The sequence below is a fragment of the Chlamydotis macqueenii genome, chromosome 11 (genome assembly GCF_036417535.1).
Source record: "Chlamydotis macqueenii isolate bChlMac1 chromosome 11, bChlMac1.mat, whole genome shotgun sequence".
NCBI lineage: Eukaryota > Metazoa > Chordata > Aves > Otidiformes > Otididae > Chlamydotis > Chlamydotis macqueenii.
In genome coordinates this window covers 21,578,337-21,851,375 of record NC_141566.1, presented here as the reverse complement: position 1 = coordinate 21,851,375, position 273,039 = coordinate 21,578,337, and the positions used below count along the sequence as shown (strand labels likewise).

Here is a 273,039-nt window from a genome sequence, read left to right as displayed (position 1 = left end):
GGGCTGGTAACAGAGCGCTGGTGGGAAGGCGAGGCTGGACAGGACCTGTAGCATCTCAAATTATATTAGATTACCGGGGTTTCTCTGCATGCGTGGGCCAGCGGCTGCTGAATCCTGCTGTGACCCTGCCCAGATCTGGTTCTGCACCTCTGGTTTTCCCGTTACCTCCCAGAGAGCCTGTCTCGGGGAGCCTGGCAGGGCAGGATTTCACTCCCGAGGCTTTAGCGACGTGCTGGTGTTTCCCTGCTGTGGGCGCGCAGGCGATGTGGTGATAGACGGAGGCCGATCACCACTGTAAGGTGCCACGGCATCGTGCCTGGCGCAGCCCGCGCCGAGCAGCTGGGGAGAAAATCTGCAGTGCCCGGGTTCAGCACCCCGCAGGGGTCCTGGTTTCTTGCTCTCGTTTAGCCAGAAACAGCAAAAGTGCTCTCCATCTCTGCTGAGCATCCCTCCCTGTGGAGCGTCTTCTGGAGACCCAGGCGTGCTGGGACCCGGAGCTTTGGGAGAGGAATGTCCCAGGGACGCGCCGGGTCTGGGGATGGCTCTTAGGGGAACCGAAGCAGCCTTTTACCCTCACAAAAGCAGCTCGAGTTGAGTTTTTCTGGGCTGGGCTTATCCAAAATGCTGCTCGATCTGGTGCACTCTGGCTCTGAGCCAGGGTGGCTCCTTGCACGGAGCCCCACGTGCGGAGGGAGGTCCCTTGAGAGCCGCAGCAGAAGTGGTTTCACCAAAGTTTGGTGGGTTTTTGTATGAAGAATTCGCACGAAAGGAACGTGTGGGTTCAGGTGTGCAGTTACTGCAGGCACAGCCTCTGGCGTGGCCCAGCTCCTGTGCTTTGTGTCAGGTGCCACCGAGATGCTTGAAAACAGAGATCAAAGACCAAAAAACAAAGGAACCAAAAACTGACTGATGAAAGGAGTCTGCTCTGGAATACAACAAAAAAAGTCGAGGTGTCAGAAAGGTTCCAGCAGTGCCTGGGATGCGTGGAAGCGCTGCGAGCCGGCAGGGAAGGGGGATGCTGAGCCGGTGTTTGGACAGTCCCATGTGTGGTTTGGGGTCCAGACGTCTCAGGATGCCCGGGGGCGTGCGGTGGGCTGGCGGCCGGACCCACGTGGTTGCTGTGGGGTGAAGCAGCCTGGGGTGGGAGCAGCGGCTGTGGGGCGCTCCCCTCCAGCGCTTGAGCTGGGCTGCGGTGTGGTGGTGTGAACTGGGGGTGGATTTACTGCTGATTTCGGTGGTGGTTGGCTGCCCGCTTTGGGCTGGTTGGCTGTCTCTCAGTCCTCGCCTGTTAATGTCTGTCGGCGGTGCTTAAGGGAAAAGAAAAGAGGAGTTTATAAAGGCAGCAGGTCTCCGCGCAGCAACAGGCAAGGCAGCAAATGGTGCAGGGAAGAGCGCGAGGGAGGGCGAGAGATCTGTCTCCATCAAACTGTCACCAAGTAGCTACAAGTGACGCAGGCGCCAGCGCCTGTTCCTGTGCCCCTGTGCTCCCGTCTGTGCCTGCGGCCGCTGGCACTGGATGCCTGCGAGCCTGCGTTCCTCTCCGTGTGTGCCCGTCCCCGGGAGCGCGGTGTGCGTGGGGGCTTCACCAGTGGCGTGGAGCGAGCTCCTCAGAGAAGCGGGCCGAGCTCCAGCAGCAGAGGCGCGCTGCGATACTTCAGCAGCTAACGATGCCTTTTGGAAAGCGTCCGGCGTGCCGTGGTTCTGCGTGGTGTGAGCAGCCTCCGGGAGTCTGAGCTCAGCAGCCTGTGCGATGGTATCGGCAAAAATGTGTGACCTGGTAAAATGAGACACCTCCCTCCGGCCCACCTTGCCGTACACATCCATCGCCACCGGCTGCCTGGGCTGGCCCAGATCAGGGACGGCTTGCGATGCTGCTGTTCGTAACAGGCAGCGATACGCGCTGTCCCCACGGACAAAGGGATCTGCTGGTGTCACACCAGCTGCAGGCCCTGCGAGCATCCTTGCGCTGCCAGGAGAGAGGAGGCAGCACCTTCCCCGTAGCCAGACACCAGGAGGTGACAATGATGCAGGACACGCTGGACCTGCCCACGCAGAGTGCTTCACATGGTTCCTGTCCAGGACAAGCATCTTTTGCATCAAGAAAGGAGCTTTTTGTGCACGGCAGGGACCACGCACAGCCTGGCCTCTCCCCGTGGCAGAGACCCCGGGCACTGCCACAGGGCTCAGCACCTGGGAGCCCCAAGGACCGCACGCAGCAGCCCCAGTCCCTCCAGAGCCCAGGAGGCAGCGGGGTCTCATCAAAACGTCCCGCAACCCCAGGCCTGGCTCCACAGCTGCCACACAGGGCTTTTCCTCTGCTGCGCAGCTCCAGAGCTGCCCGCCAGGACGGGAAGCAGCGGGCCGGCAGGCAGCGGAGGCGGGAGCGCAGGACGTACCTGCCTGCCAGGGGCTATTCCCGCTGTCACCGGGATGCCATTAGGATGCGGCTCATGCCTGGCTCCACGCAGAGGATGCTCGACTCCGCTGTCGTTTGAAGGGCAATGACTCAGGGACAGCGAATTTGTGAATGAGACACGGAGGCTGCTTGGGCGAGAAGTGGCCATCTGTCCACGCTGCCCGCAGCCCCAGCTCCGGTGGGCAGAGCTACTGCCTGGGGAGGCTCGACCGGCCCGGCCTTGCTCCTCTTCCTCACTTGGCTTTTGCTCTTGGCTTCTCCCCAGAGCCTGTTTCCCAGCTGTGATCCCCGGGATGTCAGAGGGAGGAGTGGAGCTGGGTGCACGCAGCCAGCGTGGGCTCCCCCAAACTCTGCTGATGTGGCCGTTGTGTTAAAAAAGCCAGCATGAAATGGCATCACCTGGCAAGTTTTTGGCTATCCAGAGCCCTGCCTGCGTGAGCATCCTGATTCTCCTGGTCCCGGCTGGAGAAGGAAATGCTGCCTGCCCTGCTTATCCCCTCAGAAGTGAAGGATACACGGATTTGACATCTCAGCTGACATCTCACCTCTGCACGGCCGCTTCTGCAGTGCTTCTGGCGGATGGAGGCTGCAGAGGGCAGGAGGGCTGGTGGTCCCTGGCACGGGAGGGCAAGAGGAGCACTGCGGCAAGGAGAGCTGGAGGATGACCCCAGAACCACGAAGTAAGCTGTGGAAGGAGGTAAGCCTTCATGCTTGAGGACACAAAGCAAGTACTGCCGGCCCAAGGTTAGGAATCTCTGTGTCCAGGGGGTGCATCTGCCTGCCTGTTGAGGAGGGATGCTTGTGCAGGCAGGGCGTGTACAGCACCAAAGTCCTGTGATTTCTGCTGCCTGCTCCTTAGTTTCTAGGTGAATTCCAGGTGCGTGGTTGGGATCTGTTCACCTGTAAGTTACTTGGATCTTTATCATGGCCCCATGAGGCCATTTCTCTTAGCGGGCTGCAGAGCTCCCCTGCCCCATGCCCTAAGCCCAGCCATGCGTGTGAGCAAACCTGCTCTCTGGAGCACCTGGAGTTGGGCTTGTGGAAAACATATTGAGGAGGTGCTTGTGAAAATCTAGGCGTTAGACTCCGTGGTGTTTACAGACTTTGCCTGGTGTTCCCCTGTTACCTCTGCAGCCCAGCTGGCGAGGCAGCGTCTGCAGAAGTTTCTGTGTACGTGTGCGAGAGCAGCGTTTATTTGCCGTGATGTGTTACTTGTTTGTCACTGGTCATGGCTCTGCTGTTAGAATGGGATTGTCAGGGAACAGCCGGAGCTGCTGGGATGGAGGGCTGGCTTGGAGCACGGTCGTGGGGCAGCAGCGAGCCCAGGGCGTGGGGCAGCTCCCTGGACATTTCTCACTCGCGGAAATGCAGGGGAAGCACCTCCACTCTGCGGAGATAATTAACCTCCGTACCGTGCTTTGGAAGTTCAGGTCTCTGTGTCGGTGTTACCAAGGACGCCGACTCCTTTGCTCACCCCCCTATCTCGCAGCACCCTGCCTGCCACTCCCTGCCTCCCCTCCTGCACCCGTTTGCACAGCATCCCTCAAGGCTCGCCGCAGGCTGAGGAGGAGCAGTGCCGGCCAGGAGCCATCTGCCTGCTGCTCACCATGGAGACCGAGAGTCATCCTGGGTTTTTCCCCCCCTCCCCGGGTGCGTTACGGCCCCACCTGGAAAGGAGGGGGAGATTTCTGCAAGCGGTGCTCAGCCAGGGATAAAAAAAGAGGTTCCAGCTCTCAGGTCTGAGACGAGCCACGTCCCATCCCGTTGTCTCCATCAGCAGAAGCTGCCAGGAGCAGTGATAAGCGTCTAGGAAATGCTCTTTTGCTCATTTGCCCTCAGTTTAAGGGACATCGGCGCACAAGTTGAGTGTAACAGGCCCTTGCAGCCGCCCACACGAGCCCAGCGTTAACGTGGGAGGCTCTGCGCCTCCCTCTGACCCTAAAAGGTCTCTGGGAGCTGGGCTGCTGAGGTGGGATGCTCCTGTCTCCCGCTGTTTGCTGCGTGAGGGAGCTGGGATGGGCCAGATTTATGTCACTGCGGGGTGAGCAGCAGGAACTTCTTCCTTGCCCCCATCAGCTGGTGGGTAATTTATGGCTCGTGGCACTGAAGTGTCTAGCCTTTTTTTTTTTTATATCCTATCTCATGTAACAGGATGTTCTCATTATCTGTATGAATGTTTAATCTACTTTTGAATCCTGCTAAGCTGCTGGCTGCAGCGCTGTCTAATGGGAGTGAATTCCTCAAGTGATGCTAATAGATTGCAGGGACCCGACTTCCCCTCTGTCCCGACTCCATCGCGTTCATCTTCAGCTTCATAGCGGTCTTTAATTACTTTTTAGCTCGTTGGGCTGATAGCAGACTGGGCTGCTAACTAACCCACTGGTTAGCCTCACCACGGAGAGGTGAGTGATGGGCACGCGTCTTTCCGGAGCCGTGCTGGCTAATGCAACTACTGCAAAGAAATCGCCGCTCCTGAGCCTGCCTGGCTGAGCCCTCCCGCCTTCCGAGGCACTCTGAAACCCCCAGGAGTTGTTGGGAGGATGCTGGCGAATGCTTCTCTGGATTCCCTCTCCCTGTGGCCGAGCTCCTGCTGCACGACGGGTTCCTGTGGGAGAGCAGCACTCGGGAGAGGATGCTTCCCCCAGCCCATCCACATTGTCTCCTTGGGTCTTCCCCCAGCCCCAGGACACCCTTCCTCCTTGGGCTCCGGCCGTGCGGTCTCGCAGGGGAGACAGAGGAGGACAAAGCCCTCCAGATGCCGAGGAGAAGCTGCTCGCCCCCCGGCCACCGGCGGTTTGTCCCCGTCTCCTGGTGTCCATCCCCTTCCCACGCATACCTTCACGCTCCCGTCCTGGCCTCGCCTTCCCGGCGAGCTGCCCGTCTCCTCTCTAAACCCCAGCCAAAACCCTTCTTGAAAGGAGAGCACAAAGCCGTGGGTCAGGATTTACTGTTGCCCCTCTCGCTCGGTGGGCTCAGCGTGGGAGCGCTGGCCCTTTCCGCCGTTCCTGTGCTCTCGGGATTGTGTGCCTCGGCCGTTTCTCAGGACAGAGAGTGTCTGTTGCTGGTGTTGTGCAGCCTGTAGCACAATGGGGCGCAGTCCTTCCTTCCAGGACACTTCCAGAAGGAGCAGGCTCCATGTGCGTTTTGTTTGGATTCAATACATTTGTTTTACAGCAGCGCCTGCAGGCAGCCCACCAAGACCGGGGCCGCACTGTACCAGACAGCGTCCGAGCGTGGGCAGGCACTGCCAGAAGAAATCACAGGGCGAGCAGCGGGGACAGACCCAGGGCGCAGGGGGGCTGAACGCGCCGCCGCCATCGCATACGCCGGAGCGATGGGGGCTGCGGGCAGCAGCGAGCAGAGCGCCTTCACCCGGCGTCATCCTCCCTTGGAGGAAGGATGCATCTGTCCCAAGGTGGAGCTCGATAATGAAACAAAAATGTTATTTTGTGGGAATTGTAGTGGTTTTGAGCAGCAATGCGGTATCAAAAGCTTGCTGCAGTGGGCCGGGGTCCGCAGGAGCGGTTGTGCAGAGCTGGGTGGCTGGATCGCAGGGAATGCTTGCTGTGTAACAGATGCAGCCGCACAGCCGTGCTGGGATGCCAAGGGTCGTGTCTCCTCAGCGCAGTCCCGGCCGCAGCGCTGCCGAGGGCTGTCCGGTGTCCGGAGCGAGATCGCGAGCGCCGCTCTTCCAGGGGATGCTCCCCGTTTCGGTACAAACAGCGATTACGGGCTCTTCCTCCTGGGTTTGTTCCAAAGCGAGAGCTGCGTCTGCGGGGATGAGGGGATGAGGCCGGGCTTCTCCCTGGCCTCTGCCCCAGCACAGACGCGTGGCAGCCCTCAGTTGCGGTGAGCAGATCAGTGAAGAAACGAGCCTGTAAATGTGCCCGTCCCCGGGCTGGGAGCCGGCAGCGCTAACTGGTGCCCGGGGCTGCCCTTGCCCACACGCCAGCAAACCCCAGGTGTGTGAGCTTTTGCAGAGGCAGGTCGAGATGCTTGCTGTCCTCACCGTTGCTCCAGGAGTTCCCAGGTCAGGTGCCGAGGCTGAGATGCTTGCTCTCCTCTCCGTTGCTCCAGGAGTTCCCAGGTCAGGTGCCGAGGCTGAGATGCTTGCTCTCCTCTCCGTTGCTCCAGGAGTTCCCAGGTCAGGTGCCGAGGCTGAGATGCTTGCTCTCCTCTCCGTTGCTCCAGGAGTTCCCAGGTCAGGTGCCGAGGCTGAGATGCTTGTTCTCTCCGTTGCTCCAGGAGTTCCCAGGTCAGGTGCCGAGCTACGCGGTGTAGGGAACTTCAGCGCGGTAGGGTTGGTACCTGGGCTTTGAGGTGCGCAGAGCTGTAACAGCTGGAAAGCTGTTTGCTCTTAGCGCTGAAAGACGAGCGCTCAGGGAGCTGTGTGTGTCTCAGATTTGTTTTGAGTAGCTTGGCGGGGGTGTTATTTTGGGAGGCTTTTTTTTTTCTTCCTATAAAAGAAGGGGCATTCAGATAGCCTCTCTAATCCAAGAACTGGGAATTAAAACTTAAAATGCTAAAAGCTGTGAGCAGCTTCATGGAGTCACTAAGGTGTTGTGAACGGGTAGCTTTGACTTACGTGGCTTCGGGGTAATTTAGGAGTGACCTCAGCAATGAGCTCAAGGGATAGGTCTGGTCCCGGGCTGCGGGAGCACAGGATGGGTTCCCCTGCCCAGGACTCTCCCTGAGGATGAGCCTGGTCGGTGCCGGACCCAGCACAGCCTCCCCTGTGCCCGTTCTCGTGGTCGCAGCGTGGGGTGATGAGCCAGGATGCAAACTGGCGTCATGCACAGGATGGCTGGGGGAAAACTAATGGGAGAACAAACCCCGGAGATGGGTGGGCTGCAGGGTACCGGAGTGCCCGACATGTGCCAGCCAGCCCCAGTGGGCAGCAGGCAGGATGCTGGTCCGGCCGCACCGTGCGGTGTTTCCAGCAGCGCTTGAGGAACACCGGCTCTGGCGAGCGGTTGGGGTTCCCAGCACCCCACAGCCTGCGTGCGGCCGGCCCCGTTCCCGCCGAGCGCCCATCCCCATCCCATGCCGTTCCCACTGGCGGCCTCCGTTGCGGTGTCCGGAGCCACAGGCGCTGCCTCCCCTCCGTGCCCGACGGTGCCAGGGTACAATGGGCAGCGGTGCCCCGGCCCTCGCCTCCCCTGGTTGTGAAACGGAGGATTGGCGGCTCCAGCGCTGTCATCACCAGGCATAAGTCAACGTTATATAAAAAAAAAAAAAAATTAAAAACAATACAAAAAAAATAATCACACACAGTTGCTGGGGTTGGGGTTGAGTTGGTTGCCCCCCACCTCAAACCAGGGCATGTGAATGTGGGAAAGTGGGGACAACGCAGCTCCAAAACTATCAAAGGAGTTACCAAAACCCAGCTGTTACAGATATGATGTTAGAACAGCCTATAGCAAAGCTAATTTGAAAAAAAAAAAAAACAAAGCTCTTTAAAAAGCTTGGCATTGTTAATGTCAGGATTGCAGGCGGCAGTAATTGAATACAATGGTAATTGGACAGTGCAGTTGTGTTTGTGACTCCTCCTGCCCGGCTGTGGACATTAGCATTCCCTTAATCCTCTGCCATCCAAGGGGGCTCTTCTCTCCCCCCGTGCGTGTCCTGCTTCCCGCGCTGCATCCTGATGTGCCAGAGCTTGGAGAGGTGCCCGAGCGGCTCATTAGCAGTACTCATTTCCCTGTGTCCAAGATTAATGAGGCGCAGCCACTCCAGATGCTCATCTCAGGCCACGATGGAAATGTGAGTCCCAGAACGGCTCCGGGAGGGAAGGGGGTCTGGCAGGGGTTTCTCCTCGCAGCCCACCGGGAAGCAGGTAGCTGGGTGCGCGCCGCGTCCCAGTGAGCAAGGTGTGAGCGAGCTCCCTGGGGGTGCAGGTGAATGGCGGGGTTTGGGGAGAGTTTTGGGGCAGGTTCCCGGCTGCTGATGGGGTTTGGTCCGAGGGAGCGGCTCGTGCATCGCCGCAGCTCCACGCAGGCTTCCCCCTCTGCCCTCGTTATCCTCTTCCCGCTCTGCTCTGCAAATCTGCCAGGGGTGCTGCCCCAGCCCCTACCTCTAATTACTGGGAAGGGGTCGTCACAGCTGGGCTGGGCCCCCCGCGCCACGAGCAGAATTTTCCTGGGGGAAACCTCCTGAGCCTTGATTCCTGCTCTGCTGGGAAAACAGCAGCTCGTTGGGTTAATGGCTGTGGGCATCCAGCCCGTCCCAAACACTGCGTCCTCCACAGAGGTGTTGCCTCCCACGGAGTATGCTGTTTTGTGTGGGAATACTAAGGACGCAGAAGGACCCTGGGAAAGCTCTTTGCTGGAGGATGCTATCCTGGCGCTGACAGGAGGCAGCGGGAGGAGCGCAGGCAGCGAGGAACTCAGGAGTTCCGGCGAAAAGGCCGTCGCTCGTGCCGCTTTCAGATACCGGGCGAAGTGCGAGCAGGCAGGCAGCTTAACGAGATGGGTATTGGGAATCCAGGGAGCTTCCTTTCTCTTTAATGTCTGCTGTGATGGGGCATTTTGGCACACCTGCAAAATTCAGAGGCAGATAGATAGCCTGTCTTCCTCCTCACTTACGAATTGTGTCTTTGAAGTTGGCCCCTTTCCTAGGCAGCAAAACTCTGTGCTTTCTCAGAGTCCTCTAGCTGGTCCTCTGAGCTAAAAATGCGGGAGGAGGGCACTGAACGAGGGCCTTTTGGAGTTCAGGTCACTTATATTTACTTGTCCAGGCTGGAGACCAGCCAAAAGCAAAAACAGCATGGAAGGAATGCTGATTGCAACCGAACTCACTTCCTGAACAAAAACATAAAGGGCAAGAATGGAAAACAGCGAGCTTTCCCCATTGATTTCAGCAGAGGATAAATTTCTTCCTGTCCTAAATTCTCACACATCTTTTACAACAGCAAGAGAAAGCAGGTTGCATGGGCTAAGCTCAGAAATACGTAAAGCTGTGGAGAAACCAAAGTCGTAAGGCTGCTGCTTGAGCAGCCTGGGACGTTTGCTCCGCGCCTGTGACGCTGATCTTTGCAGACACGTGAGGGGAGGGTGCTGGTGTCTCCTGGAGGTCTGCCGGCATCTCAGCCCGGTCCCCGTGGAGTGGGGCAGCTGCCGGCCCTGCAGCACCAGCAGGTCTTCACTCTCTTCTATTTTTTGGACAGACCTGGGTGGTTTCCGTCATGGTAATGCCTGCTGTGACACCCGGAGGACCCCACAGCCCAGCAAGACGAGGGCTGGGTGGGACTGGGACAGCCGCACGGCTGCGGTGCTTCCCTCTGAGCAGGTGGGTGCCTGGGAAAGGAAAAGCAAAAGGGAAGACACCTGGGAAATGCTGGGGCCTGCTCGCAGTTTCTGAGTGAGCGCAGCTGCCCTGCCCTCTGCGATGGCTGAGGTATCGCTGCTCTGCAGCCTCTCACTCGGTGTTTTCATTAAATTCACAGCAGTGTCCTCATCTGAGACCCCAGCTCTGCCAAACTTTCCCGGTGCGAGTCAGCAGAAAGGTTTTAGGGGGAGAACGTTGCAGATCCGTGCTCGTGCGAGCTGTGTTCCCGCAGCAGAGCGGGACGAGCCCAAGCTCCGTCCTGCCGAGCTCTCGGGAATCTCCTGTGCCAGCTGCCGAACCGCGGGTGGGTGCGGCCCAAAGCGGGCGCTGGGTCAGTGCCGGTGACGGCCAGGGTCAGCCCGGGGACCCGGCGCAGCATCCCTCCTCGGCGGGCTGCACGCGTCCCCGTGTGGGGGTCATGGGTGCGGCTGGGGCCCGGGAAGCAGCGCGGGGGAGAGTCAGGGATGATTGAAGGGCTGGGAGGGAGACGTGAGAGAGTAAATCAGTCGAGCTTGCCTAAGTTATGACTAAATGGGGAGCGTGATACATCTGCAAATATTAGAAATGTGTAAACAGAGAGGAGGGAGAGGGATGGTGTATGGAATGATTGAAGGGAATGAACTTTTAGATGGAAAAATGTAGGTCAAGTATGAAGGAAAACTTGTAGGCAGCGAGATAAGTGCTGTCAGCGTAAAACAGCCTCCTCGGGAAACACGAGGACATCCCACTGATGGAGATGTCTGACGCTAAGCCAGATGAGGGCCTGGAAGACGGGCTGAGCCGGAGGGGCGGACTCGGCGTGTCCCGTCTGGTCCTTCCACGCGCACCCTCTGGGCCGGCAGACGGGGCCGGGCACAGCAGCGGAACCCCTCTGGGCCCGTGCAGGCCGCGCTGGGCTGCGGGGGAGTCCCCTGGGAGGGCCGGTGACCTCGTCCTTCCGCAGCAACGCAGACATCACTTCTCTCTCGTGAGGGTCCGCGTGCGGCACTTCTGCGTCCCCTTGGCGCCGCCGAGCCGTTGGGTGCCCGGGGCGATGCCTCGGCTGTGGTGCCGTTGCAGGTTGGATCCCTTTCCCGTTCGTGACTCCTTTGTGGACGGCTGCTGGCGTCTGCCGTTGCGTGTGCTGTCCCTCAGCGTTGGCAGCAGAGTTTTTGTGAGCAAGTCCAACGCTGCGAGCTGTATACGCGCGTTCCGTCTCTTTGCTGTTTATCATTCGTTACCGTGGAGCACCGAGGAGCGCGTGCAAGAGAGACTGAAGTGGCAGGACGCTGTCGGTGCTGTGTGGCTGCCAGGCTTGGTGCACAGAAAAAGCCCGAACAATTAATCACAAAGAAGTGAGTGGCAAGTTCTCTTGTTCTGGCACGTATCTTAATTCTTGTTTAAATTTGCAAGCTGTTTGTGGTGTAGTTAATGCCTCCAGTTTTTAATCCTGAAAACCTTATGACTTGGAGGAGAATTCATCCCGCCCAACTTCATCCATTTCAAATTCAGGTGGCTAGTGGACACTGGCTGTCAGAAATCCTCCCCAGTCAGCAGGGACAGAGAGCAGCACCTCCAGCGCCCTGGCTGCCGGGTGCTCGGGGTACCCTGGTGCTTTGGGGGATGTCTTCTCCTCAGGACGCCTTCTCTCTTGCCTACATGCGTAGGTAGTCGTGCGTAGATAACGGCACGGTGTGGAGGCAGGGACTGGCCGAGTCCTTGGACCGAAGTAAGGATGCGTCCTGTCCGGCTAGGTCCTGGACAGCCAGTCGATGGGTGAAGCCCGTTTTATACCCTCGGATTCCCCGTCCCAGCTGTCGTAAGGTGTCAGCAACCGCTGAGGTGTCTACTCCTTTACGTCCTGTTGAGGTTTGCTGGGGAGCAATGGTAGGTGCTGCTTTCCCAAAGGAGAAGAGCTCGTTGCTGCTGTGGAGCCTCACATGCCGCCTTGCCGAGGGGTCCTTCTGCGTCCTCCTTGCTGCCCCGGCACCCACGTGCTCCCCACGCCTCGGCCGGTGGGGAGGACACGCGTTGCAGCTGGGGTGGTGGCTTCTCTGGCCGTGCTCACCCTGCCCATCTCCTCTCCTCCTCCTGCTCCTCCTCCGCCTCCTCAGCCGCAGGGGGGAATCAGCTCTGGCAGATGCAGATCCAGACCTCAAAGCTCTCCCTCCTCAAAGCTCTCCCTCCCGCTTGCGTCCTCACAGCCTGATGGCGGAGTCAGTCCCTGCTCTGGAGCCGTTCCATTCTGAGTCATTAACTCAGGGGCCAGGGAGAAAAAGCAGGGCCGCAGCTGAAATTCCCACGTCCCAGCTGAAAGCCCTGACCACAGGGCTGTCGACTGAAACGCTCACTCCATGCATTGTGTCCTGGTCCCGATTAAACTTTCTGGGATGAAAGTTTCACCAAAACGAATATGTTTCCATGAAAATTCTGGTTTTCATGATTTGGCATTTTCCAGGAAAAAAAAACCCAATGAAAAAGCCTAAAATAGCTTGCCAAGAATTTCCCAACTAGCTTTAACCCTGAGACGCTACCATGGGCCAAACAAACGCTGATAAGGATCTATGGAAACATGGGGAAACAAAGCCGCGATGTTTCTAAAGCCTCCAGAAAATAAAAATGCAGCTGGAAGGAGGAGCGCGGGGTTTTCTCCAGGCTCGCCGAGGAGGGAGATGCGTTCCCTTTGAATCACGGGGAGTCCTTTCTAGCCGGTTTCCAAGTGGGATGTGGTGGTTAACATGGCCTTGCCTGCGTCGCTGGTGCCTAGATGTATTCATAGATGAGCTGGAAGTGGCACGGAGGGCGCTGCTCTCCCCAGCGCTGTCGTGGGTTTCTCGCAGCCTGGGGAGCGACTGCTGACCATGAGAAACAAGAGCTCTCCCTCCCCTTTACAGCGAGCGAAGACAAACGATTTCCACCCGCGCCTGATGCTCGGGAGATAAAGGGGGACGCGGGAGATACGGTCTTAACCGAAGCCATCTGCGCTGTGCCCGGCCAGCTGCGATGGGCACGAACGCACGGAGGGTGGAAGGGATGAGCTGGATTTTGCCGAGGAAGTCATCTCCGTCGGCCGCAGATGGAAAATGCTTTCTGTCCCCGGCTCGCAAGCGGCTGTGGCAGCGGGCCCGGGGCGGGGGGAGCGGGGACCGGACAGGCAGGGCTTGTGGCACAGCCTCACGTCTGCAGTCACAGGTGAAGCCCCCAGGTCACTTTTGCTTCTGGAAACGTCGCCAAGCACGGCTCTACTCGGCGGAAAGGCAAGCGGGGCGCACGGGGGCGTCTGTGCCGCTGTGGGGTGTCAGAATGTGCCTGGAGAATGACAGCGTTCCCCTCGAGGTCTGCCCGTTTGAGCCGAAAGAGGCGGCACAGCGAAAGTGCCGGATCCCTACGAGCTGGGCACCTCCCCCAGAACCAGGTAGACGGGTGGGGAAGGGGAGGAAGGAGTTTTTCGCTGGCAGAAGGACGAGCCTGGGGCTGCAGCATCCCAGCGGTGCCCGCCTGCTTCTGGCCGGCACCTTTTCCAGCAGGCAGAGACCTTTGGAAATTTCCCATAAGGATCAGCCCGTGGTCTGGTTTGCTGTCCCCTCTTCAGGGCTGATGGGACCCAAAGTGCTTTAGAGGAGGTGTAAAGCCCTGCTCTGCCCCAGGAGAGCGGCGGGGTCTTTCGGGGGGGAGGAAGATGCTCTGGGACGGGCAATAAGCGGACTGAGCTCTCTGGCCACCGGTCTTGGCAGAGTCACCGTGGCGTGTCGCAGTGCCTGTCTGTAAGGGACATTAGTCCACGTGGTTAATTCGCTTTATTTTTGTGGTGGATTGAGTTTGTCAGATGAGTTCCATGGTCCCAGCACTTCAGCTGGTTTTAATTGATCGGTGAGTTCAGCAGGCGACCCTGATGCACCGACACACGTTTCTCGCGTGAGCCAAGACACCTCCCCACCCCTCTCGCCCTGCGTCTCTGCAGCGCTTCGGCTACCCCGATGTTTGGGGAGGTGACGTGTCCCTCTCGGTGGCTTCCCCTAGGCTGTCTACAAGGCCTGGCTGTGCTCCGAGTATTTCAACGTGACCCAACAACAGTGCCGACACCGGATCCCATGCAAGCAATACTGCCTGGAGGTGCAGACCAGGTGCCCGTTTGTGTTACCGGACAATGACGAGCTGATCTATGGAGGTTTGCCTGGCTTCATCTGTACGGGTAAGGAGGTCTGGGCAGCGAGCACCCCGGGGGGACGGGGCGGGGGTGGGTGCTGGTGAGCCCCGTTGCGCTTTGTGAGCCACTTGACAGATTTTGAAGGCTTTTTGGGGCGGAGGGGGAGGAGGGCAGCATGGAAACACGTGAAGCAGGGCCTGACTGCTGAAATCGGCCGTCTGAGGGTGAGGTGCGAGTGGTTAATGGAGATGGGGCCACAGCCTGACAGCTTGGCGCGGGCGTTGGAGGCCCTGCCTCTAACCGAAAGCTAAAGCAAGCACGTGAGGGGCTGAAGGTGGCAGGATTAAAGCAAGGCTGGGACATTTAACCGCTACGAGCAGCGTTTGGGGTGTCCTGAGCACGGCCCAGGGCTGCAGTCTCTGCCTGCTCACTGGTCCACGCAGGCTTGCAGCCCCACTGGGGCCTCTCTGGGTGTCCCGGTTCTCAGGCTCTGCCCGTCCCGCAGCGCGCGGGTGGGAGGCACCAGTGCCCAGTCCCTCTGTGGCTCCATGCGCAGTCTCCCACTGACCCCCTCCTCTTCCTCTGCTTCCTTCCCGCAGGGCTGCTGGAGAGCCAGCTGCCTGACGAGGAGGCCAAGTGCTGCGAGGTGCAATGGGACTCCTGCGACCACCCCCCAGACAGCAAAGACGACACATCCCCCAAATCCACCGCGCCAGAGTCCCTCCATTTCCACCGCCACGACCCTCACCTCCATCACCAGCGGCAGAACCACTACCACCTCTACCACCACCACCACCACCACCAGAACTACCAGCCCCGCTCCCCGTCCTTGCTGCCGGTCTCCGCAGGGTCTCGCCTTGGCAGCAGCAGGATCAGACTGTGCGTGCTGGTCCTGATGCTTCTCCACACCATGGTGTCCTTCTCGAGCGTGCACGGCGGCAGCGGGGCGGCTGGCGGAGGGCTCAGCCTGGAGGCCCTGCCCGCCGTGGAGGAGAGCGTGGCACGGGACGAGTGACGCGGAGGGGAAAGCCGACCTCCAAGAAGAACGCCAGATCTTTTTCCACTAAGGGGGGCAGATGCTATTCCTCCAATGGGAGGCACGGGATTGGGGGTGACGCGCGCACACGCGCCCCCGCACATACCCCCAAGAGCTGCTCGCCGCGGGGCATCCCCGTGATGAAGAGTCTCTAATGCGCACAGGGCTGCGGGACTCGGCTTTGAGAAGGGTTCGGTCAGCAGCAGCCGGGCAGCGCGGCGTGCCCGACCTCGCGTGAAGGTACGGCAGCGGGGCGGGGGAAGCAGAGGGGAGGGGGTCCCTTTGGAAGAGGTGTCCCTGTGGGACCGCCGCGCGTCGCCCGGCCGCCTGCCGCGAGTGCCTTGGGCGCCCGCACCTTACCCGCCAGCGACACGCCAAGGGTTTGCCAGCCTCACCCCCGTTTCTTTTCCTCCTCGATCCGTAAATCCCAGAGGGCCAGGCAGGCAGGGAGGGGCACAGCGTTGCCCCCCCACTCCCGTCCCAGGGGAGAAACCCTCCCAACTCAAGGCAGAGCCATCCGTGTGGGGTGCAGCATGGCGTTCCCCTCGCTGGTGGGGTCTGGGGGACAGGAGTGGGACGGTATGCGACACTGTGGTATTGCTCGGGGTTCGTCTCATTACGTCCCCGACCTGCTCCAGCCTTGCCTCTCCTGCTCCTCCCCTCTGGAGAGGGAGGCACGGAGCAGGAGGGACGGCCTCGGTGTTCCCCGGTCTCCCCCTTTGCCAAGCATCCTGATGATTTGGTTTAACCTTTTTAGCTTTCTCTCCTGACTGGAGCGGCCGGTCTCCCAGAGGAGTTAGGGAGATGTGACTCCAGCAGTGCACAGGCTGAGCAAGGGAGCGAGGTCGCGCGTGGTAACCGTTGGAGAGGGGCGTCGGAAGGCATCCTTCCATGCTTCCCGGCTACAAATCATCGACTGGATGGCAGAAGGACTGGGCAAAAGGGCTGGAGAAATCTGGCTTGTAGGGAGAGTCTCCCACACAAAGAAGAGGCGCTAATAAAGCCCAGCTGGGGAAGAGAGTTTTTGTGAATACTTTCTGTCCGTGGGTGCCTCCCAGATCCGAATATTTCTAGGAGCCCAGCTGGGACAGCTGGACTCGGCCGGGCAAGGTGCTGGCTGGTGCAGCCTCGTTTGGCTCACTTGGTTTTTTATTTTTTAACCTGAACTCAGCGTTATCCAGAGACTCAGCCCCAAACAGACATCAGCTCCCACTTTCCTAGGAAACTCCCAAATTCTCCATCCTCCCACGTGGACCTGTTCCCAGGGTGAGCGCTGTGAGGTGGTGCAGGGGGCACGGCACTGCGCCTCCAGGCCAGGCACAGAGACAAAAGAAGTTCATTCTGGGGGTGAGCGAGGGGAAGGAGGGTGCGTTTTAGCCCGAGTCAGCTGCAAACCATCCTGGACGTGACAGGGATGTGAGCCTGCTGGTTGCCTACCGAGGCCGTGTGCTGATCCCTCTGCTCCCAGGCGGACGGGGAGCGTAGGGCAGAGCCCAGGGTGGATGCAGCCTGGGCTGGGAGGCAGGGGTGGAGCAGGAGGAACGTCCTGCCGCATCGCAAAGCCATCCCAGGTCCCCGCAAGGGTCCGAGAACTCACAGAGCTGAGGACCGTAAGGGTTTTGTGGTTTCTTCTGAGGTGGAGCCAACCCAAGCAGAGCCCCACGGGCAAAGCTACTTCCTACCCGGCTGGAAGAAGGAAGTACTGGGCACCTGGTGGCAAGGACAGGTTTCCTGACATTTCCAGCCCATTTCCAGACCAAAGAGGCTCTGAGAAGCAGCTGAATGTTTGCTTTCTGCTTTGACTTGCATCTCAGAGCTTTGGGGCGATGTTTACACGTTATCGGTTACCTGTTACCAAAGTCCCGCAGGTACAAAGCCTGTCCCTCCGCTGTCGGGCTAGGAGAGGGGGTGCTCATGGAAGGTGCAGCGTTTCCTGAGCAGATTTCCTTGCGGTTGCGACCCAGAAAAGGTAGGGACGTTCTTGTTTGACTGTTCCTCACAGCATCTTTATGTTTTCGGTCTAGTTTGTGCCAGCCTGAGAACGCGGACGTGCGGCAGTTTGGCAGACAGGGATGCAGCTCCTCCGTTTGCTGTGCTGCCGAGCAGCGAGTTGTGTCGCTGCGCTGGCAAGCGGCGAAAGCGCGCGGCCAGGGCGAGGGAGGGAGCGCGGCCCTGCGCCCGCCTCAAGACAGCCGGATGCAGTGCGCTCTGACGGAAATTAGATTGGTCGTGTACTGCCAAGAGTTAAGCTGATTCCAGGCGCCTGCCTCTCTCGGAGATAGGCTGCATCCAATCTTCGCAGGACTCATCTGGAGAGAGAAGAATAGCCCAGTGTGGTGTGTCAGCAAGTGGCCCTGAGTCACTGGCCCTGTCCATTGTCTGCTGGAGTGACACCGAGCAGCTCCCGAGCCCGCGCGCTCGCGGGCGGCGTGGTGGTACGGGCTCCTCCGCACCGCCTGCGTGCGCGGACCCCGTGTGAACAGCACCGCTCCGGAGGGGCGCGCGCCCTTCTGCCTGCCCCGAGGCGCTGCGATGGCCCGGCGCGTCGGTGCCGGTCCAGGCTCGGGCGGTTTCTGGTGGCACTGCCTGCGGAGGTTTTGTGGTGGGCGATTTCCACGGAGCTGCGGGAGTGAGGTCAGATAGCCCCAGTTATCTGCAGGGACTGGGATTTGCTGGGATAACCCGGGAGCTGTGACAAACATCGTCACCTTCCATAACATCAACTGCTCAGCTTCGTCCCGGGAGGCAGAGCCCGCGCCACGTCCCGATGGGTCTGAAAGCCGAGCCATTTCAAAAACGGGGAGTTCGGCGCGGTGCCTGGCGGGGTGCAGCTGCCCCATCGGCCGGGCAGCGGGGCGGCTCTGTGGGGCAGCCGTGCTGCAGCCGGAGGAGATCCGCACGCTTTCCGGGCTGTGGCTTCCCAGGAGGCGTTCACGCAAGGATAACGTGCCGGGTCGGCGGGGAGGCTGCCGGCTTGGCGGGCAGGGGGAGCGCGCGGGGTGCGGAGCCGGGATTTTACCTAGTGTGACTGGGAGGAAAGTGCTGAGTCTTCACAGACCGAGGCTTTTGGAAGGAGTTCTTTTATTTAGCGAGTCTGGGCTGCTGTCAATAAGCCCTGTGGTTTTAGGGCACCATATGCTGTATTCAACACTCTGCCAATCTGGTTAAACGAATCCAGAGCAGGCTGTGCGCAGAGCAGGACGGAGCAGCTGGAAGCGGCGCACGCCGCAGAACACCATTACAAGGCCCTCGGATAGAAATCCTCTCTTTGCTCTGACATTGCAACCTTAATGATCCTCCGGCCATGTTAGCTTTCTCTCTGCTCTGCGAGAGAGGAGGCCAGACAGGAGACGTTCGCACTGGCTCCGTTAGTTTATTTTTATTAAAACGTGGAGCGAGCGTGCCTGGGATAAGCAGAGAGGGGGTTCCTTTGCCCTGCGCGCGCAGGAACCCTGCAGCCCGAGCCCCTCGCGTGCCCGGCGCAGCCCTGGGACCAGGAGCCCGTTGCAGAGCCGCGCTTCTGCAGCCACCTGGGACTTTGGAAAACACCTGGATTTATCCTGCTGGGAATTTAAAACCAAGGTGCTTCCCCTTTTCATTCAATCATCTTCATTCTTCTCCCCAAAGAAGGTGCCACGCATCAGGATTAATGTGCAAAGCCCAGCCTTTCCTTCAGCGTAGAAACGTCTCCGCTCCGAGCAGAAGTGCCCGTTGGGAAGCGGTTATTCCTCCCTGGCAGGAGGCTTTCCCTGCCCCGCAGCGCTCGCGGAGCTGAGGGCGATGCTGGCGCGGCGGGGTCCGGACGCGGGGCGGAGCAGGCGGGGCTGCGGGAGGAAAGGTACCCGGGTCCGGCCCGGCTGGAGCGTTAGTCCTGGATTTTGCACTTTAATGTAGCTGCCAGTTGTACAAATTAATTAAAAATAACTGAAGAAAAATCCCAAAGAAAGGCCCCGCTTCCCCTGGTGAAGATTAATCATTAGTTGAGCCTTTTTCTTATGAAAATACAGATCCATGGTAGCCCCAGGCAAAAGATTCCCAGGGAGAGCCCTCACCATTCGTGCTCTGAGTTAGGGAAATCGCTTTGAAAGCATCTGACAACTAAAGCAGAACATGTTGAGTAACTTGGCAACACTCAGAAAACATCTTGAAATGGTTTTTGTTCAACACATTTTGCTTTGCTTCAATAGGAGATGTCAGGGCAGTTCATTCACTGCCGCTCAGGACTGCTGGCGATGCTGGGAGACGATTCTGCCCGCGCTCAAAAAAAAAAAAAAAAGGAAAAAAAGAAAATCCCTGATACCTGCTGCTCGCGGGGCAGGACCCTCCTCGGCAGCGCGATGGAGCTCCCCGCTGCCGAGCCCCGGCGTGGTCTCCCCGTTGGCGCGGGAGGTGGGTGATTTGCCGCGGGGAGCGGGGCCGTTTGCGCGGCCGGTGGGACGGGGACCCCCTGTCCGTCAGGGAGGGGCACGGCCTTGTGCTCAGCCTGCAGGTTGAAGGCTCTGCCCTCCAAAAGTCACGCAGGGATAAATTCTACCGGGACACCTCGCTGCCACCCCGAAAGGAATGCCTGTGGAAGGGGACAGAGACAAAATCAGGACAAACACCCTCAGATTCTGCAAAATTCCCCGTTAAAATCTGCGAGGTGCCAGCCAATTTTGTTTATGGACTTCCTGAGCTGCCCTGTGGCTTCCCACCCATCGGGGTATAAATCTCTCTTCAATTATACTTGAAAGTTTAGGAAGGGCAGTGCCTGATATTTCGGCAGGACGTTAATTACGATCTGCTTTGGCCCGTCAAACGCAGTCGGTTCTTGGGCAGCGCAGCGGGGTGACGGAGGTCCCCGCGTTCCGAAACTCCGCAGTCACCCCTCTCGCCCCCAAGGAGCCTGTTGAGGGCTCCGGCATCGCAGCAGCTCTCGAGGGGCCGCGCAGGTCCAAGCCTCGTTTAGTTTTGTTCCAGGAGTGAAGCTTTTCAGCAGCTCTCGGGTGTTCTCAGTCCGTGCAGGTCTTTGGGCGACTGCTCCCAGTCCTGCGCATCGCTGCGGGACAGGGAAAGCTGCTCTGCTTGTCCCCCGAGTGCCAGCCCAGAGTCAGCGCCTGACTCCCGAAAATCCCGGTGTTTTACGCCCTTCCCGCAGCCCCAGCCGACAGGCAGCGGTCCGCCTCAGGTGGCTGAGCCAGCTCCAGCCGCGCTCCCCACGGCTGAGCGGAGAAGAGCGTCCTCCCGAAAATGGGGCTCGCTCCACCCGTGGGCTGGTCCTGGGGGGTCCCGCGCGCTGAGACCCTGCGAGGGAATCGCCGGCATCAGCCGCTCCGGGGCTGTTTCCAAAGGGACCGTCGGTTCTGCCCTTCTGGGATGGAGGGGAGCAGAGGAGATGCTGTGGCCATACGCGAAGGAGAAATCATTTTTAAATACAGAGCGCCAAAAAAAAAAAAAAAAAACCAAATTCCTTTTTAAAAGTTGTAGGGCTTCTGTCCAAGCTCCCAGCCCCTGCTCGCCTGGGCGCCCGCGGGCAGGAGAGGGGCTGCTTTACCAAACACCGCTCCTCCCGCTCCCTCTCCTGCTGCCCATCCAGTGCTTTTGTTGAAGCAAGGTCAGGCGCGATTCCCGGTCTCGTTAGCGTTTTCTGACGATCCTCTCTCAGCCCAGGAAGTCGACGGCTTCGCCGGGTGTAAACTGAAACTCCAAAAAAAAAAAAAAAACCCACTTTAGGTTTGGCTTGTGAAATTTGGGGTTGGTTTTGCCATTTTAAAACGTATTTGGGAACTGTACGTGCTGGAGTTGCAAAACAAAAGGCATTTCAGGCCAGACAGTTATTTTTTTTTATTTTGAAACTTGTCAAAACAAGCCATATTGATAATTATGACCAATTTTTTTCAAATTGAGAAATGTATCAAGAACAGCCCTTTCCCACAAAACCTTTCATTTTCAAAAAAACCAAAATTAAAAAAAATCAATCACACTTTTTCTGCTCGCACAGTTGGAACTGGTGGCAGTGGATTCGGAGAGAATAGCAATTTGTAAGGAATTCCAACCAGCTCTACTTAAAATAGCATCCAGCCGGTTTCTTGGGGGCAGCAGGCTGGGCGGCTCCGCTGGGAAGGCAAACTGGCCGGCTGCCGTGCTTCCCGGGATGGGCTCGGGGCAGGATGATGCACCTGGGGCACGTTCCCTTGGGAATTCGCTGCTGCGGTGCCGCTGCCCGGGAGGAAGCACCTCCTCTTCTCCACGTCCTTGGCTGGTGGTGGGTGCCGCCGGCCGTCCTTCTAACCAGGCTCCGTTTTTTTTCCCAAACCCGACAAAACCAGCTTCTTCCCGCCTGCAGTACGTTCAGACATCGCGGTTCGGGGATGCCTTCCGACCCAGGGACGCTCCCGCGCGTTGACGGGGATTGAAACTGGGAGGAAACCCAACGCGCGGGTCTGGCGGGGATGCCGCGGGGCTGGAAAGGCAAAGGCCGCGGTTCCGGGAGAGCCAGTTTGAGGGAGAGCGCCGCAGAGAGCCCAGAGCAGGCGTCCGGCAGCCGAGGCGAGGTCTCCGTGCCCCGCTGCGGGGGCCGGGCGGGGGGTCCCGGCGGCAGGGAGCGGAGGAGCCCGCCGGGATGGCTTTGCCGGTGTGGGACCAGGCTGCTGGTGACCGAACCCTTCTCAAGTGCCCGTGAAATGTCGGTGGTTACAGAGCTCAGAGCTACAAAAAAAAAAATAATAAAAAAGGTCCTTTTACCGTACACGGTGGCGAGGTGAAAACAAAAACCATACTGCTGAAGTCAAAATATTCTTTCTATTCCCCTGCCCGGTTTCTCTTTCTTTCCAGCTTTCTCCCCCTGCCTCCCGGCCCCCCCTCTGTGCCCACCCCCCTTCTGTTTCTCTTTCTCCCCCCTGTCATAAGAAAGTGACTGTGTCCTCGAGGGGACGGATTTCTTATGCCATTTTATACACTGTGCTTCATGTTTAGAACTTTTTTGCACTAGTTCCTATTACATTTATTTTCCAAAATGGTTTGACAGAAAACAAACGAAAAAAACCCAACAAAAACACAAACCCATGCTATAATTCCGTTGTATTAAAATATTATCCTACTACTCTCTGTGTTAATAGTCTCTGTACCTGTAATGCTTTCAGTTCTGTTGTACTTTGGGGCAGAGGTTTTCTCCGCTCCTTGTTTAACCCAGTAAAGAAATAAAATGTTAAGAATTGATGATAACTTCCTCCTCCCTTTCTCTGCGGTTTCCTTGGGGCTGGGGGGGGTCCCGGCGAGCGGAGAGGCGGCGGGACGGGCGCCGGCCCTGCTCCCCACCGCAACCTGCCCCGCGAACGCCGTCTGTCTGACCTATGGCGGCTTTTTTCCTGCGAAACCCCATCTCAGATGGAGGACGGAGGAGGCAGAATGGCGGGACAATAACCCTGCCTGACTGAATTCGATTTCGTAACCTTTCTTTATATTCTTTTGTTTCTTGCCTTCACATTTCTTGCCACGGGGCTCACCTCAGAACAATAGCGGCAAAGACTGTCACCAAGAGATTCATCAGAGAATAATGACTAAACCAGGGTATCCAAATTTTGCCCAGCTGAAGTCCACACCCACACATAATCTGGAATTAATTCATCTGGACAACAGATCTCGGCATGCAACAGAGCTAGGACACTCCGCTCCAAATTGAAAGCTGGATGCCAGGCTGCGAAAGGCCGTGTCATAAAACTCTGAAGTTACGCTTCGGCCGTTCCTGCCCCGAGCTGAAAACTCTGCCGCTGGAAAGGAGACGAGGAAAAGAGAGCAAAAAGAGGGACGAAGTTGGACGGAGATTATTTCTGGTTTTTGTGCAGAAGGCAAACGCGGCGGGGAGGGCGCTGGGGGCATCGGCTCCGCCGCGACACCAGGGCGGGGAAGCAGCGGTGGGTGCAGGCGGGGAGCACGGCCGGGCAGCGGGGTGTCTGCTGCGAGGGGCTGCGTGGCGGGACGTGTCGCGGCTACAACCGACGGCAGCGTTTGGCCTCTCACGGCTCTCGTTCCCCTCTGCCCAAACCAAACGGTCTACATGAGACAGGTTTCCTCTGTGGCTCGGAAAGAAAAAAAAAAAAAAAAATCATGTATTTTCTGGAGTTCCGCAAGCGGGAGGCTGTGCTGGAAGTGTTGGACCCAGGCACGCAGCGAGGATTGCCGGTGCCCGGCCGGGCTGAGCGTGGGGCTCCCGCTGCCACGCGTCCCCTTGCCGCTCCCGTCACCTCCATTAACGGGCCAGAGGGGTTGGTGCTGGATTTTCACTTCCGCAGCGTGCTGGTTGTCCCTCGGGCCACGAAACCCAGAGGCGGGAGGTTCGGGATACCGGGACAGGCAGCCGGGAGGGTGACGGCGCTATTCCCCCTTTGGGCAACTAGAGATCAACATAATCCAGCCCATTTTTAACAGAAATCCTGCTGCTCGCTCGTTCCTTGAGGCACGTTAAGCCATCTCCAACCTCTGACGAGGTCTCCGGCAGCAGTAACCGTGAATTCCCACCACCTTTCTCCAGTAACCCTCAGCTTTGGCGGGGACCTGAGGGGACAGCGGAGACGCCGTGCAGGAGCGCTGCCCTTGCAAACCCGGGACAGCGGGGTCCTTTGTTCTAAAATCCTTTTGTCCTGCTCTGCTCCAGCCTGTTGTTTCGATTTCGGCGAATACCACGCTCCGGTGCTGCCCAAGTGTAAAAATAAGGCAAAGCCAGGACACATTCCAGGATGGAGCGTGAAGACGAGCTTCTGATGCATGACAGCCAGCGAACAGAAACAGAGGGGCCTCGTGTTTGCACGGAGGGGAACACGCTGGGCCCCACAGAGAAGCAGAAAAGCACGGAACAGCACTCAGGTGTCTCAGGTTAGCACCTGCCTTGCTGCAGGCAGTTAAATCCACCCCGGCCACTTCCCAACCTCCGCAGCCCCGCTTGCCTTCAATGCGCTTTCAACAGCGGTTGCTCTGGGGAACTGCCCCAACTGAAGCAGCTCTGGGCCTCAGCTGGGCTCTGGAAACGCGTACAGGAGCCTTGCAAAGGCCTCAGGACCCCAAAAGCAGCAGATTTCTCAGAAAATGTGCTTGGGATCGCTTGTTCCTCTGGCAGGATGGTCCCAGCAAGCCAGGTGCCATCATTCATTCCTAGCAACCTCCTGCTGCAGTGATGAGAAAGCACCAGCCGGCGTCTCTGCTGCGCTCGGCACCGGGTAGGCGATGGCGGTGATGGTGATGACAATGATGAGCTCGGAAGCCTCCCAAAATGGGCCAGCTGCTGGAGGTTAAAAGGCTGAGTGCCTGGCCTGGCACAGCCAAAGGGTGGGAGATGGAGCCTGGGCCGCTTGCTGGAGATAACGCCGTGGTGCGGCTGGGCTGGTGCGGGGCGTGCAGGCACCTCGTGGTTTTAACAGACCCCCAGCGTCTCTCCCCTCGGTCGCCGCCTTTCTGGGAAGAGCGGTACCACGAGCGTGCCTCGTTTCCCTGTCTCCAGGATGCCCTGGAAGAGGCATCTGTTGGGTAGTGGCCACCGTATAAAAAGACCTGAAGGTTTCTGGGGCCGGAGAAGGGGGCGAGGAGGCACGCGACCGCCCAGCCTGGGGGCAGGGATGCTGTTCCTGCGCTCGCAAAGAGCGTTGGGCAAAGTGCGGGGAAGGGTCTCGGGGGCCTGAACTGATGCAGCAGCGGCAAATCCACCCAGGAACACGCCGCTTCCCAGGGATTTCGTTAGCCGAGGTTCGGGGCTGGTGCGGGTTAAGTGGGTGTGAATTTTCATGCCTATAGGCTTGTGGACATCAAAGCTGGAAGGCAGCATGGAGTGAGAGGAGAAACTTCTCAGCTGGAAATTTGCCTTGTGACGCCATCGAAACTGAAACGGGCAGCGTAAAAACATTTCTGCTGGAGAGAGCATGGAAAATGCTGCACCTCTGAGCACACAGTACCAAACGCTGCCCGAACCGAACTCCAGGCTTGGAAATGCTCTGAGGTGCCAGGTGGGACTGAAATCACGGGTGGGGTGCGGCTTTCTAACGTCATCCCTCCCAGATGTGAACCCAGAGTTCCCTCTGTTTCAATGGATGACACCAAGGTTCTGCGTTCCGGTTTGTCAAAAAAGAACAGTGTCTCATTTTCCAGCACAATCTAGAAAACCTGCTGACTGTAATTGTATTTCTGACCAATTTCAGAGCTCCTGAAGCTTCTCCATCCTCTCTGGTCAGGCCTGATGAAAATCAGACAACGTGTGACCACGGACCTGCTCGAGGGCCTCCCTCTTTGCCCCGACATCTGAACATGGGAGACTACGAATCCCGAAGAGAGAGCCGGTGTGTTTTGTCCTCCCGACTCGTCACAGTGAGAACGCCGATCCAGGCTGGTTTCCACCTACCAGGACGCTCAAGGATGTTTCTAGGTGTTCCGCGAACACGTGAGTCGGAGCGCCCGGATGTCGGTGAGGAGTTCTTTGTTTATCTCTATGTGATCACACAGGTATTTTTGGTGGGCTGATGGATTTTGTGACTGGAAAGTTAGTGCGATGCCACCTCAGAAAACTGCTGAAAATCCTGCAGTTAAGTGTTGAAGAAATCATTAATGATTGTAATTTTCCTCAACTTTTGCCTGGAGGAGTCCTTTGTTCTCTTCTTTGTCTAAAATCTGTGTTAAGTAAGAGCTCAAAAATTATTTTTCACTGGCAATGCCCTTGCCACAGCAGAGCAGGGGTTGCCTGGATGGGCTGTAGGTGGGTCTGTTCGGTTTTATACGTGAGATGCTACGAGCCAGACGGGTTTCACTCTGACTCCTTTCTCTCCCGCTCTGTTCCCTGGTCTCCCGTGCCCGCTTCAGATCGTGGCCTGGGCATTGCGTGGTGGTCCGTGGCACCGTGGTAGATCTGCTTTGGTAACTGAGGAAGAGCAGGGTCACACAGACGCGTTTTCTCCACTGAAAACATCACTGTCTTTATTAATTCAGCTTTAATTGGGTTAAGTGAAGCCCCTTGATGGGGAAGGGCTAGGAAGGGGGTGGCTTTTCTGCCTTCCCGTGAAAGCAGTGAAGTGCCCTTCCCTTCTCTCACCTCTATTCACAGAGATGTGTATCTCGAGGAGAGGGTCAGGCATAGAGGGAGGTGTTGGTGCCACATGAGACTTGGATGATTGTGTCCTCTCATGAGCTTGCCCTGAGCCAGGACTCTACTCAAAAACTGTCAATTAAACTACATCAGGGGAAAGTGTAGGTCCCAGTGTTTCGGGGGGGGGGGGGGGGGAATTCAAAAGCCTGACAGTGGAGCACTGGAGGTGAGACGACCTCCGTCATAATGTTCCTGCAGTCTACAGAAGGGCAGAGCCCCAACTGCCAAGCAGATCTGGTGGTGGAAAGCAGGAACGTGCTGGTCCCATCCTGGGGACTTTCTCTTCAAATAGTTGCGGCGGCAACGAGGTGAGGCCAGGCTGGGTGTTGGAGGCTGCGTTTGGGAAGGACTGGACACAATCCTCCTCCTAACGACCCAGTAGATCTGGAAGGTGGGATGTGCCTAGGAATGAGTTATTTCTGGTCCAACTGGATTACCCAGAAAGAAGTCCACTGTTGGTTTTCATCCCCTGTCAAGCCCCCTGCTCTTTTTGGGCCCCAAGGAACTGGGCTGCAAGAGGGAGGCACATCACCTGACACCCTGCTTGCCTCTTCCCTACCAGTCTCTGTCATGTTTTTGGGATGACATGAGGCCTGTGTATGTGATAATTACAATTACAGGCTCTGTCTCTCTCAGGTTTCCTCGTTACCCTTCCCCTTCCATCTGCCACCTTTTCCAAGGCTGCTCTAGCCGGTTCTCACACTCTTCTTCCTCAAGTCTGTCTTTTTTTTTTTCAGCTCCTTCCCACCGCCCTCTTCTCTGTCGCTCAGCCTCTTTGCCTGTGATTCCATCTTCGCCCCAAAACTAATTGGGACTGACCCACACCTTCTCTACGCGGCTCACTGCTACCCCATCATCCATGCCTTACAAAACCAGCTTCGTACTCTGTCTTCCCCCAAAACGCTTCTCCCACCGCTGGGTGCTAAGCCCAGCCTCCAGCAAAGCCACAGGTAAGCCTGCGATCAGCTCGCAGGGAAGCCTCGCCGTCAGAAGATCCCTCGACGTGTTTGTATTCACAAGCTTGTCAGCATTTGGCTTGCTTTTTTTTTTTTTTCTTTTTTTTTTCTCTCTTGGGGAACGCTGCTACTGTTTCTGACACCGCGTCAGATCCTCGGAGCCTCGCTGTGAACGCGGCTAGCATCCGTGTGAAGAGCCGCCAGATGCCGCGGAGACCCGCTCCGGGTGAGCCCGCGCTCGGAGCTGTCGCCGCGCTGGCATTGGGGACGGTGGGGCTGGGAAGCCGAGGGGAGAACCTCTTTTATATAAACTGTAAGTTTTTCATAAAAGCCTTTCTAATTTGTACCAAAGAGACTCTAGCACACCCTTGGGACTGGTAAAAATAATAATAGCTTCAGTGGTGGAGGACTGTGAATTTGAAACAGAAGGTTCTGAGATGTAGAAGTATTACAAAAACGTCACCATGGTGTATCAGTAAATGTAATTTAGATATACAGAGGAGATAGCGGAGATTCAACAAAGAGCTGTCAAGTCTTGCTTCCTCAGATCTCCGTGAAATAAAGCAGATGTCTTCATCCAAGTGATCCAGAGAAACTGGCCCTCGCATCCAAAAGTAGGTTATTTGACATCGCAAATGAATGACTCCTTTCAGAAATTACACGCTTTGCTATTTTTCAATCACTCTCCCACTCTCAGATGAAACACACATGTTGGCGTTGGCCGGTTCAGCCTAGAAACGCAGCGTCCCCCCGCGCCAGCGACCCAGAGCCCGCGGAGCCGCGGCCGCCGGACCTGTAACAGAGATGGAGGCAGACGGCGCTCGCTAGAGCCGTACCTGCTCGCCGCCTGAAATGCGCCTTTGTAATAAGCAATTTAACTTGTCCTCTTCCATCCCATGGCAAACGGCCGCTGCCCCCCTCCAAATGCCCCGACCTGCGCTCAGGCAGGCGCTCTGTCGAGCCGTGATCCGGCGCGGGCTCCGCAGAGGAAATTGCTGGTTTAAGGCGGTGTTCCTGGAGGATATTACGTCTGGGCCTTGTGATCTTTTTCCTCCCTTAAATCCGCGACTGCTGGGACGCGTCTAAGAACAAACGCCCGGCTTCTCCTTCCCCTGGTTATTGCTGTCACGTACCATTAGCCGTCTCGAGGCGGCAAATCCCCAAAATCCCAGCTCACCTGGGAACTAAGCCCCTGCGTGGGGGTCCCGGCGCCGGAGCACGGCCTTGGCTGTGCGGTTTCCAATAACCTGAGAAGCGAGCAGGAAAAGACCGTGCCATGTGTCCCCCTTATGGCCGCTCCTGCTCCGAGACACGTTCCTCAGACTTACCTTTGCCAAAGCCAGGGCTTCAGTTCTTCCCCCTGGGCTCGTCATGGAGATGATCAAAGATGGAGATGCTCTTGTGCTTCACGTGGCTGTCCTGTGCGCATCGCAAGGATGCGCTGGCCATTGCCATGGGTTTTGGTAGCAATCTCGCTTTTTTTTTCTTTTTTTCTTTCCCTGCTTTGCCTGTGCAGCTGTGACCAGAAAGACATGGCGTGTTCGTGTTACTGTACCAGAACTAAAGGTGCCGTAGGAAGGCCGGCAGTGCCGAGCCCCCCCAGGACCCTGAGCTCTTTAACGACAATAATTAGCAGCATTAGTCTATGTAGGTACCGGGCAGGTGAGGCACACGGAGGAAGGGCAGGATGAGCGCTGCGGGGATGGTTTTGGAGGGCAGACGGGCTCGTGTGACGATCGCACGGGGTGATGAAGGACAGACACAGCACCGCAGCCCCCAGCGCTTCCCTCCTAGGAAGGGATGGCGCTTCGCACGCTGACTGCGTGCAAGCCCATGGCCACCGTCCCCCCCAGTCCTGCTCTAGAAGGGATCAGCGAGGGGGACACGGGACACTGGTCCATCCCTCGGGGCACCCCAGCGCCGCTGCCTGCCTGGAGCAAACCTCTGAAAGAGCCGCGCCACAGCTGTGTCCCGCTGGACATCTGGGAATAGCCTGAGGAACTGCGGTGGTGCAAGAAGCAGGCACAGAAAGCGCACCGGGTTAGTCTGGCGGGTACCAAACCTTCTGGCCGTCGAGCTGTAGGACGGGGCTGGGCGCACCGGGACGACGCTGTGCCGTACAGCCGGGCTGGGCAGAGCCTCGCGCGGACCCGGTGGTGTCAGCGGAGAGAGGTGAGCACAGGGGGGTGCTGAGCTCGCGTGCTCCTCAGAAATTATATATTTTATTATATTGTTTAGAATTAATGCTGACACAGCACTGCGTTTTGTGCAGGGACTGAGCCCTGCAGAGCAGGTTGTAACCCCAGCGTCATGACCGCATTGGGAAAATCCAATGGGAAATGTCCTGGAGACCTCCCTGCCCTGGGTTTGGGACGTGTATGCGTATTTCAGCCTCTTTACAGCAAGAGACGCAGAAGCCAGAGACTTAAATTCTGTGGATAACAATTTAATCAGAATTGCTCCTCCGAAGAGGTAACTTGTGCTGTGCGTTAACAAATAGCAAATGACCGAAACCATTTGCAGACGGAGCGGGGCCACAGTTCGAGCGCCGGTTTGAGCGCAGCGAACTCCAAGACCCATCCGCTTCCGCTTTGCGGGCGGTGGCTGCGCCCGGTTGAGGTGGGCAGGGGCGTGCGGCGGGGGTCTCCCACCCCCACGGAGGGCTCTGCGGGACGGCTTCTTTCCTCCCGAGGAGAGGGCGGCACCAAATCCAGAGCCACGATCCGTGGTGGACAGGTCAGGGAAACGACCGCGCCAGAAGTGCTGGAGCCCGGGGAAAATTCCTGCCATCCTTTGGCTGCGGGGAGAGGAGAGGAGCAGCCTCCTCTCGCTCCTCCAGTCAAGCGAAGTGTTTGAGGGTGCAGCTCCCTCCTCCTCCTCCCCCCCCCCGTTTTCACTCTGGCTGTTGATTGAGCATCACCAACGCACGCAACGGGCAAAGCGTGTTCTGGGCTGTCCGAAAGCCTGGCTTTCATCTAAGATATACGTTCCCTGGGGCGAGGACCATATCATCTTTCACTGGCAGGGGCCGGTCCTGAAACCGGCTCTCCGGGACAATAACTTGGCAGGATCCTGCGCTGCCCCCTCGCCCCGGCGACCTGGGCCGCGGGGAGCCGAGGGGTCGGGGGCGAGGCGGCGAGCACCGGGGAGGTTGTATAACGCGGTGTGGAATATCATTGTCCCAGCCAGGATGAGTAAGAGCGCAGCTGATGCCGGTCACCGGCTGCACTTCCATGTGGCTGAGGGAGGGGGAGGCTGAGAGACGGCTGCACGGTTGAAAATAAAGACAATAAGTCTATAAAAGTTTAAGAACTGAATAGATTCCTGCCATTTGTTTTTCATTATCACCAAATAACATATAAATAAACATACAACAGAACCAAGAGCAACATCCTAGTCACCCTCTCTCGAAGAGGCTGCGTTTAGGCTCAGCTCGGCCTCCTTCGGCCAGCCCTCCTCCTCCTCCTCCTCACGTCCTCTGCGGTGGAACGGCAAAGCTGGCTGAGCAACTGGGCCTCCGCCGTCCTTACACCAGAGAGCAAAGCACAGCCTGGTCTGTACGGCCGAGCCGGGCGGCAGCACGCTGCTGTTCTTAGCAGCCAGCAGTACGGGGGAAGCTGTGAAAATAAGCGCAGTGAGAGGCAACAGACCCTTTTTTTTTTTTTTCTCTCTGGAAAAAGGACACAGGCATGTGTAACTTTTTGTTGTTGTTATTGCTTGTTGATAATCATCAGCGCCTCTCAAAGAAAAATACGCCTGTCGATACACAGTGGTAGGCTTTGCTTTTCCTTTTGTCGTGTTTAACGACGTAAAACGGACCCTCGAGTGACGCTGTGCACGGTGCGCTTTGTAACCACCGCCTAGTGCTTCTGAGAGGAAAAAAACAATTGAGGCTTAAAATACAGTGGCTGCTTAGCTGACACGGGGATGCCGAGCGTTTTCTGATCATCCTCTGTCTCGCACGTTGCGTCGAAGCCTGCTCCAGCGACTGCGGGTCGCGCAGCGGGGAGCGGGATGGTCCTGCTGCGGGAGAGCTGGAGGAAAGCGGTGAGCAGCTCGGCAGGTGACAATTTAAATGGCAGTTAAGAGGGGTCACGGAGTAAGGTGGGAGAGACAGCGAAATCATCAGAGAGAGTGATGACCTGAAAGGGGAAAATCTCAGAAGTGCCAGAGCCGGGAAAGAAGGCGTCGCACGGACGCAACCGCTTAGCGCATCGCTCGTATCGTTCAGTTCGGACGCGACCGCCCGCCTTCACCGCCCGGGTCTTGAAAAGAGAACCTTAAGCAAACCAGATTCTGTACGAAACATCTCGGCTCTCGCTGAGGAAAAAGAGCTGTGACGGCAGTGATGGATGGAGGCTTTCCAAACGGCAGGCTCCTGTGTCCTGAGGGCTCATAAACGTATCCGAGGACAGGCTGGCGGTGTGCTATGACTTCAGGTTTCAGGAGGTTTTACTGCATTAATGTTCCCGCTAACATCACTGAGAGAGTGAAAGAGATGGCTTTCCTGCAATTTAGGAGCTTTCCTCAAAGGAAAGTAATGGATTCCAAAGCTTTTAGGTCACAGATGCTAAAATCTACTCTATTGCTGCTGCAAACACTACAGCTGTTGCCAAAATGTAAATGGGAAATGGGCTGAATCCTGCTTTACAGCATCCTTCTAAGAGATTCTCTGCCCTGCTGAATTTGCATGGCAACCGGCACTTGGAGCTGCCACAAAGTGCCCTGTGTTATGCTGAGCGGGTTTTACCCATCCCAAAAGAAAGGGAGATCTTCTCAAGTGTCAGGGCTGCCACAGCAGGTTCTCCTCCCGCCCCTGGTTCAGTCCTGCTGGGATGGGAGGGCTCCGTCACTGCCAGGCTGGAAAAAAACCAGCAAGTTTAGGAACCAAAAAGTCCCCTGGCATTAGAGATGTTGCCTCCGTGCGTTCTCCTCCTCCTCGGCCTCTGCCCACCCTCCAGAGGACTCTGCTGTGCTACGTGGGCTGGAGGGAACAGTGCCTTTATTTTTGGAATGTTTCCTTTTTTTTTTTTCCTAGATTTCTCTCCATTGTTCACGGGAGGAAAAAAGCAGAGGCAGCTGGACCCAATAAACTCTAGCAGATATAACAAGGCAAAGGTGGCGGGACCTCTTCCCTGTGCAAGAGGTAATGCTGCTTTCTGATTAAAAAGAACTGTTCTTCATTTTCCTGCTGGGGACCCTGCCTTTGATCAGCCCATCCAAAGCATTACCAAGCTCTGTCGTTTCTCCGGCTTTTCCGTCCCCCAGCTCCTGCCTCTCCTGCACCAGGACTCCTGGCAGTGATGAGGCTGGGCTGCAGAAGACAACTGAAACCTTTGAGGTTCTTCATCCACGTAACAAAGTTTATCAGGGACGGCACAGGGAAAAAGGGACGAAGCTTGGAAAAGCAAGGGCACCGGTTGCGTTCAGCGGGGAAAGAGGGGCCGCGGTTCAGAAAGGAAACGTCGGAGGAGGGCTCCCCACCGCACGCTCTCCCCAAAGCCCGAAGCTGGCAGCAACACTCAGAGCAAGAGAAATCAAAATAAAATAGCGGAGAAGCAGTGCAACGCCTCCGTCCACGGGGCTTGACCGGTGCCACCCGGTCAGTGCAAGACACGGGGCCTCTCTCGGGTCTGGGACGACACGTAAATTAACTACATGTTAATTCTCTCATCAGACGGGATTTCTTTTTAAGAGGTGCAGCGCTGCACAACGAGCTGCTCTAGGAGGCAGAAGTACCTCAAGTTGAGGATTTGGCAAACGTCCCGGATGAGATCTGCACAGAAACGGTGAGCTCCCTGCTTGGGAGAGTTAACAGCAACAACCGACCGACCCAGCTACGCAGCTTGGCCTTGCGGCGTTTGCCGTGCAGCCCTGCCCTTCAGGCCCTAAGCACCAGGTCTTTCAGGGACTTCTGGGCTTCGCTGACCTCTGGGATTCATCAGACACCGCTCCTGAAAATGGAACTGGGCTATTGCAAGTCTGTTTATGTCAACGAAACGTTGTTTTCCAACAATTTGGATCCCAATATTGAAAAAGAGTAACAACCCTGAGCATCCAAATTATTATAAAATTGTCCTAAAATAATGACAGAATTTCGTACAGAGGGTTCATCTGCTTTTATTTGCTTTTTGCTCTCGAATTGTTAGGGTTGGCAGCAGTTAATGCTTCCAGTTTTGTTCTTCACAAATATTAGGGAAACATTTCTTAAATGGAAACAGCCTCTCATATAATTTCATGACTATTACACTGAACTTAAAGAAAAAAAAAAAACCCTATTGCAGAAAAATAAGGCTAGGAAGGACTACAAAGAGGTCATCTAGTTCATCCTCCTCCCTAAAGGCAGGATAAGCAGCAGCTCTGGAATTCTTTATAGCTGGGATCTGTGAAATATGGAGTGACGAAGACCCCACAAATTCCCAGGCATTCTGTTCCAGGACTTGGAAGGCTTTCTCCTGAAGAGGACGGCCTCGTGTAAAACCCACCCCACCCAGGGGACGAGGGAGCAGGGAACACGGGCCTGCGAGGGACCACCCGGCTCTCCAAGCCCGGCCCCGACAGCCGTAGGCGTCGCGCAGAATCTTATTAACCTCTCTCTATTCCGTTATCAGACCGGCCTGACGAGGTCAGCCCCCACAAATCCCCCTTGCTGTCCTCCTCGCCACCTCACCCTCCGGCCGCCAACAAACACCTTGCTTATTTGCAGTGTTTGGGGGACATTTCGCCAGGCTGTGTGGCTTCTGTAACAATTCCCCAACGTTTTATTTACCCTCACCCCATCTTTTAAGCTCTCCCTGGCCCCACGAATTCCCAGAGACAGCCGCTGACGGTGTGGCTAGAACAGCTCCCTCATTAGGGACAGGTATTTGCAAAAATCCTCGTGTTTCTCTCTACTTCACCTTCCCTCGTCTTACTTGTCGCCGGTGTTAGCAGCTGCCTGACTGAAACATGATTTTTTTTTTTTTTTAAATATAATTTCTCACTAAAAGAGTCCGAGCAGAACCACCTGGTTTTTCTCTCCCTGTTTACTGACGCGCCCGTTGATGGTTCCTTATCTCCCACGCCGGCCGCTGCCTGTCCTCGCGCTCCCTCGCTCCTGCCAGCTCCGTCCCCTCACGCGCGCGCTGTTCTTTTACACTCCGTACCAGGGCCGGCTCCGATTCACGCTTTCTGCGCGCGTCCCCTACTGCGTTTCGCGATGACCAAGCTGATCTCGCGCTATTCTTCCTCCCTCGCTCTGCGTGGGACGGCCCGCAGATGTGCCGCCGGTCCAACGCCAAGAAGGAACCGGCAGCCCCAGGATGTCTTCCCTCGCCCCTTGCTCTCCGAGCACACAGCCGACCCAAGCTCACGGTTCATTCGAGCCTGCTCTCTCGAAGTGCACGGCCTTCCCTCGCAAAACCCACGCTTCTTCACAGTTAACTTTTGCCCAAGCTGCTTTCTGCCTTTGGTTTGTTTCCAGCAGTTGCCATCAGCCTTGGAAAAGCCGGAGAAGGCGTCAATACTTGCCCCAAAAACCTGCTGGGCACCCAATGCTCGGCCGCGCTGGCCTTCCATGGAAGGAATTAAAGCCTGCTGGCTGAGCCCTGGGTGCCTTGGCCGGCCACCCTCACAAATCCCGCTCCCATTCCCCTCCGCGACCCGGAGGGGGTCCTGCTCCGCCCCCGCGACCAGGCCGGCTCCGCGTTTCCCCCCTCGCTGCCCAGGCCGCCGAGCTGCACCCTGCTCCGGGCCGGCCGCTCTCAGCCTCCGGCTGCGACTCTGCTTCATTCGCCCGAACACCGAAAGCCGGGCCTGCCCCGCGGCCTGCTCGCCGCCCCCCCCGCCCCTGCCCGCACCAGGCCCGGCCCTGCCCGCGCTGGGGCGGGGCTCGCCGCGGCTCGGCCCCCGCCTCAGCCCCGCCCGCTGGCGGGGCGCTGGGGCGGCCCCGGCCGCGCAGCCCCGCGGCGGCACGGCGCGGCCCGGCCGAGCATGGAGCAGTAGCGGCCCGGCGCCTCGCCGCTCCGTACCGCCGGCCATGGGCGCGGAGCGCAGGGGGGAGGCGGCGGTGCCCCGCGGCGGCTGCGCCTGCGGCGGCGGCGGCGGCGGCAGCTGGCGGCTCTTCCTCGGCTTCTTCGCGCTGTCGCTGGCGCTGCACGTCCTGACGCTGGGCTGTTACCTGGAGCTGCGCTCCGAGCTCCGCCGCGACCGCGGCCCGCAGCCCGCCGACCCCCCGCGCCGGGACGGGACGGCGGCGGCGGCGGCGGGGCCGGGGCTGGGGCCGGGTTCCCCCGCCGGCGGCCGCCCGCAGCGGTCCGCCGAGGGCGCGGAGCGGCGACAGCAGGTGGGTGCCCGGGTGCCGGGGTTGGGGGGGACGGGGGGGGGAATTTGGAGAGGACCGGGGTTTGCCTTGCCTTGGCTGGGGGGTGCGGTGCCCCCGGGGCCGCCCGCGCTCCACCTGCCGCGACGGCCCCGCACAGCCCCGCTCCTCCGCCCGCCCCGTCCCGTCCCGCGGTGGGCGTCCCGCTCGCCCCTCTCCTCCCGGGCTGCTCCGGGTTATTTGAATTCCCCCCTCCCCTCTCCATCCCCCCTTCCAGGATGCATCAGCCTGGGCGGCGATGGCTCAGCATCCCCCTCCCCCGCAGTTCCTGACCCCGAGCCGTGCGGGACAGGTTGGGTTCCACCTCCCGGTTTTCCCTCGCTGGTGCGGGAGCCCCCGGGAGCCGTGGTTCCCGCAGGGATTCGCCTGTCCCGAGAGCTTCTGGGAGAGCGGGAGCCGAGCTGGGGCCTCTCCGCTCCCAAACTTAGCTCATTTTTTCCAGGCACGAACCCTCGCTGCGAGCAGGAGAAGCTGGAGGGAGGAAGGAAAGAGTTTCCTCCCCTTCGAGCCTCGCGCTCCCCAAAGGTGCCGGGTCCCTTTGCCGGGGGGTCCTGGAGATGCAGACCCCTCCGGCAGCGTCCCGGCAGCCTCGCCGGTTATCGAGGCGTGGAGGGGGGAGCGGGACGAAAATAGCTGCGATAAAGCTGCGAGTTTGGAAACTCTTCCTCCGACTTGGCAGCCGGCAGGCGTTCGGCTGCGCCGGCCTCGGCTGCTCCCGGGAAAGCCGGGCTCCTGCCTTCCAGCGAGTGTTTGGATTCTGCAGCTTCCCATTGTAAAATCGAAGGGAGCATTGAACCGGAGACAAACCGTGCGATCTGGACATCGCTTGGTTTTGGGTTTTTTTCCTCCCCTTTGGCGCTTGAGCGGTGTCAACGTAAAGCGAGTCGGAGCTGCTCGGTGTCGTGTTTGAATTCTTGGGTTGTCTCGTAATAGCACGGGGCTGGGGTTCCTTCCGCGTTATCGTGCTGCATCTGTTTAGTCTTTAGAGCTCTTCTTCCCAGCGAACGTACAATGAAATACCGGGGTAGGGAGTCGAGGCATTCATAAATTACAGCGTTAGGTAATACGGCTCTGGATGCGTACGAAGATCCGAGCGTGGCTCGCTCCAGCTGATGTACTCCAGATAAGGTAATGCTAATTATTTATTTCTGTGCTTTACATCTGGCCTGTTGGGCATAAGATGAAAAATTCTTTTGGACGTATTGAAGCAGCCGGCTGGCAGAGAGAGTTTCCTTGTAGTGAGGGCGCGCGAAGTGCCGAGCTGAAGGGGCAGCGCGCGGCTTGCAGCCTCCCCGCTGCCAGCAATAGCGCTCCGTTTGGGACCCGGTGCTGTGGTGATGGCTAATTAACATCAACGTGTAATTAATGTCATTTGTAGCCGTGGCGCTCTCCTGTTTCCTTGCCTTGAGTCCACGTGCGGCCAAAACCAGGCGCCTTCTGTGTCCGAGGGTGCGGTGAAGGTAGCCCTTCTGTGATTACAGCAGTGCGATGAGATGTTTGCAAACAGCCTCGTTAAAAAAGGTGGTGTCAGCAATTTAAAAACCTGGGCGCCTGTGGGGTTCTGAGCTGCTCTCCCGCCCGTAGCAGCCGCGCTGCGCTGCTGGGGAATCCAAAGTGCGGTCCCGCGCACGTGTGCCAGGAGATGGATGCTGATGTAAAATCAGCAGAAATTACTAAATTAATTATTTCAAGAGTCTAAGCAATGGCAAGAAATATTCCCCTCCCTGACCCTTTTTTATTTTGCCTTTTTTTTTTTTTTTTTCTTTTTTTTTTTTCCCCCTCCCCTTCCTGACCTGCAACAGGAGGGAGAGGAGCGGGGCGGGGGGGGGATGGCCGGGGAGCGATGGTCAGTGCTGAGATTTTTGGCAGAAATCTTTCCTGGCCACCTGCCAGAAATGACCTCATGACAGGAGTGAGATTTGGCAGGTCGATAACGCCCCGCTCCCCTGTCTTACAGGGTATCCGAATGTGTAACTCATTTAAGATACAAGGGCAATTTTTCATGGCAGAGGTTGAGGCATTGTAGTTCACATCTTTGTCCCAGAAGCCTCCGGCTGTTGCGTCACCGCTTTGGCTTCGGGATGAAAAGTTCGCTTTAACTCATCGGCTCGGCGATCGCTGCCCCTCTGAGATGCGGCGGCGGCTTTGGGGAGCGGTGGGGCGCTCGGCCTTGGCCGAGGCTATAAAACCGGAATAACCCCCTCGGATGGATGCGCTGTGGAATGCAGAAGTGATCCTGTCGGTGCGTTCGTTAGCGCTTGGCAGGCACTTCGCTAATGGCGAAGAACGGGCCGCAGGGTGCTGCGTGCTGCTCGTTAAGGTATTTTGTGCCCAAGCTGTTTTGTTGTCAAAAGAGTCATCCTTGTGATACTGGAGCCTCCCAGAGCATCATTCCCGTGCTTTTTCGCCAAGCAAGTCCATGTCGCGCCGCGTTTCTGCAAAAACTCGTTTTTCGCGAACGCGGGGTGAAGCGCGTGCCCTCGCGACGTCCCGAGACGGGCTTCGAGGCTGCCCAAGCCCGCTGCTTGGAGCAGGGTCGAACACCCGCCGCGTCCGTCACGTCGGGCTGCGGGGAGGGGGCTGTCTGGCGGGGGTGGCTGCCCGGGCAGCTGAGCAGGAATTCGGTTGCCAGGACTTCACCTTCAGTGGTGCCGGAGGTGCCCGCTCGAGGACCCCTCGCCTTTTTAACGAGGGCCGTACCCACTTACACCAGCATTCCTGCCAATGTCGTTGCTTTCCTGCCAGTGTTTTTAATTCCGCCAAAGCGATGTGTGTAATTCTTCATTCCCTTGGTTTTCCTCCCTTTCCCACCTTGTATCCCGCCGTCTCCGGGAGCAGCCGTCAGGGCCCTCCTGCTCCAGCAGCCGTTGGGCGCTGCGCGGCCCCGTGATATCTGCTTCTGAGAGCCTGCTGGCTCATTTGGTAAGGAAATTGTAGAAATAAGGCTTGAGAGGCGAGGCAGTGAGTCGTGGGTAAGGAAATACAGCCAGAGTGCGTGACTTACGCACGCTGCTTTTTGTTATTTTTAGTGAAAAAGCTTTACTCGAGGGGGAGGTGGGAAGAGATGTAGGGAGTAATAGATATTTTTTCTCCGTTTCCGGTTGAGACGCCGTGGCAGAGTAATTCTTGGTGAATTGTGTGGGGGGTTTCACCTGGAGAAGGGTTTTGCTGCCTGTTGGCCTCCATACCTGGCTGTGGGAAGGGACCTCGGCTGTAGGGGACAGATGGACGTCGCGTCGTCTTTCGTGCTTTGTCTGTTGTCCCCCTCGTCGGTTCTCGAAAGAGTGGTACAGTGTTTCTCAAAATGACGTTTTTGTCAGCTTAGCGTAAGTAGCTCTGTGCTGAAGCGGAGGTTTGAAGGTTGGGCAGAACGTTTAGGCGAGACCAACCTAGTGTAAAAGCGGAGGTGCTTGGCCATGAGGACACCTTGGTGTCTTTTGCCTCCCTAGTGTGAAATTGCAATTATTTCGCCCTTTCTTCTCCGTTCCGGCTCCAGAGCGCAGGTGCCATTTGCAGGAGGTGCTGTGAAAGGTCTGACGGGCATCAGAGCTGCTCCAGGGACTTCTCCCGCCCCGCGTGTACCTCCAGCTCCTCCGTGCGCGTTCGTCCCCGGGGCTGGTTCCCGCATCCCAAGGTGGGAGGCTGCGCCGGCACGCGATGGATCTGGGAAGAGCTGAGACCCAGCGGCGCGCTGAAAGGTGTGAGCAGAGTGTCTTGTTGGAAACGCGTCTCCAGCGTCAGCCTCCTCTGACGGGAGCCTCTGCGGGGCACAGACCCGGGCAGGGCTCCTGCTTCGGGGTTTCATAACTTTGGCTCTCAAGTGATGGAGACCCCAGGTCTCCATCAGTCAGCGAGGGTAAAAAAAAAAAAAAAAAAAAACCAAAAAGCCACAAAACCTGCAGCTCTGGGGTCTCCAAGCACAAGTTGGCTGCAGGTGCATCTCGCTGGGGAAGCCCTCGGAGCACTGGGGATGCTGCCTGAAATGGTGAACAGGACAAAAAGGGAAAATGTCCCGTCTGGGAGAAAAGAAGCAGTTGGAGAATATGAAATAGATTTGCAACTGCTGTTTCGAAGCTTGCGCCGATGTTGGGTGGGTCATCTGCCTGGGGAGAGCGCGGGCGGCCTCGCTGCCTGGCCGGTCGGTGCTTCCCTGTCCGCTCGGGAGCTGCTGCGGGAAGCTGGGGGGATGGAGATGGCTGGTTTTGGAAAATGCCTGCGGGAGTGCAAAAGGAAAGAGTAGTTTTTCCAGCCAAGAGCAGAGAAGGGAGAAATAAGAAATTAATTTGGTGGTGCGCGGGAAGGAGAGGAGGACGGGCTTCGGCTCCCAGAGGAGCGCAGGGATGCCGATGTCTTGTCGGAAACGCTGTCCTGGCCTCCGCCCCGTCCTTCCCCTTCCGGAGCGGAGCTCACCTGTGCGTGTTCTGTGTTTCTTAGTTTCTGCTCGTCCCACGAAGGGTAAGTACTGCGGCTTTGGGCAGGGGCTTTTTGTCGGCGCTCGTTGAATGCCGTGATGGGAAGGCTGTTGTTGCCAAAGCGAGCGTTTGACCGACGCGTGACCAAAGTCGAGGGTGTTTCCGCGATTTTTAGCTGAGTTAACTGGCAAACACTCAAACTGGTGTTTAAGAACACTCCGTAGCATTCCATGGTTATCTTGCGCTGAACCTCGTGGTACGTAGTGCTGTACCAAAACGCTGTTATTCTAACCTTTTAGCGTTATTTTCCTCACCACACAATGCTATAAATCTTCCCAGCTCTTCCATGCACGTGTGGTATCTTGTAACGCTAATTAAACCGCACTCCTTTTGCCCGCCTGCGAATCCAATGATTTTTCTTGACTGGAAGCCAGACCCCGAGAGCTTCGGAGCACGCGAAGCCCTTGTTCCGGCCTTATTATACGTTAACGACTTGATATTTTAATATCTTCCAGCGCTTTTGAGAGGGTGTTTTTGGAGGTGCCTGGCTGTGGAAGGTAACCCGTAGGCGGGAGGCTGCGGGGTTTTGCCGGCGTAAAGCCGCGAGCGGGCTCTGAAGACGTGCGATCTGTCAGAATTCATTCTGCACGAGTCCCGAATTACAGCGAGATTTGGATGCAATTTTAGCGTGGTTAACGGCCTTCATGGGAGGGGAAAATAAAACTCGTGCCGAGGCGCTTGCGTGTCGCAGCTGTAGGCGCGCTCTCGTTAAACTCTTGGGGAAGCGCGCTGGTTTTGTGCGCTGGCGGCGCGGGTGCCAGTCGGGCCCGAACGCTCCGAGAACAGAAATAATCACTCCCAGATGGGTGGGGATGAAAATGAGCTCTGTCCATAGGCACAAATGAAGTTCTGTCGTAAGTGCAAAGCACTAAATACGCGAGACCGCACTGATGAAGTGCCAGCGCTGTGACGCCTTCCGAACGGCCGGTGCCAGCATCCTCTGCCCCTCGGCCGCAGCTCGTCCTTCTCCGCTCGGGCCGCGCTTCCTCAGAACCGGCTCTCGCAGCGGGAGAAACCGAGCGGCGACGCGGGACGATGTGTTGAACGGCGTGGCGTTGCGTGCGTCCCGCCGCGGACACCCTGCGTGCAGCCGTGTCGGGGAGCCGCCGCGGTGGGGTTGTGGGCTCCGCCGTGACCAAGGTCAAACCACCTCCGTGGTGGCCTTGGGACCAGCGCCGATGCTCCTGGCCCTGCCCTGGGCTCTCTGGGGGTTTTCCTGGTTTCCCCATGGGAACGAGCTGGGTGCTGCTGCTCGCCACACTTCTTCATCACCTTTGTGTTGTCTTGTCCCTTCTCCGTTTTCCACTTCTTATTTTAAATGACGTTAATGTTGGCGTTCCTTCCCAGAAAGCGTTTCCTCCACCCTCTGCTCCCTTGCAGCCCCATGTTTTTGGTTTTTTTTTATTTTTTTATTCCGTGTTCTCCATCTCCATTACGGTCAGCATTTCTCTATAGGTTTGCACGTGTAAGGTTTTTTCTCTGTAAAAAAAAAAACCACCACCAAAAAAGCCCGAACACTCGGCACATGCAACAGGAGAAAAGACGAGCTCGCGGTGAGGAGGGGGCTGCTTGGGGGGGACGGAGCACGGCCTCGCGCCCGGCTGCGCAGCGATACCTGCTGAGCTGCAGGGGCAAGGTGTCAATGCAGCCTGCCTTGTCCAGCAGGAAAACAAATAATAATTAAAAAAAAAATCTTTGAATTCTTCCTTTTATTTTCTCACCCGTGAAGCGGCAGCAGCTTTTCCCGGTTTCCCAGGGAAGCGCAGGGCTGCGGATGCCGCGTGGGGCGAGCGCTGATGGCCTGCGCGTGGTCCTTCCCATCCTCTCCGCGTGCCAGGCTCGGTGAAATTAATCCAGGAAATCATTTTGGAGAGACTATTTCCTTCAGCCTTGCCAATAAGTTGCTGAGCTGCTGCTAACCTTAACCAGCACTTAAAAAGAAATATTTCCCGTGGGGTAGGAAAATAATAATTTTTATTGTAAATTATTAATTAATATACATTATAATAATAATTTTCCCATCCTATGGGATAGGGAAACAGGGTAAATAATTTCGGGCTGCTAGCTGGGGCTGTGGCCGACCTGCTGCGACACTGAGGGGACCCAACGGTTCAGACCCAGAAATGGGGTTTTTATATGGCAGGAAAATCGGATCGGAATCAGAGCTGCTGGCCGGCCGCTGGTGAGGTGCGCAGAGAAGGTGGTTGGGATTTAACCGCGGCTGTTAATATCTTGTTAGTGATAATGAAGTGAAGCCGTAGGCTGGCTGCCTTTGAGCTATGGAGGGCTTGTCGGCGCTTGCTGAGGCGGCGTTAACTCTTGCCGGGCGATGCCGGGATTGAATCCCGGCTCCCACGGCGGCGCAGCGGGGTCATGGCGCTGCTGGTCCCCTGCGCTGCCCGCCGACCCGTCCCCCTCCCTTCCCAGAGCCCTGGTTGTTCTGCAGGTCCTGGAACTCAATTTTGAGAGCCCAATCACAGGAGTAAACTGCACGTGGAGGGTTTGAGCTCAGGTCTAGGGATTGGTAATTTTTGCAGCGTTTCAGCAGTTTTCTGGGCTCTGGTAGCAGCAGGAGCAGGTAAATGACAGGAAAAGGGCTTCTCCTGCAGCATTTCTGCAGGAAAATGTTCCTGCTGTGGCGGTGGTGGCTTTGGGGCGCAGGATGCTGCCGCAGCGAAATGGGCTGGGGGTGCAGAGTCGCCCCGGTGGGGTTAAATCCTGCTGCTGCCATAACTGCTGGGAAAAAATTGATACCCAAGCTTTTCGCAAGTGCGGGACGGGCATCCCGGGATGTTCCTGGGCTAGGGTTGTTGGTGAACCACAGCCTGAGCTGAGCAGAGAGCGTCCCTGAGGGTCACTGTGCTGGGGCTGCTGAAGGAAAACCTGGATCACCTCAGCACCGTCCTGGGATTGCTTGGGGTTTGGGAGGCTTTGCTGGTTTTTTGGTTTGTTCTTGTTTTTGCTTATCTTCGTTTTACTGCCAGTGTGGGAAATCCCAGGAACGCTGCTAGCGGACAAGGCGTTCGGGCAGCAGAGCTGGTGGGAGGATGGATGCTTCCCTTCTAGGCCGCGTACGTTTCCGTGAAGGAGTTTCCTCTCGTTTTCCCTAGCAGAAGGTTCAATACGCCGCAGGGTGTTGCAGCAGGTCTCCGCTTCTGCCGATGCGGTGGAAAGATTCAGACTTGTTCTTCAGCTGTAGTGATGCTGCTGCCTCGGTCGAGGTAGGGAAAGGGAATGTGTGCAGGAAAAATCCTGGGAGTAAAGCCTTCAGCTGAGCCTGCGGAGGCTCAGCACTGATCTTACTCAGCTGCGCTTGGCCTCTGTGTCTAGCGGGACGTTGCGTCGATGAGACGTACCAAACCTTTTGCTTGTAGGGTGGATTTTCCTCAGGAGACGGAGGGAGCCTCTGCGCTCAGTGCTCACCTGGGTGCTCGTGTTTTTCGTCCCTGGGGACCCCGTATCAAATCGAGCGCCGCAAAGCTGTGGTCCCCGTCCCGCGCATCGCCGCTGCGGGGGCTGTTTCTCATTTTGGGCTCGACAGCGGTGACAGACGAGGTGGGGTGAGCCCTGCACCACCGTGCCGTGCCGCTCTGTGCCGGGCTCCATGGATGCACCCTGCCACCTTGGCATCGCTGCAAACGTCCCAGCCGGCGGTGAAGCCGCGTAGCGGGGAGCGGCAGCCGGTGCGCCGCTCTGCAGAGGGAAGCAGCACGCCCCTAATAAAAGCGGGATCCGACTTCAAACAAATGTGTCCTGCGCAGTTGTTGTTAGCACTCTGGTGTGCGGCTGCGAGGCTTGGACAATTTATAGGCGCCGCGTCGAGCGCCTTAGTCGGTTCCATATGTGCCGTCTCCGTGCGCTGGCTGGTACGAGTGGGTAGGACGAGCGCTCGGAAGTCGAGGTCTTCAAGTGTTAAATACAAAGCGTTGCTCCTGCAGGCTCAGCTCTGCCGATCCAGGCGTCTGGCGCACATTTCTAACAACAGGCTGGATTTGCCAAAGAAAATTATGCTCGATACAGCAAATAGCTGTCAACTCTTTCCTCCCTAGGCTGCCCGCATGCTCCGCTCTCGCTTTTCAGAACAACCAGGCTGTCTGGAAGGGATGCGGGAGTGACGGTGCCTAGCGATGCTTCCCCTCGCTCAGCAAAGCCCCGTCCCCTTCCCTCCATCCTCGCAGCACCCCGGCACCCACTGGGTCCCTCCGCAAACCCGTTGTGGGGTGAGGGTCACGCCAAGCTGAGAATAACTGGAGTTCTCCTCCTCTGGCACCCAAATATCAGACCAAAGTATTCAAGAGGGGACTTCGGCTGAAATATTAACTGGCTTGTTGATGTTTAATGAAGACTTCTGGGCTTCTGAGCGCAATTGCACATGGGTGGCTGCAACTGGGCTCGGAAGAAAGCCTCCAGAGCCCCCCCGGCCGGTGTCCTTCCACGTCATAGACCGTGAGCTTCTTTGCTCTTGGTCCCTCCTGACTCAAAACCATTTCATCTCCCCAAGTCTGACGATGCTGGAAAGGCAGATTTATAAATGGCAATTCTGGTAACGATCGTCGGTGGGGGTTGTTGGGGAAGTTAAACCTTCAGTTGGGTCCCTGAAGGTCCTGCGCGGCTTCGGGCCGCGTGTCTGGATCAGGTACTCAAGCAGTTAAACGTTCTGCTGCTGGGGTAGCAGAGCAGCGCCAGGTATCTTCCAGGGGATCCAAGTTTGCTCTCTGAAATCTGGCAAACAGCACAAATATTTATGTCGTGAGCAGAAATCACGCCCCGAGGCGGCGGCTGACGGGGAAGGTCTCCCTGACATGTTTACCTAGCAATTTTGTTTGCGTTAAGTACGCTTTCTGAAAAAGCCCCAGCCCCGGAACAATCGCTGCGCAGACCCGCAGCGTTTTGTGAGCTGATGCAGCTTCCAGATAACAAATGGGTTTTGTGCTCTTTGTTTGACTCCTTGGCATTTAGTGGTTAATTAGAGCGAGGCCAAGTGTGTTAGCTCAGAAAGCAGAGTTTTGAAAGCCCTGGAGCTGAAAGGTTTTGAGTTCTGCTTTTTACCGTCAGTCTGAGGCTGTTGAAGGCGGGCGAAGCAGGGGTTTAGAAACGACCGAGAGTAAACATTTGTTTTGGACAGCAAAACATTGAGTTTGGAAAGGGCGAGAGGCCGGAGGGGAACGGCTTGCGCAGCCCGCCCTGCGGGACGGGTGCTGAGGGCGCTGTGCGAGCGTCACCCAAAAACCCAGCTCTCCACCCGCATCGCCCTGTCCTGGGACTGGAATTGGCTTTAAGTGTTACTGGGAGGAGGTGGGCTGCCGTGCCGCGCGTTCGCCTGCCGCCCCGTCTGCCCTGGGCCTTTCGCTTGTTCGGAGGAGGAGGCAAAGCTGTGTTTGTAAGATGTAGGGGCACTCTGCCACGAAAAATCAATGGTAATTGTTCAGGTTGTAGAGCGGTACAGTTAGTTCTGACCCCGCTGTTCCTCTCTCTTTCGGTATTAATTTGCGTGATGCAGAAAGGCATTGACATGACGTTGGTCCAAGAGACGTCTCGGATGCTCAGTTAACGCTGGCACGTGTGATACTGAGCAATAAAACATCGAACGTTGTCTCCAAGCATGGCCTTAGAGGGTTGTTGTACAACGAAGGGCATAAGAAACACGACACTCAAACTGTGCTTCCTGGCAGAAGTGCTTTGCAGCGGGGAAATTTCGGTCTGGTTGGGGTTGCTTACATGCCTTTCCTTCCAGCTGAAGGGCAAGTGACGCTGCTAGCGTTGAACGTTAGTAGCTGACATCTTCACATGAAACATGCCTTGCGTCTCCAAAATGGAGTTGGAGTTACTGTTCTTGCAGAAATTCTTCTTCCCATGTCTTTATTTTCAGCCTTACCCCAAGATGGACCCCAACGAAACGTTCATGCCAGCAAAGAGCTTGGCTGTGAAGGAAAAACCCAGATCAACTGCGCTTCGGGGCGAGGTCTGAGAAAGAGCAAGAGAATGCTTTTAGGTTTTTTAAAGACCAACGCTCTGGATTTGAGTATCTTGGACTCTTGTGGGAAAATGTTATGGCGGTTACCGGCGCTTTAGAGAGCGAAGAGATTGTCCGTGTTGTAGGCGATGCCCTGTTGGTCCTGCGTCCCAGGCAGCTGCTGCTGTGCTGGCTCTTAGGTTGGTTGATGTGGCTGGGCTTGGTGTACGAAGGGCTGGCACACCTTAAGACGAGTGATTTGGGAAGAGCTGGTGTAGGAGGCTGTATTGATGTAGGTTGGCTGAAAGCTCGTGGAGATGTGTTTGGCAGCTTGAGCTGCAGGAAGGATGGACGGTCTTGCATGGTGCTCAGCTTTAGCTTTAGGTATAATGAATCGGAGATAGTGAGTTGGTGGTTGGTTTGAGTTGAGTCTGGGCTCTTCCTCTACAGAAGGTTTTTTCCGACACAGTCTGCCAGGGTAGTTGTCCACAGGGAAGAAAGAGGGGTCAGTCTGTTCAGAAAGTGCCAATGGCTTCATCCGCAGAAGGTAGCGGAGTTGGGCTCTGTTGGTAAGGAGGCTTCAGTGACACGTTGGACTTGATTGCATCTTCCAGTGTCTTGCTGGTGTCGTTACCTGCTTGAGGACCCACCAGCAGATCTGCAGGCAAGGTGTTAACCAACAGAAATATAAATGAAACAAAATATAATAAGGCAGAGGGGAGAACCGCAACCAAGTTTGGAGTGCTGGGTGAAGCAGTGCGTGGTCCAGGCTGGGGCTGGAGCCACGCGCTGGAGATGTGGGACCGGCCCAGGGGTGCAGTTGGTCTGATGGAGCTGGGACCAGCGAGTCTGGGGAGAGCTGCGAAGAGCATTGGCCTGTTGTGAAATAATTCAGCTTTTGGTGAACTCCTCCCTTCTGTTCACAGCTCTGGTGTCTCCTGGATGTCGAAGAATGAGCACTTTCTAGTTTTGTGCTGTCTTTTCTTGCTCTGTGCGTTCTTGTTACCCAACGGCTGAGTATTTCCTGTGATTACTGGGGGCTCTGGACTGTGGTGGTACCTGATGGCAAAGAATTCCCTAGATTCAACTTCTGAAATAAAGAAGATCTCACAATAATTAATCTCATGGTTAACGATTGCCCGGATAGGTGTTTGGTCGTGCGTGGGGGGCTGAGCGCGTTGGATTTTCCTGTCATGCCCCGCCTTTATTTCGCGCTGTGTCGGAACCGGTGACGGCCTGGCCTGGCCGCAGCGGTTTGGGAGCGCTCGTTGTCGTTCTGGTTGTGAGGGGGTACCGTGGGGGTCACCTGTCGCTGGTGAGGCGGCCGGCCGTCCGCTGTTGTTGATATTAACCCGTAAAGCTCCTCGCTGAGCTGGCTGCGTGGGAAAGCTCCGTGGCGTTACGTTCATGAAATATCCAGCACCAAGCTTTTCTTTGGGGACCTCAGGATCACAGCCCTGCGCCTTGGAGTAAAGGAGGCTCCAAATTCATTCACGGCTCCAAATCCATCACCCCCAGGCCGAGAGGGCTCCCGTACGCCCTCGCCTTTCCCGGGGCTCCCCGAGCCCGTGCCAGGCTCGTGCTACAAAGCGATGAAAAACGCTGGCCTCCAGGGACCGCAGTGAACATCTATAGGATTATTTAATTTTATTTTATTTCATTAGCTCTCTACAGTGGCTGAGGTTAGCCGAGGCGACGGGAGGAAGATGCTGAGGGCAGTAACGAGCGGCGAGCCCGGCGCTGCGGAGGTAGGACGTACAGTAGGAGAATAATGCCCTGCGAAGAGCGTGTGTTTGTGCCCACAGCCATTCAGCTCAATAATCCCGCTGTCTGTATCGACTTACAAATGAAAGCTTGCAGTAATTTGGAGCAGCATTTGAATTGTGAGGGGTGGCGATGATGCTGAGCTTGTCTTTTAATGCTGAGTTTAGAGTCTTTGAGGTTTGGATTAAAAAAAACTTCAATGAAACCACAAAAAAGACATTGGAAGCATAACTGAACAGGTGGAACAAATTTGTTAAATCTGTTATTGGGAAAACAGCAACTTGCTTTTAAGAAATAAATCAATCTGCAGCTCGGCGTTTCATAATGAGGAGTGGGATAGCAAAATCTAAAAATATCTACAAATGAGAGCTAGCGCTCTGAAGGAACAGATCCAAACTGGGATAGAATGTTGCCCATTGTGGTGACAATAAGGATTTTAAAGTTCATTGAGATCCTTGCTGTGATGCAGATGGGACTTGAAGAGCCAGCGCATTTCACTTGGCCGAGCCCAGTTTTTATTTGCATAATAACTTATTATATGTATTGCCAGTAGCGCGCGGAGCCCCGGGTCGGGATTGGGAAACCGCGATGAGTTCATACTCCTCTGCCCGGCGAGACAATGTATTCGGCGAAGAATTGGGAGGGAGGCGTCTCTAGCAACTAATGCGAGTGATTATGGGCTTGGAAGGGCAGGAAGAATCCCGGCCTGAAACCCCGGCTTTGGGATGGGGTGACCCAGCCTGTCACCCCTGCTTTGGGGTGGGGTGACCTTTGTGTGTCCGCGCTCTTCTCGCCAAGTGCCGTCCCAAGGGGTCTTTGTCCCGTCAGCCGTGTTTGTCCCCGTCCCCCAGCACCTTATTTTAATAAAGGAGCTTATCCAGGGGGAAAATGTGTGCATCCAGGGGGAAAATGTGTGCATCCAGGGGGAAAATGTGTGCATTGGCACCTGGGTCGTCAGGAGACAGACACCGCGGCTGCACTCTGCGTTCTACTGCTTTTCTTAATTTCACCTCTGCTGTTTGGGCAGCAAAACCAACTCTCCTTCCATCCTGCTATCCCACAGCCTCATCCCGTTCCGCAGCGTCTTCTTAGCGTTATCCCAGAGTTTTCCTTCCTCAGCTGAGCCCGAGAGCCCTGTCGCAGCCGGCATTGCCGTCGGCTTTCGTGCTCTGTCGTATCTGTCTTTGCTCTTTGATATTCTGCTGAGGGCTTCTCCGCGCAGGGGGGGTTCTTCTCGCGAGCGCCGTTTCAGAGTAGCTGCTCCGAAATAACTGAATCCACATGGACAGCTGTTGCTCAGAGGGGAGTAGGTAAGTGCATCCATAAAGCTTCGGTTTTCAGCCAGAGGGAGCGCGGCCGGTGCAGCTGGTGCCGCCGTATTCCTTCCGCGGCAGGTCGAGGTGCCCTCGGGGTGCTGGCCCGCGTTGGCTGTGCTCAACGTTGGTGTTTGGCCAGGAGCACTGGCCCAGGGTGCCCAGAGAGGCGGTGGATGCCCCATCCCTGGAAACATTCCAGGCCAGGTTGGCCGGGGCTCTGAGCAACCTGATCTGGTTGGAGATGGCCCTGCTCCTGGCAGGGGGGTTGGACTGGATGGGCTTTGAAGGCCCTTTCCCACCCAAACCCTTCTGGGATGCTCTGAAACGAGCCGGGGCTGCCATTTTCCTTTGGAATTGGTCCCCAGGGCTGTCACCGAGTCTGGGAGCGCAGGGAATTGCTTTTGCACGGCTGGGATTCCCTAAGCGTATTGCAACACAGCTTTCTGCTCCAAACCTCACTGCAAACTTAAAGGAATTTTTTTTTTTTTTATTTTTTTCTCAATTGCTGGGCTTTGGAAAGCCAACTGGTAACCATCATCAACCTGATTATTAATGTGCTGGGCTCTGGAAGGCTCCTCGGCTTTCAGAAACCCCGCCTGTTGCTTTCCCGGGGAGAGGGGCTGCGGCGGCGACTGCGCCGCCTCCTCCCGCTGCCGCTGGACGCCCCGCTCGCCTTCTGCTGCCCCGCTTTGCGAGCGCTCTCTGCATGATGCTGGGGCCGTGAGACAGCGTCGCAATGGCGATGGGCTGCGCCCGGCAGCCCAGGGCAGGGGCTGGGGGGGACGGGGCGCCGGGGGACCCGCTGGCCGGGGGCCACCGTGGGCTTTGGGCCGCCGGGAGCGGGCACCCATGGGTGCTGATGGGGGTGCGGAGTCTTTCAGGAGTTACCAAGCAGTCGCTCTGGCCACGCCGTCAGCAATTTTTAATTTTTTTTTTTTTTTTTTTAGGTTTTTTTTTTTTTTTTCTTCAAGGCCAAGGGGTTCGTGGAGGCTTTGTGTTCCCGCTTTGAAGCTCGGGTCTGAAAGTGTTGTAATGAGATTTTATTATGTATTCTGGCAAGGTCTTGTTATTTTGTGTGTGGATTTATTGTATAATGAACTAAGTGATTTTGAAATGTTTTGTGCAACGGTTTTTTGGAAAGGACATTGTATTTTGTTTATGCGATGTGTGAGTTTTTATGAAACTTTATTTAGCTTTTAGCAAGAATAATCTTTATTCAACAAATAGTGCAAATAAATCTTTAATTGAACAAATATGTGCCAACTTTCAAACACAGTAACAAACAATGACATGAAACAAGGAAACTTTGGAACAATATACAACTTTAAACATAGTATAAAAAAAAAACCAACCCCAAACCAGCCCAGAAACCCTAACCGAGCAGAATTTGGGCTGTGGAGCGGGGCAGCAGCTGAGCGCACGTACGTTTGGGACCTGCCGAGCTGGAGGGAGCTCGGTGCCCATCGGCTTTCGGGGGGCGCCCGGCGGGTCGGGGGGTGGCGGGTGCCCCCCGCCCCGGGCGGGGTTCGGAGGGGGCCGCCGCCGCCGGCTCGCGCCGGGCTGCCGGACGTGACTGGGCTACGCCAGCGCTCGTAGCTGTGGGGCAATGTGGAAACGTGGTCTCCAGCAAAGCCGGCTGTCTCCGCGCCCGCTCCGGGAAACGTTTCGTATACGTCCCTGTCCTTTCTCAGCCCTGGCCCGGGACAGCCGATGCTCCCCGCTCGCGGGGGCACCTCCGGTGGGGTTGGAAACGGAGCCCTGCCCGGGGTGGGATGCCCTGTGCCCGGGGTGGGACAGCCGTAGCTGTGTCGTGGGTGATGACAAAAGGGTCTGGATGTGGTTGTTCTTTCCCGTAACTGTGACGCAAGGCGCCGTGCTTAGGTGGCAGCAGTCCCTCCTGGGCCCTTCTCCCCCTGCCTCAACGCGTCCCTGCTGCTGAGGTCTCCATCCCTCCTCTGTGAAGCCACCACAACCTGACTTTTGGGGCCGTTCACTCCTTCGTAAGTAAAAACGTTGGATGTCGAAATGCGGGTCGCTGCTGCCGGCATCCCGTTCTGCCCCGGCTAGCGATGGGGCCATCCCGGCCCTCGGGACGGGACTCTTCTGTCCACCGTGAAAGGGCTTTGAAGGAGCGTGGGATGCTGAAGGGAAGTAGTTCCTGACGCCTGGGCGTAGGCATGCTCACAGCGTTTCGTTTTCTAGGGTTTCCTTAAGCCACGTCCTCCCGCTCTGCTGAGTTTTACTGTGAAATCTCCTTTCAGTTGTTTAAATGTCTTGGTCAGGAGTAAATATTTGCAGTTTATTCTGTATTTCTGTAGAAAGAGATTACAGAATTAAATTTCTCCTCTCTAAAACATAGTAGTTTCCAAAAACCCCTTCTTTTGCAGCCTGCTGAGTGGCCTTTATTCCTCTTTTTGCCTCCGGGGCTGCCTCAGCGCCCGTTTCACTTCACTTTTCTGAGCGGCAGTCTGTAGGGAAGAAGGGCAGAGTCACCTTTCTGTTTGTTTCTCTGTTAGTCTGATTCTGCTGGCTTTCCTTCCGTCTTCCAGCACCTCAGCTGGGTTGTGCCTTTCTCCTCTCATGCCGATAATTATCCTGAAGTACGGCAGGAGTTTGTTAACGAAGATGCTCGTATCCCTGTGTGGCTGCTTGTAGGATCCCGGTACAGAACACAAAATCTCTTGTCTGTTTGTGGCAGGAGGAGACCAAACTCTGCTTCTCAGTGGCTTCCCTACACTTTCTAACCTCAGAAATACCAGGAATATGAAGCCTGATATTGCTTATTTCTGCGGGCAGGCTCGTGTAGCGCAGCCATTGTTATGGGGAGGAGCGTTTTCAGCCCTTCCTTGGCCTTTTCAGCCCCTGGAAATGTTAACAAAAGAGCTTTTCTTCTAATAGTGAGCAACGGAATTGGGTGTTAATGAAAACAAATTAATTCTGAATGGAAAATTCCTTCTCGTCTGTGTTGTGCCATTCTCTTTTTAGAGCGTAAACCTACCAGATCTCTCTCTAGTTGCCCATACTTTTCCAGGAAGAATAAATGAGGCTTGTGTTTCCAGAACTGTGAGCTGGAGGCATCCAGCACCCTTGCGTTGAACTGGCCCAACCTTCTCCAGCCCTTCTGCCTGACCCCAGAAGGGCACAACGCCGCCCTTTTCCACATGGCTTTTTCTTTGGGTTTGGCCTCAGTTGCTTTGTCTCGCCAAGCCTCAGCTCCTTCCCCTTTCTTCCGTGTTGTGGTGATTTTATGAACCTAGAGAATCTGGTCAAGGCTCTTCCCTTTTGGCTCCAAACACAGGCGTTGCTTTTGGTTTCGAGCTGTGTTTCCAACGTGGGTGGACTTCGTCTTCGCAAGAGCTCTGCAGAGCAGGAGGAGGCCAGTTGGGTTGGGGACTGTGTCCCCCCCAGTTCATAAACGACGCGACGGTGAAAGAGATGTGGGCGCAGAGGAGCCTCGCTGGCCGAAGGCCGCAGCAGAGGGTTGCGGCCGAGCCACGGTTTTGAATCCAGATCTCCTGGCGTGCTGAGACACCGTGCCACCGCCTCCAGCCGGACCTGTGTGACTCTCCTACCGCTCTCGTTAGCCGTTCTTGCATCTGAAACCGAGACAAAAGGCCAACTGCAGGGAGCAACACCTGCGTGTTTTATTTTGAAATCCGTATTAACTTGTGAGATCAATGGGTTGATGTCATTTGCACCATGCAGCAGGAATCGAGGAAAGCCATTGATGTGCCAGATGTGGGGTTGTAAAACCCGCCGCCTCCGTGGCTGCGTGAGAGCGGAGCGGTTGGCGGGTGTTTGCCCAGGGTTTCTTCTCTTGGGCGAGGAAAGTAGGTAGGGAGCTGGTAACTGGAAAGGAACGCGCTCTAAACGTCATTTTCCTTAGGTAGGACGTGGCTGGAATACATAGAACGGCCAGTGGTGGTGGTAAGGATGGAATTTATTGATTCCCAATATATATTTTTTTTACTGCTTACCCTCTCCACTAAATGGGAAGTTATAACTCCCCTTAGGACCAAACCATAAGCGTCAAAGCGGTTTGTCCATGCTGAGCTGGTGCTCCGAACGCCGTACAGCCACCCCGGCAGAAAGCGAGCCGGGGATCTTGCTGCGCGGCCTGTCAGGAGCCATCCGTAAGGAGAAGAGCCGCATCCTCCTCTTCTGGACGAGCCACCCGAAAGGTGGGAAGGAGCATCAGCAGCATCTCATGCTGGTGCTTGGTGAGCCCCAGCTGGTTTGGAGGTGGGTGCAAGTTAGGGTTGATGAGGTCCAGAGAATGGGGCCAGTGTCCTGGCAGGGCTGACGGCTGGCTTTCCCTCGGATAGCCGGCATCCCGCGCAAGGCTTGGCTGGCAGCAGCGCGGCCGTATTTCATATCAGCAAATCAGAGCAGCCATCACCTGCTCCTTGTTGGAAGTGGTAAGTCTTTTCTGGCTTCGTGTCAGCGGTATATCAGGCGTGGAAGCGTGCTGGCAGGCAACCTTCGTCTTTCTCAGGCTTTTTTGGATCATGAGGGGAGGATCAACCACATGTCCTCAAAATCCTGCCTATCCTTTAGCTGTCCTGGAGCACAGCAAGGAAGGGTTTGCTGCTCAGCTCCGTGTCCAGGCTCCTGAATCTCTCCTGGGTCTCCTAAAGACAGAACCATTTCGGGTTTCTGCTCCTGCCCCGTGCCTGGGTGCCTCAGCCGGGGAGCACGCAGCTGGCACTGGGCGCGTGGTGGGGTTTTGGCAAAGCCCTTCCCTCCGACGGTCGCCGGCCAGGCCAGGAGCTGGAGTTCAGAGCTGTCACCCACAGCCTTGCGCCTCTCCATCCCTCCTGGGTCAGTATTTCTCCCTTGGGCTGCAGGCTGAGGGCAGGTTGAGGTGAGACCGTGTTGCGTGGAAGACCAGAAAGGCACCGAGCTTGTCCTGCAGGTACTGGAAGGAGTGAATGTGTTTGACCTTCTGCTGTTTTTCCCTGAGAAAGACCTAAGAAAGGGGATCAGGGCTGCGTGACTTGCAGAACGTCAGTTATTTGCATAAAAAAATCACTTATTTGCACCAAGCTTGATGTCACGGATAAGAAGAAATGGTGAGCAGCGCTTCGTGGTACCTGTCGAAAATAGCGTGGAGGAAGTCCTAACTCCAGATGTTGAGGTTTCCAGTTTCCATGTCTTTGGTTTCAGAGCATCTGCGTGCTCCAGGATCTTCCTTTGGAAAGAATGCAGCCTTCTGCCTTGGCGCTTGCAGCTTGCGGTTGCTGCAAAGATCCCCATCCTGGGTTAGGATGAAGAGTCTGATCTTAACCTGTGAGTCAGAGCACGCACTTGAGCAGCATCTTAATGAGCTTATGGTTCAAAGCGATTTATTATCTGTTGTAACAGGCCTTTTATTGCACTGGAAGACTAATTTGCATTGCTTGTTGTAATTAGTGCTGTAAAATGTTTAAACAAAAGTACAGATAGAAATTAAATTTACAGACATTGAATTCAATAGCATTAAAATAAACCTTTGATTTGTTTTCCTCCTTTGGCAAGAAAGTGATTAGCTCAAATTAAATTTATGGAAAGCTCTCGACGTGGAACGAGGGGTTTAATGGAAAAAAGGCCTCCCGAAGTGCCAGAGCAGCCTGAGGAAGAGCGCCGCTCTCACTCGGAGAAGGCTCGGAGAGAAACTTAACTGTTTCGGTGTGAGAGGTGCGTGCCGCCGTACCCGAGCGGCACATCGTCTGGGGTCACGTCGCGTGGAACTATTTCGCTCCAGTGCCCAGGTTAACCATGACATCGGGTTAAATGGAAGAGGAGTGGGGGTTATTTGGGGGTTGGGGGTTTTGTGTGCTGCTTCTCCCTCTCCACCACTGCCTGTCCTCTCGGCAGGGCGGCAGGCATCTTCCTCCGGCCCTGCCCTGTGATGGCCAAGTCCCCTCCTGCTGCAGAGCACTTTTTCCCCTGGTAAAGTCTGGTTTGCACTGGAAGATGCTTCGATGTGTTTGTCCTCAAATGAAGTCATCAAACCCAGGCTATTTCTGCTCCGATTTACGCAGCAAGCTTTGACAAAAGAAAAATTATATCACCAGAAAATGGTCTCTTGTAAGGTTTGGATTCTCTTCTATGGTTTTGAAATTTTTTTTTGCTTTACGGCTGTGATTTGCATCGTTAGAACTAATTCTAGTTCCAGGTCTTCGCCTGCTCCTGGACAGTTTGGTAGCCTTAAAATAGCGTTGCCTCCGGGATCAGGGCGAAAACCGCCGGCGAGGACCTGTCTGTGCCGAGGACATGAAAAACCAAGAGCAGCTGAACCAGGGGCGAGGAGAAGACCTCAGAAGTGTGGTGGGTCCCTTCTGATGAGCTGGTGGCCTCCGAGGCTGGGCAAGGGGCAGGTGCGGTCTCAGCCGCGCTGGTGATGGTTTGATTCATTTAACGCTGTTAATTGCTGCTTTTTTTAACGGCCAGTTCCGGTGAGGAACCGCAGTCCCCGGCTGGGACACCGGAGCCGGCTTCTCCGCTGCAACGCCTTCTATCACAGCCTCTACTTGCAGAGCCAGTACGGCGATTTTGGGGGCGAGAAAGGATTACCTGTTGCCTTTAAACAATTTTAGGTAACCCCCGCCCAGCGGCGTCGCTAGAGGCTTATCGCCCGTTTTTCCGCAGAGACGAGGGAGCGATGCAGCTTCAAGAATCGTCTCAAACAGTCGTAAGGCAAATACAGCAGATGGCTTTGAAACGCGTTTCGCCAGCTTGAAGTCAGATGTGGCAGAAGAGGCTTTGCAATATAATCTGGAGAGAGAACAGCACAAACGCAGTGCCTACATAAGCAAAGAGCCTGGAAAAAAAAATAAAATAAAAAAGAAGAAAGGTTACTGAATGTTCTGGCAGGGTTTGAAAGAGATTCCGTATCAGCTGACAATCTTCCCAGATTAACGCAGATAGCGCAGCGATGCTTGAGCTTTTAAAGATTTATTTTGCAAATAGCGAGAAGCAGCCGTCGGGTGGAGGAGCAACGCGAGCTTGATCTAAAAATAAGAATATTTAAAAAGAGAGAGAGCAAAGCGACACGGAAAAGCTACCTGTGTCTGCCGTGCTGCTGCCGTCGCGTAGGAGATTTGGGTGAAATACCAAAGTTCCTGTCCCGCGGAGGGCGGCCCCCGCCCGGGCGCCCAGCTGCCGTCCCCGCCCGGGCCGGGGCGCAGGGGGGCCGCGGCGCGCTGCCGCACCGGGTTTCGTGACCGCTTTTTAACGGGAGGGGCCGCGGTTTGAATCGCTCGGTTAGTTGTTACGAAAGGGAAAGTTGTGAAATTAGTGACGGCACAGGGTTTAATGCTGAGAGTCTTAAATTATCTTTTGGTTTAGGGTTTTTTGGTTTTAAAACTTAAAATTAGAGGGGTTTGGTAACGTGACAGGCAGGTGGCATGCATCAGAGGCACACAGCTTTAGTTAGAAATTTGGTTTTTCTGTGGTGTTTTTTTTTGTTTTTTTTTTTTTTAAAGAGACAATTCTCTCTCTATTTACCCTCGGGTGCTCCGGCTTTCTCTGGGGGCCCCGTCATTTAGGAATGACACGTCAAGAACAGCGGTGGTGGAGTCTGGGGGGACTGGGGTGGGTTTTTTTTTTTGGCTCAGGCAAAAAAAAAGCCTGAAAAGCCTGGGAAAGCGCAGCGCGGGCTTCGGGTGGGATCAGGCGCCGTCCGCGCTCAGCCCGCGGGCCGGGAGCTGCCCCTGGCCACCGAGCCCTTCGCCGCCGCGCTCCCGCGGGATGTCGGCCTTGTGCTCTGGCTCCCGGTGCTCGCCACGGGGATTTCGCTGGTACGCTTTTTGTCAGAGGTTTCCCGATCTGCGTACGGCAAGAGGAGGTGATTACCCCGACCGTGTCGAAGGAAAGACTCCAGTGCCACGTAATATATACCAGTATGTAATGATTTATATTATACATATTGCTTGCCGGTCAATAACTGACCCTCAGACATGCGGTCTGAGGCGGGCGTCGAGAAGGGACGCTGCAGCGCGGATGAACCTCGAAGGGAGCGCGGCTGGGGCCCTGTGAGGTGTGCTGGAAGCGGACTGGGAGATGCTGAACTAGAACCGAGGTGGAAGAGAGCAGCTGCCACCGCTGCCTGCCCTGCCTTAATTTGTTTCTTGTGATCGCTTGCCTTTTCACTTGAAGTCGAGCACTTAGGAGAAGGTGTTGGTGCAAACCCGCGTGTCTGCTAGCTCAGCGGGCAGCGCACGAGCGGCGGCGCCTTGAACCGTTGCTGACCCTTACCGGGCATTCTGCTTGATGCACGTGGAAGGGAATGATCTTGATAAATAAATCCCCAGTACAGGCACCGCTCCTGGCCAGAGCGATGATAGCAGCTAATCCCCAGAAACATGTGCAGCCCAACCTTTTGCTGCTTTCCATTTTGCATAATTCTGCAGAACGGGATGTGTCAACGCCCGGGCGGCTGACAAAGAGCCGCTTCGGGGGTGTGGGAGGGAGGATAAAGCAGGGCCGGAGGGGTAGGTGTTGGGACACGCCGCTGGATATCGTGTCTGCACAGAAACTGCTGTTTTGTAAATCCGTCCTCTCCTTCATTGATGGAAAGCTGACAGATCCCAGAGGAAAGCGAGTTCAGGAGCTGCAGGCTGGTTTGCACGTTCAGTCGAGGCGTAACCGGCTTCGTAGCGGAGCTGGCTGACTCTGGGGTTTGCCTTTGTGCTCCTGGGGTGCTGTACGTATTTCATCCCTTTCAGACGCTCTTTCTCCTTTTCTCCTCAACTCTAACAGTTCAAAGAGAGCTTGGGTTTCTCCTCCTTTTGAATGCTGGCCTTGGTGCATAAAGTTGTCTGACTTTACTCTCTGTGCCAAGCGATACGTGTGACCGTCCTCTAACGAGGCGGGGACTGATCATTAGTTTTTCCATAACTAAGACCACACGTAGACTTGAGGGTCTCTTCCCAGGATCGCTGTACTGGGGAGGAGCTCCCCGGCACGGATCCTGTGGACTACTGCGACCAAAACACCGTCGTCTAAATATTGGTGTCATTCCAAAACAGTCCGATTTATTGGCAGTTTCTATTCTTTGCTACTTTCCGTTTATCGGGTTTTCTTTTTTGAATTGAGGACAATAAGGTCGAGCACAGGAGGTGGGTTCCTCGCGCTGGCCGCGTTCGTTCTGCTTCCCATCTCAACCTCGCGCTTCTCCGGTCTGCGAGTGAAACCCCAAACGGTTCTGTGCACAAAGAGCTGGAGAGGGCCGGAGCTGAGCCTGGGTGTGATCCAGACCAAGCGTCTCCATCTCCTTTTGGCTCTCGGGCGTCAGATCTCTGCGGTCATAAAAACACCAAAAGCGTTTCCCACCTTGGGGACCCTAAGCTCTCCCTGCGCCTCCGGATGCCCAGCATCCTTGTCTCCGTGTGGGATCCTCAGTTGTTTGGTTTTTTTTCTACTGGCCTGGATTTTGTCCGGGGGCTTTTTCAGGGTGAGCAGGTAACGCTCATAAATTGAAATCTGGCTGCGTAGCGTGGTTCCTGGCCGCAGCGCAGGCGTTCCCTGCGGGCGTGGGGACGCAGCCCATGTGGTGTTTTGCAGCGCAGATGATTGTTTAAAAGATCCATCTGCTTTATCTGCCTTTGTGTTTACAATGGCCCTTTGTAGTTCCCGGCAGCATCTTGTCTCCTCTGCTTTTTGTTTATTTAAGGTTTTGGTAAAATATCCCTTCCCTCTGGGGGCGCGTGGGAGCCTTTCCCAGTTTGGCCCAGTTTGGCCGATCCAGCGGGTCGAGGGAATGAGACATCAGGACACCCAGCTCACGACGAGCGCTCCAGGCAGCCGTGGCTCCCGCTGGTCCTGATGCCGTCGCTCCTCGGGAGCGGGGTTTTGGCCCGGCCCTGCCCTCGACCTGTCGTGGGCTTTGCCGGCAGCGGGGCGGGCTGCGTCGGTGCCCGGTTCTGAGCAGATGCGGTGCGTGCTGTGGGGAGAATAACAGCTTCAGTGCTCTGGATTTGTAGCAGGACCTGGCCAGTGCTGTAATTGTTGTTTGGATATTGAATCAGTGAGATGTCCCGGTTTGTTTGTCCGGCCAGGGTGATTTACAAAGCCGGTTTCGGCTTTAAAAAGAAAATAAATACAACAAACAAAACCCGAAGCAATCTGTCTGAAAAACCCAGTGAGGATATATTTGATACTTTTTCCTGGCAAATGCTGAGCAGTTTCCATCCGTCTCCGATTTCACGCCGTTGGAAGGTTTGTGGGTCCTCCTTGAGCGCATGTTGCCGCCTGCCCCCGTCCGCGCTCGCGTGCTGGCAGCGCTGCGGGGCTGCGCAGACCTTGGGGTTTGCTCAGGTTTTGTGTCCCCGTCCCGGCCAAAACAGGACCTGGGGTGATATTGGGAGAAATTGCAAAATTCTGTCTGTAAACACCATTTATTTTTTTTCTTACACTGAGCCCCAAGCCATGTAGCTGTTCGCCTCACCCAGAAACGTAGGAAAATACTCCCTGGCTGCAGGAGGGAGTTGTTTTCCTGATTTTCCTCGACTGCAGCGAGCGTGCGGGGTGCCGGACAAGACCCCCGCTACGCGTGCCACACCAAGGTGGGTGTTGGAGATCCGTGGGACGCAGCGGGGAATTCCCCATCCTCCGCTGCCGAGCTGGTTGCCCGTTTCCCAGTGCCAGAAGCCGGGCGCGGAGCTGCTGGCCCGCTCCGGCGGTCCAGGAGTTCTGCTGGCATCCGTGCGCCCGCTGTGGTTTGCAGGGAGCGACGGAGCCGCACCTCCGCAGATGCGATACGGCATGTACGCCGGAGACGGATGGAAACTGCTGAGCTTCAGGTGAGTGGGAGTGAGCTGGGGGTAAGCGGTGTTTCTGACAGGCTTGGGAGCCAGCTTGCAAGTCTTACAAGCCAGTTTAGTCCTTGTTTTAGGAACTGGGCATGGACAGACATTTTTAAAATGGATTTTTATTAATTTTATGAAAAATAATGTATTTTTTTCCTGATTTTTTAAAAAAACTGTCAGAAAGTCACTTAATCTCTCAGTGCCTTGGTCCGCAGTGTCCATACGATGGCGAAAGCAGCTGCTGCAGCGGCAGCAGCAGCATCCTCCAGCTTAAAATAACACTGAAACACTTCTGACTCGTCTTGACAAACCAGCAGGACACAGAAAAGCGTTTTGTCTCCGCGTGAGAGTTAGGAACCTGTAAGCCAGCCACGGGCCGCTCTCGCCCGAGCGCTCACAGAGCCCGCCCGGCGGCAGCTGTGCGGCAGCTGGCCTGGCGCGCTGGCTGGAAACATCTGGAGGGCGCGACGGCGTACGGGCCCTCGCGGCGCGGGACGCTGCGCCGCCGGCTCCTGCGCGCAGCACCTCGCTGCCGCGGCTCTCGCCTCTTTGGAAGGCACGCTCTCCGGTTCCTCACATCAAAGCCTGGGGCAGAAAGGCTTGGCTTGCGCAAAGCTCGCACCTCTCCTTTCCTGTGCCTCTTGCCCGCAACCGGGGACGAGCGGCATGGTTAAGGCTCTTTTGCCGAAAAGCAAGCGCGATTCCTTTGCTGAGCTCCAAAATTCACTTGCTAGTGCCGTGCCCGCCGTGCCTCCTACTCGACGGGCGGCTGCTCTGACGACGGGGCGGCTTGGGGCAGGTTTGTTTCGGTTACCAGCACTCCTTTCCCTTCCTCGTCAAGAGCAAACAGAGGGTGTTTTTCTGATGATGAAGCTGTCTGGTCCTGACACCAGCAAGCGGAGCTGGGTGTTTTTGGCAGCCCCCAGCTCAGCCTGGGATACGGCTGGGGATGCGCGCGTTGCCGGTGCTCAGGACCAGCCGTGTGAGATAGCGTCTTACGGAAAATTCACATTCCTGAATCCCTCCCAGCTCTTTTCCCGTAGTTTCCATTTCCACAGCACGTCCTGGCGTTTCTCGTTCAGGCAGACCCAGCAATCCGCCCCCGGTCAGTCTCTGCGGCGTGTTACCGCGTGGCGCGGGCTGCTGCGCGGCCTCGCAGAGCCCTCGGAGTTCCCTGCTCCCGCGGCTGCCCGAATAACGGGGAGCGAGTTGGGAAGGGCGAGGGGATGGCGCGGCCGGCAGGCGAGGCCAGGCTGCCGTAGGCTTTGCCTCACGAAGGAACTGTACGTGAAGTGCCACTGGTGGTTTTTCCCTCCTCGTGCCAGTGGTTTCGGCGGTGCCGGGGCCATGGGAGCGTGCTCTGGGTGTCTCCGCTTCCAGAGGAGATGACTGCTGCCGGCTGGGCTAACGCAGCCGGGGAAAACCAGGCCAGGAGGGGACCAAAAAGCAGCGTAATTTCAATTTTTGGCAAGAAATGTGTTTATCTGGAGGCAACTTGCTTCCCAGGTGCCATGCACTGAGTGCTCCCTGTTTCCAGAGCTGGGGCTCCAGGGGACATCCCCTCCTTCCCCTGTTCCCGTGCCCTGTTTGCTTCCGACGAGTGCCGGTTTGCACCGCTGTCCTTGCGGGATCCGGCGTTTTGCAATCCCCTCACGGACGGCGCGTCGCTGGCACGCCGCGGCGCCGCGCCCCGCCTCTGCCTTGCGGTGACTTGTTCGCATCGCCGTGCCCTGAAACAAAACGAGCGCTTTCCGAGCTTTTAATCCTGTTTGCGTGAGATCATCGTCTCCTTTGACACTAATTGCAGTGGATCTGATTAATTAGGCAACAAAGCATAATTTATTTGAACAGATTAAGTTTATAGAAGTAACCTGGCAGCCGCTGTCTCCCGTCAGGATATCGTGTGTTCCTGTGGGTGAGGGGATCGGCACGGAAAGCTTTCACCGTTCGTTAAGGGCTTGAGCATCTCTGAAACGCACATGCAATCATTTGGTGAGCGTTATTTCCCGGTTGCCGTAGTGAACTTGTAATACTGGACGCGTTATTTCACGGATGTTCCATTTACAGTGGACTTGTTTTTCTTTCAATACTATTTGATTTGGATTACTTGATTCCCTCCTCCTGTTCCCTTCCCTTCCGTTTTCCTTCTTCCAATAAAATGTCATAAAAATTAATGATAGCTGAAGGCCGATTTTAACATCCAGATTTAGAAAACAGGATCTCAAACCCTTCTGCTGAAAGGAAGAATGCACTCTAGCAGGAAACCTTTGTTTTGTTATGGAGCAAGGAAAAATGTTTTTAAAACTTTTATCTATCTGAACAAAAAGATTTCAAAATTATGAAGATTTTTTTTTTTTTTTTAAGATTTCCCAAAAAAGGGTAGGAGTGGATGTCTGACAGCAAGGACAGAATTAAGTTTGCAGAGAAAGCATGAGTTCATCCGTTACAGGAGAACATCTGTCAGACGCTGGAACTTTCTACTGCAGGGATCATCTCAGCGAGTGAATCCAACCCGTTCTTGCCGCAACTCAAGCGGTGGGTTTGTGCAGAACTTCAAAAGATAAGAGGACAAGGACCAGAGAACTGAAAAATGTCATAGATTCAGGTACCGCAGCCATGTTCTCAATGGAAAGCTCCGGAGCAGGATCTGGTTGCGTCTCTTCTGCTGGTTGGTCGCTTCTTGTAAGTAGAGGTGGCTTTGTCACCTTGGGTGGGTGCCTGTGGAGGTGGGATTCAGAAGAGAGATGACTGTTCATTCTAGAAGCTGTTCTTCTCAGCTGCCTGAGGTGCTGGGACTTCACTGCTCCTGTGTCATAAGAAACGTCTGAAAGTGGTACAAGTTGAAGGTGGAAGAGAAGCACGCTGCAGCACGGCATCTCCTGGGAACGGTCTCCCCAGCTCGTTACGGTTCATGTTATATTGGTTGTGGAAGCCGGATGAGATCAGTGTTTCTGTCGTGGCTCACAGAACGTGCCAGGTACTCTGAAAAACATTCTCAAACACAGCGAAGGGAAACTTCCTCTGAAGGAGGAGACCCAGGGGTGGCTGAGGGCAAGCTTTTGCAAGCTGGAGAGATCCAAGTTCTTTATTTCACAGGGTGACGGAGGTGCTCCAAGCAGAGCCGCAAAGCCCTGAAGCTCTTTGCTGGAGCAGCACCTGGATTCAGGAGGTTTTTAAGAGGTATTACGGCTTCAAGGGGGATTGTGCTATTGACCTCATGCTGTCCTGGCTCTACTGGAGAAGATCCAGGTGGTGAGAACGCATGAGCAGAGGCGCAGATGGAGAAACAGGCGAAAGGAGAAAATATGGCCAACACAGAGTCACTTGGGCTGACGGTGTTTCCCCCTGAAGCACACGTGCACGGTGCTTTTTAGAAGTGCACGGGTGCTTTGATAGCATAAATGCTAAAATAAGAAAAGAATTGCTGCTGGTATGCGGGAGAGGGAACCGTGACCTCCATCTGGAGGGGGACGTAACCCAGCTGGCTGAAAATGGGACTGAAAAAGACTACGAAGGCTAATTAAAATGTGAAAAACTGAGAATTCGTGCTAATAGACAGCAGATCCCTGTCTGGCGCTGGTTCACAGCTAAATTTGATTTCCTTGGGAGACGAAAGGAACTGATTTAAGTTCCTTACCTTGCACGGACATCGATACTTTCAGCATTTTAACCGGCATGTTCCCAGGGAAGCGCTTGGTTCCTGCGGGTCTGCTGTGCCTGGGCGGGGAAGCCTGCAGCAGGAATCTCTTCCTCTGGATGCCATTAAAAAATTTACTGCAGGTGTCTTCATACAGAGTGTTAGACTCGGCTTTGACCTTGTTCTACCTCACATCTGGGTTGTGTTTTTGGCTTTCCCTTTCGGTGCCAACAGGTGTAATAAATTGGAAACCTCAGCCCTTGCTCTGTGCCGTGCGTAGCGAACGCGCTGCCAAGGTCGTGTCTGCAGCGCCCGCGGCGTCACGCCTCCGTCCAGCGTCCTCACGGGAGGCACCAGCTCGCCCCCAGACCAAGGTCGCCCCACGGAAGGGTGTCTTGAGAGGAGCTTTTGGGCAGACAACCTTGTAAACCAAGCCATGGTCTTCTAGGCTTGAGGTGATGCTGGTTTGGTGTCAATTTTAGCTCTTTAGATGCTCCTACAAGGCCAGTTAAAGCTGTGAAGTACGTGTAACCCAGGGATTTGGGCTGCGTACCTGGTTCCATTTTATGCCAGAAACAAGTTTTATATGGAGAGTTGCGGCAGGAGCTGTGTTCCTCGGGGGTGTACGGGTTGTTCTGCCTGTGCTGGAGGAATGCCAGAGCCCTTCCTTCTCCGAAGTTACGCTCTTCCCTTCTCCCATGAAGAGCAGATCCATCTGTCTGCTGCTTCTGCCACGTTCTTACTTGTCAGGGTTTAAGTGCATTTGCTGCAGGTTCCCTGAGCTGATAGAAGGTGAAAAGCAGGTGGTACGCTCAGTTGGATTGGGTTTTCCTTTCACTTTTGCATCCTATTCTTTTTTTTTAAAGTGCAGAAAACACCACTGTTTGCGGAGTTGTTCGTTGATGTCTCTTCTCTCATGGCTGACTTCAGTTTTGGACGTGCCAGGGTGAAGTTCTTGGGTAGTCATCCACGTGTGCGGTGAAGACCTGCACCCGTGGCCAGCACTGCGTGCTTCCAGGTGGAAGCAGGGGATGTTGTAGGTGGATGTTGGCACCTCTCGTTCCCTTGACCCACAGCCCAGGTGTGCCTGCTGTGGGAAATAATGAAAATAATACCGTGAGGAGTTCTTCTCCAATGTGGCTCAATATTGGTGGTGGCCAGAACTGCTTTAATCTTGACCCGAGCCTCAAGTTTGGCGACGTCTATGGAGCTCGTGCGTTAATGGCTGTGGGTGAAACTCTCCCTCCAGGGTAAAGCCTGGAAACACGGCGGAGCAGCTGTAGCCTCGGTGGGTCGGTTTGACCTAGCCACTTTACTACTGAAGTTCAAATGAGATTTTAAAGCATTTAATGCGCATTCTGCTTTCCCTTCGCTGGGGCAGGCCGTCTGTTTGGCAGGGAAGGCTTAGTGGCCGCGGCCGCAGGAGTTTGGCGTGCGTGGAAAGATCGGTGCTGTCGTGTATCGAGGACCGCTACGTAAAGCTCTGTAACACGTGAGAAGGAGGAGTGGCGAGGAAAGTTCCTGGGAAGGTGTCAGGTCTGAAGGAAAGTCTGAGTTGTGTTATAGCCTCCAACGGCAATTAATTCACTGTGTTCGTCGGCTTGTAACGAGGCTTGAGCTCATAACTGGCAATTGGATTTAATGTTCTGTGCTGAAAAATACAGTGGCTTTCCTGGGTAATGAAGTTAAAATACCAATAAAAACTTAGGAAAATATGCTCCCTCCTCGTTTATTGTTCTCTAATGATTTTCTGTTACCACAGTGCCTAGAAGACCCGGGAGCGTGACTCGCTGGCCTTCTCAAAACTGGGATTGCGCAGTCCTCTTTGGGAAGGTTTTTCAACCCAGGGACAGAAGCGCCCGGCAGATCGAATGCATCTCAAATTCATTTCTTAAAAGTAGCGGTGGCGTGTTAAGGGCCGTAGATTTACCGGGGCGGGCACTCCTGCCCGCTGGCAGCAGCTGGTGCGGTGCCGCTGCTCCGTGGCATGACCTGCTCCACCTCTGCCCACGAAACCAGCGTCATTTCTGCTTTCTGCTGGCCAAACACTTGCTGGGCTCCCTGGTCGTTGCTCGTTCTGAAGTTCCTCACGAGTGTTGGGGTGGAGGTGGCGATGCTGTTGCAGCCCAGCCCCTCCATCAACCCAAACGTCCCACCTGGCTTTGGACAAGCTCCTCGGCGTCGCTGGGGCTTTTTTTCCAAGGTTATAGAATTGCAGAGGATGGCGTGTAACCTGCTCCAGGCTCCTGGAAAGGATGCACGCAGCCAAGCTGGGCTGGGAACACCAGCCTGGGGGGAGGAAAATGGGATGCGAGAACTACAGCTTGTGGAAAGCGTAATCTCTCCTCTCCATCGCTACCTCTGAGCACGTCCTGACCGGCGGCATCTATCACGGTACAGGAGCTCTGCGCTCAGGGCTGAGGCTTGTCCCGCAGACAAGACAGCCCGTATAAATTCTTGCCATGTTGAAGTGGGAATTGTTTACTCTTTTGCTTCTTGCACTTTTATGAGGAAAAAGCAAAGATGACAAAAAAAAAAGGCTTAAAATATGTTGAATGGGTTTTTTTTTTTCAATAAAGCAAAGCTCCAAGCTTCTTTCTAGTCTATTTGAAAAAAAAAAATAATCCACTTAATTTTTTTTCTTTTTTTTTTTTTTTTGCACCACGTGTTACCAGAGGCGAATTTCTGATGGAGGACAATGGGGCTGATATTCAAGTAGCTGCTACTCTGAACCGCAACCTCCGACGGCTGAACTTCAGAAAAACAACAGTGCTGCTTGCAGAGAGCGCCGCTGAAGAGCCTGCTCGTGTTACTGGCCTCCTCACAGTAACCAGCTCCAGCGCTGCCAGTGAGGGGGGAATTGGACTTTAACAATACCCTTAAACAATAACGCCAGGGGATGATGATTTCATGCCTTTTTTTCTCTGGCGCTTTAAGATATTGTGCGGTAGGAGAGCGTGGCGTGTATGGATGAGGTCTGAAGCTGGCGTTTCTCGGGATTAATCGGAAGCCAGCTTTGTAACACGGCGTGCGAAGAAGCCTTCGGGGGTTTTGTTGGTGATAAATAAACCCTGACAGACTTTGCGAGAATACATTTTCCACTGAAAGGGGCTTGTGCACCTGAACACTTGCGTGCCTTTCCCAGTTCTGCTGTTGTTTAGGAAGATGATGGTGGTTCTTCCCACCAGCTTGGCTTTGCCTCAGGAAAAAATGTGCCGTTTGTACATAACTGCGTAGGCTGGGTTGTGTTTTTCCGCTTCTCTGCCTTTCAAGCTGTTTGACCAGTGGAAATAGGTCCCCTTGGTGTGCGGAGGGTCCTCACTCCTCTAGAGTGTTTCTGAGGGGTGTTCGTTATTTGAGGCATTTGCAGAGGGACGCGATTAACTGTGCAAACCTGAACAGTTACTTCGGCGTCCCAGCACTGGTTTTCTTATTGCACGTGGTTTGTGTATCCAGCCGTAACTCCGTGATACATCTGAGCTTGAAGAGAGCTTCCTATTTTATGGTACCTTAAAAAAAAAAAAAAAAATATATATATATATATGCACGTCTCTTTATTCCTGCTTCTGCGGAGTGTGGAACGTCTGTCCATACAAACCAGATTTATTCTGGTGGTTCCCGCTGTGCTCCCCTGCCATCCCAAAGCAGCTCTGTTCCTCCTTTCCAGAGCGGGTTCTGCGTGCGGCTGCAGAGAAAATCAGCGCTTTTGTCTGCGTGCCTTTGTTTTTCCTTATTTTGCTGAGCGAAACCAAGGTAGAGCGGATTCGTTGTGGTGAGGCGTGCCTTTACCATTGTTTCGCAGGTTATTTTGAGGTGCGGTTTCCCCGGGGATTTTGCCTCTCTCGGCTTTCTGACCTTTTCGCATCCTATAGTGATTTTCTTGAATAGAAGCATGGAGTCATAATGGGTTTACACCGTGTTTCTAAAATTAAGGTGATCCGAGGGCTGTGGGTTGGGGGAAGAGGAAAACGGTGATTGTTCCAAACTTTTCTGTTGCTGTTGCGTAAGTGCAGAGAAAATCCAACTTATTTTTTTTGGGAGCAGGTGTGTGCTCCCTGGGCTGCTCTACAAGCGCGGAGGCTGAGAGAACCAATTCTCCGTGACCTCGAGGATGAGGAGTTTCGGTGAGTGATGGACCAGGAGAGCGATTTCTTCTTGACCTCCGCATGGGATGGGTGCTGCAGCCCTGCCCTGGCTGCCTCGCGGTGCGGGAGGCTCGGCCAGCGCACATGTTAGCACCACGCCCCACCTAATCACCCCCCGGCTGGGGCCACCCACGCTCCTGGTCCCGCTCCACCAGCTCCAGCATCTCATCTCCGGGGCACGGTGAAGGTCCGGGTCTTGCACGTCCAAATCTCGAGCCGTGATGAGGGGGGCGAGCGTGGGGCACCGAACGTAGCGGGTGAGCCCCCCTACGAGCCCTGTGAGTCTGTTTGCTCCACGTTTTCCTAAAGGATGCAGCTGATACTTGTGCAAAATGCTTCTGGGTGTTTTTAAAATGCTGGGAAGTGTTCAGCCGCGGGAATGGCCACAGCGGGTTGGCCGAGACGCCTGCCCGGCCCGTGGCTCTGCTCCCTGCGCGGGGAGGGAGCCCGCGGAAGCCGTTTTTGCCGCTCAACACGTTTGCCAGACGTGCGAAGCGTGGCTTTCAGCGACCTCCGTGTCATAACGCTGCATTAGCATCCAGCCAGCAGCATTTTGCTGAAGGTTATTTCTCCTTTTGCATCTGTCTGTGTGCCTGCATTTTGCTAGATGGGTGGCAAACATCTGCTCATTCCACGCTGCAAGCCCTCTCCCTTGCTGCGGCCGCACCAAATAACGGGGAGTAGAGGAGTTTAATTTAAGGCACGAGAACATGCACCCGTCCGTCCAGACCAAAAGTTGTGGAGTCCAAGAGCTCCGAGTGGATATATTCATCATCTCTCAGGGGGCAGTGAATGGAAAAAGCATCGCTCGCTCTTCCGACCGGCGCAGCTGTGCCAGCTGCCGATCCCTGGCCGGACAGCGCGGCCCTTCCCGGGGTGACCCGGCGGCCGAGTGTCCCCCGACCTCCTGCAGCTGCGGCCCCGGGAACAACGGAGCCCTTGAGTCACGGGAGAGGAGCTTGGCCTTCGTCGGCGCAGGGAGCTGGCGGGCGAGCGGGGCTCAGCGATGGGCGGCGAGCGCCTGGCCGGCCTTCACCCTGCCACTGCGCTCCAGGAGCGACCCTGAGCAGCTCCTCCTCCCTCTTTGAACCCTGTGCGCTGCTCCCCGTAGGTTAAATGCCGTTTATGGCGTAATTAGAAGAGCTGTGGAAGCAATCCCTAGGACAGACAACTCCTGTTTTATTGCTCACACCACTCGTGCCCGTTGCCAGGCTGAAGGTCACGGGATATTTAGTGTTTTTCTGGCGGATCGGTGATGTGTGATGGAAGAATAAAACCTGAGTGAGAACAGAGTGGTGGAGCTGGGGCTGTTCAGCCCGGAGAAGAGGAGGCTCTGGGGAGACCTGAGAGCGGCCTTCCAGCGCCTAAAGGGGGCTGCAGGAAAGATGGAGAGGGACTTTTTACCAAGGTCTGTGGTGGCAGGACAAGGGGCAAGGGTTTTAAGCTGAAGGAGAGCAGGGTTAGGCTGGATATAAGGAGGAAACTCTTTAGGATGAGAGTGGTGAGAAGCTGGCCCAGGTTGCCCAGAGAGGTGGTGGATGCCCCGTCCCTGGAAGTGCTCAACCCCAGGTTGGACGGGGCTCTGAGCAACCTGGTCTTGGTGGAAGGTGTGGATGGTGAGTGGATGGACTGGATGGCCTTTAAATGTCCCTTCCAACCCAAATCATTCTGTGACCCTATGAAGGTTTGAGAACTTGTCTTTATTTAAAAAGGAAAAATAACTTTGTACGCCATCTTCGTGATGGCTTCTGGAAGTGTCCCCTGGCTTGGGAGGGACGTGGTGGAGCTGAGCTGCTGCTTGGGGGGTCAGGAGGAGCCCAGGGATGGGGACAGGGCAGGGGCAAGGGGCCGGTCCCAATTTCAGTGCTTTCCAGCATGGGTTTTGTGGAAGTGGCAACGGAGGGCTGGGACTGCGCTGACGGCATCCGTAGTGGGAGGAAGAGGAGGAGGAAGGCCCAGCTGGGTGATGCACTTTGGTAGCCGTAATTTGAATTTGTGGTTTGGTCTTTTTTTTGTTTGTTTTTAATCCAAGGTTTCACGCTGCTGTTCATGCTGACCAAGGTTTTGTAAACAGAAGGGTTGTTTTGTTCAACAGTCCGGGAGAACAAACAAACAGTGTGGATCCCTCGTGTTTCCCCTTCCCAGGGGAACGTAACGGTTCTGTTCAGACTGGGAAAAGCTTTCAGGTCTCTCGAGAGATTGTTGCACTAAAAACGACAAAACCCGTCCATCAGAATGAGAGCTCAGGGTGTTTCATCCTTCCCAAATCCGTGGGATTTTCCAGGTGAAACTGCTCTGGATTATTCCAAGCCCGCTCGTCGCTCTGTTTCTTTACAGCATGGGCGGGAGGGCGGCAGGCGAGGATCCAGCTCGTACCTGGCAGGAAAAGAGATCCCCGCGTTTGTCACCGGTCGCTGCGCCAGTGCCCAGATGTGGAGGAGGAGGAGGCAGCACGGGGTGAGCTTCGTGTTCTGCCGCAGCTTCGCGAACCCTGGGCGTTGTGTTCAAGCTGTTTGTGACGGCAGGGAGAGGAAACCTGTTTGTGCTGGCACGGTTGGGGTCGTGCCGTTACCGGATCTTCTCAAGACAGCGCTGGGAGCCGCTCGTGTGCCACCTGGCCGAAGGTGATGTGGGATTACAGCGGGAGGCTGCGCGTCGTAACGGGCCGGCTCCCCACCGCTTCGTTTTCAGGGCTTTGCTTTTGGCTGTTTTGTAAAGCTCAGATAAGAGATAACAGCATTCAAAGGCAGCGCTGGTGACTTCATTGAGGTTTTAACCGGAATTATAATGCTATTTGTTCCTCCAATTAGTTCTACAGTGTTTCAACTTGAGTTAAATACGTGGTTTTAAATAAACCCTTCACTTTTTGCTCATCCCTTGCCCTGCTGTGTGGGGTAGGGGAGGGTGCTGGTGGTACCCGCCGGAGCATCCCGCTCCTGCGCTCCTGGCCGGGTCAGCGTGGTGGGATGCGGGAGGTGAGGGAAGATGGGTGGAGGGGTCCTGCTCCCCTTTGCAAAGACCTGTAGTAAATGAGAGCCTTCGGTTCTCCGTCCGACGCTGTGGCTGCCCTTCCCTAGGAAGTGCTGGCTTCTCCTTGCTGCTTTGTAGGTGTGTTTGAAAGCAAAACCAGGCGTGCGGTGAGGCTGGGGGGAGCTGGTCCCAGGCCATCCCGCAGCCTTTCGGGGTCCGTTCGGACGCGGCATCACTGCAATGACGAAACATCAGGGACGGCAGTAAACGCAGAGCTGCGTTTATTCTTCTCTGCCATCTCAAAGATGCTTTCCGTGCTGCAGGTTTTGCTCTCACACGCTTGATACCCCTTGGTGCTGCTTTTTTGAAGCCTCTTTGTTCTTTTCGTAGGCTGCGTTTGGCTGGCGTGCGTATCTGTGGCTTAAATACCTGCCGTCGGGTTTCTGCAGCGTAAAGAAAACCCCAGCCTGGTCAGAGCCGCCCTGGGCGGGCACGGTCCCGCGCAGAACAAGGTGTTTGGCTGCTAACTCGTCTTTCGTGAAATTCCTTATTTTAGGAAGTGGAATATAACTGGGGGAAACACCGCCGGTGATGAGCTGCCGCGCCCTGGGGTGACTGGGAGCACTGGTGAGGTTTCTAAACCGAAATTCCAGTTTCTGGGTAGGGATGTTGATTTACTGACTGTCAAAGAGTTTTTAATGCAGCGACTATTTTTTCATGAGTAAGTGGTTGCTACATGAAATTTCTGCCTCTTGGCGAGAATGGTGTTATAAAGATGTGCTTGCCCTAGGTTTAAAGTGTTAATTTATGTGGTGTGCTGAATTGGGTTTAAAGGTCCCTGAAGACCTTTGAATCTCAGTAGCTAATGAGCCTTGCCGAAGAGAGCTTGAGAGAGGAAAATCTTACTGGCAGTGAGCAATACTGGTGAGAGAGCTCCAGGATTGAGCAAGCTTTGCAGAGAGTAATTAGAAATGATCGCGTCGGCATTTGGGGCGTTTGATTATTTCCAGCTATAGATCTCCCCCGCCGCCGCCTGCGTCCCTGTCCCTGCACACCCTGTGCCCCAGGAGGTGCTCAAAACCCTTCAGTTTCAGTTTTCCCAAATCCTAGACTGCATCCAAGGGGACACAGCTCCTTGTGATGAGCTGAGCATCCATCCCGCGTCTCCCCCTCAGCTCAGGAGCTATCCCGGATGGAAAGGATCCGACGTTCCGGCTCCGATCTCCCCGCTCGGCTGAGCCGTCCTTGCCAAAGATGCTTAAACTTGTCCTCCTTCTTCCAGCTGGCCTTGCTGAACTTCTTCCACCCTGAGGAAAAGCTGCATGTTGGAGAAGAAGGTAGACGCGTCCGTCGAAACAAAAGGAGTAAAGGCAGCGAGGGGCCAGACGGTGAGTCCCGCTTTGTTCTTGTCTTCGCGCAGACAAGCGGAAAACTGACGGGTTTTTTCAGCTCATGGTTATGATCGCGGTACAAAATTCTGTATGTGGGGAAAAAAAATTGGCATCTGTGGCTTTTAATAGTTTCTGTCTTGTTTTGATTGCCTTCCAGATGAGGAATTCCGGTAGTTCTGGTGTCTGCAACTGTAGGTCTAGTGATTTTGTGCAAGTTAATGCTGCTTAGTAATTTCATCCTTGGCTCTTCTTCTCTGATAGTGAGGCGCTGTGCTCATTTAAGGCTGCAGTTCGTACTTACGTGCCTGTATTTTTTGTTCTGTACACCTGTCTCTGCTGAAAACCATCAAGTAGCTATGTGTGGTCTAACAAACAGCTTGAACGTCTGCATCGAGCGGAATGGTGACTGGGCTCTAACGGGGTTTCGCAGTGCAGCGGAGGGGCCTCAGGTGGGTTCAGAGCCCATGGGAAGGGAAGTCAGGGTTGTACGGAGCTTGTACTAAAAGAGCAGAATGGTATCAAAAATCAAAATTATTTATCTCCAGTTTGCTAAATATAAATATGTGGATGTGTGATACAAACCCCGGGGGCATCAAGGCTTCCTCATTGGCCCAGGGCGGTAGCGGAGACCTCCCTGTTGCGACAGTGCCGTCTGTCCTCCTGGTCCGCAGCGCAGCAGCTGCCGCTTGCCTCTGCCATCGCCGTCCTCGGCAAGAGCATCATCCTCCACGCGTCCTGCTCCCCTGTGCTCAGATACCAGGGAGCCTCTCTTGTGTCTGGTACCAGACCTTCTGGTTGGTTTTAGTCTTGGTGTCTGACAGTGCACCTGCGTGGATGGTCCCACCACCCGCTCCGTGATGGGACAGGCTGTACCGTGATCCATTGTGCGTGCACCTTTTGCGAGTACTAAATATTACAACTAGCTACTGTCTGATAGGGGTTTTCCTTAAAGCGTTTTGGTCTTTAATCTGGGAAGTTCTGGGAGGCGGAGGCCGTTCCTGACGGCTGCGAAGGCGCCGAGCTGGCGCAGAGGATGCGGTGGCACAAGCAGGAGCCGGGCTGTGAGGGTCATTGAATCACAGGATCATTTGGGAAGGGACTTTTAAAGCCCACCCAGTCCAACCTCCCTGCAAGGAGCAGGGACATCTCCAACCACATCAGGTTGCTCAGAGCTCCGGCCAACCTGGCCTGGAACGTTTCCAGGGATGGGGCATCCACCGCCTCTCTGGGCAACCTGGGCTGCTGTGGGGAAGCTCGGTTTACTGGGGTACCAAAATCTTTAGGTAGAGCATAGCTAAGGGCAAGTACTGCGACCAAAACTGCTCTCAACTCTTGTTGAGAACCCCAGTAATAAATACCAAAATGATTAAAAATTACTTCACCTTCAGTCCCTTCCCCCAGCCTGAATCGTGCCTGGTTTCAGTATGAGGAATTCTACTTCCAGTGCTGTCTTTTTGTGGTTGTCTAGCTACACTGAGACGTGAGGACTGCCTCCTGTGTCGAGCTCCTGCTAGAGCTCCTGCGCTTTCCTACTGCAGAAGAGCCCGGGTCCGTTTTTATACGGAGGGGAGACTGGATGCCAGGGAAAGCAGGGACGGAAATAATGGAGTAGTGGTCTGTGTGTGGCGTGGAGCCTGCTAAGCTTGTCAAGCCCTGACCGCGTTACAAACCTCTCGGCTATCATTAGTTTTCCTCTCTGGCTCCGTGAGTTTCCCGTCTTCCCTGAAGCCTTCGCAGTTTCACAGTGGAAAAGCGTTTCCCCGTGGCTCTGTTCCAAGAAAGAGCCGTGTGAAACTCCCTGGATTCCTCCTCCCCAAACGCTGACAAGTATGATGCATTTGATACAGACTCCCTGAGTGATTCCAGCTAAATGCGGTCCATCGGCTTTGGAGCTGGTGCCGCTCTGGTGCTCGGATGCCTCGGGCGGGATCCGAGTCCTTTTGCGCCGACTCCTCGCAATCTGGCCCCGCGGCTTCGTGAGTCGCTCGTGTATGTAGCGAGTTTCCACCGTTTGCGAGCGGTGCTGGTGGAGTGCTGCGGGCAGATGTTGGGAGGAACGAGCCTCGCCCGTGAGCGCTGCCTTCCTGCTGCCAGATGTGCCGAGCATCGCCGCTCGGTGAGAAATAGGTGCTGAAAGTCGGGCGACTCACGAGGGCTTTTCTCATCAGCCTGGTGCCCAGGTGAAAACGTGCCGTGCTTCTTTCACTTGCGGTCCTTTCCCAGATTTCCTTTGTGCATCAGTGGTGAGTCACTCCAGAAACACAGCACCCTTCCACTGATTATATAGGTTTTTTTTGTAAATTAGGGGGTCTGACCCCATAGGGTGAGGGGATGGGGAAAATTGCCAGAGCGACAGGTCATTTTCTTAGTGACGCAGGCGGTTACTTGGCCATCTTGGTTTTATCAGGCAGAGCAGTATTTAACGAGGGGAGGCTGTCAGGGTAGAGATTGACCTTTTAACAGCCGTAAAATGAATTTCCTGGGTAACTGGGTAACTTAACCTAACCCTGGCTTTCCTGGGTAACTGGTGCTGTTTATTTTAGACCTGCATGAGGGAACCTTGCTTGTTAGAGATGGGCAATGGAATCTTACTTTTTAGAGGAGGGCAATGAATCTTTAAAAAAAAATAAATAAAATCATGTCACAGTATTGATAACACCGTTTTCTTCCTGGGTTTTGCAAAGGGAAAGTTGATCAAATCTTTGATCTCCAAAGAGCCTCCAGAAGATAAAAGTGGATGAACTATAAATTCCCAGAAGGAAGGAGATGTGCTTTCCACTTGAGGCCTCAGCAATATCTGTCTGGAATTAATTTGATGAACTTTCAAGTCCTTTCACACATGCAGTGAAAGACCAAAGCGATCCCAGTGTGGAAGCCGTGGTTGGAGGGGGGCCGCTCCGTCCCCTGCCCCTGCTGCTCGGGTCCTGCTCATCCTGGTGCCGACAGTGGCTTCTGTGATTTATAAATACCAAAGATAACACGGTTCCTTTCCTAAAAGGTTTTTTTTTTCTTTTAGGAAAATTAGCTTTCAAGTCTTTTGCTGTGAAAAAAGCGGTTTTAAGACAGGTCAGAGCTGGTCTCGCGGGGAGGTCGATGGCCGTGGCTGTGCCAGAGCCGCGGGGATGGGACATGGGAGGCCATGGGCAGCGGAGCTGCTTGCTGAAAAATCCCCCAAAAATAGTGTGCCATAGTGCAGAGCTATCGGTTGGATCCTGCTGCCTCAAACTATGACTCCGGTATTTCAAGGACTTCTCTGAGGACGCCAGCTTCAGTCCTTCTGCCCGCTTGTCATGTTTTACGATCGTGTTTGCTTAATTTTTGTTTGTGTCCTTCCACGCGCAGGGTCCTGGAACCAATTAAACCCGACAAGGCTGTGTCCCAGGCTGAGGGGCCTCCCGGGCCCCGCTCTCCGCGGGCTGGCCGTCCCGCCGGGCTCTGCCGGGCCACGGCCGGACAGGATTGACGGGAGGCTGAGGCTGGCCCAGTCCTGAGGAGCACAGATCATCTTCCAAGCCAGTTTCCTGTCCGTGCCACCAAAACCAACAATTGCACAGCTTTACAACTTGCTGCTATATTTTTTTTCTGCTTCCCAAGGACCAGAATTATCCCTTTTACAGCTCCGTTGTACGATGCTCGCTCTACTCCGTGTTACCGACTCCACCTGTCGCTTCGTTTGCTTTAGTTCACTAAAGCTTGACCTGCTCCAGCATCTCTTTTTTTTTTTTTTTTTTTTTATTTGCCTTTTTCCCCTCCTTCCTTTTTGTCTTGGTGTATTTATGCTGCTGTGGAACCGCTGTTGCCTCCAGATTAACAAATCATTCTGGGGCTGGTAATTAGCAACAGTTGTGCTAAAAGGAACCATCAAGAATGTTAAATTAGTCCACTTTTAAATAAACTGTGTATGAAATGTTAGATCTCTATTCCCAGAGCACCAGTAAAAACGCTGCTGGCTCTTCGCTAACAAAGCCAAAATATGGGAGTAGCATGGTTGTAACTACAGAGACAATTCCGTGCTCTTGAGGTTATAAATAATGACAGAGCACTTACAAAGCAGATGTCAATAGGACTCTTTAAAAAACATTGTTTTACAAAAAAAACCCAACAAACTAGTTTCTTTTTCTCCTACTTTCATCTCTGTTCCTAGTTAGATCCCTGCCGTGCTGCTTTCCTGGTTTGCTTGGTTTTTTGCTTTTTGGTTTGGGGTTTGGTTGTTTGTTTGTTGTTTTTTTTTTTTTTTTTTAATCCTTCCTAGATTTTTTCATATTGAGCTTGGTGAGAAACATGAGTGGTTGTTATCCGTCCTGTGCTTTGGAGCATGGCAGCTGGGGAGAGGCTGAGCAGATGGCTGTCCTTAAGCTGACAACAATTTGGTTCCTACTACTTTGGCAGTCCTTGCCGCCGAGGAAAGTCCTCGATGAGAACGCGGGGGTTTCGGCGCTGCGAATGGCTTATGTTGAAACGAAAATTAAATCCTGGGAGAGCAGAAGCTCGTCTCGATCCCCTCTCATCCGGAGTTCCCCTCTGTTACTGTCGGATCGCTGGGTTCAGGATGGGTTCGATGCTGGTTGAGCAGGTGGGTGACACCGGAGCCCCGCTCCCACTGGCAGCCCCGCTCCGCAGGTGCCGCGTCCCAGCCGTCCCCTCCTCCCGACCTGGCAGCGCTGACCATGCAATAGGGCTTTTTCTTTTTTTATATCCCGATCACAATAGCGACTTTTCCTGCCGGCTTCCTCCCCTTTGGAAAGGGCAGGTTCGTCCCTCTGCCTCCAGAACAATCGGAGTCTTTGTGTCGGCCCCGTGCAATTCCCCAAAGCCCAGGCATTCCCAGAAACGCAGATGGATGGAGGGCGATAGAGCCTTATTGTGCTCCGAAACCATGGTGATGAGCACGCAGTAAATACAGAACATTTCCTGGTTACTGGAGCGCAGGGGACGGTCCCGAAAGACCGGCTCACCACAAAGGGCCTGCGCTTACTGATTTCCCCGAGAATTTCTCTGTGATTTCCCCCAAAATGGGAGAAGAGGGGAACGAAGACAACATCTGGATCTTCGTGGACAATCTCTGTCCCTTTCCTGTGACATTACTGTCAGTACTGTGGTAAAATTAAGATTGCAGCTCGTTTACAGATCCGTATCCGTGTGTTATTCCTGTGCTTGTAACAAGGCAGGTGTCTGTGTGAGCTCTTGTACCCCGGGCACCGTTCAGCCGTGAAGACGCAGTGATAGGTAGGTGACTTATTTCAGAGCACGGTCTCGTACCTGTGCTTGTTTCTAACCATCGGCAGCCGTCTGTCATCCCGCAGCATGGTGTGGTAGGTACCCAGGCAAGACGTAGTTTGAGGGAAGCTCCACGGAGCCCGAGCGCGTTGGGAAAGCAGAGGTGTTAACACCTAAGCTTCAGCCAATGTGCTTAAAGATTTTGGAGTCGCTTTCTGCACCTAGAAAGAGCGTAATGCCGAAAGCCTGAGCGGCGAGGTTCGTTCCTGCAGTGTGCCTGGAGGGTGATGTTTTCAGGAGGATGTGCTGCGTCAGCCAGCCAGAAGGAACCAGGGTCTGGGAACAGGTGGGGTCCAGGATTCCTCGTGAACTCTGGTACCCAACTGGATGTTAAATATTGAAAGCGATTAACTCGCTGGGAGACGTACAGGCCGAATTGTGTGGCGGCCGCAATGAGGAATTGTTCCGGGTCACAGGGCTCACGGGCTAATGGTCGACATGTCCTGATCCACATGCAGCCTCCATTTGCCTCCTGTCTTCGTCACCAGCCCTTCCGGTTATGATCTGGATTGTTCCAAAATAAACCCTGCTTTGTTGTTTTTAGTATTTTCAGGCTGTGATTAGGTGCTGTTGATCTGTTCCATCCATAGAGCTGCTTTGGGGTGTGTGTGTGTGTGTCCTCCCCTGGGACCTCCTGTTTGGTCCAGACAAAGCGGTGGGGCTACCACTGGAAGATTTTTGGGATGCTGAGGATGTTCAGAAGGCGCAAGAAGGAATTCTCTGGTCAGAATCGCACCTCGCTCGTGTTGATTCCGCTCTTTGTCCTGGTGGATCCTCAGTGTGTAGCCTACCCCGTGCGCTTCAGCGGGCTTTGCTGAAACTTGAACTGGACTTGTAAGCTTTCTTCACAGCTGCGTGTTGAGCAGGGCCCAGCGTTATTAGAAGTGACTGGTGATTCCGTATGAATTCCACTTCTGAAAACCGGGGCCTTTCATAACGCCTCGGGTCAAAGACTGAAGTTCAGGAATCTCAGATAGTTTCTGCTGTTACAAAACACGGCCGGGGCTAATGAGAGGAGAACAGATGTTCCAGCCGGCCAGGAATGCGAGAGCATCTGAACTGTGTGTGCGTCTGAACTGCGGGTGCCACGCACCCGGCGTTGTAAACGCTGAACTCTACTAGTAGCTGGTGATGTCTTCCCCACAGCATGAGAGGCTCCATTGTCTGTCTTGCTGAAGTATTTGCAGCTGAGCTTTGATTTCTGCGAGCAAACTGGCTCTCTGGCCGCGTCCACGGAGTATTTTGCAGGCAGACGCAAGTTTGCTTAGCACATGCTCCGAGCCCGTCCGGTCTCTGATCAGCTGGAGCACAAAAGCTGAGGAGCTGGTGCTGGGCTGGGTCCCGCGCCCTTTTCCGAACGGCCGGGAGCGGCAGTCCCGGCTCAGGGTCCCGCTGCAGCGGCCAGGGTGTCTCTGCCTTCTGCCGAATAAGCTGATTTTTCTGTCCCTGGGGGCCAAACCCAGAGCTGCTGCGCTGGTGATGGGAATTGTGAAGTTGGCCTCAGTTGCGGCCTGTCTGGGCGCTCGTTAAAACCCTCTCGGTTGCAGCTACACGAGCCGTAAGAAAAGGACGCTTGCACAAAGCTGAGGAGCACCGCCGCCGGGAAGCTCTTTGGGGAAAAAGTTGTGAATGAGGCAGGGCGACCGCGTGTTTGCGTTGGGGCTTTATTGGCCGTGCTGTGTGGCAGCGTTGCTGGGTCCGTGGCTGAGCTCGTTAATACGAGCAGGATTGGGCGAGGTCCGTTAATCTGTTTGAAATGCTGTGAACGGATAAACCGAGGAGCTGGCTGAGCCCGGCAGTGCTTCGCTGTGCCGTGCCTGCTGCAGCGACTTGACCTTGCCTTCCCAAAGCGTGGTGAGGTCTCCTGGGTTTCCTTCAGACCTCTCCTCAGAGGCATACAAATATAAATACGCGCCTTTGCACGCAGATACGTCTTTGGATAGAGATCCCGTGCTATTCCGTGTCATTAAACCGTCAGTTTACGAACAGCTGCTCAACACCACAGAGGTTTTCCATCCAATTAGGCAGAATTATGAACGGGAGGGGGAAAAACAGGCAAAGTTCTGCAGGGATGAGCTCCTCGAAGAGATTTCCTCCCACCTGCCCTCGATTCGTGATGGAGAGCTGTGGTGCGCTGGAAACGTCCAGCCAAAATTGAAGCGAGCCTTCCGTAGGCTTGGTTAAACCCTTGCTGCAGCACCACTTGGGAATCATTTCTGCTGGAATTCCTGACATATGTTAGTTGTTTATCTTAGTGGGCTGCGACTTGAAATGTCAGAGTGTTTTGTGTTAAGCAACAACCGAATAAAACAAACAAAATAAAAACACAGCTGTAATACTACGCTTTAAATTGCTGAACTCAAATATGTGGTATTGATAAAGTAAGCAATAGGGTGCAGTGGTGTATAGAAAATGAGCCTTGAGAGTCCAGCCAGCGAGCCAAAAAAAGCCTGGAGATACTGCAATTCGAAATAGTGATGTTGTTTGTCAGCCCTGCTGTAAAGATCCAGCCTTTGGAATCCAACCTAAATGCCTGCAGGAACACAAAAGGCACATCATATTCTTCTTCCACAGCCAGTGAGAGTGCGGAGAACGAAATACGATGGCCACAGGTTCTGGTGTGAGCCCCGGGAACTTGGCTGGGACCGGTTGTGTGGGAGCGGAGGAAAGGAGGGTGGAGATTTATGTCTGACTGGGGTTTTCGTGCTTTTGAGAAGGCAGTGCAGTGTTACTGTGCCAGCAACAGTGGCTCTGCAGTTAATTGGGAGCAGGATTTTGTCTTTGTTCGTGAGCACATTTGTGCTGTGATGTGCTTGCACCTACTCAGTGGGGACCGGGTATTTTTTTTTTAAAGCCTTCATGGTATCAGTAGGCTGATTGAGGAAATAAATCAACTGGTTGTTCTTTATGTCATGTCGAGTGATGGAGATGCCTGTTGCAGCAGGGATGCCTCTGCTGCACTCGAGAAAGCAGCGAGTGGTGATTTTCAGCGGAGCTCTGGCTGTTGGAGGAGCAGGGCTGAGGTCATGGAGTAATGTAGGGCAGAGGGGACCCCAGGAGGTGACTGGACCCATCCCTCTCCCCCAGAGTGGGACCAACGCAATGACAGAGGTGACAGACTCCTAACAGACGGTTGCCGTTCCAGCCTGGTTCTTCTATGACCCACACCTGTGTTGTTCCTCGTGCCAAAAAGCCCGTAAGAGGAACGCAGGGCTGGTGGATCTTCACGTGCTCCAGCCCAGGTCCCTTCAAACGGCAGCTGGTGGTGACCTGTGAGTCACACCATCCTTTTCCAGGTGGAAAAATCTGGTAAGTGCATGAGAGCGATTGCATTCATCCTGCTCCTTGCCCCTCTGCAGCTGGGGCAGAGCGTGGTTGCTCAGCAAGGGACCTTTACCTGGCCCAGTAGAACAGGTCGTTGACTGATGGTCTCTTTGGTCTGTCTCTTTTGCACACCCTTCAGTTCTGATAGTCTTGAACTGCAGTAACTAAAGACTTTTTTTGCCTTTAATGTGATTAAAGATTGCTATAAAGCACATAGCAACCTGCTGTCGCTGTTGGCCAGTCTCTCTGTATTTTTGCATTTAACTGTCCTCCCACTCTTTATGCGCTTGACCAAGTTTATTCCCTGATGTGAAGAGTCCTGGCTTTTAATTGTCAAACCAGGCAAAAATCTCTCTGACTATTGGCAGGACAAAAAAAAAAAAACACAACACACTTTGGCAACAACAAAAAAAAACCTGTTACGTGATGAGATCTTACATAGCCTGAAGCTGTCTGGGGAAGAGAGATTGCGTCTCTCCGGCATCTAGTGTCGCTCCAGGGACTCGAGAGATGAGGCAGGGGTGAGCTGTGACTTCTCTCCGTTTGTTTTTAGACTGATAGGCTTGAGCTGGGGTCTGGTGTACGGGATCAGAGGAATAGGGAGGGAGCAGGCTACTGATCCGTGGAGCTCCTGGAGCAGCATCTGATCATCTGGATGACACATGGATGGAGGCTTGTCCTTCGCCAGATTGCTCAGAGAAGAGCAGTGAGGCAGCAGAAAGCCGTTCTCATACCTAACTCACCACAAGAGAAATTATTCTCAGCCTTTGGTGTTGATGCACAAGCCCTTCTTGGGCCCTGGCCAAGCAGTGGTGTCCCAGAAGTGTCGGGGGAGACCTCAGTGCAGGATGCTTCCCCTGGAGACACAGGGAGACATGTGGAAAGTCTGTAAAAGAGATTGAAGAATAGCCTCAAAAAGTGGATGTAGCCAAGGGAGTGCCTCCAAAGAGTCAAAAATGAGCTGCAAGCTCTTCTTGATCTCTCGGGCTGGAGGAGACTGGCTTGGAGCATTTGGCAGTTTAATTCAGGACAGGGGTGGGGTATCAGAAGAAGGGTCAGCTCTAAATTGGCTCCAGGACAGTCCTGGGGACTTAACAGCCTATAACTCCAGAATGTGACAGGGCTACCACTAAGCAAGGCCTGCTGAAATTTAGGGCTTGTGTTTCTTCTGTGCGCAGAGTTTAAGTGCGGTGAAGGTAGAGCAGCAGGCTGGGATGTCCTCCAGGCGTGACTCGTGGTGTTGCCGTGGAAGGAAGATGCCGTTAGGTGAAGGACAAGGAGGGAACACTGTTTTATGGGATGCCGTCATGGAACATCTCGACCAGAAAAAAAACAATTAAAGGGGACTGTGTTCACGCATGAATTTTGAAGACTTTAAAACAAAATTGAAACGAAAGCAGAGAGAGAAGGAACATTGGTGGCTGAGCAAGAACTGAACGGCCCTGGGCTCTGCCTTCCGTATTGATATATCCCCCACTTTGTACCATGAGCTCCCCGTTCTGTTACATAACGTGTTCACTATGTTCCGGTTGATTTAAATTAGTACTAGCCTTGTACCGGGGACACCGCATCCGAACTTGGATTCAGCCATCCTGCCTGTAATTGTGGGCAGCTTCTTCCCTCCACACTTTGCAGAAGGCCTCCCTTCCTCACCCCACTCCCCCAAAAAACACCCTGGCAAGGCACGTCAGAACTTCTGAGTAGCGCACGGTGTGTTTTACTTCTAGGATGTTTTCCTAGGTCTATAATTCATCGTAATCTCTGAATATTCTGGAGTAATAATACCAAAGCTGCTCTTCAAGATGTGTTGCCTTTTCCTCTGGAATGGGTGAAGAAGCATTTTCTCTTTCAGGGAGGGGAAAAAATTCATCTTGTTTCAGCATTTGTATCCCTGGCTGATATTTCAGTAGGGTCCAAGAAGCTTTCATCTGGATAGACCAAATTTCCTGAAAATGTTGAAAACATATTGGTTCCAAACCTCCCCCAAACCCACGTGTTCTAGATTAAGCATGTGTTTGGGAGCTAACATCCTTCTTTCCCCAACTCCACCATGGTCTGGCATTAATAACGCTGCACTTAAAAATATTTGAAAAGCCTTACATATCTCGTACCCCTGCGAATGAAGTAAATATCGTTACACCAGTTCTGTAAAGGAATCTGGGTTTCGGAGGTTTGATTAGAGCGGAGGGGTTTTTATTATTCATTGCGACAACTTGTATCAGAGAAGACAGTAGAGTCTGCATCACTTGGAATCTCAAGCAACGCTTGAGCTTTTCTTTCTCTCCCATCCCCCCACCGTTAGTATTGGTCAAATAGAACCATTGAGGTTGGAAAAGACCTTTAAGATCATCGAGTCCAACTGTAGAGATAGAGGGGCTGATGGGAGGCTTAATGGGTCGGACTTCTTTAATACTTGATCATCATCATGGTTCCTTCTGGTCTCGATGGCTGTGGAAGTTGACTGGTTAATTCCTGCTTTGCCCCTCTTTTTTAGGAAGCCCCAGGTGGCAGAGAACTTCCTTCCCGGAGAGGAGGTGGAAGCTTCCCTGCTGGAGGGCGCTTGGTGGTCAGAGCTTTCTGTGGGAGATGGAAACGCCCTGCGCAGTCGGGTTGAACGGTAACCCGACTGTTAGCGAGGCTCAAGTCCTGCGACGCTCATCTGCTGCGTCACAGAGTCTGGTTGTCAGCTTCTGTTTTTCCTCTTCCCTTTGTGCATTGTGTTTATTGACAACCCAGGGTCCTCGGAGAAAAAAAAAATCCCTGCGTGCAAAAGGAGAATAACTTCGTTTTGGCCAGGACCCGTACGTGTTTCAGTAACTCCATTAATAACGATATCCTGACTAATCCCAACTCACTTCAAGTCCTGTTGGCTGCCTATTCTCCAGAAGCTGCTGGTGGATTTGGGCAGTATTCAGAGCTTTGTCTGAGTTTTAGCAAGTGGGCTCTTTGTTAAACCAGATGGTTAGCAGTGTTTGGAAAAACATTTTGCCCAAATTTCCATAGCAGTTGAGAAGAGCAGTCATTAAATCTAGTATTCTTCTTCCAACTACAGCCAGAAGCTCATACTTCAAAGAAAAAGATGCAATTTAATTTTTATTTTAGCACACGAGATGATACAGTTTTGAGAATGTGTGTGTGAAGTCACATAGAGCTCCCTGCTCCTGTTTTCGTCTTCAGAATTAGATCTTCATCTTGAAAGGAGCTGTGGATTTAATGACTTCAGGTCACCTTATGGTTATTTGATGAATGAGTGAGAAGTGATGTGGTGTTTCTGGAGGACACTAACGTCTCATTAAACATCAAGATTTTGTCTCTGATGCTGTTTGTAACCTGGGATGAGGATAACTTCTCAGTACCTCCATCTTCTCCTCGCTCGTGGGCAGAGTGGTGATGGTAACGTGGAGACGGCTCAGATGTATTATCCGGTCTTACATCTCCCCCAAACCAGAGCCGTGCTTAGATAAGAAGACCGATGACATACCGTGATAACTTAGTGCTGGGAAAATAGAAAAAGGAGACCTTAGTAATCCCAGGGGTGGGCAGTGAGTGCTGAGAACCAGTTGGCACAGCCTACGGAGGACGTGGTGGTTGCTGCAGCGTACCTGTCCGAAACTGGGCGAACACCTTGAAGGCATCAGTAGATGTCTTTGTTCTGAGCTGAACATGGACACTGCTAGAGCATGGTAGTGGCACTGGTTGGCTTTGTTCTGCTCTTGGCAACTGAGAATTCGAGAGAGCTCAGCAGCCGTCCTAGGTGCTCGCCCTTTGTTTGATTTCTATGATGGTCAGCCTTCCCTGGGTTTTATATAAAATAAGCGTAATTGCAAAGATCTGTTCCCATCAGTAAAACCAGTTTGAACTGTTTCGCAGGAATTTAAACTATTTCTTGTTAATCCACACGCACAACTAATAAGAGAACGCAGGGTTTTTTTAACATGCTATTTATATCAGCATATGTCCTAAAGAAGTTTTTGATATTTTTGTTTTTATGGTAAATCACAGCAGTGTGTAGCGTGCAGAAAGAAAAATCGGGGCGGGAGGGGGGAAGCAAACTCTATTAATCTTTATAAGGGAAAACATGTCATATGTAATATCCTCGAGTTGCATCACCATCTGTTTTTTTCTGAAGCCCTTGGAAAGGATCCAGCAGATGTGAGGGCTGCGGGAGCTGGGGGCTGGAACCTGCTCCCTGAAGCACGGTTAGATGTCTTCTGCTGCTTGCTGGGCCCCAGCTGTGGTTCTACCCAACAAAAGCTTATCTGCTGCAAATATTTTCTTTAGCTTAGGTGAGAAGTTTGCCTCTGAAGCGGCTCGTTGCTAAAACCCGTGGCCGTAGTGCTTCTGCTGGAAGAAGTGGCTTGGCATCGCTTGGAGCCCTCCCCTTGCAGATGCCCCGCTGGATGGTTCTCCAGGCAGAAGGCTCCCAGGGTGGCTGTTTGGTTTTCATACAGAGCTGGATTTTCCTGCTTGTACCTTTCCCTCGAAGTTTGCCACTCTTTCTGGTGTTATGTTCCCTCTTCTTCTGTTTTCATTACCTTTTATTTTCCCAGCAGATGTGGAAAATGAGCTTTTGGAGAAGTCTAAGTCTCGAGCACTGTTCAAAGCCAGGGTCTTCGAAAGCTCAGGGCGCAGCGTTGCTGCTCCGACTGATCCGGTTTAGGATTGCATTTCTGCCTTTCCTGGCTGCGTGACAGCAAGTCAGCAGGTGCGGACGGTGTCCTCTGCAGCTCCATCTGAGGAGCTCCGCCATCCGGCAGAACGGTTTATTATTCCCCCTGTAGATATAATTCATCGGACTGTGCATTTTGTATGATTGAATCTTGTTCCATGCTGATTCTTGTAACCTTCAGAGCATCCAGCCTGTCCTCTCTGATGTCCTGGTCTTCTTCTCTATTAACCGCTCTTGTCAACTTTTCTTCCTCTGCAAGGCAAAGCTAAAACGAAGGGTTGAATAGAGCTGACAGCTCCTTCAAGGACAGATTAGAGCATAAGCATAAATTTAATTCCAGATGAAAGACAGGAAATGTAGAAGGGGATGGAGTTCCCTAGGCCTGGGGTCTGGTTCGACCTCAAATGCAAGCAGACAGCGTGCGGAAAGGAGGTGGGAGATAGGTGGGATTGGTGGGAAGAAGTACAAAAGTCGAGCGCAAGCATGTACGGAGAAAACCAGCTATGCCTGGGGAGCTGTCGCGTGTAATACCAGCAGTGCAGACCACGAGCTTGACCTCTAGCAGGTTCCTAACAGATACTTCAAGGAATTCACGGGACAGCGTTGATCACTGGAGAATTCCAGTCAAGGTAATTTCCTTCTACAAGAAGATGGCAGGTCTTGTGGACCCCAGAGCAGCAGCACGTATCCTGTAAGTTGGGGTTTTTGCAAGGCTTTTGATGCGCACATGCCCGTAGTCTGCGTCTTGGAGCGACAAAAAAGTATCTTCCCATAGACCTTCCTTGGCATCAAGGCACTAATGGCCTCCGTGAAACTACGCTAAATAAACGAAGGGAGCGGGAAAGGCGTTGAGGCCAGGAGCCTCTCCACAGGAGGAGCGGGACAGCGAGGTGGGATTGACGGAGCAGGAGAAGGCTCTAGGAAAGGCTTACGCTTGCCTAACTTGTTGGGATTTAACCTGCTCCGTCAGCTCACAGCAGGTCATGCATTCAACTTCTGCGTTAAATACTGGGGTGTGGCCTCAGAAAAGCATCTCAGAAAGCAGGTTTTTTTTTTTTTCCTGCTCCTCATCTACGTCTTGGGAAATGTAGGTCTGATATTTCGGTGGAGCCCTGCTTCTCAGACTCGGTAAGAGACTTTGTCACCATTTCAGACTAAACTGGGAGAGGTCCGACGAGTTTGCCATTTTGAGCAAAAATGAGGAGAATTCTGTGGGCCGGTGTTTCGGCTGAGCCTTGTGGCTCCCCGTTCCAATCAAACTACCCCCCCCCTCCTATTGGGAGAGGAACAGATGCAAACCCCCGCGCCCCAGAAGCTCCCAAGGCTGACAATACTGGGGTTTTTTTCATGTCAGGAGTATTTCTGTGTTTGTCGAAAGCTTCGCTTGCCGAGCCCGTAACATCTCTCTCTGCCGTGCCGGGAACAGATGCGTGTGTTGTAATATAGACTGCGAACATTGACGTCGCATGTGGTTCTCATTCCTCCCATTCATCTTTGAAGCTAATTGGTTCCATCCACGGCGAATGTGTTTGGCTCGCCGCAGCTATTTGTACTTTCACTCTGGTTATAGCGCTGATGGTGTGATCTCTATAACATGAAATAAACTCTCGTGACTGCGAGGGCTGAAGCGACGCGTACACGGCGCTCGCCTTTTGCTGGCTGCGGTCGCGTTGGTTTTTTTAAATGATGTGCCCCAGACAATTTTTTTCTCTTCATTGAAAATGTTGTTGACTAGCTGGTGCCTGAGATGAGGGCTGGTGGAGATTAAAAAAATAGGAAATTATAAAACTAATATATTAATTAATAATATATATATAATATAATACCGTAATTTCCCCATGACCAGCAGCATAACATATGCAAATTTAATATTCCTGTTGAAAGCAAGGTTACTGGGCATTTCTCCGGTTCTTCTCTCGCCTTTCCATCCAGCCGTGGGAGCGTGGCCCTTCCGCCCTAACTGGCGGTTTGGCTTTCTCTGCCCCTCCTGACTCAGAGCAACTTCGTTACCTTCTGTTCGTTATAAGCGTGTCCCAGTTAAAGGTGATTTCAGCCCCTGGCTTGTGCTTAAACCCGGATTTTAGAGGGGTTTCGCTGATGAACAGCGAGGGAATGTTGGAGGTTTTTGCAGTTCATTCCCGTCCATGATTAATTTTTGAGGAAGCAATGGAACATGTTTCACACTTCAGCTTCTGCTCAAAAAGTCATCTCGTTTCTCAGCTTCGCTATAAAAATTTTCACATCTTGCTGGGGAGGCTTGTATTCCCATTGTCTGAGTTAGCCAGCTCGTTCTCATTCTTTGCTTTTGGGTTTTTTTTTTTAGTATTTTATTATCATTTTTAAACAACTTGGCTCACAAGTATTTGAGTGACTGCTCTCAGCTGAGAGCTGAGTCGCGCTAACTTCCTTCTAACCTGTCCTCGCTGCGTCACAGAACGGTTTGGGTGGGAAGGGACCGTTAAAGCCCACCCAGCCCAACCCCCCTGCCAGGAGCAGGGACATCTCCAACCGGATCAGGTTGCTCAGAGCCCCATCCAACCTGGCCTGGAATGTTTCCAGGGACGGGGCATCCACCACCTCTCTGGGCACCACCTCCGCTGTCCTCATCGGGCAGTGAAGTCCGTCAGCTTCAAATGTTAAGCTTGGTGGTTTCCAGCTAACAGAGAAAATCCATGTAGGGCTGTGTAGACCACAAACGCGTCCGTTGTCCACTTGAAAAATAATTTGCTGTGTAGAGGTCGTATTTTGAAGTGGTTTCTGTTGAGTCTCAGGATTTCTGCTGTCTGAATGTTCGACGTGCCGTACTTTTGTCAGCGACTTCAGGGGGTACGTACGGCAAATCTCTGGGCAAAACTGAGCCGTGTTCAGCAGAGCTGGACCTCAGCTGGTCTCTGAGAGTAAAGCTCTGGCTCCAGGGTGAAGAGCATCTGTCACCTGAGCTTTGCCTTGGCCACGAACAGACAGTTCAACTCATCTTTGCATATGGGGGAGAGGTGCCCACCAAAACTCGCCCGCTGGTGTTACACCAGCCACGGGGTGCTGGTTTGAGAGAGGGAAAGCAGGTCTGGGTCCCAGTAAAATCGCTACACCTGCATAGCGATTGTTTGTAGAAAATGGAAAGCTCGACCTCTTTGGCTTACAGGATTTGTTGCCAGTTTTGCTCCGGCTCTGGAGAGGCACCCTCTGGGCCGGTGGGTGGTGGTGGCAGTGGGGATTTTCTAAGACGATCACTGAATTTCATGAGTTTTCTTTTTTTTTTTTTTCTTTGTAGGTCCAAGTTCAGTTAAAAACAAGAAAAAGGGTAAGTTTTGAGTTTTCATTTCGTTTCCCTTTCCGTGCCTGTGCTACCCAGCTGTGAATTTTCTTTGGCCAACGTGAAGGAGAAACCAAGGGCTGGGATTAACGTGGCGCGTGGTCCCACAACACAGACCATGAGCCCTTCCGCATTGCCGTCGCATGACTGCATGACCCAGCGGCGGCGGGCAACCATCGGCGCTCGTTAGAGCCTTCCTTAAAAGCTACAGGAAGTTAATTACATTGCATGGAAGTAATTCTGAAGATGCTATAATTGAATAGTTGAGTGGAGTCGAGCCACATACCAGCCACGGGGAGCCACTCGCTGTTTGCCACGCCGTCTCTGCCGGCACAGCTTTAGCTTTCGTTTCTCCTGCCGCGCGTCTTGCTGCAGGTTGGGGTCTCCTTCAGACCGTCCAAGTCAACGTGGATACGCTCTGCGTCTCACTTCGGGGTGTGTGTTAGCCTCGGAAGTGGTATTGTATGTGTCCCTTCTGAGTGTCGGTCAGCCCACGGGTACCTTCTCTGGCTTTCTTGTGTTCCTCAAGCTGCTTCCTTGAGGAATGGGGTAATGGGGTGTTTTTTAAGAAGCGTACCAAGGAGCGGTTGTGACTCGGGTTACTCGGGAGGCAGCCCTGCGTTTCTGTGGGGTGTCTGGTGCCGTTCCTCTCTGCGTGGGACGCCTGGGGAACGCTTACGGTCATACCCGAACCTGAGCAAAGGATTGGAGTTGCTTTGCAAACTTTGCCTCAAAAGCATGCTGCGTTCTTGGTTTCAGGGAAACTCAGTCAGATTACGCGTTTTTGCTCCTTGTCATCCTCAAAACATTCTGTGCGCGTTTTAAAAACTGCGCTGCGTGCGCGCAACAGGTGGTAGGCTGCGAGGCTGAGACAGGCCACGGTCAGAAACTTGCTTTATGTTTACCCTCAAAAGGAGCATAAAATTTAATGTCTGAGAAGTATGTCCTAACAAAACGCTGAAACCCTAAACGCGCGTTGAATCAGCTGAACTAATAACAAATGATGGCTGTGGTATTCCGAGCAAGGCTGGGGTAGCGGGAGGATCTCCTGGAGCTGGATTGTATACAGCTGGAGCACTGTTTAAAATAGTCGAATTTTATGGTATTGTCACATCTCATTTTTTTTAGAGTTAGACCATATTGTTTGGCGAATGGCAATTAAGGACAAGTCGCTGGTTCTGCCCTCTTTGCGTTTTGGAGCCTGCCGCCGCGCGCAGCTGCAGACGGGGGCTTGGCACGCTGCGGCCCGGGTGCTGGAGACCCTCCCCGGAAAGCTGCTCCCGCTGGGGCTGGGCTGCCCTCGGCCAGAGGAGGAACTGGGAGCTTTAGACTCACTGAATGTCTGTTTTGTGCCTTTTGTGCCTTGAACCTTAATAAGCAAGGTTCCATTAAGGCAGAAAAGTCGTTGAAATTACTTGAAGGAGCAGGATTGCACAGAAAATGAGTGTCCCTGTGCGGCGTCGGAATTACGTGCAATTGTTTTCCTGCTGAACTAGCAGCTCGTTTAGTAGCAGAGCAGAGTTCTGAGACAGATTAGTTAAACCAGCTGTGCTGGGTATCCCTCTCGGGAAGGAAAGCAAGGAGTGACAGCAGCGGGATTCCTGACTGCCGGCGTCGGATCCTTCCTTCGCATGGCCTGGAGCGGAGGGGATGTCAGCGAGGAGGATTTAGTACGTCTGCTTTAGGGGAAGAAGGGCAGGGGTTTGGTTCAAGGAGATAATTTCCAAAGCACATCATTAACCCGAGGAGGAGGAGGATTGCTGGGTTAGAGGAAGGCAGAAATACTGCTGCGGATGATTTGTCCCCGAAGCCTTCGCCCCGTTTTTATAGGATACCAGTACTGCTTTCCTCACCGGTGCTACTTTAACTTGGTGTTCCGCACGTTGAAGCTGCACCGCACAGTTGTCCCACGCCGATGTCCATGTGCTGGTGGCTAGTGGCCACCTAGAGATTTTCACTTCTGTGCTAATTAAAATAGACGGGGTTTTCCTTAAAGTTTTGTTCCAGGACAAAGGTGGATATTTAGTAGGGAAGCAAGTACAGAAACGCACTCAGAAACCATTCCAGTAACCGTTATTTCATAGCCTCACCGCTGCTGCCATCTAAAAAGTGTTTAATTCCGTGCCCTTGGGTGCATCCTGGTGAGGATGCCTCCTGCATCCCTCGCCCTGGGCGCCCGGCGGCTGGTGGAGAGGAGCTGGAGTTCAGCTCTGATCTGCCCTCTGGAGGCACCTCTCTCCCTCAGACCGGAGACCGAGCCCTGGGCATTGTACGCAGGTGGAAAAGATCGCGACTGTTTTCCGTCCAAAAGCGGAAAACCGCGAAGCTGCGGAGCGGTTCGTCTCGACTGTCAGTACCCCAGCTTTCACGGCCCTGCGTGGCGGCGTGCGGTGGGTCAATGGCAGCGTCCCAGCCTTGCTGGAGGGGTGCGCCCAGCTCTCCAGCGCGCTGCCTTTGAGGGCTGCGGGACCTCCCAGCCCCGTGCCCGGAGCGGGGTGGCCAGGCCCAGAGCTCTGGGGCAGAGACCGTCCGAGCCTCCATGGCTTGGGAGGCTGTGGAGAGTCCATGTGACTATTTAAATATAATTACACGTGCCAGAAGGAATCTGGAAGGTGGTGACCTGCTTCTGCCTGGTCCTGACCTGCTTCTGCCTGGTCCTGACCTGCTCCTTCAAGGTGCGGAGCTGTGGGACCTCCACCCCAGCCGGTTGGGTGCTGCTCCTCGTCCCTGCCCTCCAGCCAGCAACAAGCCATCCACAAACTTCACCTTTCCTCGTTCACAAAGCTTTCCTGTAGGTAAAAGGCCATCCCGTGTGCGGAGGAGCTAACGTCTGACCTTCTGTTTTTCAGGTAAAAAGGCTGGTCCTCCCGGGCCCAACGGTCCCCAAGGGCCACCAGGTCCTCCTGGCCCCCAGGGTCCCCCCGGCATTCCCGGCATCCCGGGGATTCCCGGCACAACCGTGATGGGACCGCCCGGCCCCCCTGGCCCGCCGGGCCCTCAGGGACCGCCTGGACTGCAGGGCCCCTCAGGTAACCGGCTTGTCCCCTTCTCTCCTCAGAGCCTTTGCGAGCCGGCGCTGTGCAGGAGACGCCCCGGCGGCACCGCTGCCGTGCAAATAAACAAAAAAAGCTCCAGGTTTCTGTGTTGAGAACAGTGCAGGGTCCGAAGGCGATGGTGCAGCATCCTTGTGTAGGACTCGGGCATTCCCGGGCTCGTCCTTGCGCCCGTGGCGGGACGGGAGGAGCAGCAGCTCCGTGGGCTGCGCAGCGGGAGCGACGGAGAAGGAGCAGCAAAGACCTGCGGAGCCTCCGTTGCTTTCAAGCATCCTGCTGAAGCCCGCTGGTGAACAATTTCTGTGTGCACAAACCGGCTGCAAGGTGGCTCCTCCCGGCAGTGCCTCGGTGTTGCTTCCATTCCTCTTAAGCTGACGCAAAGCCGAGCTTTGCACCGGGACCGGGAGGGCTGACACTTAGCACAGCCCCTAAGCCAGGGGGCAAGGAGCGGCACGAGCCGAGGCAGCTTGCCCCCGTGCCAGCCAGATGAAAATATGTTTTTCTTCTGCAGCTCTTGGTTTCATTTTCCTTTGTTTTCTGCACCATATTGTTTCTCCGCAGAGTCACATGCCAATTATTTTGTTAAAATCCTTGAACTTAGAAACTTTAAAATGCAGATTAGCGGAAGTTCACGGCAGCGTTGTTTAATACAATCTAGTATTAAAAAAAAACGTATCTTCAGGGAAATGGAGACTATTACCCTATAGCTGGCATCGCTCTCAAAGGAAAACTTGGTTGACTTCTCAGTTTAATCTCAGAAGCTGCCGGAGCAGGGGCCAGGAGCAGCACGAGGTCCTCAGCGCTGCCCGCCGGCGTCTCCCCTTTCGCAGAGATTTGGCGCTGGGAGCAAAGCAGTTCCAGCGCGTAGCCTGACTGCAACGAGTGCAACTGCAGGGCCAAACCTGGGATCTTTGCAGCCCAGGGGCTGCGGGGCCGCCGCCGATCAGGAGGAGGGTGGTGGGGTTTGCCCTTTAGTGGGTGCGGGTTGGATCACGTCGGGGAATTTTGATGGTGTTAGAAATGCGGGGATGAAATAGGGAAAAGTAGGATGAATGTTTTTTCTTGTTCATGTACTTTTTAAGCTTCACTCCATACTGCTGGTACTGTCCTCCTCCTGTTAAAAATGGCGTTTAATGGTTATTGTGGGGCAAGAGGAGTTTTGCTGATAGGAGTGTTTACTGCAGCTCTCGAGTTTCCTCTTCAACGATGTGCCATTGCATTTTGCAGGTGCCACAGACAAGGCCGGCTCCAGAGACACCCAGGTTGGTTGATCTCCTTTCAAGGGAAAAACCCAGCTCCGGCTGGATTTCTGTGAACATTACCGGCTGTGTTCTCTAACGCCGTGTTCAGCTTGGCTCCAAAAATACCCACGCCTTCCTGCGTGTGCTGACCGTAGCCGCACAGAGCGGCTGCCTGCGCTCACCCTTCTTACCGCTCAGGAGCGAGCCGTGAGAACCTGGCGTGGGCTTCTCACCTCTTCGCTACTGAGAGACACGCTGTTCTCAGCTGCTCTGATCTTTATTTCGTTCATGAAAAGCATTCATGGTCTCAGGGTGCTATGGTGCCTCTGTACTGGCCAGCAGTGCTGCGGAGGTGTGTCGAGTGACTGTGAAATGCCGCGGTGTTTTCCCAGTAATTTTAAATCCCTCTGGTCTCCTTTGCAGCCAGCTGTGGTCCACCTCCAAGGCCAGGGCTCGGCAATCCAAGTGAAGAATGGTAAGGATCTCCTGATATTGACAGTTACTGAAACAGCCTGTCCTGCACCCGTAGCCGCGTGTCTGGGTCCAAGTCCACACTCTAGCACGGGTCCCTGGTTATCCCTGCCCTCGGCCTCCCTGAGACAGGCTGCCCTGCCCAGACCCCACTAGAGGAGTCTTCTCTTGAGTCTCCATCCCCGTTTCCCCTGCGCTTCTGTTTATCTCCCAGATTATCCTGTACATCCCAGCAATCCTGTCCCGCTGAACCGCTGTTCTCATCGACCTGCAGGTCTGTTTTGCCTCCTCCAAGCTGCTGCTGTACCGTCAGTTCTCCTCAGCGCCTCCATGGCCAGCCGCCTTTCCCCCTCTCTTCTGTTCTCGGTCCTTGGTGTATCCCCTTCCTGTCTCAGCCCCGTTAGCCTGTGTTCTTCTCCGGTTTTCCCAGTAATCTGTGGCAGGGGAAGGCGCAGCTGTAGTGTGAGGACGCAGAGGTGCGCAGCCGCTAGCTCCTCCCGCGTTACGCTGCAGCACGCAGCCTCTGCGCTCCCCTGTGCACCTCTGCCCCTGCCATCTCCGCTGCCTCTGGGCTCGAGTCCTGCCGAGCTGTTTCACGTCCGCAGGCAGCTCCTCGCTTCTCCTCCTCCCTGTCCAATTCCTGCTCAAGTTCCTGCTCCTCTTGCCAACAGCTGGGCCTCATTCCTGAGCCGCTGCCTCCCTGCTCGCCCTGCCTGGCTCTGCCGGCGAGGAGCGGGGCCCTCTCGTCCCCTGCCTGAGCCCCCGTGTCCGTACCCCGTCCTGCACCCCGAGGTGCAGCAGACGTGAGCTGCGGGAGCTGAAATCTCTCATGGTTGTGGAAGTATGCTTACGGTGGGGCGGGGGAAACTCCCCAAAACACCAGAAAACCGGCCGCTCCCAAGAACAACGCGAGGGAAAAGATGCTGTTTTGCTCACATTCAAGAAGCAATTATCTCTTCATTAACGGGAAGCCGGTACGTTCACAGAGCGCACGCTGCTCTCTGAGAGTGGGAACTGCCCTGTGAGTTCCTTCCCCGCTGCTCGGGAAGGCTCGGCGCTGTGAGCCGGGAACGCTGTGAGCCGGGAACGCTGGCCAGCTGACAGCCGGCACAGCGCACAGCTTGGCCGGTTTGCAGCTGGGGGCAGCGAGCTGAGAGGCGGGTGAAGATGAGGAGGAAAAGGGTTGTGTCTGATGAAGCAAGGCACCTACAGAGAATGGCTCTGTCCTGGGCGCGTAGCGAAGGGCGTCCTCTGGACCTGCTCGTTGGTGCGTCCAGAGGACGGAGGTCTGCTCACGTCGGCAGTTATTCCCAGAGGGCTGGGTGGTGGACCTGTGAACCCCTGACCATGCTGAGGACCCCAGTTAGGGGTTAATGTGTTGGGATGTGATGCAATTTCATGCTTTGTTGTTATGTTGGCTTTCAAAAACCTTAGGAAATGTAATGACAAAGTACGTGTTAAAATGATGCTAGCTGCAGAGTCAAGAATGTTGAAGTCAAGGAATACCAGAATTAAAATCGATTGTGTCACCCTAAGTTGGCCTCCACGTGCTTACGTGCCCTGAGAGATGGTGTAGACCCGTAGTTGCACACGATTTTTTCCATCGTGCTGTCATCTGTTTTACCACAGGGACTAGTTTTCTTCTAGGGGTGATGCCAAGGCTTAAAGTGAGGATGAAGGCTGTGTCATGACAGTTCTGCTGAGAACATCTTCCAGACCAGCAGCATGAGGAGGGGGGCAGACAGATTGGCCACGTGTAGGCTCATTCCCATGAGGACAGGAATTACCGTTGGCATCCTAGCCTTGCTGAGGTCCTCAAGGACGTACCTGTTGATGTAGTCTTCAGCACACCGTCTGTTGAGGCTCCACTTTGTTTGGTGTGAAAACTGGGTGGGGAGGTGTGTGGGGGAATGAATGAGATGGAAAGTAGAGGGAGAGATCTAATGGTCTCACGGCTGCGGAATGTCAGCTGAGGATCTTTCTTGGAGAACTGGACCTGGTCCTGCCTCTGCTGCCGGGTTTTTTCCGCGATGCCAGGGAAGTCACCACTCACAAAGCCTTTACCAGGGCTGTGAACAGGTGCTCTTCAGGAGGTGCCTGGAGAAGTGCTGTTGTAGTCACAGCTGTGATACGTCAGTTGGGATCTGTGGCTGAACATGCGAAAACAGTGGGAAAAACCAGCCCTCGGCCTCTCAGGTGAGTTAGGAAAACTTAGCCAGTGCCGTACAGTGCAGGCATTGATCTGCACGTGCCGGAGCATCCTTGCTCTGGAGTGGCACTTGCTTTTGACGGGAACGTGATTTCAGGCCTGTAGAACACTCAGATACGATAATAAGCTCAGCTTAGCGTCAGGAGGAGGCAAGCTAGTCCGTATCCAGCGCTGGGCATGAGTGCAGGGTAGTACAAAAGGCTGAACGCCGATTTTCAGGGATGAGGAGAGCTACTCCTGACGAGGACAAGTGGAGATGTGAATCAGTTGTGCTGTGCCCCGAACGAAACAGGTGTCCCCCAGCAAGCGACGGTGCAATTGGAGCTGTAGAGAGGAGTCCAAACCAATTTAATTCTTTAATTCTGGGATTTTCTTACTGCATTACTTGACTTCTCAACTGTGCCAGCCGTTGTGTATGAAACCTTGCAATGTCACTGTATTTCTGTGCTCCTGCGCTTTTCATCCTGACGGGTACTGAGTGACTGCCGTTTTCTCATACTGAGATCTTTCAGGTGGAGTTCTCAATGACTGGTCTCGCATCACTATGAACCCCAAGGTGTTTAAGCTGCATGCCCGCAGTGGGGAGCTGGAGGTACTGGTGGACGGCACATACTTCATCTATAGTCAGGTAGAAGTGAGTACGGTCCTAGGCCTAACTCCTATTCTTGAGTTCCAATGGAAGCCTTGCATGAACCACGAGAGGGCTCCAGACAACTAGCGAATGCCAAGAACTTGTATGTACTTTTAACTGCTTCGTGCTCTAGGAGATGTGTGTCGGAGGAAGACCTTAGCGTTTCGAAGTGCAAGGTCGCACGTTTCGCCATGACACCAACTGCGAGCAATTAGTTACCAAAACACAGGCGCAGACGCCCGGCCAGATCCCACATCCTCCATATAGTCTGTGCGGTCATTCACCAGCCCACCTAAACCTCCTTGCAGAACAGGCATCCCAGCGGGACGCTAGGCTCTGTGCTTTAAAAGCCAAGACCAAAACCCTGACAGCTCGTGATCAGTGCGAAGCCATGTCGCTCTTTGTAAGCGTAGGGCTCTCTTGGCCAAACCCCAGCCCAGGTAACTCCCGTTTTGCCTCCGCCTTCTTTGTGTAGCTCCAGACCGACACGATGCACCAGCAACTGCATTGTGCGGTGGGATGGCACCCACCTTGCTTCTGGTGCGACCTCCTGCCCATGGTTGCTCAGTTGGCCGCCCCTCTGGGCCTCTGCCAAGCTAAAGTGAGCTATGAACGTCAGCTTAGCTTCTTCCATGGAACCGGTTACAGGTCTGGTCTGGATGGGGACAGGAAAAGTAACTACAGGGGCCAAAGTGTAATTGTTTCCTGAGCACTTAGTGCTAATTGCTGGCCACAACATTGTGCCTCTGAAGCCCTTGTCGTTTCTAGCCCATCAAGGAAAAAGATAACGCAGTCTTGAGTAGCTTCTGTGATCGCAGGGAGTAGACTAAGAACTGGGAGATGCATCCGAAATGGCTGGTTTTCTTCTGTCAGGAAGAAGCAGCTCCGTGGGCCTGACTTCTCCTTGGACGGGTCTTTCTCACGCATCTCGCAGTTCTTCAGAATCAGTGCATGGGAGACGGTTAAGTAACGAGCAACAGAGTCACGGGGACTTGGGCAATAGATCTAAGAGTTAAACCAGTACAGACACTGTCAGGGCATTTACTTCCGAGCTGTGGAGGTTGGGAGAGTGTCTTCCCTGTAGTGGCTTATGCCTCTGCAAGCACCTCAAGTCCAGGTACAAAGGCGGCAGCTCCCAGCACATCTTAGGGCATTTTTGATGTCAACACTAAAGGAGGCCCATGGGACCCAGAAAGCAGGACTGGCCAGGTAAGTGAAAGAGGACTTCAGTTCAACTATTTCTGTCTGTCTGTTGGATGAAAAGCTGTTGGTAGCAGTTAGGGTTGCCTACACGTTTTTGCGACTAGGCCTGTGCAAGTTTGTCATTTTTCCAGTAACAAGCAGGGTCTAACGTGAGGATTCGTAGCTCAGCCTTGGCTACGTGGATTCACGAACACTTGCATGCTCACGTTAGTGCGAAGTGGAGTGCAGAGCTTCCTCATGTTTGGTTGGCTTGGGTTCTTTCTGCCTTGAACAAGTCAACTTCCCACGAACACAGGCGTCCCGGGGCCAAGGAAGGGATCGTTAGCAGAGGGCACATATACACGCACACCGAGAGGAATGTGGGCTTGTTCCTGGCGCACAAATATGCTCCCTAATATCTCTCTCCTTCCTGCTTCACGTCAGGTATACTACATAAACTTCACCGATTTCGCCAGCTATGAGGTGGTGGTGGATGAGAAGCCCTTTCTGCAATGCACTCGGAGTATTGAGACCGGCAAGACCAACTTCAACACCTGCTACACAGCTGGGGTCTGCCTCCTCAAAGCCAGGCAGAAGATCGCTGTGAAGATGGTCCACGCTGACATCTCCATCAACATGAGCAAGCACACAACTTTCTTTGGGGCCATACGCCTAGGAGATGCGCCGGCGTCCTAAATGAACTTGGCACGCCCAAGGATGCTCACAGAACTGCACAGTGCTGCTGTTCATAAGCGTATCAGTATTTCAGGGGGTTCTGTAATCCGGCCATCAAGAAAACTGATCCAGAGCTATTTATTCCTATATGTGAATGCAGGAAGCACAATTGTCTTCTGTGACTGGCGTGGAGACTTGGATGAAGAAGCGTTGCGAGGAAGAAAGGCCGTTGTGTCTGCCTTGTCCCAGTATTCCCAGTATTACTGCACTGATACTCTGCTCTGTGATCTTCACACGAGGCTTGCTGAGAGTGGCGTGGGTCTCTGCTTTTACGTTGCACTAGCGAGAGCATCCCGGGCGGTCGCGGGAGAAGACGGACTGGTGTCCGGGTTGTCCTGCCCAGGCACTCCTGCTTCTGCAGGCTAACGAAAGCAAGAAAGGGGGGTTTCTGGTTTTCCGCCTTCCCAGTTCGAACTGGAACGGCCGCGGGGCGCGAAGGGAGGTGAATAAGACGGGGTCGGTGGTGTTTACGTTCATCCTCAGGAGCGCGAGCGAGGAAGGCGCGGTGCCTCTAGCCAGAGCCTGGGAGCAGGCTGCAAAAGCAGTGAGTGCGAGAGGGAGCGGAATCCGCGCCAGAGCAGGCTTAGCAGGCGGGAGGCCGCCCCCGCGCTCCCCCGCCGCCGCGTCCCAGAGAAAACGACCAGTCCGGTTCAGAGCCTCTGCTACTTTCAGCTCCTGCCATTGCCCCAGAGGCGTGCCTTGCCCTAACGGGGGCTGCCTTAACGTATGCTGCTGTTACAGCAATCCGTGTTTTGTCGGGGGTTTTTGTCTTTTTAATTAATATTTTGCAAACCAGACCACATTTCTACAGGCTGCACCGAGCCGCGTAGAGCAGACACAAGTACTTGTGAAAACACTCTGAAGAAGTTTGTCATGTTTAAGAATAAAATTATTCAAACAGGAATTTTTTTTTTCTGTTTTACTAGCAACTCTCCTCCTTTCAGATGTGCTTTTCGTCCTTCCTCCCCCCACCCCTTCCCTTTTGGCACCCTTCTACCTACAATACTCTTAATGAGTGGTGATGGAATCTCTAGCAAAAAAAAAAAAAACGGTGTTTAAAAAGCCTGGTCCAGCATGAAGTCACCACTTTTTCTTTTCTCTGAGCCCTGCCGAGTCTAGTCATAACTCGATTTCTGGTGACTAACAGGGAGCTGGGACGCTATTGTTTCTTTTGGCTTCTTGAGCAACCCTCTCCCGTGACCTCCCCTCCGCTGGGGAGACGCGGGGCTATAAGATGTGCTGGAGCTGAGGAAGAGCCGGAGCGCTAATTGCTCTTTCGTGTCGTGCCTCGGTTTGCGCTTGGTCCTGTTGGGTTTTTTTTAACTGGATTTCTTTTCAGAGCGTGCGTTGTTTGGGTTTTTTTTTCCGAGAGCGCAGTGAAGTTTCAGCCTGCGTAGCAAACGGGCCAAGTCCCGAGCCGAGGTGGCGGTGGTGAGCTCCATCTCCGAGCAGGGGTGGCTCGGGGCCGTCACCTGCGGGGACGCGGGAGCGGACGTGTCCCGGCGCCGCGGAGGGGTCCACCCTGGCTGCAGCGTTCCTGGCCCCGTCGCTTTTCCCCGTCCGCAGAGAGCGACCTCCCTTGCCAAGTATTGCAGTTATTGGGAGATAAATATTTCTCGGGGGCACCCAGCTTTGGCCACAGCCTCGCTATTCACAGGAGGCGTGCCGTTTGTAGAATAACTGCATGAAAAATGGCCTGCTCTTTCTTTTTCAATATGTTCTCCTCCTTTCTAGCCTTACCACGCTGGACTAGCGAGAGCCTGAGGGGCACTTCGCTGGCCTTTGTGGTTTATTTCCTCTAAAACGGATGAAGAAGGACGTGTCCCTCTGACAAGGATGGATGGGGACGGCTGTGTGCAGTGAGAACACACGAAGCAAATCGTTAACAATTTTTTTTTAGAATACAGCCCGAACAGCAAGACGTAGGGCGAGCGTCAATACCACGATGGCTTGGGAGAGCACGGGGGACGGAGTTTGCGTTCCCCGGCCCCCACGGGCAGGGTCTGCAGTTTGCCCCTGACTCTGGCTGTGCCCTGCTCCCGGTCCGAGCCCCGCTCATCGCTGTTGAGCCCCTCTCTGGCACGTGCTTGGGATGCGGGAGGAGAGCGGAAGGGAGCGGTTCCTCCGGCAGCGCGAGCCGCGGAAGGTGCCAACGGGCTTTTTCAGATGCTCACGTTTCACCGAAGCGCGAGCGCGCCGTAGCCGAGCTGGAGACGCGGAGTTGGAAGGCGGGGAATACCCGGCTGCAGGTGGCCTTGGTACCGAGAGCCATGTTCGGCTCGGGGTGAGCGGCCGATCGCCGGTCCCGTAGCAGCTGTGGAGAGTTTTTACACTTGAAACCCTTTGCTGTCTCTCGCACGAGTTCTCACTGGTGAAGCGTTACGCTGCGGGTTGCCCGGGCTGTTGTGTGAAGCTTCTGTACGAATCTTCTCCCGATGGTGTCCCACCATCCTTGGTGCCTCTTCCTCTTAACCGGAGCCGAAAAGGCCCGGAAGCAGCTCAGAGGAGTGCGGGGAGGATGCGTACGGGAGGTTTTAACAAACTGCAGCAGGAACAGGGCCTTGCTCCAGTCTTTCCCTCCAACGTCTTTGAGTTTCGATGCATCTCAGTTTGCAGCTGAGAAGGAAGAGCTTCGTGTACAGACAAGCCATCTGCGATGGTGGCCAGGAGAGCGGTCGCCGCTGGCTTCCCGTGCGCTTCCCCTCCGGCAGTACTCGCTGCTCCTGCTCCTTCCCGCGTGCCTTGGCTCTGCTGCCCAACCGTCGGCTGGACTCCAGCTGCAGAAGCGTAGCCAGCAGCTCACCGGTATGTAAGGCGTCGTCCGAAACCCTCCTCCCTGCCAGGCTCTCTAGGGAGAAGATTTCCAGGGAAGCCAGCTCCCTGCTGTGTCCAGGGCCCCTTCGGAGGGAAGGATCCCCTCCAGTGCAGGCTTTAGGTCACGGCTCCCTCCCAAACCTGCCCGAGCTTTGCTTCCCTCCAGCGCCTTTCCCACCCAGGTGAGCGGTTGTGGCCTCCCCGCCGTCCCCTGTCCCATCGGGGGCCTTGGCCGTCGTCCCTCCGCTGACCGAGCGACGTCGGGGAGTCCTTGCCGCTCGCTGCGGGCTGGCGGCACCTTGGGGAACGGGGAAGGGACAACCACGGCCGTGCCTCGCGGCTGCACCCGCTGAGGAGCCTGACCCCCACCCACCCCGTGTTCCTCACTCCGGGCTGGGGGGAGCCCCTCGGGGCCCCCGGGGAGGGCGTAACGGAGAGGAGTGGTGGGAAGGGACACGGCCGTTCCCTGTCAGAGCTGCTGCCGGTTTGTGCTTCCACCCCTCTATTCCAGACACCCTCTGTTTATAAAGCATGCATACTGTATATACGTTGGGATGTAAGTTGATGTACGTTGTCAATATTTTCTTTGCAAATAAAGCTTTTTCCTCATCTCCGTGTGCTGGGTGGGACTTCCTTCCCCAGCCGAACCAGGAGTTTCTCTGGGAAGTGTCTGGACTGCGCTCGTGCGATGGGACGCGGCTGAAAGGCAAAGCATCTCCATCCTTCGGGGAGCAAACCTCTTCCCGTTGGTGCCGGTCCCGTGCGGTTCGCTCTGCCTCCGGCACGGTCCGTGAAAAGCGGCCGGGAATTCGCAGGGCGCCTTGGCCGGCGCTTGGTCCACACCTGGCTGGCTCGGCCAGGCACCCCTGCCAAGGGAGTTCACAGCCTTGGGAGGCAAACGCCCAGGGATTCTCCACAGAAGTCCCTGAGGAAAATCGGGGACTTTCAGCTGATTTCACCGGCCATGCCCAGCAATTTGGGATGCGGGGAGGAGACGGCCGGGGTTCCTGGAGCAAGGCGGCGCTCCCGGCCGCCTCCTCCGTGGGTCATCACGCAGAGCCCAGGGGTCCTTCAGGTGGAAGGCAGCGGGCCACAGCGAGCCAAAAACCCCGAAAGCGTGTGTTTTGCAGAACACTCTGCGAAGCGTGCGGGGAGTGCATCCCCGGGGACGGGGGACGCAGAGGTGTCACCACCAAGACATCCCTGGAAGGACGGAGCCTGGAGCTGCCGCAGGGAACGTCCCGGCCCGTTTGCTGCCCTAGGCGAGGAGGTGACCCAGCAGCCGACCCCCGGGCCTGGCGGGGACATGGGGACGTGGCAGCGAGGAGCCCAGCGCTTGCAGCACAGTGAGCTCCTGGGGAGGAAGAGGAGGAGGAGGAGGAGGGGGGTGCCCGCTCCCAGATCCTGCTGGGAGCGGGTGGCAAAGCCCAGGGAGCCGTCGTTTCCCCAAGGAGGGGCAGGTGCTGTGGGAGAGTCCCCCCTGGCTGGGCTGCGGGGGGTGGGAAGGGGAATTTGCCTTCGTGGGACGAGCTCACCTGCGCCGGGCGTCCCGCAGTGATGCCCAGGAGCCTGGTCCCTGGTTTGGGACGGCCGGGAAGCCCTGGCCGGCTGCTCCCGGGGTCCTGGGCACCAGCCACCCAACGGGCCCTGGCCCAGGGCAGAGGAAGCTGGAGGAAGAGCAGGGCCAAGCAGGGGAACTCCCCCAAAACCCTGCGGCTTTCCCAGGAACCATCTCTGCCTCCCAGCGCCCTGTTTCAGCGGTCAGTCCGGCCGATCACCTGAGCGCCGGTGCAGCCCGGCCTCCTCCCCGTCCTGCCGTTTCTCTTTCCCTTCCTGGTGGCTTTCTGCACTGTTTTTCCCCCTCTGCAATCTTACGGCTGTCTGTTTTTCCCACTTCCGTAGCTACGAACACCCACATGCGTTATCTCCTTCCCCCATCCCATCCTGAAGCCTATTTATACAGAGACCCCGGCTCCTGCCCGGCCGGAGAGCGCCGGAGGGACGGGACGGGGCCCACCATGCTCTTGTTTGAACAGCGGCTGGCTGAAAGAGGATGCTTGCTGCTCTGGCTGCTCCCCTCCGTTCTCAACGCCCAGCCTAACGAGGAGGTGACGCCCGGACCCACGCCGTGCCACCAGGTAAGGCCGGGATGGCCCCGGCGGCGTCGCCGCATCCGAGCGGGGCTGCGAGCATCCCTCCGACCCCCGTCTCTCTCAACCTTGCCCAGCTTTCAGCTTTTTTCCCCTCTCCGAGCCAATTTTCCAGCTGCTCCCGTGTCCGTGCCGTGCCGGTGACGCCTTCCAGCAATCCCATGGGGATGTCGGCGCGCGATGCTTGCTAAGAGGCAGGATGGAGCCTGGACGGGGAGCAGCTGGTTTCTGTCCCCCCCCGCCGCCACGTTCGCGGCGGGGGGGGGACAGAAACCAGCTGCTCCCCGTCCAGGCTCCCGACTCTAAATTGGCAGAGGAAACCAGTTTGGAGGGAGAGGGAAGGTGGAGCCCACCAGGATGCTGTCCTCCTTCTGCCCGGACAGGACAGGGATGCTCTGGATCGGTCCCAGGGCTGTCCCAGTGCTCTCCAGAAGCCGGGTCAGCCCCACCAGCACCTTCCTTGCTGGGATGCATGGGAGGCATCCAGAGGCTGAGTCTTCTCCTTATGCCATCAGAAAAAAAAAAGTCAGCAGTGTCCCAAAAAGCTCACCTCAACCCTGGGGGCAGGCTTCTGGTCTCCGAGCAGTGGCTTTAGGTGGTCTGGCCCGTTCCCATGCCAGGTTTGGGAGGCGGGGAGCGGTGCTCATTTCCGTGTTGCTCCTCCCGGAGAGCAGCTGGTTTGGCTGGAGCTGTGGCTGACAGCTTCTCCTCTCTCTCCACAGAGCCCCACCAAGGTGTCTTGCAAAGGAACCGGCCTGCGCGAGTTCCCGGAGGAGCTCGGCCAAGGCGTGAAGTACCTCGAGCTCTCCAACAACTTCATCCGAAACCTGTCGGGCGGCTCCGTGCCGGCGTTTGGGCAGCTGGAGTACCTGGACGTCTGCTTCAACCGACTGGAAGCTGTGTCAGACACCACGCTGGCCCAGCTGCCCCAGCTGCGCTCCCTCCTGCTGGGATCGAACCGCCTGGACCGCAATTACCTGGCGAACGGGCGAGCCTTTCGCCTGCTCAGGAACATTGAGGTCCTGGACCTGTCGGCCAACAACCTGGAGAGCCACATGGCAGGCTGGTACGTGGGCAACCTCACCAGGCTGAGGACGCTCGATCTCTCCGGGAACAAGATGACCAGGCTGCCGGCGGGGATGTTCCAGAGCGCGCCGCGGCTGCGCGAGCTCAACCTCAGCGACAACTACATCACGGAAATCGAGGAGGGAGCTTTCGAGGCTCTGGAAGAGCTGGAGGTGGTGAACTTGGCATTGAATTCCCTCCACTGTATCTCTGGCTTCAGCCTCACGCAGCTGCGCGTGTTAAATCTCAGCCGCAACGCGCTGGAGCTCTTCGTGTCGGAGGAGGGAGCGCAGCCCCACCTGCTCCAGGTGCTCGACTTGAGCCATAACAGGCTCCTGCATTTCCCGGAGCTGCCCACAGCCCGGCACCTCACGCACTTGAACCTCTCCAACAACCTCATCGCGTCCCTGCTGCCGGGCTCAGGCCGGCCGGGGGAGTTCGCGCCGCTCTACGAGGAGACGACGAGGTTTAACAGGAGCTTGCATACGGCGCGTGGTCTGACGCGTGTCGCAGACTTGGATCTCAGCAACAACCGGCTGCAGCTCTTCCCACTCGCCTTCTTCCGGAGCCTGGGCTCCCTGCGCCGCCTCAGCCTGGCTATGAACTGCCTCCGGGACGTGGCTGGGCAGCCGCCGGAGCGTGCCGCCCTCTCCCTGCGCTGGCTGGACCTCCACAGCAACGCCATCCACGCGCTGCCACGCTGGTTCTTCGAGGCTCTGCCTCAGCTGGAAACCATCGACCTGGGCTCCAACGGCCTCCAGCCTTGCGCGGGCCAGGGGAGCGATCGGGGAGGGGGGTCCCACGGTCCAGCCCCGGGACGCACCTGCACCCCCTTCTATGCCGTGCCGCGCTTGAAGCACCTGAGCCTTTGCAAGAACAACATCACCAGGCTGCAGCCCTACGCCTTCAGCCGGACCCCGCTGCGCTCCCTCGACCTGTCGGGGAACCAGGACCTGTTCCTGCCGAAGGCGGCGCTGGCGGGGCTGGAGCTCTCCCTGCAGAAGCTCTCTCTGAGGGGCAACTGGATGGACGACAGCAAGGCCGAGCTCCCCTGCCTGCACGCGCTCAAGGTCCTGGACGTCTCGGGCAATAATCTGAGCCTTTTGCCCGTGGGGCTTTTCTGCTCCGCGCTGGAAAGCCTGGACGTTCGCGACAACAACCTGCCGACATTGGAAAGAGCGGCGCTGGCGAGCTGGTCCCGCAGCCTGAGGAACGTCTCCGTGGCCGGAAACCCCTTCAGCTGCTGCTCGCTGGCCTGGCTGGACGCGCTGCGGGCGGCCGGCGTGGGCGTGCGGGACCTGGACCAAGCCCTCTGCGCCTACCGGGACGGGAGCAGGACTGTCTCCACCAAGATAACCGGCAGTCCCCGCTGGCTCTGCCCGCGGCCCAGGGGCACCAGCTCCCCGGCTCTGCTCGTGGTTGTGATGAGCCTGTTTGGTCTCAGCGCCGGGGCGTGCTGCCTGCTGAGGAAAGGGCGGAAGGGGCCGGGGTCTGCGGGACTCCTCGGGAACAGGGTGGGGGTTGTCCCCCGCCGGCCCCAAAGAGAGGAGCCGGCCGAGGCAACGGCGGCAGACGGCGTCACCAAAGTGTAGCCCGGCCCTGGGGAGCAGGGACTGTAGCGGTCGGTCAGAACTCTTAATTATTATTAATGATATTATGAATATTGTTGTGTTTTAGCCCTCCTCCCCTCACTGGCGCGTTTCACAAACCCGGTAAAGGCAGCGTGCTTGGCACTGAGCTCTGGGCTGGGCCCAGGTGGCCGCGGGGCCACCTCTCCTCCTCGAGGAGGAAGGTGCCCCCCATCACTCCGTCCCCTGTGGGACACTAAACGCTCTGGAAGCCATCGTGGGGGGATTCTGCCCTCCCACCAAACATCCTCCCCAGCCAGGGCAAGAAACCAAGGCCTGAGATGCTGTGATTGATCTGCCCCCACAGCCCATCACGCTGGTGGGAAGGGAATTGTCTCCATTGGTGCCACCTGGGCGTCCCACAGCTCTCCCAGCAGCCCCCATCTGCCTTTAAATGGGGTTTAACAGCTCGGCTCAACGCCTGCTCCTGCTCCCGAAGGCCTGGGGAGCGGCGGCGGCAGGGGATGGCGCCCGTCGGCGGCTCTGGCAGCGGTGGGTCGCAGCACCGGGGTGGGAGAGGGTTCCAGCTGGATCCTACGCGCGTTTCCTGCCAAGCTGTCATCCGAAGGGTGCTGTGAAGATGGCAGGGCTTAAAATGATCCCGGGCACCGCTGCGGGGTGGAGATCTGCACTGTCCTCACCCACTGAGGCAGCGAGGAGAGGAAAAGCAGTCTTGTACCGTCCCTGGCCGATGCTGGGACGCGGGCTCTTTGGGGTGGGCGCAGGACGTTCCACCCTCGGCTCCTGGACTCCCAAGTTGGCTCCATCGCGGGGGTAACTGCTGGCAGAGCCGCGGTCCTGGGTGCGGCCGGCACCGCCAAGCATCCGGCCCAAGCAGCAGGTGTTTAATATGGGCGGGGGGCTGGGCAGGAGAAGGTGCTGAGCAGGATGGCGGGACGGCGGTTGTTGCGACGTGACGGGTGCGATGCGTGCCCGGCTTCCCGCAGCAGAGGGGTGCTGCACCCCCGGGGATGGCAGCTGGGCGCCCAGCCAGCACCCGACAGGCCGGGGCCGGCCCTGGGGAAGGAGGGAGGTAAGGCTGCGGTGAAACCCCTCGGGTTTCACGTCTCTCTGGCTCCACTCGAAAGTCCCCAGCTGGCCGGGCCACCTCCTTGCCCTCACACCTGCTGGGCTAGAGGCTGAGAGCGCGAGAGGGCTTGGAAGTCACTTAAAATCCCAATTACTTCACTTTTCTTCTTTTTTTTTTTTCTCCGCCTTTCAAGCTTATCGTGGTTTTACCGTGAAGCCAAGGGCGTTTCTGCTGTAACGCGCGCGCCTTCCCCACGCCGCCCGCGCTGCCGCCGGGGCCGCAGCTGCCCGGCCTTTGGCGGGCATCCAGCTCCCGCGGGACCCCGGCACCTCCGACGACCCCGGGTTTCCATCCCCGCCTCGGTTTCCCTTCGATGCGGCACTCTGCGCGTCCTCACGGCGAGCGACCGGCCGCCCCGGCGCCCGGGATGCAGTGGGGGAGCCCGGCACCGCGTGCCGCTGCCCTGCGGGGACCTTTGGGACGGGGCCTCGGTCACCTCTGTGCTTCTCCTCGGGTGGTCCCCTGCCCTCAGGTGGCACAAGGGACACTTTCCTGCGTGCCCGCCACGAGAGCAGGCAGGCAAGCTCAGCCCGTCCCGAAAGCCGTGAGGGCCTCCTTCCCCGTCCCGGGTGCTCGGTGACGTTACAGGGACGCTCTCGGGGACGCTGCCCTTGCCTCGGGTGGGTATTTCTGGTGCATTTCGCGTGGCCTCTCTTCCTCATTTAAACCCCCTGCCCGGCCGTACTTTCCAGGCGCGTTGCCGTCAGGCACCCTGCCCTTTGCGCCGCTGCTCCACTGGCTCCTGCCATCCTCCTCCTCCTCCTGCGCCGGTGGCACTTGGGGATGGCGGGCTGACGACACCCGAAGTTTTCTCCTGGACTGGTGTTAATGGGAGGGCTCTGGCCTGTTCTGCACTGCTCCTCAGCCTGAGCTTCCCCCATTTTAGGGGAAATTGTCTCCGTACCCCAGGGATCTCTTGGCGTCTCGGGCTCTTTCTTGATCCCACATGAGGGTGAAAGATCTGTAGCATATTGACGTTCAAACAAATAAAGCGATGATGCCAAAAAAGTTGCATTTTCATGTCAAGCTGTAGGACACTGGGAGTATAACTTTTGGTCCAAAAAAGAGCAGTGGTGGCTGAAATAGTGTGACTTCACAAATTTTCTAGACAACTAGTTGAGAAACCCAGCAAAACTCATTCTTTCCAGTGGAAAGCCTTCGCATTTCACAGGATCTGCGTTTTCAAAGAAAAATAGATTTTTATCCAGAATTTCCAAGCAGCTGTTCTGCTAACTCATGTGGAAATTACCTTGGCTGCAGATAACTTGAATTAGGGGAATTATTATTTTTTTTTTTTTTAACCTTTTTCCCTTTCTCTCCATGGATGTGAGAGCCGGAGCTCCGTCTGCTTCAGGCGCTGACGGATTTCCCGCTCGCCGCCCGGCAGAGCGGCGGGAGCGCTCCTGGTCCGTGGGTTACCCAAACCCCCCAGCTCCGGTACAAGGTAACGCGAGGCAACGTGCTCGAGGTTGCAACCCTCGTCGCGCAGAACGCTGTTCCCCTCCCTCCGCCCCGGGTTTCGGCAGGCGGAAGAGCTGGGGTAAGTCCACCTGAGTGCACAGGGAGCAGCACGGCCGCCGAAGGCAGCGTTTCTTTTCTTTTTCACTGAGGTTGGTCTCCTAAACCGCCATCCTCTCACCGTAGCCTGGCACAGGGTGGCCTTTACGCGCTCCGAGCTCCCGCGGCGGCTGCTCTGCGGCTTCGGGATGGGGCAGGAGGCTGGTGGCCACGGGCCGTCCCCATGTGTCACCTCCGGACATTGCCCCGCGTGTCCCCCCGTTCGTGCCGCCGCTGCTTTCCATTATCGCTCTCTGCCACAGCCTCTTCTGCGTGACTCAACAAAACTCCCCGGGCAGCTATTTCTATTTCCAGCCCCATTAGCCAGGCCGGGCATGTTATTCATGACACTTTCTTCCTCTCTGGTGGAGCTCCGGCCAGGCTGGGACCTGCCACCCGCCCTCCCGCACGCAGACCTTAGCCCCAAGGAGACCCTGGCAGGGCGCAGGCGGGGACTGCGGCTCCCAGCGTCTCCCCTGCCCCACAGCGTCCCGTGCTGCCTTCTGTGGCGTCGCCTGCCCGGGGTGGCCCCGGGGAAGAGCAGATGGCGGGGGGTGGCAGATGCCAACACATGTTCTGCAGCTGGATGCCCCCAGTCCGGCCGGTGCAGGGCCCTGGGGACGGGGCGTGCCGCAGAGCTGGGCGGCCTTGGCGTGCGCTGAGCACATGAAGTGTCACCAGGTGCTCCGTCTCCTGACAGCTCGAACCCCCAGGCAGGCGCAGACCCGCGGTCCCTGGTCCCAGCTTTGGGGTTTCCATAGGCGGATGCGTGGGAGCAGCCTCGCGGCGAGGGGGCGAAGCTGCGGGTGAAGCTGGAAGGCAGCGCCGTGCGTAAGCGGCTCCGGAGGAGATCAGCTGGCAGGAACAAGTCCTTGCAGGTCCCCGTCAGCAGTCACCACCAGCCTGCTTCTCAGTATCCATCCTGCGGTGAGGTCACCGGCTCCATCGCTACTCGGAAAGAGGAAGGAGGGCGGTTTCGCGGAAGGAAAGCAGCCCCCCGCAGCAGGACGGTCACCTGGCACCCAGGGCGGCTCTCACCGGCATCCCCAGCCTCCGAGGGGACGCGATGCTCCCCGGTACCTGCCCAGGACAGGACAGGGGTCCCGGCCACAAGCCCCGGGACGTGGCGGGAGCTGGCTGGGGAGCGCGACCTGCCTCCTCGTCGAGACGTCGGGGCCACATGACAGCACGCCATCACCGCCTGCGTCACCGCAACCCCGTGCTGTCGCAGCCTCCCGGGCAAAAGGATGCAGCTCCTCACGAGGTTGCTCGGTAGGTGAGCGTGGGGCGGGGGAGCGGTGAGGTTGCCCGGGGCTTTGAGGGGACACGGGGCACGTTGGCGGCAGGGGAACCCCTGGAAGATCCTCGTGCAAAGCTGCCTCTCCTTGGCCTGGAAGCCGAAGGCAGGCAGTTTGGGGGGGTGATGTTCCCCAGTGTCGCTCCGGGCTCCTGACCCGCTCCCCGCTGGCCTTTCCCTCCGCTCAGCACCCGCAGACGAGCCCCGGCCGCGCGGCTGCACCTTCTCCCCGCGGCGGCTCTCCGGCATGGGCAGGCTGGGCAGGGAAAGCCTTTCTCCCGGGCTGGGAATCCCCTCCCACCCTCCTCCTCCCCCGAGAGAGCCCGCCGTGGAAGGGGAAGGGGTATTTTTAGCACTTACCCCATGGTCCTTTCAAGGACTGAGCTAAGAAGAGGAATTACATCAAAGGAAGGATTGCTTTTGCTTTAAAAGGAAGCCTTTTTCTTTTTTTATTTTTTTTTCAGTGTTACTTGATGATTGCAAAACTTTTCTCCAAAGAGGGATTGGTAAAAATCACCTTTCCTAGGAGGCAGCAGGCTCGAGGCGTCATCAGGCGTCACTACGAGATGCCTCCACACACCAGACCGTCCTCGCCTGTGTCCCCTCTGCATTCCCGCTCTCCAGCAGCTTTTCCTGGCCGTTCCGTACGGCTTCTCCTGAACCCCCGGGAACCCAGCTGCTCTTGCCTCCCCGGCTGCCATCCAACCCCAGTACGTACTGGCGATGGCAACCCACCTGAGATCCTCCAGTTCCCAGAATAAGACGCCATCCACGCCTTGAGGAGCTTGCCCAAAGCAGTGTGGTGAACAGGGGGGAAAAAGCACCTTGCTGCAGCGCGAGCTGTGCCAGCACCAACACGGCAGGCAGGAGCGTGGCGAGAGCGGGTTCTCCAGGGACCCCAAGGGGAGGTGGTGGCCCTTCAGAGCAAAACCACCGGCCAGAAGGTGGCAATATCCCCTCTCCTTTCTGGGCCTGACCATGCCTTGTGCAGGGCATGGGTCCACTTCGGTTTGGAAGCTCTGACCCCACTCAGGCCCCTCTTTGGATTGAAGACCTCGGGCAGGGACAGGACAATGCTCCGTGTCCCACCCAGCGGGTCGGCGTCCCTCACGCCCATCTCCTGAACCAGTATATACTGGGGCCACCCAGCTGGCAAGCAGCTTCACCTAGATAGCAACAGCAGACCTACAGAGAGGTGGGCTTGCACTTTGCCCACCATTTGTGTCTCGCCCAGGAGAGATTAGGGGAGTGCTGACCTTCCTGGCCCTCCCGTCTGAAATCCTCCGCAGGGTCAAAATTGTGCTGATGGTCGCTTGTTCTTGGCAGCGTGGGGCTGCTCCAAGCAGCTGACAGCGTTTGAAATCACGCCGGAAGGATTAGCATCGCCAGCAGAGCCCGCGTTCCCACCGAGACCTCCTCAGGCCTCAGTGGAGATGTGGCACCAGGAGATTTTGGAGCAACAACCAGCGAAGCAGCTGCTCCAGGACACCTGCTGCAACGGAGTCCGGTGTGACTGTAACTAGGAGGGACTGGAAGCCACTGGAGCCCCTGCGTCCCTCTGGCTGGAGTCTGAAGACGGAGGTGTCTGGTTAGACGTGCCCAGCACACGGGATTGCAACCGCTGCCTTGCTTGGTAAGAACCGCTGCCCTCCCTCTGCCTGCCGAGCACATGATGCCCAAAAAAAAAAGCACCCAGGCACCTCCCAACACTGACAAAAGCAGCTTTTCCTGGTCAGAAAATTCCTAATCCCTCCCGAAGCCATTCAGATTTCCCCGCAGTGTCCCCCTTGGGGCCCAAGGCTGAAAGGGGAAGTTACAGAGAACATGATTTCATAACACCAAGGTCCTCAGGGGTGAGAGCGAAGGGAGCGCGCGGGCCAGCGCAAGGGAGAAGCGTGGACGTCGTATCCGATTGCGGATCGAGGTAAGAGGAGGACCTGCAAAAGCCATGACTGGGAAGGTGGGATGCTGAAGAAATACCAGGAACTTCCAGAGCGCAGCCTCAACGTGCCCTCGGCAGAGACGTCCAAGCTGCGTGCCCCGATGAGCAGCTCGGCGAATTCGCTTTCATCCTGTACCTTTCCTACTCCTGCTGAAAAATCCTCCCCCAGCTATGGAGCCCTTTGGTGTCCATTCACAGGCATCGCGGAGCGGGAGGTCAGGGGGATTGGAGCCAGCTGCTTCCAGGAACGTTGAACACAGCGACTCTTTTCTCTCTGTCCTTTAATTAAGCCCCTTGTAACTCTGCTTGGGATTTGGGAGCGACCCCAGTGCTCTCCTAGCAGGACCCTTCCTCATGGGCCGCTGCTCCGGCACAACGCGCCTTGGCCTTTTCCTCTCGAGGGAGCAGTCCGGGAAGGTCAGCAATCCAAGCGGCGTGTTCTCGTTTGAGCGCAGACGATAGCGAGTCAAAGGGAGGTCGTGGGGGGACGCAAACCGGCCACCCCATTGTGTCCTGTCAAGGGAAAGCACCTTCCAGTGGGAAGGGAAGTGGCACGGCCAGGGAGAAAGCGAAAGTCGACGAGCAGAGGTCTTCTGTGGCTGTTTCCAGAAGAAGGTGGTGTCAGGTGGACTTGTCTCCCAAATGTCATCCCCCACTGTGGGAAAACATCAGCCTGCCTGGTTCCTGACGGCCTTCACTTTTGGCTGCACTTTTGTTTTTCCACATACGGAAAGGAAAGATTCCCAAAAACCCACCTTGTGAGGAGCGCGTGCGAGCCGCGGAAGCGTCGCACCAAACCAGCCTGTCCAAGCGGGCGCTGTTTTCCCGGCTGGATCACTTCTGCTGGCTGGAATCCGGTCCCCGCAACGAGACAGGCACTTCTGCAGCTGGTACGCGTGCCCAGCCGCTGGACTCTGAGCTCATTTTCTTGGCAAACTGCTGTGGAAGCTGGCGACGCTGTTTTTCAGGAGCCTGGAATTAGCAGCACGCGCCACGAGTCCTGACCCGGAAAGCCCAGCGACAGAGTCAAAGCAAGGCCCTTTCGCTGCCCCTCCCGCCCCCGTGCGCTTTGGGGTGCTGATGGGGAGCAGAAAGCCCCCCGCCAGCTACGGGCTGGGGCCTGTAGCGCTGACGAGGTTCAATCAGCTCCAGTCATTTGGCTCTCCTGAGGGTTCCGAAGGAGGAGGCCTCGCGGCCTCGCTGCCGGGGCGCTTTGGGCGCAGCATCTCTCCGCCTCGCACGAAGGGGTACATGGCAGCCGAGGGTGCGGTGGGCTGACGTCCTGGACCCCGTGCCCCCCCAGCTCCCCGTCACGCTCTGGCCCGCAGCCTTGCTGCTTCCCAGGTGCTGTTTCGGGGATGGTGGGAGCTCACAACGGCGGCACCCCCCCTCCACCCCCTCCCCACGGCCCTAACCCGATGTGAATGGCACCGAAACCGCCTTTGTTCCCCTCCCCGGGGCGGGGGAGGACCGCCCTGCCCGGGGCTATAAAAGGGGGCGGCGGCCCCATCCCCTGTCCCAGTCCCATCCCCTGTCCCAGTCCCATCCCTGGCCCCTGTCCCAGCCCCATCCCGGCCATGGGTCGCCCCACCGCTGCCACAGCTCTGCTCTGCCAGCTGGGGCTCTCTGCAGCCATACAGTGGCTGTGAGTAGCAGCCCCAGGGGATGCACCCCTCCCTGCTACCCCCCTTTGGGGGTCCCCCTCTCCACCTGTGTCCCTAGAGGGGTGCACCTGGCCCCCCCCTCACTGACACCCATCCTCTCCCCACAGCGGGCTGACAGAGAGTGGCAGCGAGGTGGCCTGGAACGAAAGCCACCACTGCCGGCTGCTCGCCGGGCTGGTGCCCGACCAGTTCCAGATGTGCCGGAGGAACCTGGAGGTGATGCACAGCGTGGTCCGGGCTGCCCGCCAGACCAAGAGCGCCTGCCAGAAGACCTTTGCAGACACGAGGTGGAACTGCTCCTCCATCCAACGCGCCCCCAGCTTTGGCCCGGATCTGCTGAAAGGTAAAGGATGCTTCATCCGCCGCGTTCCTGCTCCTCTCCCTGCCTCGCGTAGCTTTCCGGGCAGCAGCGCCGCTGTGATGGGTGTCAGTTTTGGAGAAACTTGCTGCCGTTACACCAGCATTAATCCTATGCAACTCGGATCCACAGGAGATGACAGGTGGTAACAAAAACAGCTGCTAGAGGCTCAAAAAAAAAAAAAAAAAGGAGGGAAGAGGTGGGGACACAGGCTGTGTGGGGACAGCGTAATGGAACGTGTGGCGCAGGTTAAAATAGAGCGCAAGAAAAACGCTGGGCTTTAGTTTTATCCTAAGGAAAAAAAAAAATAAATCCTCATTTGCATCGTGAGATCTTTGAGAGGAGCGTTTGTTGGGGCAGGGAGGAAGGACATCTTCCCCTCTTCTTCCCAGGAACCCGGGAATCTGCCTTTGTCTACGCCCTGGCTGCGGCCGCCCTCACACACTCCATCGCCCAAGCCTGCGCCTCGGGAGAGCTCCCCCTCTGCTCCTGTGGCCCCGTCCCCGCCGAGGTCCCCGGGCCCGACTTCAGGTGGGGCGGCTGCGGGGACAACCTGCGCTACGGCCTCCAGCTTGGCGCCGCTTTCGCGGACAGCCCCCTAAAATCCAGCAAGCTGGGGACGCAGGCGCTCAAGGCCATGAACCTGCACAACAATGCGGCGGGTCGGCAGGTAGGTATGTGGGCCACCACGGCTTGCTGCGGGCCAGCACCCCGTCCCGCAGCCTGGGGGGCAGAGGCGCCTAATTTAGGGTGGCAGACTCCAGCCAGGCTGTTGGGATGCTGCCCTTAGAGTCAGGAGGCAACTAAATGGTTAAAATGGAGTTAGATGTGTTTGCAGAGACATCCCCCACTGCTACCCCTCCCCAAACATCCCTGCACCCTTTCCACAACTAAAGCAAGGTATTTGACACTTCACACCAGTACTTCCAGTGCTTCTTTCCGCCCCTCTCAGGGGAGCAGAGGTCCGTCCTGCCCAGAACTGCGGGGTTCTGTGCTTTTGGGCACTCCTGTTGAGGTGAGGACGTGGCCAGCCTGCACCCGTGGTGGCTAGGGAAGCCACCGGCCCCTGGAGTTCCCCAAGGGTTGGGTTCTTATCAGCGGGGGGGATGAAGCAGGGCTGAGTCCTTGATTGCCCCACTATATTCATCTAAAGGTGGCAGTAAGCCGCTGAGCTCTTTCATCTCTTGACATGTCCCATGGATGCTCCTGCAAATCAATCCATAGGGTGGGTCCCGGGAGAAAGCAAAAGCTAATTAATCTGTTTTCCTGTCCCCCACAGGTGCTGAGTGACTCCCTGGGCACCAAGTGTAAATGCCACGGGGTTTCAGGCTCCTGTTCGGTGAAGACCTGTTGGAAGGGACTGCCAAACCTGGGTGAAATCGCCTCTGACCTCAAGTCCAAGTACCTGGCAGCCATCAAGGTGACCCATCGGCTCGTAGGGCCCAGGAAGCAGCTGATACCCAAAGAAATGGACGTCAGGCCGGTGAGAGAGACAGATCTGGTGTATCTCATCAACTCCCCCAACTACTGCGCGCCGAGTCCCCAGCTGGGCTCTCTGGGGACCCAGGATAGGTAAGAAACTGCGGTAAACGTGCTCTAACTCAGCCTCCCACTTCATGAGTGCCCGTACCACGGGGTCTGACAGCATGCTCGGGGAAGCCGGCGTGGGTGGGGGGTCCCCCGTTAGACGTGGATGCTGCCGGGACTGTTGTGAAAGCTTTGCACCTCTAAGTCCCAAGGGCAGGAAGGCAGATGTTGTTCTTACAGAGCTATGCGGGTGAAAGCCCATCAGCCCCGCTCTCCAGGACAGGATCCATCCCGTGAGGGGACAGAAAGGGAAACACCGCCTCTCCCTGCAAGTTTTTGGGTGCTGCCTGCCGGTAACCTGAGCAGTCCAGCAATCCTTGGAGTTGGCAGTGCTTTCCAGATGTCTCCTTTCTGGAGCGACTGCGGGGCCGGGGGAGTTCTTAGAGGGATGGGGAAGCCTCACCGGAAGGCTGAGCCAGGGCTGCCTCGGGGCTGTCACTTGCGGTCCCTGTTAGATTGAGCAGTAGCAGAAGTTCCTGGTCCAAGCCACCCACCCTTCCCTCTCCACGGGAAGTTCCTAGCCCCAGCGTGACACAGCGTGCGTGTGCCCAACCTCGGCCACAGTTGCCCAAACACTGTCCCGGTAACACGAGCCCGCGTCACCCTCAGTTCGCAAGCAGAGTGGTGCGTCTTGCTGCCTCCTGCCACGGGCACGGAGGCTCCGGGAGGAGGCCGTGGCAGATAGCTGTGGTTGGCACCACCGCCATGGGTGGCGTTCACCGCTGTGACCTCCCTCAGCTCCTGCGTGCGCGTCCTCCTCTTGGCAGGCAGTGCAACAAGACGTCCGCGGGCAGCGACGGTTGCAACCTGATGTGCTGCGGCCGCGGCTACAACGCCTACACCGAGGAGGTGGAGGAGCGGTGCCACTGCAAGTATCACTGGTGCTGCTACGTGGTGTGCAAGAAGTGTCGGCGGAAGGTGGAGAGGTACGTCTGCAAATAATGCCAGCGGCGTCACGGCAGGCGGGAGGGCTCCCGCGCCGGCACCTTCCGGGGCACAGCTGGAGACCGAACGCCAACCGAGCTACGGCAAGGAGGAGGCTATGTGGGAAGGCTGGACTCTCGCGTTACCACGGAAGATCTCAAACTGAGAGATGCCGGGAAGCCTAAGACCAGAGGCCGACCCCTCGCTCCATCTCTCCAGAGCCAGACAAAGGGCTGCCCTCCCATGGCTGATGGGGAGCGGCCAGCCCTCTGTCTCCAGCTGGGGACAAACCATTTATCACTCTGCGTGCACAGGCCCTTTTCTCTAGGGGTGAATGGCGATCCCGGGCTGCCATCGTCTCTTTGCAGGAGGTTTCTGACAGTGGCCTGAAAGCCAGGAGTGATGGATGGGAAGGGGAGAGAGCTGTCCGTTGGGAGAAGGCTGCAGGGGAAGAAAGCTCCCTCGGGTGAGGGGGTCATGGGCAGCTCCTCTGGGGACAGGATTCTGCTGTAGGATCACCCAACACCGCCTCGGGGTGAATCCCGGCCCAGTGCCCTTTCCAGCACCTGAAACGAAGACCAGGCTTGGTCAGAACTCGTTACTGCTCCAGGAGACAGAACTCATTGGTCCTCCCCAGGGCCTGCATGGAGACTGCCACTGCTCTCTGACAACTGACGCCAGCACGCTGACCCAGGGCCAGGAGCGGTCCCGGAGGCCGCCGAAGCAGGGCGGCATGGCAAAACTGCGCCTGGCAGCACTGTGTCTTCTGCCCCCTGGGGTTGTGCTGGAGGTAGAAGGCCGCTCAACGCGTGGCATGCTCAGGGCTTGTCCTTCCCGATCCTTCCTTTAGATCACTTCAGCCCACTCCTCCCACCCCTTCGTACCCGCTGTCCTGGCACTCTGGCCTGGAGGCTGGACACGACTCCCGGGCCCTAGGGAAACAAGACCTTTAGTCTCTATACTTAACGTAAGCGGGATTCTGGTGCGCATTTTAAAAATAAAAGCATTATGTTACACCTCTCTGTGACACGATTCTAGGATAACCTCCTTCCTCCCTCTCTTCTCAGCTGGCCCCAGAGAAAGAGAAGCATTAACCCCGTGTCTGTACCCTTGCACGCAGCAGGGGCTCAGCTCGGTTTTAACTCTTTCTGCTGCTCCCTGGCCCAGGTTTGCCTTCAATCACAGATACCCCCTGGTCACCTACCATGCCCATACGGGGAACCTGTTGGAGGGCTCCCATTGTCCAGTTCCTCAGGTCTCTGACCAGCCCGTGAGGAATTCGCCTTCCTGGGAATCAGCGCTGGTGGCTGGAAAAGGAGGCGGTCTGGGATTATTTTCTGATTCTTGTGAATGTGGGCTGGGCTAGCCAAGCACACGTGTGGGAACAGCAAGGAGTCGGGAGCCAGGGATGGGGGCTCTGATGGCCCCCCATTTCCCCTAGCATGGAATCTGGCAAAGTGCTTGCATGGGATAAGAGATTCCTGGTCATGCAGCCTTCGGATGAGTCTAAACACACAGGTGCTGAGGAGCACCCACCGCACAAGGAGGACATGTAACCGTGACAGAAACCCTAGGGCCAATTCCCGCAGCTCACACCCCGACCTGGAGACTCCAGCGGCTTTGCATGAGCCTTGTTTTATTCGTGGTTTGCACTGAATGGGGTTGGCCGCGTTCAGCCCCGAGTCCAGCTGTAGGATTACTCATTTCCACATCCATTCAATCATTTTTAACGGCCTCTGCTGGGTCACGGAATCAATTCAAGAGCTTCTCTTGTAAACCCTCCCCTCCACTTAATGTGCTCCAGGTTTCTGGACGAACAGTGAGTCGAAGGGGGCTTGAGACAGGCCTGGGACCTGGAAGCTGCAATGCTCAGGGTTGAAGCATCGTTAACCAAGCGAGTAAACTATCATTATCAGCCGTTAACGTGCCCTTGACCTGATCTGGCTGCTGACACCTAGCCTTCCCAGAGCGAGAGCGGAGCCGCAGCTGCAAGGCTTCCGTCACAGCTGCCAAAGGCAAAAAAGCTATCTGGAGGTTTTGGTTTAAAATGCAATGAGGGGTTCATCACCCGCGTTCCTCAGAAAAGGGAGTCTTCAGCTCCGTGTTCAGAGGCAGCCTAAGAGGTGATGGAGGTACTTAATTAGGAGAATTGCTTAAATACCTTCCCTGTAGCCACCTCGCTGCGCATCCCAGATCAGAGGGAGCTGAAACCAGGAGGGGCTGTGAACTCCACCGAGCATTGCAAAACGAGCTGGTGAGAGAAAAAAAAAAAAAAAAACGAACAGGGGAAGGAGCTTGTGGAGTGAGAGATTCAGCCAGGAGGGTGGGAAATGTGATTTGCATTTGGTAACTACAAACACACATAGCCTGGGGTAGAGGAAAGGAGCCACAATAGCTAGGAATTCCCCGGGGGAGGCTTCGGGAGCCCCTCCTAGAGAGATCCCATTTGAATTTCTGCCTGGGAAAAGGCAGGGTCAAGTGCTGAATATGCAGAGTCCTCTCCTCCTCTTGCTCCTTGCACCCTGACCGCAAGCCCAACAGGGAAGAACTGGCAAAGGACTGGAGGGGTCGATCGGCAGCGAGGACCTCCGGCTCTGTTTGTGTCCTGCGGGAAATGGGAAAGCGCGGTAATTAGTCAAAGGGTGCAAAGGGTTAGGTTGGCCGGAAGGAGGATGGTGGGGAGGTGACAGTTAAGTGACAATGCTTTGAGCAGGAGGCGGTGTAATCTGGGCCCACACCTGGACTCACCAGGCTTGTGCTGGGCTGGGAGAGCAGACCGAGAGCCAGAGCAAGGCCGTCGGCCCCAGACGATGGATCCAGAGGGAATAAACCCTGTGCTTGGCCCCAGGGCTTGAGGGGATCCATCTGACTGGATGCATTTTCTCTCTCTAACCCTGCCTGGGCAGAAAAACCAGCAGGAAGGTGCTGGGGGAAACGCAGAGCCCCTTCACCCCACCTGGGCTAGCACAAGCACCCCCTGAGGTAAAAGATGGGAAAATCTGGACTTTGATATCACCCTCCGGCAGCTTCCAGCACCGGTCAGTGCAACCCTCTGCCAGAGAAACGGGTGCATGACGGTCTTTGTCTAACCCTCTACGCCTTCGCTTCCACCCCAAACATCTCCAGCTCTGGTACATAACCCTTCAGGACCTGAACAAACCTGGGCAAGGTCAGTAGCAGCGTCCCTGAAACCGAGAGCATCTCCGTAACAATTGTGGCTTCGCAGCCCTTCGGACGCTTCCTCACGCGTTCCTTTTGTCCCGCGTTCACAATCGCTCCTCTCCAGACTGTGGTAGGCTGCTGTCATTGCCCTCTGCTTCACGAGCCCTCGCCAGGCTCACTGCTAATGTGACGGCTCTACCTCGTTGACTTTCCTGTCATTAGCCATTTTTTCCCGATGTCTTGTGGCTTTTGGTTCATCTGTCTCTCTGGCAATGAGACTCCCTGGAGCGGAATTCTCCACAGCCATGGCAGAAGTCTCTCACTTTCTGGTGCTGTGAACTGACGTGGGAGAGATGGCTCTGAAAATGGCTTGCACATCGATGAAACCGTCCCTCTACGCGGAACATGCTGAGAACCCTGCAAAGGTTTGCTCCAAAAAGCTTCTGCTCAGTGACTGCTTGACTTTTAGTCTGGGTTTGAAAGGGCTAACGCTGGTATGAATGTGATCGCTCCCAGCTGTGCAGACAATGAAGTCTGGAGAAAGGAGAGTGATTTTCATGGACTCTTTTGACTTTGTTGCTAAAGCCTTGGTTCCCCCCCCCCCGCCTTTTATTTCTTTATTCAGTGAGGGATGCTGCATAACTTATTCCAGGAGGAAAATCTGAGCAAGGGCAACAAACTGTTGGTCATCAACTAAGCATTTTGGAGGAAGAATGACTCTGTGACCGAGAACATGTTGGGATATTTCTTCCCTACAGCCCAGATTGCAGCTCAAACTGGACTGTGGGGTGGGACCTCCATCTGCCTTTTGCCTGTGCTCTTAGCGAAGAAAGCTGAGCCCGAACAAGGAGAAGGCACGGGATGGGGCTGCTGTCCGGGGGGCTCGGTTGTTGACCAGCATCTGTACTGCTGTAAATATTTGGGGGATGTTGCTTTGACCTTTGGGATGGTTGGTGCCTACACTATCACACCGCAAGACACAAACATCCATAAACACTTGTATTTAAGGAAAAACCCTTGCATCTCTGTTCTCCTTTATTTCTGGTGTGTTCAGCAGTACCATGATGCCCTAAGGATGACAAATAATAACAGGGATTGTCCTTACGGGGATCTTCAGCTGAGCGACAGGGACAAATCAACAGAGGTGAGTAACAGCCATAAGACCAGAGGGGGAACCAGGCTGTGGACTGAGTGCCCATGGGCGCAGCTCAAAGGGCAGCTGTGGCTGTGCGAGGTTTGGAGGGGAAGCAGACCTCCACCCCTTCTCCGAGGCCGAGCAGGCTGGCATCCCGTCCAGCTCTGAGCCCCGTATTTCAGCAAGCTGCTCGATCAGAGCGGAAAAGTTAAGAGTTAACGCAGGGAGGCAGCTGCAGAGCGGTCCCCTCTCCAGAGCAGAAGCTGCCGTGGGCCCGTGAGCCGCCCTTGGGTGGGCCATTTCAGGAACGTCCTCCCACCAGCACGGAGCTGGGGCCACACCGATTTTGAGGACTTTCTCGGCTTGCGTATGCGTCAGCTGCGACCGCCGCCCGTGTGCTGCGTGGCGGAGCAAGCAATTTCCAGGCATGCTTCGCTCTGGCTGGAGCAGCGCTCGTGTGCCGTAGGGTGACACGCAGACGCTCTAACGCCTTCCAGGAAGGCTGGACGTAGGTGCCATGTGCGGGAGCTGCTGGGAAGCACCCGCCGGGCCTTCTGGATGTGCACGGCCAGGTGTTTTCCAGCTGTGCGTGAAATGCAACACGCTGTGGCGGTAGGTTTTACTGCCTAGAAAGCACCTGGGCATGTTTCATGTCTGGAAACGTAAGAACCCTCCAGACGCTGAAGCGGATACCTAGACATTGGCTTTACGCTGAAAACCCACCGCACCGAGAGCGGAACTGGGCAGTGGGAGAGGTGGCTTCCCAGCTTCCCAAAGCTCCCCCTTTTCACAGGCAGTGGGACTAATGGCAGCTGCTAACTCCAGCTTGAGGCTCACCGTGGTGTGAATGGGGGCTTGCTCTTCCAAAGAACCATTTATTTTTCTCTTGCGTTGACAACATTAGCCTTGCGTGGGCATCCCCCCCCCCACAACCCCCCGCCGCGGAGGGGGCGACCCCGGCCCAGCCTCGCCCCTACCAAGATGGCGGCGCCCTCCCGTCGGGGCGGCCCGCTCTGCCCTCACCAAGATGGCGGCGGGGGCGGGGCCTCTCGCGGCCGCCCCGGAAGCGGTTGTGCGGCGTCGCCTTCCCGGCGCAGCGATGGCGGAGGGGGCCGGCGGCGGCCAGCGGCTGGCTGAGCTGCTGGCGGCGGGCTGGCGGCTCTGGGAGGAGGTGGAGACGGGCGCCGAGCCGTCCTCGGGAGCCCCGGCCGTGCAGGAGAAGGTGCGGCAGGGGCTGGAGGCCTTGCAGCGGGCGGCCGCCATGGTGGCGCAGCTGGACCTGTTCAGGTGAGGGGAGGGACGGGCTGGGCCTGGGCCTGGGCCTGTGGGTGGACTTGGGCCTGGGGGGCCCAGCGAGGCCGTGCGAGGGTCCTCCGAGCCCTCCGCCGCCTCCACACGGGCCTCCGGGCCGCCGCGGAGCGGGCCGGGCCTGGCGGGCCGGGGCGGAGTGGAACGGAGAAGGAATACTCATCTCCTGTCGTCTCATCTCATTTTTCCCCTTGCAGTGAGAACGAGGAGCTGGAGGAGATCGCCTCGGCCGACCTGAAGTACCTGCTGCTGCCTGCCTTGCTGGGGGCCCTGACGCTGAAGCAGGTCAACCTGAGCAGGAGGCTGGAGCACCTGGAGAGCGCTCGGGCTCACTTCTGGCGCTTCCTCAGGCTCTGCGGGAGCTATGGGCTGGGCAGCTTCCAGCTGCCCCCCGCCAGCCCCCCGGGAGAGGAAGAGACCGAAAGCCCGTCCCCAGGGGCGCCCGCTGCTGCCCAGCCCAGCCTGGTGGCCATGGCGTCGAGTAGGCAAGCCAAAATCGAAAGGTAGGCTCCCGCTTTGCGGTCTTTGAAGAGAAGAGAAGTTGACAATCAAGTTGTTGCTTTTTGGGATAGTACTGAAAGGCCCAGGCTGGGTCAAGAGCTGTGTGAATTGCGTGAATATAAAACTATGATTTATTTTCTAGAGAGTAGCATAGCAAAGGTAAGCTTGGGATACAAGAATACACCGGGACCTCTCGGTTAAACTCAGCTAAGCCTTTTCAGCACAGGCTGCTCGTCAGCTGCTCCCGAGCGCGTTTTGTTGGCGCTGCAGGTAGGGCTTTGCTTACGCGTGAGCTCCCCCCTCGCTGAGGGCTTGTGTTTGCCTGTGCCGTGACTCCCGCTGGAAGACAAACGGGAGGTGCCTGCATTGTGAGTTCTGTCGCAGGCAGATTGGTACGTGATCGGGATGAGAGGCTGCGATTGCGTTTGCTTTCTGTAAAAACGCATAGACTGCGTGAACAAAGCTTTCCTAAGGAGGCCTGTGTCATCGCTTTGGCTCCAGGCCTGTCTCACCCGAGCTGCTTTAGCCCTGCTCCCTGGATGCGCACGCGGTCCGGTGTCCTGGGGGGCAGGCAGGCGTTGCAGCAGCCAGCTGGAGAGAACTTGGCCTGCTGCAGAGCGTAGAGACAGACGGGCACGGCGTGGTTTGCTTCGCTTCCCCGCGGGGCAGATCTGCGCAGTTAAGGTGGATTTCTCAGGGTTCTTGTGGACGGGTTCGTTTTTAGAGTGACTCCTGGCTGCTCCGTGTATTTTCAGCTCCTGTAAGTTTCTAATCCTTGGTTCTTACCGTTCACCCTTCAGGTGGCCCTGAAGCCTGGAAGTCTACTACGTAGGTAGTTTCCCCCCTTAACTGATTCCTGAAAAGGTCCAGGAAGTCCAGAAAGTGGCATTAAAAGGAACGTACCCACCCACACAGAAACACCCGAGATTGGAAAAGGGGTTTAATTTGCCTCATAAGCAGCATCTCGATATCTTTGTGTCGCATAGAAGCGACTCAAGCTAGCTATTGCGTTAGTTTTCAAAGTGAGGGAGCCAATGAGTTAAATTCCTTCTTCTCCAGGAGAGGAATGTTGCCAAACTTGCTTAATTTTACCTAGGAAGCTTAATTTTTCAAGGATTGCTCAACTTTTAGGAGAAGAAAAAAAAAAAATAGAGAGGCACGCCTCTATATTTAAATTGTCTTGTTGAAGCTGTTTTTAACAGCTCCTTAAATTACAACAGTAAACCATCAGAACCTCCCTTTTTGTGTACGATTTTCTTCTTAAATGCGTGACGTGTTAAAAGAGGATTGGGGCAGGTGGTAGCTGTCTACCTGCATTTGATTGAACTCAAACAGGGAGTTGTTTACTGTGGAAGACGCTGTGTCTGGGCTGTGTTAGAGAAGGGTTACCCGAACGAGCTCGTTTTGCTCTCTTTGAGCCAGATACAAGCAGAAGAAGGAACTGGAGAACAGGCTGGCCTCCATGAGAACCTTTGTGGAGAGTGGGCAAGCAGATGAGGATCAGACCCGGGAATTTTACGTACTACAAATCCGGAAGTGGATCACCACCAGCCTCGAGGAGATTGAGAGCATTGACCAGGAAACGGTCATTCTGAGGAGCAGAGGCGCAGCGAAACAGGTACGAGAGCGCCCTTGAGCTGCAGCTCCTGCGGGCTGTGGGTGATTAGATCTGACGGTAGGCACTGTTGTGGGCAGATGAAACGGAGGAATGCAGTAGCAGAGTTTCATTAGCTTTTCGGTGAATTCGCGATTGCAGTCGAGTTCAGTCACAGCACAAGCGGGTGGGGTTTGGTCGAACTCTGAACGGGCAGCGGTCTGAGTTTTGAATTAGTCACTGTCTGCTGCTGCCGCGTGTCCCAGACAGCCGTGGCTTGGGAAGTGCTAGAGCACGGAGTATCAGAGCTGAACCTATCTGCACGCACAGGCTTTTCTCCGCTTTGCTGGGCTCTGCCAGACCCTTAGCTCTAGAGAACCACCTACCTTTGTAAATTCTGAGGCGACCTTTGTGATTTCTTTCAAGTCTACGCTTCTCACCTGTGAAGTGTCCAGACATTATGGAAAAAAATGCCCATTCTGAGTGCTGAAAGCTCCTCACAGACCTGCAGTTCCTGTCTGGAACAGTGTTTGTGGGCTTTGTGTTACTCACCTGAAATGTCTGTCTAGAAGTAAGAAACCATAGCGTGCTGGCATAGACCGTGGTGCAGCTTTGGCACAGCTGGGTTGCGCAGTTCGCCGCTGGCGTTGCGCAGCCCTGCTCTCCTGTAGTGCCCTGGCGATATCCTCAGGGATGAGGAGCTCGCCTTGCTTCAGAGTGTGCTGCGCTTGATCCCTGGGAAAATAAGCTCGATTTCATGTTTGATCGGAGCTGATCTGCTTCAGCTCTGTCAGCGTCCCGCTCTGGCCAGCGCGGGTGTAGCAGAGGCACAAGGAGGAGGGATGTGTAGAAGCTCGCGGATGGAGTTCTCGATTTAAACTGGGTTAAGGCCTGAATTGTCCATCTTGGGACACTTCTCTCCTGCCAGACCTTTAGTACACTGTTGGGGGTGGGAAGCACAGAAAGGGGGATTCTCATCTGCGCAATTATCTCGTGACTGTTGTTTGCGTCTCCAGCCTTCGGCACCACCACACGGTACTTCCCGGCAAGCCAGGGCTCCGCTGAAACCTTTCCTCCTTACCCGGGATGCTGCTCAGGCTAAGTATGTTTGTTTCTGACTGTTTGGTCACGGTGTGAGGCAGTTCCCAGAGGCCTCCGTGGCAGGGACACGGAGTGTTCCCCTTTGGGCCGGAGAGGCGATCCAAGGTCTTTGGAGCAGAGCAGTCCTCGCCTCTCTGAACGAGCGGGGTGAACTCTTTTTAAATGCCATCATGGCTCAGTAACTGGCAAGTCTGCCGAGAAGGCCCAGGCTGTAGAAATACCTTTATTCTCAAGCCCTCCTGGATATTTTTGATACCAGTTTGAGTACGGAGTAGCTCCGTGCGTGGCTGGCTGTGATCCCGCTCGCCCGCAGCGATGCGAAGTGCTGCCGTTGGCTCTGTCTCCTCCTGCAGAGTGTTTGGCGCTGGGTATCCCGGGCTGCCTACCATGACCGTGGATGACTGGTACGAGCAGCGCAGGAGGCAGGGGGTCGTCTCCGGGCAGAGCGCGCCTCAGAGAGCACCAGGTACAGACTGGCAAAGCAAAGACTGGGACAGAGGATGGGGGGGGCTGGGGGACACGTCCGGGGTGTAGAACACCCACTGAAGAAGCGTTGAGGGCAGGCTGTGAGAATAACTGGATTGCTGCGCTGCTCTCTGGCCGTTCCAGCTTTCTGTCTGGACTGGCTCCTGGTGGGGCTTTGGTTTGACGCTCCACCGGGGATCTTCCGCTGTCCTCCTGCCCCTCACCCTTGTGCTTCGCCTTCAGCAGGTGTAACTGACGAAGAGTTGCAGAAGCAGCAGCAGGAGAAAAAAGAGGAGGAGGATGATGAGGAAGCTCTTCAAAAAGCTCGGAACTGGGATGACTGGAAAGATACGCACCCAAGGGGCTACGGCAACCGGCAGAATATGGGCTGATGCTCTCGCTGCAGAGGGAGCAGGACCTGGAAGTCCTGGAAGGATTGCCCGTATCCTGGAGGAATAAATCCACTGTACATACGCAGAGGTGCCCGTGGCTTCTTTGGGAGGCGCTGGCGTCGGAGGAGAGGGCGGGACGGTTTGCTTTGGTTTACGTTAGGTGTCAGACTGAGCGCGCTGGTCATGTACGGTGGAACCGCAGAGCTCCTGTCAGGCGGAGCTCTTCCCGAGGGGTCAGGCTGCCGCTGTTCTCCCTGCCAGAGGAGGTCCTCGAAAGCAACGTACCTGAAATTGGAAACAGCTCTTTGTGGTGGATGTGGGTGGATGTATTTATTTTTTTTCCCTCTGTATTTTAAGCAAAATAAAATCTCTTGTGCTGCCTAGTTCTTGCTGTGAAAATCCCTTGCTCTTTGTCCTGGGCTCTTCAGGAGCAAGTGTGGAGGGCTGGTTTCCAGCAGCCGAGGGAGCTGCGGATGGGAAATAGGCAGCGTCAGCCAGATTTTTCAGCTGAAGCTCTGGAGCACAGCAGCTTGCAGTGTGGCGTTCTCCTCGGCAGGGAGGTCTGTGTGCAGCCAGGTGTCCGGTGGCCTTTCCACAGGCTCGTCCCGCCGTTCCTCCCCGAGCGGGCAGGCCGAAGCATTTGGGATTTTTGTGTTGAGTACATCAGGTATTTCGAGGGCAAGATCTTGAAGGGCTGATACTGCACACAGTACGAACGGCTGAACAGAAATATTTGTGCTGGCTCCTGTGGCTGTGGTTGTTGTGAACCTGGTACAAACGTCAGGATAAAATCCCAACAGCGCGTTGCTGCCGCTTGCGTACGCGGCAGCGTTACCCGGAGCGGGTCGCAGGGCGTTTACTGTCCTTGATCTGGTGCAGTGCTTCGTGGCAGAGTGCTCCCTCACCTCTGGGACAGGGAGATTCTGACAGAATTTGGGTTTTTCCCTTCCTGTCAGCGTGGCGCAGCGGTGGGGCCAGCTGGGCTGCCGGAGAGCTTGGATGCGTTGTACGGCTCCCCGTAACTGACCTGCGTCCGCGGAGCTGTGGCCTGCGGTGAATGCCATTGCACCCTTCTTCCAGATACCGTACAATTTACAAGAGCAGACGTTTTTTTACTTTAACACCACAAACAATCCTGTTATGTATCCGTCTCCTACGTTTGATGCTAGCCAGCTCTGCCTAGAGCGCTTCTGGAGAGGCAGACCCTGAGCAGTCGCTCCAGTCAGTTAACTGCTGCGGATTTTCGCTGTTCTGTTGGACTGAAGCTCCATCTTAGTGCTGCTTTTGTGCTGCTCTTGTTTCCTCCTCTTATTTTTTCCCCCCCCAAATCCTCTCCAGGGGCTATTCCAGTCTTCATGGGCTGGCTGAGCCAGGTGCCCTCTTAGGGGTGGTGGAGGAGAGGATGGTGCTGGACGCCGGGGTGATGGTCGGGGCCCGTCTGGCAGGCTGTGCTCCCGTACCGCGGAGCAGGAGCTTTGGGATGACGTTTTCGGGCAGTTCTGAGGGGAGTCACACCAGCAGAGCATGACAGTGGTTTGTGAAATACCCAAAACGTGGACGGTACCATTCCCTGGGGGACGGTGGCCCTTGCTGAGCCTCCGCTGGCGCCGGCAGCGCTGCCTTTCCGAGGAGCGGTGCCTGCCCTTCGCGACGGCAGCTCCTGGCTGCCGGGCACGACTCCTTGTCCTCCCAAGGACCATCAGCTCTTCTCCTTGCTCTGCGAGCCGGGGCCGGAGCGGGTCGCTCCCCTCCGTGGCGGATGGTTTACCTTGGATCAGCTGGTTCGAGCGGCTGGATACACAATCAATCGCCCTCTGGAATTTCCAAACTCGCCTTCCAACCCGCTGAGCCGGGCTCTGGCGCGGGACTCCTAGCCACCATGAAAACAATTATCGCAGCCTGTTCCCAAAACCTGAGTGGTAAGATATTTCCCAAGTGTGCCTGAGTGCTGTCTGACGCTCTGGTGATGCGGGGAGGTGCTCGGGCGATGAGCGTTTGTTGTCCGTTTGGTTTAGACAGCTTAGGGGAAAGGGGGGAGTTGGGAGCAATTTGGGGTTCGCGGTAGTGAAGGAGGATGTACAGTTCCTCAACAGGAATGAAATTTCTGACAGCACGTTCCGTAACGTTACTCCTGCAAGACGCTCCGGAGCGCTGCAGATTCCCCTTTGCCTTTCCTTGCTGCCCTGGGCCGCGGAGTCTGAATTTCTGGGTTTGAAGAGGCTCCTGTCGCCGTGCCGGGGCCGGCAGCGGAGCTCTTGGGGTTTCTCTGCTTTCTGTCTGCGGTCTGGACGTTCATGGAGTGCTTGAGGGGGAGCTGGAAAAAGGAACTAAAAAAAGCAACTGTTTACCAGGCACAAATTTGCCAGGCAGGGCTCTGCATCTTCCCTGGAAAAAAAAAAAAAAACCCAGGGCTTTGGGAAGTAGAAAACAGCGGGGCTGCGTGGGTGGCAGGGCTTCGGAGGAAGCCTCGCCGGGGCGCGCGGGGACGGGCGGGGGGATTGCTCAGGGCATGGCACGCTGCTCGGGGCGGAGGGAGAGGGAAGGCAATTCTTTGACGCTGGTGATGGCTCCAGTGTTTAACTGGTTTCAATTGTCCCATTCGTGGTTTGGATTGAGCCGGGAAGAGTTGAACCTCCACCAGCCACCCGAACTGGGCTTTGGTGGTTCTCCTCCCGCTCGAGGGTCCCGTTGGGGACCTGAGGGTCCCTGGCCTGGGGAGCCATGGGGACAGGTCTGCTCCTGTCCCACCCTGAGCATCTCTGACTGGCCAGCATGCTGGTTTTGGGTTGTTTTCCGGAGAACAGGAGCGAGGGTAGCTCGCTGCAGTCGCAGCGGTGGCCGGGCCGGGTGGTCTCCACCACGACAGACCTTTGGCCGGGAGCGGTGCGCTGGCGGGACCGGCACCTCGGGCCCGTTTCGGGGAGGAGGGGTGGGGCCGCCCGTGGAGTTTGGATCCTGGCACCCAGCCGGGGTGGTTAATGGTTCACCAAGGTCGGCTGGAGGGATGGGGGCGGCGGGGGGAGTGGAAGCAGCCGTGGGCTGCTGGACCGTCCCTCTCTGGAGGCACGGCTCGGCGGGGACAGCCAGCCTCGGCCACCCTGGCTCGGCCCCCGGCCGATGTCCTTGGGACTTGCCGGGGGGCGGACGCTGCCCCACGCCCCTCTGCCGCGCCGGCTGAGAGAGCACTGAGTTCCCTGTGAGCCTGAGCAGGCCGAGCAGGGCACGGGAAGGGTCCTGGCCTTCGGGGAGCTCAGCGCGGTGCGGGATGTGCTGCTGCGCTCGGCTCCGCTGGTGCGCCCGTGCTCACGGGCGCATTTGGCTGGGGGTGTGCAGCCTGCCAGCTGGCCCCCGAGCAGCCCCAGGTTGCCCGTGACCACCTCCTGGCGTGGTCTGAAGCTCTCTGGGGATGAGCATCCCCCACCCCATCCCACCCTCCTCATCCCACTGCTTCAGCCTTCCCATCCTGCCTCCCGCCTCGCCCCCGTACCCCGACCCTGGCAGCCACGGGTGCCCCCAAATTCGCCTCCCCGCCACCTCACTGGGACGGCGTTGGCACGACCCGTGCTGTTTTGGGCTGGGTGCCCTGTCCCGCCCTGCAGGCAGCCGCGCCAGCATCCAGACCGCCCTGCGCACCCTGCTCACGGCACCCTGGCCCTCGCAGCGGGACGTCCGCTCCTGGCTCCAGCTGCTCTCTGTCCTGCAGTGGGTGCTCAGCTTCCTGCTGCTGGGTGAGTAGGGGGCTGCGGGGGTCCCAGCGGGGCTGGGGCGAGCCCGCTCACCCCACTCCCCGGCTTCTCTAGGAACCGTCAGCCTGCTGCTCCTCATCTACCTGGTGTTCACCAGCTTCTGGCCCATCTCTGCGCTCTACCTGGCCTGGTTCATCTTCGACTGGGACACGCCGGAGAAAGGTGGGGGCAGCAGGACGGGGAGCGCGGGGTCCCCCCTTTCTCCGGGTCCGTCCCAGCACGGCAAACGGGGAGCGCCACGTCCCGCCTGCTCCTTCCCTCCTCTCCCCCGTCCCCATCGCGGTGGGAAGAGGGATGCGGTGGGTCTTGCGGGAGCGTTTCCCACGGGTCCTGCCGCCCGCTGGCGTGGGCGTCATCTCCTGCGGTCCCTTCCCGGTTGGCAGGTGGCAGGAGGCTGCCGTGCCTGCGGCGATGGCCCGTCTGGAGGCACTTTCGGGATTATTTCCCCGTGAAGGTACGGCGCGGGGAGCCGGGGGGGGATGTTCAACGTGGGCGACGGTGGTGGTGGTACAACCCAAGGGGACGTGCCACCGTCGTGTCCCCACCGCCTCGTCCCATCCCCGCAGCTGGTGAAGACGCACGACCTGTCCCCCAGCCACAACTACATCATCGGCTCCCACCCCCACGGCATCCTCTGCGTCGGCGCCTTCTGCAACTTCATCACGGGCTCCACGGGCTTCGGGGAGATGTTCCCGGGCATCCGGCCCTTCCTCACCACCCTGGCCGGCAACTTCCGCCTGCCCGTCTTCAGGGAGTACCTGATGAGCGGGGGTGAGGGGCTGCGGGCTGCGGGACGAGCCTACCGCCGCCCCTCCTGCCCAGCTGGGCTGCTTTGAGCAGAGTTGGGTGCCCCAGGGGTGCCCCCCCCCCACCTGCCCCGCTCCTGAGGGGCAATTCCCACGGGCAGCGGGGCTCCAGGGTCCCGTCTGTGTGGGACCCACGACCGACGGCACGGGGAGCGGGCAGGGCGTGCGTGATGCTCTGCCCGTGCCCCGCCTGAACCGCACCCGCACCCTGCCCACACCCTGCCCTCAGGGCTGGGACCCTGCCCCTCCCTGGGAGCTCTCCTGCGGCAGGGGGCTCCTCTGCGCTGTCCCCGCGTGGTCCCCAAAGTCACGGTCCCTCCCGGGGTCCCTCGCGGGGTCCCGGACCCCCAGCGCTGCGCAGGCGGGCGGTCCCGCAGCACTGAGGGTCCGTTCTGTCACAGGCCTGTGCCCGGTGACGCGCCGCGCCATCGGGTACCTGCTGTCCAAGAACGGCACCGGCAACGCGGTGGCCATCGTCATCGGCGGAGCGGCCGAGTCGCTCTCCTGCCGGCCCGGCGTCACCACGCTCATCCTGAAGAACCGCAAGGGCTTCGTCCGCATGGCCCTGCAGCACGGGTGGGTCTCGGGCACCGCCTCCACGGCTGTCCGGGGGTCCTGACGCTCCGTCACCGCCCACCGTGTCCCCTCCACAGGGCCTACCTCGTCCCCTCCTTCTCCTTTGGGGAGAACGACCTCTTCCGCCAGGTGGTCTTTGAGGAGGGCAGCTGGATGAGGAGCATCCAGCAACGCTTCCAAAAGATGATGGGCTTCGCTCCCTGCGTCTTCTACGGCCGGGGTCTCACCTCTGTCCGGTCCCGGGGCTTCCTCCCCTACCCCAGACCCATCACCACCGTGGGTGAGCATCTCCCACCGGGGCAGAGGGAACCCCCAAAAGGTGGAGGGGCGGAGAAGGAGGACATCCCGTGATGGATGGCATTGGAAGGCAAAACTGGGCTTGTGTCCCTGATGAGCCAAGCGCGGCTCCACGCCCCCCAGCCTGACCTTCCTCCCCTCCCGGCAGTGGGGGAGCCGGTGGCGGTGCCCAAGATCCAGGACCCGAGCCGCGAGATGGTGGACATGTACCACGAGATGTACGTCCGCTCCCTGCTCAAGCTCTTCAACGAGAACAAGACCAAGTACGGGCTATCGGAGACGGACGAGCTGCACATCCTCTGAGCGCGGCCGGAGCCGGCGGCCAGATCCTGACTCGCAAGGGCAGCTGGCTCTTGCGGGTGGGGATTTCAGCCGGCCTGGCACAGGGGACACGCAGGGGACGGTCCCCGCGCTGGCCCTCTGCTCCTCCGGCCGAAAAACCTGAGCGGGAGGTGGGAGGAGAGGGGGAGATGGGGAAAGGGTCCCCCATGAAAGGGGTTCGGAGGGGCTGTGGGTGACACAGCTGTCCCCTGAGGATGTGGGGCTGATGGGGGGGAGCTGGCGTGAGGCTGGAGGCCAGCAATGGGCACCGTCCCCCCCAAGAAAATTGGGACACCAGGAGATGAGCGAGGGGGTGTCACGGGTGGAGAGAAGGCGATGGGCTCTCAGGGGTGGCATCCCCACAGCGAGGGGGACCGGGCTGGGGAGGCATCCCCTCCCGGGGCAGAGGGGGGGCACTCCAAGACCTGGGGACCCATGGAAGTGGCCTCAGCTGGGGCCACCTGGCCCTTGGCGAGGGGTGGGCGCCGCCTTGGCCCCGGATGAGCCTTTTCCGCTGCCTCTGTACCCAATACAGACTTCCAACCGCCCGCCACTGCCCGTGTGTGCTGGGGGGGGGGGCGGATCGGCCACCCAAAGCCATACCCCCACACAGGTGGATGTGCCACCCGCCCGCGTCCCCTCCCTGGCCGTCCCCTCTCCGGGCTGGGGTCGTGCTTGGCAGGGACCCTCACGCCACTCAGGTGCAACCAGGCAGCTCCAGGTCCACCTGGGCCAGGTTGGATATAATGGGAGGTGAGGGGCGGCAGCTGCTCTTACTGGGGCCACTGGGCTCGGGAGGAACACCGCTCTCTGCTTTCGGCTCGGCGGTGAGTGCGGGTACCGCCGTCTGGGGGGACGGGGGGCTGGGACGTGGCATCCTGGGGGCCCTCTCCCACCCCTCCTGGCGGGATGTGGCTGTGGTTGGCCAGTGCCACGGCTGGGAGGTGACACCACAGCGATGCTGTGGACATCCCATCCCTAGGCGTGTGCTGGGGGGCAGCCCCTCCCGGGGTCCCCGTGGTGGGGGTCAGCCCCATCCCGTCCCTGTCGGGGTTGGCGTGGGAGAGCCGTTGGCGTGATAGCCGTCTCCGCTCCGCTCGTCTCCGCGCAGGCACTCGGTCAAACGAGAGGGCCGGGTAAACATTTGGAGAACAAACACCCGTGAAAGCGGATTCCGGTCCCGCCGCCGCGGTGTCACCGCTCCGAGCCTGCCCCAGCGCCCCGGGTTGGCTTTTCTCTGCGCCCCGGCGCTTCGTTGGGTGAGGGTGGGCGTCCTGTCCCCCTTCCTTCTGCTGTGGGGAGAAACGGGTCTGGGCGCAGAGGAGGGGAAGGGGCTTTATTGGGGGTGATGGGCAGCACGCGCCCCGTGCCGTGTCCCCCCCGGGTCCCAAGGCCAGCAGTGTGACAGGGACATGTCCCAGAGCCCCCGTCAGGTATGCGGGGAGCCCAGCGTCGGCTCCGTCCCCAGGTTCGGGCCAGCACCCGCCCGCCGCTGTAACGCAGACTGGAGGGGCTGCGTGCGCCCGGGAGGGACAACCTCCCTTCTCCTTAGTGACCTATCAGCCCCTCGCGTCCCTGGAAGCACCCCAGGGTGGGACGTGCGCCGCAGGCCAGCCCACCTCCCCAAAAGGGCTTTCTCTACATCCTTCCTGTGGGCGCCCAGCGGCTGCCCTGCCCCAGCGGCACGGGCGCCCTCCTCCCACGGCGTGCCGGAGCGGGGCCGGTACGAGCCCCGTGGCCACCCATCCTCAGCCCTGTGGCCCCTGCCCCGGCAGGGGTGAGTCTGGGGACACAGGAGTGCCAGGGCACCCACGCGGAGCCCGGAGGGGCTGCGACTCGTGGAGACCAGGGACAAGGTTCCTACAACGCCCCGTTGGCCCCTCAGCACCCGCCTCCGCTCCGTGCTGTCTCTTTCCCTCGGGTGTCACTGGCAGCGTGGCTGCCACCCGTGACGTTGTCTGTGGAGGAGGAGACCAGGGCCAGGTCGCAGGTGGGCACGGGCCGGAGCCGCTGTACTGGCCCCCGGCGCAGCCGGCCCCGGTACTTGTCCCCAGCCATGAAGTACAAGATGGGGTCGAGGCAGCTGTTGATGCTGGCCAGGGGCCGCGTGATCTTGTAGGTGAAGTTGATGATGTTGAGGGTCTGGCAGTCGGCTTGGAAGTAGCGGGAGGTGTAGTAGATGGTCCGGGTGATGTGGAAGGGCACGAAGCAGATGGCAAAGACGGTGAGGACGATGATGATCATCTTGATGGAGCGCTTCTTGTAGGAGGGCATGCGGGGGCTGGGGCTGGAGAAGTTGGACTTGCCGAGTCTCTTGGCCATCAGGCAGTAGCACAGGGCGATGACCAGGAAGGGGACCCCGAAGAGGAGAGCCATGATGGAGGAGCTGTAGTGCACATAATGGTCAAACTCCTCGGGCTTGGTGGTGTCGTGGCACAGAGTGCTGTTGCCCTTGGAGCTGGTGGTGACAAAGATGAGGTTGGGGATGAGGCAGATGGTGACAACAAGCCAAGCGCCCACACAAATGATGCGGGCGTGCTTGGTCTTCACCCACTTCAGGGAGCGGATGGGGTGGCAGATGCCCATGTAGCGGTGGACGCTGATACACGTCAGGAAGAGGATGCTGCTGTAGAGGTTGGCGTAGAAGAGGAAGCGCACGATCTTGCAGAGCCCTTTCCCGAAGGGCCAGTTGTTGCGGTCGGCGTAATAGTAGACCAGGGTGGGGAGGGAGAGGACGTAGAGCATGTCGGAGACGGCCAGGTTGACCATGTAGGTGGTGGTGGCATTCCATGGCCTCATCCTGCAGATGAACATCCACAGGGCCCAGGAGTTGAGGGGCAGCCCCACCACAAAGACGATGCTGTAGGAGACTGGCAGCAGGATGAACTTGAACTCCTCGTTGAAGACGCACTTTGCCTCCGGCACGGCTGTGGTGTTTCCTCCTGGCCAGGGAGCCGCTGTCGGTGTCCACAGGGCAACTGGGAAGGTCCTCACTGAAGTGGCCATGTTCTCCGAGCCAGATCTGGGGGAGCAGTTCATAAAAGCACATTAATCGTCGGTCCTGACCATGGTCAGGCACAAAGCGTGGAAGGCAGCCAAAGGCGCCAGATTTCCCCCCCACCCCCAGGAGCTCCGGCCACTTTGATGGTTCTCTGGTTTGTCTCAGCTCGCGCCTTTGGGCCTCGCGGGGAGCCAAGGGGGGGCTTGGCAAACCCTCCCCTCCGCAGCCCCCGCAATGACACCCGTTAATCATCCCTTTGAGCCCCGCGCGGCCGCTCCAGCGCCGCGTGGAGCCGGGAAGCGTGCCGGAGACAGAGGACCGCGCCGGCCCCGCCGGCCAGCAGCCCCACGGCGCGCCGAACAATGAGACCTTTATGAGCAACAGCAGCCCCTGGCCGCGGCCAGCACGGCCTCTTGGAAGCCGGCTCAGCCTAATTGGCACCATCCTGACAATGCTGCTCGTCCCAGAGGGCTCCTTGACAGAAGAAAGGCGGGAGGAGAAGAAAGGCTTGTCTAGGGGAGTATTATGGCCTGGAGAAATCCTTGGGGGGCTGTTAGAGGAGCCTTTGGGAGAGAGCATCCCTGGATGGCGAGGGGCCTCCAGCTGCCGGGTATTCTCCGTAGGAGAGGGATGAGCTAAGCCCCGCGCAGAGGAGCGGCGCCGGAGCCAAGTCCCGGCCCGAGGCAGGGAGGACCGTTCCCCTCGCGCAGCATTCGGATCAAAGGTCGGGATCCGCAGCCTCCTTGGCAAATCGGGCCCCAGGGCTGAGGCGTGAGGGTTGCGTTCACCTCTCGGGATGTGTAAAGCTCAGAGCCCGCTCCTCCGGAGGGAAGGGGGAGCTTCTGCCACCATCCTGGTGCCCAGCAACGGGCTGGGAAGGCTGCCCGTGCCTTGGCCCCTCCACCCCCACCGCTGGCCCTGGCAAAGCGATTTCGGAGCAGCCGCTTCAGCCGGCAAGGACGGACGCTCGGATGAATAACCTGGGAGCGTCTGCCGTGCCGTTGGCAGAGACGAGGGTGTAGCCAAAACAGCATCTGACGGAGGGAGTGCTGGCACGTCTCCGGTTTCTGCCGGTCCGGAGCTCACCCGGGAGGTGATGGGTGCCGGGATGCAGAAGGACTCAGGGCTCAGGGAGACGACGCACGTTCTTGCGATGCTGGTGTTGGTGGTACCAGGTGGAAGGCAGCATCCACACAGGCTCCATCATCTCTTGGCTCCATCATGTCTTGGTTCTATCATCTCTCGGCTCCATCATCGTCCCTCTCCTGGGTGCCCCTTGCCGTCGCCCCGAGATGCGCAGCCTGACGCAGCGTGGACTCCGTAGGGTGTGTAGGGTGTGTCCACGGGGTCAGCCGAGCCGCGATCCATCTCCTCCGTGCCTGGAGAGACATCCCTGGGTTTACAGAGATGATCATAAATGAATCAGCAGGCAGATGGGCAGGGGGTGGCTGCGGGACCGGCCCCTCCGTGCCGCACGCACGTCCCCGCGCTCTGTTTGAGTTGTGGGCTGAGCCGCGGCTTTGGGCTCGCACCAAACACCCTGCAGCTTCCTTCCCACCGCGGCCGGCGCGGGCAGCTGCCTGGCTTTATTACAAGGATGAGTTCAGAGAGCAACAGGTAGGTCCTGCTCAAACATTAACAGCGGGAAGGATTTGCTTTGCTTTCCCAGAAGCAGGAGGGAAAACCAGCGTCCCAGCACCGGTGGTCCCGCTGGGTCCGTGCTGGTCCCAAGCTGCGACGCCACCAAGGACGCGAGGCGCTGGAGATTTGTTTTCCGCTTCCAACCTCCCAGTGCAAGCGATCGTGAAGCCTCCAGCCCGACTGGCCTGTGACCAAAGCCAGTGCCCGTGACACAGGACAACAAATAATTATGACATGAAGAAGCCAATGAATAAAAAAATAATAATCTGGTGTGAGAAACGCGTGAGGAAACGGAGCCTGAGCAGCTGCACGGTGCCCAGCTGCTTGGCGGAGAGCGCAGGTACGTGGCTCCTGCCGGCTGACGAAGCCCGAGCGTGGTCGGCGCTCAGCAGCGTGGTTTAACCGCTCCTTAGCAAGCTTCCCTCGGGGATAACCGCCGACAGACGAAAATGCAGCGGAAGATGGCATTTGGCAAGCTTCATCTCCACAGGTTTCCTGCTTCCTCATCTTAGTCACGACCAAAGCCAGCAGTTTAAATCACTGGCTCACATCGGTCTGCCCCAAGGACACGTCACCGCCGGGCCCGTCCCAGCTCCTCGCTGACCTCCCCAGCGACGCGCTCTCCGGCCGCGGCCCCTCTGGCGTGGGCGTTTCGAGGACCGCAGCCGTGCTGAGGCCCGAGGCGAGCATTCGGGCTGGCTGCTGGAGCTGGAGGTTGGCGGCACTGCCGGGAAGGGACGCGGAGCCGGGGTGGCGATGCCCGCTCCTGCCCTGCGCATTTTGCGGATGCGCGAGGGCCGTGATGCCGGGGAATCCCTTGTCCGTGGCAAGCGCATCCCTCTGGGACGGTGCCTGCGGGCTGGCCCCGACGCGTGCCCCGGGAAGCAGCGAGGGGTCCTGCAAAACCCCCGCAGAGCGGAAAGGGGCAGGGGCCGACGGCGGGGCCGCGCGTCATGGGGGCACGCGCTGCCCTTGGCCCTTTGCCGTTGGAACGGGAGCTCTGCCCTGGCTCGCGGCCCCGTGGCCGTGCCCAGCCTGAACCCGTCCCTCGGCCCCGCGGTGGGAGGCCGCGGCAGCAGCCAGCGCTGGGGATTTAGGGGGGTGTTGGAGAGGCACCCATGAAATGAATGAGCGGGGCAGTGCTGAGGGCAGAGTCTGCCCCGGACCCGGAGTCCTGCGGGATGGGGCGGTGGGAGAGGGACGGCGGCGCAGCGGGCGGGAGCTCCGCAGAGGGGACCCAAGAGCGGGTTTGGAGGGGGAGCGAGCAGCCCCCGAGGGATGCAGGGCTGGGCGAGCCTGGGACCGGCTGCTGCCGGAGCACGGGAAAAACAGGGCTTTTCTTCTCGCCTTAAGCTCTAGGAAATTGCAAAACAAGGGGAAATTATGCAAAGCGTCCTGCAGAAAGACCCTTGTCCCTAATCCCCACGTGGTTGGTGCAGCCAAAGCCCCGGCACAAGGGGACCGTGACCTCCTTTCTTTTCGGTCCTTCCCTTGGGCCGCGAGAGCAGCCAAAGCACGATCGGCCCGTGTGGGTGCTCCCCACGGCGTCCCCTGCTCCGAGGTGACCCCCTTTCTCAGCCAGGCGTTCCCTTCACCCTTGGGTGGGCTGTCCCTGTCCCCCCACCTCCCGCGGTGTCCGGCCAAGCGGCAGTGCCCCAAAGACAGCTTCGCCCCGTGAGGGGACAGCAATCTGAGGGGACTGAGAGGAAGATGAAGGAGAGGAGGTGGCCACATTGGGAAGGACGGGGGCCCTCAGCGATGCAGGAGGGCAGCGGGGCGCTAGGGAGGAGGATGCACGAAGGGATTTGGGGATGGTGGAGGGATGGGGAGAACCGGCTGACCCCCACCCCGCACCCATGCAGCCCTGGGGATCCCAGCTCCATCCCTCGTGGGGCCGAAGCTGCTCCCCGCGGGTCCCCCCGGCTCACCTGCGGTCCCGGGCTGGGGCGGCTCTCAGGAGCGGGGCAGCCCAGGGGAGCGGCTGCGCCCCGCGGGGCCGGGGGCCGTGCTGGCGGGGGCCATGCTGGCCGCCCTTCGCCGCGCCGTGCCCGCTCCCGCTCTCCCGCTGCTGGGAGCAAAGTGCCCAGGAGAGGCAGGGCGGGAGGCGGGCGGAGGCGGGGGCAGGAGCAGTCGGTGCCAGGTCCCTGCCCGTGTCCCTGCCTGCCCCAAGGCTCAGCTCCACCGCGCTCCTGTCCCATCCATCGCCCTCGTGGGTTTTGGGCCATCCGTACCCCTCGGACGCGAGACGGCTGGCCATCACCCGTGGAGCCACAGCCCTTTGGAGGACAAGGACCTTTGGCCATGGGGACCACGGCCCCTCAACCACAGGGGCCTCTCGTCTGTGGGGGCCGCAGCCCTCCATCCACAGCGACCAAGGACCCTCGCCCACCCCGGGGCAGCCCCACCGGGGCCACGCGGGTCCCGGCAGTGCCCCACTCCTGTGGGGCAATCCTGGGGACAAAGGTGGCCACTGCCACCTTGAGGCCAGCCTGGGCATAGTGTCCCCAAAAATGGGGACACCTCGGCATCGCAGTAACCTTGGCAGGTTGGGATGTCCCCGTGTTTTGTGGGGACCGTGTGCCCCCGCTGCCGGCAACGCTGTGCCTGGCCCAGGGGATTTAACTCCTTTGCGAGCAGGCGGGCAGGCGAGGGGTGGGCGCTGCGATGAACGGGGTGAACGGGCGCGCCCCGAGACGCGGGGGACAGCGGCCAAGAGCAGCCCGGCTCCCTGGGGAGCAGAGGGGCAAGAGGCGAGGTGTGCGGGGCTGGGCGGGCGCACCTGGCACGTTCGGAGGGGAACCGCGGCACCGCCGCACGGGACAGCAGGCAAGGGCAGCCTCGGGGCCGGGGTTTGGAGGGTCCCCAGTTAAACAGGGGGGACGTGGGGGGCAATGCTGGCGCTCTCCTCGCCCAGCTTGCCTGGCTCGGCTCGGCACACTCCCTCCTCATCCTCGCATGGAACCGGGAGTTGCAGACGCGCGCCCCAGCGTCCCTGAGACTTTATTCTGGACGGGGACAGCAAGGGGCATCGCGTAAGGGAACGGCGCCGCAGCCTCAGGAGCGGCTGCTGCAGGAGAAGTCGTCTGACCAGGGCCGAGTCTGAGGAGGAGGGAGGGGCCGCTGAGGCTGAAGGCACGATGGCGTGCGAGGCTGGGCTGGCCACCGACGCTGCTGTGCCCTGAGCCTCGAGGTGCAAAGCACCCGGTGGTCCCAGCTTCCCAGGCAGCCTCAGCATCTTCCAGGTCCCCCATGCCTCCTTGCTGGGGCACCTTCCGTCGCTTTGGGGAACAAGGACGAAGACGGACAGCGAGACCCAGAGAGCGTCCGTCCCGACGGCTGCAAGAGCTTCCTGAGACTTCCCAAATGAGGAACGCCGTCGCTTACTGGTGAGGTCAGGCGAGTCGGGAGCAGGCCCAGCCCTGGGCACCCTCCTCGGCAGCTCTGCCCGCCCCGGGCGCTCCGCGGAGGGCAGCGCACATGGGTGCAGGGGCCCGGGCTAGGTGCTGGGTCCGAGGTCGGGTGTCCGTGGCAGGGTCCCCGCCGTGCCATCGTCGAGCTGGGTGTGGGACGGGCTGAGCACCCCGGCCTCCAGCAGCTCCCGCTCCGTGACGGCTCTGCACACGGGGCGAGGGGGAGGAAGTGCTGAGGGAGCCACTCGCACCGCCCCGGGGCATCCACAGAGACGTGGGGATTTTATATCCTCCCGCCCTATGCATTCGCACCCCAAGGCTCACCTCTCCTCCCCCCCGGGGCGCGGGGCTGTGCCAGGGACTCCGGGGTCACGGGAACTGGCCCACGCGGTGCCCCCCTTCCCCAACTCCAGGGCCTGCCGGTACCTGAAGATCTCCGGGTGGTCCCAGCCGTGCTCCTGCAGCCCTCCCAGGTCCTGCCGCCAGCTGAGGTGGCCCAGGCACCCACCAACGCCGTGGGACCGCTCGCCCCTGTCGCAGGGCCGCTGCGGAAAGAGGAACAAGGATGCACACCAGCAGCGTCACACCAGGACCGCAGCGTCTCCACCTTCACACCCTCCTCCTGTGAGAACTGGGCACATCGCTGCTCCTCCACCCTCCACCGCATCCCACCGCCCGCGCCGCGGTGGCTCCACTGGGCACAGCACTGCCGTGGGGATGGGACCCTGCATCTGCTGGTGGCCCCATGGCCAAAAGCAGGTCCCCTCCCTTCCTTGAGGTCCCCAAGCCCCCGAGCTGAGCTCCAGAGCCCCACGGGGACCATGGTGGTACCTCTCCAGAGTGGCCATGCTGGCGAGCATCCGGCGTGCCCCTCGCCACCTCCCGGCAGGGCCGCGGGGGCGGCTCCAGGGCGCTGTGGGTCTGGCGCAGCAGGGTCTTCCGGCCGTCCCCTCCGCGCTCAGGGGACGCCCAGTCCAGCTGGCTCAGGTGGGTGGCCATGTGCAGCGCCGTCAGCGAGCAGTCGCCCAGCCCCAGCGCGTCCCTCGCCAGGACGGCCGATTTGGGTCTCTTCTGCCGGTCCGCGCCGGGGGGACTAAGCAGGTGCCTGGGGGACAAGTCCCCCGGCGCGCAAAGGGACTGGCCGCCCCACCGCTCTTCCTCTGAGGGCAACGGGACCCGCGCCCCGAGAGGGCTGCGGTGCCGCTGGCCCTTGGCCGGGCTCTCCGCCCGCTCGTCGTGGGCTCTGCCGGCACCGCCGGCCAGCGCCCACGCGGTGGGGACCCCCTCGAAGATGAAGTAGGCTGGGTTGGTGTAGCCGGCAGCCGGCTCCGGGAGGCTGCGGGGCCGGCTCCTGGAAAGCACAGCGGGGCAGGGCTCAGCATCGCCTCGCGGCCGGGGCTGGCGGCGGCGCTGAGCCCGGCTGCGGTACCTGAGGCGCTGCAGGGGTGGCTCGGGGCGCGTCGGGGCGTCTGCCGCCGGCTCGGCGTCCTCCTCCTCAAAGCTGATCCACTCTGCAAGGGCACCAAAGTCTGGCCCGTCCCCAGCGGGCACCGCACGGCGCACGCTCACGGCCGGGGTCCGGGAGGGGGGCATGGGCGCGGCGCTGAGCCCCCCAGCCCCGGGTGATGGGAGGGGGCCTGTGTGTGGCCATCTTTACCGTAGAGCCTCTCACGGGTGCTGCGCCTCTCCTTGGGGACCCGGACCTTCATCCAGCCACGCATGGAGCCCGTCTCCTCGCCGCGGTGGAAGAGGAAGGTCTCGAACTGCTGGGCCATGCTGCCGATCATTGACCTCATGGCAATGCAGCACTCGCCTGTGGGCACAGCGCACGCCCGCGTTAGCCCAGCGCAGGGGGCAGGCGAGCCCCCTGTAAGCGCTGTCACCCCAGAGCGAGGTGCGTGCTGGGTCCCTCCTGCCAAGCTCCAGCTGCGGACCCTCACACCCAGCCCCTCAGGCCAGCGGGCGCTGTGCTTGGTAACCCCCCACGCCACCACGGCAGCCCCCGCGGCACCGTCCCCGACGCACCGTAGGACTCGCAGCTCTCCACGCCCTTGATGCTGAGGAGCAAGTGCTGGTCCCCCAGGTACTCCAGGTCCGGTAGGATGGGGTTCAGCTGCATGTGGAGAGAGGGGGTGCTCGGGGGGGGGGGGCTGCCTGCCACAGGGTAGGGTGGCACAAGGGTGGGTCTGCCCTGCGGGGGGGGGGACGGTGACAGCCCCCAGCACCCCTTGGGGCTCAGGGTATGGAGCCAGCAGGAGGGATGGGGAAGAGCAGGGAGGAGGATGCTCGAGATCCAGGTACCCCGCTGCGTACCACAGGGAGATGCTTTGCGGACCAGCCCAACTTGAGGAAGCCGGGGACGTCGCAGCTCTGGGAGGTGTTCTCCCCGCTCCGCTGGGCCTCTGCCAGGGGAGAGCGAGGGGTACGGCTCCAGCCAGGGCTGGGTCACCCCCGCGACGCACCCCAGCCCCGCGGGGCCGCCTCACCCTCCAGGCAGTAGGAGTGAAACTCGATGTAGCACTTGCTGCGGCTGGCGGTCTTCACGATCACCTCGATGCTCTCCCACTCGATGCAGGCCAGGGGCTCGGGGTCGGAGCCAGGAGCTGCGGGTGGGCACCAACGGGTTGGCATGAGCCCGCTGAGCACCTGTGGTCGGGGCTCGTCCCAAACCAGGCGCGAGGGATGACGGACCCCACCCCCTTACCCTTCTTGGGCACGAACTGCGACGTCACTCCCACCTCGAAGGTGGCGAAGACGGGCGAGTGGTCGCTGGTCACAATGTCGTCGGTGCAGCCTGCACGGCAGGAGGGGGGTGGGTGGGTGACGGTCCCCGAGCCCTGGGGGGCTGGTCCCACACAGCGCTGTCCACCCCGGCGGTCCCCCCAGCCCGGGGGTCTCACTCACCGTAGGAGTTACAGACCATGTGGGTCTCCGGGTGTGACTTCCACAGGATGCGGTCACACCACGAGGGGACGTTGATCCTCACCTGAAAATGGGGGAAAGAACTGGTTTTGTCCCCCCTCAGATCTGGCTCCCCCGCCCCAGCCCAGAAAAGCACCCCAGCAGCCCAAAAAGTGAGCTCCCTCCCGCCGACCCCCACCCAGCGCTGTCCGAGCCTGGGGTCCCCATTCCCGCGTCCGGCAGCTGGGCGGGAGGCTCCAGGAACTCACCCCCGTGGGCTTGAACTTCTGCCACATGTAGGTGTCCCGGGAACCCCGCTCGTACCGGTACGTGGGCGGGAAGGAGATGTCACCCTCACCTGGGAACCGAGACACCGAGGTGGGACAGGGGCCAGCGTCCCCGCCCGTCCCCACGCCTGCAGCCGGCCAGGGAGTCTCCACGGGGTGTCACGGTCCCCGTGCCGGGACAGGGCAGCGCTGCGCACCAGAGGTGGCACAGGGACCAGGGCAGGGCCAGGCGTCCCCTCACTCACTGAACCGCAGGAACACCTTGTTCTTCTCCCGCTCCAGGTTGAGCTGGTCGACGGCCAGGAGGGCTTCAAACTCCTTCTTGGTTATGTGGGTGAGGATGTCCTGCGCCAGGGCGGGGAGGCACGGTGAGCTCCTGTCTCTGCTGCCAGCGTGCCCCCATCCCAGCCCCGCCGCCCGCGGTGTCCCACCTGCACGTCCATGTCCAGGCGGTAGTTGAGGTCTCCGAACCAGAAGAGGTGAGTGAAGCGCAGGGTGAGATCGAAGGCGCTGAGCCGCTTGTCGCCCAGGACCAGGTTGCGCAGGATGTCGCTGTAGTTCTGGTTACGCCTGCGGAGGGGACGGCAGCACCGCGTGAACCTCCCCGGGGACACCTCAACCTCGTCCTGCCCTTGCCAGGTGGGGACAGGGAGGGGACAGGGACAGCCCCGCAGCCTCTCAGGGCTCCTCCAGGCCCCTGAGACCCCAGGGCAGCCCCGTTCCCCTGAGCCCCTTCATCACCTGTGGGTCTTCTCGCTGCCGGAGGCCAGGTGGCAGTTGATAAACCCAAAGGAGGTCCCATTGAAAAGGAAGGAGACACCCACAGCTCCCTTGTTCCCTGTGGGGATGTGCTGGGCAGTGAGCTCTTGAGGGGCTGTGAGCTCCCAAGGTCCTGGGATGGGCCCCAGGCTTCCCCCTCGCTCTGGGGCATCCCACCCCCATTCCCAACCCATCCCATCCCATCCCTACCCAGTGTGTTGGCGATCCCGGTTTTCACACTGGAGGTGTGGACGTGGCTGATGCGCCGCTCGTGCTCGGGCTTCACCAGCACGACGATCTTGATGCTCCAGAGGCACTGCAGGGCGACCTGCCGGGGGTGGGGTGGGGAGGTCAGCCCGCCCGCTCCCCCCGCATCGCCCTGCGGCCAAGCGCAGCTGGGACGGAGAAGCAGCAAGGTCAGCCAAGCCACCCCGAAAGGTGGGTCCTGGGGAGGCCACTGGGTCCACTTGGCACAGGAGGGTCCCTGGGCTGCGTTTGGGGTGGGAGAGGACCCCGGGTTTGGGGGTAAGAGCCCCTGGGGCAATGACTGCTGGAAACCAGCTCCCTGAGACTGCCGGGGGACGGCTTCAGCCTGCTCGGCACCGGCTGCCCCCCCAGCACAGCCGGAGAGGGTCCGGGCTGCGCCCCGCCGTTACCACGCGGTAGTCGATGGCCATCAGAGTCTTCAGAGACGCGCGGAGGAACTCGACCCACTCGCGGTCGCCCAGGGAGTTCTCCTGGGTGCCGATAACGTAGATGTCATGGGGGATGCAGGCGGTGGTCTCGTCCTGCGTGCGCCCCAAGCCCCTCGAGGTCAGCCAGGAGGCGAGGGAGCGGGGCGGCGGGGTGCTGCCTGCGGGCAGTGGACAGCGGGTCACCGGGCAGGGGACAACACGCCAGGCTCCTCCAGCTCCTCTCCAACCTCAGACCCCATGCATGTCTGGGAGCTGGTGGGGACGGGAAGCATCGTGCCGGTCCCGTGGTTCACCCACGCGTATCCCAGACTGCTGCTGGGATTTACCACTACCGCCCGAAGCCCTCCCAGTACCCCAGCTCCTCCGGTTCCCCCACAGCCACCGGGCATGCGGATCACAACAGGACAGACAAACCCAAAATCAGCGAGGTTGGGATCTCCTCCAGCCTCCTCCTCCCACCAAGGACCAGCTCAGACCTCCTGGGGCCGCTCCTCGCAGCCCTCACCTCCCAAAACCCGCTGGGGCTCACGATGAGCCATGGCAGCCTCCCAGGACAACGTGACCTCACCCCGGCCCCTTACCCATGTTCCACGTCCCGACGTACACCGAGATGAGGTCGGGCTCGTCCAGGTTGGAGTGCTGGATCTTCATCAGCTGCAGCAGCTGGCAAAAGGCCTCTCGCTTCTGCGGGACGATACGGGGGTGTCGGGCTCCTGAACGGGAGCCGCAGCACCCCAGAAGGTGCCGGTGGCGGGATCAAGGGGACATCACACCCAGGCGTAGGAGCTGGCTCGCAGAGGTGGTCTCAGGCCTGAGACCACTCGTTTTCTGCATCCCCCAGGACACGGCAAGCGCAGGCGGTGCCGCTTACCCGCGCGTTCGGGAAGACGAAGTCTCTGCTCAGGCTCCTCTGCTGCTCCCGGTCGTACACCAGCCTCACCTTGCTCTGCACGCTCTGGTATTTGATCAGCTGCAGGACTGAGTGCCGGGCATGAGGGGGGCATCCCTCACCGCGGGGGCGGCAGACAGCGTGGGATGGGGGCTCAGGGCGCGACCGGGTCTGCGGCCCATCACCCCGGCATCAGGCCTGCACCAGGGAATCCCGCAGCCCTCTTACTTTTGTCCTGCGGGATGACCTCCTCTGGGGACCCGCTGCCCCTCTTGGTGATGGTCACCGTGCCCGACTCCACGTCCACCGTCAGCGCTGCCCGCTGCGACTTGCCCGCCTTCACCTGCAGCCGGGGACGCGGTTCCCGGGTCAGCCCCGGCCCGAGCAGCGGCGCCGCGGCCCCGCCGAGCCCCTTGCCCTCACCTCGAAGCTCTGCACGGCCAGGGGCTTGGCAGCCGGCGGGGAGGCTGCCGCCACGCTGGGCAGCGCCAGGTTGTGCCTCGACACCGTCTCCTGCAGCGACTTCAGCACCTGCCGGAGAGATGGGCACCGGTCTGAGGGCGCTGGGCTAACTGGGAGCACTGGGCATGCTGTGCCAGCCCGTCCTGCCCCGAGAGGCGACCCCGGGGACGTGCCACCGCCAGCAGCTTGCTTTGCCAGGGGGTTTAATGTAGGGGAGGGGGTTGCTGGAGCAGGGTGAGGTTCCCCAGCCCAGGGTGCCGGCAGCGGCGGTGCTCCCCCGGCACTCGGCCGGGCTCCTCCAGCCTGGCATCGCGGGGCCAGGGACAGGCACCTTCTTCTCCAGCGAAGACAGGAGGTGATTGACGGTAGATATCTTGTTGAGGAGCAGCTCAAGGTCTGGATCGCTGCTCAGGAGACCCTGAGGGAAAGGACGGACGTTTTTGGAGTGGAATGGTGGCACTGGACCAGTGGATTCCTCCCTGCAGGGCTGGGCTGCACCCCAAGATCTGGGGGTCCCTGGGGTCTGGCAGGGGAAGCAGTTTCCCCTCCAACATGTCCTGGACCAGCTGCAGGAATGAGTCCCTGCTTGTCCCCAGGTCCTCTCCGCCGGCTGCGGGGACCCCAGCACACGCAGCACCTTTGGGTGCCAACGGGCACAGAAACCACCCCGACCGCCTCCCCCACAGACCAGCCGCACCCAGCCACGCACGGTGGCCCAAGGGGTCTCACCTGCTCCCTGGCTGGGCTGCGAGGGGACACGGGGGGGTCAAACACCCTGGCCAGCGTCTCCAGACCTGCCAGCGTGAAGTCGATCTCGCTGCAGGGGGAGAGGAGCGGGTGAGCGGCGGCGAGGGCATCTCCCGCGCCTCGGAGGGCGACGCTCGGGCACCGGGGCCACTCGCCTGTGCAGCGCGCGGCAGGCGGTGACGAGCGCGGTGCTGAGGTGGCGCAGCTGCGGGTGCCCGTGGCGCAGCGCCTCCAGGTCCAGCTGCAGGTGGTGGTTCAGGTACTCGGCCACGAAGCCCATGAAGTCGCTGGCCGGGCTGCAAGGTGAGGCGAGCACTTTTGGAAAGGTGCCCCCATCGCGAGGGAGGGGTGGCCGTGCCCACGCCCCTCGCCTCCGTCAGCGTTGAGCGGCGCAGGGGCGCGTTACCTGCTGTGGACCTGCTCCTGCAGCCTCTGGTGCAGCTGCTGCGAGATGTGGGTCCGGCCGGGCACCGGCGCACCGAGCCACGCGCCCGTCCCGGCTCCCCCGGCCAGAACCACGCTGGCCGCGTGCCCGCCACCTCGGCCGTCCTCCCCGTCTGCGGGCAGAGGACAGCCGGCTCAGCAGGACGCCCTCCCCACTCGCGGCACGCTGTGGCCCCCGCCGGTCGCTCCCCGCCTCACCCGAATCCTCGTCGGCCCCCTGCCTGGCCCGGTGCACGGGGTAGAGCAGGGGCGTCACCAGCCCGTTGTTGGGCTGCTGGTAGGCGCCGATCAGGTCGGGGAGGGTGCGGAAGCACTTGGCTTGGATGCCCTGGATGGTCTGGGGGGGCAGAGAGGGGATCAGCGCCATCACGTACCCCCGCCTCTGCCAGACGTCGTGGGGATCAGCCCTCAGTGGCCAGGCTGGGGCGCAGGGGACAGTAGCAGGAACGGGACGAGTGTTTTGCTGTGCCGGCCCGGACGGGCTCGCTGGTGATAGCCATGGGGCTGGCGAGGAGGCAGGCTTCCCAGGCAGCCCCGCGCTGAAGAGGTGGCTGCAAAACGCTCGCATCCTGCCGCACCGGGCGTTGCAAGCAGCTCGTGCAAAAAAAAATAGGAAACCGCACCGCCCGCTCGCAGCGCCGGCGTGTCGGGGAGGCGAGAACCCCGGCCCCTCGGCACCTGCATCCTGCCCGCAGCGCCCGGCAGCGTCAGCACCCGGCTCTGGGCACCCGCCACCGCACCCACCTGGACGGAGAGCAGCCCCTCGTCGTCTGGGAGGATGCGGTAGGTGTGGACGTGCCGCTGGAACCTGGGAGAGAGCAGAGGGGGGTCCGCCATCGTGCTCCCCCCACCCCACCGTGGGCGCACAGCAGTGCTGGGGGTGTCCCCTGACGCAAACGCCCCGTCCCCTCTGCAGAGAGAGGAACCGAGCTCTCGTTTCTGGAAACAAAATCATCACCCTCAGCTCTGCATCTGCACTCGTTGGCGGGGGAGGACACGCAGCATCTCCCTGTCTCCAAACAGCACCCTGCCCGCAGCGGGCACGGCCGCGGGACGTGGGGTTGCTCAGCCGAATCTCTGCCAGCACCCGCTGGGGCACGCAAGGCCGCGTGGCTCCGCGCGGCAGGGAAGGTTTTCGGCCAGCCGCAGCCCAACACCGTGATCCCCACGGCTGTGACAGCATGCGTGCGCCCACTCCCAGGCCACCACAGCACCCCTGCCCGTGCCGCCGTCCCGCCTGGCATCGCCCCGACCTCCGACTCGGGGGGCCGGGAGGCTGAACCCCCGGCGTGCCCCGCGCCCGTCAGCACCATGTGTTTACAATTTGTCCCACATGCCGGGCCCGGCCGGCCGTAGGAAAGAGGGGCGGCATCCTGCCAAAGCCGCCGAGGCGCCGCCCCGCGCGCTCCCCGCCGCAGACGTGTCGCTGGGCGGCAGGAAGGGGTGCAGGCGGCAGGAAGGGGTGCAGGCAGCGAGGAAGGGGTGCAGGCAGCCCCAGCCGCCCTGCTCGCGGGGGCCGTAAGCTTGGTTCCAGGCCCGGGGATGGCGAGGGACCCTGTGGGCGGCAGGGGACGCAGACCCAAAATCCCGGCATCTGAGATGTTAACCGCGGGCGTCGCGGTCCGGATGCGGCCGTGCTGAGGGGTGGAGGGAGAGGGATGTTTGTTTTCGCAGAGGGAGGGCGATGCGAGTCAGCCGCTCCCGCGCACGGGGCTGGGATGGCGGGCAGCCCAAAACGGCTCGGCGTGCCCTGGATTTCGGGTTCTCCCTTCAGCAGGGCTGCTTCTGCCTGCTCCCAAGGACACGGGGTTTTCCCCTGGTCCCACCTGGAGATCAGCCAAAAATCCCCATGCTGAAGAGAGCGGGCACCCCCACGCACCCCCAGCATCCCTGCAAAAGGCTTTTCCGTGAGGTTTTGGCGGTGCCAGGATCAGCATGCCCGGAGCGGGAAGAGGGACAGAGGGATGCCAGCATGGGACACGAGAGAAGCGGCCAGCAGAAGGTGACTCACAGGAGGCAGAGGGCATAAGCCCCCGAGACCGACTCGCTGTCCCGCACCAGGAAGCAGCCGTCCTGCCCAGCCTTGGCCAGCAGCTCCTCCGCCATCACCCGGCTGATGTCCCGGTGGTACCAGCTTGCTGCCGCCATCCTCCGAAGTGGTGGGGAACCGGCTGCGCTGCGTCCCCGTCCCGGCCCCGCATCGGGGCTCAGCGGCGGTTGCTGGTCATCAGCTGGCCCACGGAGTCGGCTGGGGAAGGTGAAGATGGGGATGGCGTGGGGGGACCAGCCCCCCGGTACCCGAGCGAGCTGGCGGCCGGAGGTCCCTGCGGGTGAGGTGCAGCCACCCAGGTGATGCTCATGGGGTTGGGGTCCCCCGCGGCCGGGCAGCGTGGCAGGAGCAGGACTGAGGGGATGGCTGGGGGAGGCTGGGGGTCTGGGCACTCCTCATGGCGGGGGGCTCCAGCCTGCGGGGTGCAGGGGGGCAGAGAGGGGCAGATCAGCGATCAGATCCTTGCCACGGCGGGGATCGCCCTGTGCTGCCGCCCCAGCCCCACAGCCACCGTCCTGCCCCGATGCACAGCAAGGAGAGGCCGTGCTGGCATCCCGGCGGCGCGCGGGGGCCCGAACCTCGCCCCACACACTCACCGTCCCTCGCAGACGCGGTGCGGGCTCCTGCGGCTCTTGCGGGGTGCTGTGGGCAGCGAGCTGAGCTTTCGGGGCGCAGCTGAGCAGGAGCGGAGCCACGATGTCGTACCGGCCGCGCTGGCCTTCCTCCCGCGGGGCACGTCGGCCGCGCTGCCCGATGGGGCGGCGGTGTGGGGGTCAGGCAGCACCCACCCCGGTGCCCCTGCTCCCTGGCCCCACCGGCCAGGCCCAGCCTCTCGACACCCCGTGCCGCTCGCTCGGCACCGCGGCGGCCGCCGCGCTCTTCCTCCTTCTCTGCGCTCTGCTCTCCTCGTCGCCAGGACCAGCCTCCTCGCTCCTCCTCCAGCTCCAGCCCCGCTACAAGGGGAAGCCTGCGGCCACACTGGGCTGAGCATGGCGGGGCTCAGGCAGGAGCAGTCCTGGAGCAGGGGATCCGCCTCCGCCCCGCTCCCCGCTGCTCATCTTCCCCATGGGCAAGGGGCGGCGGAGCGGGGAGAGCCCCATCCCTGGGGCAGGACCCCGGGAAAGGAACTGCCAGCCGTGTGGGACAGGGCTGCGGTGGTGGGCAGTGTGGAGTTCCGACGTTCGCTGCCGGCCTCGCAGAGACAGAGATGTCACACTCATGTCACCCTGTTTGTGGGTGCCCTGCCTCCGGGCGCAAGGGAAGTGGGGTTCAGGGGCTCCCGGGAGGGGGTTGGGGAAGGAGGAAGGCTTTTCCCGGCTGCAAGCAGCACTGGGGCTCCCACAGATCCTGGGTGTGGACACAGAGGTTTTGCTCCTCGTGGCTGCTCCGGGGTGATTAAAACCAATTAATTACAGATAAGCAGCAGCCACCGTCTACTGCCAGGGTGCCCAGGAGCACCAGGGTGACGGGACAGCGGATTCCTGCCAGAGGAGGAGGAGGATGAGGATGAGGATGAGGATGAGGATGAGGATGAGGATGGAGTGCCGTGCTGACCCGCACTCCCCACATTCTGCCGCCCTTGGCATCACGCGCTGTCCCCTGCAGCCACGAGCCCACTGCAAAGGGACAAATCTCACCGCCGTCTGCCCGAGCCTGCCAGTGCAGACGTGCCAAAAGCCCCCGCCGAGGCTTCCTCCTGGGCTGCTGGCCTCAAGAGGAACCTGCGGCCGCTGTCACTGAGAAGTCGGGCAGCCTGCTTGATTTTGGCCGCACGGCAGCGGTTGCCGCTCTCACCAGCACCCGCCATGTGAACACGCAGCAATGGGGGGGGGGTGCGGAGACCCCCGTCCTGCCAGAGACCCGCTCCTGCTGGCGCCGCTCCCTCCCATTACTTAACAGAGCCGTAATAATTCCCGCAGCCGCGGAGGCGCCTGGCTTCGGATTAACGCTGTCTGCACTCCTTAATCCGGATCAGGGGAGGAAGACCTGGAGCTCTGAGGGGCTTTGAGAACTCAGCGGCGCTGGCCGCAGGTGTTTACGTAAGGTGGCTGCGGTGCGCGGTGCCAGGACGTTGCCAGACGCGCTTGGGACCCGGGGAGCTCTGCCAGCACCCCGATTTTGGAAGGCGATGTGGGTTTACTGGTGCCATCCGGCTCCCCCCAGGCTCCGTTCGGAGGGGAGACCCTATGGGCAAGGGCACCAAAGCGAAAGCCCCGCGGCCGTTCCCTGGGGAGGCAGGACACTGTGGGGCACTGTCCCTATGCCAGCGGGAGCTGGGGACGGAGCCGGGCCTGCAGGCGCTTCACCAGCCCCATGTCTGCCGGCGTTTGTCCTCGAAGGGGCTGGCTGCAGCACATCAGCCCGGGGGGATGATGAGGCAGACGATGAGGCATTTATTAAACGGGAAAAAGGAGGAAGCCCTCTCTCATTTCCCTATTATTTTAACACCGCGCGGCATCCCCCAGCTTCCTTCCCCAGAGCTCGGTTCGGACCGCGGAGCAAGGACGTGGTCTGTCCGTCTCACCGCCGTTCAGGGGTGAAGCCGCCCAGTCAGGACGAAACCGAGCTGCAGCCGCCCGTCATGAGATCTGTGCCCCATCCTCGCCACGCTCCGCAGACCCTGCGGCTCTCATGAACGGCACGGCTCTCAGGGGCCTCATTAGGAGCCTAACGAAGAGCCGCAAACACAGAGCTCGGGTTAGGCGCCCCGGGGCACGGCACTGGGGGTGTCCAGGTGGGGCTGCCTCCTCCTCCTGCTCCTCTTGCCAGCGGGAAGGTCACAGTTCACGTGTCCCCTCGACCTTGGCAGAAATAGCTAATCTGCCAACTAAGCAGCTCTCCTGTGTGCAATTAAAGAGATCACAAGTCCCGTCCCGGGAAACGCGTGCTGACAGCTAAAGCTCTGGGCAGCGGGGCCTGTGCCACGGTGGCTGCCAGTGGCCCACGGGGCCGGGCACCCAGGTGGGCTGCGTTTGGGCGGGGTGGGTACCCAGGTGATAAAGGCGGTGGAGCCGACCCCGGGTGCTGGCAGCTCTGGGATGGAGGCACAGCAGCAAGCAGGGACATCCCAGCCTCCGTGCTCGGCTCCAGGGCCTGAGCCAGACCCAAGTGCGGGCTCAAAGCAAAGGGTCTGGCCGAGCAAGCAAGGGCTTGAGCGATGCTGGAGGTGAGGAAGATGAGTGGGGACTTTCTGGAGCAGTGTGCAGGCTGCCCTGGGCTCTCCCTGGGGTCCGTGCCCTGTCCCTAGGGCCAGCCCGGGGACAGCATCCACGCCAGCATCCTGCAGCCGCCCCTGAGGGATCCCGTGCACCGGCTGCGGCCGAGGAAGGATGGTAGCAGGGAGCACTTCTCTCCTGGCCAGCCGTAAGGCAAATCCATCTGCGCTTTCAACAGTTTTCTACTTGCAGCAGCAAACCTTGAATTAACGCTGTGCTAACTGGGTCAGGCGAGGCCAGCCCGCGGCGTTACGAAATGACGCGGGGCTGAGCAGGTTGCCCAGCGGCACCGGTGGACGGTGGCAGGTCCGTGTCCCACCACCGAGGGCTGGGTGGTCCTTCCTCCTGGCTTCAGGGGGAATGAAACTTGGGGCAGGAGCTGCCGCCGCAGCCCCGAGCCCCGCGTGTGCCTTTGCCCCATCATCTCACCAGCGTCCCTGCGGCAAGGGTGTCCCACATGCCCCGGGCCACAGCAGGTCGGCGTGGGCACGTTGGGAGCAGCTGTAGAGAGCCCCCGTGGGAATCTGTGTCCCTGCCCGCCGGGAGCAGAGCTTCCACCTCAATTACCATCACCTTGCTCCTAAGCCTGCTTTGCCAATCTCCCTAAGCCGCTTTCCCAGGGCTCCGGCAGCAGCCGTATTTATAGCCCACTCTTACTGGTGAAGCATCTCCCCAATTAACAAACTAATAGGATTCTTCCCCAAAGCGCCTCTCCCACGGTCCGCGCGCACGCACCGCGCATCTCCAGCCAAAGCCGAGCGGACGCCGTCGGACGCTGGGGGAGGGACCGCCGGGAGGGTATAAGAACCAGCAGGACTGGGAGCAGCCCCATAGTGACTGGGTGGCAGTGGGACGTGCTGGAAGAGGAAGAGGAGAGCGTCTGGCTGTCCATCCGCGCACCAGGTGAGTGCTGCCCCGGCCCTGCCAGCGTCTTGGGGCAAGGATTCTGCTGTTTGGTGAAACATCTCAGGGCAGGGATGTTGGTGCTGGACAGTGGCTGGGAGGGATGGCGGTTTGGGGCTGAAAAAAAGGAAAAATGTGGCCAGAAGGATTTCAGCGTGGCTGAGCCGCTGGGCGTGGGTGCAGAGCTCGGGTAGCAGCGTGGGAGAGCTTAGCCAAGCCAGGGGGTCCGAGTCCCCGCTCGCAGGCTCGGGAGATGCACAGGAGGAGTTCAGCTCTTCTCTCCTCCACCTTTCATCACCTTGTCCCCGACTCCCGGCCGCCGGAGAGGACCGAGCCTGCCGCTCCGCTCCGCTGCCGCTCCCTCACACCTTCTCCTGCTGCTGTTCAAGAAACCCTGCGGCTGAGGACGACCGAGCTTCACATGCCGCAGCACCCGAGGGCACCCAAGATCCCGTGTTTGGGACTAATCCTTTGTTTTCCTGTGGGGAAGAGGATCATCTCCTCACCCCATATCAATTTCTTCTTTCTCCCCAGCATCCCCACGGTTGCGTAAAGAGGCGACTCTGCCCATGTGCCCCTGGGGCTTAAAACCCTGCCTGGGCTTAAGCTCTGCTAATGTCAGAGCCGCCTAACTTTAAGAAGCGGAGCTCATCCCACCTAATCTCCCGGCGAATCCGCGGGTGATCAGGGTGATATTTACGGTTTCATTCTGAACGCCAAGCTTGAGCAAGCAAAACGCAGAGGTTGTGCAGTCGAGCGGGGCTGGGCAGCCCCGGCGCTGGCGCTGCTGGCCGGGATGGGGACGGAGACGGAGGGGTTAGGGTGACCCCAGCACCCCCCTGCCCGTGGGGCGGTTAAGCTGCCCTCGACCCTTTCTGCCCGTGGTTTCCTCGCTCTCCCGTGAGCGATGGGACAAAATGAGCCCGTTCCTGCCATTAAGCCATGCCAGACAATTTCCTGCAGACAAGAAAAATTCATGAAATTGAAACTCTGTAAGCCCTTCTGTTCATTTTCTTGCCTTTCCCAACCTTGGACTCGCTCCCCTGGGAGTCACCCCTGTGCTTCCTATTTTCTGAAGCTGCTTAGGATATCACTCTCCCTTTTGCTCCTCCACCTCCTCTTCACCGCCTTTTTGCCCGGGGGCAAGGGGCTTGTTCGGCTCGGCCGCCCGCTGGGGTCTCCAGCGGCTACTGTGTGCTACCCCAAAGCCGGGCAGCCCCAGCTGAACCCCCAGCCCCCACGAAGGCGAGAGACCCAGCGGCGCCGTAGCCCCGCGGTTCGGTGGGACGCGAAGGATTTTGTCCTTCCCCACCGCCTCACCCAGTGCTTCCCCTCCATCTCTCTCAGCAGATCCCCGCTTGCACAGCCGCTGACTTAAAATGGCAGACGGAGCAAAGTAAGTGTCTTATTTTATTTATTTATTTATTTATTTTTATTTGGGATAGAGCAGGGTGCTATGGGGCAGGAGCAGAAGGAGAAAGCGAGCCCTCCCCGGCCGCCCCCACCCACTGCCCCCACGGGCAGGCACGTGAGCTCGCCGCAGAGAGATGGAGCGAGCCGTCGTGAAGCCAACGAAGAGCTTTCTCTTTTCTTCTGCTTTTTGGTGCCTTCTCGCTTGCCCCTAACGTACCCCCTCCTTGATGGTCACATGCTGAGCCGAGGAGCACGACAACCCCTGGGGCAGCCAGACGGGGTGGGTTTGGCTCTGAATTTGTGGGACACCGAATTCCCCGAGGCCAGGACATCCCGTGCTCTGCTGTAGCTCTTGGGGATGCACCATGCTCACAGGGAAGCCCCCACCTCCTCATCCCAAGGAGACGATGGCCGCCCCCTCCCTCCCTGTCCCGGGAGCGGGCTGTGCCGCATCCAGCCTCGCCCAGGCCATCCCCAACCCCTCTGTTTGTGTTTGCTCCGCAGGGTGTTCAAGAAGACCAGCCCCAACGGCAAGGTGAGCCCGCAGACGCGGGGACGGGACCGCGCAGGGTCCCTGGGTGCGGGGCAGCCCAAGGCGCAGGCACCCCCAGGGCGGCTCTGCCCGTGGGACGGGACACAGGCTGGGTTTCCCTTCCCTTGGAAATCTGATTGACTCCTGCTACACCTGCCACGATGCCACCGCAGGGCTCAATTTTCAAAACAGAAATTACAGAAAAAAACCTATAAGAACCCTTCAACACGAAGTCTGGTCCAGCATTTCTAAGGGCAGGGTTGACGAGCCCCAGGACACAACTCGGGGCTTGAAAATTTTGGTCAATTCAACGGCAAACACTAACCCGCATTTCCTTCTTTCCTTTCACCGCATGCTGCCTCCAGCTGTCCATCTACCTGGGGAAGAGAGACTTCGTGGATCACGTGGAGTCGGTGGAAGCCGTAGGTGAGTGGGGCTGTGCCCATCATGGAGAGGGAAGCGCGGGCAGCGAGTGGCCAGGGAGAGCGGTGCCTGTGCTGGTGGCTGCTCACCTCTGCTTCCCGCTGGAGCAGGACGAGCAAGGGCAGCTCCAGAGGAGCAAGTGTCCCATTTTCTCGCCAATGCCCTTATAGAAAAACAGTGGGGAAAGGGACAAAGTTCTTTTGCAGAACAACGCAGCTGTGCTGCTGGTGGAGATGCCAGCAGGCATCGCCGTGCCCCTGACCGGCAGCTCCCCTCGCTCACCCTCCAGCTGAGGAGCAGATTATTTGGGTTTTAAAGGGGCTGTATTCTTGCAAGGACCTTCCCGGGCGGCTGAGCTCAACAGCCTTTCTTCTCTGTTTCTTTGCAGATGGCGTCTGCCTGATCGACCCGGAGTACCTGAAGGACAGGAAAGGTACGAAGGCACAAAACCCACGGTATAAGGGGAAGAGATGGAAACCAGTGCAAAGCTCACAAGCAACCTGGGGCTGCAGTCAGGTTAAAACTGCAAGGGGTGGTCTACAGCTCGTTGTTCGTCAGCATCGCAGCGGCTGAGCTGGAGGGGAAGGCTGCCTCCTTCTTCTCATGCCTTTTGCCTGGGGCACGGGCTCTGAAGCCACCCGTGCCTCGCAGAAAGATGTGATGAATCTTGTTAGCTTTATACTTAGTGATTGAGGTCCAGGTCCTGGAAACAGAGTCCTGTTTCTCCTAAACACCTATTAAAGCAGTTTTTCTTTCCTTCCTCTTTGTTCAACCCCTTTCCCCCTGTGCCTTCCCTTTACCTCGCCCCTCCCCTGACCCCACTCCTCTCCGTTTCCATCCTCCTTCAGTGTACGTGACGCTGACCTGCGCCTTTCGCTACGGCCGAGACGACCTCGACGTTATCGGGTTGACATTCAGGAAGGACCTCTATGTCCTGACCACCCAGATCTTCCCGCCGGTGCCGGACCAGGCACCCAAAACCCTCACTCCTCTGCAGGACAAGCTGATGAAGAAGCTCGGGGAGAATGCCTACCCCTTCACCTTCGAGGTAGGGGCTGCTCCCTCCCTGGCTGCACCAGGACTCATCTCTGGCCGCACTCTTTATTTACTTTTCTCTCTCTTTCCCTGTTCTGCCCAGATCGCCACCAACCTGCCCTGCTCCGTCACGCTCCAGCCAGGACCGGACGATGTGGGAAAGGTGAGGTGCTGTCCCCAAACCGTGTCCCCCGGGCCTGTTCCCCCTGGCAGGGGGTTAAGTTGTGGGGTGCCAAAAAGGAGAGCTGCTTGTCTTTCACGGGGACGTGGCCCGTGGGGTGAGGGTTGGGGAGGAAGGATAATTGGAGCTGGGACCAGGATCTCCGGGAATGCAGTGGAGGAAGGAGGGGAATGAACCTAAACCTCAGGCAGCTCCGAGCCCCTCCCGCTTAGTGACTGCACGTGTCCCCCCAGGCCTGCGGCGTGGACTTCGAGGTCAAAGGATTTTGTGCTGAAAATCTGGAGGAGAAAATTCACAAGAGGTATTTGCAGGAGATCCCTTTCCTGTCCCATGGCCCTAAAACCAAACCACCATGGTTTTGGGGTGACCAGCCCAGGGCCAGGCCGAGGACCTGCTGTCAGCCTGTGCCATGCTTGGATCGGGTACTTTGCCCGAAGGAGGGGCAGTGGTCCCCATGTCAGCGCCCACCGCGTCCTAAGAGCAGGCTGCAGCTTGCATCCTTTGGCGAGGGACACTGTGATGTCCCCAAAACAGCCAACGTGTCCCCCTCAGAGGCCGTGTTGGCATGTCCCTGTCAGGGGAACCAGGGGTGACCGCTTCTCGCCCCGCAGGAACTCGGTGCGCCTCATCATCCGCAAGATCCAGTTTGCACCCATGAAGTCGGGGCCAGCCCCGAAGTCAGAGACCACCCGGCAGTTCATGATGTCTGACAAGCCCCTGCACCTCGAAGCCTCCCTGGATAAGGAGGTCAGTACGGGGGCTGTCCCCTGGCTTGTGCCACCACGTGCACCCACAGGGACGGGGACCGGGACGCCCGGTCACATAACCGAGCCTCTTCCCGCTGCAGATCTATTACCATGGAGACCCCATCAATGTGACTGTCAACATCAACAACACCACCAACAAGATTGTGAAAAAAATTAAGCTTACAGGTGAGAGGGGGCAGGAGGGCCACGTCCCGGCGCCCACCGCATCCCAGCCTCCCCATCGGAGATGGGGACCGCGCGCCCATGCCTCTGCGGTGTCTCCAGCACTGTGCCCTCTTGTCTCTCCTCAGTCGATCAGATCACAGATGTGGTCCTCTACTCGCTGGATAAATACACAAAGACTGTGTGCAACGAGGAGATAAAGTAAGCAAAAAGGGGCTGCGGGTGGTGCGGCATCGCGGCCAGAGGGAGGAAGAGAAAGGAGGAGATGGGGTCGGGAAGGCAGTTTTACACCAGGCAGCAAAAACATCAGGGTTAGAAGAGCAGATGCGGAGGAAGCAGAGGAGAGGAAAGATTGCGGACGCCGTGCGCCCCGGCACAAGCCGGTGTCGGCTGGGAAGGTCCCTGGGGGAAGGTGCGCAGCTGCCCTCGGCTGCTTCCTCTCCTCGCTTTGCATCTCTGAGGCCAGCCGCGGCCTCTGCGCCCCTGAGAACCAGGAGGCAAAGGCAGATGGTAGAAAAAAAGAAGTGGTTGTATAAGGGAACGAAAGGAGGAAACGGGCCCAGGCAGCTCCGTGGGGAGGGCAGGGCGAGGGGGGTCTCACTCTGCCCGAGTGGCTGCAGAGATGCTGAGCACCCACCAGGCTGGGGCTGGCTCTGAGCTCTCCTCTCCCACCCCTTCCAGCGAGAACGTGGCGGCCAACTCCACCTTCTCCAAAACGTACTCCATCACCCCCACGCTCTCGGCCAACCGTGAGAAGCGAGGCCTCGCTCTCGATGGCAAGCTCAAGCATGAGGACACCAACCTGGCCTCCACCACCATGTAAGAGCTGGGTGGGCTCCCCCTGCTCCCCCCCACAGCCAGACCCACGCCTTCCCTCCTCTCCAACAGCTTCCTGCTGCTCAGGATGCTCTGGGCTCCCACCAAGGGTCCCGCCACACCTCCTGTGCCCACCCCATCCAGCTGGCAAATGTAGGGATTTTGGGACATGGCCGCAGACCCACCTCTCCGTCTCGTAGAAGAGAGACAGCCTCCCAGTCCCAGCCATCGTCCAAAGCCCCTGTACGCCCCTGCGCAGCTGCGTTGGGCCTCATCTCGAGAGTAAACCCCAGCTCAGGCGGCTCCAGTGGCCTCCGGAAACTGCTCTGTGCCTTCAGCCAAGCGGCTGCCATGTTGTGTTGTCCTCTCCTGCTAAACCCCAGTGCACCCCACACGAAATGGGGCATGGAGACAGCCCCGGGAGCTGCCGTGGGGGGAGCAGACAGGGTCTGCGAGCAGCACTGCCCACCTCACCGCTCCGTTCTGCCTTTCTCCTAGCCTGAGACCCGGCATGGACAAGGAGGTGCTGGGCATCCTGGTGTCCTACAAAGTGAAGGTCAACTTGGTGGTGTCCCGAGGAGGGTGAGGCTCTGCGGGCGCGGGGGGCAGGGACCGTCCCCTTGTCCGTGCTGTGGGATCTCGTACCACCGGGCAGGTGATGAAGGGACTCGTGCCGTGGGTGCCCTTGTCCCTGTCCCGCTCCCCCAGGCCGTGGGGCAGCCGGGCGCTGGGCTGCTTTCTGAATCCCACCCCTCCATCCCCATGGCCGCTGCCCTTCTCCTCTTTTATAAATCACCTTCTACCTTACTACAAAGCAAAGTCTAACCGCTCCCTTGCTCTGCCTTGGCTGATTTCTGTCCCTTCTCTCTCGCCGCCGCAGCATCCTGGGGGATCTCACTGCCAGGTAAGGGGGGAGCCGCCTGCAGGGCCGAGCACGCTGCGGCGCCGGGCGCGTTGATTGAAAGAAGCGCTTTTCCTTCCAGCGACGTCGGTGTCGAGCTGCCTGTCATCCTGATGCACCCGAAGCCTGCAGACGGTAAGTAGTGCCTGGGATGCTGCCAGGGCGCTGCGGGGGAAGGCAGTCCCCGTGCAGAGGGAAGGGGTGAAAGCGACGCTGAGGCAGCCACCTGCGTGCCAAGGGCCCCGGTCTGGCCCCACGCCCCCGGCTGTGGGACAGGCACAGCTGCGGCTGTGTGACACCCTCCCTCTGCCCAGGAGCAGAGCTCTGCTCACAGCGCCCCGGCTGCCACCCATCTCAGCGTCTCCCTTTCCAGAAAAACACCTGAGCATTTAGAAGAGATGGTAGCTGAAATGTCCTTTACTAACCCGCATGTGTGTCTCTCTCCATCCTTGCCTCCCTGCGCCTTCCTCATCCACGGACTACAGATAAGCCAAGGTAACGAGATGTTTCCTCGTAGCTCAGGCCAGGGTTTCCTCCCGCACACAAACCGTACTGATCCATCGCAGATGGGCGTGGTGCCCCGCTCCGTCCTTGGGTTAAATCATCCAGGCCTCAAAGTTCCGAGCCGCTGTGGCGCAGTAGGCGGCAGGACACCCTCCTCCGTGGTGGCACAGGCAGCAGAAGCACTGGCAGAGGCTGGGAGGACTCAAGTGCTGGGCTCGGCACGTGTTCTGCAAACTTCCAGGGCTTGTTTTACAGCTCCCCGTGCTGCAAACACAGCAGCCTCTCCTGCTGCAAACCCAGACCTCGCCTCGTCCCTGGGCAGCAGCCGACAGCGCTGCATCTCCCGGTCACGAGTGCCACCACCGGACACAACATCCCCTATGGCTTTGGTCCCCATCCGCCCCGCGGTGAGGTCCCTCGGCGGCTGGGAGCGGTGCTTTAGCACCCGACAGCGCGCGGCCGGTAGCCCTGTGGCTGCGAGGTCTGCCGCCGGTCACAGCCCCGTGCCCCGGCACGCTCCCCGTTGCCAGATCCCTCTTCTCCTCCCACCACAGGAGCTGAAGCCGCAGCCAGGGTTGCTTCCCTCCAGGAAGCCGCAGCGTGCCAAGCCCGTTCCTGGCAGGCGCGGGCGCCGAGCAGCCCCGCAGCTGGCCCTTGCTTTGCGAGGCCCAAAAGGCTGGGTTTGCCTCTGGTTACACCCTGCAACGGGACACAAGCACTGGGATTTGGAGCCTGGAAACTCAGGCTGCAACTGCAATTCTTTCACACCAAAACCTTTGGGTTTCCCAGCTCAGTGAGGATGTTTAAACTTCCAGAGGAGGAAATCTCTTGGCTTGTCCCCACCATCGCTCCCTGTGGATTTTGCCAAGTCGTTTCACACTCGCAGGCTGTTGGAATTGCTTTTGCTGACTCTTTTTTTCCATTTGCTTCCCCCGCTTTTCATTTTCTGGCTCTCCCTTGATGTCATCCACCGCTTGCCTTTCGCAAGGAGGTAACTAATCTCTTTGTCTCCACTTGAATTTCTTTTCCTTCTCTTTTTTCCCTTGACAATGCAAAATACTGTCTTAAAAAAAACACCAAAAGTTGCAGGCGAGAGCCCAGCTCCTCCAGTCACGCACGCTCGCAGCCGAGCCAGCAGTCTGTCCTGGATTTGCGGCAGGCCGCGGCTCCCAGGCTCGTTCCCTACAGTGTGCGGGGTGGCGGGGCTGGGGCAGGATTTGTGCACTGCAGGAGCAGGATTTGGGTGTCAGCAGGGGTTTTGCCCTTTTTGCCGCGGCGCATCCCAGACAGCCGGACCGTTGGCTTCACCACGCTCTGCTCTCCCTTCCAGCGAGGAGGACATCGTCATCGAGGAATTCGCTCGCCAAAAACTCAAGGGGGAGAAGGATGACGAAGATGAGAAGGAGGAGGCTGACAAAGAGGAAAGCTAACCTGCTGCCTGCTCGCACAGACACCCCCCGTCCCGTGCGCCCCGGTTTGGGACGTAGATGCCCGTAGCACGTTCCCCGCTGTGCCGCCTCAGCTCTCTACGCAGGGTGTGATGTGTGCCCCTAGGTACCCCCTCCTCCCCCCGGGCTCCTCGCACCCCCTCCAAGCCCCGGTTGCGGTGGCGGGGGAGGCGTCGCATCTCCTTCCGGTACTGGCTGCGTGCGGGACGGCTCTCCCAACCCCCGTGTCCCCACGGGTGCCAGCGAGGGGACCGATGGGACCCGGCCCAGCGCCGCCAGCAGGATGCTTGTCGCTCGCCTGCGTTCTGCACTGCTCTGTGACACCGTTATCAATAAACCCGCCCCAGTGGCCCGGTGCAGGCTCCGTGTCGTGCTGCCGGGGCCCAACCCGGGCAGAGAGCTCGAAGCGGGCAGTCGGTGCTTCTGCCCGCCCGGCCAGGCTGCCACGGGCCTCGGGGGGAGGGCGAGGCGCCTGAGAAACCGGTACAGGCGTCCCCATCCCCGGTCCAGGCCGCTCCCGGGCGGGCCCCCCCCCTCCCCCGTTTCCCGGTACAGGCCGCACCGGCGCCATGGCAACCGCCCGCCCCGTCGGAGGGGGGGGGGGGGCGGAGCGGGGTGACGCAGCTCGGTGACGCCGGCGGAAGTGACGCGCGGCGCGGCGGGCGGGGCGGCGGCGGCGGTGCGGGTGCGGGTGGAGGTGCGGGCTCGGCGGTGTCTCCTTCTCCTCAGTCACGGCTCCGGCTCGGCCTCCCCGCGCCGCCATGTCCGCCCCCGGCAGCGGCGGCGAGTTCGGGAACCCGCTGAGGAAGTTCAAGCTCGTCTTCCTGGGCGAGCAGAGCGGTGAGCGGGGAGGGGCGGGGCGGATGAGGATGAGGAGCCGCCGCCGCGGGCCTTCTGCTGCTGCGGGGGGGGGGGGGCGGTGCGGAGCCGTTAAGGGCGATGCGGGGCCGCCAAGGGCCTTTCTCTGCCCGGGGTGCGGGGGGAGAGGCGGTGAGGAGCCGTGCGGGGAGGAGCGGCCCGGCCGTAGGCCTCGGCCGGGTCCCCGTTTCCGCGGCCTGGCTCCCGGGCCGGCCCGCAGTGCGCCCGCAGCCCGCGCGGTGGGGAGGCGCGGGGCCGGGCCTGGCTCTCGGGCGGCTGCTCCGCCCCGCGTGTTGTGTGTCCCGTCGCGGGGGGAGGACGCGGTGGCCAGGCTGTGCAGTCTGTAGCATGCCTGCAGCCTCCCTTACCCCTTCATTTTTCTTCGATTTGCCTGGAAGTTGCCTCCCTTTTGCACCCCTTTCCTCATACAACTCATCCGGATGTTATCTTTTTCTTGAAACCGGGGTGTTCTTTGCTGTATTGCCCGCTCTAGATCTCTTACTGCTTACCTCCTCCTTGGTCCAGAGCTGTGGGTCTTGGAGGAATTTCCAGAAGTTGTCTAATTCCTCTGTGTCACCAAGGTGACATCCACTGCTTTGGACAGACACTCGTCTAACCTAATTTTAACGCTCTCCAATGTTCACCACTTCACAGCCTTTCTAGGCAGTTTATTCCTTTCCCCTCTTCTCTTCCATCCATGTCCTTCGAATTTTTCTTGGCTTCCTCCAGCTTCCTGAGAGAGAATCTGAGCTCTTCTCTTTGGCTCCCATTTCTTGTCAGTTACACCTTCTGTCTCTTGATAACATTTGGAGACATGAATCCAAAGATTTGAAGCAAGCCAGCAAAGTTTACTGTGTATCCAAAATCTTGTTCTGAAGAAAGGATCTCAGTCTTGAAGGTTGCTTTTGTATCCAGTCAGAGGCAGCTGGGCAGTGGCCAGACCATCACCGTGTCTTATTTTGGTGTTTGTGCCTACAAGTCCAAGAGCTGGTGATTACATAAGTAGCAAAATACAAGTAACAAAGCAGATTTATTGCTTGCTTAAAGCAAACAAATAATTCTTTGTCGTATGTATCACATCGTACCTGATTTGAGGACCACGGTTTCGTCGTGATTGATTTCTGACCTGCTGAGATGGATTTGGCTTAACGTGCTTCTGTCATTTTGTGAATGAATTTTTAGCTGGTTATTTTGCGGGAGGGTGTAGCTGGGAAATAGCCTTACATCAGCAACTTCATTCTGATGATCAGTGCTGCCAGCATGTCACTCCCAAAGCGGTGGTTATTTTTTTCCACTACTCCTTAAAAGTAATTTTTCTCTTCTTTTGTAGTTGGGAAGACCTCTCTGATCACCAGGTTTATGTATGACAGTTTTGACAATACTTACCAGGTATGTGGTAGTCTGGTGGTGGTGGGTTTGGGTTTGTTTTTTTTTTTAAATATGTATGTGGGTAAATCTGTTCCACGCTGTTAAGGTGTACGCCTGTGAGAACTGTTGGGGCAAGCGCGTTTCTCCGTGAGGTGTCGGTTCTACGTCATACGTAAGGTTGTGATGTGCCTTGAGCCGGAGACGAGACTTCACGGTTAAGCCTGAGCCTCTAGTGTGACGTCAGGAATTCCAGCGTGCAAAAAAGAAGCAAGGTTTAGATCCTGTCTGAATCTGTGAGAAGCCTTGAGGAAAACGGGGGAAACATTGGTGTGTGGGGTTGGCTAACGAAAGAGGATGGCCAGGATGCCTGATGGATCTGGAAGTCTCGGGAAACAGAAAGAATAAGAAATGGCCGTGCTTATGATAGTTCTCGGTCTGTAATATCTGAGTCCAGAGTGCATAGATCTGCAAGAAGTCAGCATGGTATATTCTCTCAAATTTTTTATTATCACTGTTTGTTTTTTTTAACTACAAGGCTACAATAGATAGGAAAAAAACCACAGGGAAATCTTGGCAGGGAAGGAGTAGGGTAGGCCTGAAGAGGCTGCAGATGAGCAGCTGAAGGTGTGTAAGAGGCCTGAAGGTTTCAGGAAGAGTTAGTTGCATCAGAAGCACTCGGCGGTGTTTCGAGGGAATACCAAGTGTCCTTAAAGAAGATGAGACTGGGGTGTTATCTTTGAATTCAGGCCAGAAACAGTTACTGGTTTAGACTGGGGTAATTTTAAGCCAGAAAAGGAAGAGAAGATTGCTTTCCTGAGGACAAGTAATTCACTGGAACTGGATCCTCCTGTACTTTCTGTATTTCTTTTCCTGACCTTTGTAAGGTGCTCTCATAGATTTGTCTGCTTGTTGCAGCTGCTACAAACTGTGTGCTGGCTGCAGACAACAGGAATCCTAGGGACAAGCACTGCCTACAAAACCTGACTGCTGTGGTTGTTCTGATGTTAAATGGTTCGTGTTCTGATGGAGACCTTCCAGAACACGTTATGCTGTCTGTGTTTGTTAAGACTGGAGATAATCTGTCTAAAATACTCAAATCTGTTACATCAGTGGCCTGTTTCCTGGGTTATGATGGGTGGGACAACTGGTTGATTTAAGTACCTGGGAGCACATTAACTCACTAAATTACTTAAATATCTTTGTACTGGAATTGCTGTACGGCAATGGAAGTGTGAATGAAAGGAGACTTACAGAGAGAACTGCCTGGGAAATGAAGCTCCTGAATGGCACTGGAAAGGAAGCACGTTCTCACTTGGAAAGTCCTGAGTAAACGTTGCTTTTTAACTTTCAGCACAGTTGTCTGCAATTTATATATGTCATTTGCTCTACCTTTTGGTTATTTCTAATAAGATAATTCTTAATCAGACAGAAGGAGATGTCAGTTCAAATACCATCCCTGTTTAAGATGCATGAATGTCTGAGGCTGAAATCAAGGCTCAGAGGTCCTTGTGCAGCTGAGAAGCGTTGGAAGAATAATGTGAAGTGAAGATGGTACAGATACCCAGATTGCTTTGTTTCTGTCAACTGTATTGAAGACAAATTACTTCAACGGCTTAATTATAAGTTTGTGAACATTTTTTGAGAGTTTGTATAGCGAGATGCCATTTGCAGATGCTGGAAGGCAAGTTGCAGTTACTAATGCTTTTCTTCTTTCCAGGCCACCATTGGAATTGATTTCCTGTCAAAAACAATGTATCTTGAAGATCGCACGGTAAGTGAGGCGTCTGGGTGATAGCGTGGCAGCTGCAGACAGGGGAGCAGCGGTTGTTGCCTGTGCTGTTTTGCCTGTAATCCCCCAGCAGCCTTCAGAGGAACAGCCTTTGTTGGATCAAATCGCTGACCCACCCTTCTGTTTCTGATACTTGTTAGTACCTGAGGCCTCTAAAATTCAGTCAAAACCTTTCATGTAAAACCGAGGCAAGCTGATGTCCGTATCCCGGGCAGTGGGCTGTCTGCTATATGTACCTTGGGCGTAGTTTGCTCCTGGAATCTGCAGCTCTGCCTCTGGGATTGTCAGTGTAAATGGGTCTGCGCAGACCCCAGGCGGTTCCAGATCTTGAAGCCGTTCACAATTACCTGCCGTGGCAGAGAGCCTCCTCATAGAAAGGCTCCTTTTGTAACGCAGTTCTGACGTACTGTTAATAAAGCAATTTTGGATTTAGCTTTCATGAGCTTCCTCTTTGCGTAAAGAGATCCCTCACATCCCTCTCCTATCTTTCAGCATTTGTCTTTTCATTAGTTCACGTTTTGCTAGTAGTTGCCTTTTTGCTAGTTCTGCTATGGCTGGGAAGTGTTAAACTGTTGGGGGAGGGAGGGGCCAGTGGTGTGGTGGAAGTCCTTTGTGTTGCTTTGGTTCTCTTGCTTCTGAAGTAGTCTAGCCCAGTGTGCCTGGCGAGTTTCCTGAGCGCTTCTCTACCATCTTAGCAGTGATTCACTGTTAGAAAAGATGTCGCTTAAGAAACTACTTGGATAGCATTCTTCAATGGTACTGGCAGTGGCAGAAGAAGAAAAAGATCTTGGGAGTGCTGTTTGACACCTGCGAAGGGAAGCTGGAATGCCTGTGTGCTGTTTTCAGCACCGTAGTCTTGATTTCTTATGGTTGTGTAGGTCAGGATGTCGTTCACCCACTGGCTTGCTATCCAGAAAATACAGTTCTCTTTCCGGTGTTGGATGTACTGTTGGCTTTCCTGGTCCTGTAAGTGGACCACAGAGCCCATCAAGCCTGTTTAAATAACAAAGAGGTGTTGAATGTAGGTAAGAGGAGGGAGAAGTACAAGCACACAAGCTAGGAAACCTCAGACGTTGCAATAATTTCTCAGATGTGGGTAATGCTGTATTTTACACTGGGCTGTGACTGCTGGGCTTGGAGTGAAGAATGCTAAGCCTCCAACGGTGGCCTGTGCTTTGGCACATTTGATATGTCCTTACATTGAATAATGTATCTTGGAACTGTACCTGTGCCAGATCACTCAGCTCTAAATGTGGCTGGAGTGGCAAGTACTAGCCACCGGAAGGGACAAATCCGTGTGGAGCTGAGTTCTTCAGAACCATTTCCCATACCCTTCCACAGAGGGCAACTCTAAGTGTGCCATTTCCAGCGCGTTGCCGGCGCACTGTGGCAGTAAGTGAGCCCTGTCCTCACTCCTGACTGTCAGGCTACAGCTACAACCTCAGTCTCGACAGACCAAGTAGTATTTCCTTTTCTGTGTCTCTGTCTTCCCAGACTTGTTGGATTTAAGCCCAAGCTAAGTCAAGTCTAGAGGGTGTTTGCTGTTCTGGTCGCACCCCGCTGCTGCGTTTCGGTGGATTCACCGGTAGCAGGGTGACGGTGTCGTCGTGGTCAGAAGTGACCGCCTCTAGCTAGCTGTGGGCTGCAGGCTGCTTGGGTGGCTGTTCCAGCCGGGGTCCTGACGCGGCAGGGCGCACTGAGGTATGCATGCTCATTTCCCTCCTTAGCAGATGGTGTGAGAAGGTATTTTTTAGACATATCTTAGTTTTGTGATCAAATGGGAGAACATGCTCGTGTGTTCTCGCGAGTTATTAACGTGTCTGTGGAGGGAGGGAGGTTCCTCAGAGGTGCCAGGCAGAGGTTAATGCGAGAATGCGGTTAGAAGTGTCGTTGGCTCTTTTCACATTTCTGTTCCATTTTAACTTTCCTTTTGTTGCGTTATTTTTGGCTTGCGATTTTTTTCTTTTTATTTTTATTTCACTTGAGTTTTGGTTTTGTTTTCCATTTTCCTGCTTTTCCCCTTCCCTCTTCCCCTACACTTTTCCGTTTCCCAGATCAGGCTGCAGCTGTGGGATACAGCCGGCCAGGAGAGGTTCCGCAGCCTGATTCCCAGCTACATCCGTGACTCTGCTGTGGCTGTCATTGTCTTTGACATCACAAGTAGGTATTGAGCCGGAGTCTCTGCAGGGACCTTGCCTTTATCACCTAACTTTTATGCGTTGGGAGCGGTGGTGTTACCTGAAAAGAGCTAAGATAGACCATCAGCCCCAGGACTGTAGGTGTTTCATGGGCAGAGCATCTTCCCCCGCAACGAATGGTAGCTTCATCCCGTAATACAGAAACTGGAAAACTCTGCTCTGCTCAAAGCTCCAACAGCGGAAGTGATACACAGAGGAGCAGCAGGTAGGTGAATAGGGGTTGTGACTTCTTGTGAGTCTGTGCTGATTGGAACCTCACAATGAATTTTTTTTTTTTCCTTTCTGGATAACTAGAAAGGTAATACGTGTAACAGCTTCAGATGCCAAAGGAAAGGAACACTGTCAGGGCAGGTAAAACAGTACAACACTAATTTAAATAAAAGCGATGTGGCAGGTTGTGAGGATTCAAGACTCATTTTATTGAAGAGTGCTGGCGATTCGGATGAGTATCTAGAGAGCTTCTGAAAGGGAATAGATGTAGCTACTGTAATTTCTAAAGCATAAACAAGCTCAGAGGGAAATTCTTTATAACTCTTGGCATGAATGTTACAGTATAAGATACGAAGATATGAATACCATGATTTCATTGTAACTCCTTGTTACTGATTCCACTTGATCTGGCTTTTTTGGTTGAGCTACAGTATCAGCATAAATATCTAGACAGGATTTATACCAGTGAGCCAACACCATGTGGATGAAGTCTAAGGAAAGAACGTAGCACAGATGAAAAACCTCTGGCCCACCTTTATTCTGTCACAAACTAGATTATAGTGAGGCTTTACGGCCAGGGCTTTGTTTCACTGTGGTTGACTGAAGTGCTTAACAAATAATAAACTTCTGTTATGATTTGTCTTGCATGTTGAGGGCAAATAATTACATGGTCTTTCTCCCAGTCCTGTAGCTTTAGTAGTTGACTCTGGGAGGATTTCTGGTTTGGTGCATACTAATGTACAGCTGAATTGATCTGTCTGGGGTCTGAGGAGTGCTGAGATGTGCACGGCATGACCTAGGGAGCACAAATAGGTGAGGCGGCGTGGCAGGGTCCGTAGGTCGGCATCTGTTCTCCCCACTGTTGTGACAAATACAAGATGCCGTTTATCCAGGGAGGTGGAAAAATCTTGCCAGTCTAGGCTGTTCTTAACAGATTCCTGACATGTCAAAAGTAATTAACTGATAGCTGATCTCATCATACCATGGTAATGGTCTGATCATTTCAGGTAATTTCATTTTTTCTCTTGTTACTGCTCTTTGTTCTGCTCTTAGTGACTGAGAGGCTTTTAGTTTTCTTGTGCTGTTGAAGGAACATGCTCAGGCACTTCTGAGGGCATGATGCTGGTGGGCATTAGTGCGATTAGAAAAACACAGTTGCCTTTACCGCTCTGAAGAGCTATGTGTTTGTGTTGTCTTTAGTGGTAACTGTATTTGGGAACCTCAGAGAGTTTCCTGTAAGTTAATGCTGGTCGTAGTAGTGACCAGCAATAAATCCTTGTTGAGGACCTTTCATCTTTCCAGATTGGCAGAGTCATTAGCACACTGTTGTGTTTGAGTGGGTTTTTTATATTTTCTCTCCCCCTCCAAAATGGGTGCACACAAAGTTCGACTTCTAGAAAGAAGAAGCCACAGAAATACTGCAGCTAGCTTTCTCAGGTTACTTCAGGGGTGCCTGGGTGGTACTTGCATGCTGCCTGAAGGCCTTCCCTTTGCTACAGCCAGGTTACTGGGGCCAGTTCTTCCCCAGTTCTGTGACAGTTCCTCTAATTGCCTTTTTGGCTGTGAGTCTGAAGGTTGGAGTGTTTGAATCCATCACCACCTTGGTAAACCTTCTGGTGATTGATGTCTACTCAGCAATGTCCTGGTGACTGTGTGAAAGCGTGTTGTGAAGTCCAGAAGCTGTCATTATCAGTCTGATCTTCCAGCACTGCTGTAATACTGTCCAGGTGCTTGGAGTTTGTCACCCTGAGTGTCTGGGGTAACCAAGAGCCCTGACTTTTGCTGCTGTAATCAAGGCTGCCTTCAAAATGAAGCATGAGCTAATTGCTTTAACTGTAACCCCCAATCTTCGTTAAGCCCCAGGGCGTCAGATCTACGTACCCTGATGTAGACACCATGTTATTTTGAATCTGCTTGTAGCAAGACACTTCAGACATGTTCTCTGTCCAGCGTCTGTTTCTCTTCTAAACAAGCCAATTATTGGTCCTTCTGAAACGGCTTTTTCCCTTGTAGGCAGCCTCCTGCAAGCTGCCGTATTAACCGCTGTTCTGTGCGTAACAGCTGCTCTCCCTCGTGGCTGAGCAAGTGGCTTTGTGAGCACAGCTAACCAGTTCATGTAATTAAGCTGGGAACCAGTATCTGCCCTGCTCTGAAACCGGTGCCTGTTGAGAATGCCAACAGCGATCTTGTTTTCTGGCAGCGTGGCGCTGCTTGTGCAGCTAGCTGTGTGGGGTAATGACTTGGAAGGCAACGGTATCACTCCCGGTTGTGAAGAGCTTTTGTTTAGGATTCACTGTGGTAGCTGGGCATGTTTTGGCCGTTTTGCTGTTTCAAGTGAGCAGGTCCCAGACCTCAGAGCCGTTCTGTATAGTAGGTCTATCTGTGCTGTGGTTCTGCAGATCAAACCGTACCTCTCATAGCAGTTGTGCTTGTTTCTGACTCTCGTGCTTATCGGAAAGGGAGAACCCGAAGCCCTTTGTGTCACCTGAAGCCTGCCGTGTGTAACGCTTGCTTTTGGTTCTGCTGGAACTTCAGTTATCGATGGCCCTAATCTTGCATGGACATCCCCATTGCCATCTTCTGGATGCTTGATGCTGGAGAATGGATGCTGGTTTACTATGTGGTGGCTGGGCTGAGGGAGCTGCATGTCTGTTGTGTGGGAATTGCCCAAAAAGCTTTGATCTAAGATGCTCCAAGCTAGGAGTCCTGTGGAGACTCCACATGTGATCCTGGGTAGTCCAGGAAGACCAGCTCTGTATTGTTAGCTACCACTGTCAGCAGTGAGGTAGTAGCCGTAACCGAGGGCTCTCTGGGAACAGCAGGATCTCTAGGCCAGCAAAGGAGGTAATTAAAGCGCATTAACTACAAACAGAGTCAGAAAAGCCAGCTTCTGTGGTGTTTGGAAATTTGGGGCAAGGTTACAAGCTGCTCAGACTGAGCTGCATAGAGTTCATTCTAGCAATGGCCTTTTCTCTAAAGGACAGTTTCCTCCTCTCTTTTGTCTCTCGCTCTCTCTCCTCTCTGCTCTCCCTGGCCTGGTACCAGCAGGTTCGGCTGCAGCTTTGGGACACAGCAGGCCAGGAGCGGTTCCGCAGTCTCATTCCCAGCTACATCCGCGACTCCACTATTGCTGTGGTAGTCTATGACATTACAAGTGAGTGGTGCTTCGGTGTCTCGTTCTTTGAAATACTACATGTAAGCAGAACTAGTAAGTTACAACCAGAAGTTCTGCAAAAAGATGATTGACATCAGAAATGTTTGTTCCCCGCCCTGTTTTTCTGTCTGAGCAGAAAACAATTTATGGGTCACTTACATGTGTGGGGAGATTTGGAGAAGCACCTGAGTACAGGTGTAGCGTTCTCCCTCTCTGAAAATAAGTTTTATGTTCAGCACTCTCATTTGATTCTTCCCTACAGACTTGAATTCTTTCCAGCAAACCTCCAAGTGGATTGATGATGTTCGGACGGAGAGAGGAAGCGACGTCATCATCATGTTGGTGGGGAACAAAACTGACCTGGCAGACAAGAGGTAATGGAGGGGAGCTGCCAGCCTTGCTGCCCTGACCAGTAAAAGCAAGGAACTGGCCGACTAGTCTGTCTTCAAAACTATTGTTCATTTCAAACAAAGCGTTAAATAGCTTGCCAGGAAATTCAAATTTCTGGTTTCAGAATACGCAAAGTTATTCCATTTTGCTGTTTTAACAATAGTTTTGGTTAAAAAAAATCCTCACCTAAAAAATTCCGTTTACTAAATTAAGTATCTCCATCCCATGTTTCTCAATAGTGTATTTTGTCTAATTTTGCTTTTCATGCTGAGATAAAGCCAAAAAGATGTTTTGCTAAAGTGAGGAAACCTGCCTTTTTTCAGTAATCCTATTGACATGACTCTTTCTGCATGTGCAACTGTAAGTTCAAGGTAAAGTTTCTTCTTGTTGGAAGATGCAGCGTGAGCTTTTACAGCATCAGTCTGAAAGGTTTCCCCCTGAGCCTAAATTTCATGTCATGCTTAACAAACTGTGATGTTGTGGATGTGAGAGAGGAAACTAGATTAGCAAAAGCAGACTTCCCCAAGAGACGTAAAAAGTTAATTAGACTTTAAAATCACACGGACTTAATGTTTTGGGACGTGTCATAAAACACTGTGCTTTTACAACTCTGAATCCTACAACACCACTTCAACCAACGCAGTAGTTTCTTAGAAGATCACGGGCTTGCGCTTTTGCATTTTTATTTCAAATTATTGACTGCTGATTTAGCAAAAGTTTTGTGTAATGTTTTCAGAGATTTTCATTCTTTATGATGACGTCAGAAACAGTGTAGATGAGGAAGGGATTTTATTTGAATGGTTAGTGTCAGTAGTAGTTGGCGAAGGGAAAATGGAGTAAGCCTTGCAGTTCCTTACAGTGTCAGTGCTTTGACAGCTTCACATGTGTGTGCTTCATATGTCATGGGACATACAAAGCATTGAAGTGATGGGGAATTTTTATCTGATGCCAAAGAAAGCACCTCAAAAAAGCCAAACTGGGAAACATCTGGATCTCACAGCAAAATGGGGTTTATAAAGTCAAACCCTTATCCCTTGGCTGTTCACGAGACACTTCTAATCGAAAGATAACAGCTTGAGAAGCCTTACAGGTGGAACGTAAATATTTTCTCAGAAAAATCTTGCATTGTTATCCGAACTGCGTGTTTGTTTACTCTGTTTCTTGGGATGATGGGCCCAATAAGGGTCTGACTGTCGTTGTTGGGTGCTATCACATTTTAAATTCTAAACCTTACTTTTCTCACTCCTGCAGTGTACATACTGCTTCAGAAAGTATTGTGACGTGTTTTTTCCCTTGTGGTTGTGGTGGTGTCCAAACGCTCGGGTGAGACAATAGCCAGCGTCCCTGGCTGCACGGACTGGTGTCAGGAGATGCTTTTTGCCCTTTGTCCCCGTACAAGTCGTGCCATTAGCTTTTCGTTTGTCATGCCTAGCAGGAAAGGCATAGATAGTGGTTTGAGTCAGAGGGGGAAAGGATGGAGTTAGGTTCCAGCTGGGCACCGTGTGGGCTTTGTACTGATGGCTCTCACAGAAATGTGTTCTGTCCTCCATGCAGACCACCGCAGTCTTGACAACCATTTGGCTTTCCCGCTTCCAGTGGGAGGCCGTTTTAAGTCTCCTGTGCTCGGCACGCTGGAGATGTTGGTAAAATTTGGTGCTCAGAGCTTCAGAAATATGATAAAAATGTGTATAGCTGATTTGGATTAAGAATTCCAGGTGTCAAGGCCTAAGATCAGTCTGGCTTCTGAAATCGGCTTACAAAAGCAGTTGAGCAAAATCCGAGATGTTCTACTTGAGCCAGCTCCGGATGTTGACCCCTTAGTATCTCTTACGCCCTCCTGGGAGTTAGAAATAACTGCAGCTCCCTAACTGAATCGTCTGGCGTTTAGATTTGAGGCTTTCCGGTTTCTATCAGAATCCAATTTCATGTGGAACTGGAAAACCCAGTGGGATAATTTCTGCCTTGGATTATTTCCTGATAGTACCTAAGTGAAACAGAGTGTGTGTGCAGGACAGCTGGCCCAGCACTGCCATGAGAATTAAAAATACCACAAAATTGTTTGAAACATAGCTACAGTCGAGGTTCGTGTAGCACTGGCAATTCTTATTTTAGAAGTTTAATGTAAGTGACAGTTCTGGTCTAGGCTGGAAATTGGAATGATGGTGTATATCCAGGTGTCAGCAAAAGCAGCTGCCTTGCCTTTCTGTTGAAAGGAAGTTAGATTTGTGTTAGGCTGAAATACCGGGCCTTTTATGGCTGGAAGGAGCCACAGGATCAGCCTGAGCTTGGCCACATTTTTCGAAATAGAATACAGCGTATTGGAAGCCATTCATCCCAAGATAAAAACCAAGTGAGGGTGCGAGTTAAGTTCTGAGGCCAAAAAGCTGAACTAAAAATAGCACGGTTCTTATTTGGGGCAGCCTGTTAAGTTTTTATTTCCCGTTAATGTTGCTTCAGTTGGTGGCTGGTTTTTTTTCCTGCAGTTTTCCTTTTATCATTTTTGGACTATTCTTCTTTGTTTTGGTTTTTCTTTTCTGTGATTTGTTCTTGTTGCTGTAGACAGGTTTCTGTAGAGGAGGGTGAGAGAAAAGCCCGAGAACTGAATATGATGTATATTGAAACCAGTGCTAAAGCAGGATATAATGTGAAACAGGTATGTACAGGGTATTGGTCAGGGATGCATTTGCAGGTGCTCGCTCGCAAGCAGCAGCCTAACACTTGCTGTTGCACCGCATTTGCTGCTGGAGCCTTTTGGAAATCTTCTGTAACCTCACAGCATTCCCTTCTGTTGACTTTTGGGAAACTGCTTTTTGTATCGGGGCAGCTTATGGGGATTCCTCCTTCCCCTGAGGATCTGTGAATGAGGCTCAAATCTGCTGCACAAACCTCACCCTGTGCTGGTCATCCGTTAGCGATAGCCATAAGTCCAGATGTTCCCTGGGTATTTCCTGAGGTGGTTTTGTTCTCAGCTGGAGGATCTCCCCAGACTCTTAAAGACTGAGAGGTCCTGAGGTCTCTGGTGGTGGACTCTGCGCTTTTGTGAGGGGCGGTGAAGCAGCCCTCGGTTGAAGAGCTTCTCAGTCACAGACATCTCTAACTCCTCCTCCCTGTTCTTTCTTTCTGTCTTTCTGCTTCTGTCTGCGTCTTTGTCCAGGCAAATCACTACAGAAGAAGGGGAACAGAGAGCCAAAGAGCTGAATGTGATGTTTATTGAGACCAGTGCAAAGACTGGATACAATGTGAAACAGGTAGATTGATGCTCTGTTCTGCAGACAGGAAATCTGTACTTTTCTGCTCTGCATGTGTATGCTTCTGCATGGGGTTCATGTTCCATCAGATATTTACTTTGTGATTTGTTGTCAGCCCCTGAGATGCTTCTTGCCCAGTGACAACTGCTGCTGCTTTTCTCTAGAGGAAGCTCCTTTCCTGTCAAATCAATGACAGTCTGTTAAAGCTAAGAAAACTACCTTGAAAGAGAGTCTAAAACCAGAACGTGCTGAGGGATGGCAATGCCACTATTTTGTGCAGTCGCTCAGATGTGATTTTGTGCATTCCCTTTGCTTTTGTTAACAGTTAATGCACTGTTTCCTAAAATCAGTGTTTGCATCAGTCGGGATAATTGCATATGCTGATGCACTATGGTAGAAGTTCCTGCTTCTGTTTGAAAGCCGCAGAGGAAAATCTTGGAATAGTTGAGGTTGGAAGGGATCTCTGGAGATCATCTAGTCCAGCCCTCATGCTCTCAGAGCAGGCTACTAAAACTGACTCTAGCTGGACTTTGAATTTCTCAGAGGATCGAGACTCCATCTCTCCAGGCAACGTGTCACAGTAAAAAAAAAAAACTTTAAAACTTGTTCTTCTGTTTAAACAGAATTTCAGTTTGTGCTCGTTGCCTCTTGCTATAAGCTTGTGATCACACTCTCCACTAGTTCAGGAATCGTTCTGAAGCCTGGCAGAACTCTGGGAGTAAGGCAGCTGTAAGGTCCAGGGCTCTGCAGGGAGCACAAGTGCTGCTGGTGTCAGCTGGAAACACACCAGTTTGCCAGTTTGCTGCACACCAGCTCATTGGGAGAACCTCACAGTGGGATTAGGAGACTTTGGATTCATTTTTCTTTTCGGTGTTCTGGATTGAATTAACTTTAATCTTTGATTCTAACTTACCGCTGCTTTATTTGCCAAGCGGGTGTTTGCAAGTGAGAACCTCTGTGTCTGAAGGGATGCTAACTGCAGCACCTTGCTTGTACCTCAGTGGCTTGATTTTCCCAAGTAACACAATTTGGAGGGGTGGATGAGAAGCCCTTGCCAAGCTACTGTGAGAAAATCAGCATTAGCTGGTGATTCCTGAAGTTCTTTATGCAGTGCTCTCCACCAGACACCTAATGGTGTCTGTATAGTGTTAGCTGCTGCATTAGTGTCAGCAGGAGGAGCTCTATGCATTGACTTCAAAAATTATACAAAACGATTTTCTGGTTTTCATGGGGATCTGACAGTCCTTCACAGCTCTAGCACGTCCTTAATAGCTTACATGCAGCTCACTTGAGCCAGCTGTTCTGCTCACAAATGGCTGGCTTGCAGCAGGACCGAACTGAAAGGATGTGCTGTAAAACCTCAGTTATTCCAAAAATCTTCTGAAACCTTCAGTCTCTCGCGAGGCTGCTTATCAGAAACCCTGAGCTGCGCACTGTAACATTGCTGTCTGCAAAAGCAGTTGAGGCTGGAAATGGTAGATGACATGCTTACTGAGTGCGGGAGAGAAATGTTCTGTGCATCCCTACAAGAGCTGTTAATTATGAATTCCATGTTGTGTTTGAGCAGAAACAAGTAAAACTGTCTGTTTTGTAGGCATTAAGTAACTTCTTTAATAAAACCCATTAAATTTCTTAGGTAAAATTCTTGTGGCATTTGTTGATCATTGTTTTGCTTGCTAAAGTACCCATATAACAAGTTTGTACAATTCAGACTCTAAGATTTGCTGCAAAGCAATGGTTTTTTTAACAGGCATTTTTTCTGACAAGCGTTCAGCTTTACCTATTGCTACTTTTCAGCTTTTCCGTCGCGTGGCTGCTGCCTTACCTGGGATGGACAGCACACCAGAGAAGAGCAAAGAAGACAGTATCCTTGCTTTTCTCATCAGTAACTTTCCTGTTCTCATAAAATTTGTCAATTATGCTTCATTAGGCTGGGCTTACTGACTTTTTGTCCTCTTGTGGGGATGAGCTGTACTGGGGTTTCGCAGAGGCGTGACTGTAACAGCCAGTATAGCATGGTGCTTACTGTGGGCGTAAATTGAGGACCCTGCTTGTGGTCTCTCTAAATGTACACAGCTACTTACAACAGCAAGCACAAGTTTTGCTTTCTCCTCTTAAGCTTAGGATAAAATCTGCATAGTTTTAAAATACCATGATGTTTTCCTCCTTTTGCACAGGGCTGTCTTGTGCGCAGCCTGTCTGATTGGGCTCTGTTCCCTTAAGTGGTCTTGACATACCCAGTCCACTGGTTTTGCAGTTAATCCTGTTCAGACAGGATTTGTTCTGCTCTGGGACAGCTAACAGCCTTTTCAGATACCGATCCCTTTCTGTGTTCTTTCCTTCTTGTTGTTCCTTGAGCCGGGTGATTTCCTTAACTTGTCTCCTGCAGTGATTGACATCAAACTAGAGAAACCTCCTGAGCAGCCAGTAACGGAGAGCGGGTGCTCCTGCTAACAGGCCCGTTCTGTAGCAGCACATTCCCCGACCGGCCAGTCTCACTGAAGAACATCACCGCTCATTGGCTAGGCAACCCTACTTTGTGGGCTGAAAAACCAATCTACTAAGCGAGCGAACTCCCTGTTTACTGGTGGGGAGCAGCCCCGGCCGCCCCTCTTAACTGCATGGTATGAGCCCTGAGTGCAGAATGAGTGTCCTGTCTCTTCTTTTATTTTTTTATGTTGTTGCACTTTGGCACTGTGGTGCCCTTTACACTCTCTCTTCCTCTCCTTCTCCCCCTCTTCCCTACCTTGAGCCTCTCTGCTCAGATGTATCTTGTGAATGCAATGGAAAAGCCACCAAGTTAGGGAAGACAAAACTAAAGCTTGGGGGTGGGCTTTCCACCTCCCTTACTGCCTCGCATCTTAACCAGTTCCCTGTCCACTCCAGCCCTGGCTGTCCTGCATCCCCACTTCCTCTGTTGGAAGGCTGCTCCTTTGAAACCAGTCGGTTTGACTTGGCCTTGCCTTTTTGGACAATACAGGTTATCTGTTTCTAGGCTTTTGCTTCCTGCAGGGCACACACAAGGATAGCTCCTCAGTTTCTCCTTTCTGTGGATGATCTTGGCTAAGTCTTGATCGTGACTTCTGAGTTTTGCCCCTCATGTTACACGCAGCACTGGAAACCCCCAGCCTCTGATAGCTTTGGCCTTGTTGCTCCCGTTTATGTAGCAGAGACCCCACAGACCGCTCTCCTCAGTTGGAGTATCTCCCTGTCCAGAGGACGTTGGCGCTCGGTGAGTGTTGGCTGTCAGGTGTGGGGAAGGAAGAGGGTGCAGAGGCTTTGCAGCCTGAGGCTGGGTGGGGAGAGATCCTCAGGGTGGTTTGTAGATAGCTGGGTCAACAGCGAAAGCAAACAGCTACCCGAAATCCATCACTACAGGGGCAGTACCTGCCCTGGGACCTGCCCTAGGAAACAGAGCCTGTTTCCTGGGCTCTGGTCTCCTGCTTCTCATCACATAGACTGGGAGCGCCATCAGGCGGAGCAGGAGAGCCACAGCAGATGGAAGGCCAGTGGCAGCTGTTCTGCTCTCCTACCGAGGTTGCTGCTTGATGGAATCATACACAGCTGCTGCTGCCTTCGTAGTAGACTTCTGGGGGATGGGGCTAGTAGCCGTTTCACTTTGGGGGTAGTTTCCAGCTGCAACATTGCCAAAGCTGAGATGAGCAGTGGCAGGGATTTATTGTCAGACCTCGGTAGAGGAGTGGAGGAATGTATGCTGCTGAAGTGAATGTTGGTGTCACTTCTCGACCTCGCAGGTTGGGAAATACCTCCTCTTCCCCCTGCCCTCTCCCTCTAGTTTAGAACTGCGCTAATAGAGCTCTTCAGAGACTTTCACTGGGGTGTTTTTGTCCATCTGTCCTAACCAGAAGTCAGTAGGTTTATCCGTTGACAGAGAGGAGAACAAAACAGTCGGGTGGCTCTAAGGCATTCACTGTTCTTTTCATCGCCCGGCCTATGTCCTGCTGACGGGGGCTTGCTGGTGGGCAGGAGAGCAACAGACCGCGGTGTGATGAGTGGGGACAGTGGCGTTTGGGGGTCAGTGACCCTAGCAGGATACCCATCGGTCACTGACGCGCCGCGCGCGCTTTGGAGGCTGCGGGCTGCCGAGGGAGGGGAAGGGGCAGCCTGGCACCGGGAGCTGGCGGTCCCCACCTTGGCTGGCTGGCAGCAAGTCGCCTCACCGCCAACCTCTTGAGTTTTGTTCCCTGGCTGCCTGTCCCTTCCCCTCCGGGTGAGCTGGCCTGCAGGAGGAAGCTGGGATGTCGTTTCCCATTTCACTCTGGAGTGTCCCCCCCTTCCCCGCAGTCCCAGCCGGAGGGAAGCTCAGCCCCCTCCCCTGTACATACCCCTGTTGTGTGGGAATTGCTGATGTTTGTCGGTGTGTCCGTGTCTGCCGTAGAACAGGTTTTGCTGTCCCCTTCTCACAGGCGGGTGTGCGCTGCTCTGCTGTCGTGTTGTTCTGAGTCACGGACCGGGGGGGAGGGAGGGGGGAGACCCTAAATACGGGGTGGGGGCGGTAACTAGTGAAATAAAATAGTTCACTTCCCACTGTCTTCTCTATGGATGTGTATAATATTGCGTGTGTCTGGCCCTGCTGTCTCCTAGCTGTTAGCCAAGTGTGACTATTAATATGAGTATGGACTGTCTGACCACAGCCGTGTATCACACTAAATAAAGTTATTTCACCAACACCTTTGCTGTCCTGCTGCGGGGAGGGGCCTCGGGCTGCCTCTGCTTGCTTTACTCGTAGGTTTAACGAGCCTGTCCCACGTAGGGTACAGTGGAAGGACGAGCTTAGCGGGTCTGAGCGTGGCTTTGGGAGTGGAATGGGAAGAGAAGGGCTTGAAATAGAGTGGGTTGTTGGCCCGGGGTGGAGTCCATCCTGGGACAGCCCTGAGGGCTGCGGAGGGGCCAGACTGTGCTGCCTCCCCTCGTCGTCACGCTTCTGCCAGGCTGAGGGGTGTCACCCCCCTCTCAGGAGCACTGGTGGCCTCAGCTCCTCTCTCACTCGGGGGGGTATGAGAGGATCACCCTCCCCACGCCCTCGTGAGCCCCTTCCTCCCCTCGGGGTGTGGGGCATTTTGGGAACCCAAAGGCAGTGTTCCCCACAGGGGACCCCTGCCAGGTCGGGATGTGGGGCAAGGGGAGCCTGTCCTGCCCCACTGGGGCTCCCCGCCATGCTGCATCGACATCCTGGACGTGCCGGTGGACATGGCATACGACGTGCTGCAGGAGGTCGAGTATCGACGGAAGTGGGACGCCAACATCATCGACACGCATGACATCGCCCGGCTGGCTGCCAGTGCTGACGTGGGCTACTACGGCTGTGAGTGGGGGCCGAGGGGGACGGGGTGGGACTGGCTTACTTCCACAGATGTCTTGGGCCGTGTTAAATAGAGAGTCCAGGCTGCCTGGCAGGAGAGAGGCGTTTGGGGTACGGGACACCACTTGGGACCTCTGCTAGAAGAGGCAGGTTGCACCGGCGGGGCTGGGAAGGGGTAGGGTGGGTGCTGCTTGGAGGAGAGGGTGAGATCATTGAGCTAGACGAGGACCCTTGGGCCAAGAGGACACCTCTAGAGTGGCCACATGTCCGTGCGGACCCCACGCACTGTTCAGGCAGGTGAAGCAACTTTCTCTCCTTGTTCAGGGCGGTGTGTGAAGCCCTTGAAGAATGGATGTGGTGGCACTGCGATCCTGGCAGGTCGAGGATGGGTATCACACCATTGCCAACTTCTCCGTCAAACACTCGGTGAGTGAAGAGCGTCCTGGGCCTGAAGGCTCTCCCATTATGAACTGGAAGGTCCCATTCAGGGAAAAACGGTGTCCTAGCATTGGTCACCAGCTGCAGGAGGCCAGGATGGTTTGCTGTGGGGGCTGCTGGGTGGTTGGTGGGAGCACGGCCATTTTTCTGGCACTCTAATTTCTGGTTGTTCACCTCCTCAAACTATTGGGGTCGTTGCCAAAGTGGGTTGTAAATAAAGCTGTGCAGCCCCTGGCACCGCGGGTGAGTGGAGCGTTTCCAAGGTGCGTGTGCCAAGTCCCAGCCCAGTGTTTGGAGCAGAGCATGGGCCTCCCTTGGTGGCAGGGCTGCACCTGGGATGGGTGTCTTGGCTCTTCTCTGGTGTGGCATCGCATTCTGCCGGCCTGACCACTCTTGACAGCCGACTGGTTCATTTCCAATGTCGGAGGGATAGGAATAACACAGCAATTCCTGTCTGAACGAGATCCTGAAGCTCAGTAGCTTTTGGAGATCCCAAACTGAGCAGCAGAGCAGTGCTGGAGGAGTCTCTGGTGCCAGAGTGGGACAAAGGCTTTTGGTACAGGAACTTTAATTTCACTCTCCTAAAGTTTGCTTCGTGAGGGGATCAGGGCAAGCAGAAGATGGTCCCAAGGAGTTAAATCGGCCTTTCTCTGTAGAGGGCCCTGAGCCCCTCCTAAGCAGCCAGAAAAGAAATGGTGTAGGTGTAGGTCTTAGTAGTGGCTATGCGAGAAATGTGCCAAGACCTTGTCTAAGCTTCCGTGGTTGTTTCCTCTTGTGCTTCCCTGCTCCTGATGAGATGTTAAAGAAACTGCACAAGGCCTGCATGAAGTGCCCAGCCTGGAAGCAGCAGCACGACGCACACGTGAAGCCCTGGCCGTACCCGGAGCAGCACCAGCCTCAGGATGTGAGCGGCCAGCACAGCGGTTCAGCAGGGAGGAACGTTACACGGTGCTGCTCACACGCACCCAGGGGTTTACAGAAAGGGCAGGGAGCTGTTAAAGAAAACCTCTGGGTTTGTAGCCTTTGCTCTCAGGATGTGACCGTGTGGATCCCAGCCCTGCTCAGCACTGAGACTGAACGCGGGCGGCCTGTACAGACCTGGCTGAGCCCGTGCCCGAACACAACACAGCTTGTTCTGTTGCTGTACCTGCGGTACCGCTGCCAGTCCGCTTTCCTGCCCAGGGAGTTATTCATGAACAAACTGAAGCTGCTCCAGTGCTCATCACTCTTGGCCTCTATTTTGCAAGTTGCTAAAAAAACCACCAGTGTTTCTGGACCTGTTGTTTTCCCAGCAGGAATCACTAATACCCATTTGTCCCTCCGGTTCTCAAGGATGAAATGGGCTGTGCTGGCCAGCACAAACCCTCTTAGTGCGCTGTCAATTAAAATACCTAAGACATGAATGCCTTGGGAAAGAATCCACTCTTTCCTGTCAGCTCACAGCCAGTCACCAGGTCAGCAGGATGGCTGTGAAAGCACCCCGCTAATTACCGCTGAGTAATGGCAGGGAGGACGCTGCCCCAGGCAGGGCAGATCTTCCTGGAGCTCCTGCGAGCGGCTGCTCTGAAGCAGGATTAACAGACTGAACACTGAGGTTGTATTTGCAGTCCCCTCTGCTCCCAGGCGGTTGGGTTGTGTCCCAAAAACCTGGTGTGCATGTTCAATCGCTGTGTTTTCCACCAGGCAGAGCACAGGGCTGGCTCTGGGGCCAGGGACTGTCCACTGAACTTCACCCTGGCACATCCGAACACAGCAGGGGCAGAAGGAAGATGGAACAGTGCCTTGCTGCAACCTGAGCATCCTCCTTCCCCGAGGAACATCTAAGTGCTGTGAAATGTGAGACTGGTGAGGCGAATGTCCTGTCAAGAGCTCTTATCTTACCTTCTCAGGGCGTTAGTGGGGCTTCCAAGGGTGCTTAGTTCCCTGGTAGAAAAGCTGATTTTCTTACTCGGAGTTAAATTCTCTTTCTAGTCTATTTAACTGTGCCCAGCGGTTAGCCAAGAGCAACCTGTCTGGCAGTGCTGAAGTGGTGCCAGGGCTGCTGCTCCTGGCTGTCTCAAGGAAGCTGCATTCGTGCCACCACAGACAGTCCTCCACAGCAGCAGTGCTGAAACACTGCGCCAGGCTCATGAAGGGCTGACTTCCATGGCAGTCACTGGAAAAACACCCTTAACACAGAGCTGCACCTCGTGTGGGTCCCACGCCTTCCTGCTAGAGGGCAACGGTGCCAGCTGTCCCCCCCGCCTTTCCTCGGGGCAGCGCTGAGGGTGGTGACAAACCCTCCACCGAGACTTCCTGAGTGGGAATACGATGCAGTCTGGTTGCTGTACTCATTTTATTATTTCAGTTACTACAGATAAGCAGAAAACACCACACGGAAAGCCAGAGCAAGGGCTGTCCTGATGCCATTTACAATGTGATACTACCACACGTCTGCACCCAGACTTGCTGCTAACTATAATGTTTCCATCTGTGCTCCCCAGGCACAGGGCACAGCAGGCTTCCTCCCCTTTCTTTGGGGACAGGGAATGGGCAAAGTTTCCCCCAAAAGTGGCAGGAAGTTCTGCTGGGAGGACGTGACGGGGACAGGGCTGTGCCAAGTGAAACCCTGAACCGTGTAAGCACCACACCTGAGGGAACCTGGCCAAACGCCTGCAGCAGCTCAGAAACGCGCTCCAAGCGTCTCGGTCCTGTATCGCGGAGGTCGTTAAGCAGCAGAGGGTACAAATGTGCCTCGACAGGCTAGTGCAGCTAGAGATGTGCACTGAGTTTGAGTGGATTTTCCTCCTGGTCCTTGAGTCCCAAGCAAACCCAGAAGTGTAGAGCAGAGGTAGGACAGTGGAGAAGGAAAGAATTTCACAGCACCAGAGAAGTGAACAGGTTGATCTCTTGGAGGATAAGGGCCATGCTCTGCTCGAGCACACTCAGACCCTCTTGGCCTTACATCCCAACAACAACCAGCAGAGCAGGCCTTTAAATGAAGTCCTGCTAGAAGAGAAGCACCCATCTGGCCAGAGAAGCTGCCCTCAGGTACCGCTTTCCATATCAGCACCACCAGCTTGTTTCAACACCCAGTTCAAGGAGTACAAACTAAAGCCCCATCCATCTTCCAGCTAAGTAAGACTCTGCTGGCGTCCCTCCACGCAGGAAGCAGAGCTGATGCCTGTGCAGCCAACAGAACAGTTGTACCTCCAGCGACAGCGGAAACTTGACGTGTCATCTCACACATTGAGGAGAAGTAGTGGAGAGTTTTGCAGGACGGCCACTCTGGAGACCCGGCAGGCAGGTGCCTACTAGTGAACAGTTCTCTCCTTCTGTCTCTGGTAGTCTGGGAGGGAAAGAGAAGGCAAGGCTGAAAGGGAGCGGCAGTCGCTGGAGACAAGGGAGAATCAGCCACAATGTTACAGGGAAACATCAATTCTGTTTCTGCCTCACTAAGCAGAGGCAGCATGTGCTACCCTCTTGGGGTAAAATAGCACATTCGCACCCCAGCCAGTCACTTCAAGCTATTTTGGGGCATTCAGAACAAAAGCTTGTTTAAAATCCTCTCTTTCCCTGCTCCATGTTTTTCTTCTTTCTTCACTTAAGGGTCAGTTTCCATTTTGTGACAAACCCATGTTTGGTTTGACTTGACCTCTGTCTTTTCCCCCCTTCTATCTCTGAAGCTTATGGCTGCAGGAACTGAGAGTTAATACAGTGTTTTCCCTCGCTCAGAATTTAAATGTCCTTAGGGAGGGGTAAAGACCACAAGCACCGTCCACCACTGGCATGGGTCCACTAGCGACAGAACTCATTCCTATGTTATTCAAGGACAAGTAGCTGCTTCCACATCTCCGAAGTTAACTTTGCTATTCAACAATCATCCCACCTTTTAGGACTGTGTTGCTAGCCCTGCTCTCTACGTTTTTCCACCTGGGCAGCCAAACCCAGTCCATACTGGTTTGGCTTGGTAGCTGTCCTGATCCTAAATCAAAGCCTGATGTTCATTTTGACCCGTGAGCTGCCAACTTAACGCCACCATAACCGCTAAGCTTGGGTGGAATCGGCAGGGTCGCACGGCAGTCTGCTTCCCAAGGAGAAACGCTGCCCGGTGACTGGACTCGGAGCTGGCGGGCACTTACTGTAGGGGAAGTAACGCACACGCATGGTGATTTCACGGGCTGTCTTCAGGATCTCCACGGCCTGGAAGCAGAAAGACTTGCTCAGTGACCAGACTGGGCTGGAGGACAGCACGGAGGAGCGCACCAGTTATGTGGTACCACCAGAGCTGGCGCAGGCTGCGAGGCCGGAAGGAGACGGTGCACACACGGACTCCTCATCCTGTCCTGCTCTAGCAGCTGGGCTGCAGGACCACTCACCTTGCTGTGCTCAATGTCCTGGAAATCCACATCATTCACCGAGAGCACCTGGTCCCCTTCCTGCAGCCCAGCTCTGTGCGCGTCCGAGTCAGGGATCACCTGCAAAGGCGAGAGCGCAGACAGCAGCAGTGACTCTCGGCACGGCCGGTGCCGCAGCTCCCCTCCCACACAGCCCAGCTCCAGAGCCTCCCCCCAGTGTGATCACATGGGACTGGGGAGGATGAGGAGCGGGGACTGCAGTGCACCAGCAACGCTCCACGGCCAGGGAGATCAGGAAATGGTGCAGGACTGTCTGATTGCTGCTTGGTGCATGGCAAATTACAGCTATGAGTTCAGCGATGCGTATAATGCGCATGACAGTCTCCCTGCACGCCCAGCTGGCTCAGCAACACCCAAGGGGACAGGGGGAGGGAATGGCAGAGGGACAGACACACCTTAGAGATGAAGATCCCCAGCTGCGAGGCTTTTCCTCCCCGGATGTTGAAGCCCAGCTGTGAGAGAAATCAACAGTGAAATCATCAAATCACAGAAGGGTTTGGGTGGGAAGGGAGCGTTAAAGCCCACCCAGTCCAACCCCCCTGCCAGGAGCAGGGACATCTCCAACCGGATCAGGTTGCTCAGAGCCCCGGCCAACCTGGCCTGGAATGTTTCCAGGGATGGGGCATCCACCACCTCTATGGGCACCCTGGGCCAGTGTTCACCACCCTCAGGGTAAAAAATTTCTTCCTTATGCCGTCCCCTGCTTTGCCCAGGACCCTTCCCGCTGGATACGCGTCTCTTCCGGGTGGAGCAAAGCTGCTGGGGGTTCAGCCAGGCAGCAGCCAGCACCGGTCCCTCTCTGCTACCCACTGCGGCCATCTCACGCCCCGCTCCGTGTCCTTTCTCAGCTCCACAGCCCAAAACAGCGCACTCCCCTCCCCTCCCTCACCCTCACGGCCCTTCTCGGTTAAGCGGGGCTCTCACCTGCGCCCCGGGCGGCTTCTTCAGGACGATGGTGCGGGGCAGGAACTGGGTGAGCTCGTTGTTGTAGTCGGGGTGGTACACCCGCTGCAAAGCAACGCGCCGGTGGGCCTCAGCCGCCGAGACCCGCTAGGCCGGGCCTAGGCAGGCCGAGCCGGGCCGGACCGGACCAGACCAGGCCAGACCGGGCCGCGGCCCCCCTCCGCTGCCCGCCCCCCGTCCCCTCACCTCGTGCGGCGGCACCCAGGCGGGGGGGCTCTCGTAGGGCGGCAGGAAAACCACCGGGAAATCGTCGTAGGGCAACCGCCCCTCCATCCCGCCGCGCTGCGCCGCACCGCCCCGCACCGCCCGCGGCCCCGCCCCGCGACCCGCCCCGCCGCGCGCCCTGACGCGCAGCCCCGCGATTGGCGGTTGCGGCGCGCGGCTCCGGTTTGAATTGTTGGCGGTTTAGCGGCGCCGCCGCCATCCTAACGGGAAGCGGCCGTTCCGGGTGGGTCCCTGCCGCCGCCGCCTCCTCTTCCTCCTCCTCCTCCGGGGCTCCGTGGGTCGGGGCAGGGGCGCTCCGTTCCCCTGCTTCCCCCGGTGGGGCCCGGTCGGGCCTTGTCTGCGGGCGGCGGGGCCTAGGCCCAGGCCCCGGCTCCTCTCCGGCCTAGGCCCCGCCGGGGCGGCACCGACCGGCAGCCGCGGGCGCTGCTCCCGCCGGGCCTCACCCGGTTCCTCTCCTCTGCAGAAGCGGCCACGGTGACGGAAGATGGGGCGGGAAGATGACAAGGTGATCCCGGTGCGGGTGGCGCTGCGCTGCCGTCCCTTGGTGCCGAAGGAGACCAGCGAAGGGTGCCAGATGTGCCTGTCCTTCGTGCCGGGGGAACCGCAGGTAAGGGAGCCAGCCCCCGCGGCCCGGGGGTCGGCCTCGCCTCCCCGCCCCGCCCCGGGGTTCGCTGCTGGGGCCGCCTGGTCGGTGCTGTCTGCTCTCGTCTCCTCCCCAGGTGGTGGTAGGTGACGATAAATCGTTCACATATGACTACGTGTTCGACCCTTCTGTTGAGCAAGAGGAAGTCTTCAACACCGCTGTGGCCCCTCTCATACGAGGCATTTTCAAAGGTTTGTGGTAAATGAGGTCGCGCTCGTCTCTAAAGTCCTGGGGGTTTTGGTGGGCTCAGCGGTGTGGAAGGAGGCGCTGCTTAATTCTCCCTTGTAACTCATTTCTTCCTTGATCTTAGAAAATAAAATCCTTTGTTATCTAGACGTTGACTCCAGCCTCTAGTGAGAAGTGCCAGATCTTGCCAGTTTATGACCTGTTGTGCTCCATAGGGCTATAAAAATGAGGTGTGTGTGTCTTCACTGGGCCATTTTGGTTCCTGAAGCTATTTATGTAAGGTGGAATAGTTTTGTCAAGAGTAATACAAAGACTCTATAAGCATCCTATACCGTAAGCAGTTAGCAATGCTACTGCGGAGCTGGGATGACAGAGAACTTACACTGTGTCTCTGTGACTGACTCTAGTAAAGGATCAGAGCAGTCTTAAAAAAGAGCTGGAATAATGATTTTATCTGTGGTTTGAGGAGCTTTTCATTGACTTTTTTTTCTTTGATCTTGCTAACTGTGACCTGTACGTAAAGGCTGTGTAAACTGACAGTGAGGGACAAGGCTTTTCTGGAAGGATGCCATTACTGGAATGCAGCTTTTTGTTGTCAAAGTTTATTCTGGTTCCCATGTGGCCGCGTGATCAGGCACCCTTTGTTCCCCTAGGGTATAATGCAACCGTCTTAGCCTACGGACAGACGGGATCTGGGAAAACCTACTCTATGGGAGGCACCTACACTGCCAATCAAGAGCACGAACCCAGTGTGGGGGTCATCCCTCGCGTAATCAAACTGCTGTTTAAGGAGAAGGAGCAAAGGCAGGACTGGGATTTCATCCTCAAGGTTTCCTACCTAGAGGTAAAATTTGTTTTGGTTTTCAAACTATTATAAAGTTACGAGTTGCAGATACAGTGAGCTTTAATGAGGCCACATCCTTCAAGTAAGAGATACTTATTAAATCAAAACCTGAGACTATATAAGGCCTCGTCAGGAGCTGGGTTCTGAGTCCTAGATATCTCTCTGAAGGTAAAATGACTGGAATGTCACACAAAGTTAGACATGGTTTCAGTGTAACTGTACGTTGTTCTTGACGCAAATGGCTCTCTTGAGAGGCTGCTAATTCTGACTGGCTGCTCTGATGCTTGCAGATCTACAATGAGGATATTCTAGACCTGCTGTGCCCATCAAGAGAGCGAACTTCTCAAATCAGCATACGGGAAGATCCTAAAGAAGGCATAAAGGTCTGTTGCCCTCTTAGATATGGGTACACGAGGGAACAACGTGGCTCGGGATGAATGTCTTGGTCAAACAACTGTGACTCCTTGAGCGGTGCTACATATAGATCCAGCAATTGGTGATCCTTAAGTTTACTCAAAGGGTAACACCAATAGGGTTAGACATTCATGACAAAGCCACTTGCAAGTCCTTATCTGACTTTTTTAAGGGCTGATTTAGGTGAATAGCTGAGAATGTTGTACTTCAGGTCACTTCACCAAATTTCAAGCTCTGTTGCAAGTGTACTCTTCAGTTTGGCAGATGTAGTGTGCAACAAAGGGTTCCTGAGGGGAAACCGTTCGAGTGCTCAAGTGATTTTCTTGGCAGTTTTGTACAGATGTGTATTGTTAAAAAAAACAAACCACCTTGTGCTACTACTTGCTCTGTGTACTTATTTTGTACTTAACTTCCATCCGTGGTTGTGCTGCATTCATATGGGTTCAGTTTGCCGTGGTGGGTAAGAGGGTAATTAATGCTTTCTTCCTGGATACAGATTGTAGGGTTGACAGAAAGAAGTGTCAGCTGTGCCCAAGATACTGTGTCCTGCCTAGAGCAAGGGAACAATTCCAGAACGGTGGCCTCCACGGCAATGAATTCCCAGTCCTCACGGTCCCATGCCATCTTCACCATTTGCATTGATCAGAAAAAGAAAAATGACAAGTAAGTGTGACTGCGCAGCGGCTTCTAGCAGCTGTTAGGAGTCACGACTCAAAATTTCATATTTCTGTCATTCTGTCTTGGTCTTGGATGAACTCAGCTGAGCTACTCTTGGTGCAGTTCCTTTATTTTGCTCTCTGATATGAAGGATATTTTTTAGCCTGGTAGCTCAGCTGTAGTAACCACTGGACTGCTCCTTCCCTAACTGCCTGTTTACCTGAGAGAGTAAAGTAGCCTATTTCTGCCCCAGGAACAGCAGTTTTCACTCCAAGCTACACCTGGTTGATCTTGCTGGCTCTGAGAGACAAAAGAAGACCAAGGCTGAGGGAGACAGACTAAAGGAAGGTCTGTAGGAAAAGGACTGGAATAGCTTGGGCTTATTTCCGCTTAAGTTTTTTTTTCTAAAAGGACAGGAATTGGCCAATTGCTAGCTGTTGATGTAGCTCTACTCACTGTCATCTTTTTGTGTGCAGGCATCAACATAAACAGAGGCCTCCTCTGCCTGGGGAATGTAATTAGTGCTCTTGGCGATGAAAATAAAAAGGGTGGTTTTGTCCCCTACAGAGACTCAAAGTTAACGAGGCTGCTGCAAGGTAAGAGACTGGTGATGGTAAAGCTGAAACCTACAGATGCGCTTTAAATAACAAAGTAGCAAAAAACCCAACAGCCATACAACTGCTGGTAACAAAGGGATTGCTTCTGTTGGTTTAGTTTGTCTTCTCACTGAAGCTAGACCTCTTCCCTACTCTTTATTTTTAGGTTACAAATGCACTGGGATGGACTCATCTGTGAGTCCTGCTCTTTTCCAGTTCTGATGTGATGGGAGGAAACTAGGCAAATCCAGTGCATTTTTGGGGGGAGGGAGAAGGAAGATGAGAAGTTAAGTCTGGAAGCAGAGATCTGTTATTATAGCCGCTCACTGGAGGATATCACAGCCAGAATGAAGCTCGAGCTGTCTGTGCCCTCACTGTGCGTGTCATGTTTTTGTTTTCTTAGTCTGAATAGCTTCTCTTTCTGGTACTTATTTTTCAAGAGTTGCAATGGTCTTCTAATACATTTCATCTAAATTAGGCTTTAATAGGGGTATAGCTGTAGTAATGCAATTTACTGTGATTTTTTTGGTAGTTAAATAATTTGGTACAAAAAGTTAGGCTTTTCAGTATTTTCCATATCTGAAAATATCTAAAAAAAGAAACTGGATTTTGCAGAGCTGGATATGGGGCCCTTTTTTCCTGATCAAAAGTTTTATGTAGCAAATATCCGTTATTGTAGAACCAGAGGATAAAATGTCGTACAGCGTGGTGATCTGAAAAAAATATGTTCTTTTCCAATTTAAAGAGTTGTTGGCTGAGAGTGTGAATTCTGATGGCTGGATATCCATGGCAGTCTTGGGTATTATTGTGTGGGAGGACGGAGGGGAAAGCCTGAAAGAACTGTACTAGAAATGGCACACAGAAATTACAGTAATTACAGACATTGCTCAACAGGGCAACAAGATTACTGGGTATTCTGATGTGAAATCGTCGGTGCCTAGAGCCCAGACATAACTTTGAGACTTCAGTTCTCAAAAAAAGCTCTTTAGCATAGTACTGACTGTGGCAGAGGAGAAAGTAGATGACAGTGACACACAGCTACAGCTAGCTATTTTCCAGCTGTAGTTGTCTGACATTATCATCTGCTTTCTGTATCTGCAGTTAGATATCTTCTAGCTGTAGTATGGAGGAGCACTCATGTAGTCTTAGGTATCTTAATGATATCTTACTGGCCGTTCTTGCTCTCAAAGCATTCATTTTGCCTTGTTTTCCTTCTCAGATTCTCTGGGTGGTAACAGCCACACTCTCATGATTGCCTGTGTAAGCCCAGCGGATTCCAATCTAGAAGAAACTCTAAATACTTTGCGTTATGCTGACAGAGCAAGAAAAATAAAAAATAAACCAATCGTCAACCTTGATCCCCAGGCAGCTGAGTTGCATCATCTGAAGCAGCAGGTACTGGGTGCTTTCTTCATGTGAGAGGAGTAGCTCTGTCCTTTTGGTACTCAGCTCAGTAAAGAGCAAGCAAAGGCATAGGATGCCTCGCTACACAAAATATGCAAAAGATATTTAGTATGTATTTCTCTCTTGAGAATGGTAGCATTAGTGTGATTTACATTTCCTTTCCACTAAACGAATCCTTGCCTGCCCCTTAGGCTACAGGCAAAAATAGAAATGCAGTGATGCTTGCCTTGCCTGTGTCCAGCACAGAGTGGGAAGTGAGGAGTGTTCCTAAGTGGACAGCTTCAGACAGAAATAAGTTGCATAAACTAGAACTGATTGAACGCAAAGCTAAAAGTGCGCAAGGGCTTGTTTCCTGACGACAGTTAACCAGGCTTGCTGTGCTTGCTTGACAGTAGGCGTGTGATAGTCTTTCATGCTGCCTCTCCAAAGAAAAACTCAGTAGTTACGACAAAGGATCTCAACAGTGTTCCTTCAGCCGTCTAGTTACTAGATGGGAGAGATTTGAGTAGTAATTTTTTGTCTTTCTAGGTACAACAGCTACAGGTCTTACTGCTGCAGGCTCATGGAGGGACCCTCCCCGTGTCTATCAAGTAAGATTTGTAAATTAATGCTTAATATATCTGATGGCCATCACACACCAGCAAAGGCTGGAGATCTCCTTTGCTCCATGCAGTGCTGTAAAGCGAGGACAGAGCAAACTGGTTGCTTTCTAATAGGATCTGGACAATTTTTTTCTCCTTTTTTGTTCTTTTTGCCATGCATGCTGAAATTCTATGCATGTGTTTGGGTCATTTAGTTTTGAAGCAAACCCCTTAGGATTGCAAAAATCAGTTATAAGAAGTATGACAGGAACTGAGTAAGAATCTGTTCCTCAGACGCGTCCATCCCTCTTTTCTTCCTCACCCCTCTACCTCTGAATGTAGGGCACCTCCATCTCCATTCTTTTTAAAAGCACAAAATGCAGGGAGGAGTTGGATTGTGTAGGTGTTGTCTTCTGAGCATGTTTCAAAGCCCAAGTACGTGCTGTTTACAGACTTGCCATTGGTTACATGGCATTACTGTTTCAAAGGGTCTGCCTTCTTCTCTTGCAAATGTCTACTTTTGGCATGCTGTATTACTTATTTTTTTTAAATTCAGATTAGACTTCCTTCAGTTATTTCTGTTCATCTGCTACAACCTACGTTAGAAGTTATTTGGGAAACTTGGAGTTAATTTCAGTGTTATTACAAACCTCTAGCAAAGTCACATTCACCAGCAAACTGGTCTTTGCTGTTTCAGTAGTATGGCACCGTCGGAGAATCTTCAGTCCCTGATGGAGAAGAACCAGTCGCTGATGGAAGAGAATCAAAAGCTGAGCCGCGGGCTGAGTGAGGCTGCTGGTCAGACAGCACAGATGCTGGAGAGGATCATTCTGGTAAGGCTGTTACCCAGGAAGGGCTTTAAGCTGCATGACATCTCTAGCCAGAACCAAAAGTCTTCCAGAGCCTGTCTGAGCCTACAGGAGTCTGATGTCAGAGGGGAAAAATAGGCCTGAATCTTTCAGATTTTCTGTTGCTTTAATTTTTTCAATACCAGCACTTGCACATGCACACTCTCTCTTCCCTCTTCTCCACTCTGCTGTGCTTTGTTTTGATTCACTGCAGTGTCTATTCCTGCAAAAAAGGATGTTAAGTCTAAACAAACTAGTGGTGATGATCATGCAAGATTTTTCAGTACCTTGATTTGCCACAGACTGACAACATATCTTTTGCTACAAATAAATTAGCTGTTTTCTGGCTTCTTATCTTGCTTTTGCTACAATTCTGTATAATTCTGACTTCTCTTAGACAGAACAAGAAAATGAGAAGATGACTGCCAAACTAGAACAACTTCAGCAACACGCTGTGTAAGTCTGTTTCCACACGCTACTCGTTCTAAGGAAATGTTTTTCAGCATGAAATGTTTCTGTTGGGATAAACTGGATACAGTCAATTGTGTTTGTTCATCTAGAACTCATTTGTATGTTCCGTGGGGAAAGCTGTTTCTTATTGCCATGTGTGACACAAACATGCCATGTAATACTCGTGGATTTACTCCTATATCTGCATTGCAGGTGCAAGCTTGATCTGCAGAAGCTGGTAGAGACTGTGGAAGATGAGGAACTGAAGGAGAGTGTAGAGGTGATTCGCAGTCTGCAGCAAGTGTTGGTTCAGTTGCAGGTAAGACAGAATCCAGGGAGAGAAGGATGCGTGCCAGGCGAGTTTACTAATGAAACCTAGGATTCTTCTGCTCATCTGCTGAGCAGTGGATTCCACTCTGCAGAAACCTTGCTTAAAGAATTACAAGTATTAAATGACTCTTGATATCCACTTCAAAACAAGCTGTCCTGCTGTGCTTTTAATGCTGCAAAAAGGCCACTTGTGCTTGAGTGGGGAAAAGGAAGAGTGTCCATGAAAGAATCTGATAGTGGGAAATTAGCATGGATTTACAATCCAAAAGTTGGGAGTTATAAACTTGGTAGTTTTAATGCGCAACCCAAAGTGTCGGGAGCTGAAATTGTTAAATAGTAGTTGCCAAATCTTTTGTCAAATTGAGGAACTTCTCTGTTCTCCCTTGCTAGGCATTCCCTGTCTCCCTGCTTACTCTTGTGAGGAGCTGGCTGTCAGTGCTAGAGTTCAGGGAAGACTAGAAAGAATGCCTTGTCCAGCTAGTCTAGGAGGAGTGTGCTCTCTTTACTTCGGGAGGAAGACAATGGCATCCTCTTTCCAGAGGCAGCTTTCTGAACAGAGGAGAATAACATTATGCTTTGTCACCGTAGGCCAACAGACTCTTATTACCTTCATTTTACTTAATTTTGGTAAAAAGTGAAAGATTTTCTTCTTTGTCCTACATAGAGTGAAAATGCTGCTAGAATGGAAGCTGCCGCTGAGATGGCAAACTCTGAACAGGACACTACAGCTGTAAGTGAGAGGCGTCCAGCAGTGCAGACCTTGACAGGGGCCTGGTTTATCCCCTCATCACTCTTTTGTCTGGGTCCTTATGCTAGTTTTCTAATCCAAATCTTTGCTAAATAATGTGTCATTTTTGTATGCTCTCCCTTTCTGCGCCCTTATTTGCTCAATGTGTTCCAGATCAATAACCTGTTCTCATTTCTGAATATGTAATTTTTAATGTAAAAAATGAATTTCAAGTGTTCTGCAGAAACTGTGATCGCATAGTTGAAGAGCTTTCGGCTGGCCTCTCCAGCTCATTGCTGTGTCTCCTCCAGGAAGCAGAAGTGGGCCAGGATAGCAAGAGATCCTCGAATGACTTCACCACTCAACATGCCCTCCGTCAAGCACAGATGTCCAAAGAGCTGCTTGAACTGAATAAAGCCCTGGCTCTGAAAGAGGCACTTGCCAAAAAAATGACGCAGAATGATAGTCAGCTGGAGCCCATTCAGTCCCAATACCAGGTAATCTCTTCGGAAATAGTTCTTATAAGGCTATGTTCGGTTTCTTTTTTCCCAATTAACGCAGTCACTGTGTGCTGAGAAGGGAAGGGAGAAGATCTGTCCTCTCATGAGCATGTTCTTAAGTCTGTCTGTTTCCTTAAGCTGGGTCACTAGCCCCTTGGACATAAGTGGGAGGAGTTACTACAGGTGTCAGCGTAGAAGGTGAGGGGATGACCATACCCAGCTATCTACAAACAGCTCAGCCACCAGAAGACAGTCTTTGCCCTGAAATAAGCTATTAGCCACTAGCTGCTCTATGTGAAGCAGCCTTATCTCGGTGTGGAGTTTCAAGATTTTTATTTGGAGGCTTACTAGTCTTGTCATTTCTAGACTAATATTAAAGATCTGGAATCGGAGGTCATCAGCCTGCAAAAGGAAAAGGAGGAGCTGATCCTTGCTCTGCAGATGGCAAAGAAGGATGTCAACCACGCCAAGTAAGAGTGACGGTGCAAGCTGTGTGGCTTACAGCGCTGCAAATTGTGTTAATGCGTCTGTGAAAGCTCTCTGTCTTGCACTTGCTTCAGCTATTTGTAAAAGCTCTTCTTTTGCTGCAAATGCATCCTATTAATGTGCCATGTAAGTTGTATGAGTTGCAGAGTAGCCTGATGGGATCAGTGGGAAAGATTATAATACACAACTTCTTCACTTTTTGTAAGGTGTCTCTAAAACGGGAGAATGCTTGTTTGAGAAGAAGAGTAACTAGGGGGGCTGTTTTTAAAGTGTGATTTCTTTACAGACTGAGCGAACGGCGTCGGAAGAGACTTCAAGAGTTGGAAGGGCAAATTAATGAGCTGAAGAAAAAGCTGAATGAGCAATCAAAGCTCTTAAAGCTGAAAGAATCTACAGAACGCACTGTCTCCAAACTGAACCAGGAGATCAGGGTAAACTAACCCTAGCATGCAGTTCTCGGGCTTGCTCCAGCGTAGACAAAGCAGCTTCCAGCCAGAAGACACTCACACTTTTGTTTTATGAGCCCGAGGCTTCAGTTTTTGGCGAGAGTCCTTTGGCTACCTGACTACCGTTGCTGATGTAATACAATAGGCAGGTGGCTCTTGAAACTTGGAGGAATAAAATAAGTCCAAGGTGTCTTCTGGCTATTCTGATAATTTATTGCCTCAGTCAAATCACTTGAGTTCTCTTTTATTTCCATGTGTATACCATGCATGTGCTTGTCTTCCCTTTATACCTTCAAACATTAATTCCCAGGTTTTAGCACTTAGAAAGTGTCTTAGGCAGGTACTCTGAGTGGGCAGCACGTTGTAATGTTTCCTATCTGCCGCTCCCCACCTCTGACAGACACGTTAGGGGAATGTAGATTGAAACTACCCAGAACGCAAGTACAGGCCAATTCTTCCAGCCACTTCTGTTTTTCAGGAAATGAAAAACCAAAGGGTACAGCTAATGCGTCAAATGAAAGATGATGCTGAGAAATTCAGGCAATGGAAACAGCAGAAGGACAAAGAAGTGATCCAGCTGAAAGAACGGGTGAGCAAACAATAAACCCCCAAACCGTGCCTCCCTCCAAAGAGTGAAACAAATAATTAAAGTGTTTGCTGCAAGGCTTTGTTTAACTAGCAAACATCTGAAAAACATCTGGGAAATGCTTTGAAGATAACCGTTTGTTCATCTGGTTGCCACCTTTCACCAGTTGTTGTAAATGGACTCGCTTATGTCTGGAGATCTTAAAGCTATCAACACAGTTGTCATGATTCAGTTCTAAAGCAGAAGGCAAAAATATTTAATATTTTAAGTATTTAAAGTTGTAGGGTTTGGCCACGGAATGGGAGGTATTTAAACTTTCAAAGGAATATTGAATCTGCAGGTAAACAGAATCGTTAATGAAATCCAGCTGCTTGTAGCATTCAAGTGTAATGGACAGCAAACATCTGTACCTCTTGAGTGCTGGTCTCACAGGAATTCTTACTGTAAGAAGTTTGCTCCTCAGTACTTTGGGACGCTAAGCTGGTTTGCTGTCTCTTACAGCCTTCAGGCTCCTAAACCTTTTTAACAGAAAGTGGGGTCTCACTTTAAGCCTCTCAGCCATTTCCTCTCAGAGGCATTACAGAGCTTAAGCTCGTAATGATCAATGAAATCATTATCCTGAAGCACTGGCATTGCAGAACAGCACATGTAATTATTCTGTTCCAAGAAATGTGACACTGGGCATAGGTATTAATGTGACATGGGATTTTTTCCATCTGTCTTAATGTTATTTCCCTGCAGGATCGCAAGAGACAATATGAGCTACTTAAGCTAGAACAAGATTTCCAGAAGCAGGCCAATGTACTTCGGCGCAAAACAGAAGAGGTAAGGAGCCAATATCTGCTAGAAGCTTCTGAGCAGTTCCTAAAGGTTTGCAAAGTGTGGCTGGAGGTTGTAATAGGATGTGCAGAAACTTCTTGGAAGCTCTTTGGAGGTCTGGAAATAGGTGCTTCTCCCTCTGTAGAAAAATGCTATGCTTCTGTCTTGTAGCCTTGGAGGGAATCTGGTTAAATCTGCTCCTTAGAGAGTAAATTACCCTTTGAGCATCAGGCTGCTGTGGCAAATCTATTACAGATACCCAACCTAGAAAGTGTAGAATGAGCATGGATGGACCATCACTTTGCATGCTTTCTTCTGCTTTTAGGCCTGAAAGCAGATTCTCTTTAAACCAGGAATCTCAGCAAAGGAAGCTAAGTTAGGGATTCTAGTCTTCGATTAATCCTAAAATTTTGTTAACCGTACGCTCTCTTCTCATTATTCCATTGGGAATACCTCCTGTTGTCAGCCACTGCAGATTAAGTGAAGTACCTACTGTTCAGCTTTCATATAAAATATTTTGCAGGCAGCAGCTGCTAACAAGCGCCTAAAGGATGCTCTACAGAAACAACGGGAGGCTGCAGACAAACGGAAGGAGAGTCAAAATCGGGGAATGGAAGGAGTTGCTGCACGAGTGAAGGTGGGCGACAGTGTTGTGCATCCCAACAAACAATGGGCAAGCTTAGCTGTGTTAACTGGGTAGGTGCTGCTGGGGTTGATGGCTGGAGAGCAGAGGGGAGGAACATGGAGCTACATTACAAGGGAGGCAATGTGATGATTCAGTTTATCTGTGAAGGGATTTCGGAGAAGGATTCAGTCCTGAAGGTGAGACTATAGTGAACTGCTATACTGATTTTGGTGGGTTTTGTTTTTTTTTTTCCTTTCAGAGCTGGCTTGCAAATGAAGTAGAGGTTCTTGTTAGTACTGAAGAGGCTCGACGGCACCTTGCAGACCTTCTGGAGGACAGAAAGATCTTGGCACAGGAGCTCCTTCAGCTTAAAGAGAAGAAAGAGGCTGGGGAAAACCCGCCTCTAAAGCTTCGGGTAAGAGAGAGGGAAATGCCGCTTTTCCTGTCCTCTGACTGTTCAGCTGGTACTGCCACTTGCTCTTATTCGCTCCTATTTGACCTCTTCCCTCGGAAAGTAGGGATGGTGATGGTCCCCTTTCTTCCAGAAAGGGTTGATGATGTTACTGTCCTCTGGCATCTCAGGGAACAGAGCTGCTGATGTAACTTGTTACTTCATCTGATGGATGTGAGTGTATGGCTGAAAAGTCTGTAAATGCACGCAAGACTGACCTTTCATTTCTTCACCTCTTGCTCGCTTTGTCCATTGCTGTAATTCTTTAGAGACGCACCTACTCCCTCGCAGATTTGCAGGCCTCAGAGATGGACCTTTCCATATCAAAGCAGATAGAAAGCCTGGAAACTGAGATGGGGCTCAGGTAAGGCAGTACGGCAAAGCTGATTGCACAACCTTGCCTCCAAGTTTTTCCTCATCTCTATCTACAACTCTTCTGTGAAACAGAAGAGAAAGTAAAATAACTTATACACTGTCACTAAAAATTATTAAATGAGAGTATATGGTTTTCTGGTTTGATTTTTTCAAAAATGTAGGGGTATGAGGACACTACTTAGTCACTGAGACAGCTTTGTTCTTAGCTGTTTGTGAGCATCTCTGTACGTGGGAAACACCACATTTTAAATGGAAGCGTGGAGGGCAGGAGAAACTCCCTGGTACAGCACTGCAGACTCTAGCTGCTGTACTAAGCAGTCAAAATGTTAACTTCAGCACTTTTTGTCTGGTATTCTGGTAACAGTAATTTCAGCCCAGGTTTTCTCCTGTGTTGTGATCTCAAATACATGTGTTCTCCCAAAGGAGTGCCCAGATAGCGGATCTGCAGCAGAAGCTCTTAGACGCAGACAACGGAGATCGTGCGAAACAGCGTTGGGACAGTATTGCAACAATTCTGGAGGCTAAATGTGCTTTGAAGTATCTCCTTGGAGAAGTAAGATCTGAATTTTTCTATTTTACCACTAAATCTACTTAGCCAGGAATTGAAGGAGGTGACTAACAGGCTGACAGCAGAGATGAATTCAAGTGAAGCACTCTTGTACTGGATGAGCTTTATTTCCCTCAGAACTTCTGATTAAAATACTCTACTGTAGATCACTTTGCAGAGTGAAATCCAAAAAACAGGGAAGAAGGAAATGGAATAGACATGGGTCTGGAGATAGCAGCTAAAGCTGTGCTTACAGAAGGCTTGCATGGAAATCCTAAAAGGGAAGAGAGAAATTTCAGGAGTGGAAGAGAAGAGAAAGTACCTTAAAATCCTTACTGAACAAACACACAATCTGCAAGGAAACCAGGGGGCCACTCTCTGAGGTCAGAGTGGAAGCAGTGGAATGGATGTTGGGATGGGAGAAGCTCAAGCAAGACTGGGGGTAGGAGAAGAGCAGGAATTGGGCTAATGTGGAATCAAGGAAAGAGCAACTGAATTACAGAATCATCTATCAGTCCCCGGTGCCTGGAAATTAAAGGAAAAGCATGAAGGAGCTAATATGGGAGACCATTCATTTTTGGGGTCCCCCCAATATTCAAATTTAATGTGCTACAGGAAAGGAGGTTAATTTAGAACTGTTAGCAAGAGTTCCTGCTCTCTGTTTTGCACTTCCACACTGTCAGATGTCTAGTTCAGTATGCCCCACCCGGTGTCCTTGTTGCTGGTGGCCAGCCCAGTTCTTAGGGTGGCTGGAAGTTACAGAAGTGCTTTTCCTTCAGACTGAAGCATGTCTGCCCCAACAGATGTCATGAAACGTGGAACTTATCAACCCCAGCATTCATCTTGCTTTTGTCTTTCAGCTGGTCTCCTCAAAAGTGCAGGAAAGCAAGTTGGAGAGCAGCCTTCAGCAGAGTAAAGCCAGCTGTTCAGACATACAAAAGATGCTAATTGAGGAGCGAAATCACATAACAGAGATGGAGGCTGAATTCCAAAATCAGCTTCTGGTGCAGGAACAACACCACCAGGAGAAGGTAAAACATAAGCGACAGAAGTCTCGAGAGCTGCTGTGTCTTGGGGCTCTGACTCCCACATCTGCTCAGAGATAAAGGCAAAGAGGGATCTGTTGCTGTATATCTGGTCAAGATTTATTGGGCTCTTGCAGGACAGCTAACAAAAGCCCAAGGACTCTCCCTACTCATCTTCTGTCCTATGCAAGTTGTTTTATTCAGTAACTTTGTGCAATGCTTTAAGTGAGGATGTTCCACCTGAGCACAAGACTACTTTTAAAGTAGATCAGGGTGGAATCACGCTGGAAGGGGCAGAAAGAACCTTTCCAAAATTGTCAAGGCCTTTGCCTGAGCAGCCAGATGTCTCCTGAGGAATTCATGCCTGTTTGCTATATTAACTTGCTTTTAGGTTCTGTACCTGCTTAGCCAATTTCAGCAAAAAGAAGCAGCGGAGAAGAAGTTGGAAGACTCACTAAACGAGCAAGAGAAACAGCTACAAGAGCGACTCAAGTTCCAGGTAGGGTGTCTGGATGCGGCTCGGGGCGGGGGGGTGTGCTCCTCAGGGCTACGGAATAGTAGCTTTGGAGCGAAGAAGGTGCAGCAGGATTGAGAGCACTTCCATTTGTAGCCAAGATGGCTGGATTCAGTTGGTTGCAGGGGATAGTTATACAGGTTTGAATAAGCCTGTGTTTTTTCTCTTACCTATCTTCTGCCATTAAATAAATGTAAATGCAGCAATGAGGCCTTCTGCAGTCTCACCAGCTCGCGCAAACTTCTTCCATGCTCTGAACACCTTTAGTAAGGATATGCAACGTGCTATTACTAAACCTTTGCTGAGCACAGCTCCGCTGTGGAAGGGCATGTTCAGTGATGTATCAAAGCAAAATCAGTCCTAGGTGCCCCTAGTTTGGATATAAGCCTTAGAAACAGAGGGAGGTTTAGATCTTAAATGGTCACTCTGAGAGGATCACATTTTCTCCGTTGTACTGGCAACGTTATGCATAAAACAAGGCGGTAGGACTAATGATTTTCCTGATGAGTCAGAGCTGATCTTCTGGTGGAGAATACAAAGAAACACCTCTGGTGTTGCAAGAAAAATCCAAATGGAAAAACCTGTCCCAAACAATTGCTTGTGCTACCGCCACGTACACCTGTAGATTTCATCTTGTCTTGCAAACAGGAGGAAGAGCTGGAGAAAATGAGGGAGATCTGTGAGAAGAACCAAGAACTTCTCCATGAAAACGACACTCTGAAACAGGTAGAGATCTGTACAGACATAGGTCGTAAGAGCTTCTCTGCAGTTGGGTTAATGTATTCTGCTAAGCTAACTTCTGTTCCTCTTAACAGAAGCTGCTGCTTCTCCAAGTGGCCAGTGGACAGAAGCTCCGTCACGTTCAGAAAATGCCGCCCGAGTCCCCAGATTCTTCTTTTGACTATATTCCGCCCAAAGTAAGGATTCTGCGCACCAGTTCTCACGCTCGTGTTGTACCTGGTTCTTTTCAAAAGTTAACCTTGGCTGTTAACCATCTTGGTCTCTTTCTCCCAAGCTGCTTTTTACACGACATCCTGTTTTGCCTGTTCTCTGCTTCGAACTTAAGGTTTCTGTTTTCAGAACCCTTCTGAAACTAGTTTGCACTAGGTTTTCAATAGTATTTTTTTAACAAAAGAAAAGCAAACAAAAACCAAACCCATTTCTTCAGTCTAATTATGTCTTACTCTGTATCCTGCTTAGTAGTCCAGATGTTTTCTCTGTAGCGTTTCCAGTCTCTGAATCATGGAGCAAGGCATCTGTCAGAAAATTTAATCGTTGCCTCGCAAAAGCACCGAATCTTAGTGCTGGGAGGAATAAATGATCTAAAACATTTGTCAAGACTGTGACACGAATCTATTAATTTTCCAAGGATTTCTCAACTGCTTGTTTGTTTGTTGTACACAAACTAGCAGTTTAAATTGACGGTTTTTAATCCTAACAATTGGATCCTTTGTCTCCTCCCTCGACCCTACAGCCTTCCTGGCTGTCTGAGAGGAACAGGGCTGTGGTGGTGGGACTCTGAAGTGCCTTAAAATGTAAACCCACTGTTATTTCTCCTGGGACCTCAACCCTTGTAACCTCTGCGTGTAGCCAAAGACTCGCCGGCAAACGACAGCAAAGCCCCGTGCGCCAGTCCCAGAAATGGACGTGGAAGAGCTGTTCTCTCCCTCCGAGGAGTCTGGAGGGGAGATGGAGGATGCAGACTGGGTTCCAGTGAAGGCAGTCAAAGGAGCAAAGAAAAGCGTGATGGGGGTAAGATTCGTTACCTCTGACTGGTTATTACCTGCAAGGGAATCGCTTGCCTGTATCCCTAAGGATCCAGTATGTGTCCCTGTGTACTGTTCCAACTGTGGAGTACCGCAGCTCCTAGTCCTGGCAGAAGCCTCAGCCTCCATCTTCTCTCTGTATCGGTCTGCTGGGCCTGAAGCTCCAGCCTGCTGCTCAACCTGTTCCCCATGGGACGGAAGAGGTGATGTGAATGTGCTGGACACAGGTCCCTGTGACCCGGTGGGCCTGTCTGGGCTTGAATTGCTGTGAAGCTAGACCCCCGTTGAGAGGTGGTGTTCTTCCCCTTCCACAGAGGGTAAATTACTGCGGATTTCACTCTTAAGTGAAAGCTTATGAATTTTGAGGCCTACCTTTAGTTCCTTTCACTGCAGCTTGCCAACCTGATAAACTCTGAGCTGCAGTACTGCCCATGGTTTGGTTTTTGGGGAGCTCTTTTGGGCCGTGTTGCAGGAAGAAGGGGTTGTGCTTGACACTTGGCTCTTCCGGGTTTATTTACGTAGCCCCGTGTAACTCCAGTGCAAGTCAGTGCTCGGCTCAGAGCTGCAGCTTGGAGCAGCTGGTCCGTGCCGTCTGCTGCCGCTCCACGCGCCCAGGCCAGCAGAGATTCATTGCTCTGGGTGCCGTGAGGCAGCCAAACTGGGTCACCTCCGTCTGGATGGAGGGCCCTAGGTATGGGGACTCCAGTTTGCCTCCTAACGCGTAACTGTCAGCTGGTCTGACTCTGAAACTTTTTGGATAACTTGGAGTCAGAGGCTGAGTAACTGAAGATGCTTATCTCGAGGATACTCAAGCAAGAGCTGGTGGTGTAGGTGGAAAGACTTTGTTTTCCTGGGATGCCGGACTGACAGGGAAACTTAAATAAAAGGTTCACAGCAGCTTGGGGATGGTGCTGTCCTTTAGGTTGCTTCAGGTGTTAACAGCTGTGGCAGTCTCGGTGCAGTCTGTAAAACACTGAACCTCTTTCCGCACGGAACTCTTCTCTCTCCTCAGTGCTCCTGCAAGGGCCGCTGTGGAAACAGGCAGTGTGGCTGCAGGAAGCAGAAGGTGGGCTGCACCGAGGGCTGCAGCTGTGACTCGGCGAAATGCAGGAACAGAGAACACGAGTTTCCGGTGAGTAGCGCTGCGTTCCTGGGTGTGACGGCGCCTGCGCCCCACGTCCAGGCTGCACAGCGTGTTTAAGCAGAGCTGGCTGAAGGGATCGGCGGTTATGCATTTACACTGGTAAATGTCAATGGTGTTTATCTGTGCTTGTGGAGTACAAAGATTTCCACTGGTGTTCTAGGCTCCTGCACTAAATAGAGAAATGCGGGAGGTGTCACACAAATCTACCTACTGTCAGTTGTCAGCCCTGAATCTGAAGACAAACAATATAAGTCTTTCTTTTGCACTTAGTAGATCAAAATTGTACCTTTGGCTTCAGATGGCACAAAAGCTTAACTTATATTCAGCTTTTTTCTTTAAGAACAGAAGGGATCTTTTTGGGGAGGGAGTTGTAGCACCAGGAAGGTTCATGAGCAACTGGCGTTCATTAGAACTCTTGCTAGAAATGTCTGCCTTGCTCTTGTATCTTAGAGGCTTCAAGCAGAGACACCTCCCACGGTAATTCTTTAATTATTGACTATTTTGTGAAAGCAGTTGCCTGACAAAGGCATCTATATGCTGTACTGTAAATTTACTTGACAGCTGGAGAGGAGGTGGCTTAGGGACCCCCGGTATGGTGGGGAAGGAAGGAAGGGAGGGATATTGCAGAAGTGCCTCAAAATAGTTCTGCCCTCAGGATGCCACGCGGTGTGAGGACCAAACAAGGGATTCTGAAGGTTCCTTCAAACTCGAAGACCCCACTGAAGTGACTGCAGGGGAGACCTTCTTTCAGCCTGTGTGCATCACACCGACCATGAAGGTACTGCCTGGCGGCGTGAGAAAGCACGGGGGCTCTGGCTGTGCGCGGCGTTTGCAGCCGGTGATAGGCTGCCGCTAGAAAAGCCTGAACAGACTCGGAGCTGTCTGTACAATACAAGCCAGATTTTATTTTAAGCGAGTCTAGACATTGACCTGGATATGCAGCCTGGCCGGCTTCTTCCGGGCAGTGACCCGCTCCAACATTGTCTTCCTTGCTGTTCTGGTAGGTCCTGAAAGACATCACAGACCAAGATGTGTTCCTGAAGAAGCCCAGCACTGCTGCTTCGCTGCTGGTGAGGGATGAGGAGTCCCAGGAGAACCAGATACCCTTTGCAAAGAGGAAGAAGAGAGTGCTGAGCAGCAACACCAGCTTCTTTTCGGGTTGCACTCCTATCAAAGAGGAGCTCGACTGACGTGCCCAGCAGATGCCCCGTCACGGGGTTGTACTGTGCTTCGTTGGACCAGGTTGCTGCGGACTTTTTAAAAAGTGTTGGAATCTCCTGCTGCAGCGAAAGCCTGATGGCTGTCGTGCCTGGCGTCAGCACGGGAGTCGAACACTGGTTCTTGCTAATTGTGTCCAGTTCTTTGTAAATATTTCTATGTGTCGGACTTGGGCTGATGGTAACAAACTCCTTCCTCTGGAATTTCCGTAGTGAGTGGAGGTGACTTGTCCAGGCTGCTCTTTCCAACTGCCTTCCTTGGCCGGAGCTGTGAACGTGTTGGTACAGTTTCATCCGTAATCTTGAAAGAACGCTGCATTTGCACTGGAAATCTGGGCACTGTCTCTTCCCATGCCGCATCAGCAGCTGCTCCAGGCTGCCGCGGGAGCCCCCTTGGTGCTTGGCCCGGAGGAGGCACGGCCTGAAGTCTTAAACGAGCTAGCAGTGCGAAAGGGCCAGTGTCTGTTCGCTGCGGGGCCCTGGTCTGTCCTTGTTCAATGGAGTTGTAGGAACTCGCTAGCCATATGTGAATATTGTAGTAATTTTAACTTGGTTTTGTAGCTTTAATAAAATAACTACTAAAAAAAAAAAGACTCTTAATTTTAAGTTTCTGTGTACAATGTGCCATACGGCTGCTCTGGGCTCCCCGCAATTAAAATTGGTCTCAAAACTAATAACTACTGGAGCCCTTGTGCTGACCGGCAGTGAGCTGGGCTGTGCATCTCTGTCTGGCGTAAAGCAGGCGCCCCCACCGCAGGCTACTGCTGCTTTCCTGTCCCTTCATGGCTACTGCCCCCTGATTTCTGGGTTCAGCATGAAGAAAAAGTAACAAATTACATTTTGTTTGTTTGTTTGTTTGTTTTCCTCTGATAGTAAAATAGTGATAACCCAGAGCTGCGCTCTGGCTTGCAAACAGATGCGGCGTTAGCACGGTGCCCTCCCTGCCTGCTGAGAGCCGTCTGCTTCCCCTCAGTTACGTGGCTCCTGCCTCAGTGCGAGCGGAGCAGGCTTTTCTGCACAGGAGCTCTTCAGGCATGCCTTTAATAAAACAATAAATAGCCACATGCTTTATCTAAAAAGCCTTAATTAGTACTAACAGGAATGAGCAGCGTCACTTCCCCTTCCCTCTGCGACAGTGCTGTATGAGGAGTGGTCGGAGCAGGGGTCTCTGCTCCCTCCTGTGCGTTTGCTGTAGAAGGGGCCTTGGTGCCGTTTTCACGGGTGAAACCGTGCTGGGAGCGCTGGGGTGCTGGCACGGGTGGCCCGGGGAACCGGCAAGCCACGACACAGTCCTGTGCGGTCACGTTTGGGCCCCTCTTCGGAGAGTGACCGCTCATTTCAGTCAGCTGCCTCCTTCCCAAGCGTATAAAGCTCCCTGCGAGCTGGGAGATGTTTGTCTCAAGGCGATTTAAACATCCGTGTAAGGCGTGAGGGCTCAGCCCAGCGAAAGGGCATCCACCTCATCCCGCAAACCTTCCCGTCCCTCGCGCGAGGGCTCAGAAACCCTGAGTCAGGCTCCTTTCGTAGCAGGGGAACAAAGACACGGCTCAAAGGGAACAAAACTTTGTGCAGGTGAAACGCAGGGTGACAAATGCCTGTGGTTTAAGCAAACTTGTCCTCGTAGACAGGATTATGAAGTAATTATGAAATAATTCAGCTGGGAGGTTGGGAGCTGCGTGCTCGAGCTGGGCCGAGCCACACCGAGCTGCGCTGTGCTTTGGGCAGCACGCACAGGCGTGGAGCTGACACGGGCCACGAGGCGGCTGGCGCAGCGGGGACACGCGCAGGGCTCAAATCAGGATGAGCGTCTTCATTTTATGTTGGTGCGGTGCCAGCTGCCCAGGAGCCGCTGATCAACTGCCCCGGGGCCCCCCTGGACGGCATGGCCAACATCATCTCCATTATATATCAAATATACTACAGAGAGCATATTTATATATTTTTATATATATATGTGTGTGTGAGTGTGTGTCTGAGACTGTGTGTCTATTTCTAGAGCGTATGTGTATAAGAATATGTATCACTGTGTACACGAGTGTGAGAGCCAACAGATTTATTTACACATCTGTTGTTAGAATTGTGCACGTTATATAAAAGAGCGGGTGCCTGTGAGTGCTGGGTGTAGCGCTGGGTCTGTGTTTTACACGACAGAGATCGCTAAAGGCTGCGTGGGTCGGATGTATAAAGGCCTGCCTGACTCTGTGTGTGCAGAAAATGTAGCAACAGAGACTCGTTTAGGTGGGAAACACCCTTAAGATCGAGTCCAACTGGTTGTTAGGTTTTTGGTTTTGTTTGTTTGGGTTTTTTTGGTGGTTTTTTTTTTTTTGTTTTTTTTTGTTTTTTTTTGTTTTTTTTTTTTTAACCTCCTCCACCTGCATCCCCCGTGCATATAACAATATGTATATTTTATATACAAGCTATATGATATATGAGCATTATATAAGATAGATATAGCTAGTGTTAGATGTTCTCTATTACTTTATATGGTTTATATTATAGTATATAGTGGATATATTTTTATGTATATACACACACGCTCTCTCTCCCCCCCGCCCCCGAAGGGGTGTCTGAGGCTGTGCATAGCGTGTGTGTATGTATATATATACACACACACACGCGCGCGCGCTATGCACAGCCTCAGACATATATATATATTATATATATCAAAAAAAACCCACCCATACCAACAACCACCACCCTTATATAGGTATATAAAAGCATGTGTGTCTATGTGTTTTTAGCTACTGTGTGTGTGTGTGTGTGTATATGAGATCTAAGCTAGATCATATGGGCTAGCTAATATATAACCTATTATTACGTGTTGCACATTATGTAATCTATATTATATGCTATGTATTGTATATAAACAGGGGTCTCCCAGCGGCGTGTGAGGAGGGAGCACACCATAGCTGTGTGTTACCAAAAGACCAGACCAGCTGCTTATGTGAGAGCAATGTTGATACAGATATACCGTACTGTATTACCCTAAACACACACGTCTATATGTACACTGTCTATACATACACTCTCTCTCTATATATAGATAGATAGATAGATAGATGATAGATGGGGGGGGTGTGTGTATGTGCAAGGTGCATTGCGTAGGAGACGTGCTCAGTGCACTGTGCGTATCGCAGTGCAGCGCTGAGGACAGGGTAGCTGAGCCGGTACGGACACACCAATACTCATGGGTATAAAAGAACAGGAGACTGCCAGGGTGTGTGGTGTTTGTATATAAAATATATGTGTATATATCATCATCTCTAGGGTTTCTGGTTTTGTTTGGTTTTTTTTTCTTTTAATTTATGTATGTCTATTTTATATATATATATATATATACACACACACTCTCTCTCTCATGTATTAGCACATTGGTTACTATCTGTAATACAGTAACTACTGTATTTTTACATATCTATGCATGTGCACACACACACATATATACAAACATATGCTATATAGTAAATAACTACTGTTCTAATAAATACTTGTGTATCTATGTGTATATACATATACATATCACAGAATTACAGAATCACAGAATTATTATCAAGATTGGAAAAGACCTAAAAGATCATCCAGTCCAACCATCACCAATACTTCTCAGCTAAATCATATCCCTCAACACAACATCCAAACATTTCTTGAACACCCCCATGGTCGGTGACGCCACCACCTCCCTGGGCAGTGCATTCCAGTGCCTGACCACCCTTTCCGAGAAGTAATATTTCCTAATGTCCAGCCTGAATCTCCCCTGGCGCAGCTTGAAACCATTGCCTCTAGTTCTATCACTGTCTACACGAGAGAAAAGGCCGACCCCTAGCTCACTACAACCTCCCTTCAGGAAGTTCTAGAGAGCTATAAGGTCTCCCCTGAGCCTCCTCTTCTCCAGACTGAACAATCCCAGCTCCCTCAGCTGCTCCTCATAAGGCCTGTGCTCCAGACCCCTCACCAGCTTCGTAGCCCTCCTCTGAACGCGTTCCCAAACCCAAACCCTTCTGGGATGCTGTGATTCTACGTATCACATATCAAAGACAAAGATGAACACTGGACTGCACGACACACACATACTACTTACTTAAAATGTAATACATAGCACAGCTGCAACACACTATATATTGTTTTATGTTCTGTGTTATTGTTTGATAGTTATATAAAAAAAATGAAAGCGTGCCTGAGACTGTCCGTGTGCATTTAGGGACAGTAAAATATCTGTGTTTATAAAATATTAAGGAAGGAGAGAGAGAGTGCACGAGCGAGGGCGTGTGGGGGAGACAGATGAACGCGTGCATGGTACGAGTGCATGTATCTGTTGTATTTCCACACACAGAGATTTGTGCCTAGAGTGACCAAGAGTGTTTATGTACATGCGTAATTAGCTGCTATATATACTTGATATACACACATTGTAGTCTGCATACTGGTTTTATATACGTGAAAAACTAAAGAATCGCTGTCTGGGAGAGTGCAAGTGCGGCTAATACCATTTTTGCCGTACCGATGTATGTACGTGTGAATAAACGCATAGGAAAAGGCTGCCATACAGACACGTGTGTGTATGCACGTGTGCGTGTGTGTGTATTTACATTTTAAAAATAAACGCCAGCACCCCGCAGCCCCGGCCCGCGAGGCCGTGCGCGTGTAACACAGCCCCGCTCCGTACCCACACACACAGCGCGCAGAGGAGGGGCCGTGCCCAGGACCCCCCCCACTCCCTGCCCAGGTGCCCCCCGCAGCGCCCCCCCCAACCTTTTCCTTCCCCCTGCCCTGCTGAGAAGAGTTTTTCTTTGCCATTGCAACTAGCCCTCGCCCGTTACAGTGACCAGCCAGTTTTATTCAGCATTTCTTCAGCCAAAAAAAAAGCGAACGGAGAAGAACGCCGCAGCTCCCCCGAGCAGCTCGCAGAGCAGGCTCGCGCAAAGCGCCGGGGAATCCGCCAGCTCCAGCGCCGAGGCAGTGCCGCGAGCAGGGAGCCGTCGTGTCTGCATCGCCCCAGCAGCAAGCCGGGATACTCAGCTGCTTCCCCCGGCCAGCGCCCCGGTAGGAAACGCCGAGTTTGTGTTCGCAACACGGCCAGCAGCTCTGCACGAGCCCCCGCGGGCTGAGCAGAAGAGGAATCAGAAGGCAGCCCCAGCCGAGCCCCTACCGAGAGACAGCTGAAAACACACACCACTCGCTGTTCAATGTACGAAACCACATTACATTTATTCAGTGTTTTCGGAGAGCAGCCCCGGGACCCTGCCGCACCACCAACGCGTCAGCGACGCCCAGTCCAGCTCCGGCGCGCTGCCCTTCGCGCGACGGCGACGTTACTCGACACACGCACGAGCACAAGCTTCACGCCGCGAGGACCGGCAGCGGCAGCTCTCCGGAAACAGACGAAGAACAAACCGCGGCTGGGATTTCACCTTTGTCCCTCACTTCTGAGCGGCGGGTGCCGGTGTGGGTGTAAAGGCCACGAGGAACCGTGGGTTGACGGACACGGGAGCTCAGCCTAACCGTGCTCCCGAAACGCCCTCCTCTACCCTTTGTCTGCATTTCCTTACGCCCGCTGGAACTGCACGTGGGGAACAGCACCTGTGACTGACACAACCTAGGAGCAGCAAACGGATTTGGGGGAAAAACAAAACAAAGCAAAAAAAAAAAAAAAAAAAAGGCTGATATTCCCCAGCTACGCCCCGCCTCACCCAAGACTCCGGTTTGGATGGGATTTGAAATGCTGACGTTATTTGAAATCTCCCCACCATCCCACCCGGTGATTTCTAAAACTTATTTTTTTTTATATTTGGGCAGAACTACAAGTGCCTGGCTCAGCAGGCCTCGGCGACACGGGCAGGTCTGTCGGAAACACGGCGACAGAAGAGGCGCGGAGATGTTCTCCTGCGTAAGAGCAACGAGCGCTCGCCAGGGCTGCGGCGGCTCAAGCGCCACGGGCCGCAGGAAAAGAGGGATCGTGTTTTCGCCTTCCCGCCGGCAACGCTCTCGCTCCACAGCCCGCGGCAGACGAACAGAGCATTCGCGCGCTCTCGCGCCGATCGCAAAGAGCTCTTGGTAAAAACCGTATCAGACTCAACACGAATCACCGAGGGGACGGGGCATAACTTCACAAGTTGTCATAGTCGTCATCGTCCTCGTGCTTCCTCTTCAAGGGGTTGGGTTCACCAGACGTATTCTGTGACGACACCATATTGGTAGTAATGAGAATGTTCTTTGGGCCAATTAACGAAGGATTAATTAGAACATTCTGAACTGTTGGAGTAGTTGGTGTGGCTGTGGAAAAAAGAAAAAAAAAAAAAGAAGTAATTAAATAAAAAGCTTGAAAAAGTGACAGTTGATTTTCCCACACTGGAACAGAACTTGCAACCCAATAAAGCGGCGTGCGACCGGAATATTCCGGGCTAGAAACCTGGAATGATCCCGAGAGCGAAGCAGGGACACAGGAGGACGCCAGCTTGTGTCCGTGCACAGGGAGACACAAAAGATCGGCACTACCAGAGGACAGGGGAGGCGAAGGGGTTCCCCGCACTGTTACCGCAAATTAACTCCCGTTCTGCTCAGGACGCCAAAAGGCGCCGCCGAGCGCCGCGGCCGGCGTCGCACCTGACTTGACGGCGGCCTGGGAAGAGGGGATCTGCACGGTGAACCTCTGCCCCGTCAGCGACACCGGCGTGCCAACCTTGGTGGAGACGGATACCGTCTGCGCTGAAGGCGTACCTCAAATTCAAAACAGCAGAGACACTTATAAATATATTTTAAAAATTATTTGCACTCAGAAATTTGCCTTCCAAGTGGAAGCCGTGGGTGCCCGCAGCGGGAATACGCAGGAACAGGCGGTACGGGACACACAGGAGTCACGTTTCCAGGCAGAGCTGCACGTTCACTCAAGACCCGTGACCTTTCAGGCTGCAAACACACACCCCAGCACGTCCAGTGCACATGTCATCAGTTTGGTGAACCTTTCAGAAACTGAATTATTTGGGGCTGTCTGTAGACCAGCGCAGCAGCGTATGTACGGATCAAAGGTTACGATAATCTTTTTGAAATTAATTTAATTTTTCTGATGCCGTTAGTTAAGGTGTCACACAACACCACGGCCAGGTGGCACGCAGCATGTCCTCCCCGGCTGAAGCTTTAAATTACTCCTGGTCGTTTTTTTTCCTTTGCAAAATCAGCAGGGGAAGCTCACTCCGAGCCGTTTCCTACCTAAAGTAGGAGTGCTGGGCCTGCTGCTCACAGCGCCAACGCTCAGGCGCGGGACCGTTATCCTCCCCGCAGACGAAGAGACCTGGCGAGAGAGAACGCTCAGCTCGTTACCCCGGTACAAATTAATGGCGCTTAACGTGACGAAGAAACGGTTCCTCCTACAAAAGCCCAGAGAGCCTATTTCCCAGCAGTAACACAGGAGTTCTCAAACTCTGCGTGGCGCGAACGACGCCGGCGCGAGCCGCAGAGCTCCTGGGCGAGACACAGCGCTGAAGATCGGCAGGGAGCCGACGCGGCAAGCAGCACTCGGGATTCTTTCTTTAAAACGAGGGAAATAAATAGGGAATTCTACACACCGAGACTCAGCATTTTCCAGCAAGCAAGGGAACTCTTTTCTCTTCCTTCTAAAGCAGAAACAACTGAGATACAAGTGCAAAATACCCTTTAGTAGCTACACTACAGTCTTACCTTTTCCAAGCTGATATTCAACTCAACACCACTAAAAAACGGACAGATGCATTTCAGAACACACTTTGCATTTGAAGCCAGCCTGCAAACAGAGCGCTTGCCGGCTCCTAGAGACAAAGACCGCTGCCCCTAGTTCCAAACGCTCCTCTGACGCGCACAGGCCGGTGTTTGCACCCAGGTATCCTTCAGAGGTGTGGAAAACTCGAACTCCAACCACACTGCTGGCAAACAGCGTGGGCAGCAGCCCTTCCCCGCGCAGAGCCCGTACCTTCTTCTGCAGGGACTTCAGCCGGTAGTTGGGAGCTGTCAGGCAGTACCTGTCCGGGGGCAGCCTGGGCCCGGAGTACGGCTTTATCAGCGGCAGCGGCGTCTGATTTTTCTGCCTCGCAATATCTAGCAAGAACTGGAGAGACAGGGCTACGTTCCCACCTGCAGTGCTTTGCGGCGTTCCGCGGCTGCCAGCGGGGTTTTACTCACGTCTCTGGGAGGGGGCGAGGTAAAGGACTGGTCCGTTCGACACTGGATCGCCAGCCTCACGTCGTCTGCGTCGACGCTGGATTTCTTCGCGTGGCTCGAGTAGATTTTGGCATCCTCCAGTATGGTAGTCACATACCCTTTGAGAAAAAACAGATTCTCTCACCAAGGCTGGATTAAAAGCGAGGAATCTTTCCTCCCCGACCGCGCCCAGCTCTCTGATAAAGCCCGACACCGCTCCCTCCGGGGCCGCTGCTACAGACTGACGGGGAACCGCCAGGACACGGCTACAGCCCGCAGCGCCCTTCTCCGCTCCCTCCGCACGTTTTCCCCGAGGGCAGCGACGCTGGTGCCACCCCCGGCCCCGGCCCCGGCCCCGGCCCCGCTTACTGTAGGTGAACTCCAGCATCTGGTTGATGACGCGCGGCTCGTACTCCGTGATGCCCATGTCCTTCAGGATCTGCGCCATCACCTGCAGGCGGGACAGGCACCGCTGAGCTCCGCCGCGCCCCCCCGGCCCGGCCCGGCCCGGCCCGGCCCGGCCCCGACCCCCCCGCGGTACCTGCGCGTCTTTGGGCGCGCTCTTGGGCGACGCCATCTTCGGCGCCTCCATCGCCGCCGCTCGCCTCGGGAAGGCACTTTCCGGTCACGTGACCGGGGAGCGGCGGGCGCGGCTACGGCGGCCGGGAGGGCGGCTGGGGCGGGGGTTGCCATGGAGACGCGGCCTGGCCGGGGCCGGGGCCGGGGCCGGGGCCGGGGCGGTGCAGGCCCGGCAGCGCCGAGGGGGCGAGGCCGGTTGCTGGCAGCGGCGTGTGCGCTGCAGATGTTGCGGTTCCTCCGCTCTGTGCCAAGGCAAACCAGCCCCTCCAGGCACGATCGGGGGGGGGGCTCAGCCTCCCCCCGGGGTGGGGAGGCACAGACCCCGCGTCAGACCGGCGTTACCTTACCTAGGGCTTGTACCCTGCTTTTTGTTCTTCAAAACTACATTTCTGTGATGCAGAAATTCACTTTAATAAAAATATTTGTGGAGATAAAGCGAACACGAGGGCACAGACCCAGTCCCATGAGTTCAGGGAATTGTCCCCTGTCCCTTTTCCAGAATAATCCAATTCCAGCCGTTTGGTGACGAAGAAGAAGGGCGTGCTGCTTCATTAACGACTTTGATAGCCACTTTAAAAACTACCAGCACTGCCCAGATTAAAGAAAAATTACTATTTGCAGGAGAACTTTTTCAGCTTGTTTTCCCAGCAGCCGAAGGCTCCCTGCATACATTCCACACAAGTCTCGTCAAACAGTTTCTCTCTCACTTTCTGAGGCAAAACAGAACAACAAAAAAACCCTGTTTTCTTGTGATTCTGTGAAGCAGGGGGATTAGCAGCACGCCAGAGGAGTGTCATTAGCCGTGATGTCCAAACGGAGCGAGGGCTGGAGGAAGCCGCGCTATCCGCACCGGACCAGCTGATGCAACGGGGGAGAGGAGCCGCCCTCCTCGCAGAGCAAGAAGAAACGAACAGCCGTTAACGTGTGATCGCCCTGAGTCCCGCCTGCAACTCAAAACACCCCAGCAGCAGCGAGGCGCTCGCTCTGCTTCTCATCTCTACCGAGGCTGACGTTTGACACCCGGGCGCCGCACGCTCAGCCTGCCTAGATGTAAACGCAACGCTCAAATCTGCCTTGGCCCCCCCGCCGCGGGTTTGCCAGCGATGGCGGCTGCCAAACTCCGTCTGGTGGGGGGCAGAGGCAGCCCCATGGCTGCGACAGTGGCTGGAGGAGCTGGAAAACCTCCGCGGCAGTGCTGGAGGTGCCGGCGGCCGGAATGCCTGCGCTGAGGCTCTTTGGCTGGCAGCGCTGCAGCGTTGTAGGCCAAGTCATTTGACTTTCATGAGTCAGAGCATATTACACAAAAACATCCTGTGAGGAGGGAGCGGAGGATGAATTCCAGACACTGACCTTAGACAACAAACAAAACCCACTTTTTCCCCTTGTTTTAGGGAAGAGGGGGAGGGGAGCGCTTCTACCAAGGACGGGATGCAGGCTGCAGGTCAGGCTGAGACTTGGCATCGTCCGGCTGTCTGCCGTCACTGCCGTTTATTCCTGATGCAGTAAAAAAAAAAAAAAAAAAAAGAGATACTTTGTACTGCTGATGGGCTCTGGGTTCACCCCCAAGAGCAGGCAAAGACCCTTCTGCCCCCAGATCTCCTGTCCAAGCTGTGACCGCCCTCCCCGCCAGCCCTGTCTTTCCAGGCTGAGCAGCACAACCAAGGGCTGCGGCTACCTGCAGCATTCCAGTGGCAAGGAGAAGACACGGAGAGCCAGTTTCCACAGGGAAGATATTTGTCCCCGAGGCCACAAATGCCTTCCATGCAGGCAGCTGAGCTGGAGCAGGTCTGCCTGGCTGTGAAAGCTTCCTCCCCACCGGCAGTCCTCTGTGCTGTGAACGCCTGCGTTCAGCCGGCTGTGGGCACCGTGCGCCGGCCGAATGAAAGAGCAGCCACCCTTCATCCCTGCCCAGACACTGGGGTTTCTTTCAGCGCTGGAAAACAGGAAACTGGGTCAAGGCGTGGCCAGGCCGAGCGCTGACTTCTCCATCTGCCACTGCCGCACCGAGGACGTTCGTCAAAGGCAACCATCTCCCAGCCGGGAGGGATCTGCTCGACAAAACAGAGCCGACAGCCGTTGCTGTTCAACCCGTGCGTGAGCATGCACCGGCCAGGGCTTAGCTCCACACCAGGCGTGTCGTTTAAATCACCAAGTATTGGGGATTCTTCTGAGACAGATTTTGCAGAGCAGTCTAAGGTGCAGCAAACTAAAGCCTTGACACACAGACCGCTTTGCTTTTTTTTTTTTGAGGTTTTTCAGGTGCCTAAATCTCTTGGAAAAATCGCCACAGCCAGTGCTTGCACCTCTTGGAAATGGCAGCAGCAGTCGCCCTAACGTTAGAACCAGGGACCTGTCAACACAATGCGGCGGCTGTGTTCAGCGCTGACCTTTCGGGCCCAGATCCCACGCTATTTGGGGCTCTGCAAAACGCCGGCTTGTGAACAGCCCTTCAGACGAGAAAACCTGCAAGGCTCCTCCTCCGAGGAGAACGGAGGAGGTTTATTTTGTACCGGCTACCGTGCTCGCTTCTGCCAGCGCTCCAGTTCCCAAGTTACAGATACATCTTTGAGGCACACGCAGCCTCTCCGGTTCCGAGTGTCCCTGCTCCCTCCGGCTGTGTGCAGTTAAGCCCCAGCTTCCCAGAGCCTTCCCTTGTGCTTTCCCTAGCGCTGACCTCTTTTCTCCTCACCTCCCCAGCCCTGGTGCTTTCCAGCTTGTCAGCTCTGATCTTTTCTGGAGAAGAAAGTAAATCAGGGCCAAGTGTCAGACTGGCTAGTTTGGGAGACTGATGGTGACGCGGAGGCTTTCCCATCCTATCTTAATGCCGTTAAAGCACTCTCGGTGGAAATGTCTCACTCAGTGGCACATGCTGCGGAGGAGCTCAAGTGAGAAAGGCCCTAAGCAAACACAGAATGATGGAAAATGATGTAACTGGCCCAAATGGGCTGACAAAATACCCAGTATCAAAGAACTGCTCTACCCTACCTGGTGGCTGCAGGCACTTTTTGCAGGGTGAGGAGGGAAGCGGAGCGGGGGCGCGTGTTTAGTGCAGCTGATTAGCGGTGCGTAGGTGGAGGGAGGAAGATGGATGGCCGCAGAACGGCCAGCACGGGAAACAGCTGCAGAAAGTCAAGCGGCCCCAGCTGATTTCCTCAGAAATCGTGCCACGTGCCCTTCGGCAACCGCCGGCGCACACAGCATCGTCGGCACCGGAAAAGCCATCCCGCAGGTGAAGCATCCCGTGTCGGCCAGGCATGGTGACCACCCACAAGCCTCCCTGCTCCTCGCTGGAGGCTCGAGGAAACTCCTCAGCCTAAAGATTTCCACTGGTGGTGCTCACAAGTGCTGGAAGGATCCTCTGAGCACACGCGAGAGGCTCTTCCTGTCCGGCTCCCTTCGCAGGGTTGTCTCTTCTTGTGGTTCCTCCACGATCGGTCCGGCGCCGTGCTGTCAGGCCTGGCTCTACGTACTTAGCTGGATTTGCAGGACTTGAAAGTCTTTAATCACTCCCATGGGGCCTGCAGCAATGCAGGGAATAGCAGAGAGCAGAGACAAAACACACAGGGTTACACAGGTTTAAAATCAACGGATTTACACTTAGTTTGTGTTCCTGGCTCTTTCTGGTAGGAAGAGGGGTCCCTGACTGCACGGTGTTCAGGCTGGGGGTCTTGCTGCACGGCAGGGAAGCAGGCCAGCGCTGCTTTCGGTCGTTCTGAGATCACATTCCTCATGCCTCCTGCACCCCCAATCTCTGACCCTGTCGGATTAAATTAAAGAAATTGGAAAACTCTATGACTTAAAAGCAGAGCAGGCACTTCCCCTGCTGTGGCAAGGAAAGGTTTTAAAGCCATTTCCTCTGCAAAATCTCTCAAGCTTAGTGACCATGCCCAGCATGGCAACACCCCACCTGTCTGCGCTCGCTGGGACACGATCTGCGCCAGCTGGTACCTGTGCCTTGGTGCACACACCGAAACCTGGAGCGTTTGGGTCTCCTCCCCTCTTCCCCATCCCTCCAACCGCTCCCTCCCAAGCTGCTCCCCCTCCCCAAATCCTTGGCCCCAGGGAAGCAGCAGCACCCACAGCAGGAGATACCTTCAGTAAACATACCACAGCTACCCACCAGCTGTTTCCTGCTGAGCTTTATTTGCTTGTTGCATGCTGTTTTCCATCCTCTTCCTCAGCGCCTTCGGGTCCAGCTTGCTCCCCTTATCCTCCCTCTGCTGCCCAGAGGGCCTTTGTGCTGCGTTGGCTCCCCGTTCACCAAATCCTCTTTGCCCAGAGTGAAATCATCCTGTATGAGGTCACGCAGCGCTTCAGCCATGCCTCTCTTCTACCTCGGGGCTTCTACAAATCCCATCCTTTACATCATGTCTGTCTTCCTGCTGACTGATCTATTGCTCATGCCTCAGGTCTCTTGAGTTGCTTCCCTCATTTTCAGTCTTCTGTCTTGTTCTTCCTTCAAACTATAGCCAGCTTTCTGCAAAGTCAGGCCCCATGGCTGCTGAGCTCTACGTCGAGAAACCATCCTCACCTTTAGAGCTGATCTAAACAGAGAGGGACAAGACACGCGTGGGTGAGCGCTGGGGAGGAAAGGAAGAGCAGAAGGCATCTGCCCCTCTCCCTTGTTTGTAAAACAGGCAAACACCGAGCCCAGCTCAGCAGTTCCCAGGCTGTCCCAGGAGCTCACGTGGAAGGGTTCAAGAAATGGCACTGCCTGCTCCCCTGACTGACACAGCTCTTGGAGAAGGGCAGTGCTGCGCTCATTTTCCCACAAATAACTTTTCTTCCAGAAATATTTTTGTGAGACAGCTCTCACTGACGCTCAGTGAGAACGCTAAACATGCTTCCTCACCTTACTTACATACCGCACAAATGGCTGCTCCTGAATGAGACTGAACTCCAGAAAAAGCACACACAGTCCTGCAGTCAAATCTGAATACATTTGTATTATTTATTGGCTGTATTAAATATATTATCTATTTGATAGTTACAATTTAGTAATACAATGCATGGCAGCTTTAACATACGTTTGAGATACCTCAACATTACAATACAAGAAAACTGAAGATACCTAATACATTAATGCCTCTAGGGTACATCGTTCTGGAATGGATAACAGCTGACGGAACATCCCTACTGCGGGAAGCTTTCCCGGACATCTTCTGCAAACCTGACTATTTGGTGGCAATTACAAAAGAACTTCCACTTTTCAGGAGTCTTGACTGGTTAGTATTTACTCTGCAATCCTAATTTATCTTTTAAAATTATCAGGAATAGTATTGCCAAATAAACCTCTACAAACGTCGTTCTGAGAGTTAAAGAAATAACCCTTTGGCAACAGAGATTTGCTGCAGGCAGTCTTACTTGCTAAAAGGAGACTATGAAGAGGAATAAAGACAGATTGTAAACTCTTCTGCAAACTAAAGACTAATATCTGTATAAAACTCTTTCCAACACTGGAGGGAGAGGCTTCTATGATATAATAAATGATTAACTTAAAGTTCTGCTACAAGTAGAACAATACATTCAAACATACATTTTTCCAGGACTTTTAATCAAAATAAATAGAGTACAAAATGAAGAGTACATTTTGAAAAGATTAATTTCTGATTGCACCATAAATCTACTTTTAAGAGTATTAAGCGATACTATGTCATAATTTAGGTTCTCCACATCTGAAATACAACACAATGCCTCAAACTATAACGCAACATTAGTCATCAACTGCCAGAGGAGAAAGACCCTTGAAGTGATTCGTTACTGGAAATACTTCGCCTGTAGCACTATCGCATCCAACATTCCACGTACAAGTGCATTGCTCTGCTGTCTATAAAGTGTTGCCGTAGTCTTTGCAAAATACCCTAAATCTGCCTTTCTCTGGCGTACTCCAAATGCTATGGGGAAGACCCATTCTGAAACGTGTTCGAAATCTGCGAGTTCCAGCTTTCACAAAAATATTTGATAGAAAGAAGACAGCTGTCAGACTCATCTTTAGGTACTCGCAAGCAGATTTAACGAGAACAGTCATATGTAGTGCACAGTGTCCACAAAAAATACCCCCCAGACAAACAGGACGAGTTTCAGAAAAGTTCACGGCGGGGCTGAACATTCCCATCTAGAAAACAATGGAATGTGAAGCTGCTACCACGGGGATAGCGAGTCATTTAAAACATTGTATAAATGTTATCTAAAAAGAGTTCTTTCATGTACAATTTGAGAATTCAGATTAAGTTAGAAGGGCATCCAAAAGCAGTTTGAACTTTTTATTTTTAGGTTAATAATAGTACAAAAACATTTGCTCAGTTTGAGCCAAATAGTGTAACATTTATCATAAATGCACTCTTTCTCCTTAAAGACAATACCTGTGCTTTTCTGAAAACACTGCAGAGATTTAATCAGAAGCACAGGAAATTACTTTTCTCTCAGGCACTGAGAGTGAAATGTGGATTGGGCCAACAGCTGCTCCCCGACAGCAGAAAGCATTTCATTCAGAAATGTACAATACAGAAGGGGCCTTTTCTGCAACGCTGCATACCAGCGCCTTCGCCGTATGCACATTATGTCCTGCCAACGTTTTGTCTAGCATTTTGATTAAAACTCTAAAAATGCTGGCACCCTCTACTTTAACGCTTGAAATGATTATTACTGAATCCGAGATATTAAAATAACTGTAAAGTAGTAATATCGCTAAGTCAAAGTCAATATTCTGCTTTCCTTCTACAGTATATTAAATGTGGTATGCTCTAGTAATGTTCTGCAATACAGTTCTGCTCTAAGCCTAAGCACTTGTGCTGCTGTATTTCACGTATACCAAACTACGATACCTGATTAAACACTGCGGATCGACTACCACTGCTCTAGTTGTACTGGAAAAGGACGACTTCTAGCAATGCCTTCTCTCTCCAACCGGCCAAAGGGCCCCCGCGTTGAATTCGGAGAGAGGAAGAGCGTGCACACGCAGCGGTGTGCACGATAAGGCAGTTTTGGGCTGTTTTATTAACAGCTAACCCTGATTACGGAGGACCCAGGATTACCCCTTCTACAAGAAATCTGCATTCAGTATTTGGAAAGGATCTGCCAACCCAGCCTCAACTGTTAGCCAGCAGCAAAAGTGGAAACGCACGTAACCGTACATTTCCAGCTAGGATTTTAATTAGAACTAACCATAAATACCCGAAATAGCTTCTGTACACAAAGCTGAGTACTGGATAGGCTCTCGTCTACTTGATTACAAAGTACTGAATAACAACAGCAAATAAAATAGCGACCACCGCAAATCCGCAGAGAAGAACGATGGCAATGAAGCGTTCTTCGCGTAATGTCTTCTTCGTCTCTGCCAACTCCGTCGTCAAATCAGCACACGGCGGGACCAGCTCCTGTTTCTGAGATGAGAACACTGTACTGGGACTGTAAGGTCCATACAGTTCTTGTGATCCAGTCGAGTCTTGGGACTGACGGCCAGCGCAGACTCTGATCCGGTATTCACAGTTTGTCTGCAAGCTCGTGAGACGGAAGGAAGTCTCTGGTCCCTTGTATACCTAGTCAGAAAAGGAGAGAGAATCCTTCACTCAGGATTCATTTTACAAACAGCACGCAATACCTTCCATGCTGCTTTGCAGCGCTGGACACTGCCTGAAGTCGATCTCTTCAAGCCAACTCGATAAAATCTCAGTTTTTATTTCTGAAGAATATAGCTTCCTGCTATGCCCCACACTGACAGACCTGGATTGGGAGGCTCAGGGGGAAAGAAAAGAAAAAAAAAAGGGGAAACCTTCGATGCCATGAAGGAGCAGAACAGCAGGACCCTATACTGGAAGCTGTCCTCACCCATCACAAATGTAAAAGTCTCACTGACAGGAACTGAGATGTAGAAAGAAGCACCCTGGAAGTCAGGATTGCAAATCAAGTCCCCTGCCAAAATGAAAAGTATGCCTGCCACGAGCATCACCAAACAGCATTCGAACCTTCCATTATAGACATGTTCTTTTGCAGTAATTTTTCAAAGTAAAAAACCCTCAAGTTCATTAGGTTAAACAAAAGGTACCTGATCAAACTCTCTCCCAGCAGCAAGCTGAAGGATGTAAACAATAGAATCTCCTTTCATCGGCTGTAGAGGTTCCCATGTGATTTCGTAAGTGTTTTCTTCCAGCTGATTTGCTTTGGGTGCTAGAAAAAAGTGATTCGTTGGCATTTCAGAAAAAAAAAAAAAGAGAACAATGGTCTCTACAAATGTGCTTGTATTTTCAATCAGGAGAAAAGAGCCAAAATCACCAACTATTACAGCGAGTCATTTTCACCGTTAATGTAGCAAATGGGCACCGGTTTCAGTGACAACAGGAAAGTTTTCTCACTCTGGCTCAATGCGTGCTTTGCTTTTTACATTTTCCATTGAAAATGTTTCAGTTCTAACATAGGTGACTGGGCAGCATAAATCTAAAAGCTTCGGGTTTTTCCAGTGTATTTGTTAACAACGTAGGGGTAACTGTCACTCTTAGAGGTAACAGCCATTCCAATAATTTTAAGCAATTAAGATTTGTTTTATTCTACTTTCTTTTTCTCTGCTATATTTCACGACCTAAACTTAACAAAAGCTCATTGTAATATCTGTAGGTGACACTTGTTTTCTTTCCAAGCTGACAAGATGAGCTTCTGACATCTAATGCTTGTCTAGATGAGCAAGCACTTTCAAACCCGTAAAGCAAACAGCATTTATGTCCAGGTCCCTCCACAGCTGAAATGACATATTATAAACACGGCTGAGTCATTAAATTTTCCTGCAGGTATCATCTGATCTTCAGAATGACTTTCTCTAATGCCAGTCTTTAATGTTCATACTAGAAAGTGCAGCTCAGAGGAATTACTTGTGTTCTCATTTGCCTACGTGCCGCTCTTATTATCAAATGACAGATAACCCTGAAAAATTACTTTCCAATTGAAAATGGGCAGAGAAAATCCTGTCAGGGGCGGATGAGCTACGGTGTAGATGACCACAGGCTGGTCCTACACCAGTAGAGCCCTTCTTATACCAAGATAAAGCCCATCACAGCTAGTTTCTGTTCTCTGTCCCACAAGGGCCCCGGAATGAGGCTGGACTGGGAAAAGAGTCAGGCTTTAGCACTTAACCTAGTACATAAATAGCGTGCAGAAGCTCCTAGCGCAGCGTAAGCTCACCTTTAAGAGATGCAGGTGGAGACTTAGTTGTAGTGAACGCGTAAACTTCAGAAAACTCCCCCTCTCCAGCATCGTTATATGCCTGGATTTTAAAATAGTATGTAGTGGATTCACTGAGCCGCTGTACCTTGTAGGTATGGCAAGGACCATTATAAACAGTGACAAACCTGGAAGGGAAACACAGCGTACAAATCAGAATTATTCAGTAACCACCGATTTGTATGTCGGTACCACAAGTGAGCTTGGTGAACATTTTCACGTCTAACTTCAGTACCAAACAAGTGACAACACATTCTGGGTGCCCCAGCTTTCTGCACACACGCGCGAGGAATCCTAGGCGGTCTGACCTCTGCTGTTCTCATCAGCAGTTCATGACATGCATTCAATTAGCGACATGCACCATCAGCACTGGTGGAAGTCTTAATTTACATTCAGGAAGCATTCATTCAACCTGTCTAGGCACTAAGCTACGGCCTACACAGGCTGCCACTGAAGCTACGTGACCAAACTCTTGATTTGGATCAAGAGAACAACCCTTCTATGTACCACATGCATTGCAATTTCAAGTTCAAGAACTGCCACCCCCATGTTTCTCATATGCAAACCGGACTTCAGTTTAGAATTTCCAAAAAATAAAAAAATTGGCAGCACAGGGAGGTGGTAAGTTATTATTACCATTTAAATAGTAAATAGTATTTACCGCTTACAAGTAAATAGTAGCGCAATCGCTATTAACGGCATTTATGGCTGAAAGATGGGATGCAAAAATGCAGACGAAGGGACAAACTTTGGGATGCCCAATGACTTACTAGGGAAACAGAAGGGAGAATACTTAAAATGTCCTAAAAACTTGATAAAGTAAAGCAACAATATCCTTAATGCTCTGCTTCGCTTACCTGCCAAACCTGTCCTCCATCTGCAAGTTGAACTGTGTAGGGTTGGTAATTAAAGCTCTGCTAGGACCTTCACCCCATTTCAGTTTAAGGCTCTGGTAGCTGAAGACCACACATTCAAGGTGAGGAGGGTCAGGAGGTAGTGGTTTCGTTTTGGCTTTAATGGAATGACTGAAGGGACCAACTCCGAGGCTGTTTATGGCCTGTATTCTCACTCTGGAAAAGTGAACCCAGCGGCTACATGGTTAATTTACCCCGGTCCTGAAAAACTGCTAGCTAATAAAGTAAGAGTTAAAATTTGTAACGACTATAACTCCAGACAATAAAGCTATTAAAATGCAGTTAGAAATTAACTACAAAATAATCTACTTCAAAACGAGCCAACATAGCGACATTGTTGTCAACATAATGACGCTTCAGTGTTTCTCAGCATTGTTCAGGTTTATCCTGCTCGGCGAACGAGCGCCCAGGTCCTCCACATTAACCTGAACCGTTTGCCTCCCCCGGCACTGAAGATCCACGCTCTGAACTAAGCTGTAACCAAGCCTAAGCGTGCAACACTGGAACAGTGACTCTGCTCTCACCTGTACATTCATCCTCTTCTGGTGAGATACCGATCATCCCATTATACGCGTTGCTTCAGAATAAGAAGTTCTAAACCCAGAAATATTGGCTTTGAGGCAGAATGTTAATCTTAATACAGCAATCTTAACTCTTGCCGCTATAACACCGTGGTTTAATTCTGGATATGACAATTTCATTTTGTTTTTTTCAGAGTTGCAGAGTGAATTAGGCAAATAATCCGAAGCCGGAAAAAAGCTGCTTTAAAATTTTAAAATGCTGCCCTCAAAGCTATTGATGGAAAATCCTAAAATGTGGTTTCAGAGCAAAACGATTAATTATTACCTGTAGAGAGTGTCAGGCAGCAGATTCTCAAGAACATGGCTCGTATTTCTTCCAACAGTTACAAGCTGCTTTTCTCCATATTCTATGTTATATCCAGTGATCTCTGACCCGTGACAGCACGGCTCCTCCCATTGAATTGCAAGGCACGTTGATAAAGGAAGAGAAATCTCCATTTGATCCTCTTCAAGTAAATGCAGCACTGACACTGCTGCAGGCACTGACGCAGGGGTTGTGACCACACCGGTCTCACCAAACAACCCGACTCCAGCGACATTCACAGCCTGAAACAGAGACCAGACATTACTTGCTGAATCTACATTTTTCTGACCAGTCACATTTACCCTGCTTCCTCTTGCATGTTATTAAAAGCAGTTGGGAAGAGAATGGAAGATCTCCCAAATAAAATATAAATACAGCAAAATGTCTGGTATTTAATGCAACACTAGGTCTAAAATTCATTTCTAGAAATATGTAATTAGGAGGGACTCTGGGAGAAGGGAAAGTGTATTTACCAATTACCTTCTGTACTGCATTACTAGGTGACAGTGCGTAATTTTATTCATCTCCAGATGAAGTTTTTCTTCAAAGTGTATGTGCTTGTTCATTTGCTGAGTGACACGCAACAAAAGGCTTTTCATACCTGGACTCTGCAATAATATGTGGTTGCAGGTGTGAGACCTTTTACTTCATAGCTCTGGCAAGGGCCGGTGTAGATGATATGCATGGATCCTTCCACCTGTCCCCAGTCCAGTCTGTATTCGCTGATTTCTGCACCATTGCACGCAGGACTCTGTGGGTTTAAGCGATAAATTTTCCTTCAGCTACTGCACATACACTCGTCCACCACACAAGTGTCATCTCTCGTTACAATGAACAGAGACAAGGGCATGATTTTAAGTCCAGCTTGTTAAAAGGTTTCCATCCAGACACGTAACTGTAACCACAACACAGTTCAGACCAGAGTTTTGAATGACTCACAATCTTTTACCACTTGGATGAACTACCAAATATATTATATGTCAGTTACAATAGCATGAGGAGGATTTCATGTCACCCAATTTATTCAGTTAAGATGGAAATTCAGAGCTGACAATGTATACCTCTATAAAGAGACGCGATTAAAATATTCCACGTCAACATTTGTTGTTTCTTCCATTTCTGTGGATCATACATGTGTCACTACAATTGTAAAAGCCAAATCACTAATTTGCGTATGACTGAAAAGAATTGAAACCTACCTCCCATGAAACTACAACACAAGTTGCACTTTTACAAGTTACGAGGGGTTTGCAACATTGATCAGGGGGGCCTGGAGCAGTAGAGATCTCTGCTTTGTCAGAGTGAGGGCCAAACTGCAAGAAAATACAATTGCATGAATACAGCAACGGCAGTAGAGCATAAACTGATGTGCAAGTGTATGAGCTGAAGAAAGCAAATTATTTTTAACTCGATAGAGAAATAAATAGAAGAGCTCAGTGCTTAGTTTCACAGCAGCATTTAAAATTCCTTTCAGGTAGTTTACTCTATAAACTGGCCCTGTGCCTACAGGATATCTGTAACCCTCCTCCTAACTCCCACTGCTACGGTTTTGTAACTCCTCCCTCCCCTGTAGTCAGGACCTGGCTTCCCAAAGCAGCTGGGTACTGTTTCAGGCAGACTTTTGTGCAGCCATCATTTATCCCAACCTTTTTCAAACCTGGCGTTACTTGAACACACCCCTCTCCACACAAGGCTATCCCCACACCACCGATCTGCAGAGGCTACGCTAACTGTAAATCTCAAGGCACAAACATTCAGTGGTTATTCACGCTAGAAAGGTAGGGTTTACACTGCTGCCACAGAAATGACTAAAAGCGGGAAGAGACATCCAGCATTCACTTTGGGCTAGTTACCTTCGGTACTGACAGTAATCCAATAAACAACAACAGAAATGCAACACACAGTGAACTTCCCCTTAGTGGGGGACACTCAGTCCTTCCTTCAGCCCTAGTTCACTGAATCTTCTTTAAATAATTTTTTTTATGCTGTAAGGAACTTTGCTTCTTCAACAAAACACAGAAGCTACAAAAGATCATAATGCTTATAAGACAATAGTATCATTACTGTCTCTTGTGTAAAAACAAGTATTTGCTCTCATTAGCAGAGTGGTTACCCCAACTTTATTTGCTGCTCGTATCCAGAAGCAGTATGTTCTCCCCGGAAGCAGATTGTTCACTACATATTCAGATGCTGGACCCTGATACACTTGTCTGCGTTCATCTTCTTCAGAGTTTGCCATCTCTACAATATATTCAGTAATGTCAGAACCTCCATCTACAGATGGTGGGCCTACGAAATAAAAAGAGAATTTTTTTTTCCTATTCATTTCACAAAGCACTTTTTCTTTTAAATAGTTTCTATCAGCCTTCTCAAGCTAAGGGCTGAATCAAATGAATTCTAAAAGTTAGAGTGCAAGCTTTTATCATATATCTGAGCAGAAACACTTTATGAAGCTTGCTTTTTTTCCCCTCAGATACTGATAGTTTAGTTTAAGATTGCCATCATCAGGTTTTTTTTTCAGATATTTTCCACATATTTCTTTCAAAACCCAGTGTATCTTCATTACTGTTTGATTATCCCCTTTACGGAGATAAAAATAAGACAAGGAGGGTTGATTCTTAAGTTGCCAAACACGTGTCAGTAATGAGGCAGCCAGCAAGCTCTCTCACTGGAAGACATTTATGTCTGCTTAAGTCTCACTGTATCGTCACACATGCATGCATCACAAATCAGAGGTGGTTAGCAAGCTTTGGGCACCTAAGGACTTGAACTACATCTCTATATTTTCACTTTTTTTTCCCCTGAAAAGTTCTACAGATTTTTCAGTTTTGTTCTGACATTTAAAACCAGAAAAATATTTTTCTCAGAAGCACTGGAGCTTACCCCACTGTAAAGTGATTTCCTTGGGCTTAGCTTTGCCTGCCAGGCACGGAGGATGACATGGTCCAGGAGGAACAGCTGATGTCGTAACAGTCAGAACATCGGAAACCTAGCAGTGATACACATTATTTAGAGTGGGAACACAAACCAACCTGATCTAGTCGGGGATGTCCCTGCTCCTTGCAGGGGGGTTGGACTAGGTGACCTTTGAAGGTCCCTTCCAACTCTGACCATTCTATGATTTCACTAAACATGAATACAAATGGTTTTCAGAAGCAAATTAATTTTCGTTGTTCTCACCTGGCTTTCTCCACCTTTACTGACACAATAAACCCTCATTCTGTACGAAGTGCCAGGCTTCAGGTGATCGCATACGTGTTCTCTCTGGGAACCACTGTATACGGTGTCCCATTTACTTCCTGAGGAAAAGGAAAAAATGCTTTATACTACAAAACTTCTGCAAAAATCAACCTTGAAAATTCTCTCACACAATTATTAGGATGACAGCCAAGCCACAGAATCAAGTTTGAATGATCAGTTAGGCAGAGAACATGTACAACAATATACACGTGTGAAAACAGACCAGTAACTGCTAGAACAATGGGAGTGAAGCAGTACACTGAACGAGCACACAGGCTGAATCAGTACTTAAAGGTGATTGCCTACCCACTGACGTTTCTGAGATTTCCAAAAAGTATTTGGAAATGTCCGATCCTCCATTATCTTTGGGTGGTTCTGAAAGAAATCAACAGCTTAAAATAAATTATAGAAGATTTATAAACAATACATTATTTTGTTATCAGCTTTTTCAGAGAACATATCGATTAATTGTAGAATACATTCAAGTATAAAACTCAACTCAAACAGAAAACAGTGTACTTATTTTGTATACATATCTTTTCCAGAAAAATAGATTTTTTTTTTTCTATTATTAATCGTCATTATGCCAGGAAGAAGAGTAACTAGGAAAATACTGCCGATTTCAGGTATATCTCTTATTTTAAGAGCACAGGAAAATTATTCACGCATCACAACAAATCTAAAGGCTATTACAACAGCCAATAGCATTGACTGCTTCTCTAAAATGAAAAAAAATGTAAACCCACTAAGAAAATCACTAAGCCCCAAAACAACCAAGTTGCAATTTTCTGGTAATGCTAAGTGTTTCTCCTGCAATAACAATATCTGCAGAGACAAAACACGAATCTGAGTTCGCCTGTTTTTAAATCTGCATTACTGAGTGCCTGCACGCCCCCAAGCCCCCCGCGCTAACAAACGGTAACCTACCCCAGGCAACTTTCACGCTGTGCGAATGGATCTTGCCCTTTACCGCTGGTTTACTTGGCGGTCCAGGTTTGTCAGGATTGGTGCTGTGCTCTACCACCTCACTAGGGTTGCTTTTTCCTTCGCTGTTGTAGGCAAAGAGCTGTTTCAAAGAATGAACGGAAGATATAATAAATGCTTGATTTAGTGACAAGTAATATCCTGCTGATTTATAAAGTTCTTCCATGCAAAAAAACCCAAACAACAACCCAACACCCAACAGAAAAGACAACAGTTTAGAAAAAAACAAAATTAGCTAATGCAAAAGAATGTGATTGGTCCTATGAATCCACCAAACCCTATTATAACAACAAAAGTCCTGCAGGCAACTTTCTGCTGTCTCCAAAGAAAGTGTCACAGCTGCATGAAAATGCTAAAACTCAGAAGAAGCATACAGTCATATTTAAATTAGAAACAAAATATAGTACAAACCCTAAACTTATAGGATGTACTCCTTCTAAGATTTCTTAAAGTGCATGAGAGTTCATCTCCATTGTACTGTGGCTGGAAACCATAACCCTGTAAAGGAGGGAAATCAAGAACAAATGCAGTCACTAATTTTCCACAATAAAACCAAAAACCAGATCATATCGATCACATTTTTTTTTGCTTGAACCTCATCTTCTTTTAATGAATACACACAACAGTTGCCAACTGTTGCAGTATTTTGATAGTAAAATACAGAGTTACTTTTTTATTTAAGCACCACTGCGTATCAGGCTTCTGCACACATAACAAAACCCAGCACTCACAGAACCTTCTTCTTCCACGTCTAAGCTGTAAGTGAGAGCGTCGTCTGAAGACACCCCGTTAGGTGGGCTCCACTTCACCGACAGCCAGGTCACTCCTGCTTCCACGAGCACGGGGGGGGGCGGGGCTGGTGGGACAATTCCTGCTGTGTAGTACGTCACTGTCTCGCTGAACCCACTGGAAAAGTGTTTTTAGAAAAAAACATTAACAACAGCAGATGCAGTTGATGAGAAAAGTCAATGATCTGATATGTTGTGCTCGTTACCTCATTCCAATATCATTTTTAGCAGCTAATCTGAGCGAGTATTTTGTAGAAGGGGAGAGTTTGGTAAGTTTATACTGCTTCAGATGCCCGTAGTAGCACTCTTTGAAGGGCCCGTTCTTCCCCTTAAAAAAATGAGAAAAACCGGAGTCACTTTTCGCATGAGGACTGTATGCTCTCTGCTAAGGTCAACTTCTTCGCTCCGAATTTTCCTGATTTCATTTAACTAATATAATAATAAGAGTGAGCCTAAAGAATGTAAAAAGTCATATTGAGTATGCCAATAGTAAACCTGAGCATTCCTCGTCATAGAACCACATTTGGATTCTCTGTTGATTTTTTGACACTGTAGATTCGACAAAATAGTAATAAATGACTGCTATTGAAAACAAAAGGCATTTTTAAAGTTTTTTTTTTTAATCACTTTGGAATTCATTTTTAGGAAGAAAGTTCAAAAGCTGAGTGATATTTGTGACAGCTACTGAAGAGACAAGCCAAACGCTCACCCATTTAAACAGAGCACAGGAACGAACGTCGCTCTGAATGACAAGAGCCAAAGGAGGGAGTTTTACACTGTCCTCTCAGAGGAGCTGAAAGGATTCTCTACTAGAATTGCTGCAATGGTCATTTGATTCAAGCTTTTAAATTGGCTTGTCCCTTTAAAACTGTCTGGACAGCTGCACTGAAAATAGCTGATGTACCTAGGCAAAAAGTATTTTTAAGTATAATTGGTCTACAGATGTCATTATGATTTTTTTTTTTTTGCACTAGAAAAGGTCTTACCTCATCCCATTCTAAAAGAAAATTAGTTATTTTGGAACCATTGTCGTTTGAGGACTGAAAATAAAGAAACAATGAAAAAAGTTAAAATCAAATGATTGTACTTTTATAAATATTTTTGCACATTAGAAAACATTTTAACAATTGACTAGAATATATTCCAACTGCCTTTCCAAACAAAATATTTAGCGTAGAGCTGAAAGGAATCCGCAGTAGGCATACAGAACAGCCTTCTTCCTCAAACACGCTTGTGATAATCTGGAGCTCTGCTGTGGGCACAAACGCACGCATTCCGTGATGCGAGGCAGAAAGGGTAAAAGCTAGCAGCTCGTACAACTCGTTTAATTCCTCGTTCTTGACGGCTCTCCCGGCTGCTATACTACTTCTATTAAATTGGACAGTTTAGAATATGAACTTATGAGTAGTTTTATTTTGTGAGTAACACAAATTATATTCTTATAGGTTTTTTTTCCTTCTGCTCTTGCACTGTGTGTTCACCAGCTGCCTGAGCAACGTAAGCATTCAGAGAAGCTGAATGTGTTTGTTATGATACACGAATCAGCAATCACCTTTACTGTCTGGGTACAGATTATACAAATAATTTAACCAAAGTCATTTAGCTACAAACCGTTTTCCAGGTCTAAGTGTAGTCATAAGAAAAACATGAAAAGATAAGAAAACAGTTACCAACAAGTCTTCACACATACTGTATATATTCAAAAGTCAGATTCAAAAAGTTAAACCGACAAACTAGCCAAAGAAATTCACTATGAGTTGGTTAGAATGAGACCTCTGAATTAGAACGTTAAGTTTTATCTGTTAACCATCCAGAAACCCCAAGTGAAAATATGACTGCTCTGTCCTTTCCTACGCTGCCAGTTCAGAAGAGAACTTTCCTACCCATCAGTTCATACTCGGAGAGAGACCCGCTACCAACTCTGTCACCCTAAAGCTGTACGCAAGAAACTACATAAGCGGTGAAAGAAAGAAACAGTCACGATTCCAGTTACCAGTCTTAACAGAGCAACCTGAAAGCCAACACCTAAAGTACACAGTAAATGATTGACAAAGTTGATTTAAACACGCCACAGATGAGCACATCGGGCTGCTTACCTTCCACTGCAAGCTCAGGCTGTTTTTGGTTCTGTTAGTGAGCTTCGGCGCAGCCGGGCAGTCTGGCTCGCAGCTCTCCGTAGTGAAACTCACTAATTCCGAAATGGATTCTTTTATGGAACTGCTGGTTGCTGAAACTCTGAACAAAGATAATTAATGATGTTGCTATTGCATTAGCACCTGAAAACTTAAGGAAAGAGTTGTCAGCTTTAGAAATGCATTTGATCACAAGCAGGGGTTACAGCAACCAGTCTGCTCACGTCAGAGGAGACAAGTGCCCAATCACTCTTTTTTCAGATCATTGATTCTGGAAGACAACGATTTAATGCCTTTTCATTCAGGAAAAAATAACAAGTGAGTTCACGATGTCACTCCAGGCTCTAGTAACTGACGCCCACAAAATAAGAAACACTACGACTCGTTCTGTGCCCAAGGAGGCAGTGGCATGCTGACAGTGGTGTGACGGAGATCGCACAGCTATGCTTACGGATCATGAAGACCCCATTTGGTATCCTTCGTTACTTTACAATTGCCATCTCTCACAGCGAGATATTTTAGTGATGAAATACACGTGGGAGGCATGATGAAAACTACAGCGAGCGTTCCCAAATGGTAAAAGAATACCTGACTCAAAATCAACCTTTTGCTAAAAAGACCTTGAGATTCAAGTACGGACAATGCTTACTTGTGCAAGAGCACAGATACCAGAACAGGCTAAATCAGCCGCTCAGGCAGTAAAACCAGGCTTATCCATGTAATTGTTCAAATGGGACAGAATCTCTGCAACAGTCACGCTCATTTATGTTTGTTTTTGAAGGGCAATGACTTGACTAGTTTTTCAGAGGTACTGTCCATCTTACTGAATGAATTCTAGGTAGAATAAAGTTAGCCTGCATGGAAACCACAGGACACCACAAACCAAGCACACACTATGCTGCACTGCGCAAGCAGAGCCGAGCTGAGCGTTTAACACACACAGAACTGTTTTGCAGTTTAAGAACAGGAGCGTGCTTCAGTAAGTCTTAAAATTTGTCTCCTCCTGTGCCCATACAGTGAGGCTCCCTCTTCTGCAACTGGATCACAGTGTTCTCCTGGCTTGTTTAACCCTGACCAGTTAAACACCTTCTCCAGTAATGCTTATTTACTCTGCGGGCCAATTCTTGAACGTCACGTCTTGTTCCCTTATAACACAGCATCTAACTTCTCCCCATTTCAATTCGTTTCCACTCCCCTTCTTGCACTGCTACAGAAGCTTGCAGCTCAGAGAAGCAACTTTACACATCAAGCTGACAGGTCAGACTCGCAAATCCATGTTCAAGGCTAAATTATTTTATTTACTGCTGCCTTCAGCCTACAACAATCTCCTTCACTGAGTCCAACCTTGCTCTAAAAAGATATCAACAGAAGATAACTTAAAGTTTGTATCTGAGAAACACGAAGAGACAGAGAAGATAGCAGGGAAGAAAACGAGGTGATATTTTTATGAAACTAAAAGGTAAGTGGGAATTTAGACAGCAACACTAGTATCCACAGCTATGGTATTTTCGCAGAATATTCCTCAAGTTGTGATCATATCTTTTTCATGAAGCCATAATTAATTTTGTAATTAACGCATCAACAAAAACGTTAAGTATTTCATTTCCAGCAACATACCTGGCATGATAATCAGTCGCTGGTCTGAGATCAGGGAGTGTAATTGTTAACTCTTCCCCACTGTGAAAACGAAAGAAAGAAAGAAAAGAAGAAGTTATACATCTGCCTTATACTTGAAAGGATAAAAGCTTATTGAAAAGCAAAACCATGTAGCGCACATTTAATTTTCAAGTTTTCCATTGTCCATGTAACTCTTAGTGATATTACTTAAAATTTATTTCATGTGAAGTAGGTAGGTCGGCAAGTCAACAAACAGCTCCTGATAGAGAGATTGCTGATTGGTTAATGTTTTAAACATCAGTATTGTGCTTAAATGAAGAAACTAAACTTACACATAGACAGATTTAAATTTTCCATTTTTACCACTGTTGGATATTGCTACTTCAAATGTAAATGCTGCTGGACTATGACTATGGCTCTCTCCATTCTGTGAACTAACTGGGAGATTCCAGGACAGAACGGCTGATCTTGCTTGTATATCAGAAACCTATTAAAAGCATAAATAATGCAAGTAAGTTTGCTTTCTGTAATAAAAGGTATATTAGTCAATAACATGGCGTCGCTAGTTTGCCTATGAAGTTCCTCACTGGAGGAGTTCTTTACCTTTGTAGTGGAAATATTGAGTCATTACTTGAATTTCAATTATTTCCTCTCTTCATTTCTAAAATACCATATTAAAAGATTTCCCTTCAAACACCAAACAAACGTACAGACACACCACATTGTCTCAGCGCAAGAAGACAAAATTTCTGTTTCACCTGCGCTGCTTGCGTCACTCATCTGGAGCAAATTTTCAGATCTGGAGTCTTGAACGCTGACACCAGATCTATATTTAGGCACAGTCAGCCAGCCTAACTTTCTAACTCCATGACAACTCCCTCACATAATATTTAAGCACTAAGCCACAGGACAGCAAAAGGCTCTGATTTTAAATGCTCATGACTAAAATTTTTGGTTTAAGTTTTTGGCTGCTTAATTCCCACACTCCAAATTTTCTCTGACAAAGTCAACATAGCCTTCTGTTAGCATTAAGCAGAAATGTCAGATGCAGCAATGAAAAAAATACTACTGTAACAAAGAACAGCTAGAAAGCTGGAGCAAAAGAATACAACTCATGCTCAGTGTATAGATAATGCAAAGAAGAGTTTCACTAAGCATGCTCAAGATGAACATCATCAGTGCAGTTTTAGCCTTCAGACATTTAAATTCACATCACCACCCCCGAACTTCCTACATAACTCTGCAAATACTCAAATATTTGCTCCAATTTCTAAAGATAACATAAAAAGTTGATCTATTTTTGTAAATTCTGTTTGCAAAATCCTTAAATCCTCTAAGCTGAACGAAGGATGGTTTCAAGAGCGGACAGACTTCCGTGAGTTTAGCAGGCTCTCGGTTTGCAAGGCACTAAAGCCCTCACACACCAGACAGCTTCAACAGCGGATACACTCTGCTGACGGGCTGGGAAACTGAGTCAGAGAGTTTCAGCAAGTTGAGAAAAGCTGAGCTTCCATAGCATGGCTGCCCTTTCCCAGCTATCAACTCTGACAACTAAAATACATTTTCTCTATTAAAAAAGTAAACCATTAAGAAAAAAGAAAAAACGATCAATTAAGACACGTTTTTTTATAGCGAGTGTACGCACAGAAAATAATGGTATTTTAAGGATAATACTTACGACTGGCTTGCCAATGCTCAAGTGAATATCACATTTCTTTGATTCTGTGTCAGATTCTGAAATTTCAAATACAAAACAGATTACCAAAAACCCCAAGAGTAAACCGGTCTGTTACAGAAACGCCACCACAAGATGGAGTTCGTCTCATTAAGAGTTTAACAATAGTACTTATTGTGCAAAGTTCATTTCCTCTGTTTGTTTTGGCTGCGTGAGGGGTAGAAACATGAACTATCCAAAACTAACAGCGTTACAAAAACCCTTTAGTATATCCTGCACAAAGGGTATATTTTCCTAATGCGAGCATAACTGGCTTTTCTTTGACAACACAAAAACATTCCTCCAAAAATGAAAGGTGTTAAAAAAATGACAATAAGATCTTATCTCTCTATTGTATGCGCTTTCCTTGAATTTCTATTGCAAAACACTTGGGCTAGGCAAAATTGGAAGAAGCCTGATCAAAACTGCACACTAACAATACCTACAGTGCCAAAAGAGTTACATCTGTAAACTGGATCCTAGCTTTACAACTGTCCATTCAAACAATTCAGGATATTGTTCTGCCTGAAAATAAAAACATTTTTTTCCCCTCCAGTAAATTTGTATTAAGACAAATCTTTAATGAAGTATCTCTTTTGTCCTTGAGACAAGTTGAATAAAAGCTTCCACCTCTACTGACTTCCCAAGATACAAAGTCAGATTTCTCTAACTGAAGACTTACATACAACAGCGACACCAATTAAGACCACTTAATTTAAGATACATGCACACAAGACACCAAAATAATTTAAGGAATGATGGTAGGCAACTGTCTGCATTTCAGCGACAGTGTTTCAAACCAACAGGAACAACAAAGCTATCACACACAAAGTATTTTAGTATATGCAAGTAAACAGCCATAAGCTATTAAGAAACTCAAATTTGAGTGAAATAATGCACTGAGCTGAAATGACAGCTGATCAAACAGTAACCTGTACAGACAGCTGCTCAAACCTTCCTATTTCTTGCAATTTTCAGTAACTCCTAGTTACCTGAAAAGTACCAGAAAGAGTGACACCAAAAGTCTTTTATGTAAGTACCCACAGCCTCACTCTAAACATTGATCAGTCCTGGGTTGGAAAAGGCAGAGAAGTAAACAAAGGGTTTAAAATTAAATCTTCCCAAAGATCTTATTTGATAAATCTCAAATGAACAAACTTAATATTACTATTATTTTCTAGAGGAAAAAAAATCCAAACAGAATGAAAAGTATTTCAGGCTTTCGCTGATCCCAAACAGCCAAAGAAATTTACAAATTCAGGTTTTTCAGAAATGATTACAGCATCTTCTGCTACAAAAGAATCTACATTTTTTTCTACCCTTTCAACGCAACCTACCTCCCATCTCTGCATCTGGACTGCCCTTTGTTTTTCCTATCTGCTTCTGCTTTAGTGGTCCTCCTGCCCCTTGCTGTCCCTTTCCATTCCCATTCTGAATTGTTGCACTGGAAGAATTAACAACTTTATGTGGTGAAGATGGAGGACTGTTAAGTTTATTGTTAGTATGACCACTAGCTTGTCTGTCTTTTAGTCTTTTCTTCAGGTGTTCTTGCATTTTGAGACTCCTTTCATCTCGCTGAATGAAGTTTGTCCTTCCATGAGAACGAGGTTCTAGAAAGAAAGGAGAACTAAGGTCATTATTCAGTACAATTCATTTGACACCTGAAAAACTCTTGTTTTGAAACGTTGTCAATGTCAGTTAAATGCTACAGTGAGGTACACAAAATATCTGCCAGCAAATTTCCATTTTTCCTATTTAACCCATATCCAAACTGTTGATTTCTTTTCTCAAATATTATCTTTGATAACTTGTTGAGTTTAGAGTTTCTTTTTTAAAAAAAACCAGTAACTCTTCAGGCCTTTCTGTTTTGCTAGCTGCTCTAGCTGCTGATGATCACGCCTTACAGTTGCCTTCCCTCCCTGATATAGCCACAGTCACATTTTCAAAACAGTGTAAGCAAATTTAGGACCCAAACTTCTTAAAACACAGCTTGGATGCTACTGAATATTTTATCCTAGACATTAGCTGAAATAGCTTAATTACCAATTTAAGCTTGAGAGCAAGACAGTGAATGCTCTCACACAGTCTAATTGCTTCGTGCTAAATGCTTGTTTTTGTAGTAAGGCTTGCAGCCTGGTTTAATTAACAGTGACCCCAGTCCTCCGCTGAAGTATTGCCGAGTGGACAGAGTGGACTTGCACTTCACCCTCCAACACAGATTACTGGTTTTTACTTTATGTATTTTATTTTCTTTCCAGTCATATTTGGACTCTGTCTAGTCAAAAAAAAAAAAAATACACTCATGTATCAAATCAAATGCATTTCCAAAAAACTTCACACCACGGCTGTGGCAGCACAGCAGTTTTGGAGGGCAGAATTTTAGAGAAAGGTGGAAGGAATCACTGTGGCATTTACAGTAACAAAAGTAAGGACCCATGAAAAAATGCACAGTATTAGAACACTTCTGAGATACCGCTTTTGCATTAAATCCTTAAAAACAGAACAGTGCAAGATTTAAACTTCATACACTCACACTTTGCACATGCAGAGTGCCCTCAGACCAGGCTCCACGGTACCTTATACACACAGGTATTTTAAGATACCCCGTAAACACACACAAGGCTCAGGGAGTCTAATAACTAACACCAAAACCAGAGAAATGTGTGACAGAGCTACTGACAGAGCTCAGCTGTGTTTAACTATCACCTGCGCTCTCACCTTGTTCCTGAAAAACGTGTGGTGGTGGATGCTGGTGAATGAACTGCGGTGGCAGCTCTCCCGTCCCAGGAACCGGAGGGTACACTGGGTGAGGCGGGTGGGGAAGCAACGCGTGGTGGTGGTGCATGTAATGCGGCACGTGGGGAGGTGGAGGAGGAGGATGCATGGAAGGGTGGAATTCAGCTGAGTGTGGCAACACCACCACTTTACGAACTCCGTTTTCTTCCACCACCTGTCATGCAACGTAAGAAATTAAAAGTTAGTACAATATGATCTTACAAATACTGTACATTTAGTAAAGAACCGCTGTGCTTAAGTTTATACCCACAATCTGACAGGCAGGGATATACACACCAAAGTGAATTCCAGTAGAAACCCGATACATGTCACTGGAGTTTGAGGCAGCCAGTTTTAAGCAGCTGAGCCTCAGACACCAAAGTGCTAAGCAATCTATAATTTATCAATAATGTATATATTCTTTTAAACAAGGAATGTGAACTGATCAGGGCGTAATTCCCAGTCTACTTGTAACCAAAGTTAGAAAAGCTGCTTTACACCACACGCTGACTGACAGCGCTATCGGACGTACAAGTCACCACACGCCACCCGATTTGTGGTACACGTCTGCAGACGCGTCCGTAGCCCGCGGCAAGTACAAAGTACTACAAGTTAGTTCTGCTGTCTTGTACCACGATCTAACCCAACTCAACTGTCAAAAGATTTCATGTTTGCCACAGGCTAAGAGAATTCAGATGAGGAACCTGTCTGCGCGTCTGCTAGGATAAAAGGATGTATGCATATGTACGCACACGCACGCTTCTAAGCACACGTCCTAAACTGGCAATATATAGGCTCCTTCTGGAGTCTAATTCTACCGGTGTGAAATAGGTTAATATCTCAAAGTATTACTTTTTCTCCAGTAAAGTTTAAAAATCTTACGGTTTTATACAAAAACACCTCCCTGAATCTTAAAACTGAGAAGAGACTGGACAGAACACAGGTGTTAGAAGACAAAGTCAAGAAAGAACACCAGAGCAGGATTCACAGAAATACAGATGAAAGAATGATGATACTGAAGTAGAGCAATGCCCAGTTTAGTCTCATCTTTAAGACCCTTGGAACAGACAACCAGAGGCAGAGGTTTACAGGGTCCCTTCTCCAGGGAGGGTTCACAGCACAGCCAGAAGAACATCTGCACTAATTTCTTGTCATTCCCTGTCTACAGTCCATTTTGCTCATCTGAGGGATTATGTTTTCAGCACCTACAGTTCTGATGGGCTCAAAGGCTTCTGAGCTGACCACTGGAGAAATTACCTGGTCATATTCCAGTTTGTTTCTTCTGCCACAATGCAGAAGTCCACTGGCATAACATTCAGACTGTACCTAATGAGAAGTCTGACTCAGAAGCAAACTAGACTGTATTACATCCTATTTAAAGGCAGACAACAAATTAACTGTTTTCTCTGCTCCCTCACATTAAAAAATAAAAGAGGTATGAGCAATGTAATTTAAAAAAAAAAAAAACAACACAAGATAGAAAAGTGTTCAGTATTAAAGGCAAACCGACACTTCAAAATTAATCAAGTCTCAGAAGGAAAAGCAGGGATTCTTTTAGACTGGTTTGAAATTAGTCTGCAGCTTAGTGCTTCGTTCCTTCTACATCAGTCATCTCCTCCAAGTTGTGCTTAAAAATGCGAATCACAAACGCTGCTAGGCAGGGCCTTACAGTGCCCAAGTATTAACAGAGGTGGATCATGCAGTCAGCAGAAAATATTCTCTGTGGATGGAAATGGGGATGGGGGGCGCATTCCAGCTGCAGGCTGGCATACAAAATTGAGATTTAGGAAAAAAAAAAAAGTTTTAACGGAATCCACAAAGTACATCTTACAAAATAAAACCTGCTTTTATAAGATTTCAACTTATTTATGTAGCCTTCTGTTACTAAAAACATAAACAATTTATATTTTCAGGCATTTGAAGAAAGCACTTACAGAAAAGCAGGTCATATGTTTTATCCCGTTAGCTCCTTCAAGATCCTCTCTTAAAGCGTATTTAGTTTGGCCGTAAGAAATCACTGTAGCGTTTCCCAGCTGGCCAAGAAGGCGCTACGGATGTTGAAATATCGCTTACGCCAAAAGCACATTTTGAAAAGCTCCTCAGCAAAAGACAGAGCAAAGTAACGAGAAATTATTCCTCTGAAGGGAAACAGAACACGTCCACTCCAAGTGCTGTGACAAAGCTCAGCTGTGAGATGACCTCGGAGTCAGCTGTATTCGCAGCAATTCTTAACAGACTTTAAATAGAGGAAGAAAATTACAAGGAGGAGTCACTTAAGACTAAGCTTACACTGCAAACACTTTATTTGAGAAACAACGTGGGGGGGTTGGTTCATCAACAGAACTAAGTACACCACCTGAACTACATGACGTTGCACAATATTGTAACACGCTAACATACACAAGTCAAAACTCAGGGCAAATTTTGATGGCTACGTTAACTCTATTTTATGTATGTATTAAGCAAGAACACATGGCACAGTTTCGGGTGAAAGGGATACATTAACAACATAATAAGACTTCTACACGATTTTACAGTCTGAAGTTGCTATGTCCCCATTATCCTCTACTAAATTCCCTCATTCCACTGAGGCAGAACCAACAGAACTTATCTCTGGGCTCTGCAAAACAGTTTTGGGAACAGAAAGTTGAAGTCTCATCTGCTGACAAGAACAGCACAAGCATCTCAAGCTCCGATTTACAGTTGGTTTCAAACTTGTCTACCCCTGCCGTAAGGACCAAGGGAAAACAAACCAAAACGCCCTCCTAGTTTCACGCGACAGCAAACACAGAACAAGTATATTTTTCAGCATTTGCCAGTGCTTTGCATACTGTCTGCACTGAAGACTCAACTTCACAACCACGCCTTAATTACCTGGAGGATCTTTCTGCAGGGTCTGCATGGAAGTATCTACTGAGTAGAGCAGAAGGACAAAACGCAGAGGCAGCTGTATGCAGAAAGACAAGTGCCCGGGGAACTCAAGAACATACCGTCACAAGGTTTTCAAGCCTACTCAGAAACCTCCTGATTTTGAGCATCACTAGATGAGAAACCTAGCCTGTCCCACTTAAACCTTTGTTTTTAATTACTTCTCTTTAAAAAAAAAATGCATTCATTTAAAACTCAGTCAAACTGGTAACTCCAAATATCCCTGGTAACAGCTCAAATACCACGTGCAGGTTTGAGCTGCCATGACTTGACAACACAGGAGTGGAAAAATCAGTGAGAATGGAAAAGTAAAGCTGGGAGAGAAGCCCAGAGTCCTGCTCATTTCACAGGCACACGTCACTAGCATTAACACTGCTCCTCACACTTCTGCTGTAATACTCGAGCGTTTTGCTGACTGTTAAGGAGATCAGAGCTGGTAGAGAAAGGGGCACTGAAAACTTTGATAAATAGAGATATGTTAAAATAGAAAAATCTTATTTAAGAGAAGACATTAAGGAGAAATATCTCATGCAGTTCAGGAAACAAAAAAAAAAAAAAAAAAAAAAAGAGACCTAAGGGATGAAAGAGAGCGTGATACTGGTATGTGACCCATATAACCTCCATGTAAAAACCACGAGTCTCGTATCCATAGCACGTGCGAGACACGTTCGATTGCGATGCTGCCCCCAGCTATGTTCCCAGCAGACCTAAGCACCCTCTGTACTCATCAGGCCTCCGATGCTCAGCAGGCTGCAGTCAGCTATGATTGTTCATTCGACCCAGGCACCTACGTTCACCTTGAAAACGGGACTGAAGTAAAATCAAGATGTGGATCCTGTTAACGGAGCTCAACAGACAGCCAATTCAGAACCATCTACAATCTTACTAAAAGTCACCTTTTACTGCCTTGTAGTATTATTAAAATATCCTGACAACTATGTCAAATTTTACTAAATAAAAAGAAGGTGATAGAGCCTACACCAAAGTAAGCAAATAGTTGATAAGTTCAATCGAAAATGGTGAGAAATGCTTTCAATAGCTGTTCTAGACAAAATAATCAACAGCCTTATTGTTAAAAGCCAGATCCACAAACACACTGAAATAGAAGAATAAATTAAAGTTTACCTGAGATACGTAACCGGGAGGCACAAATATAGGCGGCATAGAACCATTTGGTGACATCATAGGAACATGTGCTGGACCTGAGAAGTAACAAGGTGCCACTTTTTAACAAACGAGGCTTTGACAAACTCAAGACACCCTTTTTTCCAAAAGGTGGTGGCTCACTTTAGTGCCTGAAAAGCCAGCAGCTGCATCCAACTCTATTTATGGAACTACTTTTGGACAAGTAGATTTAGAAGCAAGGCTTAAACAATCCAATTAAAAAGTCAGTTAGGAGAAAAACTGAAATAATCAGGATGGAGAGTTTAAAAAATTAAAAAGTTACTATACCATGTTTCCACCAAGAAAAACAATGCAATGTAACTGATGCGTAACTCATTTTCACATTCAAAATACACATCAAGTATGACTTAATAACTTTCAGTAATCATCCAGAATTTTAGAAATTATTGCTGAATGCAAGTGTTGCTGTATATTTATTCTATAGGAAACGCAGATTAAATTTATCCCAACCACCATGCTTATACAGCCAACACTATTTCTTTACTGTACAAAAATCATCACAGATAAATTTTATTTTTTTTTGTGACAGAGTTAAGTCTGTAGCAACAACACTGGCACCATAGTAATGCTGACAGCTGGTCTTTTTTTAAAGTAAGAACATATTATTTTTCACATCAAGCTGAAAGAAAGTATTCCTGTGTGGGATTTGATGAAAGCAGAATGGACACATTTTATGTAATATCATTTGAAATGGTTAAAAACATTGCAAAAATGGAAATACTGACAAATTCAACTTGACTTACAGGAGATACTTTGACTTGACTCAGATCTGCAGTTCTGTCACTTACCCAGAAGGTAAAAAGTAGTTTGCAGCCACACACAGAGGGTAGCAATGCTCCCTCAATACCAGCAGACCGCTAATACCACTGCCTTTCAGAAAAGTGAAGTCACACAGCGCCTGTTAAAGTTATTTAGATTGGTGTGGACTAAACCCCGTGTAAATTCATGTGTTATTACAGAAACAAATACTGGCAGTAATTCTGTGACATTTACAGAATCAAAATATTTGGATGCAGTACTTGAGTTTTCCCTTTACCTTGAATACACTGAATGTGTCCATCTTCCGTTGTAATCGTAAATGTTTCACCTGGGTTTACCTGCACAAGAATAACCTGTAGAAAACAAAACACAAACGAGGTGGCTTTTTTACATTTTGGAAGTTACCTGGGGGAAAAACCCACCTCTTCTTTATACCCACATGTTAAGATTAAAGCAATACAGCTCTGGCACCCCGAGTTAAAAAGCAAGTTGAGAAACACTGAGGGGTAGAATGAAATTTTCTTATACTTTGACATAAAATCATTAATTTTGCATAAGTAGTATTTTTCTGTCATTACTACCAGAAGTGCTTTCCTTGATACACTTGAAGCAACTAACTAAGTTTTAATCTTCAGTATTTTCACCCTGCATTTTCTTCTTTTACCAAAAGAATAAATTACCTAAGATTGCCCTTTCTTTCCAAGCTTTGTCGATGACATTATTTCAGTTTCAGGGCTAAATTGCCTAAATCAGGACTATACGCACACATACAAAAAAAAAAAAAACCCAAACCACTCAAAAAACCAAGGAAAAAAAGATGCTTTGCCCAAAGCTCCGCCATGTTTTTTTCCTTGAAAGCAGGCTGGTATGCATTTTAACAATATATTCTCTGATGCTATCAAGTATCAAGGGTAGAAGAGGTGATAAAGCAGGTCCTGCCTCCCACCTCTGCTGCACAGCTCCTGAAAGACCTGGTGTATTTTCTCACGTTTGGGTAATGCTGTAGCTAAAGAAATACAACTACCAGCAAGGTTCTGCAGGTCAGTTTGGACACGATCACATCCACTTTCACACAAATCGATGTGGACATCTGCCAGAATTACTCCTCGGGCAGCGCAACACTGATGACTTCTGCTCACGGTCTTTATCTGTCCCTTGGCAGACCTTTTCCTAACGGACCACTACAAAACCAGTCATTCCTTTTGATAAATTGACTGCTCTACCTAAAGACAGCACTTTGTACTTGCTGCTAATTTTCTAGATTATCTTTCTAGCAATCAAAATAATTTCACGCTTCCAAGGTGCCTGCAATTCCTCCCATTTCACATCAGCTGCAGAGTTATGAAGTATGCCTCAATTCTATCGTACCGCTCATTAATAAAAAGATCACTGAAAAGAATGAGACTTAAAAAGACCTTGTGGTCCCTCACTCAACCTCTGCATTTTGACCAGCTCCACTGACTGCTCTTTTCCAACGGGCTTGCCAAGCAGCTTACGCCGGCACTAACCACAGCACATTTCTCCAGCTAACGTATACGAGAGTAAGTGCAAACACATCCACGTTTCCTGACGTTACAGCTTATGTCTCCCGCTTCTCTCTCCCTCTACTCTTGAGTCTGCAACCTCTGCACAGAAAGAGATCGATGTTTGCGTGGCTCTGTCACATTTAAACTGCGGTGTGTGAAGCAAGACTCGCAGGAGCAGACTGACAAACGCCGTTTGACACCGCTTTGGCAGCTTCCTCATATTGTTATATTAATGTTAGCTTTTATTTTTTAACAGGGGACGCAGAAGCATAAGAAGTAGTCTGAAGAAAACTGACTCTGCTCCAGTGAGTACAGCAGAATTTTACTTTAGGTAGACAAGTTGCTTCTGGACATAAGTAAAACAGCAAAAACCCCCAAAAAAGCCCCTCTAACCAGTCAGTAATATTTATTATGGTTCCATGAGAAGGACAGACACACTTTTAAATACAGATAACACTTTTTAAAATGGCATCACTAAAACACTGAAACCCAGTCAGTATATACTTATGACTTAAACTCTACTGAATTTCTAGGAGTAAAGAGAGAGGAGCAATGCTACTTGTTTAAGGAAAACAGACAGTCGCGGGCTGGGAATGTGCCAGAGCACAAAGAACCAGGAAAGCTGAGGTCTGCTGTGAACAGCAGCTGCTGGGCACGGACACGAGCAGGGGACAGGACTCCAGAGGCAGGCACTAAACCTCACAGCGAGTCTCATCTTCAAGGGCAAGGAAATTCAGAGGCAGGAAAGGGATTCTTTTAGAAACGGAGCCTCTGAACCTGTCCGATCTTCAGAACAGGTTTCAATTAAGCTCTCACAAACAGTTCAGGAAGCTATTAACTGAACTCAGTGAGAAGGATCATAAGCAAGCGGTGCAATCACAGGGCTGTAGAGCAGTTCAGAAACTGGAATTTCAGGAATGCACGGGCCAATGTCTTAGAGGAATGACTCACTGTAATTAATGAAGCAAATGCAGTTCCATCGACCTTCCACCAAGGAAAATCTACAGGAAGCTTGAGCGTTTCTAATGAGCCCGTCTAAGCCAAGTTAGACTGCAGCCTAGCACTAGGAGCCACAGCAATGCCAGCACCTCCAGGTGTCCCGCGTAACCATTTCAGCACTAATGGGATTACGCGATTTCAAAGCGGTGGTCAGTGTTTTGCTTTTGTCCCTTATTCACACACTTTCCACTGCTGAAGTTTTTTCAGAACAAGAAACCCTTCCAGAAAACTTCCAACTTATGCTTTACGTGAAGTGAAATTAATGAACCGAGTGCTGCATCCGAGTGGTTGAAGTGATTGGCCAAATGGCACAAAATTTATTTCTGAAAACAAAACCACTGCATAATACTCTATAATTAGCTGTCTTCTATGGCACTGGCAGCAAAATACTTAAAAATCATCTGTGTTAATAAAGCTTCTGAGTAATACTCTATTTAAAAGCAAAGTTGCCAATGTGAGACCATTGCTCAGAAGCCTCTCTAGAGAAAAGTGCCGTGAACGAGAGCAGCAAGGGTACTGTTAGGCAACAAAGGACGGCAACACGATATGGACAGCAACACGGCATGTGTGTCTGTACGTGAACAACCTAGAATAACAAATACTGGCACAGTAACATGAAATCACGTTCCCAGTCCTACGAGGATTTTCTCCAGACAGACTTACTGGTTATTTCCAATATAATGCAATTCTAAGTCTTGGACACTATCAGCCTTCAAGTCTATTTTCAAATGCCCTTTTCCCGTGCACCTCCAAGATCCAACTGTTTGCTGTCTGTGTGGTTGTTTTTTTTTTTTTTTTGTTGGGTTTTTTTTTTTTGTTGTTTTTTTTTTTTTTTAAACCTCACCTGATTGCAAACAATCTCCACCCCAGTATTCTACGCACTGCTCTATACCGAGACACGGTATACACACACAGCTCTGGAGATCTACTCCATCTCTCCTCTTTGTGTAACATGAAACACTACCGACGGCATAACCTGGCCAGTGCCTGAAATTTCACGTCGCTAATGCTAGAACTTCAGAACTAGCTTAGAGCTTCTACAGCTTTACTTATTTCAAAACACAGCCATTGTACTTTTCTCTCCAGAGTCTGAGGAAAAAAAAGCAGAGTAGACTTTTTTTAAAAAATAAAGGCTATTTTTAGCAAGTATGCTGCAATCCTTCCCCACCTGTAACAATTACAAAGTAGAGGATGTCTCATTTAAAACTTCTCAGCATTTATGGTCTATCACATCCTCAGCAATTCATCATTACTTTGTTGTACCCTGTTTATCCACTGTACATTCAAACACGCCAAGGTCTTCACTGTTACTCTTCACAACCATTTCATATGACAGTTATCCTCCGGAAGGAACTTTTCCCTTTGGATTAATCCCTTAATTCCTGTTTCAATTACTGTCCGATACTTAAAGTTATACAGGGATCAGGTTAAAGCAGTGGACAGTTTTGTCCCTTGCTTCAACAAAATGATTATTTAACTCCAGGCACATAAAGCCTTCAAATTTATGTTTTCTTATCACAGAATTGCAGAACAGCCCAGGTTGGAAGGGACCTCAAGAGATCATCTGGTCCAATCTTTCGTGGGAAAGGGAGCCTAGATGAGATTATCTAGCAACTCATCCTGCCAACAAACAGCCACTTAGCTATTTAAAACAAACAAACAAAGCAACCAACCTCTTCTCTCCTACCAGGATCTGTCATGTTTGTAGCTGCTAGGGCAGGGGGAAGATGCTTCTTGAATTAAGATCCAGCGTTAAAACATCAGGATGTCTGTAAAATTTCTGAGTGCACTGAAAGTCTCTCCCCGAACAACGAGAAAGTATCTCAGCATTTGTAGTACAAGGCACTCGGCTTCTACTGCCAAACATCACATTCACATCAAGTTTACTGACAACTTTTGCAAGCATGTGCTTCAATCAAACTGTTTTGCTTTCACTTTTTCTGTATTTCTAATCATGCTAGGTACTTCCGAAGGTTGTGTCCAATAAAATTCTACAGTTTCAACGAAATATACTCAGGTTTCACCAGTGCACTGCAATTATTAATGAAGACACTTAATATCAGGAAGCCAAGGTCTCTCCTCTCATTCCCCTTCAGCAGACTTCTTGGTTGAGAGCACTGCAGCCACTTGCTAACCTTTATTGATTATTTCACACAAGCTTTAAGAAGAGCTTTCAAAAACCTTAGTGCTTTATTAAATCCACGTTTTTCCTTTTATTTTTGAGTTTGTAGTTTAAATGACAGTGCAATGGCTTTACTTGCCTGTTGTATGCTGTCCCCATTGACCATATGAGGTAGAAGTGGCACTTCATTCAATATCGGCGTAGCTTCTAATGGCGGCGGCTGGTCGGCCATCATGTCTGAAAACCACTCATGGACAGCTGCTCACGTTAACCACCTACCAAAACAAAGACAGGGCCACTATTAGGTATGTCTCTCCTCTCCCTGAAATAATCCTCTACTTTGTTTGCCAAATTTGATACCAATGTTTCAGAAGAAAAATACAGCAGTGCCTTCAGGACATTGCTCTTGTTTTTGTTTTCTTCCTCACAAAACAAACACTTGCACTATGATATTAACTAAATCCTTCAATCACAGCCATTCAAGAACATTTGAAAAATCAATAAGAAAGTATCACCAGACTTTAACACTCCACGACTCTCCCCCAAAGATTTTCAAATAAACTGACTTTAATTGGAGACAAAAGTTACTGTACAACATCCACTTCTAGCTTCATTGCACATTTAACAACTCGTGCAAACCGACAGTCTCAAAAACATGAAGGGGAATCCTGTGCCATATACCCACTTCTTTATAATGGAGTACACCCAAGGAGTCCAATATATCACCCTACTTTTCATTTTTAATTACTGCATTTAAGCAATACATACCCTTCTTCCAAAAAGAAGCTCTTTAAATGTGTATCATGCATATTCAACCTGACACGCCACAAGTGATGGAATTGGTACGTAAGGGACGCAATTACACAGTAGCATAATTTACACTTACGCAGCGCTTTATTCCTAAATTTGTAGTTACAATTTCTAAATTGCTTGTACTCCAGAACAAAACAAGACAAAATGCAATCCAAACATTCGTGAATTTTCAGTGCATGGTTAATTCAGCATCCATAAAAAGCACAAGATAACAGGATGCAGGAAGTGCTGACATTTCCTTCTCCCTTCCCATCACCTCCTATACAACCAGACAGACGACAAAATGCAGTTAGGATAGTCCAGTTCATGAAATTAAAAATTAAAAGCAAAGTCAAAACAAAAACCATTTCCCCTCCCCCAAATCTGTCATGAACCAAGTCAGTCTATATACAGCTGCCAAAGCCCTGCTCAGTTCTCTATAAGCAGTATGGAAATGGCAGTGTTTGGGGGGAAAAAAAAACAAAAAAAAACAAAAAAATGAAAACTCCTGATTAATTCTGTACTTGTAGGACTGAATCTTCAGCAGATTAACAGCAGTGGGAGAAATATCATAGCCTGACTGTTATAATTTCTTCTGATGTTAACTTATTCCGTTCAGAAAGGGTCTGTAATGAAAGCTGAGATTCTGAATGTCTCCCGCGTTACCGTTACAAGGAAAAGAGGCTGGTGGTATCCACCAGTAAAACCCACATTCTTCCTTGTTTGCAAAAGCATCTCACAAGAACTGACACAATCACACGGCCACAAAATGCAGCATAACCAAATACCCAAGGCTGCCAAAGAAACCAGCTCATTCTGCATACAAATTGTTTTCCGGGTCTGCTCCAGAAACAATTTGAAGAGGCCAAAAATGACTGCACAGGTGCAAGGGCTAGACACCACCTCCAGAGTTTAAATTTGTATCAGGTTCGTCCTAAATATACTTAACTACCCTAGCATGTTATTTATTTCCCGAATAATCTCCCATCCTATTTGTCAGATCTTGAATTACCTCTGCCAACAAACTCATCTGATTGTCCAGAACCATTCCACTTAAAAATACCCGCATGGGGACACTGCCCGCCAGCACGTTAGGACGGCGGCAGTTTCTCCCACTACACCTCGTAGGCCTAACCTTTTAGGTCAGGCCTGAGTCTTAAGAGCTGTAACAGGAATTCAGTATACCCAGGCAGATTGACAAGCCTGTATTTTATATATGCATATAGTCTCAATTTGTTTAATCTAAGACCATCAAAGATGACAGAAATTAGCAGTTAATATTAAGGGGAAAACCCTTTACCGAAAAGCAACTACATCTGCATTCAAATGTTCAACTAACCAAAATAACCAGCTGCAGAAGAATGTGTTCTGAAACATGTCCCAGTACCACCTGCAATTTATTTTAAATAAACGTTCAAAGTTTCTATCCTGGTCTCCTCCGTTGGCTGAATGTAATTCTCTGAGGCTTCGTCTACATTAGCGAGCAGCAGTGTGCAGTTAGTACCACTGTAGAGTGGAGCACCCACATCCACGTGGTTTTTAGAATCCTGAATCCATTGCCTAACGACGCAGGTATTTACATTTACCCCTACACGCACATACATCCTACTTGCTTAGTGCTGGCCCTTCATATTTTTCAGAGGAAGAGCTTACACTTGGAGTATTACAACACAGCTAGTGACAATCTCCAAGAATAGCAAATATAATTTTATGTCTTAGTAGGAAGCTCCATACGGTCAGAGAAAATGGAAGTACCAGCACAAATGAAACTGTTTTAACAACTCTTGGGCAGTTTCACCTGACTCAGAATGCCAACTTCCAGCTGGGCTCAAGCGGCTGCAAGTGGCAGAACACAAACGATAAAGAGGAACATCCCACTGACGGACTCTGCAAAAAAACCAATCAGTTTTGCTTTTAGGGCACAGCTTCATTCCTTGAAAATACTGGTAAGAGAGCAGCAAAAGACACTGCCTCTGCTGGTAAATGAGCATGGGACTCGAACCCTCCCCAGCGTAATTGGTAAAACTGCTCAAGGGAAATAAAGCCACTGAAGGTGGCATCAACAGATTCACCTCCCCAAAGCCTCCACTTAATTCAAAGAAATAGGTGGTGTTGGGTAAATACAAAGATGATTCCTGAAAAGTTATTACATGCTCAGCACAATTTCCTGAAAAACAAACCAAAGAAATAGAGATGTATCTGGAAAAGCCATTACCCACACCCTCCTCCTGCTAGTCCAGGAACAAGGCATCCAGCCCTGCTGTCCTCCAGCTCAGCCCCGCGACTCTCACCACGAAGGCAGCGGCAGGGCAAGCAACGCGGCGCGGCTGCTGCAGGGGAGGAAGACAGCTGCTTCTGGAGGAAAGGCGGAGGGCAACCGCTGCGTGGGCAGAGTTGGACGTGGCCCAGAAAGGAACAACCCACCGACAGGTCGAACTGCATCAACAAAGCTTCCTGGGTCCCCTAAAGCGAGTGTGTTCTATCACACACCTGGAAATACGCAATTTTCCAGGGTCTGTTCTTGGCAGAGGGATGTTTTAAGTTTATAATTACTAACTATCCAAGTAGTGAGGGCAAAGAAAGAAAAAAAAAAAGTGTTTGCACTAAGAATTCACAGGCTGTGTTGACATTAAAGAGGAGTGAATACACAAAATCTGAAATTCTAGAATAAAAATAAACTAGAAAAATCCCACCTGCAAGCATTAAGAACTAGGCAAAGGAACATAGTGAGAATTCGGGAACCATTACACATGAATCAATAGCGGAATTTGTAGAGGTATTTTCTAGAGCTTTGTCACCACGTACTGGAGATTATTGAGTCAGTATGGAATAAATAGATTCATTTTTAGAAAGGTTACATTTTGCAAGGGTACTTCTGGCCCGATTCATTTGTTTAAAGTGGTTTCTATTAGACATCAGCTAAAGGTCATCACCAAACCTTGTTTGAGCTGAAGGATGCGTTCGGCCCGCAAAGCATGACAGCCATTAAAGAAGCAGAATTGGGACTAGCCATCTCGGAAAGCCTTCTGAAGCACTGCTTCAGGCAAGCTGAAAGAAGCAATAGTGGATATCGCATTTCTAAGTTAACAGAAATCTACACAGGAAATAGCTTGAGCTACTGCTTTCAAAGATTATTTGTCCAGGACACATTCATCTGAAAAACTGAAATATTTTGTCATTTATTTTACAACAGAAAAAATTAAACTATTTTAAACCAAACAAACCCAGTTCATATTTTAAAAATGCACTGAGAAGTGTTCCTGAGTAACTCAACACTGTGCTAATGTAATACGGCTGATCATGGTAACCATATCAAAAAAGGCAATATTTTCCACTGACGGTCTCGCGCTACAAAGGCTTCTAAGAAAAACAGAAAATCTTAATGACTAGCCTTCCAGAAAACAATTACAGTATACAGCGGCTGTGCCTGACCTCACTTCCTGACATAGTAAAAATGCCGAGACTCTGGAAGACTGAAACATTGGCCTTCCCTTTTCTCCAGCACAAATTCTTCTCAACCAGTGCTGCAGTCATCCTGGACCCCGTCCAGCTCCCGAGGATTTGCGCTGAACTCAGTGTTCGTTGATTCATGCCTCCTCCCATCTGAAGTCAGCGCCTCAGCTGAGAAAGCTGGGCTCTTATTTACAAACCGGCTATTATGCTCCTGTACGGAACCAGCAAAGCAAAGGTCGCTCACGCAAGTCTGTATGATGCTACATCGTCGTACTTTAAGCCTGGAAGGCATGGTGGATTCTCATGAGACATTTTGAAAGCAAAATCCAAAGGAATCTAAAATAGCTGGAGTCCAAAGTGAAATGAATACGCAGTTGCGGTGTTTGGGGGTCGTTACTAACCAATGTTGACCGAAATCCCTAGGAACAGCGCTTACTGCGCTACGAAGCCTCCTCTAGCCATGGGCAAAGGTGCAGCTTGCAGTGAGGCCAGACCTGCAGCTCGCGGTCACTTCCACCGGGGTGTCACAGCAGCAGCAACTTCAAAATGATAGCAGCAATAGCTGTCATTAAAAGCTACAACTGGAATAATTTCCCTGCATAAACACATCGCTTCTATTTTATCAAAAGCTTTGGAACAGTCACCAGTAAACACCACCACATCCACAGCTTCACAGACATGGTTTCTCTTTGGGTTGTAACAATGAATTTGAAGCTATTTATGTGCAGCACATGTAAAAACAAGGAAAAGCTTGTGTATTCATTAAATGGGTTTTATATTATCATCCAAAATAAGAAAAAAAATTCATATACTGAAAAATAACTTTTTCATTGGAATTATACCCTTTAATCATGTTAATACGAGATTATCTATTGTACAAACACGTAGCAGCATTATGCATTTAGCAAGTTTTAAAAATCCTGTTATCTCATTTTAAAGTATTTTCCTCGTATATTAAAAACCTCTCTCCAGAAAGGTGTCACAGAAACTAAATGGAGGGGAGCACTGTAGATAGAAATGGGTAAGGTTCATTGGTCCAGAGTAGAAGCTGAACAGATTTCATAAACAGTAAAAAAAAAAGTTTAATCCCATACAGGAGCCATCACAAAGACTGTGTTTTCATTATATTAAGTGCTGGATTTAATGAGAAAGTTCCTATTCCAAGGAGCTTGTTACTTAAATGGAGACTTTTTTTTTTGTTTTTAATACAGTATGCCTGAGTTAGAAAGAACAATGTGTCCAGGACCAAAGAGGAAGTCTGATGGAGAGCTAGAAATTTAGCTCAGACTTCCTGATTTCTAGGTTCAGTGAATTACGCAACCTTCTAGCTTGATCTGAAGTTTACGTTTACTGCAGGAAGTAAACTACTGCAATAATGCTATTTATTAAAGGCAGCATTGTATAAAAACGCAAGGCTTTAATGATACCTTTACATATTAATAGAATTACTAATTAGTATAATGTATTGACTATACTTTTATATATTATATATATTTATTTTCTCTAAGTGGGGGTACAAAACCCCAAAGTTTAATTACAAGCAACATACTTAGTGCCTTCTACCTTTGGAAAAAAGTTAACATCTAGAACTGGATCTGTGGACACATACACGAACCTTACGCACGCCGATAAAGAAGGCGTGGAGACACTGCCATGCCTTAAACTCCAGATCTCTTGCAAACTGAGACTTCTTGAGTATTTCAAACACACTCTAACCTGGCAGTTAAATTTTGCATCAGCAAATGTTGTTAAAAAGAACAACAGCAGACCCAAACAAAAGTCTTCCCCAACCTCAGGCTAAGGAATAGCCTTGTAAAAGATCAAATTATTATTTATGGATTCTAAAAACCCCTCGCCCCTCCAGATTTTAAATTTATGCCCCACGCAATTTTGAGGTAGGAAACATTTTGAAAAAAAGATACAAGCTACCCTCTCCCACCCAAGTTTTTCAAATAAACAGTATTAACAAGGTGTTTAAGATATCATCCCAATCCTAAAATAGCTCTCCTCTGCCACAGGACCACACATGAGACCTTCTAGGTGGACGGGTTTACTTTTAGCAAGATTAAGGGAATGAGAGACTTAACAGAAGCTCAGTTACAACTTCAGCTCTGAAGAGACCACCACTACTCCATAACAGTCATCTGTTCAAAACTAAATACATGTTTTGATTAAAATGTTGGAAATAATCTGCAATGACACCCAAGTGAATTTGTCTGCACCATCTTGTATGAAGTTTGGCTTCTAGCCAGAAGGGCACCACAACTTTGATACTGAAAACGTTCTTCAGGACTTACCCCACAACTGTGCTCAGTCAAACTTTTTTAACACTTACAGCTGTGAAAAGCCCAGTGTCATTTTCATCTAGGTATTGCTAGGACCTCGCAATTTTGACCTAGGCCAGGTCTGCAACCTAGGTAAACCAAAAAATCTCAACAAAATGCCCACCCCAACTCCACAGACGCATAGTACAATGGTTCTGCACTCTGTGCCAAGTGTTTTCTTCTAGAAGCTCACTTAAAATCTTTAAAAGTCTCAATTCCAAAACATCTAAGCTACTGCTACGTTGCAGATTCTCTGACACAGAGCTACATTCTTTGCATGTGGAATATCACAAGCTCTAAGGAAAACAGCAGAATCGCCTAATCCTAGCCCGGCACTGCTGCTGCCATCACACAAGAAGTGCTTCTGCTCAGAAGCACGTCCAAAATGACGACTGCAACAATTTCATTGCCGGAAGCTTTCAAAGGTAGGGCAGGCAATACCTGAAGAGACCGCAGACATGTCAGCTCTACAGAGGCCCAAACATTTCCCTGTACTGTGCGTGAAGTTTAACAGTCACTTGATTGCCCACAGAAGTTCTCCCTGAAGGAAATGCAAGATTGAGATGGAAAGCCCTCATATCATGGCCACCAAAAGCCCTCAAAGTGCAGAGAAACAGCAGATACAACATACTAAGACGCGTGGGAACTCTGACATGAGTGATGATCAACTTTCATCCTCCCTTACCAATCTGGGTCAGCTTCCTGATGTAGCTGTGCCGAGAAAGCAACAAAAAAAAAAAATTGCTCTTCTCCATCCTGAAGTAAAAACTACACAATCAACCACCTGTGGCATTCAAGAACTATTTTTTCGCCTGAAACTACATCCTTTAAGATGTAAGAACTCTACTCTACAGCGGAAAAAAAGGCAAATGCACGATCTGAAGGGCAGCGGGTTGTACAACAGGTCGTCACTTCCCAGTGACTGCAGAACGTCTTGCTGTTCTTCAGAAGAGAAACTCCGCTGCTCAGAACTCTGAACTGGGAAGACAGAATCTTGTCAATGCTCAGAGCACACTAGATTTGATTTGACTGGAGCTGTTATTTAACAATATGCTTACTGGTCATATTAGGGTCATGGCTGTCCTCTTAATTATTCATTTATGAGGCCTGTAAATTTCGCATTAACCAGTCCTATAACGCAAACATTGCATTACCTTAAGATAAATATTTTCCTTTATTGTTTTAGTTATTTTATGTCTTTACTCTTATAGCCAGAATAGCAGAGTCATATCCTAAGCACTTCTCCGCTGCTTCCTAAGTGACCAGCCCCATAAAACAAACCCCAGTAGTTCCTGAAAGGTCCCTATTCCTGCTTCTAGAAGTGTTCACGAGAACTGAACACTTCAAGGGACTGAGCCCTTAAAGTGTTTCATTCTTATTTCAACTTCTAAAAAGTAATGGGATTAAGATCTTTTCCAGTTGTATCAATGTTGTTAAAACAAATGGAATTAAACGTGAAACTGACTGCTTCTTCCCACCAGCCAGGAAGGTGACATGTTCTGGCACAAGCCAGTCGCTCATTTTAATGTCCTAAAGCTACACAAAGCATGAAATTCTCAAGCTTATAAGAAAAAGCTTTTAATAAATGCAATGTAACAACATATTTATTTTAAATATGATTTTCTAAGCATGAAACTGTGCCTGCTGAACTTCAAAACCATTGTTCTGGTTGTTCAGGCCTTGAAGGAAACCAGTTTATTTACATGTTAACATCATCCTACTGAAATTCTAGAACCACATGTCTATCTACATCACTTCCAGTTATGGAAGTAACATGCACCATGGTTCATCAAAAAGTAATGCCAAAAAAAACTTCTGACCAGAGTCACAAGAAGTAGAGCGCACTGTTGAAACAAATAAATGATAAAAAATGAGAAAGGAAAACCTGACAAAGAACAAAAGCAGTGACAGCATCCTCACAGGACTCATGGTGCAGTCATGATCTTAACAGTGGTGAAGAACAGCTGGAAAGCTAACAGGGTATTTATTTGCAAAGAAAATACAGAGCTCTAGAAAGACAACCCTACACTTTTAAGAGCACAAGCCCTTCTACGTACCTGAAGAACGTACCTTGGTGACAGGACAGTAAGGGCCACAGAGAAACCTAAGCCGGGCAGCAAAGAGTAGCTGGAGTTTACACCTTTAAGTAACTACAGATCTGAACAGATGAAGCAGAACGTTTAAAACCATGCCAAGACTTACAAGGTGGGAACTGCAAGTTTCTACAGGGAGCTGCATGTGCTCCAAGATTTGGAAATTCAGGTTAAGTACCTGGAGAACCAAGTACAATTCTTCCCTATGGGACAAATTTGGTTTTAAAGCGGAATGTAAAACTGAGTCCCTTTTATGATACTTTTCCCCCTCAAAAGAACCAAGTTCTGCCCACTTCTTTACCAGCCTTCTTCAGTCTGAGGGGAAAAGTTCTGTTTCAAAGCATGGAATCAATCCAAAGAAAGGGCTGTTGCGTGTGCAGACAAATCCACTGTAACAGAAACATATATTGCGTAGCACCCTGTTCATTGAGCTTCCTCCCTACAGCGGGGAACACCTAGTCCATAGAGGGAATAAACATCTAGGTATTTTAAAAAGCTTTTCTTATAATCTTCAAGTAAGAGCTGGCCGAGGACCAGCCAGCAAAGTGGCAAATTTGAGCGCACCCTGAGCTTGGCTGGCGCACTCCGTCCCACGCGATGTATTCCCAGGCGCCAAACGTGGCACGCTCTGTGTGGTACAGGCACGGATGTCAGCGGGCCGAGCCAACGAAACCTCCTGGGATTATGCCAGGGAAGCACCAAAACTCACATATTTTTAGTGCCAGAGCTGGGTAATACCTGCCTAAATTAAGCTAGAGAGCATTATGGGATGGCAGACACATGCACAAAGTTGCTACAGCTGGTATTATACAATCAAGATGGGATCCAAGAGTTATTTTCCAAATGCTCGCATTCCAAACCTTGAACAACAATTTATTTACTTTAAACTTGACCCTAAGAGAGAGCAATCTTCCAGGTTATTAAAACCAACAGTGACAACGCTATTTCCAGGAAAGGCTCTTTACGAGACTGGTCAGAGCAGTCAGTTGTTGTCTAATCGAACAAAACAGAAGTGATACCAGGACTTCACAAGAGCGGCACAAGCAGGAGTTTGCTGTCAGCTTTCTGTAGGCAGTAAGGAAAGCAAAGGCTGATTTTCCACTAGCTCTGATTCAGCCTGCTTCTGCGAAACAGAACTGCGCTAGATGTATTCTGTCAAATTGATACAAACAAGCTTTTTAATTTAAGAACTCTCTTACAAAATTTGACTTCAAAACCAAGCATAAAAATACAGCGAAAGCAAAGGATTTCTTCAAATTGTAAGAGATTATGCAAACTTCAAGCAAGGAAGAATTATTTTGATACACAAACTGAAGACTGTTTTCCTTGCGCAATGTGGGAAGAGCTTCAGGTTGTAACGCTTTAGCTGCCCAGCAGATCAAATTAGTCTAGTTAAAACAGGTTACACTTAAACCAAGGGCTAACACACACCAATAAATTACTTAAATTACTACATCTGAGCAGTCTCAGGGTAACAGACCACGTGCATTTTTTTTTTTTTTTGTTCATGGAAAATGCAAGGCAAAACGCAAACAGAATATCATACACATGCGGTTTAAGCAAACGCTTCACCCAGCGGTCGTGACAGGCCAGGAACACGCACATATATAACAATTATCACAGGTCAGCTGATGCACAGTAACATGTTAAAATAACTTGCTTCCATATCTGAGCTTTAAATATCTATTGGTAAATCACTTAACCTGCTACAAGTTTGGACATGTAATCATACCTTTACATAAGAGCACAAGTATAAATTATCAGTTTTGAAGAACCTAAGGATGACAGTATATGCTTTCATATCTTGTAAGAAATCTATCTGCTGATTGATCTTTCACTCACAGGACACTTTCAGCGCTTCTTCCTCAAGATCTGTTTTGTACTTATGTAGTTTTGTATCACGTTCTACTCTGCACTGGTCAGCTACCATTCTTGATTTCTTCTGTTGTGAACCAAACAAGAGAAGGCTTGGGAAAATGCGGTAAAGCACTCCTTAGAAAGTTGAGACTAGCATATTGCACTTGGGTTTTGGTGTACAGTTGTGACGTGAGAACTACCTCTTCATTAGAGGGGACCCAATCACAGCACGAACAATCCCCCATCGCAGAAAAACTAAAATCTGCTTGGATGTCCTTCAGCTCAATAAACAGCACATCAGCCGTGCTGCAACACAAAAACGCAACTGCATCCTGACACAGCTAGGTTAACGAATACGCTGTTGTCACCTACGTGCAGCCATCACACACAGTGATCAAAACCTTGTCAAAGGATAGGGTTAATTAGTGACTGTGTGGCAGCTGTGTGGTATCGAGGGATGCTCGTTAAAAGCAATATTAACAACTGCTGTCTTCTAATTCACATGTAGCAACAACACGAGTTCAGATACATGAATTGGAAAGAGCAGGCCTCCACCAATGCAACAGGTGGCTCTACCCCTACACGTTCTTCTTCGAAAAAGCTTGCTGCTGGTCTCCAGGACATATTCATGTTTCGATGAAATGATGACTTCATGTCTTTACATCAAAAAAGTTATTTCTGATTCACAAATGCTTTATAGTGCATCTGCTAATTCTCCTTCTGTGTAAAACACACTGTTCTAGCCAACAGCTAAAACTTGTCTTTACTTTTGGCTACTTGTATTTTTAAGAATGCAATTGCCGCCACGGTTTCAGAAGGGACTTGCAGTATTGTACATCAGAGGATAATTCATAGGAATCTTCATCAGAAAAAAAAAAAGTTAGAGAATTCTTGCTCTCACAAGTGCCGTACTGATGGCAATTTTCTGACAGATTTCTTTCTGCTTTTCAAGCAGGTCGGTTCCATGATCGGCTCCATGAATGAGGAGCTCAATTCCAGGAGCTCCAGCTACAATGTATCTGAGTGACGCCACGTAGTTATTTGAACGCTACCATCCATTCCAGCTGTTTTCTACACAGGAAATGCATTTTGCTAAAAACAGAATTTACTGTCTTTATCCAAAGACCAATTATACATGTCTCTCTAAGACAAAACTTCCAGCTAAAGGCGTGGTGGGAAGAGAGAAAGAAGAGAGAAAGTAATGTGAAAATAAAGATAAGGTTGCTACCTTATAAAATGAATAATGTTTAGGCGGAAATACTGAACCTCATCTTACCTCAAGACTATCAGTTCTTCCTTCCCTAATTCATTTTTTCCATTTGATAATAAGTCATAAAAAAAAATTCCTTTCAGGAAAAAAAAGCAACCCACAGAGTCCTAAGTTTACAAGTCTGTCAAATACTTTAGTATTATTTCACCTTAAAGTGTTACTTAGAGACTCAACAAGAAAAAATACTTCATAAAATCTGGGAGAACAGCAAGTTACGTTTAATTACCGTTGACACTCTCCTGGCTTGAATTTGCTCCTGTCGACAAATGTTACAGAGTCAGTGCCTGCTGGAGTATGAGAAGAGTGCTGTACTGTCCCTCAGTCTTCTTTCTGCAGACAAGAAAAAAGTAGTAGTAATTTTATTTTTAGTGACTCGGCAAGTACAAAGTGTTAAGAAAAAAAGGTGCAGAAAGCAACCTACATTCAATAAAACAGTAAAAGACATCAGAGGACAGCCAATGATTAACTCCACTAGGATCAGCAAATAAAACTCAAGGAAGAACTCCACTGGGAAAGAACCGAAAGACCTTACGCAACCTTCTCGCATTCATTCAGTACGTCCAGAACGCAAAACATGACAGCTGCATAAACACTGCACATGCATTTAATGCTCTACTAGCCCAAGACATGCCATTGATTAAGCTATGATCTAATTAGTGACAGGCAATCGGAACGCTATGAAGACGCTTCCTGCATGAAGCACATTCTGTGGATATTAAGTGTATTCACCTACTCATCTACACAGTGCTCTGCTCCTCTATGCGACAACAACGACGAAAAAAATTCATTTCCAAAAGGGATGTGAACGTACCCAAATTTAAATTATCGCACACATATCTACCCACTGATAGGGTACACAAGAGACATAAATTGTACAATCTGGAAAATACCCTCACAGTTTACTGTCGTGCAGCAGCACAGCTTTATGCTACAAACTGTTCCACTGAAGATGCTTCACCAGGAGCAGGTAACAAGCAGCTTCAGTAGTCACCAAAGCCGTTCAAGGTGTTACATTTAACGATGTAGAACACATCATCCTTCTCAAGCTACTGGATCCAGTACCAAACCTAAACTGTTTGCACACTGAGGATTACAAATTACACAGGTCTGGCTCTCCAAACTTAGGAAGTCTTTACAAATAGCAGTCCATTCCCAGTGTAGTTTTTCTAAAGGTAAGGCCCAGGCAGGTACGTTGTGCAGTTTTACCGGAACGCTGTAAGAAATCACTGCCCCCGGAGCTCACGGAGATAGTGTACAGACTAAGCTGGCCAACTTTGCTCTGAGCCAGCCAGCAGAAGCTCACAGCTTCCTCCAGCAAACACAGCAGACCCATTGTTATTTTCCCCAGGAAGGTGATACTGTCTTGTAGTTGCAGATGTTTCTGACGTTAGAACCTAATAAATGTTCCTCCTGAACTACTTTTAATGAGACATGGGCAAAAAAAAAAAAAAAAAGCATCAGAGCTCAATGCTGGAAAAGTGAATCTTGAGCAAACAGAGGCATTTTCCACATCAATCACGATACTGGGAACAATAGCAGATTTACATTAAGATTGAAACGGACTAAGGGCTCTGAGCCAGTGGTCTGTCTTTGCTGGTCAATACACAGAAAGGATTGTGTTAGCACCACTGAAAGAATAAATTATCGCTGCTTTTACAATAAGCTCTTCAAGAATGCAATAAAGAGTTCAGTGTGTGCTCCTCACTCAGGAATCCAAAACTTTTCAGTTAAGGTCTGGCTTGCAGCAAAGATAACAGCTGAAAACTAACCATCATGACCTTGGTAAGCTTCATGACAACTTGCTAAAAACAGGTGAAAAAAAATGAAAATGTTACTTCTCTGATCTTCACCAGCCTTGAAACACAAGCAACGAGCAACCACAATTTTGAATACCAATAGTTCAGATCCGATCTTTTCAGATATAGCAAAATTGGAAGTGAGAAATGTATTTTTTTTCCTGCAATCTCTTGACTGTTGCAGTATTACCAATATTGAGGTTTTCTCAGCTGCTTTCAGAGATAAATTTAAAATTCTTCTCTGATTAAATAAAACGATGACAGGAAATTAAGAAAATATGTAACTAGGAAAGGCATTCTTACAATATTTCAAGCTGGCTTATGACTTTGATGCAGAATATTGTAAGAATGCCTTCCCAGTTGGGTATTTTCTTGAAAGCTACAAGTTTACTTCTACAGTTCAACAAGAAGTCTTCCAAGTTGGGGAAACAGCAGGTCTCCAAATAAAAGCACCAGTTTCAGTCTCCCGAGCTTAGAACATGTATTTTAATTTGCCCGAAATTCACCCACAGGGATTCCAAAGCCTTTTCCAGTAACGGGTGTACAAACGGGTCTACAAATACACACACAGCACCGCTCAAGTGCCCCGCGTTCCCCGCGGGGGTACGCCAAGGCCAGGCACTCTGTCATGGGCAGAATGCTGGAATTTTTACTGTTTGCACAGTACATACGAAATCTTGTTTTTTAAGGACTCACCAAACTTTTCCTAAAAATAAACAGAAAAGATGAAAGACTGTTGGCATGGGTGTGACAACCCACACAGTCAACATGATGCAAATGCTAGCCTCCAAAAAAACCCAAAACAAAGGACGATTAAAAGTGTTCTATAGAACATTCACTTTGCTGCAAACTTGGTTTCAGCAGAACATCAAAGGAAGATGCAGTTTGTGATCAGGGGTTGTGGCAGGAAACGCATTTGTGTAGACAAAGTTATCTTTATTCTCTCTAAAGGTGAATACACTAGGAGTTATTGTTTTAAACTATTCTGACATCCAATGCCTCAAAACCACCGGTAAGTACAACACTGTAGTAAAATTGGCTATCACGTTTTACAAACAAAAATAAGCTATCCTAATACAACAGGAATGAACACAGCCTGCAGTACCTATCTGTGCAGATGTAAGGCCCAAGAAGCTGAAATTATTCAATTCCATTGTCAAAGCGCCCCTCAACTGCAGCAAAGGCCAAGTTTTTCACAAACTTGCTGCAACAATACTGAGCCTACAACCAAGCGACCAACTTGTAATAGCTTGCTCCAGGAGACGTTTGAGACGGTCAGTACAAGTGCTGTTTATTCACAGACTGCTGTTATCAAGAATCACAAGCTAAGATCCAGGATGCCAGCGAACACAAAGTAGACTGCTTTCAACTCAGCTTTGCAGAATATTAGATTTATTTGATCCTAGCTAAGAACAAATTATTCCCAGACAACAACAGCATTCCAAAACTCTCAGAGATCTGGAACACAGCAAGGTAAAAAGACCTAAAAGCAAGGACAGTGTAATAGCTGGCTGTTTTTCAGCGCGCATGATTACACACACACGGTCTTGAGAAAGTCAACATCTTTCCTATTTTGCCACCTTATCCTTTTTCACACACAAATTACAAAAAACAAGGGAAGGAATGCAAGTGTGGGAAGCAACTTGGGTTTTGCTTCTTACTCACACAGATACTGAACAAAACACAAAGTACTTTCTTTTACACTGGATATTAACTCCAAGGTCAATTTATTGGCTTAAAATACAGAGAGGATGCTTCCCTGGTTAAAATGCTAATCTGAGTCTCAGGAAATCTAGATTCAATTCCCTGCCTCACCACATACTTCCTGTGTGACCTTGGGCCATAAATATTTCGGTGCCTCAGTCTTTCCATCTGCGACTGAGATAGTATTTCCCTATTGAACCCAGTGTCATAAAGATAAATACATCAGAAGAACATCAGGAATCGCAGACCACAGGCATACGCGCAGCGGGCTACCAGAGAACTTATCTGTGTGTCAATATTCACAATTAGGCATCAGGTAAAGCAAGGAAGGATTGCCAAGGTTAGAAAGCTAGATACCACAGGACAGAAAAGATATAAAATATACAAAGAATGGATAGAAACTGAAATGTAATACGAAATAAACAAGCTTAACAAAAATAAACAAGCTTTACAGAAAATTTCCATCATTCCAACAAGAAGTCCGAAGAGCAAGTTTTAAACAGAAACAAAACTCAGAAACCAGCTGAGAGCGAGCTGCTAAAGGAAGCAAATCCACCTGCCAGCAAGGCATTATTACCCTGTTTTCTGAGGTTACTGCGGTGCGGTGCGCGCGAAGCACCTCAAATAAGAGGCAGCGGAGGGGCTGCGGAAGCTGGGGGGCCGTGAATCCCTGGAGACTCTGCCCCAGCCCTCCGTAGGAAAGCAACCCGCAGGTTACTGAAGTCAACAGCCTTTTGTAAGGGGCAGTAAACAGGATTGCGCTAAAAAGCGGCCGCAGTAGGGTCCCCACCTTTGCTGCTGCCCCAAGGCAGAGGGGGACAAAGCGGACTGGGGGAGGGTAGAGGATGGTCACCACCCAAACAGTGGATGACAGGACTGACCTCCCCCTGCCCCGACCCCAGGAGGGGCTGGGGGAGGTGTCCGGTGCCGGAGCTGCTGATCAGCCAAGGGGAACAACTAGAAGGCTACGTGGCATTTGCAGGCAGCAGCTCCGGCTGCCGAGGAGGGAGAAGGCGGGGGGGGGGGTGCGAGGGGGAAGCCTGGGGGGGGGACGGGATACGGCTTCAGATCTCAACCGCCTTCTCCCCAAAGAAACAGGAGAAAAAGGAGAGGAAGGGGAAAGACAGACGGAGAATTTGCGCGCTGGGGAGAGGAGCGGGAACGGGCGGAGGGAAGAGCAAGCCCGAGGAGCTCGCTGGCATTAACCCCCTCCGGGGAGGCACAGCGGGGCTGGCCGAAACACAGCCGGGACATCCGCGCCCTGCGACCCCGGACCCCCGAATTGACCTCAGCCCCGGAACCCCAGCCCCCCCCCGACCCCTCCGGGCTTTCCCCGAGCAGACCCCCCGCCCCTCGTGGGGCAGCCCACCCGTACAGCCCTCCTCCTCCTGCCCCGGCTCCCCCCAGCCTATCCCGTGCCCCCCATCCTCCGGGCTGCCCCCCGTGTGCCACGTCCACCCCCAAACCTGCCCCATACCCCGGGTCTGTGTGCCTCCCCCGGCCCCCAGCCCTCCCTATACCCCGGGGTCCCGCTTCTCCGCTCAACCGCCGTCCCGCCCCAGGCGCCGTCCCGCACCCCGCCGCCTCCCGCCACAGACGGGCCGGCACCCCGCCGCCTTCCCCCTCAGCCCCGCCTCAGCGGGCCCCGCTCCGCTCCGCTCCGCTCCCCGCCGGCGGGTCCAGCCGGCCCGCCAGCTCCTGGCACTGCCCGCCGCGCCTTGGGTGGGGAGCGCCGCTCTCCCCCCGGCCCCGAGGTGGGGAAGCGAAGGGCAGAGAGAGCCCACGGGAGCGGCCCCCGCCCCGTGTCGCGTCGCGTCGCGGCGGCCCCGCGGCAGCACTGACCGTGCTCGGCGCCCCGGCCCCTGCCTCAACCCCGGCGCTGCCGACCGCCGACCGACCGTTCCGCCATGATGGAATGCGGGCACTGCGCCTGCGCCGCCGCCGCCGCCGCCGGCGGCCGGGGGCAGGCGGGCGCGCCAACCACAGGCCGGGCCGATCTTCGTCTTCAGCCACCCGCTCCCGCGAAAAGAGGCGCGGGGGGGCAGCGGGGGAGCCCGCAGGTGGCTGGAAGGCCCCGGCGGGGCCGGTGCTCGGGCCCGCGGGTGCCTGACGGGGGAGGCAGGGCTGAGGGGCGAGCAGCTCATCGAGGCAGAAGTGGCACCGAGGCGCGACAAAGGTGCCACGGTGGCTGAAGTGGGCGGGCGGCACCCACCATCCCGCCACGGCTGAGGCCTGGGCCGCGGCCCCTGAGGTGTCCCCGGGGCCTGCAGCCCCCGCCGGGCCCTGTCCCTCGGTGGGTGGCACCGGGCGGATGTCCTCCTGCCCTGCACTGCCCGGTGGCACGGCCAGCGCCGCTCTCTGTGCTCCAGCCGTGACACACGAACCGGGGCCTGGCCTGGGCTGGGAGCGCTGCGGCCTCTGCCTCCCCGTCCTGCCCAAACCGGGGCAAAAGTGGTGTTTTACACATTTTATACGTTTCGTCTCCCTCCTCTAAAGTTAGGTGGTTAGATGAGCCACAGCATGTGCAAGGCAAAAGGCCTAAATGAACTCTTAACCCTGTGTAATAATATGAAAAGCATTAATGCTGATGACCACAAGAGGTGAGGGGTGTTATGCCAACTGTTTAACTGGGTAAAGCATAAAGGAAGGCAAGATTTCGTTACTGGCGCGTCCAACGAGGAGCAGGGTATCCTGACATGCAGCTCTGAGTCCTTGGAGCATCCCGAGCCTTGCTCCCAAAAAGATGGAGGGCAGGGGCTGAAGAAACACGGCACAGGCGGCAGAGCCCCTCTGGCACATCCATTTTCTCTGGGCAATTAACGCAGCAATAAATTTTGCACTCTTCGGCTTATGTCCACCGGACAGTTTGCACTGCTGCGTTTCCATTAACGCGCTTTAAGCAAGTTTGAGGCACTTTTTTTTTTTTTTTTTTTTTTTTTTTAAATCAGTGATTTAAGGGATATTTTGCGCACAGCATGGGAGTCAGCTTCTGTGTGGATGCAAAATAAATGTAACAGCTGGGCGCTTATACAGCTCCACATAAACTGTGGATCACAGCAGTTTAGAAGAAAAAGGTCAAACTGGGCGTTTATATGCAAGCTACATCATATATGTACCAAGAAACTAACATTTTAAAATGAATATCCATGTGTTTACCCCCAGACTAATCTCAGATACATTTTTAAATGAATATAGGAAATTTTACAGTGAATAGCAGAAATTGTTCCTTTATGTCAGGTAATTTCTCTCTGGAGACCAGTGGAAGTGGTTGATTTGCCACGCTGAACAACGTATGCTAAACAGGACTAAAATAAATGCCCATCCATCTTTTTAAATAAGCAAGCAGTGTTAAGGAAGGCCGGGGGTGGTGGCGTCTGCTGAATTTCTAGGCGACTAATAACTTACCTTGTTAAATAAATGCCACGAAAACACTGAGCGTAACTTTACTCATATTGGCCTAGAAAATGGTCAGTATATTCTCTGCAAATTGACAGCAAAGTTTGGTAGCTGGGTCGATGGCCAGTTCCAGGTGGAGAAGGCGGGGGAAACCCTTTCCTCCTAACAAGATAATTGGCAAAATCTCTGTCTTGGTCTCTGCACTGAAATTTCCTCTTCTTCCTACCCCTTGCACGAGTTTCGCTGCCCACCTGAGACTGCTGCCTGATTCGGGTACAGAAAAGCAGCAGCTCTACTTTTGCTGGGTGGAATAGCGTGGGTCAGCACATGACATGTTTTGTTATGGCTGAAAAGAAATTAATAATTCCTCGTGCCAATAAACGGATTGAAATCTTCAGAAAAAGATTCAGAGGGAAGATAAGCTGCTCCTCTGTTCTAAGTCATGTCTTGCTTTTGTCACTAATACTTAGCTCTTTATTTCACTGACGGTCCTGACATGAAATTCTTCAATTCCACCTCAGATTTAAGGCTTGTGAACGCTCCAGAGAAGTAGACAAGTCCAACACAGGACTCAGTGAACACAGACCTGCTTTCTGCATTGTTGTGCTCTAGGAACAAAAGGTTGGTTAATCATTTCACCTTTGAGAGAATTCCTGGAATCTTCAGCACTCCATCTCAGGAATCTTATAACTCCACAGGCTCCAACTAATCTGCAGTGAAGCGTATCTACTGCCCCGGGGATTTAATTTCTGAAGTGAAGTGTTTGTGCTTAATTTTTGGGAGATCCTCTGAAAGAGACCCATCAGGATGCGAGTTGGAAATTTGAAATCCATTGCCTTAAACGAGCGTTGCTGCTGAAGGCAGCAATTCAAGGACTATTTTGGCTTCGCAGGCTCAGTATTTACGCGCTGCCAGCTAACCCTCAGTAGTTATGACTAGTGGTGCTGTGTGATATACGGAGGTCGGATTCCCCATCATGAGCATGCTGTGTCTGATACCCAGAATAACGAAGGTCTTTGGGGGTGAATGCTGAGCATTCTTTGCACCCAAGGCTACTGGACCTCCCAGCTTTGATTATTACAGTAATTCCTTTGTAGGTAATAACATGGTATTTTAACACTCAGAAAAATCATTTTCCTTTCCCTCCGACCTTTCATTAAATCATATTTTCCCCCTTAATTTTCCATTCTAAATATACTTTATATCCTAGCACGGTATTCACTGGTAATTCTAGCAAATATGATGTCTGGTGGAAAAGCTTACAGAGCTGTAGCTGGTTGCTGGTGAGCCTTAGGATGAAAGATCTAAAAACTGCTCCCGTTCCACAAGCTCCAGGGCTCCTTTTAAACTGAAATTGCTTCAAGTATGAGAACTATTCCCACACCGTGGAAAATAAATGACTGAATGTTTGCTGCCTACATCCTACATTCAGATTGCTATGGGATGACAGTACGGGAATTTTTATTTTATTTTTTTTTTCCTGAAACTGGAAACTATGGCCAGTCGCTGAGGCTGAAGGCACATAAGCGGGCTGTAGCAGATGGCAAAGCTGCACGGAAGAAATATTTGGCATAGTGACCAGACTGCCGGGAAAGAAGGCCCTGGTTAGATGGGTCACTAATTACAGAACAGGACGGAACAAGTCTGAGGGAAGCCTCAACTGTACTTTGAAATTCCTGGACAGCCATAAGGACTGTGCAAGGACACTGGGGATGCCAGGCTTCCCACACAAAGCCAGGCAATGCTCACCTCAAGTCGCTGGATTAAAAAAAAAAAAAAAAAAAAAGCTGGATTTTGAGGAAATGATTGCCCAGATTGTCCTTTCAGGGTAGAGAGGAAGACACGCACTAGTGATACCGGGTCAGGGGAGTGAATCCGGGCATGGGAAGGAGGAATTAAAAATAGCAGAGTATAAGATCAGAAAACATGTAGAGAAAGGAAAAGGAAAGAGAAAAGAAAGAGCTAAAATGGGAAGTGGAAATGAGTCAGGAGGGAGGGAAGAGAGCACAAATGGGAAGAAATCTGGGCTTATAAAGGCAGGGTAGTCTCTGGAATGTAAAAGGAGAGTTAAGGAGAGTTTGTCTTAACAAAACAATGGCAAGAAGCAGTGCCAAAAACATGCTCATTCTTCCATTAGAAAATCTTGAGTTGTAATTTCTGTTTTCTTCTTTGCTAATTCGACTGCTCTAGGTGAGTTAATAAACAAAGAAAAAAGGGAGGGAGGGGAAGACAAAGAAATGGCAAATAAAAGCCTTTGACAAGAAAGGGGAGAAAAGAGAGATAAGAGGAATATTACAATTACAACATATTCCAGTCCCAGCATGGGCGGGGAGGTCGTTGAAATGCTTGGATGACAGAAAACTGCTGCTTACAGCAGGGCACAGTAAACACCTGGGGGCACAAACCCCCTCCAAACCAGCACCACACTTTCCAGGATTATTAGCAGCTGCTCTCGATTTCTAGTTCCAGCCCATCATAATTTTTTTTTTTTCCATTCAGATGGCAATAAGAATGATGATTACGGTTGTTTTAATTAGTGTCCAGCGAAGCCTCCTGTCTCTTGAATTTGTCAGGACCTGCGAACGAGATCTTGGAACACATTCACTTCGTTTTCCCTTATTATACACAAAATACTGTTGTGTACACTTTAGGAGGGACCGAGGCAAGGCAACCTTGCAAATAAACTTTTATCAAACAGCACTTTGTTGGAAGCGTATGTGCTTAGATCCTCAAAAGTAAACAGCGAATGCTGGCGCAGGTTTCCGCCAGCGTGTGTTGGCGTTGCTCCATCCACCCCAGCACAATTAGGAGTGTTTTCTCCAGCTGAGGAGCTGGTCCATGGAGAGCAAATCAGTGCACTACGCTGTGTATCTTGAAGGAAGCGCAATGGGAAAAGCCCGTCGGGCATCGGGAGTGGGAACTTCCCTTGCAGGTCGGTGAAACGCGGCTGCTATTCCGCATGCACAGGTGCACTCATCCCATTTCCAGAGAATTTGCTGTTTGTTTGCCACTGAGCCCCAGAAGCAAGTCATCACCAGCAGAAATGATTTAATGTTAATCAACACTGTCTAAACAAATAGGTGATACCATCAGAGGCACTGAATTACACCAGTACTCCGCTCCACGTGCCGTGTGGTTTTGTCCACTATGTAATTGAAAAATAATCCATTTTAAGTGAAGAAATTAAACCAAGTTTGGAGATTTTTTTTTTTTTAAGAGTCCAGTAACGTTCACAGTACTTTCTGCCCTCTCAGTGGGCAGAGAGGCATCTTATGAAGAAATAAGACATCAGTCATCAGTATGGGCAGGCCAGAATGGATTGGCAGAGATGTGTGGCAGGTGATGGAGATGCAAACGGACACCGCGTTTTGCTGTCTGCTCTTTTTTTTCTCCAAGCAGGACTCAGAACCCCTCCATGGTACCCCTCCCGGTGAACCCACCACTCCAGAGCAGCAGCTCCTTGCACGGAAGTTCTCATGTAAAATCCCACATGAACTCACCGAATATCATCACTGGATCCACCATGCTGTTGGTACAAAGTTATGATAAAGGTGCAGAACAAAAGCTCTTCACAATCCCCAGTAAACATGCCTCGCCTTACGGCTGTTGGAAGTGGCAAGGGCTGACGTTCCGTGCCTGGGTAACTTGCTCTTTGCACAGAACATCTGGTTTACGATCCTTTCCCTCACTAATTTCACGCAGCCTGTGTGCAAACATCCCGTGTCCTGGCCTAGAGCTGCACCCGCGTCTTCCTTTGCCCCAGCCTGCAGGTTGGGCCGAGTTCGTTGGAAACGCAACAGGGTCCCGTCGGAAAAGTGAATTAAACCCTGGGTTGGTGCTGGAGCCCTGCTGCTGACCTCTCTGTGTGTGAGGAGAAGGTGAGCTCACCCTTGTCACCCACGTTTTGTCACCCACATTGGGAGCAGGGACAGAGGACACCTGTAAATAACGTCAGAGGGTGCCACGGAGCCCTGGAAGGCAGCACGACTCCTCCGGAGCTCGACACAGGCTGCGATCAGCCACAGCAAACTAATTGTGCTCCAGCTGCTTTTGAAATGAGGGGGAAGAGCGGCTGGAAGGGCCTCCTCAGAGCTGGGAGGATCCCCGGAGACTGGGGGCGCCAGGAGTTGGGAGCATTTGGCTGCCTGGCCCTCTCCATCCGAGTGACCGCCTGCGTGTGTTTACCAGCAGCTCCGGCTCCTTGCTGAACTCGGCCCCGTAATTAACACATTAACGTCTGCTCTTTGCTGAGCCGTGAAAGTCCGAGGGAAAGCGCTGTTGGTTGGAGGGCTCGCAGCTTGCTTCTCTTGGCCCCAGCCTGGAGCCGCTGCTCTTCTGCGGCCCCGGCACCGGAGGAGATGGCAGTGGGACGCCTGCCCGGCCTCTCCCACCTGCCTTTGCTCCTTCTGCGAGGTCTTTCTGCTCAGTTCCTCCTCAAATTATTCAGCAGAGGTCCAGATAGGAATCAAATATCCCGATCCAGTCTAATTCCAAACACTAGCAGTGTTTACCCGTAAATGTATAACTCTTCCCCCAAGCCAAGAAGCAAACAAACAAAAAAACCAAACAGGCTGAAGAGCTCCGCGCTGCAACGAAGCGCTTGGAACGGGCAGGCCCAAGCAAATGCCGGGGAAGCGCATGCAACGTGGCAAAAGCATCCAGCTGAAAGAAATCCTGGTCTCCTTGCAGGAGGGAACCCATCCCGGCCTCGCTCCTTGGCGCTGCGGCATCCCCGCAGCACACGGGAGGTGCCGTGGATGTTTCAGCGGTGGGAAGGCTCAGGCTCCGAGGAGCTGGAGCGGAGTTGTCGCTCCCAGGGTGGAGATGCAGGCTGACCTGGTTGCGGTGCCAGTGGAGCGAAGCCAGGTCTGCTCGCCTGGCCTGACATGAACGTAGTCATCCTTCTAAGTAATCCGAGTAGCTGGGCCCTCAGAAGAGCTCCAAACAACCCTAATTTAAACATCTCGGAGATGGAGGACGCTTGTCCTCACTTTAACGGGAAAAGGAGAAAGCCAAAACGAGTTCACCACCAGCTCTCATAAACTAGACTGGAAATGTTTAAAAAAACAATCATCAGCATACTTTACTGTTGCTTTGCACAAGGATAAAATTTACAAGATGCTGAAGCACCCAGGTCCCGTGTTTTTATCCCAAGGGTCGGGGGTTTGGAGGGAGCGGGCTGGCTCTGGGCGAGGCGGGGCCGGGGCTCGTTTGCTGCCGCATGGAACTCAGCTGCAGCGGCTCTGCGGAGAGCGAGAACCAAGCGTCGGAGCCAATTTCTGAAGAGCAGAGAGGAGGGGAAAGAGAAAAAAGAAATAAAGCAAGCTGAATAAATCTGAATTGTAACAACATTGTAGTCTGTATTGAAATTTCCACATTTGGAATTGATTTCTTCCATCAGACAAAGGCTGAGACTTTAGTGGTTGAGATACTCGTCTATTTTTTAACTTCTAAATGCCATAGCAGGACGAGCTGCAGGTGAACTATCAGCACTAAGGACCTGGAAATGTTTTTGTGTCAAGCGTAATGTGATGCTCTTGCCTTTGCGTTGTCTTCTTTCCCGCAGCGCACGCGGCGCAGGTTTCCTCCCTTCCCTCAGGTGACGCAGGCTCACCATCTTTGTGGCTGCTGCCCATTTTCTGACTCCTCCCTTCGCATTTAGGGAGTAAACCCCATCTCCCTCGTGGCCTCGTGCTGGCACCAAAGTTCCACCTGCCTTACGTCCGCCGAGGGTTTTACTTGCGCGCCCTCCGCTGTGTGTGCTGGAAGGGAACAACGCTGCAGCACCTTCATGCAAAGCCGCTCGCCTCTGCAGGGCGAGCTCCCCGCTCTGTTTTAACACGGGTTTTTCATTGTTTCCCTCTATTTCTCCATTGTCTTTCTTCGCAGCTCTATTTCTTTCCTATCTGGCATTTTCTTCACTGTCCTCAAACAACCTCTTTTACTTGCTCTCTCCTACAATAACCCCATTCCTCATTATTGTTTCCATTCCCCTTTTTATTTATTTATTTTTTTCACTTGAAAAAAAGTGAAAGCAGGGTGCCCCTGCTCTGCCTTGGGGGTTTCTCTTCCAGCTGCACACTCGGCAGAGGCGTCGGAGCTGGAGCACTTTCACGTCGGGTCGGTGTCCGTATGCGGCTCGCCGTTCTCTCCGACGAGCATTTTATACCCGCTTTGCAGAAGTGTACGTCATCTAATTCATCACGGAGCAGCGATGGATCAGGTCTTTGGTGCAAATAAGAAGCAGCCACATGGCATGAAGCATTTGAGAGCACTTCAGGCTAAAAAGGAAAAAAAAAAAAAGCAAACAGAAAAAGATGCAGCTGTGAAGAATACAAATATTGGCTCCCTGAGCAAACCTCCATATTGTATCCATTATTGCAATCTACTTATTTGTTCAGGGCTAATGCTCTCCATTTTGAGATTGTCATGGATCTAGTTTCCCATCCTCGGAGAGCAGACGAGAAGGTCTAAGCGTCAATATTCTGCGTGAGGTAGCTGCATAAGGAGTCTTTCTCTGCTGTCTAGCCGACAGAGCTGATTGCTGTGTGAGAGAACCTGCTATTAAAATGAATAAGGACCCTTTTGTGCTTTAGAAAGCAGAAAAAAAAAAATTGGCTTCTTCCCACCTTCTCCATCTTCTCTTGCTATGAAAAAAAAATCTGCAGCTATTGTGAGCGCCTTGCAATGGAGCCTGCTGGAAGAGGGGAGGCTTTACACAGCCTTTCCAAAGCTCCTCGGCAGAAAGGCAGAGCGCTTGCTTTGCCGAGTTCCCTGCAAACGCCGTGCTCTGGAGACGGCGCTGGCGGCTCCGGAGGCTCTGACACTCCAGCAGTGAATTTTCCAATCATCTGTGAGAAAAGTAGAAGAAAGAAAGTGAAGCGTAAGCAGCGTCTCCAGAAACTACACGGCCACCAGCATGCCATGAAGCCGCCTTCGTGCCTGGAGGCTGGGCAATGCTTCTGGTCGCCGTCACGGGCTCGCTGGTGGTGAGCTCAAGACGAACGTTTCAGCTGGCAAAAGCTGGCTGAACACGGCCTGGCGCTTCAGCATCGGTCACGGCCTCACTTCTTCATTTACACGCTGGGAGTAACAGTCGGTCCCTGCCTAACAGAGAAGTTACGAGCCCGAGTTCGTTAGCGGTTACTCCATCGCTGCGATAACGGGGGCGAGATAAGTGCGGCAGCGATGGAGGACAGTTTTCTGTTAGAGCTGTACGAGAGGGGTACAGCTGCTCTCGGCCAGGAACCGATTTGAGACCCCTGAGCCAAACACTTCTCTGCTCTAGAGAGGGGCGAGTCAGCCTGCGTTAAACCCAGCAAACTGAGAAGTTTCGTTTTGCGTCCGACTTACAACTCATTCCCTATGACGCTGGGTAGAGCAGCGTCGCACACTGTGAAAAGCGTGAGGGAGGAGACAGGAGAGGAGATTCCCCATATCGCAGCCTGAACCACCCCATGTTCACAATAAAAAGCCTGAAATGGCCCTCTTTGCTCTTGTTCATCCTCAGCATTTCAAATGGAGCTGAGGGGAAGCCTCCAAAAATGGAATATTTGTACCCATGGATGGTCTAATATGGCCAGTCACCCCAGGAGGGCAGCGGTACACAGGCACCCGAATCCTTCCCACACCTATGCCCGTGTCCTTGGCGTCTCATCCAGCCGTTCCTCTAAAAACAAAAACACAGAGTGCGTTTTTGAGAACTACGGGACTCGTGTTTCATTTAAAAAAAAAAAAAAGAAGCAATATGCGTTTCACTTCCCCTCTTTGCAGCTACCCAAAGCGTGCCGGCTGCGTGCGGGGCCGTGTCCTCCAGCAGCGCGGGTGCGCGGGCAGGGGTGCAACAGGCGCAAGGCTTTTGTCGCGGCGTCACTCAACAGGGTTTGCTGATCCCCCGTCTTGTTAGAGGTTACGTGGCCGAGGCCTTCAAATCCTCCTTCTGATGGACAAAATGCCCCCGGAGCCTCTCCGGGGGAACCTGCCGGGGAAACAGACCTCTGACGTCTTTGGGAGAGGGGGAGAGGAACTCTTTGTAGTTCGGATGAAGAGCTGATCCTTGGTGAAGTTTTCATTTTCTAGGGAACCCAGGAGCTGAAGCGTTTGCAGGCTTTTTGTATCATTGAGTTAAATTTGGGATTGAAACCTCAGCTGTTGGGCTTC

General features: G+C 53.0%; 14 protein-coding genes across 35 annotated transcripts in view; 9 read left to right on the top strand and 5 right to left on the bottom strand.

Annotated features, from left to right (window-relative positions):
* The window catches only part of NALF2 (NALCN channel auxiliary factor 2), a 30,175-nt gene extending 4,983 nt beyond the window's left edge, over nt 1-25,192 (top strand). The window contains exons 2-4 of one of the 2 annotated variants that reach the window (XR_015259714.1): nt 13,742-13,913; nt 14,468-15,144; nt 25,068-25,192. Coding sequence is in view for 1 of the 2 variants with exons in the window: in XM_086756483.1 (XP_086612609.1) it covers nt 13,742-13,913; nt 14,468-14,883 (588 nt within the window). In the remaining variant the exon portion in view is untranslated. Of the gene's footprint in view, nt 1-13,741; nt 13,914-14,467; nt 15,540-25,067 lie in introns of those variants that run through there. The other variant, XM_086756483.1, reaches the window with a different exon arrangement.
* Nucleotides 25,193-34,895: 9,703 nt separating this feature from the next.
* On the top strand, nt 34,896-98,767 carry EDA (ectodysplasin A). 6 transcript variants are annotated; one of them, XM_086756545.1, is made up of 8 exons: nt 34,896-35,284; nt 71,650-71,755; nt 88,300-88,329; nt 91,191-91,370; nt 92,622-92,656; nt 93,059-93,110; nt 95,828-95,907; nt 97,573-98,767. In XM_086756545.1, the coding sequence occupies exons 1-8, from the start codon at nt 34,979-34,981 to the stop codon at nt 97,822-97,824; spliced, it is 1,041 nt and encodes a 346-aa protein (XP_086612671.1). In that variant the 5' UTR covers nt 34,896-34,978; the 3' UTR covers nt 97,825-98,767. The 6 variants fall into 6 exon arrangements, with proteins under 6 accessions (XP_086612671.1, XP_086612669.1, XP_086612668.1 ...); XM_086756543.1 differs by having other exon boundaries at nt 95,828-95,943; XM_086756542.1 differs by having other exon boundaries at nt 95,828-95,949.
* A 3,928-nt stretch (nt 98,768-102,695) lies between these two features.
* LOC104473311 (transforming growth factor beta activator LRRC32) lies at nt 102,696-105,553 on the top strand. Its single transcript, XM_086756454.1, has 2 exons — nt 102,696-102,815; nt 103,550-105,553. Exons 1-2 carry the CDS (start codon nt 102,696-102,698, stop codon nt 105,482-105,484), a joined length of 2,055 nt encoding a protein of 684 aa, XP_086612580.1. The 3' UTR covers nt 105,485-105,553.
* A 7,085-nt stretch (nt 105,554-112,638) lies between these two features.
* Nucleotides 112,639-119,210, top strand: LOC104487031 (protein Wnt-11b). 2 transcript variants are annotated; one of them, XM_086756349.1, is made up of 5 exons: nt 112,639-112,750; nt 113,178-113,413; nt 113,821-114,098; nt 114,708-115,000; nt 119,087-119,210. In XM_086756349.1, the coding sequence occupies exons 2-5, from the start codon at nt 113,266-113,268 to the stop codon at nt 119,091-119,093; spliced, it is 726 nt and encodes a 241-aa protein (XP_086612475.1). In that variant the 5' UTR covers nt 112,639-112,750; nt 113,178-113,265; the 3' UTR covers nt 119,094-119,210. The 2 variants fall into 2 exon arrangements, with proteins under 2 accessions (XP_086612475.1, XP_086612474.1); XM_086756348.1 differs by lacking the exon at nt 119,087-119,210 and adding an exon at nt 115,783-116,930.
* Nucleotides 119,211-121,323: 2,113 nt separating this feature from the next.
* On the top strand, nt 121,324-125,980 carry IGBP1 (immunoglobulin binding protein 1). Of its 2 annotated transcripts, none has more exons than XM_086756571.1 (6): nt 121,324-121,523; nt 121,742-122,047; nt 123,468-123,663; nt 124,656-124,741; nt 125,094-125,206; nt 125,452-125,980. In XM_086756571.1, exons 1-6 carry the CDS (start codon nt 121,336-121,338, stop codon nt 125,595-125,597), a joined length of 1,035 nt encoding a protein of 344 aa, XP_086612697.1. In that variant the 5' UTR covers nt 121,324-121,335; the 3' UTR covers nt 125,598-125,980. The 2 variants fall into 2 exon arrangements, with proteins under 2 accessions (XP_086612697.1, XP_086612696.1); XM_086756570.1 differs by having other exon boundaries at nt 125,449-125,980.
* Nucleotides 125,981-127,400: 1,420 nt separating this feature from the next.
* LOC147599428 (diacylglycerol O-acyltransferase 2-like) lies at nt 127,401-131,891 on the top strand. Its single transcript, XM_086756216.1, has 8 exons — nt 127,401-127,516; nt 129,197-129,325; nt 129,398-129,505; nt 129,727-129,797; nt 129,910-130,114; nt 130,551-130,725; nt 130,803-131,005; nt 131,171-131,891. Exons 1-8 carry the CDS (start codon nt 127,477-127,479, stop codon nt 131,323-131,325), a joined length of 1,086 nt encoding a protein of 361 aa, XP_086612342.1. The 5' UTR covers nt 127,401-127,476; the 3' UTR covers nt 131,326-131,891.
* Nucleotides 131,892-132,660: 769 nt separating this feature from the next.
* On the bottom strand, nt 132,661-138,007 carry P2RY4 (pyrimidinergic receptor P2Y4). Of its 3 annotated transcripts, none has more exons than XM_086756351.1 (2): nt 137,914-138,007; nt 132,661-134,365 (listed from the first exon to the last, which is right to left on the bottom strand). In XM_086756351.1, the coding sequence occupies exon 2, from the start codon at nt 134,347-134,349 to the stop codon at nt 133,225-133,227; it is 1,125 nt and encodes a 374-aa protein (XP_086612477.1). In that variant the 5' UTR covers nt 134,350-134,365; nt 137,914-138,007; the 3' UTR covers nt 132,661-133,224. The 3 variants fall into 3 exon arrangements, with proteins under 3 accessions (XP_086612477.1, XP_086612479.1, XP_086612478.1); XM_086756353.1 differs by lacking the exon at nt 137,914-138,007 and adding an exon at nt 135,431-135,508; XM_086756352.1 differs by lacking the exon at nt 137,914-138,007 and adding an exon at nt 135,133-135,265.
* A 946-nt stretch (nt 138,008-138,953) lies between these two features.
* LOC147599427 (phosphatidylinositol 3,4,5-trisphosphate 5-phosphatase 2-like) lies at nt 138,954-148,739 on the bottom strand. Its single transcript, XM_086756123.1, has 27 exons — nt 148,591-148,739; nt 147,324-147,387; nt 146,778-146,916; nt 146,542-146,692; nt 146,291-146,431; nt 146,118-146,205; nt 145,720-145,806; nt 145,350-145,457; nt 145,155-145,269; nt 144,909-145,015; nt 144,619-144,721; nt 143,999-144,195; nt 143,553-143,670; nt 143,325-143,421; nt 143,015-143,153; nt 142,829-142,928; nt 142,566-142,654; nt 142,300-142,381; nt 142,100-142,189; nt 141,882-141,998; nt 141,709-141,797; nt 141,421-141,508; nt 141,053-141,208; nt 140,825-140,906; nt 140,227-140,746; nt 139,822-139,940; nt 138,954-139,599 (listed from the first exon to the last, which is right to left on the bottom strand). The coding sequence occupies exons 1-27, from the start codon at nt 148,725-148,727 to the stop codon at nt 139,482-139,484; spliced, it is 3,441 nt and encodes a 1,146-aa protein (XP_086612249.1). The 5' UTR covers nt 148,728-148,739; the 3' UTR covers nt 138,954-139,481.
* A 73-nt stretch (nt 148,740-148,812) lies between these two features.
* ARR3 (arrestin 3) lies at nt 148,813-161,136 on the top strand. 7 transcript variants are annotated; one of them, XM_086756131.1, is made up of 17 exons: nt 148,813-148,928; nt 154,098-154,143; nt 154,665-154,695; nt 155,058-155,118; nt 155,504-155,548; nt 155,964-156,163; nt 156,254-156,313; nt 156,565-156,632; nt 156,943-157,078; nt 157,179-157,263; nt 157,389-157,461; nt 157,942-158,079; nt 158,575-158,658; nt 158,957-158,980; nt 159,060-159,112; nt 159,463-159,472; nt 160,812-160,992. In XM_086756131.1, the coding sequence occupies exons 2-17, from the start codon at nt 154,127-154,129 to the stop codon at nt 160,909-160,911; spliced, it is 1,185 nt and encodes a 394-aa protein (XP_086612257.1). In that variant the 5' UTR covers nt 148,813-148,928; nt 154,098-154,126; the 3' UTR covers nt 160,912-160,992. The 7 variants fall into 7 exon arrangements, with proteins under 7 accessions (XP_086612257.1, XP_086612255.1, XP_086612253.1 ...); XM_086756129.1 differs by lacking the exons at nt 148,813-148,928; nt 159,463-159,472 and adding an exon at nt 152,728-152,747 and having other exon boundaries at nt 160,812-161,136; XM_086756127.1 differs by lacking the exons at nt 148,813-148,928; nt 159,463-159,472 and adding an exon at nt 152,728-152,747 and having other exon boundaries at nt 155,964-156,313; nt 160,812-161,136.
* Nucleotides 161,137-161,607: 471 nt separating this feature from the next.
* On the top strand, nt 161,608-178,835 carry RAB41 (RAB41, member RAS oncogene family). Of its 6 annotated transcripts, XR_015259634.1 has the most exons (10): nt 161,608-161,769; nt 163,118-163,176; nt 164,873-164,926; nt 170,398-170,506; nt 170,769-170,880; nt 171,220-171,267; nt 173,456-173,549; nt 174,051-174,144; nt 175,942-176,008; nt 176,534-176,603. XR_015259634.1 is itself a non-coding variant. In XM_086756057.1 (8 exons), exons 1-8 carry the CDS (start codon nt 161,691-161,693, stop codon nt 176,596-176,598), a joined length of 636 nt encoding a protein of 211 aa, XP_086612183.1. In that variant the 5' UTR covers nt 161,608-161,690; the 3' UTR covers nt 176,599-178,835. The 6 variants fall into 6 exon arrangements, 3 of the variants coding, with proteins under 3 accessions (XP_086612183.1, XP_086612184.1, XP_086612182.1); XR_015259636.1 differs by lacking the exon at nt 171,220-171,267 and having other exon boundaries at nt 170,401-170,506; XR_015259635.1 differs by lacking the exon at nt 171,220-171,267.
* Nucleotides 178,836-182,774: 3,939 nt separating this feature from the next.
* On the bottom strand, nt 182,775-185,557 carry PDZD11 (PDZ domain containing 11). Its single transcript, XM_086756316.1, has 6 exons — nt 185,452-185,557; nt 185,227-185,310; nt 184,698-184,754; nt 184,264-184,362; nt 184,027-184,087; nt 182,775-183,233 (listed from the first exon to the last, which is right to left on the bottom strand). The coding sequence occupies exons 1-6, from the start codon at nt 185,536-185,538 to the stop codon at nt 183,199-183,201; spliced, it is 423 nt and encodes a 140-aa protein (XP_086612442.1). The 5' UTR covers nt 185,539-185,557; the 3' UTR covers nt 182,775-183,198.
* A 125-nt stretch (nt 185,558-185,682) lies between these two features.
* Nucleotides 185,683-204,143, top strand: KIF4A (kinesin family member 4A). The gene is made up of 31 exons (XM_086756588.1): nt 185,683-185,713; nt 185,954-186,097; nt 186,210-186,324; nt 186,973-187,163; nt 187,454-187,546; nt 188,074-188,240; nt 188,488-188,582; nt 188,711-188,830; nt 190,050-190,225; nt 190,763-190,824; nt 191,513-191,648; nt 192,061-192,119; nt 192,327-192,432; nt 193,108-193,173; nt 193,482-193,667; nt 194,037-194,140; nt 194,443-194,587; nt 195,081-195,191; nt 195,930-196,013; nt 196,531-196,644; nt 196,892-197,047; nt 197,353-197,447; nt 197,882-198,011; nt 198,866-199,036; nt 199,422-199,529; nt 200,193-200,270; nt 200,360-200,461; nt 201,135-201,296; nt 202,323-202,442; nt 203,110-203,232; nt 203,459-204,143. Exons 2-31 carry the CDS (start codon nt 185,975-185,977, stop codon nt 203,642-203,644), a joined length of 3,684 nt encoding a protein of 1,227 aa, XP_086612714.1. The 5' UTR covers nt 185,683-185,713; nt 185,954-185,974; the 3' UTR covers nt 203,645-204,143.
* Nucleotides 204,144-209,658: 5,515 nt separating this feature from the next.
* On the bottom strand, nt 209,659-212,442 carry TAF9B (TATA-box binding protein associated factor 9b). Its single transcript, XM_086756332.1, has 7 exons — nt 212,379-212,442; nt 212,207-212,288; nt 211,820-211,956; nt 211,611-211,745; nt 210,875-210,956; nt 210,272-210,385; nt 209,659-209,941 (listed from the first exon to the last, which is right to left on the bottom strand). The coding sequence occupies exons 1-7, from the start codon at nt 212,427-212,429 to the stop codon at nt 209,775-209,777; spliced, it is 768 nt and encodes a 255-aa protein (XP_086612458.1). The 5' UTR covers nt 212,430-212,442; the 3' UTR covers nt 209,659-209,774.
* Nucleotides 212,443-217,342: 4,900 nt separating this feature from the next.
* Nucleotides 217,343-263,388, bottom strand: LOC104486817 (fibronectin type-III domain-containing protein 3a-like). Its single transcript, XM_086756260.1, has 27 exons — nt 263,326-263,388; nt 258,210-258,313; nt 246,334-246,469; nt 241,825-241,900; nt 240,729-240,805; nt 236,619-236,850; nt 235,238-235,510; nt 233,865-233,920; nt 232,519-232,673; nt 232,187-232,246; nt 230,534-230,672; nt 229,424-229,477; nt 228,644-228,765; nt 228,381-228,555; nt 228,061-228,147; nt 227,593-227,731; nt 226,972-227,040; nt 226,606-226,724; nt 226,309-226,414; nt 225,539-225,714; nt 224,625-224,738; nt 224,027-224,176; nt 223,387-223,667; nt 222,484-222,696; nt 221,588-221,754; nt 220,461-220,582; nt 217,343-219,954 (listed from the first exon to the last, which is right to left on the bottom strand). Exons 3-27 carry the CDS (start codon nt 246,427-246,429, stop codon nt 219,637-219,639), a joined length of 3,576 nt encoding a protein of 1,191 aa, XP_086612386.1. The 5' UTR covers nt 246,430-246,469; nt 258,210-258,313; nt 263,326-263,388; the 3' UTR covers nt 217,343-219,636.
* Nucleotides 263,389-273,039: the final 9,651 nt, after the last annotated feature.

Coding starts and splice junctions, on each gene's coding strand:
- LOC147599428 (XM_086756216.1), top strand. CDS start 127,477: ATGAAAACAATTATCGCAGCCTGTTCCCAAAACCTGAGTG. Junction 129,798..129,909: donor GGGATTATTTCCCCGTGAAG/GTACGGCGCGGG, acceptor CCATCCCCGCAG/CTGGTGAAGACGCACGACCT. Junction 130,115..130,550: donor GGAGTACCTGATGAGCGGGG/GTGAGGGGCTGC, acceptor GTTCTGTCACAG/GCCTGTGCCCGGTGACGCGC.
- KIF4A (XM_086756588.1), top strand. CDS start 185,975: ATGGGGCGGGAAGATGACAAGGTGATCCCGGTGCGGGTGGCGCTGCGC. Junction 191,649..192,060: donor TGCTGGAGAGGATCATTCTG/GTAAGGCTGTTA, acceptor GACTTCTCTTAG/ACAGAACAAGAAAATGAGAA. Junction 194,588..195,080: donor AACTGAACCAGGAGATCAGG/GTAAACTAACCC, acceptor TCTGTTTTTCAG/GAAATGAAAAACCAAAGGGT.
- IGBP1 (XM_086756570.1), top strand. CDS start 121,336: ATGGCGGAGGGGGCCGGCGGCGGCCAGCGGCTGGCTGAGCTGCTGGCG. Junction 121,524..121,741: donor GCGCAGCTGGACCTGTTCAG/GTGAGGGGAGGG, acceptor TTCCCCTTGCAG/TGAGAACGAGGAGCTGGAGG. Junction 122,048..123,467: donor AGGCAAGCCAAAATCGAAAG/GTAGGCTCCCGC, acceptor TCTTTGAGCCAG/ATACAAGCAGAAGAAGGAAC.
- PDZD11 (XM_086756316.1), bottom strand. CDS start 185,538: ATGGAGGGGCGGTTGCCCTACGACGATTTCCCGGTGGTTTTCCTGCCG. Junction 185,311..185,451: donor CCTGGGTGCCGCCGCACGAG/GTGAGGGGACGG, acceptor GTTGCTTTGCAG/CGGGTGTACCACCCCGACTA. Junction 184,088..184,263: donor AGGACATTGAGCACAGCAAG/GTGAGTGGTCCT, acceptor TTCTGCTTCCAG/GCCGTGGAGATCCTGAAGAC.
- LOC104486817 (XM_086756260.1), bottom strand. CDS start 246,429: ATGATGGCCGACCAGCCGCCGCCATTAGAAGCTACGCCGATATTGAAT. Junction 227,041..227,592: donor CAGCGTGAAAGTTGCCTGGG/GTAGGTTACCGT, acceptor GATTTCTTTCAG/AACCACCCAAAGATAATGGA. Junction 224,739..225,538: donor GAGCAGCAAATAAAGTTGGG/GTAACCACTCTG, acceptor ATTTTCTTGCAG/TTTGGCCCTCACTCTGACAA.
- TAF9B (XM_086756332.1), bottom strand. CDS start 212,429: ATGGAGGCGCCGAAGATGGCGTCGCCCAAGAGCGCGCCCAAAGACGCG. Junction 212,289..212,378: donor GCGCGCCCAAAGACGCGCAG/GTACCGCGGGGG, acceptor TCCCGCCTGCAG/GTGATGGCGCAGATCCTGAA. Junction 210,957..211,610: donor TGAAGTCCCTGCAGAAGAAG/GTACGGGCTCTG, acceptor CTCTCTCGCCAG/GTCTCTTCGTCTGCGGGGAG.
- ARR3 (XM_086756125.1), top strand. CDS start 154,519: ATGCACCATGCTCACAGGGAAGCCCCCACCTCCTCATCCCAAGGAGAC. Junction 156,633..156,942: donor GAGGAGAAAATTCACAAGAG/GTATTTGCAGGA, acceptor CTCGCCCCGCAG/GAACTCGGTGCGCCTCATCA. Junction 158,659..158,956: donor TTGGTGGTGTCCCGAGGAGG/GTGAGGCTCTGC, acceptor TCGCCGCCGCAG/CATCCTGGGGGATCTCACTG.
- LOC147599427 (XM_086756123.1), bottom strand. CDS start 148,727: ATGGCGGCAGCAAGCTGGTACCACCGGGACATCAGCCGGGTGATGGCG. Junction 146,206..146,290: donor GCCTGCCGCGCGCTGCACAG/GCGAGTGGCCCC, acceptor CTCCCCCTGCAG/CGAGATCGACTTCACGCTGG. Junction 139,600..139,821: donor GACCACCCGGAGATCTTCAG/GTACCGGCAGGC, acceptor CCCCGTGTGCAG/AGCCGTCACGGAGCGGGAGC.
- LOC104487031 (XM_086756348.1), top strand. CDS start 113,266: ATGTGCCGGAGGAACCTGGAGGTGATGCACAGCGTGGTCCGGGCTGCC. Junction 113,414..113,820: donor TGGCCCGGATCTGCTGAAAG/GTAAAGGATGCT, acceptor TCTTCTTCCCAG/GAACCCGGGAATCTGCCTTT. Junction 115,001..115,782: donor TCTCTGGGGACCCAGGATAG/GTAAGAAACTGC, acceptor TCCTCTTGGCAG/GCAGTGCAACAAGACGTCCG.
- EDA (XM_086756540.1), top strand. CDS start 34,979: ATGGGCGCGGAGCGCAGGGGGGAGGCGGCGGTGCCCCGCGGCGGCTGC. Junction 35,285..71,649: donor GCGCGGAGCGGCGACAGCAG/GTGGGTGCCCGG, acceptor TCCTTCTTCCAG/CTGGCCTTGCTGAACTTCTT. Junction 92,657..93,058: donor CCGGCTCCAGAGACACCCAG/GTTGGTTGATCT, acceptor TCTCCTTTGCAG/CCAGCTGTGGTCCACCTCCA.
- RAB41 (XM_086756056.1), top strand. CDS start 161,691: ATGTCCGCCCCCGGCAGCGGCGGCGAGTTCGGGAACCCGCTGAGGAAG. Junction 163,177..164,872: donor GTTTTGACAATACTTACCAG/GTATGTGGTAGT, acceptor TCTTCTTTCCAG/GCCACCATTGGAATTGATTT. Junction 170,507..170,768: donor GGTAGTCTATGACATTACAA/GTGAGTGGTGCT, acceptor TCTTCCCTACAG/ACTTGAATTCTTTCCAGCAA.
- LOC104473311 (XM_086756454.1), top strand. CDS start 102,696: ATGCTCTTGTTTGAACAGCGGCTGGCTGAAAGAGGATGCTTGCTGCTC. Junction 102,816..103,549: donor GACCCACGCCGTGCCACCAG/GTAAGGCCGGGA, acceptor CTCTCTCCACAG/AGCCCCACCAAGGTGTCTTG.
- P2RY4 (XM_086756351.1), bottom strand. CDS start 134,349: ATGGCCACTTCAGTGAGGACCTTCCCAGTTGCCCTGTGGACACCGACA.